General features: G+C 42.8%; 1 protein-coding gene across 4 annotated transcripts; it reads right to left on the bottom strand.

Annotated features, from left to right (window-relative positions):
* Positions 1-114,131: 114,131 nt before the first annotated feature.
* Positions 114,132-236,706, bottom strand: MAP2K6 (mitogen-activated protein kinase kinase 6). 4 transcript variants are annotated; one of them, XM_047833277.1, is made up of 13 exons: positions 179,781-179,785; positions 174,741-174,744; positions 158,944-159,010; positions 149,603-149,651; positions 148,665-148,778; positions 146,700-146,819; positions 145,278-145,394; positions 144,567-144,618; positions 141,947-142,074; positions 140,747-140,824; positions 139,011-139,150; positions 130,975-131,020; positions 114,132-124,446 (listed from the first exon to the last, which is right to left on the bottom strand). In XM_047833277.1, exons 5-13 carry the CDS (start codon positions 148,740-148,742, stop codon positions 124,369-124,371), a joined length of 837 nt encoding a protein of 278 aa, XP_047689233.1. In that variant the 5' UTR covers positions 148,743-148,778; positions 149,603-149,651; positions 158,944-159,010; positions 174,741-174,744; positions 179,781-179,785; the 3' UTR covers positions 114,132-124,368. The 4 variants fall into 4 exon arrangements, with proteins under 4 accessions (XP_047689233.1, XP_047689229.1, XP_047689230.1 ...); XM_047833273.1 differs by lacking the exons at positions 174,741-174,744; positions 179,781-179,785 and adding an exon at positions 236,424-236,706; XM_047833274.1 differs by lacking the exons at positions 174,741-174,744; positions 179,781-179,785 and adding an exon at positions 210,536-210,655.
* Between the last annotated feature and the right edge of the window lie 51,652 nt (positions 236,707-288,358).

The raw sequence follows: 288,358 nt of genomic DNA, 5'->3' as shown, positions 1-288,358 counted from the left end.
GTTAAGTGAAACTTGCCTGAGCCAACTTTTAAAAGTCATAACACCCTTCCAGTATTTACTCAGGGACATTTCATCTATTCTTTCCCTGAAACAAGATCACATTGCTTTCCTTTCATGCTTAATAGCCCAACACAAATCACTAACCAGTGTTAAGGCTAACAAGCCCAGCAAAGGTCATGCATTCAACAGCCAGACTCAGCCAAGGTACATCTGCCACAGCAAAAAGAAAAAAAGGGCGTGGGGGGGGGGGGTTCAGAATTGAAAACATCTGCTGGTCCCAACCAGATCATACTTTGAAATGAATGATGCAAACCACTTCATCAACTATAGGTACTAGAGATGATATTTATAGGTATATTATCACTTCTGTATGGCTTAATTAAATGTCTTGATTCCACTGAACAGGTGCCTAGACCTGGGATACTAATGATGTATCATATCCCTAGATACTTAAGCACTGCTAACATTCAAACAAAAGGTTAAACATTCTTTTTCAATGATGCTGAAAAGGAAACAGCAGGTAACTGGTTAGTGGGTAAGAAAAGAAAATAGAAGATTATTACGTATTGATGGATTGCTTACAAACACATGAGGGCTTTTTCCTTTTTTCAGTTTTACAATACACAGATCTGTTGCTTTGGGTGTAATTGATGATACTTTGGACAAGTTAACAGCCTGCTTGTGTTGTCGGCTTTTGCTTTGATGCACCTCTCAATTGACTCATTGATTTCTGGACTCAAGTGCAGGCAGCAACACGCTAGGAAAATACCAAGGTTGGTAGCGTTAGATAAATTAGTCGATGACTCTCTATGGCGGCCACCAGGACTCTGAACAAAACTGCATCAGTACAAGTTTGGGTTTCTGATTTCAGTTTGTTTCTTCAACCAGTCTCCCAGCAGAAGCACATAAATATTCGAGGCATGACAGCTCTTTGTACAGACCCTACAACTGCAGGACGCTCGGTATCTATTGCTCCAGACGTCAAACGACAGGATGCCCCGACCCCACACATGTGCGCACACACCCGCCCATCTCCAAACTCCTAAATACCCTGGGCTTTCTGCTGTCTTGAAGCTTGTCCACAGTACCCACTGGAAGTATTCCATTCTCCCAGAGTTTTCCTCTCTCGTCCATGCCCCTTCACCTCAAAAAATACCTAAATACCAGTAAGATGCCTCAGGGAAAATAGTTCAATATAGCCTTTGTTGAATTAAGGATTAATAACTGTTCTCATCCTGGCCATTGGTAAAGGTAAGAGCAATTTAATGATCCAAAGTCTCGGTGACTAATAGACTTAATCTTTTTAGGGGTAATTGTACTCAAAGAAGGAAAAATATCCCCACCCGTTGTCTCTCCCCACACCGTCCCTCATACACAGTAGTCATGAACTCAAGACTCCATTTACAAGAGATTGAGGACCCCGCACAGGTACACTGGAAACCTCTGAGGACTCTCTGACAAAGAAAAATAAAAAACCATAGCAATCTTGTCCCTCCTGTGTCATGAGAAAACCGAAGGCAGACCGGTGACATTATTTTCCCATTCTTAAAGAACAAGGCAAAGTCAAAACTAAGGGAGAAGAAATGTCAGGTTGTTCTTAAAAATCCTGGGTCTTTCTCACTTTCCTTGAGACAAGCTAACCAGAATCCCAGGACAACACACCTTTTCTTGCAAATGTCCTGAGGTTCGATTTTATTAGGTGGCTGAAGAAAAATATCATTTTATTCAAGTTTTATTAAATGCAGTCCCTCCTCCCATAAAAATTATAATAAAGTTCAAAGCCCAACGATATAGCAAATAATATTGCCCATGGGAACCAGAACATAAAGTTTTGAAGGGGGAAAAAAAAAGGTTTGACTTTGATTTTATAAAAAGCAATGGTCAGGGCTTTCCCCTTGTGAAACTGCATTGCTGTCTTCAGTATTACTTGACAAATAGTCAGAGAAAACATTAGGGCTTTCAAGATGATTTGAATTATCTTTTTTTTTTTTCCCCCGTTGGAGGGTCTCGGTACGATCGTTAAGATGCACAATTTCGTTGCAAATAAAGAAACCCAGTATGTTCTCCAAGTGACTTCCCATCTGTCCCTTAGCATAGGCATTTTGCCTGGATGTCACTAACAGTCCATGAGTGCAAAGAGAGACTGTAGTCAAATGAAACCACGACCAGAAGTATGGACCCCCGTATTGTTTCTCTTGTAGGTGTCATTCATTCTGGTGTCATTTATCCTGCACTCTTGGGTAAGCAGCCATCTAAAGAGTAAAGCCCTAGGGCACAAGAACAGAAGGCAGATTATGCTACTCTCCCTGAGAAACTTGCTCCAGAAAGAAGTATCACAGCTCCCTCTTGGAGCTGGTCCATGATACAAACCCATTCATACTTAATGGAAGCCCTAGGACTCGACCCTTTGAGGAAAAAAAAAATCCATCTTAAAGTTTAGTGCTATCCTTGAAAACACTTTTGTAAAAATTACTTCATTTAATCATTTATCCCTCTAAATTTGGCAATTTTGTCTTATAACTGGGAGACTTCTCTCAATCATCCATTGCACATGGAAATTACGGTTCACCAGCTAATTAAAATGTGACCTACCAGAGCTTTAGCATAGACAGTGAGTAAATGTCTATGTTAACACATTAGAATTGGCTCCTTGTTATTGTTTTCCATGAATAGATGTGTACACCTGTGTGTGGAAGAGAAATTTTTCATTTCTCTTTGTTTTTTATCATATTGTAAAAAGCCACAAAAAAGAAGACATGGAATCAATTTCTCATTTTCCTATGTATACCCTAAGCCATCAAGTCCTATGTTTTAAAATGATTTAAAATATGTCTATTTCCTGCACATGGGTGGCTCAGCTGGTTAAGCGTCCAACTCTTGATTTCAGCTCAGGTCATGGTCTCACAGTCATGGGATCGAGCCCCACGTCGGGCTCTGCACTGACAGCACACAGCCTGCTTGGGATTTTCTGTCTCCTTCTCTCTCTGCCTGTCCCCTGCTTATGCTCACTTTCTCTCTCTCTCTCAATCTCTCTCTCTCTCTCAAAACAAATAAACATTTTTAAATAAACAAATAAGACGTTTTAAAATATATCTCACGTCAAGTTAGAAATACCAAAAAAGTATCAAAAATTATATGATGAGCACAAAAGTATCCACCACCCAGCCTGAGAAATAAGGCAGTGTCAGCAGAGTTGAAGCCCCAAGGATCCTCTTGCGAAGCACAGACACAGATAGTGAGTGAACATCTACGCAACATATTAGAATTCTCTCCTTGTTATTATTTTCCATGAATACATGTGCCCAGAAGTTAACCACCATCCTAAATTTGGTATTTATTATTCCAATGTATTTCTTTCACTTTTCATATCCATGTTACTCAGGCGTGTCTCTGAACTACATGCATGTGCGAAACTAGAGTGTATCATGCTGAGTCCGAGAAAGACAAGCATCATTGTGATTTCACTCATATGTGGAATTTAAGAAACAAAACAGACGAGCATAGGAGAAGGGAAGGAAAAAAACAAGATAAAAAGAGAGAGGGAGGCAACCCGTAGAGGCTCTTAAATACAGAGAACAAAGTGAGGGGTGCCTGAAGGGAGGCAGGTGGGGATGGGCTAGATGGGTGATGGGTTCTAAGGAGGGCACTGGTGGGGATGAGCACTGGCTGTTATACCGAAGTGATGAATCACTGGGTTCTACTCCCGAAACCAATACTACACTGTATGTTAACTAACTTGAATTTAAATGAACCAATTAAAGAAACAGAACAAAAACCAAACTACATGTATGTGGCCTGTCTTTACCTTCATGCGGCAGTGTGCCATAGGTTTTTCTCCTCCTTGTCTTCGGATGCTCTATGCTGTATGGTAAGCTCTATCCTGGTATCTTCTTGCCATGGAATAATACATAATAGCGAAAGACAAATAAGTATAAACGATTCGTACATTTGTTATTCCTCTGCAGGCTCATCCTCACTGCCTTATTTTAGCCTCTCTGCACTTTGTGCTTGGATCATTATCACAGTCTTCCCCTGGCCTTCCTGCTTCTGATAACTCCCAACACCAAAAAGTGTTCATTATCCCACCAGACACGCACCTTGAAGCATCCAGATGCTACTCTTCAGGGGATCCCTGTTCTCTACCACATCAGGTCCAAGCTCCCTTGTCTAACTTTTAAAACGGCCATATCCTTCAGACCACTGTGGGCAGTTCTCACACACACAGATGGTTTCCTGCCTCACCTGTCTGCAACCCTTTTTCCCAGAAGGCTCTGGCCACAGGTACAAGCTCAGAACATAGAAGGTCTGGCCAGAAGTGCCAGGGAGCTGTTACTACTCCAGGGCAATAGGAGGGACAGAAGCTAGTGGGTAAACACCTGTCTTTCTTACCCAACAGGAAGTGATTCAGAGATATGTCCTGCATATGGCAGAACGGTGCCCCAGTGGTCCACAGTGACCCATTCACTAACCTACCCTTTATTGGCTCTCCTCCCTTGCGACCTCACCCAACCACTCTCCACAAGTGCCTGCTGGGTTCACCTCCCACATAAGTTACTGGCACTGGAGCCCTTGCCATAGAGTCTGCGTTTTAGACAAGTGCTATAAGAATTGGCCCTAGATGGTGATCTGTAGGATGAGATTCTGGAACGGGATCATTTGCCAGTCAAGGGCGAGAAGATCTTATTGCTGATGGTAAGTGGGTAGTGATCATGTTGGCCAGCTGCTGCCTCACAATTATTAAAATGTTCATCTGTGTGGATTGGGGCCAGGCCATAGGGAAAGCACTGGCTTACACGTTTTCTCTAATACTGGAAAGATGTGAGGGCAGTAATAATTATAAAGAGTTGGGTAGCTTCTGTTAAACGCTCTGGAAGCCTCAAAAAAAAAGACAATTACATGCTGGGACAGCCAGCCATCAATTCAGGGCAAGCTGTTGGAGCCAGAGAGCCTATGGGCTTTGGAGAGGCCTACATACCCTGCAGCCAACAAGCAAACTGTGCTGAAAATCAGGTCCGAGCTTTGATCTTAATAGTGGCAGAGTTACAAAGGAGCCTGAATTCACAGTTCAAATGTCTCCTATGTAAAATCTAGAGCCCAAAAAAGGTAGCAGAAAGATCCTGAGACATGGGACAGGGAATTTGGGGTGGTTGATACCTTTAGAAATGTTGAATTTCCTAGGTCCTATGAACTGTCAGCCTCTTTCTCTGGCTAGTAAAGAACAGCATGCTGTGTCCCAAAAACTGTCATCTAAGAAAGATGTCATGCAAGATGATATTTGGCCACTCAAGATGCTTCCCAGGCCCCTAATTGTTTCTAGACCAATAACTAGGGTCACTTCTCAGCATAGCCCAAGCAGGAGAAGTAATGGGAGGAAATGGATTATCACCAAAATAGTTGAAGAATATGGCTTCTCTTGCAGTAACCAGAAATAACTGTCTGGAAATAGATGTTGACGACCTAGGACTCAGGGGGTGGAAGTATATAGCCAAACTACAAGCGTGGCTAAGAAAGAATTTACCACTAAAGGGACACTCTCCCACATCTTAAGATTTAACATCTTGATGGATACTTGGAACATGTCCTAATACATTGCTGGAATGTCCCTTTGAAGCTTAAAAAAGATGAATGCCTATAGTAAATCAGGTGGATATGCCAACCTGTCTTGGCAAAGTACCAAGAAAGAGCTCCAAAGGCCTGGTTTTAGCATCAGCTTAAACCTGACACCCTGAGTGTTGGGGCATTAGCCTTCAAAATGTGGTATATACACTAATATTATTATATAATATATATTAGTAAATGGTGTTATGTCCCTGGTAGCTGGAAGACTGAAGTGGAACCAAAGCTTTTGCTTACAATATTAGGAAATTAAAACTGAGAAATGTATAAAATATTTCTTGATTCGTTAAAACTAAACCCATCCTGCGACTCCTGGGTGGTTCAATCCGTTAAGCGTCCGACTCTTGATTTCGGCTCAGGTCATGAAATCGTGGTTCACAAGTTTGAGTTCAGGCTCTGTGCTGCTTGCATTCTCTTTCCCCTGCGCACGCGCTACTCTCTCTCTCTCTCTCTCTCTCTCTCTAAAATAAATAAGTAAATTTAAAAAAAATTAAACCCATTCTATGTTAGCGTAAACAATGTATTTTATCAATAATAACTGTATTTCCCCAAAGAAATTTTAGTGAAAAGAGTGGAAGTATTTTACATTTTATAAATTCTTTTGGTGTCTTGCATTATTAAAGACCTCTGGGTTCTCATAGCTACTTCTGCTTTTATATCTCTGTTATGACATGTTGTTTTGGTTGAAGTAGTTTTAAAAACGGAGCCTCACACAGATGTGTAGTTGGAAAAGGAGTATTTTTTAATGTTTTTTTTTTAATTTATTTTTGAGAGAGAGAGAGAGAAACAGCATGAGCGAGGGAGGGGCAGAGAGAGAGAGGGAGAGGGAGACACAGAATCCGAAAGAGGCTCCAGGCTCTGAGCTGTCAGCACAGACCTCCACCTGGGGCTCGAACTCATAAACCTTGAAATCATGACCTGAGCTGAAGTCAGTAGCTTAACCAACTGAGCCCCCCAGGTACCCCGAAATAGGAGTATTTTAGTGGCCTTTTCACATCATTGTGCAAATACGTCTTCAACACTACACCAAAGCTCAGTAAGTAGCAGTTTCTTAAAATTAGTTGCAATGTGATATCTGAAACCATATCAACGAACTCTTTGTACTTCGCTTCATTAAAATTCATCAGTCTACCTTTCACAATGAATGGACGTTTCACCCAATGTATAATTTGCCACCACCAAGCATTGGTCATTTGGAAAACATTAGTTCACTAAATACTGCAGATCTCCCAAATACTCACATATTTTCATTATGCAACATCAAAAATCACATTTGTTAATATCACTTCCAATCTCATCAGAAAAGTCTTTATTTATTGAAAAACAATTAGGGTCATGGTAACACATACTTGTCTTCCAGAGATTCAAAGCTTTGCATGAGGCTCAAGTTTTTACCAGCCAGAAAGTACTGTCAGTTGGTTACCTTATCATTGACAGGCTGGCTTCATTTATCATCAAAAAAGTACCCGTCTAATCTTTGACAAAGCAGGAAAGAATATCCAATGGAAAAAAGACAGTCTCTTTAACAAATGGTGCCGGGAGAACTGGACAGCAACACGCAGAAGATTGAAACTAGACCTCTTTCTTACACCATTCACAAAAATAAACTCAAAATGGATGAAGGACCTGAATGTGAGACAGGAAACCATCAAAACCCTAGAGGAGAAAGCAGGAGAAAACCTCTCTCACCTCAGCTGCAGAAGTTTCTTACTTGACACATTCCCAAAGGCAAAGGAATTAAAAGCAAAAATGAACTATTGGGACCTCATGAAGATAAAAAGCTTCTGCACTGCAAAGGAAACAACCAACAAAACTAAAAGGCAAGTGACAGAATGGGAAAAGATATTTGCAAATGACATATCAGACAAAGGGCTAGCATCCAAAATCTATAAAGAACTCACCAAACTCCACAAGCAAAAAACAAATAATCCAGTGAAGAAATGGGCAGAAAACATGAATAGACACTTCTCTACAGAAGACATCCAGTTGGCCAACAGGCACGTGAAAAGATGCTCAACGTCGCTCCTCATCAGGGAACTACAAATCAAAACCCCACTGAGATATCACCTCACACCAGTCACAGTGGCCAAAATGAACAAATCAGGAGACCATAGATGCTGGTGAGGATGTGGAGAAATGGGAACCCTCTTGCACTGTTGGTGGGAATGCAAACTGGTGCAGCCGCTCTGGGAAACAGTGTGGAGGTTCCTCAAAAAATTAAAAATAGATCTACCCTATGACCCAGCAATAGCACTGCTAGGAATTTACCCAAGGGATACAGGACTGCTGATGCATAGGGGCACTTGTACCTCAATGTTTATAGCGGCACTTTCAACAATAGCCAAATTATGGAAAAAGCCTCAATGTCCATCAACTGATGAATGGATAAAGAAATTGTGGTTTATATACACAATGGAACACTATTTGGCAATGAGAAAGAATGAAATATGGCCTTTTGTAGCAATGGAGATGGAACTGGAGAGGGTCATGCTAAGTGAAATAAGTCATACAGAGAAAGACAGATACCATAGTTTTCACTCTTGTGTGGATCCTGAGAAACTTAGCAGAAGACCATGGAGGAGGGGAAGGAAACAAACAAACAAAAAAGTTACAGAGAGGAAAGGAGGCAAACCATAAGAGACTCTTAAAAACTGAGAATAAACTGAGGGTTGATGGGGGGTGGGAGGGAGGGGAAAGTGGGTGACGGGCATTGAGGAGGGCACTGTTGGGATGAGCGCTGGGTGTTGTATGGAAACCAATGTGACAATAAATTTCATATTAAAAAAAATAGCCAAGATATGGAACCAAAAAAAAAAAGAAAAAGTACCCGTCCAAAACCCAAACATAAATACCTATAGTTTGTCTGCACCTCATGAAAAAAGCAACTAGTTCATTTTGCAACTCAGTCGTGGAAGGGTTTTTCCTCAAGATGGTCATCAGGCTTCGGTGGGCAGCAGAATGCTTTGTGGGAACTTTTCACTTCATCACATAGTACATCAAAAAGACATGTTCTGGCTGCCTTGGTTTATGCCCAGGCACCAGTAGTTTTCCACCCCTGCTTTTGTCCCATCAGCACAAATGTCAACACAGTAAAAAAAAAAAGACAAACAATGTCTTAGGATTATTATGAAAATAGCTTTGACCTCATGAACCCCTGAAAGGGTCTTAGGGGACCTCTAAGGGTTCACAGACCACAGTTTGAAAACTGCTTCTCTACTAAAATGAAACAAGTAAAAAGAAGGAGAAAAGATTCCATGGCAGTGATTCCACAGTGGAAAGATGTAAGAGAAGGGTTTTCAGAACCATAATCACAAAACACTAGACTGGGGTCACATTTGGGTCCACTGCTGGCCACAATTATCAGCTGAGTAACCTTGGGATGTAAGCTCTCTCCTCTTCAACGGAGACAACCATACCTTCTCTACGGGTGGCAAAAATATACCATATGACAGGGGCACCTGGGTGGCTCAGTTGGTTAGGCGTCCAACTCTTGATATCGGCTCAGGTCATAATCTCATGGTTGTGAGATCGAGACCTGCATCAGGCTCTGCACTTAACATGCAGCCTGCTTGGGAGTCTCCCTCGTGTGCTCTCTCTCTGGCCCACCCCCACTTGCATTCTCTCTCTCTCTGAAAATAAATAAATATATACTAAAATGTGTGTGTGTGTGTGTGCGCGCGCGCGTGTTTGTGTGTGTGTGAGACAGCCCTGTTGATAGCAGGAGAAAGACATTTACAGTATACTTCAAAATGTCAAAGGGTATCAGGCGACAAAATTGAGATTCCAAGAACTCAGTTCATGGCTGTTTCCTTCCATCCAAGAAAAGGAGAATGATTTCAAATTCTCACACAGCCCTATACTTAGAAGTACTCAAATGCCTTTTAAGGTTGTCCGAGTTTGGCCATTACTATCAGAGAAGACTGGCTAAAAGTGGTGTCACAGGAAAAAAAAAGAGGGAAAAAAAAAAAAGCTCAATTTATTTTGGCCACATGCCGCACAATAACCACATTGTTGGTGCCATTGCCAATCACAGCAAGCTGCTTTCTGCCCCATAACACAGTCCCTGATTTTAACTTTTTCACAGACCCTTCTAATTTATCAGTAATATCATTACTTTGTTTCAGGATCCAGTAAAAGATCTCTAAAAAGGATTCTTAGATTTCTTTTAGGCCAAATAAAGAATACAAATATCAGAATTTAAATACATGTTATATGAAAATAGTGAAAACAAACAAAAGATTTTTCATTTTCCTATCAGTTTTTTAAATGTTTATTTACTTTTGAGAGAGAGAGCGAGCAGGGGAGGGACAGAGAGAGATGAAGACATAGAGTGAGCCTAGGTGGCTCGGTCATTTGGACGGCCCACTTGGGCTCAGGACATCTCAAGGTTCGTGAGTTTGAGCCCCACGTCAGGCTCTGTGCTGACAGCTCAGAGCCTGGAGCCTGTTTCAGATCCTGTGTCTCCATCTCTCTCTGTCCCTCCCCTGGTCATGTTCTGTCTCTCTCTCTCTCTCAAAAATAAATATTAATAATAATAATAAAGAAAAAAGTAAAAGAAAAAACACTTAAGGCGTATTTTGCCAAACACTCTCAGGACATACAAGTTTTTTCAGGAATACTGATCTTCAATGGAACATAGTCTTACGAACAATGTTCCGGAAAATCCATGTGCTGTAAATCGAATACCTGATGCCTATTCAAGCTTCTCACCTTCCCTTAGAGCCTGCTGAGAAGACACCAATAGGGCTCTTTCTCTGGGCTTTGAACTTGGACTGGGAAGTTCAAGCTGGAAAACCAACAAGACAACTCAGGAAAACCTAGAAGCTGCACTGCTCAGAACATCAGCACCATCCTGAGGTTTGCAACATTCTCCCTGAGAACAGCCACCTCCCACCAAGTCCAAGGTCTCAATTGGAGGCATCATAAATTGAAAACAGAGAAATGGTTCCCTCTTCTCTCTAATCCTCAAAACTTGTCCCCTGGGAAGTCTCTGGGGCTGAAGAGAGAAGCCCCACTGGATATATGTGAATTTAGTGTTTCTTAGGAACCAAGATTACATGTTTCAGTAGTGTCCAGGCAAGCTGATGCCCTGCTGGGAAAGAAAATCGAAATAATTTTTTTCTCCATGATCCATGACAGTCTCTCTCCTCTGAACATCCCATTCTTTATAGAAAAGGAGACAGAAGTAAGAAGAGGACGGAGAATGAAATGAAGACGGAAGTGAAAACAACTAGGAAAACAGATGGGGGAGAAAGGGGAGAGATGTGAAGTGCTATCGAAGACAAGGAAGGTGTAGGAAGCATGGAGGGTTGCCTGCCAGTGTTCATGTCTCCCCTTTCCCTGGTTGTCCAGGGATCTAACTATTCTCATCCCCATCTCCTCCGTGATTCGAAAGAGGGTCAGCTATCCCAGCTGAGGAGTCAGTCGTAGTGGTACCATTTTCCTTGTCGATGACAAAATTTCAAGGTGAGCCTGTGACCCATTTCCGCTCAGGGAGGCACCAGAAGAGGTCTCTGCCACGGAGCTCCTGCAAAATGTGTCTGGACATGAGATGGCCCCTTTTCTGCCTCTGGCTATCATCACATCTGGAGCTGATGCTCGCAGCTGCCACCGCCATTCTCCAACCACAAGGGAAACTCACTTTAGAAAGCAGCCCCCCACCCCCACCCCCGGCAGGGACAGGAATGGAGAGATGGAAGGACACTGGGTTCTAAAATTAGTCATCTTTTCCTGTGGCGATAAACAACTCCAATGTGTTAGCGGCTTAAAAGCAACACATATTTATCTCCCTTTGCCATATGAGGGCTGTGGGACTTCTGGTCACCCCCAAGTGTCTTCTTGTTCCAGACCCAGGCTAAGGAGTAGCTGCTCTTGAGACCTGCTGTTCTCCCGGCACGAAGCAGGAACCTGCAAAGGAAATGGTAGTCGGGCTACTTCTTGACGGTTTCTGCGTGGGTGTGCCACGCCTGTTCTCTCACCACTGGCCAGAGCACGTTATGGGCTGAGCCCAAAGTCAGGAAGAAGCGGTGTGGTTGGGGGGGGGGGGGGGGGGGTGAAGGGGGTGTGGAGCATCTTCTACCCACAGGAGTAGAGGGCGAGTCACGTGAACATGGGCAGGGAATGGATGTTTGGGAACAAAAACCCAAATCAGCCAAAATCCTTGGTGACATTACTGAGTCACTAATGAAAAGGCTCCCAGGACCCTATTTTCTGGATTTCCACTACTGTGAGATAATATACTCCATTATGGCTTGAGTCTGAATTTTCTAGGACTTCTCCATTTTAGGAAAGGGCATCTTGACCAGTATAGAGACAATTCCCAATGATTTTCTCCAATTCACAAGGCCATCCCTGTAGGCACTGACTGTCCTTCCTAAACAGATTAACACTCTTCTCTCCAACTGTGGAAAGTAGGACACAGCTTCCTATAATATCAGAATAGCTCTGAGCCTAGATGGTCAAGGACAAATACTACCAAGAGTTGCAAACAGTGTGACAAAGGTTTGCCTGAGTTTCTATAGGTTTTGTTCTCATTTTTGTTATATACATGTATGCAAGCCAACGAGTCTGAAAAAGAAAGGAACTCAAACCGATACTATTTTTCTTTACCAGTACAATCAGATAGATCGTACAAGAAGAAAAAGAAAATGTTGTGTATTCACATCCTAAGCTTATTCTTTTATTTCAGTTCCAATGTGCTCCAATATGGTCGGTCTGCCAGACCAAAAAAATTAATAATTAAAAAAATATATATATATAGTACTATACATATTTGTACATATATATACACATCAAAGATGATAAGCTTTAGGGTCTATTTCATTGATAAAATATAACCTATAATAGGGAGTTTAGGAACAGACGCAGACCTAAACGAGTCCCATAAGCCTCTGCTACAACCTAGGATGACCTTGTAAGAACTTTTACTGAACTCAGTGAAAGAAAAAAAATTAATGAAAACCTTCAAACTGTACAAGAGAACAGAATGGAGGGAGTCACAACAATCATCTTTTGTTTTGTTTTATTATTTTTTTTTCCTTTCCTTTCCTTTTCCTCTGTAACCACAGAGGTGACTAGACAATCCACCACCCTCCTGAAGCAATATCCAAACAGAAAGTTTTCCAATACATATCCTAAAATCACAGAGCATGTAACTCCACATTAGCTCCAGGAAAGCAGCATCTTTGCTTAGGATATGGAAATTTGGAAGCTCATTGCTATAATCTGTGGTTATGATTTTCAGCTCCCCCAGTGATGCCGGGAATCAAACCACAGACTCCTAGCGCTAGGAGCCTTTATTGTAATCCAATAAAACCTTAACAACCAGTCTTCTTTTTTATGATAAATTAAGGGCCTCATTTGCTTTGAAGCAGCCCCTCTGCCCTAGAGTTTACCTCCTTGTGGAAACAGTCCTAGAGAAACACTGAATTCAGATGGGGTGAAGATGGGGAGGGAAAAAGCCCATAGTCCCCTACCTTGGTTTCATGGATTCAGAAACTTCAAAACAAACAGAAAGTTCTCTGTTTCAAAACAACCAATCTTTGAGGATGAGCCTCTGCTTGAGAGCTCTGACAACATTTTACAAACCAGGACCTCTGAACTTTGCGCCTTGGTCACAGAATGTCGCCTTGAACTCAGAAATGTGCCACCTGGGGCTGAGGCCATGTGTGGTATCACCCACTTTATGTTTGCTAATTTGAAATTTTACTCATAATCTCAAATTCTGCCCAAACTGCCAGTATGTGTGTGTGTATGTGTATGTGTATATATATGTATATATATATATATATATGTGTGTATATATATATATATATGTATATATATATGTGTGTGTGTATATATATATATATATATTTTTTTTTTGCTATGCCACCTTTGTGAACTCGTTTGTTAGGGAACAACCTCCAAATTCAAAACAAACTTAAAGCAAAGGCCATATTTATCTCTCGGCCATAATTCCTTGCTAAGATCCCAAAGCTGCATGATATCAAACTGCCTCAATGCCTACATGTGTGTTTTTCAAGGATTGCAGAGGCTAGCCCAGAAGGGAAAATTTCAAACCTAGCAGTGGCCCTAAAATTAAACATCCATTTCCAGAGTGTTGATTGTAATATGCCTAATGATATGGAAATGAAGGCCAAAGGACATGGAAGGAAGAGCCAGAAAAATGGGGCATCCTGGCTAGCACGGAACTCAATCTTCTATGTTCAAATATCAGGAAAGGCCAGTGAGAAAGCCAGCTCTTGGGATACACTGAAAATTAAGACCACAGCCCCCAAATGGAGATGCTTATGCTAAGTCCCATATCACCAAACAGAGACTCCATTGCTGTTTCGGTTCACCCAGATGGGATCTTAGACCAGCCCATCAGGAAACACCCAATCACCAGTAGTTAGGTCATCTGTCTGGGCGACCCCTGCCATCACCCTAAAGGAAAGTAATTTTGCAACAACATTTTCCTTTGCCTAGTATAATTTCCTTGTTCCCGCTCCCTTCTGCCTATAAAAGTCTCATTCTGTACAACGCCTCAGAGCTTCTATCTGCTAGATCGGATGCTGTCTAATTTGAATCAATTTTTCCTCAGATTAACTCTTAAAAATTTTTCATATGCCTCAGTTTATCTTCTAACAGAACCAATCCAATCCATACTGCCCTTATTTGTAGATAGAAATTATATGTGTATATATATATATATATATATATATATATATATATTTAAAAACCCAGAAACTCTTGTATGTGTGTGTAGATTTTCCATGCCTAATTTATTCTCAGTTTCATCATGACTTTCAAGAAATGGGAAAAGGAGCAATGAGGGGAAAAAATGGATTTACCCAAGCTGTAAAATTTTAGATACAAAATGCTTAACAAATTAGTGGTTTAAAGGAGGTTTATATTGGTTTGTATTTTTTTTCTTTCCCAGTATTCCCCCCACACACCCTGCCCCCAAATCCCAAAGATAATAATGACATTGTGCATTCCGAGGGGATAGCATTTGAAGGTAGTTGATGACTTCAGCCAAAGATTTCCCCCTCTCCAAAGGAAATAATGGGTTTTGTAATTCCAGATGTTCGTTTTACACGCTTCAGCAGTCATATGATTTCTCAGTGAGTAGTAAGTTGGCCATTAATACTGATTCTTTGGCAAATTGGAGGTGTTAATGTATTAACCCAGAGCACCGTATTTTCACTTTTAAGATGTATTTACAATTAACAGCTTTTCATGCTCTCCCTGGAGTTCTAATTTAATTAGCAGTTGACACATCAAGAGCTCATTTCATTTAAATAGGAATTCCATTTGGAAATAGCAAATTTTCTTGGTTTTATCAACCCATCAATATTTGCTCAACTGAGACACCATCTGATTCCAGTATAATCTGTCCTAGCCATTTTTTTGAACGCTTGTTAATGTTGTTGATATGGATAATAAATTATGGTCATCTCATCTTTTCGCCCTTCCCACATCTGATCCTGGTCCTGCCTTCTCTTTCAGAAATGTAATTTATCAGTGCCATACATTCATGTAGCTTAACAAGCCAATAATGCTATAGAATTTATTTTAAAAATTAACAGTCTTCATCTCCTACACACCCTACTCCCCTTCCCCAGAAGTGACTACCCTCCACTCTCTTAGAGGATTCTTTTGGCATTTCCATTCCAATCTCTAAGTAACAAATACTACCGTTTCTTCATTGTTCAGGTTTAGAATAGCACCTGTAGACTTCCTGTCATGGAACTTGAGGATCTAACTCTTACACCACCCCCCTAAACCTTCTCTCCACACACTCTTACCCTCTCTGCAGTCTCCAAGTGTAATTACAGCAAATGTGTTAGAGTAGTTCTTACTACTGTCATTGTTACAATGCAAATATTATTAGAAACTGAGCCATGCCATATAGTTTGGACACATCCTCTTTCCTGTGCAACTTTTGCTTATCATGGAGCTGATACTTATTTCGTTTGACTTGTTTTTGTTTTTATTGCTGGTGCCTATTTCTCTTTCTATCCATCACCATTTCATACCCAAGTTCTCAATCATAAGTAATTCTTACCCCATGACATTTGGGGTGTTCTATCATGTTCAGCTGCTTAGAGACGCTCCCCCCAGGATCCTTTGTTTTCCGGTTGCAACTGAGACTAGTTGCCCTCTTAGGCTCAATGCTTTGTTCTCACCTTTGGATCTTCCTTCATCATCTTCCTGGGGATTCCTTTGACCCCCCCCCACCCCCGTATTGCATGTGACCTGTCCTCTTCTATATTGTTTTACTCTTTCGTTTTGTTGGAGTACATTCTCCAGTAGCTCCAGTGGATACATATTATTTATTGCACTGAGTTTCAGCCTTGATTTACCTATCTTACTTTAAACTTTAAGAGCAGGAATTTTATTCTGACACATTAAGTAGCTTCTTTAATGTTGAAAGAAAGAAAGAAAGAAAGAAAGAAAGAAAGAAAGAAAGAAAGAAAGAAAGAAAGAGAAAGAAAGAAAGAAAGAAAGAAAGAAAGAAAGAAAGAAAGATGTTCTAGGTCAATCCACGGCAGTAGATTTAGGGATGGCTGAAAGAGTAAATCCAATCTATTGTAGCCAGTCCACACAACTCCAATGTGAAAAGCAAGTTCTAAATAGGAATCTGTGGGGTGCCCGGATGGCTTAGTCAGTTAAGTTTCCAACTCTTTTTTTTTTTAATGTTTATTTATTTTTGAGAGAGAGAGACATAGCATGAGTGAGGGAGGGGCAGAGAAAGAGAGGGAGACACAGAATCCGAAACAGGCTCCAGGCTCTAAGCTGTCAGCAGAGAACCCAGTGGGCTCGAACTTGGGAACAGCGAGATCATGACCTACGCTAAAGTCAGACGCTCAACCAACTGAACCACCCAGGCACCCCAAGCTTCCAACTCTTGATTTAGACTCAGGTCATGATCTCACGGTTCGGTTCATGAGTTTGAACCTGCACTGACAGCGCAGATCATGTTTGGAATTCTCTCTCCCCCTCTCTCTGCCCCTCCCCTGCTCATGTGCACATGCTCTCTCTCTGTCTCTCTCTCTCTCAAAAACAAATAAATAAACCTTAATAAATAAATAGGAGTCTTTGATATTGATGGAATAATGTTCACAAGCAACAACAAAAACCCAGACCCATTGTGTTGTACTTTCCATCATAGCTAATTAATTGTCTTACTGAAGATGCAGAAACAGCCAGAAGAGCAGATTTTGTTTTGGAAAGTTGTGCCTGAACATCCATTCTTAATCATAAAACCATGAAACATGATCCAGAAAATAAATGGAAAGAAAAGAACCCACAACTGTTGTTCTCATTGAGTAGCTTCTTTGACGAGACCAGTTATGAATGCAACCACAGGTATCAAAAAATGTGATTATAAATCACTCATTATTAAACAAACGCAATTACGCTTCAAGTCAAGCCATATCTCTTGTATGGATACAATGTCTTATATAAAAGGAAGTCTTAGCATCGATGTTAAACTTGACCATTAACACTAGAGTTAAAACAAGCATCTTATGGGGGCACCTGGATGGCTCAGTTGGCTGAGCATCCGACTCTTGATTTTGGTTCAGGTCATGATCCCAGTGTGTAGTAGGATTGAGCCCCATGTCTGGCTCCATGGTCACTGTACTTAGGATTCTCTCTCTCCCTCTGCCCCTCTCCCCTGATTTCTCTCTCTCTCTCTCTCCCTCTCTCTCTCTCTCTCTCTCAAAATATGTATATATATTTTCTATGCTTATATATCATTTCTGATTATGAAAAATCATATTGGTATAATTTTTCCTATACATCAGTGCAGATGTTCATTCGATCTAATTTATAAAGTTATGCAAACCCAAAATAAATACTCTCAGATTTTTCTTTAGAACCAGACTTTATAAGCTGATTATTAAGGTTATTGAGAAACGCAAATATGCAAGAATAATAAAGAATGCCATGAAAAAGGAAAGCGATGAGGTAGTGAGGGCAGAAAGTTAGCCCCACCAATATTAAAACATATCACGAAGGCTCTAGAATTGAAACAGTATAGTTATGGTACATAAATTGTCAGAGAACAATGGAACATATTAAAAAATCCAAAAATGGACCCAATCACAGATGCAGAATTAATACACAATAAAAGCAGCATATCACATCACTGGGTAAAAGACAGACTTTTTAATAAGTTATATTGGTCTAACTAGTTAGCATATGGAAAAAATAAAGTGGATTCCTCCCTCACATCATACTCTAGAATCAATTCCAGATGAAAGATACTTACATGTAAAAATTTAGATCTGTAATCCGAGGACTGAATTCCTCTACAACCTGAAAGTGGGGGATTCCTAACTATGACTCAAGTTTAAAAGCAGTAAAGAATTAGATACATAAACATGATAACATAAAAATTTAGATAAAACTTTTACGTGACAAAAGATTACCAAAGTAAACAAAAAGAAAAATGACCAATTAGAAAAACAGCCTCATTTTTATCATAAAGTTTAAAAATCTCTAACATGTGAAGAATTTCTAGATACAGAGAAGTAAACCGCTAACTGCCCAATAGAAAAACGGGTAAGACTAATGAAAAGAAAGTTCACAGAAAGAGAAATGCAAAGATCTCTTAACCATCATGAGAGAAACACAAACCCAAGCTAAACGGAGCCATCTTTTCTCACGTTTTTTTTTTCAAAAGCTAAAAGTTTGAGAACACACTCTAGGGACAAGTTACGAGGATAAACACGGTCTCTATGTTGCTCGAGAGGATGGAAAATGGGGGGGGGTGGCAATTTGGCAACATATAACAAAATTTTATATACATGTATCATGTCACCCATGGATCCCACCTCTTGGATTCTATCACAAAGCTACATTTAAACAGTCCAAACGGTATATGCACCAAGCTGTATACTCCAATACTTTGTAGCAGTGGGAGCATCAAAACACAAGTAACAGTCCATAGGTCCATTAGAAGTCTGGCTGACTAACCTATTAGACATCCACACAATGGAGAACTATTCTTTCCAAAAAGGGAGGATGAATCTCTCTCTATTATACTATGGCATGACCCTGAGAATATATAATACATACACTATGAAATAAAAAAAAGTGAGATGAAGATTCACTATTATGGTATTTTTATGGTACCACCATTCATCAAAGAGAGGTAGAATAGGTAGAATCTGCTTATATTTTAAAGCAAAAAGTAACATAATAAGCTTCAATATTTTTTAAAACCTATACATAGTGACAGACAAGGAAGAGGAAGGAATTAGGGGGATGGACCGAGGAGAGAAATTAGCCTTGCCTGAGACCACTTCATCCTGGATATTTGAAACTATGTAGATGTTTTACATAATCATAAAACCTCACCATTGTGTGTTTTTAATTCAGTGTCAAAAATTAAAATTAAGTGAATGGTCCTAAATATGCATTTATAATTGGTGACACAGCCATACAGAGTGGAACTAAATAATCCTTTGCAATTTTCAAACACAATAATATGTCTGCACATTCCTGAACGGTGCAGAAAAAAACAGATACTCAAATATGCTAAGAACAAAGAAAACTACCTCCCAAAAGTCATATACTCTTTTCTATAATCATATGGTCAGCAGTTTTGGTATTGTTACTCTCAGACTGTTGGGAGTACATTAAGGCATAAAGAGTTGAGTATTTACGTGATACTCTAATTCTGTAATTCCTACTGTTATTGAGACTTGGAATTCCTGGAATAGGAGAAAGAAGATAGAGATGTGATATCAAAGTAGGTTAAGTAAGAACCTTAAGTGGTCCTGCATTTGAATGAAAACTATCAAGAAAATACAGCATTTTTTTACCTTTATAAACTTGTCAATAGACTTGTCAGTATCATCCCAGTAGCAGTGATGACCCTTACAGACTAGACTGTGGTGTCCAAATGTTTTTTCCCACTAGTAAGAATCAGCGTTTCTCATAGAAACGGCTGTTTACAGATGAAATAAGAAATGGAGAGACGAGGCTGGGGTCCTACCATCTGACACAGACCCTACAAAAGACTAGAAAAGTCTTAGAAAAGAAGTGAGGAGCCAATCGGAATACGCTCCCATTGGTTAACGTGGGATAATTTGGACATTACTGGACTAAAGGAGTATGTTTCACGTATATATGCATGTATGTTTATATGTAGGCATGCATAGTCTATGATACCAAAATGACCTCCCCCAAAAGAATCACACAAAAGGATCGCTGTTGGAGGATGCTTACCAGCTCATTATTTTTAAAAACTAGTAGATACATAGGGGAAAGCATGTGTCTTGATTTTCTTATACAAACTGTACCATTTGGGAGAAAAGTCATAAATAAGGAGGCGTTTCTCGTTATTGAAGTTACTAGCTAATACATGAAAAAAGTTGTTAAAATGAGACCGTAACAGTTTGAGAAAGCTTAATTAATGGATCTAGGTTGCTAAAGAAAGCTTCTGCAGACATCACAAAAAGAGAGAAGACAGGCCTCCTTATGGAAGAAACTCAACCATCCGCAAACCTTCTTTGCCCCTCCCACAATTACCTGTCAGATTTATCTTCTCAAGCCTCCAAGTATACCTGCCAGTTTCTTTTTTTTTTTAATTTTTAATGTTTATTTTTGAGAGAGAGAGACAAAGTGTGAGTGGGGGAGGGGCACAGAGAGGAAGACAGAATCAGGAGCAGGCTCCAGGCTCTGAGTTGTCAGCACAGAGCCCGGTGTAGGGCTCGAACCCATGAACTGTGAGATCATGACCTGAGCCGAAGTCGGATGCTAAACCAACTGAGCCACCCAGGCGCCCCTATACCTGCCAGTTTCTAGGACACTCAGAGGGCAGAGCCACATGGGATGTAGTTAGCAAAATCCAGACTCTGGACAAATAGCCCAGTTTATTCAGTGAATAGATTGCAACAGGTGAGAGACAGCAAGTGAAAATGAGAAAGAGAGATGATCTATAAAAGTTATATGTAATATGTGAAATTATTTGGATCACCATTCAAATAAATAATATTTTTTAAAAATTAAAAATATGCACAAACAAGGGTACCTGCATGGCCCAGTCGGTTGAGCATCCGACTCTTGATTTTGGCTCAGGTCATGATCCCAGGATTGTGGGATTGAGCCCCACGTCAGGCTCTGTGCTGACAGCGTGGAGCCTGCTTGGGATTCTCTCCCTTTCTCTCTCTCTCTCTGTGTGTCTCTCTCTCTCTCCCTGTGCCCCTCTCCCTTGCTCACTCGCTCTCTCTCTGAAAGAAAAAAGGAAAAAAATTGTTCCTGTGTTAAAATTCTGTGATTCTAAAAACACATCTTCTAAAAAACATGCACATAAACACACACATAACTTTTATGAGACACTTGGAAAGTTGAACACATTTTTATGAATATTTTATAATACGAAGGTATTTATGATAGTAAGAAACTGTTGTATTATTTGCAAGCACCCTAATGGCATTGTGATTTTATTTCCTTAAGAGTTCTTATTGTTTACAGATGCATACGGAAATATTATTGATAAAATAATATGACATCTAGGATTACTTTCAAAACAGCATGAGGGGGGCGCCTGGGTGGCGCAGTCGGTTAAGCGTCCGACTTCAGCCAGGTCACGATCTCGCGGTCCGTGAGTTCGAGTCCCGCGTCGGGCTCTGGGCTGATGGCTCGGAGCCTGGAGCCTGTTTCCGATTCTGTGTCTCCCTCTCTCTCTGCCCCTCCCCCGTTCATGCTCTGTGTCTCTCTGTCCCAAAAATAAAATAAACATTGAAAAAAAAAAAAAAACAGCATGAGGGAGGGGAATCTGTGGGAATATAGATAAAACAAGTGTGGTCATCATCGTTTACTGTTGAAGCTGGGAAATGAATCCTGGGCAGATCCCTACACTGGTCTGTTCCTTTTACATACGTTTAGAATGACCCATAATTAGAAATGGGGAGGGAGGACGTTTGCATATAAAACAATTGGACAGCGTCCGACACATAGGAAGCATTCAATTAGTCGTGAGTAATTAGCTGCTAGAATTATCTTGTTACTTTATAGCTTAGACTTCACAAGGCTAGTTTTCTCAGAGATGTTTATTTTCTTTTTAAGTAATATATACATATACGTGGATATATATCATTACTATTATTTTTTTAAGGTTGTTTATTTATTTTGAGAGAGAAAGTGCACACACGAGCAAGGGTGGGGCAGAGAGAGAGGGAGAGAAAGAGAATCCCAAGCAGGCTCCACGCTGTCAGCACAGAGCCCAATGCAGGGCTCAGTCCCACAAACTGTGAGATCATGACCTGAGCTGAAATCAAGAGTCAGAGGCTTGCTCACTGAAAAAAAGGCTTCCCTTTGTGAAAATACATTTTAGAATTTATGTACCGAAACATTCCATATTTTTAGAAATACTACAATGAAAAGTGACGGACCAATTTCATTATTTCTTTAGAGTAAACTAACTCTATATTTCTTTTAATGCTTATTTATTTTGAGAGAGAGAGCAAGAGCATGAGCGGGGTCAGGGAAGAGAGAGAAAGAGAAAGAGAATCCCAAGCAGGCCCCGTGTTGTCAGAGCAGAGCTCAACACGGGGCACCATCTCATTAACCTTGAGATCATGACATGACCCCAGATCAAGAGTCAGATGGTCAACCTACTGAGCCACCCCAGGCACCCCTAACTCCATATATTTAAAATTCACAAGTCAGGGCACCTAGGTGGCTCAGTCGGTTAAGCATCTGACTTCAACTCAGGTCATGATCTCACAGCTTGTGAATTCAAGCCCCGAGTCAGGCTTTGTACTGACAGCTCAGACTCTGAAGCCTACTTCAGATCCTGTGTCTTTGTCTCTCTCTCTCTCTGTCCCTCCCCAGCTCGGGCTCTGTCTGTCTGTCTCTCTCTCAAAAATAAATAAACATTTTAAAAAACATTTTTTTTTAATCACACCATAAGAAATAGAAATGCTATCATTTGTTGTTCAATGATGTAACCACTTCTTGATCTAGCTTTCGTTTGTCCAAATTCAGCCAAAAATAAACAAGGTCAGACCCATGCAGAGGCGTAATGTCTCCTTTCCCTTTTAGGTTCCCAACGCGCCCCTTCCTATGCTTGTTTTCCCACTGTCCAGGGTGATAATGTGTCTCTCAGTCACCTAACAGCCTCCTCCTACCTTCAGACCAGACACTATCGAAACCGACAAAATTTAAGTGTCTTTTACTTCAGGATTCGCTATACCTTGATTCACACTAAACACACCAAAAATCGTGCTTTCGTCTGGTATTTACCTTAAAAAATTTTTTTTCTACTCTTGTAGCAGAATAAATTAAAGTGCTTCTCTCCTTTTAAGAAGGGGCGATTGGCGATCAGGAAAGATCTACTCAAGCCTGGCACCCTCTGCCGCAGGTAGCACAAAGCTCATCTCGAAGTCAACATACATATCGATGGTAAGTGTGGAAAGGTACCAGCGGAGCTGACGTTCTAGGCAGAGAAACGCAGACATACGCAAACACTCACCTGCAGAATGACAGTGCGTGACTTCATCTTGAACATGCCCAATGCCTTACTCGTCAGGAACGCATCTTCCTGCGGCAGTGTTCACATACTATCAGTACTGTCACCTCTCCAGGTTCCTACTGTGGAGATGTCCCCACATTCAGTATTTGAAGACCATTTTAGTCAAATACAGTGAAATCGGTACGTGCCACAGAAACACTCTTGGAATTAAACGTAAACACTTGGAATTAAACATAAACCTCGGAAACCATCCACAGTTAAGGACTTGGCCCTATATTAATCCGAGCCTGCAATTTCTATTTTCAGACTTCTTGGGTTTCTTTTCTGCCAAAAAGCTAAAATGAAGGAGTAATAGAATGGGGGGGGGGGCAGGGTGAAGAGTAGGGAGACATTTTCTCGAACAATTCTCAAATGAAAATTGTGAATCAAGTTTCGAAAACTTCTGTATGTCCTAAAGAAACTGAGAGGTGACATCCCGTTTCAGACTGCTTCTAATCTTCAATCCCTTTATCCCAAATATTCAAATTTCATTAAAAAGAACAATTCCAAAATCCCAGATTCTCCAATTAATGTGTGCTTTAAATTATTAGATAATAGGAACCTTGAATATAGACTCTTTTCTCATTAAATTTTCTCAGCTTTTGTACTCCCTTTCACAGTGTGTAATTTGAATTTATAATTTCTATGGAAAAGTTAATATTCTACTGAGATAAAAACTCATCTAATTTTTGCAGGCAAGGACATTAAGGCAAGCACTTACATTCCGGCGAAAAGAAATAAAGCTCTTACAATAGTCATTAGAGGAACACAGTGAAAAACCAGCTGCATGAAACTAATCCCACCTACTCTAGAAAGATTAAGGACAACCGGAGTTTGGTATAGGAATCACAAGGAAACAAGGTCAGGCCAAATTTATGACAGCGATCATTTTTAAGGGAATTCTTGGAATCTTTTGGTTGTATTAGAAGAGTATTGCTTGTCTGGTCTTCTTTGTCCAGGATGGAAATCCACAGACCCCACGGTCTAGGGATCTTTATACTGACACAACACTCTTCCCTGTACCTGTCTCCACCCCACACCAATACGCAGTGTTTCTAGGCTTCCAACCCAGCCAGATTCTGTATCATCCCAGCCTCTCAGTTATTCAAGAGAAGTGAGAAACTCTGAACTCCTATTGTCTCACTGCCCCACACAGCAGCCTAGCTTCCTTCTCTCTCCCAGAAAACGATCATGCGTGGGCAGTTTGAGGACAGAGGTCTCCTGCATCTGGAGGAATGTCACTCACATTTCCTTGGTGGCAGCTCCCCACCATTCAGGGTTCCTAGGTCAGTCAATAGTGGGCATGACGCCACATGACTTTCTCAAACTGTCTCTAGAAGCAGTGCCTGCTAATTCCCTGCTGAGGTTTCTACTGGCAGGGGCTTACTCCAAAGCCCCTGCCCTGTTCAAAGCCCTGCGAAAATTCCACGGTATTCTATCGCCCTTCCACCTGCACTTACTGTTCCTTGAGGTAAAAGTACATTTCCATGACCCTCCTGTTGAACAATCAGACTTCTTCACGAGGTCCTCACAGAGAGCTGCAACATGAGGGTCGTCACCAGGAGTGACGTCGTCAATATGGCGGCACAGGTGGTTGCCAACTCAGTCCCACTCACAAGAAGACGGACGTGCAACTGTCCACAGATGTGACACCGCTGTGAAAATCCCAGAGCCAGAGCATGAGGCTGAAGCCCTGCCCCCGGACCACAGAGACGGAGAGGACCATGTTATACGCGTAAGAGGAGTACGCTTGTACTCCATACCTCTCCCTTAGGCTAGCCGAGCATTGCCCTGGCAAGGACTCCCCGGAGCCTGCCATTTCTCCAGTGGGAAAAAGAGAAAGGAAGGTGGATACCCAGCTCCCCCAGGATTTCAGGATGCCACCCAGGAGGCTCCCTCAGGTCCAACCTCATGGGGATCACTGGGGGAATCTGCAGAGCCCGACCACTAAGGATCAGATAAAGACAGAGAAGGGGGCACGGGGCTCACGGCAACCAGGGCTCAGATCCTGGCAGACTGTCCTCCTGCTTGCAACAGTACCTGAGAAGTTTTTTAATTACTACTAACTTGAGTGGGAAGTGTTCATACCACCCCAAGCCATTTATAGAGTCAACAATCCCTACTGAAATACTGAAGGCATTTTTCACATAAACAGAAAAGACGATCCTAAAATTCGTATGGAACCACAAAAGACCCCAAGTAGCCAAAGCAATCCTGTGAGAGAAGAACAAAGCTGGAGGCATCCCACTTCCTGATTTCAAGCTATACTACATAAAAACAAAAAAACATCAAAACAGTATGGTATTGGCATCAAAACAGACACGTAGACCAATGGAACAAACAGACAGCCCAGAAATAAATCCCTGCATGTGTGGTCAATTAATGTGGGATGAAGGAGCCAAGAATATACATCGGCAAATGAATAAGCTCTTCAATAAATGATGTTGGGAAGGGGCGCCTGGGTGGCTCGGTCAATTAAGCATCTGACTTTGGCTCAGGTCATGATCTCACGGTTCATGGGTTCGAGCCCCGCATCGGGCTCTGTGCTGATGGCTCAGAGCCTGGAGCCTGCTTCCGATTCTGTGTGTCCCTCTCTCTCTGTCCCTCCCCCACTCGTGCTCTGTCTCTCTCCACATCTCAAAAATGAATAAACATTAAAGAAAATGTTTTAAATAAATAAATATAAAAAATGATGTTGGGAAAACTGGACAGCCACTTGCAAAAGAGTGAAACTAGATCCCTAGCTTACACCATACATAAAATCAACTCAAAATAGATTAAAGACTTAACCTTAAGACTTCTAGAAAAAAAAAATGGGAGGTAAGCTCCTAACACTGCTCTTGGCATTGATTTTTTGGATTTGACAACATAAGCCGAGGAAACAAAAACAAAAATTTACAAACGGGACGATATCAAACTGAAAATTTCTCCACACAAAAGAAACAATCAACAAAAGAGACAGGCAACCTCGGGAATGTGAGAAGATATTTGCAAAGCATATATGTGATAAGGGGTTAGTGTCTAAAATATAGAAGGAACGCATACAACTCAGTAGCAAAAACTAAAAATAAGAAAGGATACAATTTAAAAATGGACAAACAACCTGAATAGACATTTTTTTCCAAAGAAGATCTACAAATGGCCAACAGGCGTGTGAAAAATTGCTCATCATCACTAACGATCAGGGATAGAAAAATCAAAACCAAAATGAGATATCACTCCAAACCTGTTGGCATTATCTATTATCAAATTACTGACAAGAGGTAAAAAGTGTTAGTGAGGATGTTGAGAAAAGAAATCCTCGTGCACAGCTGGTGGAAACGTAAGTTGGTGCAGCCAGTTTGGAAAACAGAATGGAGGTTTCTCAAAAAATTAAAAATAGGGCCACCAGATGATCAGGCAATTTCACTTCTGGGTATTTATCTGCAGGAAGTGAAAACAGTACTTGAAAAGGTATCTGCTGTTCACCGCAGCATTATTTACAATAGCCACAGCATGGAAACCACCTTAGTGACTGTCAGCGGGTGAACGGATAAAGAAATCATGCCGCGTGCACACATACGCACACACACCCGCACATGCACACGTATGCATGCTGGAATAGTACTCAGCCACGAAAAAGAGGGAGATCCGGCCCTTTGCAACAACATGGAGGAAGCTTGAGGGCATCATGCTACATAAAAAAGGCCAGATAGAAAGTCAAATACTGTATGGTCTCACTTACATGTGCAGTCTAAAAAAACTGAACTCAGAGAAACAGAAGAGATTGGTGGCTGCCAGGGGTGGGAGGGGAGGGAAATGGGTGACAGTCATCAAAGGGCACGAACTTGCAGTTAGAGAGGAAGACGTCCTGGGGATGCAATGTATGCCCTGTGACCGTAGTTAGCAACACTGTGTTGCATACTGAAAGGTGCCAGAAGAGTAGATCTTAGAAGATTTCATGACAAGTAAAAAATGATGATTATATGAGGTGAGGGCCACTTCAACTAACCTTGCTGTGGTAATCATTTCACAATCTAAACATTCATCAGACCATCACAGTACACACCTTAAACTTACACAATATTATATTCAAGTCACATATCAATAAATCTGGGGTGGGGCGCCTGGGTGGCTCACCAGTTGAGCGTCTGCCTTCGGCTCAGGTCATGATCTCGAGGTTCACGGGTTCGAGCCCCGTGTCGGGCTCTGCGCTGACGGCTCAGAGCCTGGAGCCTGCTTCCGATTCTGTGTCTTCCTCTCTCTGCCCCCCCCCCACTCATGCTTTGTCTCCCTCTTCCTCTCAAAAATAAACGTTAAAAAACGTTTTTAATAAATCTGGAGAAATAAATATTTATCCCTTCCGCCTCTCAGGATGAACGCCGCATTCTAGCCCCTTGCTATTTGAAGTGTGCTCAGAGGACCAGCCACACTGACATCAGTTGGGGGGGGGGGGGGAGAGTAATTAGAAATGCAGAATCCCATTCTCAACCCCAGCCCAGCCAAATCAGAATATCTGCATTTTATCAAGATCCTCAGGTGACTTGTATGCACACAAAGTTTAAGAAACACTGGTCAAGGTGCTTCAGCAAGTGAATTTTTGTTTCTACGTACCCTACTCGCTCACCTGTGAGACAAAGGAGTATATGTCTCTCTTTGGAAATAGCCCTTGCTTTTATCTAGTAAATTGCCCAAGAGAAATGCACAATAAAGGATTTTTAACATCCCTGAGTTACACGTAAATGAAGTATCCCTTGGCATTAATAAACAGCTTTCCAAGCAAACATGGAAAGCAATGGCATTTGATGTCAGCTGATTTAACTTGCAAGTCACATCATATTTATGCAAATAATGACAAACAGGCTTCCTGTCTTTTCCGTCACAACTAACTTCGTGTCATAACATGATTTCTGTCCCAATCTCCTGAAAAATCTCATAACAGCCCTTTTGTAAAACCGTTCCTAGCAAGAGAAAGAAAAATCCAAAATGGACTTTCAGGTGCACCTGGGTGGCTCAGTCGGTTAACCATCTGACTTCAGCTCAGGTCATGATCTCACGGTTCATGGGTTCGAGCCCCATGTCGGGCTCTGTCCCGACATCTCAGAGCCTGGAGCCTGCTTCGGATTCTGTGACTCCCCTCTCTCTCTGCCCCTCTCTCGCCCGCATTGTCTCTCTCTCTCTGCCTCTCTCTCTCTCTCAAAAATAATACATAAATAAATAAATACATAAATATTAAAACAAAAATGACTTTTAAAATCTGCTTTGGGAACCATTTGTAGCTTTGCAATAGTTGTTCAATAAAAGCCAGAAAAATCTGTAAAGTTGATCCTACCCGAGTATCTCCCACTACAATCATCTATGATAAGAATAAACCAGCCTATAAACACCCCACCTTCTCCTCAACCAGGCATCTTTAGGGAATGGGCCTGCAAAGCTGTAAGTGTAATAAGGACCGTGTGTGATTCTTAGCAACAAGGAATCTTGAGAAACTTGGCAAGCTATTCTGACACTTTAGAGAGCGTCAGGATGCACTTTGGTTAAAAAGGGCAGGTTTTTGGATCCTAGCCTAAGATCCTGATTCAGGGAATTGGTGGAGGAGCAAAGGACCTCATATTAAACAAATCGTCCAGGTGATGCTAGTAAAATGTTCCAGGACGCACCCCGTGAGGGCACTGCACGGGGACACTACACGACTGCAGATCTGGCCCCATCCTGGGCCCTGGGACCAAAGCTGTTTCCAGGCCGTTGTACCAGATCACATTTCCGATGGTTACGGTTCAGACCTTTACAGCCCAATTTAACACAAAATGTGTTCTTGCCTCAATGACGTTGCCAACTAGTTCCCTGTAATTTTCCTATCAACAATTGAACTCCCTACCAGTACTTTAATTCCTCGGCAGTTAAGGTTCCTGTCCTCAAAGCCCAAATTACCCCTGATAGGTAATGGAAAAATTCTTCATGCTCTGTCTAATGCCAGCTTCTGGAGCAGATCTTTGCTGTCTACCTGCCCCCTGTCCCAGGGATCCCGGTCAATTTCAGGGGTCTTTTCTTTGTCTAACGGATCTGCAGTTTTCATAATTAATTTTTAGCCACGAAACCCTTCCTTTCAGGACAAATCTTAGAACTCCAACAAAATGCTAATAAAACAAAGCTTCTGTGACAGACGGTGGGGAGAAAGGGAAGGCAGAACCCAACTAGCCAGCATTCCCACTGTCCAACACACACACACACACACACACACACACGCGTGTGCATTCACTCATACAACACGTTCATTCATTTGAATACACAAAGCCATTCACTCTCCCTCCTGTGTACACCTCTGATTATTCACATTTACACACACTCACATGCAGACCCCCCTTCATACACATGTACCCACAGGCACACGTCCCATTCACCACATTTTACATACACACACAGACAGGCAAGACTCTTGACCGTGAGGCAGCTCTACAAAACCAAGTGGCTCATTGTAAGACACTCTGAAAATCTCTGCCCTTGGTCATGGGTTCCATTTTTTTGGCTATAGCATTGGGGACTGCCTTCCTAGGCTTCAATGTCTAGCCTTAACTCTACCTTCAAGAGTCCCAGATTGCCTCTTCATAAAAAAGAATTATTACAAGTAGCTCCCCTTTAAACATCTCCAACACTAACTTCATCTACGGGTTTGGTTAAAATTCCTGTCCAGACGTTTCTTCGTCAGTCTACTCGTGACATATCAAGCTTGCGTTTCTATGTTCCCTGAAAAAATTAATTAACAAATGAGCATTAGAAGTCATTAGATGCCACCAAAATACCTAAGTATTTCACGTTTTAGTACTATGGTCAATGATACTGTTTTTAAATTTATAATTTTTCAACGCTAGTATATTGAAATATAATTGATTTTTGCATATTGGCTTCAGGTTCTGCAAACTTGCTAAGCTTATTACTTTCAGTAACTTATTGGAGAGTCACTGGAGATTTCTAAATAGTCAATCATGTTATCTTCAAATATTAACACCCTTTTTTCATTTCTTCCTTTCATTTCATTCTTTCCTTTCATTTTTCTTCATTTCTTCCACCAAAATACCTAAGTATTTCATGGTTTAGTACTATGGTCAATGATACTGTTTTGTTGGGTTTTTTTTGAAATTTATTGTCAAATTGGTTTCCATACAACACCCCGTGCTCATCTCAAAAGGTGCCCTCCTCAATACCCATCACCCACCTTCCCCTCCCTAATGATACTGTTTTTAAATTTATAATTTTTCAATGCTAGTATATTGGAATATAATTGATTTTTGCAGACAGCTTCGTGTTCTGCAAACTTGCTAAGCTTATTACTTTCAGTAACTTGTTGGAGAGTCACTGGAGTTTTCTAAATAGGCAATCATGTGATCTTCAAATGTTAACACATTTTCTTCCTTCCTTCCTTCCTTCCTTCCTTCCTTCAAAACAAATGAATAAAATACACGCCTTTTATTTCTTGGGCTTGCATAATCACACTGGCCACAATCTCTAGTAGAATGTGTAGTAGGAGCAGTGATGGTAGACCTCCTGACCTTGTCCCCAGTCTTAGTGGGAAAGCTGTCGCTCTTCATTCAGTATGATGTGGACTGGAGGTCTTTTTGTAGATGCTCATTATTAGGTTAAAGAAGCCCCCATTTTTTCCCTAATTTATGGGAGTTTTTATCATTGAATAGTTGCCAAATGTTACCAAAAAAGATCATTTTTTTCTTCTTTAGTCTGTCGATATGGAAAATTTCACTGGTCAACTTTTGAAGAGAGTTTATTTATTTATTTATTTTCAACGTTTATTTATTTTTGGGACAGAGAGAGACAGAGCACGAACGGGGGAGGGGCAGAGAGAGAGGGAGACACAGAATCGGAAACAGGCTCCAGGCTCTGAGCCATCAGCCCAGAGCCTGACGCGGGGCTCGAACTCACGGACCGGGAGATCATGACCTGGCTGAAGTCGGACGCTTAACCGACTGTGCCACCCAGGCACCCCTGAAGAGAGTTTAAATCTTAGTTTGGTTCTCAAAGCCTTTGCTATGTGGCCTTGGGTCTATGTTACAAACGTGCTGCTCAGAAGTGAGCCTTGGACTTCAGTGCATTCAGACCACAAACTGGGGGGCCCTCTGCTCCAAGTGTCTTCTCTCTGGGGTGCCCCCACAATCTCACACACTCACAGGCCTCTTTTCCAGGTTGCTGTGGCCAGAAACACAGGGCTTCCCTCTGAGTTTTAGCTGCACTAGGAGTATCATGCTTCTGTGTGACTGAGGCTTGACCTCAAAGCAAGACAAAAGGGGAGAAGAAGAAAGAACATGAAGACTCTCCACATGACTAAGATTACAGGGGCACCTTCCTTTTAGTCCCTTTGAGTAGATACACAGGGTCGCTCCTGGAATTTTCACCTCCCCCGCCACTGCAGGGCAATTTGGGGCCATAACAGGAAAGAATAAAAACTAGAAAACACAATTCCTATGGATCAGCTCTCCGGTGTTTCACTTGATTCCACAACCTCTTTGTTTTTGCTTACTTTGAAGTGACTTCAAGTACTTGGTTGTTATTTTAACCCAAATATTTTCAAATGTAACCGGCAGGGGAGACAGGTTTACATTATTCCATTTTGGACAGAACCAGAAGCCAGAAGAATCTATATACAAAACTTAGTAAACATAGTCATGCATGAAGTACCAGGTAATTATCTGCCTTAATCAACGCATTTCTAGAGCTAAATAATGATGACCCTGGACCACAATATTTTTAAATGCTTTTAACGTGATGGGTATTAGATATAAGTTTCGGAAGACAATACAAAAACTTACTAGAAGATATTTCCAGCACGATTCTGGTAATGCTCAAACATCTCAAACAATTTTTCATAAGGTTTCTGGGGTGGGGGACAACATAAAATGGACTATGCCTTGAGTCCTCTCTTGTATCCGAATTTCACAATTTGTGTGTGTTTTGAAGGAAACCAAATCCATCTACATCTAATCCGTTAAACTTCTGTCAACCCAATTTTGCTTTTTAGAGCCATTTGATATTTCAGACCTTGGCGGAGGGTTTTTTTCCCCCTGTAAAAACAGGAAGTGGTCATCTGCCAAATGTAAACTAACTTGAAAATCTTAAAAGGGTCATATCAAGTTCATAACTTCAAATGCAAAAGTTCATGGGTACATTCTAAACTTGGCAACACTTGTTTATTTGCTTTCTTCAGTCCTAAAGATCACCTGGCATGAAATGTGTTCACAGAAATGAGAATTCTTCCATTTTGAAGATATTCCTACATATCATTTTTCATAAAAGAAAGGGATCAGGGACTAGGCACAGAGTATAAAGCATAGGAAATTCTGTTAAATGTAAAAAGTGGAATAATTTGAGCAAAATAAATCATATGACATTGGATTATAACACAACATTTAAAATAAATAACCATGAGTCCATACTGATATAAATTAAGTTGCTGAATAGGTAACTAACAAGTAAATAGGGGATAATAGACCAATCTCCCATGCAGAAGAATTACAAATATTTTATGTGAATATTTTCCCCTCAAGGAGATGGAGTATAACCCTCCACCCCATAAATATGAAATATACATAGGGACTTCTTATTTCCAAAAAGAATAGGATAAAAAGTAGGGGGGGGTGAGGAAGGAAGAGTAAGTTTACAATGGAAAAACATGACAAACACCACCTCAGCCAGGTGACCAAATTGAGCAGAAATAATGATAATTCAGTGCCTGGGTGGCTCAGTTGGTTAAGCATCTGAATTCAGCTCAGGTCATGATCTCACGATTTCATGAGTTCAAGCCCCACATCAGTCTCCATACTGACAATGCAGAGCTTGCTTAAGATTCTCCCTCTGTCTCTCTCTCTCTCTCTCTCTGCCTTCCCCCACTCATGCTGTCTCTGTCTCTCTCAAAAAGATAACTCTTTAAAAAAAAGAGTGATAGAAATAGTGATAAGTCATGTTGAGAGCATATACCCTCAATATGATGTGATGAGAATGACCCTTTACCTCTGTGGTCCTCCTCTCCAAAATAATGCAATATAGTAGATGCTACAATATGCCTCCCTCGCAATAATCCTCAAAACTGTCAATGACATCAAAAACAAAGAAAGCCTAAAAACTGTCACAGTCGAAAGGAGCCCAAGGGGACAGGCCAACTAAATGTAATGCGATGTCCTGGGGGGATTCTAAAAAGGACTATACATTAAAATGAGAGAAATCTGAAAAACGTATGGGTTTTAGTGAGTAATAATGTGTGAGTACTGGCTCACTAGTTGTGGTAAATGTACCATACTAATGTAAGCTGTTACTAATAGGGGAAACTGGATATGGGGGATGTGGGAACCCTCTGGACTATCTTCATAATTTTTTTCTTTAATTTTTAAAAATTTATTTATTTTGAGAGAGAGAGCATGCATGTGTAAGTGTGTGAGCAAGGGAGGGGCAGAGAGAGAGGGAGAGAGAATCCCAAGGAGGCTCCACACAGTCAGCACAGAGCCCGACGCGGGGCTTGAACTCACGAACCATGACATCGTGACCTGAACTGAAATCAAGAGTTGGATGCTTCACTGACTGAACCACCCAGGTTCCCCCCAAACCCTATTCTAAAATAAAAAGTTACTTCAAAAAAAAAAAAACATTCAAGGCTGAGTCTTCTTCTCTAACCACCTACTCCTCATCCAAAGTAAGAAATGTGTCAACCCATTTTGAACAGTTAAAGAGCAAACTGAAAACAACACTTCCAAAACATCCCTTTTAATCAGTATAAAATTGGCATATGGAAGGCTGATTGATTGTGATACAAACATGTGTTTTGTTTATTCTGTATTTCTCTCTACAAGAAAATAGTCCAACTTTAGTGTTCCCTCGTCTGGATAGAATTTGTGTCGCAGGGGAAAAATGCGAAGATGTCTGAAGATGACATCACTTCCTGGCTTACGTTTTCAAAATTCTGAGTCTGGGTATATTATAGTAGGCAATCCTCACAGGGGGAGAGAAGCGAAAGGGTCTTTGGAGAAGATGGGGTATAGGAGTAGAAACAGGTAAAAGCATGGTTCCCCAAATTCAGGTAGAAGCCAGAGACCTTCTCAATGCCCATTTCACAAAGTATATGAAATCATATTGTACAAAAATATTAACAGTAAGTTCAATGCAACATTTAACAGATAACAGAAGAAAAAAAAAAAGACTGGCATCTGACACTCTAAGATCAACAAAAGATAACTAATGCTCCCAAAAACTTATCAAGGGGATTTAAACACAGGATTATGATCTGAGCAGATCTATGTCAGCTATCTAAGAAAGAAGAAAAAAGAATACAGAGACCTCAGCATCCTATGAATATTAGGGACTCTAAACCTGTTTCCTCTTAGCTTCCTGGAAAATTGCCAGGCCTCAGCAGACAAAATGAATGGCCGGACCCAAAACACTAGAGACCCAGCTCTTGGCAAAGATGTGGATGCCCAATCTAACAAGAAGCTGCCATATCCCCCTGCCTATCCTCCACTCCCACAAGGGCCCATGTCCAGGTTAGCCCCTCAATAATCTGTACTGCCTAAAGCCAGTACAGATCATTCAACCTCCAAGGAACCCCACTTTTACTTGAGATTCAATTTCCTGCTAAACCAGCCAAGCTAGAAACTGGAAAAACTTCTTCAAAATTTGAAAATCACATGTACTTCAGGAACTGAGCATAATGAAGCTGTTACCTAAAGAATATCAATGCCCACTCTCTGAGGGGAGGAAGCAAAAGTTGCTCATAAATATCGTACCAGGCAGAAGAAAGAGAAAGGGTCCTTGAAAGATGCTCTCAGCACATACAAATAATAATAAATGTTCCTAATAAAAATAACATTTATTGAATCATTAAATGGGTGTTGGTTATATCCCAGAAATATGCCAGTATCTTACATACATGATCTCAATTTTTTCTACTGGACAGAAGGAGGGAGGTATGATTGGTCTGTCCGTTGTGGGAAATGAGTCTCCAAGAGGAAAAGGAGTTTGCCCAGGATGACAACTGGCAGAACTAGACCCAACCCACAGCTACAGAGATGGGGCACATTCTAAGCCTGCCCTCTCTTGAATATCAAGCTTCAGAGTTCTCTTCAACTTTCCCCATGTCTGCCATTTCATCCTGGGATTGTCTTTCCTTATAAGATTTGCCAACCTGGGCAAGATTATCTTTGTATTGGTTGTATCTCTCTTGGATGAAAGCAAAACTTAGGCCACAAGAAATTCGCTTTCATTTTAAAAATCAGAATTAGGGGCGCCTGGGTGGTTCAGCTGGTTAAATGTCCAACTCTTGATTTTGGCTCAGGTCATGATCTAGTGGTTTGTGGGATCGAGCCTAGCATCGGACTCTGTGCTGATAGCATGGAGCCTGCTTGGGATTCTCTCTCTCCTACTCTCTCTGCCCCTCTCCCCTGCTCATTCTAAATCAATCAATCAATCAATGAATAAACATTTTTTTTTAAATCAGAATCAGTTCATGGAAAAATTAAATCGCTACACAAACTATTCCACACACCACAAAGTGTTCACCCATAAGTGACCACTGAGCCACCCAGAAGATACGCCTTTGTGCATATTCAGGCTATACCTCTTTCCTTGGCTATAGAACACTTGGTTTGGGCTTCAGAACCCATGAATACCAAGCTGCTATTACAGACATCAGACATTTTGGGTCAGACCAAATAGCACAGAAACTTTCGTGTGCCACAGATACCTATACACCCAAGCCAGGGGAGAAACAATCACTGTCCGCATTTATCCCCTAAACAGCCCCTAAGGAGAGGACACATAACATCAACACCTTCTTCTACCGAAATGCAGGCTCTACCAATACACAAGCACCCCATAAACTGAAAAGTTTTTTAATGTAAAATGTCTCTTTTAAAAATGATCATATAAATGAAGCTTCTTAGAGATGACGACCTTACATAAGTGACATTATTAGAACCACTGCAGATGTTTAGTGAAAGTGTTTTTTTTTTCTACTTCTTCCTGTTGATTTTTCTTTTTATCCTTCGCTGCCAAGAAAGTTTACTCCATTTTTTTTCATTATTTTCCTTGTGTAAAGTGGAACTTTTTCATCCAAATTTCACTGCTCGGGCCCATATGTCTCTTCTTTCTTCTTTTTTCTATTTTTTTTTAAGATACCACATAACAAAAATGTTTCTCTTATATTAATTTTGTTACTCAGGCAAAGTAAACCATCACTCCTCGGTATGTCATATAAAAGCCAGAAGAGTAGTGACTCACTCATGCAGAGATTTTATTTAAAACATTTGCTCTGTGGTCAGAGTAGATTAAAGACAGATCAGGTTGCCCTCGCTGTGCTGGGTTAGTGAGAGTGAGAGATGTTGCCACTTGGTAGATAAACCACATACAGCTCCTATGACAATAACTTCCCTTGGTCCCTGTCTCCCCTCCCATGAGATTCGAACACCTGCATTCAGCAGATCCAGGTTTTCTGACCTAGAGAGTGGGAAGGGTACTTAGGAGGGTCAGACATTTTCATTTGGTGACCAGAACTAAGATGGCTGGCAGAAGAAAGCTTGGGTGTCTCTAAGAGATCCATGCGACATGCAGAAAGGAAAGGAGCAAACTGGTAGAGATGAAAAGGGAAAATAAAAAGGAAGAAAGAAACCAAGGGAGAGCATTATGACAAGTTTCCATTGTTCTTTTCCCGTGCCAGAGAGAGTCTGGAATTTTAAATGATTGCAAATTGAGCGGCTCATGGGTAATCGATTTGGTCTCCACCAGTAGGGGTCAGAAACCCCATGACATGCAAATAATATTTATACAATTGAAACAAGGAACAGATGAAGTCCATGGAAGAGAATGAATCTCTGCTTTTTGATTTTTATAGAAAAGCACAAATTCCAACATCTGAGACAGACTCAGTGAAAAAAAATGGCACATGGAGGAAGCTTACGTGTGGATGAATACCCGTAACTGTCAGTGCTTGCCAGTCTATGTGATGTTTAGTGAACATCTACTTCCTAAATTAACTCATAAAGATCAAATAGTTAACTGACTTCCTGTGTGTTCGAGGATCTGTTCTTGAATTTACACTCGCGTCAGAAGCACCTCTCTTCTTCCAACCTTCCACTCTTTTTAACTCTTCCTTCAAAAAATCTCAAAGCAAATCACTGATTTCTTGAAGGCAGAAACTGTCAATGAGATCACAGAATCCGCAGGTCCCAAGAAATCCCAGTGGTCATTGAGTCGGACCTCTGACTCAGGGCAGGAATCTTTTCCCTAATACCTGTTCACATATTTATGTTCACCAAAAAAAGTGTGCGTGTGTGTTTCCATTGATAAGGGAACCACTGTTTCCTGGAGCACTCAGTTCCACTGTTCATGTATCCAGGCATTAAATACATAGTTTTCAAACAAGAGTTTGGAATAAAGTAATGAACAGGAAAATCCCAAGATAGTAATAACAGCAATTCGAGGCATTTAGTTAGAATAATGTAAGAATGACTTCTTGGCTCCTAAAGATTGGATGATCAAGGATGACCTCACCTAGGAGATAACATTGGGGTTCAGAGGGAAGGGTGTTCTAAGCAGAAGGACCAGATCAAATGAGGGTCTAAGGGGGTAATCGGCATGACCTAGCAAAAGAAGAAGGGAAATAAATAATGTACCAGGAAATTAGGGGAGCCAGATCAAGGGTGCTGGAAGACATAATTGGAATGGTGGGCAGAGTCCATTCAATGTTGGACTTTGCAGGCCATGACAAGGATTGTGGGTTCTATTCTAAGCGCAATGTGAAGCTGGTGTTTAAATTTTTAAATTAAGCAATTTTAAACAGGGGACTTTAAAACATTGCCCATGTATAGGGGCACCTGGGTGGTTCAGTCCATTAAGGAGCCAACTCTTAATTCGGCTCAGGTTGTGATCTCGTGGGTTCATGAATTTGAGCCCTGTGTCACTGTGAGTGCACGACCTGCTTGGGATTCTCTTCCCCACCCCCCCCCCCCCATGTCCCTCCTTGCTCACACTCTATCTCTCGCATAAATAAATAAATAAATAAATAAATAAATAAATAAATTTTATTTTAAGTTTTTCTGATGTTTTTGTTTATTTTTGAGAGAGAGAGACAGAGTATGAGCAGGGGAGGGCAGAGAGAGAGAGAGAGACACGGAATCTGAAGCAGACTCCAGGCTCTGAGCTGTCAGCACAAGAAAAAAAAAAAAAAAGCCTGGGGTGCCCAGGTGGCTCAGTCAGCTGAGCGTCTGACTTTGGCTCAGGTCATGATCTCACGGTTCGTGAGTTCGAGTCCCGCGTCGGGCTCTGTGCTGACAGCTCAGAGCCTGGAGCCTGCTTCAGATTCCGTGTCTCCCTCTCTCTCTGTCCCTCCCCTGCTCACGTTCTGTCTCTCCCTCTCTCTCAAAAATAAATAAACATTAAATTTTTTTTTTAAAAAGCCTTAAAAAATTAAAAAAAAAAAAACTGTTCTCATGTACAGAGAATGGAGTCCACAGCAGCAAAAGCAGACGCAGGGCAACCAATTGCAAGACTATTGTGGTCAATCAGAAAGATTTTGCTAGCTCAGATTGTGCTGGTAATCCTGGAGGTAGTAAAAAGCGTATCGATTTGGAGTATATTGCGGGGTTGGGGTAAATACAGCTAGCTGGATTGTGTGGCTCAGGGCTGGGGGGAGTAAGAGAAAGAAGAAGAATCACGTACAACCCCAAGATATTTGATGTGAACAACTGAGCAGGTGGTAGCACCATTTACTGATATGTGAGGGGGAAAAACAACAACAACAACTGAGAGCTGACCAGGTTTGCAGGCAGCATAGGTAACCCAAGAAGTGTGCCTGGACCACACGTTCAGGTCAAAATTCCGGAGTCCTCAGAAGAAGTCAGATTTTTGAGGCAACTGCATTTTGTAAGACAACTGAATTATCAGTCGGCTACTCCTAATATCGAAACAGAATGTTCTCCTCTGTAACTACTACCTATTGGTCTTTATTCTGTCTTGAGGTTGGGGTTCAAGGAGAGCTAATTACTTGCATGATAACCTTCCAAACACTTGAAAGAACAAACACCGCTATCCCCTACACGTCTGGTCTATGCCAAGTACTTGCGTGTAATTTCTTATTTGGACATTACAGGATGTATCAGGACATGTATTCATGTCCCAACTTTAAAGAAAAGGAAACCGGAGCACAGAGAGCACCTCACTCAAGGTCACAGAGTTACAAAGTAGAAGAACTGAGCATCGATTCAGGTCTGTGTCATTCCAAAGCTCATTATTACACTCTACCTCCCAGCCCCAGATAAATAAACACTAGTGCCCTCAAGTGTTCCTCACTTCCAGAACATTTTGCCATTCTGAAAGTCCTCTGGTAGCTTCCGACTTCAGCAAGATTTCTCATTAAATTTTGGTCCTTCCAATGAACACATTTGATCTGACCGAGGAGGAGTACACCCATCTTATGGTCAGATCCCTTCTTTGAATGATGCTGGACATTGCATTAGAGTGAACCACATCACACTGTTGGCTCGTGTAAAATCTGTGGTCAACTACTGTCTAGCCAGGGCGCCCACATCCTATACTTGTGCTGTAATTTTTTTTTTTGCCTAAATTAAAAAATGTCGAGATAGTTGAAACCTGAGTCTTTTAACGAGCACATCAGTTTATTCCTTCCACTTTTGTTGCACATACATGTAGGTCTGAGAAGTGAGCCTTTTGTCTGTGTCCCGTTCGCTGACTGAAGTGACATCTAAACTACAGAATCAAAAGTTTTAATATCGTACAAATAATAGCTAAGATTTCTTGCTTTGGAAATTACTCCCAGTCTTGGTTTCCCCATCCGGAAGATGGAAATCACAATAGTAACAAGGAGTAAAGGACACATTGCCTGTGAAAGTCTTAGCTGTGAGGTCATAATTCTCTATTGCTCAAAATCTTGGAAGAGCATCTTATTTTAAGATGATGTTCACCCTTTGATATTAAGCCACTCTCTGATCTAACCACGGGACATTGTGTTGAGAAAGTATACAGAAACCAACATTAAGATACTAAAATCAGTTTTTCCATTAAAAAAAAAAAACAAGAAGCAAAAGGACTTCAATGTATCATGGAGAGTTGCAAGTGCCACATACTTGCCTACTGGTAGTCTGGAGTAAGTCACCACTAACGCACCTCCAGTCTACCCTCACCAAGAAAAAGAGTTATCTTAGGAGCCCACGGGGAGATGAGCCTGAGGAAGAAGAGCAATCGTAGAAAGGCTCTAAAACTCCCCGACTCCACCCATCCCCACAGCTCCAACTTATTGGCGCCCTGGACACAGCCTATCCTTCTGTCTTAGCTAGAATTCCCCAGAAGCAGATCATGAGATGAAGACTCAAGTGCAAGCTGTTTCTTTGGGAGATGGTAGGAAACAGCAGGAAAATGGAGACGTGAGCCAGAGAAAGAAAAGAAAGAAAGGGTTATTAAATTAGTTACCACTGAGTGTGAACAGCCTGGTCCCTGTTGGGGAACTCTGGGGTCCAGTGTTGCATTTGTGCCTCAGAGCCACGTCACCCCAGTTAGTTCGTTGTATCACTAACTCCCACCAGTCTCTGGATGAGCGTTGCTGGGACAGGAGATTATATCCCAAGCTACTTCCAGAATGCACCAGAGAAAGCTGCTAGACCCTTGGAAGGAAACTGTAATACAATACACGGTGAGGCCTAGAGGGATATAGATGAACCGTAACCTATTGAAGGTTTCTCAAGGTTCCCAAGCTCTTTAATAATCTAGATGACCAGGGGCGCCTGGGTGGCGCAGTCGGTTAAGCGTCTGACTTCAGCCAGGTCACGATCTCGCGGCCCATGAGTTCGAGCCCCGCGTCAGGCTCTGGGCTGATGGCTCGGAGCCTGGAGCCTGTTTCCGATTCTGTGTCTCCCTCTCTCTGCCCCTCCCCCGTTCATGCTCTGTCTCTCTCTGTCCCAAAAATAAATAAAAAACGTTGAAAAAAAAAATTTTTTTTTAAAATAAATAATAATCTAGATAACCAGATGCATGTTTCCCTGACAGGATGCATGGCCAACAAGAAGCAGCTAACACGAAAAAGGTAAACTCTGAACCACACAACAGCAAAAAACAAACAAAACAAACAGAACAAGCATAGGATTTGAACAGACTTTTCTCTGAAGAAGATAAGCACATGAAAAGATGCTCAACATCTGGGGCGCCTGGGTGGCTCCGTCGGTTAAGTGACCAACTTTTGGACATGAGCTCGTGGTGAGTGAGGGCGACCCCACATCAGGCTCCACGTCTGCTGACAGTGAAGAGCCTGCTTGGGATTCTCTCTCTCTCTTTCTCTCTCGCAAAAATAAATACACTCAAAAAAAAAAAAAAAGATGCTCAACATCTTAAGTTATTTGGAACATGCAAATCAAAGGTGAGATACCGAGATACCACTTCATGCCCAGTAGGATGGTTATCACCCCCCCCCCAAAAAAATGGTGGGAGACAATAACAAGTGTTGGTGAGGGTGTGGAAAAATTGCTAGCCCTCATGCATTGCTGGTTGGGATGTAAAAAGTCAACCACTGCTGTAAACAGGAAGTTTCTCAAAAAGTGAACACAGAGTTACAGTATAATCCAGCACTTTTCACTCCTAGGTACAGGTAGACCCAAAAGAGCTGAAATCAGGGATTCCCACATACTTGTCTACCGATGGTAGAAACAACCCAAGTGTCAACAAATGATGAGATTTCACAAATGTGGTATATATATTCAATGAAACATTGCTCCAAAAAAAGAAGGAAGTTCTGACACCCGCTACAGCATGGATAAATCATGAAAACATTATGCGAAGAGAAATATACCAGACACAAAAGGACAGATATTGTATTTGTGCCTCTTACATGAGGTACCTAGAATAGGAAAATTCACAGAGGCAAAAAAACAGAACACAAGTTACCAGAGTGTGGGGGAGGAGGGAATGGGGAGTTACTGTTTAAAGGGTACAGAGTTTCTATCTGGGATGACAAAAATATCCTGGACACGGACAGTAGTGAGGGTTACCCGATATTGTGAATGCACTTAACCCCGCTGAATTTATACTTAGGAATGATTAAAATGGTAAATTTTGTCATATACATTTTGCCATAATAAAAATGGTTAAAACAAGCCAATTTTTTTAATTAAAAGTTAAAGAATAATTTTAGGGGCACCTGGGTGGCTCAGTCAGTTAAGCATCTGACTTTGGCTCAGGCCATGATCTGGCAGTTCGTGAGTTCGAGCCCCACGTCGGGCTCTGTACTCACAGCTCGGAGCCTGGAGCCTGCTTCGGATTCTGTGTCTCCCTCTCTCTCTGCCCCTCCCCTGCTCATGCTCTGTCTCTCTCTGTCTCTCAATAATAAATAAATGTTTAAAAAAAATTTTTTAAAGAATAATTTTTAATTGTTTTAACTTTATTTATTTATTTATTGAGAGAGAGAGAGAGAGCGTGCACGCGCACGCGCGCGTACACACACACACACACACACACACACACACACACACACACACACGAGCTAGTGGGGGAGGGGCAGAGAGAAAGGGAGAGAGTAACCCAAGCAGGCTCAGTGCTATCAGTGCAGAGCCTGACACGGGGCTCAAAATCCCAAACTATGAGATCATGACCCAGGCCGAAATCAAGAGTCAGATGTTCAACCGAGCCACCCAGGCACCCCAAAGAATAAACCCATAAACACAGCCCATGACACCTAGGTGCCCACACCAAAGGCCAGGTTATCTGAACACCAGAAGCTTCAATGAATAAAAGCATGAGTTTGCAAAACATAGCATTTCAAATGCATGAACATGTAAATTTTAATAAACCAACAACTCCTATATCTATAAGCCAGATTTCTCCTTCATTGTTATTATGAACCTGATAATAATACAGCCATATTCTCTCAACGTTCTGTCACTATTACATCACTGGATTATTCTTGCTCAAAATCAGCATGGACTCAAGTCCAGAGTAGCTATTGACCTTTATTTCTTGCTAAACAATTTTTAATATGAATCTATTTCCAAAATATTACCTACTATTCAACTTTCTATTTGGCCTCATCCCTCTCTCTTATCCTTTTTTTTTTAATGTTTGTTTATTTTTGAGAGAGTGAGTGAGGGGAGCAGGGGGGACAGAGGATTCGAAGCAGGCTCCTTGCTGAGAGTGCAGAGCCCAATGCAGGGCTCAAACTCACAAACCGTGAGATTCACAAACCGTGAGATCATGAACCAGGAGATCATGACCTGAGCCAAAGTCAGACACTTAACTGACTGAGCCACCCAGGCACCCCTCTTACCCTTAAATAAAACTGTGTAAGTAGATCTTGTCCATTTTTTCTTTAGTTGAATATATCTTGCAATGAGCATAGGCTTTTTCCACAAAGATGTTTCAATGGCAAAGTGTGTCCTTTACTCTTTGTTCCCAGTAGCATAAGCTTCTACTTGCCAACCCTTCTTTCTTTTTTCTTTTTTTTAGTGTTAATTTATTTATTTTGGAAGAGACACAGAACGAGAGAGAGACGAGAATGTGAGTGGGAGAGGAGCAGAGAGAAAGAGAATCCCATGGGGCTCGATCTCACCAACCAAACTGTGAGATCATGACCTGAGCCAAAATCAAGAATCGGATGCTTAACCGACCGAGCCACCAAAGCACCCCTACATGCTAACTCTTCTGACGTGGGCCTGAGTGCTCCTGCCAAGAGGCACAGATACTTTCATTGATAGCAAACAGAAATCTATATTTGAAAGCCATCCTGTATTTGGAAAACACTAGCTATGGGATAGCTATTCATATTAACAAATGCTTTTATGCTTACAAAAAGATGTTATCTAGGAAACAAAGTGGATCTATAAATGCTTATTTGAAAAGATACAGCGAGTGACAAAGATGAGAAAGCCCCCATGCCTTGATCTGCCTGCCTTCTTATAAATATAGCACCTCTGTTATAGAGACAATACAGATTTATGCTAAAAATTCAAGCGGTATATAGAGGTGTATGGTGAAAAGTAATCTTCCCTTCCATCTCTCAGACTCTCATTTTCAGTCCCCAGAGATAATCACAAATTGTAGTTCCTGTGTATATCATTTCAGACATTTCATACACATAGAGAAAGATATGCGTTAGTCATATTTTTCATGCACCATAAATGCTGATTTGAAAAGCATTTATGGGAAAAAATTATATGAGTACGTGTACTATAATCTCATTTGTATAAAACATGATGTACATCTGCAAATGCATATTTTATATTGATATGTAAAATGCCTGAAAGGAGATATATAAAATTCACATGTTGGAATCCCAAGGTGATGGTGTTAAAGAGGTGGGGCCTTTGGGAGGTGGTTAGGTCATGAGGCGGAGCCCCTATGAATGGGATTGGCATCCTGATAAAAGAGACCCCAGAGAGCTTCCCTGCCCCTTCCACCCTGTGAGGACACAGCACGAAGTCTGTGACTGGGAAGAGGGCTCTCACCAGCCCCGTCCATGCTGGCATCTCAGACTCCCAGCCTCCAGAACTGTCAGCAATCAGTTTCTGTTGTTTATAAGCCACTTGGCCTGTGGTATATTGTGAGAGCAGCTCTAACGAACTAAAATACGGGGTTAGGAGTCAAACACACAGGCCAGAAGGGGTTTTCCAGGGAGCAGGGCAAAAGAAGAAAGCGTAATAACCAGAATGCACCAGAACAAGTATCATGGGCCACAAGATGCACTAACTTCAAATTAGTTCGCCCCATATTTTCTCTTTGTTCATCCCAGCAAGGCAGCTTGAGCCATTTGGGTCCCTCTTACCAGCAGGTATTTCCTGCCTGGCTCTTCCTTTTCTGGAATCCTTGATGAGATTATGCTAGAAATCCTTCATCCGGTGGGAACAGAGACAGAAGGCTGTGTGATTAAGCCCAGAGAAGGGAAACTCACCCAAACTGAACAAAAGTCTAGTTTTCTTAGTCCAGTAAGTGGATGGAATTGGCCACAGCTAGTCACACGGCAGGACCTCGGGGGGACTGAGTGTGAATGTTTTAGGAATATTAGACGCAAGGCAGCATCTCCCAGCCTTGGCAAGGATGCCAGTGCCCCCAAAGTGGCACAGAAGTAGCAGAGGACAAGCTCTGAGGGGACCAAAAAGGCTGAGGTATATTGGGGGTTAACCAGTATTGACTGATGGTGGGAAAGAACTGTCCGCTTCGCTTCCCCAGGTCAACTGGATGCTGTGACCTTAGGATCTTCGTGCAACCCCAGTGAATTGAGTGATGGGGGCAGGAGAAGGAAGAAGAGAGCAGGAAAGACAGAGGGGGCATCTCCATAATCACCGAGATATAATTTTCCTTAGGCAAGGAGAAGGAAGAGGTCCAGAGTCATAGTTAAGTTGGTTTAAGGAAAATATTTCAATCTGAAATATCATGTACACTTGGATTTTTTTTCATACTGGACTAATGCGAAGTGATTAAGTACTAAAGACTAGAGAAAAGAGAAGGTACAAATATAGTAAAACCTTCAGTTGTGAGCATAATGCGTTCTAGAAGCATGCCTGCAATCCAAAGCACTTGTATATCAAAGTGAAGTTCAAGAACCACTGGCTCAGTTGTGATCATGTGACGTTCGGCATCACAAACTACTCATACTGCAAGACGTGGCTCGTCTATCAAGTTAAACTGTATTAGAAATGTTCGCTCATCTTGTGGGACACTCGCAGAACAAGTTACTCGCAATCCAAGGTTTTACTATATACGAAAAGCTTGAAAAAGAGAGAATTTTAAAATATATGACGCACTTCTGTCCATATTATCATTGGGTAGTGATGATATTACTTTCCAGAGTGCCAGTCCTTTTAATATGTATGTTACTACAACATACATATTGCTTTAGCTTGTCATTCATTGGTATTAAAATAAATTTAATTCATTTGAATTAAAATATTCCCTTCTTTAAATTATAACTTAGCAAACAAACCTTAATTTTATCTAAGGTTTTATCTAAATTGCTGTAAGTAATTTTATCTAGATAATTTTTATCTCTAATTATCAATTTTACCACCCAACTTGAATTAACCTTAGAAATTCCCTGTTCTCAAATCTTGCCCAGTACAAGTTTCCCCTCCTCAAACCCCGTTAAACAAATAAATGATCAGTTTTCAAACACTAATTGTGCAAGCCAAAACACATTTTTTTAATGGATATAGCGATTCTCATTAACAAGCTCCCTGTTCATTGCACGAGCTGTATAAAAAGGTCAACAATATAGACCCCATGTAGGAAATTTAGAATTAAATTAGAAACACATGATTAGCAGGAATGACTTAAGAAGAAAAACAGAATGAATGATGGCAGAAAGAGAAAAGAAGTAGCTAAGAGACCCAGGATTCTTCAAATCCAGTTTGCAAGTAAAGAATGATAAGGCAAATAGCCATCTGAATCTTTTGGGGCTAGGAAGGATTTTTGTAAGAAGCATTTGGAGATGAGGTGCAAAGTTCTGTTACACACTCGTGCATGGTGATCCTAGCTCAACATATACCCTCTTTCCTTGGAAGTGGCTTCAGCCATGCTGGGTGCCTAAATCTGAACTTCCTGCCTTAATGTCAGAAATCTAGGATCAAACCTGTATGATGGTCAATGTCACATGTCAGCGTGGCTAGGCTAGGCGACCCAGGTGCTTAGTCAACCACAAACCTAGATGTCGCTGGGAAGGTGTGTTTTAGATGGGCTTAACCTGTAAATCAGAGGAGTCTGAGTAAAGCCATTTACCCTCCATAAGGTTGATGATGAGCCTCATCCAATCAGTTAGAGATCTTAAGGGAAAAGACTGAGATTCTAGAAGGGGAAGGAATTCTGCCTCCAGACTTCCTTTGGACTAAAGACTATTGTATCAACTGTTCCCTGGGTCTCCAGCTTGGTAACCTACAGATTTTGAACTTGCCAGCCCTCAAACTCTTAAGATAAAAATCTCTTCGTACCTATCTATTGATTGACACTATTAACTCTTTTCCTCTGGAGAATCCTGACTAATACAAACTGCTTCAGAGTTAAGCAGTACTATAGCATTGAATAGCATTTTCTTCCTTATCACTTATCAAAGACAGCCACCCCAGGATAACTTGAATTCCCTTTGTCTTAGACTGCCTCTTGCCAATGGTGGCTATGTCCAATCTGTGTAGTTTTAAGTATCTGAACACTGCCTAATTGATGCTAGACACAGAGGCAATTTCCCAAAGCTCAAATGTGCAGATGAGTGTCACTAGACACTGAAAGCTCACAGTATACTATGGAAAGGCCCCACCCAAGTAAAGATTTCCGAGTTTAGGACCAAGGTAGCAGAGATGGGCTAACATCTTCCAAAACCCTTTTTGTACTGAGTGATGGGAGGTAGCTACAGTTATAAAATATTACAGTAAGAAAGGCTTGTCTCTTTCTTGCATTAATCTTGTCCATCTATTTCATTTTTAGAGACAGTGTTGCATTCAGCCAACTATCATGCAATCAATTAAATCCCCAAAGACTATATGAGCAGGATTGCACTTTGACTGCTTCATTTCAATTACCCAGGGCCCTAAATGTCCGTGACTAATGAGAAAGGGGATCTTGTTACCAAAGTTCCTATCTCAAGGAAATGAAAATGATTACTGGCTTGCATGCCTGTGGGTATTGCCCTATAGTAAAGCCAAGAATTTCAATTCCAAGTGGTCAAGTTATTCTGTATGCTTCAAAGTTATGGTTTCTACATGGGATAAAAAAAAAAAAATAGAGGACAATCCATCCAAGATTACAATGGCTAATCCCTAAATAAACAGTTCAAATGGATGCTATGGTGCCGACTCAAAACAGTGAATGCATCGAAGGATATCTTGGGCTTTAGGTTGGAATATGGAAGAAGGATATGGCTGATCTCAACAAATGAATGTAATCAATGCAATCAACAAAACACAGAGATGTGACCATAAATAGACCATGGATGATCAGGAATGAAATATGCCAGTTTGATTTAAATAGGAAGACATGGAAGAAAAGAATAAAAGGTAAAAATGTAGGGTCTCAAATGCCCAACTTAGGGTCACAGGTTTTATTTTGTGGGAGTAGTAGGACAATTAAAGTTTGTGATCAGTTCATTGCCGTGTGTATGGTCAACTGGGAGTCTTGTTGCCAGTTCTTACTTCCTCCTTATAATAAAGTTATGTGTCCACATCCCTTTCCACATAACTGTGTGGTGCCTCCTAGCAGAGAAGGCAATATATTCCTGTCTGCCACTTTTACTTTGGGCTTGGCCATTAACTACTCTGACACCTACAGAGATGTGAAATGTGCCTGCCGGGATGGGTTTGTTTGCATGTCTTTCCACAGCCATGAGAAGAACATATGCAAGGTAGCAGCTGATCCCAAATAATGAGCTACGTGGACAGGACCTGAATTCAACACCTGTATAAAGTCAAGTATAGGCAATCCTAGCTGAGCCCAGCAAAAGCACCCCTGCTCCACAGACCTGTGAGTACAAAACACATGTTTGTCATCGTAAGCCCCAGTGGCTTAGGGCTATTTGTTACACAGCATTACTACAGCAGCTACTGTCTAATAAAAGTGAAAAATGCAATTCTGTAAAAGTCAGTACATAATGAGGACGATGAATAAACTGAAAACAAGAAGACAACTTAGAGAATTATTACAGACCCTCCAGAGATATTTTTGCTCCTCTGACAGAATAATCTATGATGTTAAGGATGCAGCTGTTCCAAATGCCTGGCTTCTAGGGTGACAGGAAGCAGAGCAAATCCCCTATCGAATCCATACTGTGCACATGGTACGAGCAAGAAATAAACCTTTACTCTTATAAGCAACTAAGATTTAGGGCCTGCTTGTTTTCTCGGCACAACTGAGACAATCCCAATACTGGAAAGAAGTTCCAGGATTAATTCAGCAGCTTCCCAATGTCACGGACTTTTGTTCTTTCCCTCTTCCCATTTTTCCCCTGTCTGCAGACAGGGATATCTCCTTCTAAATTTTTTTTTAATGTTTATTCACTTTTGAGAGAGAGAAAGAGAATGAGCAGAGGAGGGGCAGACCGAGGAGGGGAGACACAGAAGGGGAAGCAGGCTCCGGGCTCTGAGCTGCCAGCACAGAGCCCGACATGGAGCTCGAGCTCACAAACCGTGAGATTATGACCTGAACCGAAGTCAGTCACTTAACCAACTGAACCGCCCAGGCACCCCTACAGTATCTCCTTTTAAAGTTTCAAGGTGCCTAGAGCAGGTCAATGCCAGGATCGAGTCATAGTCCCACGTCTGGGCTGTAAGAGAAGGCAGAAAAGCAAGAATATTGGTTTTCTCAATACCTGTGGTGGGAGACTGGTCCTGCCAGCCATGAAGAAGGTAGGGGGAAGGGCTCTGTCCTCTGACCGCAGGAGGAGATACCACCTGCATTTCGGATCTCATCCTATTGTTTACAGGGCACTCACTCTCTGTCAGCTTCTTTTCATAGTCTATCGCTGTTATCTCCTCCCATTGTACCCATGGGGAGCTTTGGACTCAGGGAAGCTGACGGAGGATGAGGATCACAAAGCAAAAGCCACATGCCTAAGTCAACCGAGAGTAGGTTACAGAACACAGGTCTGAACCCACTCAGGCCCGCCTGTCTGCATCTGACCCCCTTTATCCAAACACCCTTCATGTCAAGGTTTCTGCCTCCCCCCCTCCATTCTTCAGTACTTCCAGACAGCCACTGATTGTGCTGCGTGATGTCTCTGTACTACAAAAGAGGCGTAGGACACAGACACAACAACAAAGTCCCTCCCTGGGGGTCTGAACTAGCCAAAAAAAAAAAAAAAAGGCAGATGATGATTTTTTTTTTTAAGTGCCAAAGTCGGTTCCAGTGAAGCGAGCGCCTGCTGTCCCATGACTTCTAACAGTAAGTGATGCTCAGATTCTGTTGGGCTCCTGAGTAAGCATGCCAGGTCTGTTTGTAATTTTGCAGCTCGCAGCAGGCTCGTCAGAGGCTTTCCATTCATTTTCCCTGACGCTTGCTTCTCTGGCCTTTTGAAGGCTTTGCTGCTCTGAGAGCCAAGAGTCCCGGCCCCAGATTCCCAGAGGCTGGCTGCCCTCCCCGCTGCACTGCCCATCTCCCCGTCTCTCCCTTCGCTTTCTCCAGAGAAAGGAGATCTCGCGAGGACTCGCGAGGCCGCAAGCAGAAACACGCAGGGAGGCTGGGCAGTAAGCCTCCTCGGTTGCTCATCCCCCCGAACATTATTTCCCCCTTAATCACCAGCATCCTGGGCTCCCGCTCTCGGGACGGCGGTCTGTCTCGATCTCTCTGGGAGAGGCAACAGGGCAGCTGTGGTAGAACATGATGCCGTGTTCATGGCATTGCACTCTCTCCTCGGATTCCCACGTGGATATGCTCCCTCCTGGGTGGCCTGCCCTGCAGAGTGAAGTCGTCCCTCTTCCCAGAAAGGCGAGCTGCGCTTCCCAGCCTGTGGCCTCTTGAGGAGGTGAAACGCGTCCCCTTCGCGGCAGAAATCCTCTTCTACTTTCCCACTCTGGAGGCTGGTTCTCAGAGAGGAGAGACCAGGATTCTTCCCGCCCTGGGAATGCTGTTGCCGTTACTGTCAGGTCAACGGACGGTTCACCCCTATGCCTTCTTCCCTCCCAGCCGGCCGAGTTCTGAAAAGAGAGAGTCAGAGATCTCCAACAGAAGGAGGCAGCAGGGGCTTCATGCCTGTGCGGTGGCCGGAATTCTAAGACTGAGCTTCGGTGACCCTCACTCTTGTATAAAACCCCTCCGCTGCTGTGGACAGAACTCAGGAACATGATGAGATACCATAGTTATGTCAGGTTATATGGCCAGAGGGAGATTCTCCTGGTGGGCCTAGACTGATCGCTGTGGAAAGGGCAGAACTTTTTCTCTTGCGGATGGCGGAAGAGAAGTCAGAGAAGTTCGAAGCTCAAGGAGGATTCTGTGAGAAATCCTCTTACTAACCTTGAGGGGGTAAGCTGCGACGTTTGTTGTAAAGGGACCAGGGGAAAGCCCATGGCACAGAGCTGCAAGAGACCTCTAGGAGCTGAGAAAGGCCCCAGGCTGACAGCCAGCAAGGCAATGGGGACCCCCGTGCGAGAGCGGCAAGGGGGTGGATTCTGCCAACCTGAATGAGTCTGGAAGTTGATTCTCCCCCAGTCTCCAGATAAGAGCCCAAGCCAGCCTTGCATTCGATCTTGTGAGATTCTGAGCACAGAACCCAGTCAGGCCCACCCAACCTTCCAACCTACAGAACTGTAAGCTGATAGATGGGTGTCGTTTCATACCGTAAGGCTGTAGTCGAAGAAAACTAATACTGCCTGTTTTACCCATTTCGCACAAATTGCGCCTTTCCGTGAGCACCAGATTGCAATTTCGTGAGTGTGAGCTCTAGAATGTGTAGCTTTTGTTCATCGTGTTATCTCTAGTATCCGTTATGCGTCACAGGTACGAAGTGAATATTTGTTGACTGAATAAGGCTATGCTTAAGAACAGTCTTTCGAGGAAGATTGCCTAACAGCATCATGATCTTGAGTGAGTCTTTTAAGATCTCCCAGGCTTAGTAGATACCTCATTTATAAAAAGGGGTTAAGAATGGTACCTGCCCTATCTTGACTACTACTGCTACTTTCTCCTTTTAGAAATCCTCTGGTTCATTTGACACCTACTACATTTGGATCACCCCCCTACCTCCCAAGCCATTTCTTCTCTGTCTCTTTTTGGGCATCTTCCTCCTCCATCTATTCCTTAAATACTTGAGTTCTTCAGGGGTTGGCTCAAATGCCTTATAGCCATCTCCTTCTTTTCCTTCTTATAAGATTAGTGCATAAATTTCCATGGCTCCAAACACCATATACTATCACTTTTATCAAGATTTCATCCATGGGGGTGCCTGGGTGGCTCAGTCGGTCAAGCAACTGACTCTCGATTTTGGTTCAGGTCATGATCTCGTGATACATGGTTCATAAGATCGAGCCCGCCATCGGGCTCCAGGCTGACAGAGTCAAATGGTCAAATAAGATAGGGCAGGTATCATTCTTAACTCCTTTTTGTAAATTATATATTGTATAATTTAAAATATAAATTATATCTTTGTAATAATATAAAATCCTCTGTGCTGCTTAGGATTCTCTTTCTCTCTCCCTCTCGCTCTCTCTCTCTCTCTCTCTCTCAGCCCCTTCCCCACTTTTGTTCTCTCTCAAAATAAATAAATAAATATTTAAAAAAAAGATTATAGTTCTAAATCAGCTCTCTATACCATGGCCCAAGCCCCAAATTCATATGTCTAACTATACAAGAGCTCCATTGGTGTCTTTTGGTTTCTCAAACTAAAAACAGACCCATACTCAATTCATGACCTTCCCTTCCCCAAATTACTCCTCCTCTAATGTTTTCAATCTCCAAAATGCCTTTGCCACTCACTCCTACTAGAAATCTGGGAGGTGTCACTGAAAATTCCCTTTCTGTCATTCACACTGAATCCAACATGGAAGTTTGTCAATCGTACTCCCGAAGAATGTTCCTCATCTGTTCCCTTCTCTCCACCTCCACTGCTGTTATCATCTGAATCACCATATTTTGCTTGAACTACAACAACAGCATGTAAACTGTGTCCCACCTTCACTCTCGTTTCTCTAAAATCCACTCGCCATGTTGGGTCCATGTGATCTTTACAAAAGCAAATCTGAACGTGTCACTGCGCAAATTAAAATTTCTAAAGCTCTACTGCCTTTAAGATAAATCGTTACTAAAATTCATAATTAAGACATATTATAGAATACGTTTATTACGTTAACAATCATCAGTGATTTTTCTTTACTTTCCACATAAAAATAAATAGTTACAGAAACCACACAACCCATGCCCTTGTGTTTGGAAGTGACTCTATAAACATAGCTGAAAAAGTAGCTTCACTTTTCTACCTAGAAATCCTGTAGCTCTGGCCAGTGACCAGATGAAAGATTGAGAGAGAGAGAGAGAGAGAGAGAGAGAGAGAGAGAGAGAGAGAGGGAGAAAATGAGAGGGGAGAAGGGAGAGAGAGAAATGTCTGACATCTTAAAAGTCTGACATCTTAATAGTTCCCTATGAGGCCAGTACAACTTCCCACAGTTGGGTTTCATGAATTTCTCTTGGTTCCTTACAATTAATTTCCTTTTGGTTAACATGGGCTTGTTTTTCTTGTAACCAAATAGCCCCTAAACAGAAATAAAAGTAGCCTTTTGCCTTTCCTTGTCTACACAATCTGCTACTTGCATACAAATTTTCATTTGCAAAATCATCATATTTGAAAGGCACTAGATTGCCCAAGTCAAGGGATTCATTTACTGAATTCTTCACAAGCAAGCAGTCCCTTGTCAAGGGAAACAAAAATTTCCCAGATCAATGATATATATTTTTAACTTTTTATTTGGAAGTAACTCCAAATGCACAGATCAATTGTAAAACTAAAAATAATAATATAAAATGCCCTTACGTCTGTTACTCAGATTCATCTTTTTAACATGTTACCCCCATTGGCTCTACCTTTGGTTCTATTTACGGGTGTATCTTGCTATCTAGCTATAGCTCATTTTTCCCGGACCATTTGATGGTAAATTAAATAGATCATGGCCTTGACCCATAAATAATTCAATGTGTATTCTCTAAGAATGAGAATATTCTGATACATAACCATAGTACAGTTGTCAACTTAGTCAAATTTAGTATCAGCAAATGTTTCCATCTAATCTACCACTTGTATTCCACTCTTGGGATTTGACCTACCAGTGTTACATACAGCATTGCCTCCTTCGCCCCCCTCCACTACAGGACCCAGTCTAGGGTCAGGCATTGCATTTACTTATGTCTCTAACTTCTAATCTGAAACATTTCTATAGCCATATGTCTATCTTGCACGATACTGACATTTTGGAAAAATACAGTCCCTCTTTTGTTTAACAGAAAGTTCCTCTTTTGGAATTTGTCTGATACTTCCTCATGATTTGACTATGGCTCTGCCTTCTCAGATGAATGCTGCATAGGTGATATGATGTCCTTCTGGAAATGTCACCCCTGGACTTATACACAATGTCCATCCGTTCTCCATGAGTGATGGTTACTTTGAGCACCAGTCAAGGTACGAAGTGTGAGCTTATTCCTCACTGAATAATTACTGGGTTTTTGATCTCCACAACAAAGAGATAAGTAATCTGTGGAGAGACACTTCAAGTCCATACAAATATTCTGTTCCTCATCAACATTTTTTCCTACATTTAGATCCACTATAGTGCACGATGGATGCAAAATGAGGTTGCCAAGCCCAATGCCCCACTCTCCCCCCATTTACCAGTTGGCCCTTGTCACTCAACTATTAGCAAGGGCCCTCCCTTTTATTTATGTATGTATGTATGTATGTATTTATGGTATGAACTCATAATTTCCTATTTTTTCAATGCTTTATGACTCATTATTGTACTTGATTATTTGATGTTCACATTGTCCTAGATTGGGCCAGTAGTAGCCCTGCAAGCTGAATCTTGTGTTCTTAGGACAGGGCCCTATATATACAGGGCTTTCCTATTCTATGTTTCGGGATCATCTTGTACCTAGCCTGCCCCAGACTTAGGATCAGCCATTTCTCCCAATTATATTTTAAGTGTGAACTATCGTAAACTGAATTTTCTTAAAACGAGGCACATTTATGTCTGCCCATTCTTTGTTATCAGAAACTTTTAGGCATATGTAAGAGCAAACTAAAGATGTTCCAATGGAAAATTCTCATGGTTCATCTCTCCTCATTTCCTTGGTTGTGAAGATAGACTGCAATATGGGTTGAATTCTAATTATTGGAAATCGATGTATTATTATCCTAATCTTCTAGAGCCAATGCTTGGCCGACTTCCTCAGATTTTATTGTGAGTTACAATGCTGGTGATCAACTAATCCAATAAATTGCTCAGTTCTTCCAGTTCACTAAGACCAAATATGATTGCTCTTTAAAAAATGTTGGAATCCATCTCTTCATCTACAAGTATAATGATTTTGACTAATTTTACACAAAAATATTGCCATGTGTGGGCTCCATAAATCTGTCTTATTTTGTTACTTGCTACTCTCCCCAGCTGCTTTGAATTTAGCAGAAAATTGCCAAATCAAAAACTAAGCTGTCATGTGTGCTAATACCCTCTTCGTGGGCATTTTGAGTTTTTGTCATTGTATATCTTACGCGTAGAAATAGATTGTTTTCGAATGTATTAAACACGTCTGATCCTATGCTTGAGAAACAATTACTGCTACTTTTAAAAACAGAACTGAGAATTCCGGGGCAAGAGATGGTAAAACTTGAGCTTTCTCTTACGAGAGTCTAAGTGACAAGTGCTAGCATCCCATCTAATTACATTTGTTATAGTACTCATCTTTAGGAACAAAATGTTAATGAGACTCAAAACACTGAAATGACAAAGAATGGATTCTTTTTCTGGCCTTTATATTCACGCTGGATGGAACTCTCCAGTTCTTTGAATGATAGGCAGTTAGGTTGTTGTGGTAGTATCTGTGGTATTGTCAGATACCTTCAACAGGATGTAATATAACTAAGAAACGTGGAATGGAATGCCAATAGCTAAACGTTTAAGTTGGTCAAAAGTTAAAAATAATTAAAATTAAAATTAAAATTAAAATCAGTTGGTCAAGGTTGGCTCACAGGCACCTATGACATAGTCCAGACTACTGCTTATTTTAGTCAATTTCAAGATTTGGAAGAAATGAAATAGTTTGTTCTTTAAGTTTACTTATTCATTTTTGAGAAAGAGAGAGCGAGCTGGAGCTGGGGAGGGGCAGAGAGAGAGGGAGACACAGAATCCGAAGCAGGCTCCAGGCTCTGAGCACAGAGCCCGACACGGGGCTCGAACCCACGAATCATGAAATCATGACCTGAGCCGAAGCTGGACACTCAACCGACTGAGCCACCCAGGCGCCCTGGGGGAGAGTTTGTTTTTTTTAATAACAGTTTTTTTGTAATATAATTCACATACCGTAAAGGTCACCTCTTCAGGGTGTATAATTCAGTGTTTTTTGTATATTCACAAAGTTGTGCATTGATCACCACTAATTGCAGGACATTTTCCTCACCCCAGGAAGAAACCCCGGTGTCACTAACAGTCACTCATCTTTCCTCCCTCTCCTCCACCCCAGCCACTACGAATCTACCTTCTCTCTGTGTCTATGTGCCTATTCTGGACAATTCATATAAATGCAATTATAGAATATGTGATGTCTTGTGTCTGGATCCTTTCACTCAGCACAATGTTTTCAAGGTTCGCTGATGTCATAGCATGTATCAACGTTTCATTTTTTTTAACGGCCAAATAATATTCTAGTGTTAATCTACATTATAAACACCTATTTATCTATATCTATACATTATTGATAGATACTCGTTTTCACATTCAGGCTACAATGAATATTCACATTCAAGTTTTTGTGCAGAGAAATGTCCAAATGTTTTCAATTCTGTCAGGTATGTGCCTAGGTGTGGAACTGCCAAATCCTACGCTAACTCCGTGTCTAACTTTTTAAGGAACTGCCAAACCGTTTATTTACCAAAGCAGCTGTACCAGCTTACATTCCCACCACCAAGGTGTAAGAACCCAATTTCTCTCTGTACTCACCAATACTTTTTATTGTCTGTTTTTTTTTTCTTTATAGCTATCCTAGTAAATGTGAAATGGTATCTCGTTGTGGTTCTGATTTACGTTTCCTTAATGACTAATGATGTTGAGGATCTTTTCATGTGTTTATTGACCTTCCCTATATCTTATTTATTATCCATTCAAATCCTTTGCCTGCTAAATTGAGTTATTTGTCTTTTTTTTTAATTGAGTTGTTTTAAGAGTTTTTAATGTATTTTTATGCAAGTCCTTTATCAGATATATGAGTTGCAAATATTTTCTCTCCATCTGCGGACTGTCTTTTCACTGATGTCCTTTGCAGCACAAAAGCTTTTAATTTTGATGAAGTCAAATTAATCTTATTACTTCTGCCTTGGGTGTCCTAAGAAACCATGATCTAATCCAAGGTCACAATGATTTATTCCTCTGTTTTCTTCTAAGAGTAGTATAGTTGTAGCTCTCTTATATTTAGGTTTTGATGCATTTTGAGTTCATTTTTGCAGTATGAGATAGGGGTCTAACTTCATTCTATTACATTCAGTTGTCTCAGCCCCATTTATTCAAGAGACTATTCTTTTATCATTAAATCATCAAAGCACCTTTGTGATTAGAGTCTTGACTGCATTTGTCTCCCACAAAGCTGTAAAAGACCTTTAAAATTCCCTTTAGGGGTGCCTGTGTGGCTCAGTCAGTCAAGTGTCCAGCTCTTGACTTTGGCTCAGGTCATGATCTCAAAGTTTATGAGTTCAAGCTCCGTGTTGGGCTCTGCGCTGACAACCTGCTTGGGATTCTCTCTCTCTCTCTCCCTCTCTCTCCCTCTCTCTCTCTCTCTCTGCCCCTCCCTCTGCTTGCACGCACTGTATAAATAAATACACATTTAAAAAAAAATAAGATTCCCTTTAGATCCACAGTAACAAGGCCCTGGGTTTCAGAGAATAACAACCATGTACTTTTCCATTAACAAAAATGGATCTTCTTTATTGAATGTCTTCAACAGACCATCAGTGTATATAAGACCTTATCTCAGTCATTGCTACTCTTTGACCACTGAAGACCATGAAAAAAACTTGTCCAATCATAGAATGTATATTTCCACACTTACCCAAGGTTCCAGAAACACAAGAAATACCTTTATTATTGAACCATTTGATATGATTTGCAAAAAGCAGAGCCATCACGGAAAAACACGATCAAAAAATTTCAAATCTGTAATCAAATGTCCACAAATGTGGACAACACACTGAGAAGTCCTACCTTCTACCTTAACCAATACTTCACCTGAAAGGGTCAGGTGGGATTGCAGCTAACTTCCATCCAGAAAGCCCACTGCAGAAGGTGGTTCAGAAAGGTAAATCTGAGTCTGAATAAATTATTCCATTTCCTTATCGATCTAAGTGATTTCATAACCTACTCCTCATCTATCTCATGTTAAGCCCTACACGAGCAATGTCCCTTCCAACTCTTTCTTTGAAAGAGAGCATCATATCTCTAGCAAATCACTTTTGTAGCACGAAAACAGCCAGCAGCAGGTCCTGCCTCCTGGTATTCGTTCTCTTGTGTAATCTCCCCACGCCCCCATTGTGGGTGGGCTGATCTCAGTGCTTTCATGCCAACTGACAAAAGTGATGGGACGTTGCTTCTAAAATTAGGTTATAAAAGACGGTGACTGCCATTTTGCTGGCATTCTCTCACTCTTTCTCACTTGCTCATTTTGATAAATCCAGCTACCATGTTATGAGATTTTTGGAAAGGCCAAGTGGTAAGGAACGGAGACCCTTAGTCCTACAGCCTGCCAAAAACTGAATTCTGCCAACAGCATGGCGACCGACCTTGGAAGCAGATACTGCCCCACTTAAGCCTTAAGGTGACTGCAGCCTGGACAGATACTTTGATTGAAGCCTTGTGAAAATCCGGGAGCTACAGGACCCAGCTAAACCATTCTCAGATTGCACATAAACTGTAAGATAAAATAGCTCCTTGTTTTTAAGCCGGTAATCTTTGGGTGATTTGTTACATAGCAGTAGATAACTAAAACCCAGAATAGTTTGGTTTTCTGTCGTCTTATATTGTGCTATAGTTTCTCAAAAAACTGAAAGTGATGTCAAAGAAATAGTGCTTATATCCTGGGTTTTCAAATCCATTCTCGTAGCTGTTATCTTTCCAATTATATGGAAAGACAGTGCTCCTGTATTCAGCTGGTACAGTATTCAATTGATGCAGTACCCATTTCTAGACCATTCCAGCCCCACCCACTACTCCACAGTCTCACTACATCATCTCAAAGTTCATTATCTGAGTAATTGTATCTTTTTACTCACCAACTCCTTCAACGTCCACCAACACCAAGCTTTTTAAAAACCACATCAAAGCCCTCTTCAATAAAGGAATCTCCTACTTCAATGCCCACCCCATTCCAGCAGCCTGCTTTGTATCTTTATATCTGCTGTTACTGGTGATAGGAAATCGGGCAAGTTCAGGTGAACCCTCAAGGCTTCCACCTCTTCGTTTCTTAAATGGGAGTCATCGTACGTAGAATGGTCAGAAAATTGGTGAAATTAGGTGAAGATGCTGGCGGTGCTTATCATTCAGTGATACCAGTTTTCATTTCCTGATAGCCTTTCCTTATCCATTTATTCAACAGTTTCTTATTGAATATTTATATGGTCCTGGTTTTGAACCACATCCTGGTGATACAAAGATGAATGAGTCTTCAAGGTACTCGCAGTCTGCCAGGGGAGATAGTATTTATCACACACTTACAGTAATTATTGGTCAGTCCATGATAAATGCTCATACTCTGGGAACACAGAAAGGGGGGGACTTCATTATCCTGACAACTCATCTTCGGTAATTCATGCCTCTTACTTACATCTGCCTCCTTCTTTCCTCTTTGCTACCGTCTGCAAAATTCTAAGACATCCTCCAGCCCTCACCCTCCAACTTCTGGTCAGAGGTTTTCTTTCCACTCTTCTCTGACCATCACCCCCTAATACAAGCAGCTATTATATTGACGATCATACTAATATCTTGGTCTCACAATTCCCAGGAACTTTTCAAATCATCCTGATTTTAGGGCTTCTGACTTTCAGAACTTGGAGGCAATAAATTTGTATTGTTCTCTGTCACTAATCGGGCAGCAAATTGGTTACAACGGTCATAGGAAACTCACAGAGTACTCCCTCAAGAACTGTCCACACCACTTCTTCTGGCTTCCAGGCTGATAACTAAGATTGAATCTCAACATAACACTTCTCGAGGCATGCTGGGTCTTATAAAGGTAGAGACAGACCATGAACTTAAAAACCTACGGACCTAAGAACTGGTAGAAGCTGGTGGGGGGGAGGGGCTCTCCTATGATGTGATTTTGAGGGTGCTTGATCAGGGGGCTGGAGTGTGAGACTGGATAAGCAAGGTGTCACTGAGTTAGGGATCTTTTATCTAATGGTAGTTAACATCTCAGCAAGAATCCAGGAAATTGGACAAACTTGTTACTGCCATCGCTCTCAGAAGCCTGAAAAAAACCAAAACCAAAAACAAAAACAAACCACCGATGGTCCACTCTTAGCAATGCAGAAACGCCTGGTTGTCCCTGGCAGGTGGTAAAGGAATAAATAAAGAAGCAGAGGAGCAGTGTGGACATGCTGGAATGGACAAATTCTGTGATTCTAGAAGACCCACCGGAGGAACACATTCCACGGGTGGCCCGGAGAACAGTGATATCTTTCACCAAGGCCATCAGGAACGCACTGATGAGAAGACACCAGCCTCACTAAAAAGTTCAGAGGTGGCTCCCCCTGCAGGCCAGTGGTGTCAGGAAAAGAGGTGGTCACAGAGTCAGGCTCTACAGCACCCATGGGGAGGGGGAGGCTGTGTAGACAACTGTGTCAGTCACATTCCGCAGCAAGACTGAGGGTCCTCTACTTCACTATTCTTAAGCAATTCATCACTTCAGTAAAATCTCTGTAACACGTTCCACAGCCACTGGGAGGCTCAGAAACGTTTGTGAAACAAAATGCTGGAACCACAAATAAAATTTTAAATGGTCTCTTTAAATAGAAAATAACATATCTGGAAATATTTCATGTAACTACATACTTTAATCAGCCTTTTCTTTGCTAGGCATTATGTGTTTAAGTAGCAAACGACAGACAGATACTTTAATTAATCTTTGGCAGTCAAACATTTTGCTCTGTAGCCAGGGTGTAATCAATACGTGCAAATTTCTTGGCACTTACAGAGCACGTGATCATAACACACTGGGGTGATATTTCATATCTCCTCAAAGAGGATGACTCCCTACAACATTCTCCTCCCCACAAGAGGTGCACATGATGGACGCTTCATCTTGTCCAGGGGCATCAGGGCATGATGGAAAAGAATGGGTTTTGGAGTCCACACTACGTGATCATAACGTCAACTCTGCTGCGTCCCGGTTTTTCTGCCCTGGACACATTTAACTTCTCTCCCCTCAGATCACTCGTCTATAAACAGGAAATAAACATAGGTGTCTCATCGGCAATGTATGAGATGATATCAACTGACAGTGGTCAACAAGTGTTGGCTCTGTTCCAACCCCCATCCTTCCTCCTAGGATTTTCTTCCCTTGTCCATTTCCACACCCTCAGTGCTCCAGGCTTACAGTGAGGGACCGTGAGGACATAGCCCGGCATTGATCTAAAAGACCCACAGCCACCCCACCCCACCCACTCCCATCTTTCTTAACTCATTTCCATTCACTCTGGTCAAAAAAGCCTGCAGAACAAGATAAAACAAAACACCACCACCAAAAACAAGACAAAACCAAAGCCACAAACAAACCAAAAACCTGACCTCTCTACTCTCTTACCTAAAGTTTCATTTTTAATATTTTTTGTTTATTTTAGAGAAAGAGAGAGTGGGGGAGGGGCAGAGGGAGAGAGAGAGAGAATCCCAAGCAGGCTCCATGCTCAACAGGGTCCCATGACCCTGGGATCACGACCTGAATCGAAATCAAGAGTCAGATGCTCAACCGACTGAGCCACCCAGGCGCCCCCTAAAGTTTTATTTTTTAAGTGAGAGAGGAACATTCCGTGGTACCTCTGAAAAGGGAACCAAGATCACCTTTGGGGGCGGAAAAAGAAAAATCTTCAGAGATCACCTATCAAACTCATAAATATTTATTTCTGAAATTTTTACACTATTCAAAGGGTAGCTGATACGGCTTTATTCCTACTTTGCCAATGGTACTTCCACTGGCATCTGCCTTGGCCTCCTGTTTTCAATCTGTAATTTGATTTCTTCGCATCCTTGCCACTCCCTACTCACAGCAGTAAATAACAGAGAAAAAAAAAATCCATTTACAAGAGTTTACTTCTGCCTTGTCCAGGCAATAACAAGCAACCTCAGGAGCAAGTAGGGGCAGCAGAATGGAATTCTGGTCCAGAAGATGCCCCTACAAGTCCAGTCGTCCACACAAATCTGCGGCAAGCCCACTCACATAACCCTCCACCCAGAGAACTCTCTAGAAGCTCTGCATCTAGTCTCTGTTGGTAACATCTGCCTTAAGTAGGAGTAGGAGAACAGAGTTATTGGGGAAGTTGGTAGGTAGTTCAAGGCATCTTCTTGGTCAAGGAATAGCTTGTGAGAATCTACAACAGGTAGTGTTCCCTGCCCAGGCACCTCTAGATATTGCCCATATCTGCAGACATTTTTTTTTCTTTTTTTTTTCTTTTTTTTCTTTTTTTTTTTGGCAAAGAGAGAGTGTTCCAATGGCATCTAGTATCAGGGGCCAGGGATTCTACTAAACATCCTACAATGCACAGGACAACCTCCATTAAAAAAAAAAAAAAAATCTGGTCCCAGATGTCAATACTACTCTGGTCACTCCATAATTTAGAATTTAGCCATGAATACATTTATCCTGAAAAAGAAAAAAACAAACAAACAAAAACAAAAAACAAACAAACAAACAAAAACTATAACATGGTTTCAAAAAAGGAGATCCAAAAGGAATGACATGACGTTTATCCTAGAATAAAACTTCTGACATTGGAATGAGGAGAAAAAAGCCCTTGAAACACAATGAAAGAACTTGCTTTAATATCAGATGCATTTTAAACGAGTCACTAAAACTAAGTCAAAAGATAGCATAACAGTTCCCTGAATGTGCCTAGCATGCCCTTGTGACTATGGCCTCATGGGCTCATGGACACCACTCTAGGAACACAGAACTAGATTTATTTAATCCTTAACTTCCTTTGAGCCCTGGCAACAGATGATGAGCTGTAGGGGCCAAGTCCTGCTCACAGAAAGGCCGTGGGTGTTGTGCACAGTTATCCCAGAGCACAGATTGGCTTTGTGGTCTCTTGTGTGGCATTTGGCTAGCTTAACTAGATTAGAGATGGAAACACAGCTAGATTTCAAGGCAGGTGGATGATAGACAATGTGCTGTAACATCTTTCGAATGTGTAATTATGTACTTATAGGTAACCTCTTAGGGGACATGGGTTAATATATCATCGTTTGCCGTCCATAGCTTCCGATGCACTTCCGCATATAGTTGGTCCTCAGTACCATCGGTTTAGTATTTGATAAACCATCTCAGACCAAGGTGATAGATCCTCGTATCTCTGGAACATGGAAACAGACACCAAAAAGCAACTCATCTAAGGAGCACTTAACTGTCTGCTAAGTGCTAATCTGACGCCAGAAATGCACTGATAAACAAAACGAATGACTTGTCCGCCACTTTCGAGCCTATTTTCTCCTCTCTGAGTTTATGGCGGCCGTTTCTTTCTGGATGGGGCTGACATCCATTTCCATTACAGGAATAAAGTTTAACATCTTAACTCCTTTCTTCTTCCACAAAGCTCTCCATCACTACCATACCTCCCAGGTCAGAACAAGAGTTTATAAATGTGCGCCTGGTTAGGCAGGGGAGGGGAAACTGTGGAAGAGGGATTAAAAGGAATGGTGTTCTTTTTCAGGAGAAGAAATTCTGTCCAACAGTCTCCTTTCATGAAGTGTGTGTGGGGGGGGGAGGGTTGGCGAGGGTAGAGGGGGAGGCACCGAACAGAAGTAGAAATACTAACCTGGACCTTCTGTTGGAAGAAAGATTCCAGCAGCTCTGAGGCAATGAAAAAATAAAAAAATAAAAATAAATAAAATTTTTTAAAAAAGCTTATGACCCCCTCTGCCAGCCTGTAAGTCTGTTTCCACTTGGGGATTAATTAGCATCAACATTTTACCAGCCAATATGTCAAAAAAAATATCAACAGCATGCTCTGCTTTTTCTTGTGCAACAAACCCTTCATGATTACAGACCTATGTACAGTATGCCCTGTATCTTTCAGTACATTTGGAAATATTAACTAAAGGCATATTCTTGATGACTTTTGCATTTCAGTGTCATTGTATTATTTTCAATAAATGGTATTTATTAAGGGTATATCTAAACGTGATTTGCTATTTCCGTAAAACACTTTCCACATGCATTCTCAAAGCAGACGATTTTATCAGATTTGCTACATCCCCCCGTGCCGAGGCTCAGTGACTCTTCAGGAGTTGACTGGGTCAGCAGATGTGAACAGAAATTCATAAAAGTTCTACTTTTATTAAACCTGCCTCTCTGACACAGCCCACCTCTGTTCTGGTCCCTTCCGCAGGACTTCGGAGGCTGGTTCGACAGTCCCGTGTTCTCAGCTATGATTTTGGTCTTTCCACCAAAAGCACTTTTATTCCCTGACAGGCACCGCTGTTTATGGAAGCCAATGATATTGGGGAAAATATTCCAAACGCACAGGTTATGTGGTCGGAGGGAAGAAAACAGGCATTAATGGAAAAGGGACCGAAAGCAAGTTCTCTTCCGATTGCTATTTTGGAACTTCTGGTTTTCCTGTGGAACTCCTGGTCAGTGGTGATTGCAAAATGAAAAAGAGCAACCCGAGTATCAGACATGCAAATCACCAGGAGTCTATGCAGAAGACACATACGTGCAGACTTTGAAGTCGGAGGGAATGGGTAATGTTCAGGAGTGGGTAAGGTTGCACAGTCTGAGAGCAATGCAGCGGGCTTTCTGTACTTCTCTGTCTCACGTCGGGCTCCCTGTATCTCCAACCAGACTCCTCAGAAAGGTTCCACAGCTGTGCCCTTAGGACACCGGGCATGTTCTGACATGTACAAGGTTAGCTTATGCACTCTGTAGCAGCCAGCGCCACCTAGCTTCCACATTTCCTCAAGTCGACGATTTTCCAGACGGTTAAAAAGTCTTGCCGAGGGGCTGGGTATCAGTCTCACAGCCTTCTGAATGATGGAAGTCAGGACGGGAGAGGGGCTGCCAAATTGCTCTGAATAGTTCTCAGGTGGGAAGACACGTTCTCCAAATCTGTGGAACTTTATGTGGGATTTACACGGTTTCTCAGTGCCTTGACTGGTCAGAGCCTGCCTTTCATCTGACAAATCGCCGCGTGCCAAGCCATCAGGTAACATGCACGGAGACCTGACTTCTGGATTTTAACCACTAAGTCCTGAATTAGGGAGGATTTCTAACAAGAGAGTCTTTGCGAGGCTCACGCCCAGGGACTACTGCCTTATAACCAGAGAACAAAAATTGATTGCTAGCAATGAAAAAAGTTAGAAAGTCCGGGGAAAACGGCAGGAGGTGATTTGCTGTATCTCAGCATTCTCAACCTTTATGATGTCAACCTTACCTTTTTACATACTTTTTTTTTAAGTTCATTCATTCATTCATTCATTTTTAGTAATCTCTACACCCAGCATGAGGCTCAAACTCAAGACCCTGAGATTAAGACTGATTAAGACTGCTCTTCTGACTGAGCCAGCCAGCCACCCCCTGATTCTCACCTTTTTAAAAAGAAAACAAAGATCTCATCCAGGACATTATACTCTTCTGCTTTCATGATAGCTAATTATAATTATCATGTGAGAAACACAGGACACAGAATCAAAGCCCACGCTGGATCTATACTGTTGAGATCAATTGTGTGGGAGCATGATTTGATACCCGTGAGAGGTCACGGGTGTTTTATTTTTTTTCTTATGTTTTAAAGTTTATTTTTGAGAGAGAGAGAGAGAGAGAGAGAGCATGCAAGCAGGGGAGGGGCAGAGGGAGAAGGAGAGAGAGAATCCTAAGTAGGCTGTCAGTGCAGAGACCGAAGCAGGGTTCAAACTCATGGTCATGACCTGAGCTGAAACCAAGAGCAGAACGTTTAACCAGCTGAGCCACCCAGGTGCCCCATGGGTGTTTTGAATATGTAATGAATATGTAATGAATCAACACAGAGAGAAAAAGAGCAAGCAGAAGAATATCCCACTTGGATTTCTTGGAAGGCATTTCTTCTTGTTTTGTTTTGGAGGTCAGGATAATATGATCACCAGCCATTAATTCAATGAGGGAATTTTCCAGATAGTATCAATGATGATGATGAAGATTATGAAGCTAATGATGAGGAAGAAGAAATGGCAAAGTGTTCGATACTCACAGGGAGACTTTCATAGAACAGATTCCCCGCCTCTTCTTGTAGACTTAGACTTTTTTAAGGTAACATCAAAAATTACTACAGTTCCCAGTGGTAGCAATGAAGGAAGGCAGAAGGGTCTCCTTCTGCCTAGAAGCCTAAAAGCTCCTTCCGTTTCAACAAGAAAGCAGCTTAAACCTCTCCAAGTTCTTGTATGTTACCTCGACAGGTAAAATTCTATCGTTCTATGGACTGGGTGATTACTCCCCCAACAGGCTTTCATTAAGAATAGAAATCTCATTTCAAAGAAAAGATAACTGGGGTCTAGCAACTATCTCAAGTTCCAAGACAGTCATGCTTTACTAACTATTCTTAACAAAAGAAGTAAAGCGAAAAGTCCAATATAAAGCCCATGGAATTTCCATTACTGTTTCTTTGAATTGAGTTTGTAGTCTTTGGAATCCCCAAAGTAAGCCACACAAAGATCTCAGATGTTGGTGCACTTTTTGATTTTCCTCATATGAGGAAGGGCGATGGGTTTCACACCAGCATTTGCTGATGGTGAAATACAACGAAAACAGTTATTTCAAATAATGCAGACCACATTCTAACTGCCATGTAATGTAACCACGCTCTATTTCTTAATATTTAAATTCAGCATAGTCAGTCACAGGACCAGTTATGCTATGATGTGAACCTTTTGAGTCCTGCCTGAGAAAGTCTGCTAAGGTACTGCTCAGGAGAGAGACCCAACCAAAGTCACATTTAGAATTAAACATCTTAGAAGGTCAAACTTCTTGAAGGTTACAAACGATTGGGCTTTTCAAACAAACATCTATTCTTGCATATAAATCATTAGCAAAGGGAAATTTTGGCTTTTCATCTGTAGCGGGTTGAATGGTGACCCTTCACCCAAGAGATGTGTCCACCCAGTGAGGGTGTCCTTATTTGGAAAAAGGGTTTTTGCCAATGTAATTAAGCTAAGGATCTTGAGATGCCATCATCCGGGATTAGGGCAGGTCCGAAATGCCATGACGATGGCTTTACAAGAGGAGAGAAGACACGGGCACAGAGAATAAAGCCATGAGAAGACATATCAGTTATGCTGCAACAAGCCAGGGACCAACCACCTGGAGCCAGCAAGGAAGGACCGGGACAAGCAAGGAAGGACTCTCTCCAGAGGCGTCAGAGAGAGCGTGGCCCTGCCAGCACCTCCATTTCAGATTTCTGGCCTCCAGAACTGGGACAGAATCCAGTTCTTTTGTTTTCAGCTCCTGGATTTGTGGCAATTTGTTACAGCAGCCTGGAAAACTAGCACGCTCTCTAATGCCACACAAAAAAGAATCAGTTAAGAGGAACAAATGTTTAAAGAGCAAACCCTTCTCCTTCTCTACTGCTCACTTCCTTCTATCCGTCCTCTACCTTCACCAGCATGGACGCTGCAGTGAGAAAATTTAGAGGTTTTGGAATATTTAAGTATTAGAAGTATAAGAATCAAAGAAACTACAGAAAGTGCTATTAATTTGCTTATTTTGAGAGAGATGGAGAAAGAGCGAGAGAGCAGGAGAGGGGTGGAGAGACAGAGGGAGACAGAGCATCCCAAGCAGGTTTCACACTCAGTGCAGAGCCCAATGTGGGGCTCCAATTTGACAACCCTGGGATCGTGACCTGAAACCAAGAGTCAGATGCTTAACTGACTGAGCCACCCAGGCACCCCCAGCATGCCCTTTCTACCTAAGAAATCCCACTAGGCTTCCAGATGCAAGACAAGTGTCGCCACCTTTTCCACTCCCTACCTCAACCCCCCTACATACACACAAGATCACTCTCTATTATGGCCTTGTACAGCATCTCTTACTTGCCTCTATTACAACACAGATTACGATGCTTTGCGGTTTGCGGTTTATAGAGCTATCTCCCCCACCAGACCGTGATGTTTGTAAGCACAATGATATGACCTATTTATTCCCAACCTCACTACATATGGTCTCCAATCCTTCAGTGGCCTAGCCTGGACTTCCTTACAGCATTATGGTTGGGTTCCAAGTTCTAAGATACAGAAGCTGCCAGTTTTCCAAAGGCCTAGACTCTGAAGTCCCAGAATATTCTTTTTTTTTTTTAATTTAATTTAATTTAATTTTTTTTTTAATTTTTGGGTCAGAGAGAGACAGAGCATGAACAGGGGAGGGTCAGAGAGAGGGAGACACAGAATCGGAAACAGGCTCCAGGCTCTGAGCCATCAGCCCAGAGCCCGACGCGGGGCTCGAACTCACGGACCGCGAGATCGTGACCTGGCTGAAGCCGGACGCTTAACCGACTGCGCCACCCAGGCGCCCCTAAAGTCCCAGAATATTCTATTAGTCAAAGCAAGTCATAAAGCATCCTCAACTCAAGAAGTAAGGAAATGGACCCCACCTCTTGATCTAAGGAATACAAGCATCCACAGAGATGGGAAGAATTATTGGTGGCCATAAGTGGAGACTACTTACTCTACCTGAGTTCTCATCCTGCCTGTTTCTTACTAGTATTATGACCTTGGCCACAGACACAGAACCTCTGTGATTCAACATCCAGGCCTTTAATACTAGGATAACACTGTTTACTTACAAAACTGTTAGAAAGAGTAAAAGAGATGTTGCAATTCACTTAGTGTGGTTCTTTGCACATAGTAACCTTCTGACTAATGATATCTACTTTCCTCTTCCGGTAAAAGGGGGACACATGAGAAAACAGGAAGTTACTATGTGGCTCAAAGGAGGAAATGCAAAGGGAGACCTTCCTGGAAAAAAAAAAAAAAAGAAAGAAAGAAAGAAAGGCAAAAGGATGATAAATACAACCTTTATCAACTTCAATTCTGCCAAGGGTTAATCTTATTACGTAATATCCAGCAACCATAATTGAAATAACCAAAACTCTAAAAGAAATATTGTGGGTGTTGAACAGCTTAGTGTACTCCCATCTAGGAAACCTCACAGTTCAGCTTCAGGGTATAGACTATAGCTTTGCAGGGTTTATGAAAATGTATAGCTTTATAAAATAATTTTTTATTTCTAATTATTAAAGCAATATACACATGGAGAACTTTTTCAGTACTATAGAAAGTAGTCGAAAGAAAATAATCATCTATAATGCTATCACAAAAGATGACTGGTGTAAATAGCTCAACATACTTCCCTGCAGTTCTTCTGTTACTAAAATACGCATGTAGGTCTGGTGTCATGGGTATACAATCTGTGCAGTAACACAGGGCCCCACGCTAAGAGAAATCCCGTTTTTGGTTTAATTCTCTGCTGTCACCGTCTTAAAATTCTTAATTTTTGTACAAGAGGCCTCGAAATTTCTCTTTGCTCGGAGCCCTACAATTACGTAGTCACCCCTGCTTACACGTGTACATGTGTGTGTGTGTATCTGTTTATACATAGATGGATGTAGCTACATATATATACACGTATGTGAATAGTTCTGGCATATTTACAATTACATTTATATCAGATTTTAATGTAACACATTGTTATAAGTATTTTCTCCCACATTATTAAGCCTATTTTGTAAACATTATTTTAATGGGTGCATATATTTCACCCATGGACCTCTCATATTGCAATTAACTGTTCCATTCCTATTAACCTTTCAGGTTATTTACATGTCTACTTATTCAACTTATTTTGCAGCATATATCTTTGTCCATACATTTTTCCTAAATCTTGTGTTTATTCCCATATGAGGGATCCTGAAAAATGGAGATACTGGATCAGAGTATAAATACTTTAGATGTTAAAATACATTTTCAAACTGATTTATTCTTAGCAAAACCATTCAGAAGGATAGTCCAAAGGGCAGTGAGAGTGCCTTAGGTATATTTCATAAAAGACCAGTAATGAAGACAATCCATTTATACAGGGAAGATGCACAGTGCTTAAGAGACTGGGGTTTGAATTCATTTTTAATATTATCCCTGCGGTTGATTGGCAATAGCTATGTGATTTTGCACAACCTCTGTATGCCCTCAATTTCCTTACGTAAGTCACTGAGACTAGTCATAGCCACTGTACGGAGGTGCAGTGAAGGTAAGTGTACATCATTCAGCAAGTGTGAGTCCAATACCTCCTCTGGGTCAGGAGTTCTGTCAGGCCGGTGGGATGCAGCAGTGAACAGGGCAGACCAGTCCTTGCCTCCTGGAGTTCACAGTTGGGCAGGGAAGGTAGCCATGAAGCAGGAAATGGTATAAAGTGTAATGGGCATTATGAGAAGGAGAGGAGAGGAGAGGAGAGGAGAGGAGAGGAGAGGAGAGGAGAGGAGAGGAAAGGAAAGGAAAGGAAAGGAAAGGAAAGGAAGCAAGAAAGAAAGCTTTTTAAGGGTATATAGTAGTGTCCAGGATTGGTGTGGCTTTAAGATCTGAAAAATGAAGGCGTAGGGGACCCAAGGGAAAGCTGAACAAGAAGGAATGTTGAAGACAGAGGAGAACATATGGGGCAAAGGTCCAGAAATATCTGTCAAGTTCAAAGAAACCAAAAGAAGTCCCATATGGCTGGGGTGACCAGAAGTCCAAGGTTACCTAGACAGCCCATGTTTATATCAACTGTTTTGACATAATAATTAATAGTGTTCCCACATCATCTCAAAAATGTCCTGGTTTAGAAGATAAATAATGCCATCAAGCTACAGAAAAAAAAAAAAAAAAAGAACAGGAGCAGGGAGAGTGGTAAGAAATTAGGTAAGGGTAGACTTTGGAGGATCTATATCATGTAAAGAAGTTTCCTCTTTATCTTAAGTACTTAAGAGGCATTAAAGGATTTCATGAAGACAATTACATCATCTGATTTGCATCAGAATGAGAGATTTTTGCTGAGCTGAAGATTAGCACTCACAGAATTTAGGGACACTTTGCAATGTCTAAAAATGACAAGGAATGGCTACCTGGATTTGCGGAGAAATTCTTAGAAATCAGCAATGAAAAACAAATTAAGAAATTCGACAGGCAAAGATTTGAACAAGCATTCCCTGGAATAAGAAACCCAAACAGGTAACAAGTACATATGGAGAGACACTTGCCCTCAAAAGTTCATTATCAGGAGGATGCAAGTAAGAACAATGAGATGCCACCTTACACTCATCAGGCAAACATAGAAAGTACAATGACACTGTTGCTGGAGATTCCTCATTCACACACGCAACAAGTATTTGCTAAGAGCCCATCAAATGCCAAGCACTATGATAGACACAGCAAGGAAAACAAACAAACACACAAAAAAACCCAAACAGGCAAAATCTCTGTGACAGTCGGAAAGAGGGCAAGCAATAAACCAAACAAATAAGGGTATGTGATGGCATGTTCGCTGGCAATAAGTCACCATCAGATGAAAAAGGAATGAGAATGTTGGGAGAGAGGGGTCGTGATTTTAAATATGGTGCTCAGAGAAGCCTCACGAAGGGGGGTGGCACCTGACTAAGAACGTAAAAAGAGTAAAGGAGAAACCTCTCCAGGTACCTGGAGGCAAATATCACAGGTCGAGGAAACAACAAAAGCAACGATCCTGGCTAAGGAGGTAGTGGGGTGCACTCAAGAAAAAATAAATCTGTGGAAGTTGGCTGGGGATGGCATAATGTAATGGAATAGTCTGGCTGCCTTTGCCTAAGAAGTTTATGGGATCAGGTATGAAAGAAAGATGGGGGACACTGTAATTATATAAATATATCATTTTTAAAAAGATGAGAGAAATATAAATTACGTAATTTATAACTATAATATAAGTAACACAAAAGGAATCTTCCTAACAACTCAGGTCTGTAGAGTTGATGTCAAGCAACAACACAAAGGGTAAAACCAGAGCCAAGGTTATCTAGGGTACTGGGAAATGAAGTGTGGAAACTACTAAGCCAAGAGAGAGTGCACAGAGAGAAATTAGTCACATTCAAAGGACTAGAGGTCACAGTGAGACCAAAGGACAGGTGTAACAGAGTTCCCGTAGGAGTCATCCAGAGGGTAAGTGATGAGAGCCAGAGACGGAACTCCGACTCTCTAAGCTGGGACAACACTGGGTGACATGGCCCAAGATATAAGCCTTGCAAGTAGTGACAGAGAGTCATTGTAATGAGGAATCATCAGAATTAACCAGCAGTGGGGTGCATGGGTGGCTCAGTCAGTTAAGCATCCGACTCGACTTCAGCTCAGGGGTTTGTGAGTTTGAACCCCGTGTCGGGCTCTGTGCTGACAGCGCGGAGCCTGCTTGGGATTCTCTGTCTCCCTCTCTGCCCCTCCCCTGCTGGCACATGTGCTCTCTCTCTCTCTCAAAATAAATAAATGAACTTAAAAAAAAAAAAAGAATTAACCAGCAGCAATGGACTGGTTAGCCACAAGCAGCTGACATTAAACTTGGCCAGGATAATAGCACATTTATTCCAGATACTTAACACTGTGCAGAATATATGTAAGAACTCAGCAATCAGGAATGTTGTTATTATTATCATCACTGTTATAAATCATCACAGTATTCTTAAGGACTAAAAGAAATACAGACAGCTCTATGTAGAAGGGTCTTAAGGTCTTAGAAAGCAACTAGATATTATCTTACAAAAGTGATACCATCCGACTGCTGTTTCCAAATGCTAGTTTATGTTCCAATCTATAGTGTTTGAAAGAATAGAGAAAACAAGATGTCAGACACATCACTGATTATATATGTTTTCATCTTCACTGATTTAAATTTATTCTTTAATGTTTATTTTTGAGAGAGACAGAGAGAGAGCAAAAGGAGGGAGGGGCAGAGAGAGAAGGAGACAGAGGATCCGAAGTAAGCCTCGCGATGGCAACAGAAAGCCCGATGTGGGGCTCGAACTCACAAATTGTGAGATCATGCCCTGAGCCGAAGTCGGACACTTAACCGACTGAGCCACCCAGGCGCCCCCATCTTCACTGATTTATACTGCAGATGCTTCTTTATCCTTAACTATGCATTTGTTGCTGATGTTTTTTAATGAGACGATTTCAGAAAAGAAAATATGACCGAAAGGAAAGAGAGAGAGAGAGAGAGACAATGCATATGGAAAAGGGGGGAGAGAAGAATGATGAAGGACACCTCAGATGGAAGACAGCTACCCAGCCTGTGTAAGACCATCACATAGATGCCCGGGGCCACCTAGACACCTAATATAAATTAAAAGGGATTCGCTTTCCATTCTTCCCCATTTAAACCACTTCTACCTTATTTCACCCAAAGCAAACTAGTCAGATAAACTGAAAAACCACCAAAAAGGCCTTTATTCAGCGCAACTTTCTATCACAACATAACATATAACACACACGACACCTAACACAACATAACACCATTGGGCACATGTATCGCCAAATATCTGAAATTTTCTTAAATGCTTAAACTTTTGGTAGAGGCATTCAGAACTCCAGTTTTTCTCCTTGAATTGGATCCTATTCTTCTGAAAGTTCTTGGGGATGAAAAGCATAAATAGCCTCTAAACTTCATTAAATCACAGCATATCTTTCTCTTTGCTGAACCAGTGGATCCCATGGCCTACCCCTGGAGGAGACAGGAGAGGTGGAACCAAAATGTTTATTTTTTTAAGTCTATTTATTTATTTTGAGAGAGAGGGAGTGCAAGCGGGGAAGGGGCGGGGGCGGGGGGGGGGGAAACAGAATCCCAAGAAGGCTCTGCCTGTCAGGGCAGAGCCTGACACAGGGCTCAAAAACTCACGAACCATGAGATCATGACTTGAGCCGACATCTAGAGTCAGACACTTGACCGACTGAGCCACCCAGGGGCCCCGGGAACCAAAATATTTAAAATGCATTCTCTGGATCCACCTTAAGGTGTGTTTAATACAAGCTAAAAAAGGTATAGCCCAGGAGCGGGGGGAGGGAAATTCAGCCACGGATATAGTGCAGGCCAGGGAGAGCATCCACAAGTGACAAAGGATTTGGTGCGGCCGCCAAAACAAGGAGGCTGGGAGGCTGGGTGTGATCCAGTTACTAACTCTCCACCTTGGGAAACGACAGGGTCTTATGAGTAAGCCCTGCCCAAGGTAATGAAAGTTTAGACATATATTTACACAATACTCATTGAAGTTGAGTGTTTTTTCATCTTGTTTTCTAGTCTCCTGGCTAAACAGGAAGTTTTCTGCAGGATGCTCCGATATCCTCTGTTCAGAGTAACAACTTAGCACTTTGCTTTCCTTTTCTCCCACGACACACTTAATGTTTTCCGCTCTGGGTCCTGGATTCAGTCACAGATTTCCTGCAGGAAGCTGAGGCTCCTTAACTCTTTGCAAGGATCAGTCATACCCCCCTTGTGTAAAAATAATCACCAAGACTTTTTTGTAGATAGATTCCACTCACTGACGTGCCCCAGGGAAGGTCAGAGCTGGTGAGTTAACCTTGCAAAATATGACCGGCCATCTATGTCGATCCCCCACAGCATTCCCTGAATATCAGGTCCTTAAAATAATTCCTGATCTTAGTGAAAAGGATAAATGATTCACTGGGGTTAGCTATGAAAGGAAGCTCTTCCTCCAGGCCTTATCTTGGCACCTGGAAATAATTAGAAGGGCTAAACGCTGTTGTCATCTAAAGAGGATGATGAAAATAAAATTAATATTAGCTCCAATATGCAGCTAGCCATATTGCATTAATAGCCATCGTGGTTACACCAACAGCTGTGAATCTCCTTTTGAACCAATCTCTTATTCATCTGGTCATGTTTTAATTTCAGTTCTGCCTGTCTGGTTCAGTACTGCATGGTGACTGAGAGTGTGGCCTTGGAGTTGGGCCCTGGGTCTGGCTCCCAGCTCCAACACTTATTTGGGTAAAGTGGAGGAAACCTGTCTATCCAGGGGGGGGGGGGGGGGGGGGGCAGGAGCCCTTCTCTTTTTCTTCATCTTTAAAATGGGAATCATAATTGCATTTGGTTGAACCATAAAATTACTCACTTTTTTTAGGTGAAAGCCTACACAAAAATTTTTTTGGAAAGGGTTAAGTAGTTAACACATGTAAAACGCCCGGCACATGGCAAAGGCCTGTTAAATCTAATAAAGCAATCCTATTTTTATTATTGTCATTGAGCATCATTAGTCGTTTCAGTCTATCATTGCTGGGTATTTATAACATGGAGACCACTTAATAACATGGTAGAGCCTGAGATTCTAGGGCACGGTGTTTGTTCACTGCCGTATCTGACCACAGAACAATGCCGGGTGTGTGTTCAATAAATATTTGCTGTATGAATGAGTATATTAATAACATAAAGATAACTGTAATGAGATAGGGCTTACCACTAGCTTGAAAAATCTGGAGCTATTTTCTCCAATGTCTTGCCAGTGAAATGAGTTATTTGCTGAAAAGGCAGCTTTTTCTAATTGGCCCAGGCAGGTGGGCGCATTTTCAAGATGGCGGGACAGATCTGCTTCTAAAAGCCTTAATCCCTAGAGATTTCACATCTCCTCAGAAATGTCAGTAGCCATCCAAGTGAAGCAGCAGCTGAAGCTATGGAGAGGGCGGGGAAGGCCTCTGCTTTAAATCACAGGAACCAGCAAGAACGGCCACCACGGTACTTCTTATAAAACCAATGATAGCTCTGCCTATTCAGGGGCAAGAATGGTTCACCTTATTTTGACACTTTCCTTCTCAACTTGTCTTCTTCCTGGTTTCTTTCCCTAAACAAAGAGAGGACAGGCAACTCCTAAGATAGAGATGATATTTTTCTTGATAATTATAGAAAAAAGATCTCAGGCCTGACCCTTAAACAATCACATAAAAGCACTGATGCGAGGCCATCAGAACAGTGGCACCTGCTAGAAGAAATTGGCTTTGGTGGGAAATTTCACTGGGATTTTGAATCTACGACTGGAGAGAGACTGATACTTTTTTCATTATTTTAGAGACAGAATGCGCAAGAGCCAGGGAGAAGGGCAGACGGAGAGAGAGAGAATCTCAAGCAGGCTCCGTGCTCAGTCCAGAGCCCAATTCGGGGCTCAATCCCACAATTCTGGGATTATGACCTGAGCTGAAATCAAAATTCAGACACTCAACCGACCGAGCCACCCAGTCACCCTGAGACTGATCATTTTACCAAACAAAATTAACGGAGTGATCGCGAATTTTCATTTGCTGATCACAGGGTTTTTATAGAAGAGTGTGGACGTCATGCAACGCCTACTGAAAAGTAAGGATAGTACAGACAGGCAAAGAACATAAGGCACAAGAGACACACTGCCTGGGTTCCAGTCCTGGATCCACCGCTTACTGGCCGCGAGGCATTGGGAGAGTCACGTCCCCTCTCTGTGCAGAAGTTGCTCCATTTATTAAGTGAGGTAATACACAGGGAGCACTCTGCCCAAGGCCTGGAATGGGGAACTTCAAAAACGTCATCGTTTGCCGTTAATATGGTGTTTGGTGAAGACAGCATCTGCTTCAAAGGAGATGCTGTCGGAAAGATAAGGTCATGAAAACCCTTTCTTCTTTTTGCTTTGTTCCAATTTACATCATTTCCCTTAAAAGAGTGTCAGTCCTGAAGTATTTACGTTTTTATTCAGCTAAAGACAAGTTCAACAGTGTAGAAATGAGACAGTTGGTCATACCCACGCACGCACACGCGCACGTAAAAATAAAAGGGCAACAATAAGACGTGTTTACGATGTCCACTGGAAATCTTGAAACTTTGTTTCATCTCTAGATCATCTTCCTGTTTCAATAAAGACTCTCATGAGAGCCTTGAAAAACTAGAGTCCGGCAGACTTGGGTGTGAGCTGTCTGCTCACTTGTGTCGGGAGGATGTTGTTTATGTTTTAGATCCTGTTTTCTTCCTGGTCAAAGTGCCGTGGGCTACCAGGTGCTACTTCTGCTGTTATTGCCCCCTCCTTGGGGCTCGGGCTGCTGGAGGCAGCTTCCTGCAGCCCCCCATGTGAGTCTGGCTGCTAAAGGCAGGCGAGAGCCTGTCAAAGGTTATCTCCCACCCGGGTCGTGGCTTCAAAGGGTCATCACGATCCTGTACAGGCATTTATATGATGTGCCACAGACCACATGGGGGAGGCAGAGCTGTTGCTGGAGGGGAGTTGAGAAGGAAAAAATAAGGCCAAGAACACAAAGATGGGCGGGGCGGGGAGGTGGGCAGTGGAGATGCTGAAGGAAAAAAGAACCCCAACGGCCACACGCCGGAGGCAACAGGTAAAGTACAACCGCTTACCCTCCCGGGAAAGGCAATGAATGCACGTCACACCACCCATGACTTCTAGGTTGCTTTGCACAATCTGATGCTCATGCTGCTCCCAGGAACAACTTCGATTTTGCTATCCAGAGAGAAGGACTCTTTGGATCCTCCTTCAAAGAAAGAAGCATTGTTCCCTCCTCAGATAATTAGTCTCTAGAACTGAGACACCATGGACCAATTTTACTCCTAAAGGCAATACATGAGCTGATCAGAAAGCAAGGATGCTCCATTAGGCCCTTAAACTTACAGTTTCGGCTCTGCTGTGCCTTAGAACCAAAGGCAAGACCGACCTTTGCTCAATTCTGCCTGCCAGACTGGGGAGGGTAGCAGGTAAAGAGAGGCTTACAGAGATACAAAAAATGATCCCACGAAAGCAGGCAGACAGTTCAATGCCTGCCAGCAAACAAGCCAGCATGCCTGTAGAAGCCACTTACTTAAGGAAATGAATTACTCAGGTTGTATCCTCTGAGTTATCCAGTTATTGACGGGAAAAGCTAAGACTTGACTTAGGAAGAAGGAAAATATCACTCGCTACACTTCCTCTAACTGAGTCTCAGCTATTTCCCTTAACTACTCGTGGCTTCTTTCCAGACACAGGCTCAAGCAACAGTCCTGTAATTCCAAAACAAGCCCATTCAACCCACCCAAAGGCAAATCACCAATGGTAACCATAACAGCAAACTCCAGAGCGTGATCAGTAATTTTTCCACTTGCTGGCAAATTAGGGACAAAAATGGGGCAGAAGAGAGGTGCTGGTAGGTGAGGGGTTGTGATTTCTTAGAACAATCATTGGGATTCATTTGTATAGATTTCAGGAAAACAGAGATTTGAAAATACACAGAACTGCTTTTCCTTTCAATCTTTTTTTCTCGATTCGGGTGAAAACCTTTCCTAAGCCCTAGGGATAATCACTTTCCAGTAGTGGGATAAAACTAAGCAGTTTCTAGACCACACGGGAATTCAGAACTCTTCCCACTGAATTAGAAACGAGAAGTGTCTAGGGGAAGCCACGTGTCCTACAAGGAGATTTTAGAGTCTCAAAAATAAGCGAGAAAACTTAATTTTAAAAAATAAGTCTCACTACTCTTAAAACATTAATCAAAAAAGAAAAAAATTATCACCATTTCCACTCAAGCTGGCTATAGTACTTGAAGGATACTGAAGTGTTTCTCCAAAATATGTCTCCTCCAAGCCTATGACAATGTCGAACACGCCACATTTAGGGATTTGTCCAGTTGAGTTAGGACCTGAGCTTACTGAGTGCCTAATATTTCTAGGCACTACAGAGTCGCTGCATAGACACGGTGCCTGACCGATAGTAGTTCAAACTGTTCCGTAATGAACAATTGTTTAAAGAAAAAAAAGGAGTCCTTGGGGCACCTGGGTGGCGCAGTCGGTTAAGCGTCCGACTTCAGCTCAGGTCACGGTCTCGCGGTCCGTGAGTTCGAGCCCCGCGTCGGGCTCTGGGCTGACGGCTCGGAGCCCGGAGCCTGCTTCCGATTCTGTGTCTCCCTCTCTCTCTGCCCCTCCCCTGTTCATGCTGTCTCTCTCTGTCTCAAAAATAAATAAACGTTAAAAAAAAAAGTTTTTAAAAAAGAAAAAAAAGAGTCCTAAAACACTTTCAGCACCAAAATAAACAATAATAGTAACAGATTATAAACCACAAAATAAAAAATCCACAAATCCATACTGATAAATAAATAAATAAATAAATAAATAGAAAGAAAGAAAGAAAGAAAGAAAGAAAAGTTTTTTTCTATTAACAGAATTCACACTGATACATATAGAGGAATAAAGGAATTTTAAAATTCACCACTTTAAAATGGCTATTTGGTAACCACCATAGTAATCACTGTCACAGATATGGATTACCAATGGATGTTAAAACTACTGTGTAAAGGTTTGCTAAGAGAAAAAAGAATACTTACATAGATTCAACGTACCCTCCCATTACATACTTATTGAATATAAAGGGAGACATTAATTCTAAAAGCGGAGACAATCTAACAGATAAGCACCTTAACCAAAAGGATCAAAATTAACATCACCAATAATGGGAAAAATAAACATCAAGTGTCTCCTGTTAGGCTGCACTGAGAAAGATAGAACATGACACCTGGAGTACTCATGGCAAAAATATATAACACGAATCTACTAATAATGCAACTTCAGATAAACCCAAATCGAAGCGTGGTCTACCAAATAAAAGGCTTCATATTTATCAAAAATGTAGAGGTTGTGAACAATAAAAAAGGACAAAAGAAATGTTTTAGAGTGAAGGAGAATCAAGAGATGTAACAACTAAATACAAGACATCATCATGGATAGGATACCAAGCTAGAAAAAAAATTGTACTTTTTCTTTTACAATAAAAAACATTGTGGGCAAATGATAAAATTTAATCAGATCTATCAACCACATTAGGAGCCAAAAATTTTTTTCCCTAGAAGGTCAGATAGTAAATACCTTCAGCTCTGCAGACCACATTGGCTCTGACACAACTATTCAAATCTACTGTATTGGGAAGAAAGCAGCCATAAACAAATGATAAGCAAATGGATGCGACTGTGTCCCAATAAAGCTTTATTTACAAACATAGACAGCAGGCCACATTTGCCAACTGCTGGACTATATAATAGCATTAGATCAATGTTAATTTCATAATTATCAAAATTTTAATAATTTTGATGATTATTCTGTAGTTCTACAGGAGAATCTTTGTTTTTAGGGAACGTACACTGAATTACATTGAAGTAAAACACATCACACTTGCTTGTGACTTACTCCCAAAAAGATAAGAGAAAGAAAGGGAGGAAGAGTCGTAAATGTGGCAAAATATTAATATTTGGGGAAGCTGATAAAGGATACATGGGAACTCTTTGTACTATTTTAGCAAATTCTCTCTAACTCTGAAATTATTTCCAAATTAACAATTACAAGGAAAAACAGGAACAAACATCCAGGAGACAGGGTAACTGCTTGGGACACACCTCCATCACTGGCACCATAACCCCATCATGGCTCTGCCACCAGCCACACAGAAGCTGCTCAGTTAATGTCTGATAACAAATTAATTAGTATTGGTTAATTAATAAATTAATACGAATTAATTAATTAATTAATTAATTAGAATTCACTGGAGGAATGACACATAGGACAACTAGATTTTAAAAAGTTGAGAAACAGGAGGGGTGCCTGTGTGGCTCAGTCAGTTGAGCATCCGACTTCGGCTCGGGTCATGATCTCACAGTTCATGAGTTTGAGCCCCGAGCTGGGCTCTGTTGCAACAGCTCAGAGCCTGGAGCCTGCTTCGGATTCTGTGTCTCCCTCTCTCTCTGCCCCTCCCCCCCTCTCAAAACTGAATACACATTTTGAAAATTATTAAAAAAGAAGTTGAGAAAAGAAATGAAGGAGGAAGGGCAGCCTATGTGGGAAAATGCCATGTACACACAGAGAGAGGGGTAGAATGTGACAGAGAGTACAGAACAAGACAAAAATAACAGCTGGACAGATCATTGGGACAAAATTTCTCCGGGACTGACTTCCACAGACCCACCTGAACTAAACTGATACTCACTTTCTTACCAGCCGTGATTTTAAATGAGGCCCCTCGGGCACAATATTCGTAAATGTTCCTCCTACCCTGTATCGCGAGCAAGATGCGTTAACTCGGAAGGGAAACTGCTTCTACACTTCCTTTCTTCTCAGCTCTCACATTGCTGGGGTTGTCTGGGCATTTCGGAATCCACAGGAATACTCTGCATAACACACAGAGCTGCCAAACATTGCAACCAAAGCTTTTCCAGATATATGTCTAAATTAGTGGGATAAGAATTATAAGGTTGTGGAAATAAAATCTGTACATCTAGGATCGTTTCCAAGGCGATATTTGGAACCACGCTAAAAATTTGGATAATCATTCCAATATTAAATACATGTGAAAAATATCGAATAGGCTCACTTACGGTATGATGAAGTCATGAGGAAATATGATACGCAAAACACGGATGGCTGACCTCAGCAAAGGATCATTTCTTGCTCACAAGTGCCATGCCGAATTTTCTCTGAGAAGTCCCGGCCACCGCTCCTTCCATGTTGGGTGCAACCATTTTGGCTCCCAGGGCCCCTAGAGCATGGGAGGAGAGAACTGAATGGTCACAGAAACTTTTCTGGCCAGGCATGAAAGGAACAGAGATCACTTCTGCTCACATCCCATTCCCTAAAACTGGTCAATGGCTCCAACTTAAATACACACGGGGCTCGAAATTGGAAGCAGGGCAGCACTGATATTCTGTGAGCACAAAACTCCTCTGCCACCAATTCCCCTGTGGCTTGTGTTGCATAAAAACCCATAACCTTCTGTCAAGATTGCCATTTAATAGGCAATGGAACACATCAAGTTTACTCCATGACAGAGTGACTGAACCACAGTTTGAGAAGTGACTTCCCTGTTCCTGTCCTAAAGCAAACCCTACAAATGTCACGTGCACTTTGGTGTTAAACGTCCAGCCTTTCAGAAGGCACGAGTAGAATTTCTCTGTGACTGAACTGGCTGCAGAAGTGATTCTGTCGTTCTCGGTGTGACAGGTGGTAGAAAGGCACTGGGGACTTGGGTGGCTTCTTATTTCTATTGTAACTGAGTTTGGAAAACTACTCAGCAGCAGGTAAGCAGATCACCACTGTCACCATCATAATAATGCAAGAGAAAAACATCTCAGGGAGAAAGAAATTAATAAATTTCTGACATTCCAAGGTGTGAAAGGAAACAACGTGACGTCTGGAAGCCGGAAAAAACAGTTTCTTGGCCCATGTTTCTCACACACACCAAGGTCACCTCGAGAGTTACCAACAGTCAAAAATGGATGAAATTAACAGTCTATTTGAAATGAGACCTTCTACCTGGAAACCACAAACAAGCAAGTTGAGACCTGAACGTTTTCTCTCCCCTGTGTGGAAGTCCTCAGAAAGACTTCATTATACGAAGATGGTTATTCACCAGACCAAACGCTAGAATTAGAGAATAATTCCCAAACGTACTGCCCACCATATGTCATGGAAACCGTAAGAGGCAAAGCCTGAGAATGTTTACTCCAAGATGCAAAAATGATGGAAAGGCATTACTCAAAAAAACTAGATTAATGGAGAAGAAAATCCTTACCACAACTAACGTCACAGGGAAGCAAAGGAAGTAAAAAAAGGTTTGCCTTGAAACTCCAACGCTCCTGTGGCATAAAAACTAAATCTCTGGGGAAGATTGTAGTTTTAAGATGTTAAACATTTACCAATAAAAGTCCTTCTTATGACTTAAAGAGTCAAAAAAAAAATAGACTTCCTTGCATTAGCAAAGAATATGCCACCATTGGGCTTTTTTTTTTTTAATTAAACTTCATCTTCACAGGCAGGTCCTCTCTCTCTCTCTCTCTCTCTCTCTCTGTCTCACACACACACAAGCACACACCCTCATTGGAATAATGTCTTACGTCACTGCTGAGTTATCAGCTGAAATAATTTTAATATATACTTAGTGTGGTGAATGGGAAAGGTGGTGATATGAATCAACCAAAATGGAGAGATACTGAGGGGAAAAAAAAAGAAGAAAACAGAAAATGGTGGAAAGTTCCAACACACCGATTTGTTGTATCCTGCTTCTGCCATTCCTTAATGCTGTGATCAGAAATAAATTACATTACTGGGGCGCCTACGTGGCTCAGTTGGTTGAACATCCGACTTCGGCCCAGGTCGTGATCTCGCAGTTCATGAGTTCGAGCCTGCGTCGTGCTCTGTGCTGATAGCTCAGAGCCTGAAGCCTCCTTCGGATTCTGTGTCCCTCTCTCACTCTGCCCCTCCCTCACTCATGTGTGCGCGCTCTCTCTCTCTCTCTCTCTCTCTCTCTCTCTCTCTGTCTCAAGGATAAATAAAACATCAAAAAAAATTTTTTTGTTTAATTACATTACTTCACCAAGCCTCTGGCTGATCTTCTACAACACCGGAAAGACGGCGTGGAGTCTGCAACATACACGGACGGACTAAATGACAGGACACCTGTAAAACGATACAGGGCCGGCCACAGATTTTCTCACTCTTCTTCCATCGAGGCTATATCGTCAATATCACTGCGAAACCCTTCTAACCACCCACATGTGTGTTAAACAACCAACCGAAATGGAGTAACGACAAGCATACGTGGAACTGAATTGTCACTAGCTGATAAAGACGTAAAGACAGACAGAGAAACGAGATGACAAGAAGATGGCGTTGGCACCTAGCAAGATAGACTGATCTGTAGCTGCTCAACAGGATATTCGGGTACTGCTCCAACCCACCCTTTCCCCTCACTTTACCTTCAGCTCATAAAGTAGAAACCAGCTGAAAAGTATTTGCTTGCGTGTGGTTTCAAATGACCCTTAGAAACTATCACAAATGTAGTCACTTAACGGACTCGTGACGTTGGCGAGTGATTCAACTCTTCTGAGTCTTGCTTTCTTCATAGATAGAGTGGTGATGGTTATTGTAAACATGGACCATAGTGCAGTACCTAGCAGAATTTCCTTTGATTCTACCTGTTTCCTTACCTCATACATCCAATCCAAGAGTGAGTCTGAGGCCAGTACCTTCAACACATGCCAAAGCCCTCCATTTCTTCCCATCCTCACTTTGGCTTTTTAGGCCTTGCCTTACAATCTGATAGTCACATAGTACATTAGTCAGGGTTCTCCAGAGAAACAGAACCAATAGGATGTGTGTGGGAATATACACAAATGGAGAGAGAGAGAAAGATTTATTTTAAGGAACTGGCTCATATGATGAGGAGGCTGCCAAGACCAAAGTCTGAGGGGTCCAGCAGGATGAAGACCCAAGAAAAAGCTGATGTTGTAGCTCCGGCCCACAGACAGTCTGGAGGCAGAATTTCCTCTTCCTGGGAGTACACTGCCTTTTCTTCTCTCTTCAAGCCTTCAATCGATTAGATCAGGTCCACCCCCATAATGGGAGCTAGCATGCTTTACTGTCAGTTGGCTTAACGTCTACTGATGCTCAAATAATATCTGATTGTTATTTTTATTAATAATTAATTTTCATCCTTTATCATGACGATGATTTACATTCTAGTCTTTTACAACCAAATCCACTCTCTCTCTCTCTCTCTCTGGATTCCCTTTTAATAAGAGATACTAAATTTATCCTTAATCCCACTGTCATGATGACTTTGTGAAATCTCAATTCTATTATAGGAGGAGAAGAAGGATTATTAAGGAATTAGAAACAAGACTTATCTTGCAAAGCGTAATATTCCACATATTATCTTATCTCATTGTGGATATAAAGAACAGAGCCCTAAAATAGAGTATGCCTACACACACAGAATGAGTTAGAAATGACTCAATAACCCTGTGTCATTCAGGCTGAAATAACCATGTCAATTGTAGATATTCTGGTAAGTAAAGCAAAGATGGGTTCCTGTTTCTTGGATTACCTCGGTAATTGGCTTTATTCCTTCCATCGTTTGTGCACGCAGACACTGAAGAGCGCTCTGAAATTTATATTTGGCAGAGAAAATGAGCCTCCTTGGAAATTCACTTTCTTTAGAAGGATATAAAAGTTCTAACTTCACTGTTCACTGGGGAAATGGGACACATGAAGGTAGATACTGGGAAGTGAAATGAAGTAAAGCCCTGAATGGACTACCATTTCCATAGTCTATTCTGTTTATATCATATTCGGTTAAAGCTCTGAACCTGCTAATAAATACGACTTTGTGGCAGAGGAATGATAGTCTTTTTTTTTTTTTTAATGATCAAGTCTTTTCATTAGCACAAAGGTAACCCTAGAAAGGAGAAACTGGTAGAAAATTCTCAGAGACGTTTCTTCTAGTGAGAGTTCTGGGGGACTTCTTCCCAAGAACCTCCTCAGCATCTCAGTGTCCTTCTTTTTCTCTCTTTAGCCTGAAACCTTCACAGAAGCACACACATTCACCCATTTCTGTTTTTAACCTATGAGGACAGTTTCATCTTGTCATAAAATTATTCTTTCCAAAATGTATAATTTGATGAAGACACAGGGACAATATTACCTATTTCTTTTTTTTTTTTTAATTTTTTTTCAACGTTTTTTATTTATTTTTGGGACAGAGAGAGACAGAGCACGAACGGGGGAGGGGCAGAGAGAGGGAGACACAGAATCGGAAACAGGCTCCAGGCTCCGAGCCATCAGCCCAGAGCCTGACGCGGGGCTCGAACTCACGGGCCGCGAGATCGTGACCTGGCTGAAGTCGGACGCTTAACCGACTGCGCCACCCAGGCGCCCCAATATTACCTATTTCTTTTTCAGAAAAAGATGTTAAGCCAGAAAACAGATTGGCCATTCCTTAGCACCCATAACACATCTTGAGAGCCACTTCCTTGTGGGGCATTTATTAATTGGAAGCAAGGCCAGCGAAAGAGAACTTCTCCACCTGGCCATTCTCTTCTTTAGAGAAGCCAGAACAACTCAGTATCCAGTTCATTTTGGAGATGAAAACGAGAAAGGAAATACAACCTTTCCATACTTTTGGTGAGCCCACTACTGAGCCCCAAACCCCTAAACCCACTTTATCTCCTTGAACGGTGCTGTGAAATAGGTATTATTCTTATTTACAAACTCGGGCAAATACTTTAACCTTCTCCAAGTCTCAGCCATATGAGACAGAGGAGAAGATTAATATTGTTCTGTCTAGCTCCAAAACCTGCACAGGAGCAAGCTTTACATCCAGTGACAAAAAAAAAAAAAAAAAAGCCATCCAGTAGAAAACACACACACAAAAACAGAAACCATACTGAAAAGACAGGTGCAGCTACTTTAAAAAAAAAAAAAAATGTTTTTCGTACGTGTGGAAACAAATAAAAGATATCCTAAGACTCAAGACAAACTAGGAAGATATTGGTATATCTAAGAGAAAAAATTAATATCTAATGGAAAAATTATTCTTATGACTCAATTAGGAAAACCTAACAATCTCATGGGGAAAAGTGGAAAATGATAAAAATTAATCCATTAAAGACAAGATATAAATAACTAATAAACACATGTAAGGTTACTCAAGCTACCCAATAACAAAGATGGTCAGAGTGACAAAGATTAGAATGAACAAAAACTCTATTGGCAGGAGTTTGAGGAAACGGAAATTCTCATATACTGCTCGAGATATTCGAAGTGGGTCCAGTCTTCTGGGGGATGGTATATCAATGTAAAGCAAAACTTTTCTTTTTTTTTTTTTAACATTTTTTAAGTTTATGTATTTACTTAGAGAGAGAAAGCATATGCACAAGCAGGGGAGGGGCAGAGAGAGAAGGGAGAGAGAATCCATGCAGAGCCCAACATGGGGCTCCATCCCACGAACCATGAGATCATGACCTGAACCGAAATCAAGAGTCAGACGTTTTCCTGACTGAGCCACCCAGGCGCCCCGACGTAGAGCAAAACTTTAAATGTGTATGATTTTTGAGTCAGTAATTTCACATGTAGAATTTAATCTGAAGAAAAATGATTTAAAAAATTCACTTAAATAAAAGTATTAAAAAAATAAGTTGCAGTAGTATTGATAAGAGTCCCCAACAAGTTCATCAAAAAGCAACTGGTTGATTGGATGTAAATAAAAAAAAAACAGCTGCATCTTAAACTCACGAAGTTGTGCACATTAAATATGTATAGCTTTCTGTATGTCAATCATTCATCAATAAAGTGGTTTAGAAAAGAAAAAAGAGGGGCGCCTGGGTGGTGCAGTCGGTTAAGCGTCCGACTTCGGCTCAGGTCATGATCTCACTGTGAGTTTGAGCCCCGAGTCGGGCTCTGTGCTGACAGCTCAGAGCCTGGAACCTGTTTTGGACTCTGTGTCTCCCTCTCTCTGTGCCCCACCCCCACCGATGCTCTGTCTCTCTCTGTCTCAGAAATAAATAAACACTAAAAAAAATTTTTTCAATAGAAAAAAAAAGCAATTGGTTGAATTGTAATAGCCCTGAAATGGATGTCAGCACTGAAAAGAATGTGCTGTGCTCATCCATTTTTCAATTTCATCTTTATATCTTTGCATTCTCTCTGAATTGTCTATATACATATATATATACTCACTCTTTTAATTGTCTCTCTCTCTCTCTTTCTATATATATATATATATATATATATATATATATATACTCACTTCAAACTCAGGGTTAACAAACTATAATTTTCAAGCCCTTTAATACACCTGGCGCTTTACAATTTACAAAGCGCTTTCCCATATTTTATTCCACAGTAAAAACTAGGTCTCCTATCCAGTGAAACTATAGTTTCACATGGTTTCATGCCAAAGGCACTCGTTTCTCTTCAGCTGCGAATTTCTTTTAATTACTTCAAAAACAGGAAGTAGACAGCCTGCTCAAATTCACCCAGATGTTTGAGCTCAGCAGCCGTGATCCAAAGGAGAGGAAAATGTGCTCTTCTCTCTTCTTTTATTTCACTCCCCTTGAGCATCTTCAAGACCCTCCGAACGGACACCTGCCTCTTCCGGGCAACGGCTCGGCTTGTGCCCCGGGAGATGAGAGGTACCCGTGACGAGTGGTCCTGTTTGCAGGACCCAGGCAGCTGAACTTGTCCGTGTCTTCCCCGGGCTATGCGGGGTTGGCCTTTCATGTGAGCAGGAAGGAAATGGCTGACAACTTTCTCGTCTTTATGGAAGGCGGACTTTATTTCCAGCTCTCAGGTCAAAAGGTGGCGGAAAGAAAACAAAACCACCAAGAGATAAAGGCTAAAAATAATGTCCCGTAGGGTGAATCAACACAGTTTGGGACCCTGAAGACAGCAACAAGGCAAGGATGTGCGTAGGGCTAAATCTGCGTCATCCTTAACAGGTGGTCGTGACCAGAATCGAAATGCCTGGACAGGAGAGGAAGAGGCTCTACAAACAGGTGTGCAGGGGGGAAGGCGTGGGGCGGGAAGAGGAAAAAGCCATCTAAACAGGCCTGGGCTTGGAGCCCAGACACTTTCCCAGCAGTCTACCTCTGGGAGAGCCCAAGGGTTGGGCATGGGCTGGGAAGGAGCTAAATTTGATTTGGGGTTTTGTGGTTTGTGTGATGCATTTTGAGTTTAAAATAGAAATCGATGTGTTTATGCAGTTGGGCTTTCTTTCTCCTTGATTTTAATTGTCACTTTAGAAGAAGTAAATCTATGATTCACAGACTAATGCCAAAAAAAAAAAAAAAGGAGTTCTCATTTGGCAATTTCCTATTTTATAGGAAGCAACGGGAGAACGGGTTTAAAAAATCACACTAAAGACATCCGTAATGGACTTTTGATGCTGATGAGTATAAAGATGATTTAGTTTATTTATATGCACTTGAGCTTCTAACAACATTCCAGTTTGGACATACAACCATCTGGAAGATCAATATGCTAATTATTATTAACCATATTTTACAGGTTAGCAAAATGAGGTCAGATAAGTTAAAGGATTATATGAGTCTTTGTAGATTGAGTTAAAATAATCACACGCACACAGGGGCGCCTGTGTTAAGCATCCGACTTCGGTTCAGGTCATGATCTCACGGTTCGTGAATTGCAGCCCCGCATCGGGCTCCGTGCTGACAGCCCGGAGCCTGGAGCCTACTTCGGATCCTGTGTCTCCCTCTTCGGCCCTCTCCCGTTTGTGCTCTGTCTCTCTCTGTCTCACAAAAATGAATAAATGTTTCCAAAAAAATTTAAACAACAATCACATGCACATACACACAGAGGCCAGTCAGAATCACTGTATCTTTAACTGTACCATTGGGCACAACTCCACGTGAGGAGGTCGGTATTAGACCTAAGGAGCACAATGCCAAAGATAATACTCAATACAGGAAGTATGAGAAAGAATCTGGCCCACCTGAATTTAGTAACAGCTAATCCCACAGAGATCTGAGCAGCACTACCTACTAGTCCTTTCCAACTATCTGCTGGGTATCTCTACGAGGATGTCCCACTGACGCTAGACATCATGCCTACCTGTGCAAGATGGGACTGGTCATCTCTCTTTCTCCCCCTTCCCCCTTTCTCCTCCTTCCTTCCCTTTCTCTGTTAACATCACCCTTTTCCCAGACTCTTGGAAACAAATAAGTTTCCAACTTCTCTACCTCCCTTGCCGTCTACTTTCAACCAACCGTCTTGCTTCATCTGTTGAAATGACTCTCACCTGTGCCTCTCTTATATCCTGTATGAGTCTAGTATTCTTCCCACCCCCAACAAATGCAATAATTGCTTCCCTCTTCCCACTATTTCCAGGTCTATTCCAGCTCCCATCTGTCTTGCTCACAATCCCAGCCACTTTCCTTAGATGTGACTCCACCACCACCCTGCTCAACATCCTTTACTCACTATAAAATAAAATAAAAACTCATAAGCCATAACAAATAACACTGAAAGACCATTTTCCTCTAAATACACTCTCTTAGTGTCTGTCATGTAAATTCCTACATCTCCCTTCTCTGTCTACAGAAATAACAAGCATCCTTCAATGGCCAGTTCAGATGTGCCCTACTGAATGAAACCTCCAATTTTCTGGGCCATTGGGCATCTCATTCTTCCCCTCTGTCCCCACTAGATTTGGCACCTCTGATGCACCATCTATCACACTTGGTCTTTTAATAACAGTGCTCTGTATGTTTCCTAATAAGTTGTAAACTCCTTCAATGGATGTCAAATCCTATTCATCTTTTTTTTTTTTGAGAGAGAGAGAGAGAGAGAGAGCAAGAGCAGGCAGGCGGGGGAAGGGGGAGCAGAAAGAGAGAAAGAGAGAGAGAGATTATCCTAAGCAGTCTCCACACTGCCAGCACGGAGCCCAATGCGGGGCTCGAACCCATGAACCACAAGATCATGACCTAAACCAAAGTCGGATGCTTAACCGACTGAGCCACTCAGGCGCCCCCTATTCATCTGTATATCCTGGAGAGGGCTGGACATAATCCTGTGCTCATACAGCATACTTAGTAAGTATCAGTTGTAATGGATTTGGATTAACTGAAGCTTGCGTCATAACTTCTGCGTTATTAAAATATGCATTAATGCCACCTCACCATTCATAATTTCCAAGATAACAACAATGAAAGTGGCAGCATTTGGTATATGCTAAGGATAGTGGACACACGTTCTAGCTCACAATGACCCTGTGAGATTTGTCCTATTCACATTTCATGTATGGGAAACTGAGGATTAATGACCTCTTCAAAGCCACATAGATGGGAAGCCAAGAAGAGAGACTTCAAACTATCTTACTCCAGAGTGTGGTCCTAACAAGCTATAGCCATAACAGATATTACTGGTGGGTTTTCACATCTACCCTGGACAGTACAACCAGTTTTCCCTGAAGAGGGAATAATTTTTCACCAAGACATCGATATCCTCTTTCGCAGCCTCCCCTTGAGAACAGCTGGATTACACCATGACAAGTATAAACCATGGCTCGGGCTCAGGCTGTGGGCTGAAACAAAAACAGAATCTACAGCACAAACCCAGAAGTGGGATCACCAGAGAGAAGCCAAGGCAGGGGCAGACTGGGGAGTTGGCAGGAATGAAATTTAATGGGCGCTGAAGCCGAGAACTTGACTCAGAACCGACAGGAACAGGCACAAAGTCTGGAGAGACCAGCTGTAGGCTCAGAAACAAAACAAAAGCCCGGCCAGCGAGGGGTCCCGGACACCAACAAGAAGAATGGGCAAGGAGTCAAGTTCAAGCAAGCCCAAGGCCAGAGCGCCAGTATGTGCCAGCCTTTGCTTTCCCTCTTGATGTGGTAGATGTTTCTGAGAAGGCAGGATGCGATTCTGAATGTTATCAGACTTGGGACTTTTAGGTAGAGATAAGTGGAAGATCCTGCCTGGAGGTGAGAGTGGTGGGAGGGGAGGGGGTTCAGAAACTTCTGATCATTTATTCCCATATTCCCAAAAGTACATGGCACAATGCAAAGTGCAGAGTAAATACTCCCTTAACAGTTGCCAATTACCCAATAGATCACAGCGAATTTGTTTGTTGTTCTCTTATGAGCAAAAACAAACCAAGGCTATTCATGTTCCTCTTCTCAAACTAGCACAACAAATCCAAAAGGACTCAAAAGAAACCAATTCCTTTGCACAGTGGTGCAGAGCTGAGCCCCAGGAGAGGAAGAGTACTCCGCTGCCTAAGCCTGGAAGTGCCATTGCTCTTTGAGAGACGAAGCATAGAGCCTTGCCTATTTTAGGAGCAACACAAGAATTCTCCAAGATGTTATGATTTCAAGTAGCAGTAGAGAAGCTAGCACGAGTACAATCAAAACTAGATGACTTCCAGAAAGTTCTACTCCGCTCCATAAAAATACTCCAAAAACACATTTGCTCGCCCAGATAAGTAAATTCATCATATGTCATCATCAAATTTCCCAGAAAAGTCCAAGTTCTCTGTTATGAGTGTCAAAATTCAAAGCCAATTGTTCACTCCTATCAGGGCCGTTTCTGAAACCTGAAATTCCCCAACGAGTTAGACCTGACAAGATACAATCTGCCCTCGGAGATTTCAGGACAGTGAGGTTTATCTTCAGCGATTTCCCCCTGTACCCTTTTCTCTCCGATACCCTGAAATGAGCTCACTCTATTTCGAAGGGTAGCCAGTAACCCAAGGCATCAGGGAAAAGCCTATTATTCAGTATTTTTGAAACACCTCATATTTATTTTAGGGTATTTTACGACAGAGAAGGCTTAGATCCTTAAATGAAATATCTCCTGGCATGGATCACTCTAGAATAATATGACCTATAATACTTTCCACCTGGAGTAAATATTTCCTTCCTGCCAAACAAGAATAAAACATTAAAACCCATGGACAAAATTAATGCTTCTTAACTACAACTTTGTAGTTAGCAGGTTTTCTATTTATCACTGATGTTGTGATCACATTATTCTCCATAATAGAATTTGTTTAGAGCTTGTTCTTTTAATGATTTCAGGAGTAAAACCAACCTCTTTTGTGGCCGCTCAAATGATACACACATGTTGTAACCAGATATTAGCCAAGCATCAGCCACTGAACAAGAGGGCAACACAGTATTTGAATTCCAAAAACAATACCCACACCTTTGGTTATAAAGACCAGGCACTAAGCTTTGCCATAAGCTAGTGCCATAATGTTAAGTTTGCATAGCTGTGTCTCTTAATCTGTTAAAATTTATAAAGAAATAAATGGTGGGTGTAAGAGAAGGTTCTCAGTAAAGTCTAAAATACAGGCTAAAAATTATTTGGGGGATGCCTGGGTACCTCAATTAATTAACCACCGACTCTTGATTTCAGCTCAGGTAACGAATGATCTCATGGTTCCTGAGATCTAGCCCCACGTCAGGCTCTGAGCTCACCGTGCTAAGCCTGCTTAGGATTCTTTCTCTCCCTCTCTCTCTCTGCCCCCCCCCCTCTCTCTCGCTCTCAAAATAAATAAAGATTTTTTTAAATGATTTTTTCCCTTGCCCTCACGGAAAGGAGGGGGGAAAGAGGAAAATGTTACTAGACTCTAACTGTCCCATTGGAATAAATACAAATGTCCCCTGATTGGACCCACACATACCCCCTCAACACTGTAGCACACCCACTTCCTGTCAAGCTAAGGAAAAGGAGTACCATGGGTCTACTTAGGCAACTGTGCACCCCAAAAATGTATTTGCCAGTCCTAACTCTGCTGGCCAGCCAACCAATCTTAGACATTCCTGGGATACCATTTCTTCCCTCTCTGCCGGGGCAGAAAAGAAAACTGACGACAAACACCTGACATCCGCAACATGGCGCTTACCAGACAGCACCGTCAGAAACACCTGAATATCCCATTTGTAGAATGACCACACATACGGAGCACGGGATGGGAAGCTGACGTCTGAAGCCAAGCGTGGTTCGGCACACCTGGGTGGCTCAGTCAGTTAAGCATCCAGCTCTTGATTTTGGCTCAGGTCACCATCTCGCCGTTCAAGGGTTCAAGCCCTGCATCAGGAACCATGCAGACGGCGCAGAGCCTTCCTGGGATTCTCTCTCTCTCTCTCTCTCTCTGCCCCTCCCTCATGGGCTCTCACTCTCTCAAAATAAACTTTTAAACATTTTTTAAAATACAGCAAAAAGAAGTTCTATGTATACAGACATGCAAAGAGTTTCAAGAGAAACACCTGACATGCTTCAAACAAGTTTCATTTCGTGTATCAGGAGGGTTCTGTTTATAGAAAGCCCAGATCACAAAAGAGCACAGAGAAGAGCCTCTAGAAGGATGAGAAAATCAGGCTGGACTGCTGGGATTGAGGGTAGCCACCAATAACGGCTTTAGGTTTATCTGTAAGTTTTCACTGGGAGGAAGCACTGATGTACTTTTTACCGAGATGCCCTCTGCTCCCCTTCCTTCTGCCAACAAGGTGTTTCTGCCTAGATCCAATAGCCATGCTTAATTGTGAACAGGGTAGCCTCTGGGGACGACACCACCAAACACTCCTGTGGACCATGTGGGACATACCACACGTGTCCATCTTCTTGGGCGATTTCTCTTAGCACTTAGGTCTGGCTTTGTTGTTGTTGTTGTTTTAATTTTTTTAATGTTTTTATTTATTTTTGAGACAGAGAGAGACAGAGCATGAGCAGGGGAGGGGTAGAGAGAGAGGGAGACACAGACTCGGAAGCAGGCTCCAGGCTCCGAGCTGTCGGCACAGAGCCTGACGCGGGGCTCGAACTCACGGACTGTGAAATCGTGACCCGAGATGAAGTCGGATGCCCAACCGACTGAGCCACTCAGGCACCCCTGTTGTTGTTAAGTTTACTTATTTATTCTGAAAGAAAGAGGAAAAGAGCACAAGTTGGGGAAGAATGGAGAGAGAGAGAGGATCCCAGGCAGGCTTCCCAAGCACGGCCTGGGCTCTCAGCTCAGAACCCAAAGCGGGGCCCAAACTCACGAACCGTGAGATCATGACCTGAGCCGAAATCAAGAGTCAGCCGCTCAACCAACTGAGCCACCCAGGCACCCTAGGTCTGGCTTTTTAAAAGCCATCTTAACCTGCAAAGCCCAATGGCTGTTGGTTTTACCGTTTTAACCAACTTTGGTGAGAATCATCCATTTCAATTATTTTGTTACTCCCCTTACTATTTTGTTGCTCAAAGACCCTCTGGGACCCCTCTGCTCTGTGAAGCTTCCTCTGCTGGTCCTCTGCACATCTCCCTCCCTCTCTCTCCCTCTCTTTGAATTAACAGATCTTTTTTTTTTTTTTTGTAGATCTCCCAAGCACGTAGTATGCTGCTGCGCATAAACCCGTATTAAAAACAACAACAAACATCTACGCCTTTCCCTTTCCTCTAATTGACCAGGCTCCTCCATAGTAGAGTGACAACATCAATAATTGATAATGATGCTCCATGTAAACTAATAATGCAGACCACGCTAATAAAACACTGTAAGTCTAGAACCCCGCTAATGACCACACAGTGGTCACAAAATTAATGTTCTGCCTGAGCTCTTCATCCAAAAACATCCCACAGCACTTTACAGTTTTCAGATATCAAGAAGCCTTTGCCCTTTTCACAACCCATATGCTGGCTGCTCCCAGATTGCACAAGTGGCCAAGATAGGAAGTGTGTGCCTCAAACTGGAAAATTACAAATATGCGAACCGGCTTTTGAAATTCCCCTTTGCACTGGACTGGAGCCAGGACACCAAGTCTTACACTTCCATCCATGCATGAATGATGTTTGGGGATTTTTCTAATCCAAGACCCACAGGACTTTTTCCTGATGCCTTCCAGGGGACAGAGCACTGAGTGAAAGCATATCTTGCCGCTGTTTGACTTCTATATCTTTTTAAATTTATTTAACTGCGCCATAATGGCTCACCTCACGTGCTATTGTATTGCATCCCGTTAAGAAATCGGATGAAAGATTTGAGTCCGTCACTGTTTTCTAAGTAAGGATGTACATTAGAAGCCTGAAACAGAAAGGATCGACAGGTCTGAAATTGCACATTATTCAAGGACAGGTAGAAGCATTAAGTACCCCCCAAATCTGACAGTTCACCCTACATGAGCTTATCAATATGAAAACAGCTGGTCAATTCTAACGGGCTCTGCAAATAGAAGACATCATTTTCAAGGCTATCATAAAAGGTCTAACAAGGACTTTGACCTAAGCATATTGTATAGCACTGACTGGAGTTTTGGCAGGGCACATGGTATTTTTTTAATTATTACTCATTGTTATTAATACAAATAGTTTATGTAACAGCTGTTCGCGGGGCAAACACTAATGTTTGAAATGGACTTACCAGGAAGAATTTCCAATTTTCTCAGCCTGTTCCTCTTCCCCTCCCCTTGGGCATCCCCCCCGCCCCCGACCATTTCCACCACGAAGCCACACAGGATGACTCACGCTAGATCACGTGTCTGTCCCACTTTGTGTGTGTGCAAAGCAGCATGTGTAGACATCACGCTCTCCTTTAAGGGATTTGCACCAAAAAGACGGTAAGGAAGGAGCAAAGCTGAATGTCAGAGTTGACTTCCAATCAGGATATCCCACCTGGAAGCAAGCCAGCTTCCGCTCCTTTGAATTAAGCAAGAAAGACATGACCTCTCTTACGAGTCAACGTACAAGCCCTTCGGCACGGCCGCCGTGGGCTTCTGCCTTGAACATGACGAACTCATTCGGTAACAAGTGAATTCCTGAAAAAGACCTGCATTTGGCAATAAAGTCTTAATATTCAAGGTGGCAGAATTAAACTGCTTAGTCACTCTCCTTTAAAATTTCACTTTAAAACGCAAATAAAAATTCGCTTTTAAATATTTCTTTAATGATCACTCTCGGGAACGGTGAGAACCTGGACAGGGTCACACACGACGAATGAGAGAATGTATTGGTAACACTTTTCTAAAAAGCAGCTTGGCCTGATTTGACAATACATGTTAAACACTCGCATGCTATTTAAGATGTTCTTAACCTTTAACATAGAAATCCTGTTTCCAGGAATTTATCCTAAGTAAGGATTTGTAATGCCACAGAGATCAGGCTATATAGAAACAACTTTTATAAAATACTTAATAGAAAGGAAAAATTGAAAAACAGCTTACAGACCCAAGAATAATGGCCAGTGATATTAATTAGAACATATTCATAGACTCACATGCTCTGCTCTTCTTAAAGAATGGGACTGTTTAGGCGTGCCCGGGTGGCTCAGTCGGTTGAGCGACTGACTTTGACTCAGGTCATGATCTTGCAGTTCATGGGTTCAAGCCCCGCATCGGGTTCTGTGCTGACAGCTCAGAGCCTGGAGCCTGCTTCAGATTTGTGTCTCCCTCCCTCTCTGCCCCTGCCCCCGCTCATGCTCTGTCTCACTCTCTCTGTCTCTCTCTCAAAAATAAACAAACAAACAAAAAGAACAGGAATGTTTAAGAAGAATAAAAGCAAAAAAAAAAACCCATTTTTATAAGTTTATATATTTTGTAAATTTCATATATCATGTTGAGTTTATATAATGTGTGGATTGGATGTGGACAGGAAAGAAAGAAATCGGTGTGTGCACATATACCCACAGACTCACACACAAAGTCTATACCCCAAAAGGTTATAAATAGAGATTATCTCTGAATGCAGGGGTCGTAGGTGCTTTTTATTTTCTTCTTCTTGCTTATCGACATTTGATACATGAAAATCTCATTTTTGCAATGATTTTTTAAAATTATGTTAAAAATTCACAACCCAGGGAAACAGGGAAGTTTTTGTTGGGGTTTGGTTTGACTGTTGATGCCACTGATTTTGTTTCCCTTTGTTTCTGGTTCTTGTTTATTATTTGTTTGTTTCCTTGTGGTTTTACAGGTCAGGCTTTTTTTTTTCTTTTTAAATGTTTATTTATTTTTGAGACAGAGAGAGACAGAGCATGAACGGGGGAGGGTCAGAGAGAGAGGGAGACACAGGATCCGAAGCAGGTTCCAGGCTCTGAGCTGTCAGCACAGAGCCCGATGTGGGGCTCAAACTCACGATCGTGAGATCATGACCTGAGCTGAAGTCGGATGCTTAACCGACTGAGCCACCCAGGCGCCCCCCGGGTCAGGCTTTTAAGATACGTGTAACTTCATAGAGAAAAGGGACTTAACCTGAACAGATTTCCAAATTACCCTGATTTACATATCTTCCCACTGACCTAATAAAGCTGCATTGGGGGAGGGATACGACCTCAGGTTGAAAGGTCAGAATAGCACAGATGAGGTCTACACCCTGGGCAAGGATGAAGGGTGTTGAATGGACCATTGTGAAGGCAAGGAAAGTTTCGGCCTGATGGTGGGCCCCACATGTCCCTCAGTTTCCATAACTGAACTTCCTTACACCATTGGTATGAGATCATTATTCTGCCATTCCCACAGGGTCCTGGGGGTGATTCTGTGAACACACACACACACACACACACACACACACACACACACAACCTTTTCATTTTCCAAAACAGCACAAAACATCACCCCAACAACGAGCACATAGTCTCCAGCTACCATCACTTTATGCCACCAGATACCCATCTTTCTACTCAAAAAATTCATTCTCGCAACGGGAAGGATGAACTGTTCCAACTGGTCGTTTTCTTCCTTTACATCATTTTTTCCTTTTAGGCCATGTCCAAAATAGGAAGGTAAATACATGTTTTAAATCACCGGTGGCAGTGTCTTAAATTATGTCGTTTCTTAAAGAAGGAGGAGGAGGGGGAGGAGGGGGGAAGGAGGGGGAGGAGGAAGGGAAGGAAACAGAAGAAGAAAGGGAAGGAAACAAAAAGACAAGAAAAAGAACAGCAACGGTTATCTTTCTGGTTCCTTTTTCACAAAGTCCCACCTGTGGAAATTACTTCTTGTCGTGGGACACGCGGCTAACACACGCCTGGCAGTTCTGGGGGGAGCTGAACAGGCACATCTCTGGTTAAATAAGTGCTGTCCGATTGTGATTTATTCGTTTGGCAAGAACGTGCTCCCGTGTCAAAGGCAGAGCTAAAAATCCCCTTTGCACAGAGGTAGGGAGTGTATCACTGCATATTTAAAATTAAAGGCCCAACGTAAGAAGGGAGGCTGTTATTTACAGTTTGCCAAGAATGAGTGGAAGAACATTTATTCAAAGTATAACATAAAGGGGCACCTGGGTGGCTCAGTCGGCTGAGCACCTGACTCTCGGTTTCGGCTCAGGTCATGATCTCACTGTCATGAGTTCGAGCCTCGGGTTGGGCTCTACGCTGACAGCATGGAGCCTTTTTGGGAGTCTCTCACGTGCTCTCTCTCTGCTCCTTCCCCATTTGCACCCATGTGCTCTCTCTCTCTCTCAATATAAATAAACATGCAAAAAAAAGTGTAACTTTATATTTTCCCGTATGTTTTCCATATACATATTTTGTAGACTTCCGTTCCGTGTGCTTAAATAATCACAAGTGATGTAAACTCTACTATATAGGATGTTTCACAGACGTTTCATTTGCAGGTCTATGAAACCAAAAGAAACACCGTGGGGTTCTTGTTCAGAGTGTACCTCTGGCTCAAGGGTAGGCTGACAAATGGAGGAAGACCTTAGGCAAACCAGAGGCATTCGACCCCCAACCCGCCTCCCTGCCAGACCACCACATTCCTCCAGGCTTTGCAGAGACAGACAAACGCACAGAAAGCCAGTATGTTTCTCAAGGCCCATCCTCAATAAGAACGGAGTCCGCTGAGAATTCTCCCCAAACCACAGCAAGTCAAGGTCAGGGGCATGGAAGGGCAAAATAAATTAACTTATATTTAGAACGTAAATGAGTATGACTTTTAAATACAACCGTTAAAGTCCACAGATTAAAAACTCAGAAGATGTTTTAAGGGCCTTTTCGACTGAGCCCTAAACCTTTTGAGATGGATGCTGGCAGCCACGTGCCATTGGGCACGGTGCACCTTGACCACACCCCCTTTTGCGTTTGTAAGGCCGGTCCCTGGAAACCTCGAGAGCTTCCGGGGGGGGGGGGGGGGGGATCTGAAACTGGCCCCCAGCACGGAGGGGCAGAGAGGCAGGCCACCCCAGACGGGCAGGTGGCGGGTTTAAGAAGCAAGGGAACTTATGGGGCAACTGGGTGGCTCAGAAGGTTGAGCCTCTGACTTCGGCTCAGGTCAGGATGTCACCGCCAGGGGGTCTGAGACCCCTCGGGCTCTGTGCTGACAGCTCAGAGCCCGGAGCCCGCTTCGGATTCTGTGTCTCCCTCTCTCTCTCTCTGCCCCTCCCCCGCTCACGCTGTGTCTCTCTCTTTCTCAAAAATAAATATTTTTTAAAAAGCAGCAGCAGCAAGGGAACTTACTCGTAAGCCTTGTAAGGCTTGTCCTGGGTGCCGCCAGAATCTTCAGCATTTACACAGAGGCCTTCAAGGGGTCCCCACTCACACGCACGTTGCTCGCCGGCTGCGTCCTTGAGAATGGCTCCCACGTGGCGCGGGGGCGGCACGTACGTGGTGCATTTCAAGGAGGGGGAGGGGTGAAGAGCCTGCCCCAGGGCCAGCTCCCGGGTCACCCCGAGGTCACGTCCTCTGCAACACACGCCTGTATTATTGCCTGAAGTTAGGGTGTTGAGACCAGCTTTTGTTCCCCGGGGGGCACACCAGAGTGGTTGTCAAATACTTTTTGAAAATAACTAGGTACAGAAGGAAATGTCCCGTCGCGTCTCCGTAATGGTCTCGGGGGTAAGAGCGCAGTGAGGTTGGTGGCCTTCTTGTTTCCAGTTTTGTGCTGTTCATCCTTCTCATGGAGAATCCTCTGGTTGAAAACTACAAAGAATTTCTGGATTTTCAAGCTGCTTTACCGGAAGACGTTTTGGTTTGTTTTGTTTGTATTTTTCATTTAAAATGTTCACTCAGTGTGGTTCTCAAATGTATGATAAGTCACACACAACGTGCCTGTAAGCCTGTGGGGGTGGCCTCGTCAATTAAAAATTGTAAGCGTGGGAGGGCGCCTGGGTGGCTCGCTGGGTTAAGCCTCGGACCCTTGGTTTGGGCTCAGGTCATGATCTCACGGTTCGTGGGTTCAAGCCCGGTGTTGGGCTCTGTGCTGCCAGTGTGGAGCCTGCTCGGGATTCTCTCTTTCTCCCTCTCAATCTGCCCCTCCCCTGCACAGTCTCTGTCTCTGTCTCTCTCTCTCTCAAAATAAATAAATAAACTTTACACGTTTTGTTTTTTTTTAAAGGGGGTCTTGCCTCCTATAATGAGAAGAGAGGACTACATTACACCATATTGAGGAAGACCAGGTGGAACATATTCTGTGAAATTACGTTATTTGTCCTTACAAAGACTTAAAGACTCAGGAACATCTGGTCCCAGACAACCTCATATCTTTTTACTATAGACAATGTCACTCATCCCGACAAACACTTGTTCCTGTAGACAGGGATCGCACTGGATGAAGTGGGAGACACACAAATGCATGTGATTGTGCGTTTAAGCTGTGTTGCCCTAGACTCAACCCTGGTGAAGCCTGTTCCGGGTTTGAGGCATGTGAACAGCATGTCCTTCCTTTGTGGTTGCAAAACAACCTCTCTCCTCTCCACCCCTTCTGTTAGCCTGTTGAATGCATGGGTTAAAACGGTACGATTCTGTCCTGCTTGGGATTCTCTCTTTCTCCCTCCCTCTCTGCCCCTCCCCTGTGCAGTCTCTGTCTCTAAATAAATAAATAATAAATAAACAAACAAACAAACAAACCCACTGAGTCATTTCAAGAACTGCCAGGTAACTTCAGGTAACGTAGGAGTTACCAAAAGCAGGGGGGAGAATAAGGTGGTCTCCCTACCCGAGTGCAGCAGAAAGTACACGGGGCTTGGAATCAGGACCTGGGTTGAAATCCCAGCTCTCCCACTTAATCCATGATGTTAACCAAGGGATTAACATCGTCAAATCTCAACTTTCTCAACAATAAAAATGGGAGAACATAAAACCCAGCTCTCACAGTACTCACGTGAAGGGAGATGGCGTATCATCAGTACTCATCAAGAAGGAATTACTGAGCCTTGCCATGTGCCACTGATTCCTTACAATAATTTTAAAACTATAGACTTGATCGAATTCTTACCATAGGCCAGGCTCCCAGTTAAGTGGGTGACGTACATTCTCTTACTGGATCTTTGACAGGACTTCTCTCCCCCTCTCCTTGTGTTACAGGTAAAAGTTACACCTGGAGATTACAACACCTGACCCAGGTTAACAGCTGCACAGTCAGGAATTCGGCCAACAGTTTCCGGGTTTTCCTGGTATCCTAAAATCCACTGCATTTTGTAAGTCTTTCTACTGAGAAGAGCCTAATAATTAGTAAGTGATTCATAAGTCCTTACCACTTCTTCTGAAGAGAGTCTGTTTCCCTGCTTAAAAAAATTAAATCCTACAGACACTCTACCCTATTGTTATTCTCTCCTGAAATACAGGAAAATCTTAATAGGGGAAGATTAAGATCTGCTGGAAAGTACAGTGAACAAGTGCCAGGCTTTAGCTCTCTGTGTGTGCAAATCGTAAGAAATACTTAGAAAGCTGATGTCTCCGGTATTCAGTTAGGAATATATCCCAGGAAGCTTAGTGCCCCCCCTCCTAGTCTCACTATATTTGTCCTAGAAATGCCAGTGCTTGTAGATGGCTCAAATCCCAGGTACTTCAATTATTTCTTTTCATTTGTTTTCTTCATACCAGTGGGGCAGATATAAAATTGTGGCTCCAGCGTTTAAGGGGAATCCGGCGTATTTTGCTGCCCCCATGTGGCCATCTTAAAATTTCCCTCTTGAAGAGCCCCATAACCTGGGTTAAAATTTTCCAAGTAAAATTCCTCCCTTCAGAGGACTAAGTGTGCATTCTGTGTACCATTGTCATCAATGTAAAAAAAAAGAAATGTATATGCACTAACCCACTGATTTTAGCTAAGCTAGGACAGATACGGTGACAATGGACTTCTCAACGGCGTTCGAAAGGAATCTCCTGATGGAAACGTCCAGTATGTCAAGCAAGTTATTTCTTTTTTCCAGAGTTTAGTATTGGAGCCAGGTCATTCACCATATTATCAACATAAATAGAACGTTATATTGCAAGGTACGGGAGGAGGAATTATAAAGTTAATCATGTTGTTTATCTGCTCTTTACAAAAATGTTAAACAATTTTAGTGTTTAAAAAATTTTTATTTATTTTTGAAGGAGAGAGAGACGGAGCACAAGCAGGGGAGGGGTGGAGAAAGGGAGAGAGACACAGAATCGGAAGCGGGCTCCAGGCTCTGAGCTGTCAGCATAGAGCCCGATGCCGGGCTTGAACTCAAGAGCCGTGAGATCATGACCTGAGCCGAAGTCAGACGCCTAACCGACTGAGCCTCCCAGGCGCCCCAACGATTTTAGTATTTTAAATTGAGAGCGCAGCGATGAGTCAATTTGAGATAGTTTGCTCATCGGTGCTGTGGAACTGGTCCAGAACACAACCATACTGAGAGGTTGTTGGGAAAGGAAAGAGTAGAAAAGTGAAACTTGACAAAATAAGTGAACCGATCAAAATATACCTGGAAATTTTAAGAGAAAATTTTTTTTTATTGACTAGCTTAAAATCTGGTTAGTTCATTTGAATATTTACCAGCCTCTTCTCTAAAACTTTAATGCTTACTGATATTCACACCGTGCCTGGAATATACCCTAACAAAAATAGGGTGTGTTTTCCCCCAGAAACACCAAACACTTTAAAAAACAAACATTTTAAGACCTACGGTTGTGTGCTATGGAATATCAATGGTCAAACCTTGAAAATGATTTTTTGGCTCTTTGGTTCATTTCTTTTTTGTCGAAATTTATTACATTTTCACTTACACTGAAAGTGAGTAAACTCTTTAATTTGGGGGATAAATTGCCTTTGAATCAGAACGAATATTTTAAGGTATATATTGAATATAAGCCCCATGTATAGTGCATAAAGAAAGCTTGTTTCACTTTATGGAAAAGTTAACACACATATTTGGGTGTTGATTAGTTAAAGTCATTTTGTTATCTGGTCTGGATGTGAGGTTAAGCACATTACTAAAATTCATAATAAATATTGTACTCTATGAAAATAGCATTTCTTTTGGTGTTTTGGGTTTTCTTTTGTGGGGGGGGGTGCTTTTACTGCTATGGATCCTCTATGAAAAGGGTACTTACATACATGCACAATTTTGCAGTTCATCTTGTGAAGTCCACAGCCCCTCTGAAGCCATCCATGGGTCCCAGATCCCTCCTGATGGCTTGATCTGGCCATATCCAGAGCTGTCCATTCAGCACCAAGGAGGCCCCTGATGTTGGAAAAAACACAAGCCCACCCAGCCTGAGGAAGAGAGTAGATTTCAGTTGCTGTTAAGTAGTGTTAGGCATGGACAAAGCTGAGTATCTGGAAGGTGATTCACTGGATGGTATATTTGAATTTCATTCAGCAGTTTTTGGTGTGAAGGCAGTGATACTACTCTATTCGCCAGCCCAGGAAAACACTGTGTGTGGATTTTATTGTTTAGATATTATTGCTGGTGATATTGCTGGTGTTCCAATACAAACTCAATTTTTTTTTAATTTCCTTAATGTTTCCTTATTTTTGAGAGACAGAGAGGCAGAGCATAGGCGGGGGGAGGAACAGAGAGAGAGAGGGAGACACAGAATGTGAAGCAGGCTCCAGGCTCTAAGCTGTCAGCACAGAGCCCGATGCGGGGCTCGAACCCACAAACCATGAGATCATGAGCTGAGCCAAAGTTGGACGCTTAACCGACTGAGCCACCCAGGCACCCCAAACTCCCTTTCGTAAGACTGCACTACACCCTCAGGAAATTATTGAAGTCAAGAAATCTTACCAAAGATAGTTTTACAATTTGAAACGGATGCCGTTCCCTGAGGACAATACACTGAGATGGCTGTCCCATCTCCTAGAAGCTTGATAATTCCTTCCCTCAAAAGATCTAATTCTTTGGGGGAGTGGGGGTAGAAATTTGCTGCTGAATTTGCTGAATTACTGCCAAAGGTTAGGGTTATCAACTACCAGATTACAAAGAAAAAAAAGGAAAAATAAAAGGCTGACCACTGACTGTTGAAATGCATTGGAAAGAATTGAATCAAAGCTTTTGCGCATTCATTGTTGGCAAATCAGTTATTTCTAAGCCTCCTAGAAGCCATCCCATGAAACATTCTTTCCCATTCAAATTCCTGCTCACACCCAAAGGACGACGCAGGGCTTCCCTGTGTTGACTCTTCTAAGGAAAGTGGAAATTGGGATTACTGGTCCGTGTGTACTATACGTCTTAAAATATTTCCGTCTGCTTCCAGAGTTTCCATAAGGGCATGCCAGAAAGTGTTTTACAGATTAACAAGAGGGGGAAAGGAGAGTTTCAGCGAACCTTTTCCCAACCACATCTTCCCACCTCTCTCCTTGCCTGCCACCCCCCCACACACCTAGTCACTGTGTGGTATTCCTTTGGCTCCGACCGAGCTCCCTAACACATGCAAAAGATATTAACTTTACATTTTCCGTAACTTGACCCTGACCACAGAGACATTCATTCACTAAATGTCAGACTATATAGGACATGGAGGACTTTTCCCTCGTTCATCAGGATGGGATTGTGTGTTTAAGGAGGCTGAGCCCCACCCCCACCCAGATTTTCCAATCTGATGTTTAAACAAGTTGCCGTTTCACGGCCATCACTGCAACAGTTTAAAGGAGCTAGAAGGTTATTTTTCGAGTGGCATTTCTGAATGGAGGTAGAATTGGTCTTTGCCATGGCTCTTAAAGAATTCATTTCTTCTTCTTCCTTGAATTGGGGAATCAAAGCAGTTCGCATGCTCTAACTACAGCCACTGGTTACAAGAAGCGGGCCTGGTTTTTCACATTCCACCCAAATGTCATGGACGGGGTTGCCTGCTAACAAACCCCAAGTTCCAAAGCACAAAGCCACCTTGCAAGGCGATGGTCCCCATCTAAGACATTTCTCATGAGGTTCCTGAAAGCGAAGAACAGATTATCTGAGGTCTCTTCCTCCCAAGCACCTTGTGTGCACCATGCACGTGGTGGGTGTGGAATCACCCAACCCTTCCAGCTGGGAAATAGACACGTCTGCCATTGTTTCAAGCCCAAGATCGCGGGTTCTGGTTCCTGGCCTCTCATTCCCCTCCTTTGCTTCATTGGATCCACCAATCCATTTCACCTCAAGGCTCAGTCCCAGCCTGCCAACCGTGAGAGCGTAACGACCACGTGAGCAGCTTCTGTTGCCCCTGGCACACCTCTGCAGATCTTCACACTGGGGAGCTGGGTTGCCGCCCTGCCGCCATGACAGCTGAGTTACTAAGTGACCTCTCCCTGCCCATCAGCCCCACCATCTCCTTCACTGTAATCCCTAAATGAGATGCAGAGCACATAGACGAGTTCAATTCACCTGGGCTGCCTGTTACGGTTCTCCGTCTCTGAGAGAGGGACTCAACAGTCTTTCTGTTCCCCTCCCCTCAGGCCCCACCAGTACCCAGCTCTCTATTGTGCCCACACTGTAGAAAACAAAGCACGACCTTAAAGCCCGCCCAGCTGCTCAAGTCCTGATGGTCTTCCCCCAGACCCACTGGGAAAACACCTGCCCTCATTCCACCCTTTGCAGCTGGACTAGCTGGGCCAGGCCTGGGCCTTCTGGAATACCACGTGCAGCTCTTTGCTCTGCCTTCCCTGGACCACACAGGGTACCAAAGGTCCTGGGCTCCGGAACTCCTCAAATTGGCCCACTTACAACATTTATTTCCTTGGCAGATGAGAAAACAGAAAAATTGTTCTCAGGGTCAAGGAAGTTAGAAAATGTTTTCTTGGGTTTTTTTTTTTTAATGTTTTCTTTAACATTTATTTATTGTTGTGAGAGAGAGAGAGACAGACAGACAGAATCCGAAGCAGGCTCCAGGCTCTGAGCTGTCAGCACAGAACCCAGTACGGGACTCGAACTCACGAACCGTGAGATCACGACCTGAGCCGAAGTCAGATGCTCAACCGATTGAGCCACCCAGGCATTTTCTTTGTTTTAATGCAAATCTAAAAGATATTCAATAGGGCCCAGCCCCTTCTGTAAAGACCTGAAAGGTCTAGCAGAAATTTAGGTGAGTTACTGAACTTCTGAATCTCTGTTTGGGGTTCAAAACCTCAGGAGCTTCTCAGGGGAAATCTGAAACTGGCCGGGAAGACAGAGGCTGGCTACTTCAGATGGGCAGGTGGCAGTTTCCAACGTTTATTTATTTATTTTTTTTATATTTGGGACAGAGAGAGACAGAGCATGAACGGGGGAGGAACAGAGAGAGAGAGGGAGACACAGAATCGGAAACAGGCTCCAAGCCATCAGCCCAGAGCCTGACGCGGGGCTCGAACTCACGGACCGCGAGATCGTGACCTGGCTGAAGTCAGACGCTTAACCGACTGCGCCACCCAGGCGCCCCACAGGTGGCAGTTTCAAGAAGCAAAAAGACTTACTTCCGAGGCTTAAATCGGTTGCCTCCAGAAGAGCAGATCTCCAAACCTGTTGCCAGAATCCTAGAGGTTTATATGCAGACTTTTTAGGAGGTTCTGACACACATGTCTTCTTTGTCTCAGGCTGTGTCCTTGAAAATGTCTCCCACTGCGGGCACAGGATCAGCGAGACAGAATGCACAGTCCAAGGACAGGAAGGGTTGAAGAGACTCCAATGCCAGGGGCCGGCTCCTGGGTCAACCAGGCATCCTGTCCCCTTGGTCCTCCTCTCACTGTCACTTCTCCAACTGTAAAATGGGAGAACCCAGAGTGCACACCTCTTGACATTTCATAAGGATCGAATGACATGTCACGGCATTACCATTCGCATTTCAGAGGTGTATCCCTTTAAGCAAAGTGTCAAGCTCTCTTATCAATAATTTTAATACATAAATATCACACAGGACTGCCATGTATTGAGCACTTACTGCACACAATCCCCACCTGGCTTGGTACTGTGTCAACCGAAACGCATGCGTGTGGGAACCGAATCATCGTTCACCATGGTTCTGTGAGTTGAGGCCACCATATGCAAAGCGAGGGCTGTATACCAGGCATCGTGGTAGATGCTTCATTTCTTTTCCTTACAATGTCTGCTCCACCCCTCCATACCATTCGTATCATTTTCACCTTTTGAGGTAGGAAACTGGGCCTTAGAATGAGCCGAGATTCAAACCCAGATCTGAATAGCCTCAAAGACCACATGCTTTCCACTGACATATGCGTGGTACTTTCTCTAAGAATTAAATAGTATAACAAAGTATATATGTTTTTAGGGTCTCGAACCACACAGATTACTTTCTTAAGTATTTGATAAATTACAAAGACATTTTTGCGTAAAATTATTTTTATGTTTTCAGTATTTATATCCCAGCAGTCTATAACATTTTATTATCTGTTGCCTAATCTTTGTAAAAAAAAAAAAGAAAAAAAGAAAGAGGAAGGAAGGAAGGAAAGATGGAAGGAAGGAAGGAAGGAAGGAAGGAAGGAAGAAAGAAATCTGCAAGTACTGAGCTGCTCTTTTTTGATGCATCTTATTTCAATCTTAATAAACACCCTGAAATTTTCCTTCAGTATACATTGGATTTGCCATTTCAAAAGTGGTTATGTCACTGTTTTAACCTCATAAAGCAGGGTTTGCAGAAGGAAAACGTGTTGCTTTGATCACTGTATGAGTAGGTAAGCAAAGCTTTTAATCTGATACACAAACTGAAAAATACGGGCATTTGTTTGTGACATGGAGATTTGGCTCTGATGTATAGTCCTGAGCATTCGGTCAACAACAGCCGACCGAGTCTTATTGTGATGGATTGGGGTAAGTAGTCTAGAACACCTTCATACTTGAAGTTGTCTGCTCATGTTTCCTTTATATACACTTTTGTTGAATCTTATTGGTGGAAAAAGGATTTGAGCAGAGGACCGTATTAAGAAAACTTCATCAACTGATAGTGATGTAGCAGACACTGCGCTAAGTGCTCTACTGTGACATTCCATGGAATCCTCAGTGACTCTCTAAAGTACGTCCTGTTATTATCTCCATTTGAATTTTTTTTTCAACGTTTATTTATTTTTGGGACAGAGAGAGACAAAGCGTGAACAGGGGAGGGGCAGAGAGAGAGGGAGGCACAGAATCGGAAACAGGCTCCAGGCTCTGAGCCATCAGCCCAGAGCCTGACGCGGGGCTCGAACTCACGGACCGCGAGATCGTGACCTGGCTGAAGTTGGACGCCTAACCGACTGCGCCACCCAGGCGCCCCTATTATCTCCATTTGAAGAAGGAATCAGTTGAGGGACAGAGAGTGGAAGGCATACGTCCAGGGTCACACAGCTAGTAAGTGGCCGAGCCAGGGCTTTAAACAGCCTGTGTGGCCCTGGGCTGGTGCCATCTTCCTTGTTTCCGTACCCACTCAAGCCCCATCTCTGGCTCACTTCTGCTATTTAAAAATATTTCCTCACCCATTTTCTTAGCATTCTCAAATCATAGTTCAACGCGCGTTATCCTGTCAAAAGGATGCCATGAATCATAGGTATTTTTGCACACAATTTTCAGATAAGCTAAAGTAAAAGTCACTGGCTCCTTAATTTCTCAAGAAATTGCTTACACAAATGAACAGAATTCGTGTTCTTTGCTCTTGGCAGGCATTACCACTTGCCCTAGGTTTGTGGCTTGAAACACACCCAATCTATTCTTCGTTATGAGCTATAGTTTAGGGAATTGGAGGCTTTGGCATATCAGCATTTATGTTTATCTCCAGCTGTGACTCATTTGATTCCAGTGAACGAGTCCCAAAAGCCAACCAGCTCACGGAGTGCACAGCCCATCCAAAGATCACTATCTGACTAGTGAGACCAATTTAGCCACTTTATGGTGGAAGCTGTGAATTGTTCAGAAGTCTTCTAAAGCACACAATGTCACTGGCTTGACTTTCCTGGCTGACAAATTGGAGGAGCCAAGAGACATGGCATGCTCTCGATAAACAGTTCTGCAGCTGTTGAAAAGGTCAAGTGGTTTAGCAAGTTCTTGTCTAAGAACAGCTCTTTGCCTCGCGGTCCATGGGGTCACTCCGGATCAGGGGAAAGCTGATTGCTCTTAGCTGAGTTGAGCATTCTTAGGCAAGTAGCATTAAGCTCTGAGTCTGCCTCTTGCCCTTTCTCGAGGGACAGAGAGCCACCATTTGCCAAGGAAGTTTCTGACTGGACCAGCAGACCAGCAGTGCAAGGAAACCAAAGATGAGGTGCATCATGGCCCAGATAAGACCAGGAAGTTGGGGAATTTGGAAACAGTGGAAGCACTAGGTCGTTCTCTAAGCTTTACAGTTGCTACCCACTAAAGCTCCTTCTCTAGGAAGGCTACACAATGTTTGGCATCCCCAAAGCAGCATTCCATTTACAATGTATAAAACACTTCTATCTCTAACTGATGTAAAGGTGTTCAAGCATGAGGGTCATTTTTCCCCTTCATGAAACTAGTTTTCAGTAATTCTGCATTGAACCCATCATCAGAATACCTATATATTTACATATACCTGAACACATATAATCCCCCATCCACTGTAGACTTTCCATTTCTAAAGCTGATGATCACTTCCAGAGGCATCTTTTTTGTCTGGAGTCCATGTTTCAACATGGCGTCCATGTCGAAAGAATTACAACATTTGCGGCCTGACCACGGAAACTCCAAAATCAGATGAGATGGATAGACGGCTATCTCTCCAACTGTAATGTGAAGGTGAGTCCCCTGGAGCAGGGCTGTCCTCCAGGCTCTTCTCCGCATTGCTAGCTAGCTCCTGGGCGGTGGCACCGATGCCATAGCATTGAGGAGCAGGGACATAGAAGGCGAACTCGAGGGTAGAGCAGAGCTTCTCCAAACCAGTGTAGCTACATCACCCCTGAAAAGGGCTTTCAGAGCTAATGCCTATTGAGTGATGGATGCTGAATGGCAGCTCTAGCTTCATTCAGAGTTACTTACATGGTCATAAATGGTTAGGGTGCCCACTAGACTAACCAGAAATTCTGCTAGTGTCCATTATAGGCATTGCATAATCATTGCACCAAGACTACAAGGGGAAAAGAAAGCGATCTTTTGCTTCTTAAAGGCAGACACCAGGGCACCTGGTTGGCCCTGGTTGAGTGTCCAACTCTTGATTTCAGCTCAGCTCATGATCCCAGGGTCATGGGATTGAGCCCGATGTTGGGCTCTGTGCTGAGTGTGGAGCCTGCTTAAGATTCTGTCTTTCCCTCTCTCCCTGGCCCTTTCCTCTGATCACATGCTGTCTCTCTAAAATAAAAAAATAATTTTAAAAAGCAGATTTTTAAAAAGTATGCTCTGTACTTTTCCTCCAAGTGCTTCCTCCCGATAATTTTCTTTCCTCTGTGGCTATTCCTGAAAGACACTCCTTATGCTCCAATTTACTTAAGAAATACATCACCAAAGCACCATTGTGTGGACTGGTCCCCACACTGAAAATTCCTAATTTGGGTCATTGCCAGAGAAGTCTGATCTCTTATGACTGAAGCTGGGGAAGGGTGGGTGCCACGGTAACAAAAGGAGACAGCCGTGTTGAGACAAGTAAGTGAAACCATTGCTGATGTTCAACCCTGGTGGAAATGTTTAAGGCCCTTTAGCTTTTTAAAACTTCTCCAAGACAATAAGACTCATGCATAAATATGTAAGAATAAGAATATTTATCAAAGCAATCAAAAAGTAAATAATCATAATTTCCACCTATGGGGACGCAGCTAAATATATATGTGTGTATATACATGCATATATATATATATATATACACATATATATATGTATGTATATGTATACACACATATGTTCACATACATATATATGTATATATACAATACATACATATATATGTATTGGAATATTAGGCAGCCATCAAAAATGGTGATACCATCTACATTAATCAACATAAGATGCCTGTGGTATAATCTGGAAAGCAAGACAGATGATAATAGCATAATCCCATTAAGATGGTGTGTGTGTGTGTGTGTGTGTGTGAGAGAGAGAGAGAGAGAGAGAGAGAGAGAGAGAGAGAGAGTATAGGACAATATACTTTAAAGAACTTATTAACAATAAGAGCACTTGGGTGGCCCAGTTGGTTAGGTTAAGTGCCTGGCTCTTGATTTAGGCTCAGGTCATGATCTCACGAATCTTGGGGTCGAGCTCCAAGTCAGGCTCTATGCTGATGGTGTGGAGCCTACTTGGGATTCTCTCTCTCTCCCTCTTTCTCTGCCCCTCCCCCTCTCGTGCATGCTCTCTCTCTCTCTCTCAAAGTAAATAAATAAACTTTTAAAAAATAAGGATGATATGAACTATTCACTAGGAATTGGGGATAATGTTTATTTTCCTGCGTGTATTCTCTAAGTTTTCTCCTAATGCATTATTTTTAAAATAAAAATCAAGGGGCGCCTGGGTGGCGCAGTCGGTTGGGCGTCCGACTTCAGCCAGGTCACGATCTCGCGGTCCGTGAGTTCGAGCCCCGCGTCAGGCTCTGGGCTGATGGCTCAGAGCCTGGAGCCTGTTTCCGATTCTGTGTCTCCCTCTCTCTCTGCCCCTCTCCCATTCATGCTCTGTCTCTCTCTGTCCCAAAAATAAATAAACATTGAAAAAAAATTAAAAAAAATAAAATAAAATAAAAATCAAAGCCATTTCCATCTGAGGAGAAAACAGCTACTCAGCAAGTATTCATGAGCCCTGACGTCTGGGGTGGCAGGGACATACTAACAGTTTCATGGGTCATCAAGTCTCAATGTTCTTGACACTTGTCTCATTTTCATTCCGACTATAGCTTCAGACTTTCAGGCAGGGATGGCTACTTCAGCCTCTACGGGACAACGCCATTGACCAAAGTGCTTGCCTTGACAAAACTGTGGATAATAAATGAATGGAAAACTAATTCCATCATGAACGTTAGTACATTTCTTGTACTGCCTCTAGACCTCCAATTTAGGAAACAAGGAATGAGATCCATTTTTAAAGGTCGCGAGTATATTCTAACTGTATGGGACTGGCCAAGCATGTAGCTAGTCTTCAAAATGCCCCACCATGAAACACAGTCCCAGTATTCTGCCTGGGGCTTTTGGATGACTAATTTGGGGGAAATCTAATTTGGATGACTAATTTGAGGGGCTGTGAAGAGCCCACGGTAGACACATAGACAGGCTGCCTGAAGGAGAGATGCCTGATCAAGCCCAGTCCAGCCACCCCTGCCCGGCACCAGACAAGTGCGTGAGGACACCCCCAGTGGCTCTTGCTTCAGCTGCCCAACTACAAATGCATGAGAGATGACAAGCAAGAACCACCCAGCTGAGCCCAGCCAACCCACAGGCCTGGGAGAAGTAGTAATAAGCTGTTATCTTCATCTACTAAGTTTCAGGGTTTGTTATGTCACAGTAGATCGTCAAATGACCAAGGCAAAACCAAAGAAGCTCTTGTTACTAACCCAATCATTTTCTCCACTTTCCAGTTTAATTCACAGTTTCCTACAAAATCTTGAGTAAACAGGAACTCAGTTGGATGGGGGCAACTTAGTGTTGGTCAACATGAGAAGCATGAGAAAAAAAGAAGGCATTATACCCACCGAAAGGAACAAAACTTTAAGATCTGATATTTCAATGTATGAAAATAAGGAATGACTACAGAGGACTGTATAAAATACTTTCATACATGATGCCTGAGAATACGGTGTTTGATGCCTTCCTCCTCCACGCACCCCCACCCCTTATTAAGATAAAATTCCCAATGCCAAGGAAGCCCTATCATTGAAGAAAGATGAACGATTCAATCTTAATACAGTAGACAGGCAGGACTTCCAGATCAGTATAATAGAGTCTCGGCATTGGAAAATACTTAAGCAACATACGCAGAAGTAGGGTGAGTCCTCCACTTCAGACTCTCAACTCTGAGATGATATCTGTCCAAGGTGAAATACTAGGGGATTTAAAAGGAGTCTACTGACTCAGCAACACAACGTGTTTGGGCAATAAGCAAGACAGCGGTGCACCTCTGGGTATAACTGGTGATCCATTCAAAATGGTAACATTAAGATCTAGCCATTCTTGTCTAAATTGGATTAATGTGGATGCTCATCAAATAGTTTTAGGCACTCAGTTTATAGGAGAAACCAGAGAACTCTGCAGACCCAACCATATATACTCGAAATGACATTTTCTTTCTATCCCAGGACGTCCGCATCACAGCATGCCTGATGATGTAAAGCAAATTTCCTAGTATTATGCACGCTACAAGTAGGACTAGGAAAAATTCAGATGATTGGTTGGCCTAAGACTTCAGGGTCAGAAATCTGTACAGACGTAAAGTCAGGGACTTGCTTCTTTTCATTTAAGCCATCTGGACCCATCCTTCCCACAGCCATCAAATTTTAATAATGTAATATTTGGCCTTCACTTCTAACCTAGGAATACTGACTATAAGAAGATTGAGTCTGAAGTTCGTTACCATGGAAATGACTTTCTAATGAGGCTTCAGGACTACAACACTGTTGTTTTGGTATGCTTTGCTCCGTTATGTTTTGGAAGTAGGGTGGTAGGAATGGAAGAAGAAAAACAGAATGAATCATTCAAGCCAGTTTTTTTCTTTTTTCCCCCTGCAGGGCTTCTATGCGTAAAAGTAGCATATCCCTGGAACAAAGAATTTCCATGCACAACTCAATTAATATACAGACTCGCTGCACTTTTTAAAATGTCTTTTATTGGTTGTACATTTTCTTATGAGATCAACACACCATTTCTTTCAAGGACACCTTGCTCCTGAATACGTATGCTATTTGTCCTAGCTATGAAAGTCATAGCAAGCACTTTGACAAAAAAGAGGTGGATGGGTGTCTGTTGCCATTATTACTGTCTTCTCTCTCTTCAAATTGTTGTTTGAGTCAGTTCATAGATTGACACAACATTGAACACAACACACACAGTGTGAAGTTTTACATACACACGCACAAACATCCGGAGACCAGTTAGAGTCTACGGCGTGTTCCTTCCTCCTCAGCAGCAGTATGAAACTGAAGAATATCCTGAGATAGGAAATCAAAGTGTAAGCTCCTCACCAACAGAGGAGTCCAAGTTTGACTTAATGTCCCAATTTCATTTTCCTTTTGAGGTCACCACACGAACCATGTAACAACCACTTAGTTCAACATCTCAGCCATTTCCTTGGTCAAAAACAGATTCAATGAACTATTCTGTATCACACCAGAACTTTACTCTTCCTTTACTGTGCTCTTGGATCAGGAAAGAGATGGGAAATAATAGTTATTCTTTTTATAAGATACCATGATTGGAAATTTCACCATAGAATGACCTATAAAAGACAAAATTACCTCCACCTTTGGCAATTATTAGAATTCCTTGTAGAGTGACTGACAGAGGCCAGTCATCCAGGCTGTTACGTATGAACCACAAATGGTATTTGCATGAAAAGATGGATTTCCCAAGAATAAGGATCCTGGAACAGGTGGCTTCTCCAAATGTTAAAACAAACACGCTGTCTTTAAAGCCACCTTCAGTATATTTCAGTAACTCTGTCCAATCTTAACCTACATCAATACCAATGCTTTCATCTACCCCAAGTCCTGCACAGTAGCTATTTCCTTGGCTTCAGGAATTCTGAGATAACATCACCATTTACGATAAGCAGTAGTTCAAAGGAAAACAACAACAATAATGCACACGATCTGGAGAACAGGAAAACAAGGCTAAAGTAAAAATGCATGGTGGCCACCAAAGCCAATATGGCAAAGTCAACAAAAGGCATGCTTCCCCATAAAACAGGTATTTTTAAATACAACCCTAGAGCCTGACTGAAATTATCAGTTGATATTCATAATTTTTCTTTCCTGGACAACGGTGAGAAATGCTTTCGCCTTGAGAGAGCAGCCCTGTACATTTCCTTATAGGAAAACAGATGAAGTACACCCTCCCCGACTCCTTTCCCTCTGCAGCTCACAAGCGAAACGTTCCCAAGGCCAGAGCATCAATTTCCCAGTCACCTCAAAGGCATGGAAACATTCTACCACATCCTTCAGAGGCCTTTACTTTATGAACTTCTAATGAATTCCATACTCTCCAGTCCAGTCTGCCTCATTCATAAAGAGAAGATATTGCCATCCATAAAGAGGAGATGATTTCCACCAGGGAAAGCTAGCAGCATGTTCGACAGAGCAGGAAAGATGAGGGAGTCCATCAATGACGGAATCCACAAAACGGTAGTCATTCCGCTATTTCACACTTTCCAGAGACACAGTGTTGGAGATGGGGTTTTGAAGGATAGGGGTGCACAACCTCTCCAATCTCCTTGCATCATATTTCAGGTATTAGGAAGAGTTTGCAGGGCCTAACGAACATATGGAATTACTTCCTTCTTAGCATCAAGGGATTGTAGAGACCAGACATGTTTCCACTTGCCCAACAGCTGTCTTTACAATCAACACGGCTTACAAACAAATGTGGGGTACAACACAGGAAAACAATCCATCACATATACAAATAAAAAAGGTCTATCATAAAATTCACACCATGTAAGGGAAAAAAGTGTGTGTGTGTGTGTGTGTGTGTGTGTGTGTGTGTGTTTCCTTACAAAGACCAGATTAATAACTGGAAGCAGCATTTTCAGCAATGAAACTGATGCACAAAGGAATCTGGGGAAACCCACCTACTTTACTAAAATTCTTATAAAGTTCAATTCCATACAGAAGTTACATCCTGCACTCCATCGGGCTTTTCACAAAATATATAGAAAAATGTTCGTGTGTTTAAACAAAGACTTTGAACTACATCCTTAACACCTTTTTCAGCTTTAAGTGACTTAATGTGATGATTCTGTACAGCAGAAAATATGTTGCGATGGCGGACTTATTAATTACGTCAAGAAGGCATTTTTTTTTCCTTTAAAAATACCTGTTATTTTACTAAAACATCATTTCGGCCCCTATAGAAAATCACTCCATTCAAAAAATAAATTTGAAACTAAAGAATAAACCAAACACGGGGAAAATATGACAGATAAATTGTCTGAATTTTCTTAATTGAACCTCCTCCGGTGGCTTTTTACGCAGAGACTGGCCAAGGGCTCCACAAATTGTTGCCAAATGTAGCTTTATGACACATACAGAGTTCTAAAATGGGTGCTAGAACCCCCCAGCTGTTCAATTTGGTTTAGCGGCTAAAGCACCGTTACCAGAATTCACCACAGACTCTGTGTGCGTGGAAGGCACCTGATACGTTTCAATGGATGCCTAAGGATCCCCTTGTGTTCAGTTCAGGACAGATAACACCACCTGTTTTCAGCTTCCAAAGGCTGTACCAGTTTCCCCTGACCGATCTTCACCTGGAACACCCAGCGAGGGTAACCGTTAGCTTGACTCTCAGATGGGACTCTGCTCTGTGCCAAAACCATACAAAGAACTTTAATTTTTTCTAAATGTCAATAACCAAAATGACAACTCCTGTTCCTGAAAACATAGAAATGTAGATATTCCACTGCCCATCAAGAGCCCCCTCTTGCCCCTCCTTGCCACTGAGATCAGATTATTTGCAACCACTTCTGAAAAATAAGCAATTCAAGAGTCTATATGCGTGGCCATCCCATATCGATGTTTGCATTTTCTTTCAAATGATTCATGCTCAGAAATTTAAAGAAATGGCCCTCTCTTTTTGTCCTTCTACCTCCAAGCCCTGTTGGCATACGGAATACAGCACAAGCCAGGGCTGCACAGACAGCATTGGCTACAAAATTTCCCGGGTTCTGTGGCTGCTTCTGGTCTCCTAGTAGTGACTTCATCCAAAGTCCCCAAGCCTTTAATAGCCACAGAGACTTCAGGGGAATGATAGTTAAGTGAAGGGGGAATGATACCAGTAGCCAAATATTCTCATTGGAGGTTGATGGGGCTTTCAGATGGCCATCACACTCTTCTCTCTTCCCCTTCCCTTCCTGACCAGAGACCCCCACGGGCACCACCCTACACAGTCTGGAAACCACTTGGTGCCCTCGACACCTCCCTCCACGAGTACTGAACACAAGCAAGGAAGACAATTTGAGATCGGCAGAAAATAAAACTACTTTCCCACACAAGTCCCTTCTTCTGAAAACTCAAACTAGCTTTGAGCGTTATGTTTTAAAACTATAAATTCTCCTCTTCTGATGAAGACCTGTAGTGTCTTTCTAAGAATATTCACCATCCTCTGTCTCATGGAAAAAGAATGTTCATCAGATAGCCTTTGGTGTCCACCCTCCTTAAAACCATCAGCCACCAGAACTAAAGATGAAGGGGCTCAGCTTTGTGTTTGCATTTCTTTACTCAGAGTCTAGCTCATGGGTGGGTTGCATGCTCTCAAAATAACACCACTAATCATTTATCTTTTTTTCTGGGTGTCATCAGGTTAAATTAGCGACTCTGTAGCATCAAGAACACTAGGGAAATAAGAACATTTTCTGAGATCCAAACCAACGCCACTCTCTGAATCTTCTTCTAGTTCAGTATTTTTAAGGAACAAAAATTAATGTTTGCCTTTTTGACAAGTTTTTCCCATAGGAGATCACGTCCATAGGAATACTGAAAATAAGTTAAGTGATATACCTGTCTGCCATTTTCTTTTATCAGCATGCTCCTCCTCGGGGACCCTGGTTAAGCACTGCTCTCTGCATGTATCTTTTCTCCCCGCCCCCAAACATAACTTCACATCACTGTTCAGCCTTAAAGCCCAAAGTCTGATGACAGTCTCCTAAGGCAGGGACCTGACTTGCTTTGTTGAACTAGCTTGCAGACTCCAATACGAATGAACGTTAGTAGTGACCAAATGATGCTACCTGCTCATTTCTGGCCACAACAGAATATTCCTTAAGAGGAACAGATACCCAACCCAGCAATCCTTTTTTACCGGATGAATGGAAGGTTCACTGTAAGGTCTTACGTTCAGAAGGAGGGTTTTGCTAAAAGTCCTCTCAGACATCGCTTACATTCATTTTCAAGATTCGGGAACAACAGAATCCAGGTAGGCAAACCAAAGCAAAACTGTTGGTTCTGAGTTCTGCCATATGAAAATGGTTGGATCAGTTCCTTTCCACAGAAGCATTCAGTCAGCCCAGGTCCTGTGTGTGTGGGCAGTGGAAAAACAAGCAAATGCAATCAAGGAAACCAGGAAAGACAAGGTGGCCCGGTCGAAGCCACAAACTCTGGGGACTATTTAGGAAGTTCTGTTTCCTACATTAAGCCACAAGTGTGTGCCTCAACTTTCCCGTGCTTTCCCTGAAATCAGTCTCCAGGTCCTAAGAGCATTAACCTCATTCCTCGAAAGAGACCCTGAGTCCCAGAAAAACGTGGACCCTGGGAAACCCTGTATGTGTCAGGAGGAACAGCCCCCAGAGGAATCTTTTCATGCTGACAACTCTTGAGACATAAACACAATGCACATCTCAAAAATCTCACTCTAAACTCCCAAGAATAGAGGGCTCAGAGTCCTAGTTCAAATGACAATACAAATGATGTCAAGATGCTGACAGTCCCTGGGAACTGGATTGGATATTTTTTAATTCTATTAACACATGTTTGTGTTAGAGGTGATATTTTCTTCTTAAAAAAAAAAAAATCCCTACCACAAAGTCCTTGACTTTCCTTTGTGTTTCTACTTAGGGCCCAGTCCCCTTCACGTCAGATAGGAAAAGAGCTTTTGGAGAAATTTTGCTTGAAAAGGGAGTTTGAGGCAGGAGCTAAAAAGATAAACCCCAACTTAGGTGCTGATTCCAAATGACTCCACTAGAAAACTTGAGGTGGGGAAATGATATTTGCATAGCTGTCAACAGTGACTCTCTAAACCCCAGCAAAACGACACAGCTTCTTTGCAGATACCAGGAACAGGTGGTGAGTGATATGTCTGGTGGCAAGGTGCTTTCCCCAGAAGGATGGTTTCATTTTGAAGGCTCTGGAATTCAGGTTTTGTTTCCCAGGGCGAAGAGAAAACTTTCTGTCAGGTAAATTGCCAGATCAAATACTTAAATATGCTCTTCAAGAGTTTCCAAGCAGCCTTCTAAGTATAATTTATGTTTGCCTGATGATGCAGCAGGAAGAAAACTGTTTCTGAATAACCAAGCAACTGCAGCTTTAGGTCAGCTGTGTTGGACTATTCTGGAAGAGGAAAGTGGAGTTGGGCACCTTAGGTGACAGACAGTTCTTTGTGTAGCGTTCCTACAGCAAAGAAGGGACAAGGGTTGACCAAAGACAAAGGAAAGGACAGTTGCGCTGGTCCCATGGGGAAGGCAAAGCTTTCACTAGAGACTAGGGGGCCCAGGAACTCAACAAGGGACCCAAGATAATCACATCAGAAAGGAGGCATTTTGCATAAGCCCCTTAGAATAGAAATTCAGTGAGGATTAAAGAAAGGAGTAAGATAAAGCAGCCTTGTCTTTCCAAGTCCAAGGACAGTACCCAAGGGGTGGGCCCAAGTCTCCTGTCACAGTGAGAGCCTAGAGCTCTGTGTCTACCTGAGAACATGAATTTTGACCCCATACTTATCTTTCTTCCTTTCTCAAATGATGGCCAAATAGAACAGGGGGATAACCTGGAAGATTTTAAGACGTCTATCTGCCTTCTACTTCTGACGTAACTATGGCCTCCCAAATTTTCAAATCTTAATGCAGTTCAGGAAAAAGGAAAACCCGAGGATTAGTGTCTGGCTTCATGATCCTCCCTGCACAAGCATCACGTCCCAGAGAGAAATAAAATGCAAAGCTAAGAGACAAGAATGCCGGTGATGTCTGAGAGAAGAATGCTTTTTATTGCCAAGTTGAAGTACGTTATGCCGGCTATTGTATGGAAACGGAAAAAGCAGGTGCTCCATTTCATCTGAGGAAAACTGTCCCATTGGCCTCCAGGGCAAGGCATACTTACCTAAGAAAATTAAGAGGCAATTTCCATGGGACTGAACAGTCTCCACTCTTCCCAAATTCGTTTCTATGTCCATCTTCCTGATCTGCCTCAACAGCTGAGCTGAATACTAACTAAATGGAAACGCTCTATACACATATTCAATCAATTGGAGTTTTGCATTCGATGCTCTAGGACTGGTATTGGCAAACCATAACCTGTGGGCCAAATCCAGCCCATTGCCTGGTTCTGTAAATAAAGTTTAGTTGGGACACAGAACCACGCTCATTCATTTGTGTATTATTTATGGATGCTTCCATACTGCAACCCCAGACCTGTGTAGTTGTAACAGACTAATGTAACCCAAAGCCAAAAATATTTACTGTCTGGCCCTTTACAGAAAAACTTTGCCAGTCTTGGTCTAGAACGTCACAGTCCACATTCTGCAGAGCAGAGGTTATTGATCCTGCGGGGTCTATAAACTGCACTCCACTCCCCTCCCCTCAACAAAACATGTTTGCAAAACTATGTGTTCCATGTACCATGTGCGTTTTCCTAGGGAAAAGGTCCTAGCTTTCAACAGATTCCTAAAGAAATCCAGAGTACCCCAATTAAAGCCAAAGAAAACCAAAGAGCATCTTTAGCTGCCAGCATATTAACAGTGCTAAAACACACACACATGCGTGCACACACACACACACACACACACCCCTAGACAAGAGGAACACAGACCTTCTACAATAAAATCTCTCTTTTGTTCTATTCTAATAGGGTTGGTTTGATAGCTTCCACCTCCCAGATTTTACTCTGGCATTTTTCCACCTGAATATGTAAATTTTCAGGGGTCCAATTAACAACTGCATCTTCTATTTGCTAATTCAATAAAAAATGGAAGGTTGCTTTTAAGCCAGCAAATCTCCCTCTAAGTCATAGATAGGCATTAAGAAGACAAAATCCCCAGCACGATAGAGATTTAATTCATTTTACTTGATCTGACCAACTCCAATGAATGTTATGAATATATGAATCTTCCCTTCAAGGCCACAGGCAGTCACATCACCAAAACAAGCATTTGGGGGGGGGGGGATCAGGAACTGGGCATCCATTGCACTTTTAAGCCAAAGATTAAGCATTTTGTTAGACGACTTTGGGAGAAACAGAGTAGTTTCTCTGAGCAGAGCTAATGAAGCCTCTTGGTCAAGAAAAGCATTTTTAGTGTTAAAAACTATGAAAACATTAGCCCTTCTCTGTCACTTTTGTGACTACCTTCCAAAGACACTAAATCAAATGCACTTGGAGAAGCCAGGGGTCGTGTGAGTCTCAGGGCTGGCTTCCTCAAATGCTGAGGCTAATGAGTATTTCATGTCCTAGACTTGGACGTCTGACATTTCAGGACTAACGAAGAGCACAGGAGGGTAGGACCACAATTAAAAAGCTAATCAACCAAAGGTAACCACAAACAATAATAATGCTGATGCACAATGAGTAGAGTAATATAGAGGGTCGAGTGACCTGTGTGTATGTACAGGAGACCTTCCAACTTATATCAACTTAAATATGGTTTACACATCTCTCTCTTTATTTTAAAATTAGTTTAGAACTTATAACACGGTTCACACACACACACACACACACACACACACACACACACTCTAGAATTTAGACTCGTAAGTCTAGCAAGCCATTCTACTTGAGCACGTAAGATATCTAATCACCATGTTGTACATCATTTCTATGGGGACAATGTATTCCAAGTTCCAAGTCAGTATTCCAGGAACACGCCCTCTCTGACATGGCGTGTGAAATATGCCAATTCCCAGGCCCCACCCTGGACCAATGAAATCCCAAACTTGGCACAGGCAGTGTTCACCAGCTCCCAGTTGATCCCAGCGTGCATCAGGTTGAGAACCATTGACAAACTCCTTCTCTGTCTCAGTATGATTGTTTTGCAAGTTTGGGCCCTGGGTTCACAAACTGGAGAGGCGAATGCATGAGAACACACTCGGTTAAGAATATTTCTAAGTAGAAACCGCACTGAACAACAGGTATGAGTTGTCTGACTCAGACCAGAACGAGGCTTTGCCTTACATACTCCGCCAAAAGCTGTGACGGAGGGACCTCCGAGTTTTCTACTACTTGTTTTTTTCATTAAACAGATGAAGAAAAGAAGGAATACAGTTGTGATGTTTTTTTCTCTTGGTCTCAACAAGGGAAACCACCCAATTTAGTAAGGTAGGTGAGAAAGAGAATGGCCATAATCACTGGGACAATACACTTTTCCCAGCTGGAAGAAGATGAGGAACAGAGGTAGCTTTAAAGAAGATGAAACTACATTTGATCAAACAGGTATCTCTTGGAACTAGGGATACAAAGAAGGTACGGGAGGGCCATACTCACTCTGGGCAACTGCTCTGAGCCAGACAAAAGACAAGAACAAGGGGAAAATGCAGACACAGAAAAACTAACGACTGCATTTCAAAATCTAAAAGGGAAAGAAGAGAAGATTTTCAGGAGGAATAATCTCCTTATCTGTGAACCTGAGGCAAAGAAAGAAAGAGAGGGAGTTCTCTTCCTCCTTTCTCATCAAAATTCTCCATTGTTGTCCTTCAAGAATAGCCTCGTGTAAACCCAACGTCCAAAAGCCATGTTTGCTGGTTATTATCGGTTTACAGCTTCCCTGCATCAATCCACTCACTTTTCATCAAGGAACCTAGAGAACCTAGGGGCATATTTAGTCTTAAGAAAGAGCTTTCACTGCTTTGTCCACCTGCCAGGAACCCATAATGGCACTAGCCTCCTACGGAGTGCTACCCCGTGCTGCTGTGTGCTACTGAAGTGAAGTGTGGCCTCAACCACTGGCAATCGGGCCGTCTATTCCTAGGAACGAATTCAACCTTCCCCATTATCTCCTATCCTGTCAAAGAACTTTTATTTTCTTGTATTGCAGCCCTCCCGTCAATAGTAAGGCTTCTTTATTGAACAAGGGGGAAGAAGAGAAGAAAGCAAAAAACGCATCTTAGCACAAAGGCAAACCTTGGGGCTTATGCATTGTAAGGAGGGACAGAAGCAGAAGAAGGCACCAATTCTCAGTGTGGTTTGACATGACATCTCCTCTCAGAACTGACATATATCCTCCTCGCTAAGTAGAGATGTCCACAGAAGCCACTTGGCGGAGCTTGGGACTTATCAAATATACACAGGCACACATGTAGAAGGGTAGATAGGTGATAAAAAACCGCATTAGGAATCACATTCCATTAATACCACAAAGGCCAAGAGAACCCAACTCGTGACTCTGAGATGCGACAAAAGTGATTTTATGTTTCCCAAAGTTGGGGAAAGGGTATGACTGGGATACCTCACCACTTCACCTGAAATATGTGGTTACTACCCAGGAGTTGAGCAGAAATCTAAGGACGTGGCAAGCAGCCACAACAGCTGGAACAGGTGTTTTACAAAGAAGAGCTCCTCACTGTTATTGTTATAATACTCTTAAAGATGCATATTAAATAGTTTCCTCTGGACCACAGACACGACTGAACTTAAAAATAAAAGCCCTATAAATATTGCCAACCCAACCTTGCCTCTTGTATCTCCCTCCTTGCATAAAATGGAATCTTTTCAACCAAGCACTTAAACATAAATATTAAAATAATAAGTGGGACAGACTACAGATCTACTTACAATTTCATCACTACGGTAGCACCTTTTGACCAGGGCCAATGCATTCGTTTTATGAAGAACAAGAGAAGTCTGAGAAGCTTAAGGACTCATACGACACATCATTAAATATTTAATCACCTTTTTAAGTCCTCAGCCTTTGCCATATTTCATCCATCTAGACAGTTCATTCTATACTATAGATTCCAAGGCCCCCTTTGGAGGGGAAAAAAAGGAAAAGAAAAGAACAGAAAATGGGGGAAAACAACCTTCTGAGAGGCAGGATTCAATTATCTCAAGGATGAGTTTCTATTGGTGCTTTAGTGAACCTGCTTCACCCTGTAAACCCACCAATCCACAGGAGGGCCAACCAATTGAGTCCACGGTATTTAGTCTCCAAGAATCAATTTTACAAAAGATGCCACGTCTGTTGCTTTGGATTCGTGTAGGGTGAAAAATGGATGTTGCTGCAAGAGAAAAGAGGAACACATGGTATTAATATTCAGCACTGACAATACATGAGATTAGCAACTTAACAGATGTGTTTGGTAAACAGATTAAAGTACCCCTATTGGGATTAAACTGGACTCTTCCAACCTCTTCCCAAGTCAAGTGTACGCCTAGTGATGAGGACATTCTAAAGATAACTTTTATGAAAAGCCTCCCATTTTGATATGTTGCTGCTACAGAGTATTTATCAAGTATATGCCTAGTGATGAGGACATTTTAAAGATAACTTTTATTGTAAGCCTCCCATTTTTTTTTAATTTTTTTTTCAACGTTTATTTATTTTTGGGACAGAGAGAGACAGAGCATGAACCGGGGAGGGGCAGAGAGAGAGGGAGACACAGAATCGGAAACAGGCTCCAGGCTCTGAACCATCAGCCCAGAGCCTGACGCGGGGCTCGAACTCCCGGACCGCGAGATCGTGACCTGGCTGAAGTCGGACGCTTAACCGACTGCGCCACCCAGGCGCCCCAGCCTCCCATTTTGATATGTTTCCGCTACAGAGTATTTATTACTTGGAAAATATATGTAATTAGGCTATATAAACCCCACCTATGGTAAAATACAATGATTGGCAAAGACAGCCCAGACTCTGATTTACAAATAACCCTGTCCCCTACAAAGTAATTTTAGACTGACACAGTGGTAAAATAATGAGAAATTTCATAGACTTATGCACACTGATTTCTCAAGAATTGGATAGCAGAAGGAGAAGCCAATTTTTGTAGCATAGTAAATTGGCAAAGCATTGCTTTCCCTTGACCCTGGAGAGCTGGTTTGAACTGAAACAGTTAACAAAGCCACTCTCTAAGCCACATCGACAGCCACGAGTTGTACTTATGTCTCTCTTAATGAAGAGTTGATCCATCTGGAAAATAATGCAAACTGCCAAACTCTAGGTATGTGCAGAGAAATTCAACTTGGAGATTAAAGATTGAAAAGCAAAAAAAAAAAAAAAAAAAAAAAAAAAGTCTCTATTCATGCAGCTCAGATTAAGCAAACTTCACAAAAATGCCATAGCAGGGGCGCCTGGGTGGCTCAGTCAGTTAAGCGTCCGACTTCGGCTCAGGTCATGATCTCACGGTCCGTGGGTTCGAGCCCCGCGTCGGGCTCTGTGCTGACAGCTCAGAGCCTGGAGCCTGTTTCGGATTCTGTGTCTCCCTCTTTCTCTGACCCTCCCCTGTTCATGCTCTCTCTCTCTGTCTCAAAAAATAAATAAATGTTAAAAAAAAAATTAAAAAAAAAGCCATAGTGAGCGCAGGCATAGTGGCTCCAAGAGGCCACACAGTGGAACAATTCTGAAGAAAATGAAGCCATGTTCTCTGCACCAGCATGACCCTCCCCCAAAGGCACAATTTTGTTACAGTAAGTTCCCAGGTGTCACACTGGAACCTCACACCTCTAATATAAAGGAGCTACATCAACTCACTAACCATAGTTCTAACAGTGGGAAACAGAATCCAACAAACAATCCAAAAAGGATGATTCCTTTGGGTAGAACCTAGTGCCAGTGTCATCTTCCACCTGTCAGGTACACCCTCCCCTCCGTCATGGCCACCTCTCTCATTGTCTGGTGGTATTATTTTCAGTGCCTAGTTGAGCCGCTAAATAGGAGTGTTTCTGCACGCAGACATGTAGATGACTCGCTTCATTTCTCCCTGACTTTGGGGATGTTAGTTTATCACCTTCATGTTGCCCCAGCGGTAGGTTTTCTCACTGTATGTGTTTTAAACCTGACGGCACAGGGCTAGATGAGCCAGCTCTGTGGGGAACTGAATGCCCACCCATTGAAGGTTTAGGAAGCCATGCAAATGGGAAGAGAACAAAGGAATGAAACCCAAAAGAAGGTAGGCGGTCGCTGGTCAGTATCGTGACTCAAAACATGGAAAAGAGGCTTTCTGCTTTTGCGCATCTAGAAGATACAGGTTGGGTGTTGGCTCAGAGCCTTACCCCCACCATATTAACCAAAGTTCTAGATGCCGGGTCCTGCGTCCTGAGCTCCTTACCCAAATAAATAGCACAGTTACTTCCGATTACTAACCACTTATGCAGCACACTTACCAAGGACTTTACCATCATGCTTATTAGCTTTCCCACATCCTCTGACATTTCGAGATCTCTTAGTGTACTTAAAAGTTTTTACTATCAAAACAGGACATGTCAAACCTCAGAGTGTGTCCATGACTACTGCCGATGCCTGCCAGCCCTATCTTGCCTCTGGTTCTGCTCTGGCGGTTAGCTCAGTGAGTGAGGGTAGCCTTAGTCTGTGAATGAATCGAATGACCTAAACCGACGTCTTTAAGAAAAAGAGTCCTCAGGCATCTTTTAGCATTCCCAGGCTGGGAAAATGCTGTGAGAGTCAGAGGACAGGGGGAGGGGAGGACAGGCCGGCATGTCAAAATGGAAAGTGTGACTTGCCTTCTTGTGTGGGTTTTGAGGCTGTAAAAGGTTGGGAGAGAAGCCAGTCCCTTCTATAAGCAATAGACTAGGAATAGCAAGGCCAGCAACTCAGAGATGAGCAAATGAGGCATCATGGATTCCTCTCCCCAGGCTGCGTTTTTCTAAAAAGGAGCCAGCTACAGCAAGGGAGGACATTGCCAATGGTTGTGCCTGGAGAAAACATGGAGATCTGAGAACACACTGCCGGGAGCACTGGGGCGAGCCGCAGTCACCAATGGTCACCATATCTTCTACACAACACCTCGTCCCTCATGACTATCATTTCCTATGGGTTCAATCATCCTTGCTCAGCACTTTGATTCAATCTAGAACTTCCCAGGATATTCAAAGAACATAATCACCTCCCTGGGCAATCATCTGCATCACCTGATTATCATTTCTGGTGGTTATCATCTGGGGTCGGGGGTCAACAATCAATGTTCCAGGGGCCAAATCTAGCCCACTGCCGATTCGTGAAGTAAAGGTGTATGGGAACGCAGCCACACCATCTGTTTACATATTGGATAGAGCTGCTCTCACACTAAAACAACGGAGTTGAATAGCAGCCCACAAAGCCGGAAACATTTCCTATCTAACCCTTTACAGAGCAAGTTGGCTGGTCCCCACTCTAGAGGAACAAACCCTACTGAGTCATGTCCCTCAGTGGGAGTTTGAGAGAACAAGGAGATGATGGCGAAGCATGTACACCCTCCATCCCAGTTAGGGGAAAAACATGTGAGATTTCTATAAGGGGTACATGTCTGGGTTGGCGCCTTAATTATACTGTCCTTCACCTGGAAAAAGGATTTTTTTCCCCTTTCTTCACCAACTCCTACAATGTAAACAATAGTCTCTCAGCATGTGTTTTCCCAATGCTAAAGTCAAAGAGTTTGGACTCAGATTTTCCACTTAAAAACCTCAATTCCACAGGAAAGCAGGGAGCAGTTATAGCCTTAAAAGGCAAATCCATTTCCAGTCACAAAGGCAAATGCCATAAAAAGAACTGGGGGGGGGGGGGGGGGGAGCACATGACTGTATAACATTAATACGTAGACCATAAAAGACCACAGCATTAGAACATAATGGAAAGGTGGAATTCAACATCACTCACTCATATATACGAAGCTAGAACTCAGCATTTTTTTTCCCAAATGTGTTTCACTGAAACCTCTGATAAGAGGCCCCTCGGAAGGGAAAAAAATGTTCTGCATTTTAAACAGGCAGAAATATATAGAAAGTGCTCTTCTCCTTCTGAAAATAGGGACAAACAAGACAACTTTAAAATAGGAGTACAGGCTTCATAAGACACCCCAGAAATCACCCCATGTCCATTGCACTTTATGTGAAATTAATTTTAAAATGCTCTGGAGGTTGCATAAGTATATCCAAAAAGGGTAGCCAGGACTGAAAAGGCCCCCGACTGGCTATTAAAAATATAGCCAGAGAGGAAATGTCCAGCCCAAACAGGTGGTATGCTAAGTTTTCTCAAGCAATTACGCATCCTCTTTCCTCCCTCCACTGTGGGTCACAGTTGAATACAGCCAACAGAATGCTAAGTCCCAGGGGATGCCTTTTTATAGGGGACAATTGCTGCCCCGAGGAGACCACCTTTTCTATTCTGGAACTCTCCCCAGGGTTCTTTTATGGTCCCTCAATCGGAGAATGGTTCAGACTGAAATCAAATTTTAACCAACAGAGCTGAAAATCCATGTGATTGGCTGTGACCGTCACCTATTGGGTGGATTGGCTTTCTGTAAGTCTTTCTGGCTTGACATCTCCAAGCTATACTTTTTCTTTCCTGTTTTCCAACTCTACTGGAATAGAATTGGCTTATAGCATCGTGTGAGTTTAAGTATACAATGTGGCGATTTGGTACATATTTATATATCATGAAATAATCACCACGATAATACCATCCATCACCTCACACAGTTAGCATTCTTTTTTTGTGTGATGAGAACCTTTAAGATCTAGTCTCCTAGCAACTTTCAAGTATGCAACACAGTATCATTAACTATGCTATTAACTATTAACGGTGCTATGCACATTCCATCCATGTTGCCACAAACAGCAGAATTTTTTTTAAGGCTGAATAATATTCCATTGCATGTGTATGTGTGTGTAACAAGTGTTCTTTTCTTTTTTTAATGTTTATTTATTTGAGAGAGAGAGAGAGAGAGAGAGAGCACAAAGGCGCATACACAAGTGGGTGAGGGGCAGAGACAGGAAGACACAGAATCTGAAGCAGGTGCCAGGCTCTGAGCTGTCAGCACAGAGCCCGAGGCGGGCTGGAACCCATGAACCACGAGATCATGACCTGAGCTGAAGTCGGATGCCCAACCGACTGAGCCACCCAGGCGCCCCTCGTGTGTTCTTTATCCATTCATGCACTGATGGGCATTTACATTGTTTCTATGCCTTTTGCTACTGTAAATAATGCTGCAGTGAACATGCGGATCCAGATGCTTCCTCAAGATAGTGATTCTGTTGCCTGAGACATGACACCCAGAAGTGAGATGTCTCGATCATTCAATATTTTTCTTTTTCTTTTTTTGAGGAACACCCACACTGCTCTCCATACTGGCTGTATTAATCTGCATTCCCAGCAGCAGTGCACCAGGGTTCTCTTTTCTCTACCACCTCACCAACACTTGTTGTTTCTTATCTTTTTGGTAACAGTCATTCTAACAGGTGTAGTTTGGATTGGCATTTCCCCGGTGACCGGTGATGACGAGCATCTCTTCGTGTACTTGTTGGCAAAAACCTCGTGGGACTACTTCAAACCAAAACCTTCTGCGCAGCAAAAGAAACAGCCAATGGAAGGAAATGGCAACCCACACAATGGGAGAAAATATTTGCAAACCACATACCTGATAAGTGGATAATATTCAAAATATATTTTAAAAACTCATACCACTCAATCGCAAAAAAAAAAAAAAATCTGATTTTTTTTTTTAAATGGGCAAAGGACCTGAGAAGACATTTTTCCAAAGAAGATATACAAATGGCAGGGGGGCCTGGGTGGCTCAGTCGGCGAAGCGTCCGACTTCGGCTCAGGTCACGATCTTGCGGTTTGTGAGTCCGAGCCCCGCGTCGGGCTCTGTGCTGACAGCTCAGCGCCTGGAGCCTCCTCCAGATTCTGTCTCCCTCTCTCTCTGCACCCTCACCCCCCGCTTGCACTCTGTGTGTGTGTCTCCCTCTCAGAAATAAAATAAAAATTAAAAAGAAAAAGAAATGATGTCAATGTTTGCTCTTATTTCTACCAAACAAAACTTCCTTCCCCCGCTAAAATTAAAACCTTGATACTTGAAATAAATCTAGGGAATGGTTAATGCAAATTAGCAAATAGTCAGAATTTAATCATTTCCCCCCCCAAATGTGTTTGAACATACAATTAGATAAACGTTCCCAAGTTTAGGTGCTCACCATCTATGCTAAAGAACCCTGTGTAATTAGCTCAAACTTGGGAGTTACCACAATTTCAGAGAATCTATTTTTAGACAAAAATTCTGAGATCCTATTCTCACCCCTTCTTTTCATAGTTTGTGCAAATGGTAAGCTGTGAATGCAGAGGTAGGACAATGGACACTAAGAAGGCTTGGTGAAAAACCAGAAGGAGAAAACAGTCTATCCCCCCCTAAACACTCACCGAAAAGAATTCATCCTGAATATGTTATCAAAACCTGATGAGTTGTCCAGCACTTTTTCCCCTCATTACAGAAATCCTTTAAATCATGCTTCCCTTCATTTATAAGTGGCGGCTCTTGATATCATAAGAACTTGAAAATATAAATTTTTACAGGCATCTAGTGTATATGATAACCAGTTTACCAACGTGGAAAAAATTACAAAGCAAGGCGACCCGCCCCCGGTCATGCTAAAGAAGGATCTAGGAAGCACAAAGGACTCGACTCTTGTTTTCTCGAATTCACTTCCATGTCAATGAACCAGCTCCTCCAACAAGGTTGTTTGATTATAATTTGGGTCTTAGTCACTCTGCCTTTACTAGCTGTTGGTCAGGACAGGTTTACGCTGGGAACCATACATACCATAAGCTCTGGATATGTTGGCCGTTCTTTGGAATTCTTCTTCAAGCTTAAAGAAAAAAATGAATCACATTAACACCTAGGAACCATCTGTATTTTCACTAGCCTAGGACGTCAGAACCTGCAGAAGACTAAGCGTAGCCAGCTTTAAAATGTATTGAACACATAAATCTCCTGTCTTGACTTCCCCCTTTTGTTACACCTTTAAAATTAGGTTTTAAATCACTCTCGGTGTACCTTAACAGGAAGAAGAGGTGTGCGTGTGTGTATGTGTGTGCGTGCGTGTGTGTGTGTGTGTGTGTGTGTGTGTGTGCTGCATCCTTTGGTACTTTTAAAAAGTATCCTTTTGATACTTTACCAACAACGTACAAAATAGCTCTCCTGATCTACAGCCATTATATTCCAAATTCCCAATCTACTTTCCTTCAAAAGAGCTTTCACTCACCCCTCCCCCCGGGAAAGAAATTGGCAGGTGTTTCTTACATTACATCTGTTATCTCTTCACTCTCTTCAATGCCTGGTTCTCCTGGCTTCCGGTCCCCTTGAATGTATCATTTGCTTTTATATATTCCTAACCGAACCCACCTAAGATAGAAGCAATACCTCCATGAAATGTCTAAAGTAAGGCTACTTGTCTACAACCTCCTAGCTAATGAAAGAGAAAATGCCCTCAGTCAGTGCCTAAGCAGTTTTTCTTCTTAGAGATTCTCTGTGGCCGTGCACGATTGTCCAGTGGCTCCCATCCTGTATATACAACTGCACATATACACAAATGTCTTAATAACATGTGATACCGGAGGCAACAGTAACAACAACAGTAACTTCTTACTGCAGTGAGACCAACCCTTCCCCTCTATCCTCAACCCACCCCTGTATCCACCCATGGCCTTAAAATAGAAAAAAAGCAAAAAAGCAGTTTATTTTGGAGTTGGAATCCCAGGTTACAGAATGAAGAAAAGGAGGATTCTGGAGACTGTGGTTTGCAAGGCGACCTCCAGACTCCTCTGCCCACGGGGGCACAAAATCATACATGAATGGAAAGGAAACTTAGCCTGGCATCGAAGTAACCAAAATGTGACTGATCAGTAGGTAGCTGCGATTTGTGCTAATGGATCATTTTGAGCAGATGGGAGCTTATATGTGTGACATGAGCTCTGCTCCTCCCCCAAAGGCTAATAACAACGGGGGGGGGGGGGCTGGGGGGGAGGCAGGGGTGGAGGGACAGAGCCATAAGAGAGCGAAGTCACTGAGACGCTTTGAGAAACTGTGGTGTAAAACAAAACGAAATGGGAAAAAAAGAGAGAGAGAGAGAGAGAAGGAGAAAGCTTTTGAACCAAAACAACTTAAAACAGCCTACCAGTTTATTCCAGGCAATGCTGTGAGTAGAAGCCAGGGAACCTGAGACAGGGTACAGTAGATGTGAGCAGAGAAGTTTCAACCTGGGACTGAGGGCAGATCTAGGACCTAGTGACCTCAGTGACCAGACAACCTATGGGAGAAAGTTTCGTCTCAACTGAGGATAAAAATAAGAGTGGATTAGAAAGAGGAATTATCAACTGTCAAAATCAGGTCGATATGAGAAGGTGTGCCTGAGTGAAATGAATGAGACCTTGGACCCTTGGACTCACTTATGACTTTGTATCTATATCCTTCTGGATCTCTATAGATACGTATGTATCCTTCTGTATCTCTATAGATACTTACGTATCTATATCCTGAGGTTCTATAGTGCTTTGCTGCTGGTTCTCAAATGCAGGTGATTTTGACCTCTAGGGGATACTTGGCAACCTCTAGAGGTGTTTTATGGTTGATACAACTGGCATCTAATAGGTAGATATTAGATGTGGCCCAGGATATTGTTAAACATCCTATAATGCACAGCACGGTTGCCCACAGCAAAGACTGATCCAGGCCAAAAAGTCATTAGGGCTGAGGTTGCAAACCCTTGGGCTACGTGTCCTAGGATATTCCTCCTCACTGCTGCCTTCTCTCTCCTGCTCAGAAATGAAATTCACTTACAAGCAGCCCCAGCTGGCTCGTCTGTCCTTTGCACACATTCTCAACACTACCACGTCTCTATCCCCGAACCCCAGAAGCAGAAGGTGTCTTTCTAAGTTCAAGAGCTCGTTCACCTAGATGGAAACACAGGAGGAGGAGTGTGACTCCAGGAGCGTGGCTGATTTGCACACAGACCATAGTGAAAAAACAAAAGGGCTAATGCACAGAAGCCTTGGGTTTCCGGCTACCGTTCAAAGCCAATCAAAAACCGGAAAGTCTTCCCCCAAATCTGAACAATCTAACTTCCGAAAAGCAACAATGAAAAGCACAGACACAGCATTAAATCCACGCTCGCTAGTCACCAGCTTGATTTCAGGTGTCTCTACTTAGACAGGAATATTAGTCAGCCATCAGGCCAGGACTCTGCATGGACTCAGTTAACATCCTCCTTGAGGACCATCAGCCACCTTCACATCACCAGCTTCCACCGGTCAGCAAGTGAACCAAGGGAATGACAGGAAAGGAAGCTTCTTGCTCAAATGTTAGGACAATGGCCACTTCTACCAACCAGAGATCTTTGTGATGTTGCTGATTTTTGAAGTTCTATTTAGCAGAAAATGAAATAAGACTATCTTCTCATCAGGTAGGGAGATGTAAATGCTTCCTTTTTTTCTTAAGAAGAAATTTTTTTTGAGAGAGAGAGAGAGAGAAAACGTGAGTGGGGGATGGGGAGAGAGAGGGGGGGACAGAGGGATCCAAAGCAGGCTCTGCGCTGACAGCAGTGAGCCCAATGGGGGGCTTGAACTCATGAACCTAGAGATCGTGACCTGAGCCAAAGTGGGATGCTCAGCCAACTGAGCCACCCAGGCGCCCCCGAGGAGAGATCATTTTAAGTAAGGATGGTTTATCTTTTTACTTCTGGAACAGGTTAAGCAAAGTTCTCTAGATTTTTTTTTTCTTTCTTTCAGTCTGTATAAAGAAAATGTGGGGAACGTACCCCAAGCTGATGCATCATAAATGTTTAGGATTCCTAAAACCTCAGGGATTGCTGGCCAATAGGCTATTTCTTGACCTCTGATTAGAAGGCTCACAATTTCCTGCAATAGCACTACTGTGGAGCATTCATGGAAAATACTTACGTAGCAATCCAGGACTGTTTACTGAATTAATGTAACTGATGAAACACATTCTCTCCATCTTTTAAACTGAGAGCACTTCAAAACATGGGCTAAGAATAGGAAAATACTCAGGATCAGGTTGGGGGGAGGGAGCAAATTTTCCACGTTTGATAGGAAGTGCTTGAAATCCAGTATAGAATAAGCTCCACCAATTTCTTTTTGGATTGGAGTCAGACTTTGGAATTTTCAAGTGGCTGGTCATGTTCAAGCGTGCAATTAGCTAACTGCTCTAATTCGTCTTCCAAAGGCCACAACACACGCTCCTGACCGTAGCTGACACTAAAAAACACCTCCATGCTGTCCTGAGAACTGCTAGCTTGAAGTCTGGGCTGACCAGAGGATTTCTGCCTATTTGAATGCCCTCTGACGGTTTCCAAGAAGGCCTGTGCGGTACGCCCACAGAATAAAAAACACACTGCGCCTCTCAAGCCCATACATTTGTCAGAAGCGAAATAAATGTCCGGTGCCTCTATTTACTCTTCTTCCTGAACAAGTCGGGAACTATATTTGATCGTCTCTGTTTGATGCTAGTCCCTCTGAGTCAGACAGTTTCAGCGTCTGGGTGGGTCTCCTCCAACATGCCATCAGGCTGGTCGGCTGGGCACTGAGACCCTTAAATAGGCCTGAAGGAGAGGCAAAAAGAAGGTCGGGCTGTTTTGGCACCCAGTAGTTGGTTTCCAGAGACTTCCTTCAGTCACCAAACCTGTGCATCGATAGGAAGTGGCTATAGAGAAAAGCATAAGCCTGCTACGACTCCCTTTTTCCTTTCGGGATATTCATTTGTTAAGCCTCTGAGGGACTAGGATGTAAAGCTTATCTACTGGACTTCTGTGTTATGAATCCCCAAGCAAGGCCTTTATGGTCAGCATCGCCTACTCCGGGAAAGCTTTAAAAACCCTATGATAAGAGAGCCATGTGTAGGGAAAAAAAGAGGAGGAAATGTCATTCAGTAGTCCTATTTCAGAAGAAGGACAGAAGGGAACGGCGTGTAAGACACCACTGGTTTTTCCTTTAAGTCCATAAAGAACAAATGCTTTAAATTTCTCTCCTCTCCTACCCTTCTGCCCCCACCCTCCCACTCCCCAGAGTGTCTGAGGCTACTGCACAAGAAACACATCGGCTGGGGCTCTGGGCTCTAAATGTAACTTTGGGTGGGACAGTGACAGCCTGGTGGCACTTTCAGCTACACACACGCCACAGACCAGGATCACGGTCAACTCACAAGCCGTGATCAGAGGAGAGGGGCCGCCAAGATGACCCCCTGGAAGAAGCTGTGCCGTGTAGAGCAGCACGGGGATGTCATCAAGTGCTCAGTTAGGATTAATCCCAGGAAAGAACACAAATACTCTGACAGATGACCTAAACCAGGAACGATGCAACCTCGCAACCTTTCTCTTCCAGTGTGGCATTTAGCCCAAAGACAGAGGTAGGAGATAAAATCCCAGGTGTACCTACCTCGAAATTCGGGATCAATTTTTTACTTCCCAAATCTTACGCCCCTTTCCCCACCCACCACAAAAATTGGGGCTTTCTGAGAAGTCGTGAAGGATCATTGCCTGACTGTGCCATTAAAATACAAAAACACACACGGAGGTCACTCCAAAAAGGGTCCTTTCATGAAAAGGTATCTCAACACATGGCTGTGTAGATAGGGAAGTGGAGAAACTTCTGTAAAAGGGACTTACACTCAGGCTGTATCCTTTTCTTCATCAATAAATAGAAAGGGCGTGCTCGTAAATCACCTCTACGTTCTTTCTACTCAGCCCCAGATCAAACTTAAAACTGTCAGTGAGAAAACAACTGAAATACCTAGTTTGCTGCTGGGGGCAGGTGTGTATCTGTTAGCTAATACGTAGAAAATGAAAGGGCTTCCAGCAAGATCTAAGCCATTCATAAAAGCTTTTTTAAAAAAAAAAATCAGCACCGTCTCTTGAAGCATTAGACAACTTTTCCAACTTGGTTGATCTCAAAATACTGTTCACACCGAAGGGGTACCAAAGAAAATATACTGGTAGTTTATGGAAGGCAAAAAACTATTGGCCTGGATTCTGAAACAGAAGGGTCTATACTCTTAAAGAAAATCCAAGTGAGGATCATTAAGAATGCTCATAAAATTCAGAATTAATTCTCTTCTTCTTTCCAATTCTCCTACCAACAAAACGACTCGCTATTTTACACAACTGATATTCTTAAACATCAGGTTCTATAGGGACAACAACACTGAAGGTTTGAGGAACTTCTTCTTTGAAGACTTCAAAGTTCAAGTGATTCAAGTTTTGTTTCTATTGCATATATACATATACATATACATATATAGTGTATTATGCATTACGTATATATGTATATAAATAGTATATATATATATATATGCATATTATATATACATATTTATATTAGTAACCCCCTTAAGCAAGCCAGACTGGCTGACATGAATATGAGTAAAAGGACACAGAATTAACAGCATTAACAGAGCTAATGGTCCCAGGAAAGCTAGAAAATGTCTATGGCTCAAAGTTTTTAAATTCATGAACTATGGTAGCTGAGACTAAAATTGACAGAAAATGAGAGGGGAACAGAGGCCTCAGAGGTCAACCGGAAGATACTGGCAGTGATTTTGGGAGTGTAGGGTAGGCACAGGGTGGTCACCCTACAAAGCACAATAATAAAGTATCTGGATTGTCCCCGTATGTGTGTGCACCTGTTAAAACTAGAAAGCATTATTTCAAGGTTCTCATTTTTTACATGTCCATTAAAAAAAAAAAAAGCTTTTATGCTTTGAATCTTCAGGGGGAAATTCTACATCAGAGGAAAAAAATACTCTAGTGAAAGAAAAAACAATTGAATGATTTTTTTTAAATAAATTATAGAAGAAAAACAGTTCCTGAAAAGGAAGCAGTTGATAATCAGGTCCACAGACCACAGGTCAAAATTAGGGGCCCTCACCCCAGCTGTATAGCGGAAAGATTTGAGAACATTTGAAAACTATTGAGATTCGGGACCCTCCCCCGACCAATGAAGTCAGAACGTCTGCGCGTATGCCTAAGAGACAGTACATTTGAAAGTTCTCTCGCGTCTTATAAATGAACAGCCAGCGTTAACAACCACTGCATTAAACTGGTGATTCTCAAAAGGCAGCTCAGCTTTCTTAAACTTTTCACATCAGCCTTGTTCTTACCAAGTTTTCCAAAGTACCCAGAATCCTGGGGAAAGGGGGACAGGCAGCCGAAAGGTTATAGGGAGGATAGTTTGAGAAGCCTTCCCTAGATAAGAAGCTTTCCCTTTACCACTCCTCTTGAGAACTACTGGTCTGAACTATCCAACGCGACTCACCCCCTTTTCCTAGGTGATCTTTAAATGTTTGGGGATAAGGAAAAAGAAAAACAGCAACAACAACGACAACAAAAACAAATGTTTGAATCCAGAAGGCAGGACCATGGGCCCATCTCAACCTGGCCAGTATGCCACCATATCCAGCACATTTGCTCAAGGAAAGCTCAGAGGAGGATACACCTCGGTAGCCCAGAGGAAGTACCAGTAAGAGGCATCTAACAACACCCCATGCCCACTGCTCCAGCCCCTCTCTAGCCATTCAGCCAAACCTCAAACAAAAATGAGCAACGGTGGGCCGGCCTCATACGTCATCGGGGCCAAAGACCAGGGGTGACACGGGGACCGGGGCTAACCAGAAGTCCAAGAGGCCTTAGTTTCACAAACAACAGACGGTTGCTTTGTCTCATCGTGTTTCCCAATAAAAGCTGCATTCAGAACGCTTCTTCCAAAGAGCGTGGAGGCCAAGGAATGATAACATTGAGGAGCTGTGCTGTGAAACAGCCTCCAGAGGCCCAGCTCCTTCCTCAGAGGGAGCAGCCAGGGTCACTCCTCTCCCAGGGTCACAGCTGGGCTTGTCACTGTCTGCTTCTGCAGATAGGATGCCCATATCAACGAGCTCCATTTTGTGCTTTCCTTCTGTTCTTTTCCTCCTCTTCCAGGAGCACTTGCAATGGTCCTTAGGATGAGGTTATACCAGGCAGTCTGGTCACCAGGCAGAGAGGAGAAAACCATGCCCTCTCCCACTTCCCTCAATCCCACTGACAATTTCCAGGAAAATAAAATTTACATTGTTAGCACGACTCCTTCCATCTTCCCTCTCCAACTTGGATTGGATTCCCTCCTCAGACCCCCCAGTACTGTCCATTGTACCCTCACAGGCAAGGATATCCCCCGTTAACAAGTACCGTGTAGAAGGCAGCCTAGAAGACACGAGAACTACTCTACAAGACGTATAGGTAACTAAGTCACACTCTCCAACTCCCTACTGCCTGCTCATCCAAAGTAATTCTTTGCATCTAATCTACTCCCCAGCTCTAATCCTCCAATGGTCTGACCACTGTTCTCTTAACACTCTAATCAACCTCAGATAGCTTATAGCTCTCATAAAGGAGTTTCTCCCTTTTGTGACAGGAAGCATGCTATGTTTTCTGCTTGGAATACCTTTCCCTTCCCTACTTCCCTCACCCCTTGGAAAATCCCCCACGTCGTCTTCAGCTCAGGATCTATCTCCTCCCGAAACTCCATCCTAATGCCTTTCCTCTGAGTTCCCCAAATACCCTATGCAGATCTCCACCCCTGGACGTGCCATACTGAACCACAAGCACTGACTGATGAGACTCCACTACTTGGCTCTGACTTCAAAGAGGGCGGGGACTGGGACAAAGGCATCTTTGTTTCTCCAGCATCAAGGGCACACTCCATAAATGCTTTGGGAATGAAATGCATGCAGAATGGATTAAAACCAATGGAGGAAGTCCATGAGAAGTCCTCTTTGTCCTTAACACCGGCGTTTGGCAGATGGGGCTCTCTTACCACTGTGAGGTAAAGTCAACAAACTCTTCGGTGAACTTGTCTCCCGGGAGCTGTGGTGAGGGCTCCTCTACCACCTGTTTGAGCTGTTGGAAGGGAGTTCCCCAAGAGTCATAGGGAAACCGAAGGATCGCCAACTCAATCTAGAGGGGAGAGAAAGACAAGGGGACAACAGCTTACACAGAGCTACTTTAGGGAATCCGCTGTGTCCTGATCCAGAAGAGTCAGCAGGAATTCCAAAGGTGAAGTTCAAGTAAAACTGGGGGAGAAATAAACTAACAACATGTTCTCCATTTGTCCCCAATTCCTAGCACTAGGGATTGTCAAACGTGATGTTACTAGAGGCAGCCAATGAAGCCTATTTATCACTGGGTCCTCCGCAAAAGCCACTGTGACACTTAGTAAAATTGCAAGCCAGCCGTATTAAACTTTGGGATGTAAAGCAACCAGGTTTTCCAACGTTTGGTCTGAAATGGAATTCTCGCCCTGAGACCTTGGCGGAGTGTACATCTGCTGCCATCTGCAGGCCCCTTGCTGGAATGGAGAAGAAACAAAACAAAACAAAACAAAACCCTAGGACCAAATGACGGATCTTTTTTTGGATTTGAGTAAGGCCACTTTGCCATGACAAGACTATCACGTGTCTTCTGGGCAGGGATGTGAAATAACTCACAGGATTTAATCAGCTGCTGTGCCTGGAAAGGAGCCAGGCCCACAGTGGATAATTCCAGACCTTGGTGATACACTGAAAATTTATGACCACCAATGTCACAAACAAAGCACTAATTGTATAACTTTAGGACTGCGCCTAAGGAGATTATCCTGTGTGTTACTATGCCCTTTGGCTATATATGACCCCGCTGGCCAAGACTTCTATCATAATCCTATTCTGGAAAGCACAGCCTATGTCCTGGGTGACTCAGCTCTGTCAGGCTCCACGTACATTAGCACTCATTGAGAAGCTTGAGCCTCGATTAAAATAATTTAATTTTCAATATATTTTTTAATGTTTATTTATTGATTTTGGGGAGAGAGAGAGTACAAGGAGGGGAGGGGCAGAAAGTGAGAAAGAGAGAGAAGCCAAAGCCGGCTCCGCACTGTCAGCACAGAGCCCGACGCAGGGCTCGAACTCACGAACCGCGAGATCGTGACCCGAGCCGAAATCAAGACTCGGATGCTTAACCAACTGAGCGTCCCAGGTGCCCCAAATAATTTAATTTTAACGTTTATTTATTTTTGAGACAGAGCATGAATAGGGGAGGGTCAGAGAGAGAGGGAGACACAGAATCCGAAGCAGGCTCCAGGCTCCAAGCTGTCAGCACACAGCCCGACGCAGGGCTCGAACTCACGGACTGCGAGATCATGACCTGAGCCGAAGTGGACGCTTAACCGACTGAGCCACCCAGGCGCCCCTAATTTTAAACTAGAAGGAAAACTACGAGCAGCTGTAGTCAGGATTCATTGTACAGATGAGGATAATAAGACCGTTCATGTGACTCTATCGGTTACTCAAGGGCATACGACCAGTTAGAGGTGGAATAAAGACTGGGTTTGCTCAATCCCAGGGCGGTTATTTCTATGACACCACACTGCAGACAACCATCACTTAGAACCTCCTGCTATCTCAGGCCGAAAGCAGAGGTTTCTGGACCTACACTTAGGGCATTTGCCTTCCGGTCTCAGAACCCACCCCATTTCAGCTTCGTTCCCAGAACCTCACAGACCAGTGCGATCATTACCATTGTGATGCCCAGACTCCAAATGTCAGACTTCACACTATATCCCTTCTGATTGAGCTCTGGGTTTATTCTTTCGGGCTGGAAAGAAGACGGGAAAAGACAAATGAGATGACATTCTTAGCTCCACAAAGTCTCTAGGGGTGGGGGTGTCACCAGCTGCCAAGTGAGTTGTTTTAAACTTGTTAACCTGCCTCCCAGGCCAAGAAGATTCACTACTGCAAAAAATATTGACGCCTCCGTGGGATTTTCCACCTTCTACAGGAGTCTGTTCCCAGAGGCGATAATGGAGCAAAGTCCTCCCCAATTCAAAACTAATTTCAATTTTGCCTTAAGAAGAAATAGGAGATATACATTATGAAGCTACTCTGCCAGTCTCGAATTTTCCTCATTAAAAACACCAGCATTCCAGAACTCGATACTAAGAATGCACAAGCGTCCCTGAGATTAGCTCAGCACTGATGGGAAGGTTTTCAATCCCAAGGGCAAATCTATTTCCAAATAGAACACAGAAGCCCCTTCATGTTAAAGGGGGTCCCGAGGTCTCTGCCAATGGCAACGAATCTTCACAGCCATGAGGTTCTCTCAGGACTAACCTCCTTGTCTGGTTGGGGTAACTTAAATTCTGTTCACTCTTCTGTCCCCAACAAACAAGATAACACCCCCCCTGCCACACAGTGTGAAAAATCTGTGTGGGCGGTATGGATTACTTACATGTTTTTCTTTTTCCAAGTGATATACCTCTTTTACTTGCTTTTTATTAAAAAATAATAGTACGGGGGCGCCTGGGTGGCGCAGTCGGTTAAGCGTCCGACTTCAGCCAGGTCACGATCTCGCGGTCCATGAGTTCGAGCCCCGCGTCAGGCTCTGGGCTGATGGCTCAGAGCCTGGAGCCTGTTTCCGATTCTGTGTCTCCCTCTCTCTCTGCCCCTCCCCCGTTCATGTTCTGTCTCTCTCTGTCCCAAAAATAAATAAACGTTGAAAAAAAAAAATAATAGTACATATGAAGCAAATAACTGAGGATTACAGACAGAAAATATTTGAGAAAAAAATAAGACGGAGACTATTTCTTGCACCGTAAGCACATTTCCATTTTCCCTCTGTGGCCATCCATTTCCTTTTTCCTGGCGTGGTCTGCTTGTGTCTGCATTCCCAGATTGCAGGCCCCCTCCCCCCCGCCACCCCACCAGCTGGCATACTTACGGCCATGTACGGTTTGCATCCGGCATCAATGGTTTTAGCGACCGAGTCTACAAGGTAGCCACTGATTCCAAAATCGCACATCTTTACTTGGCCCAGAGTGTTGATCAGCACGTTGGAAGGCTTGACGTCTAAAAGCAAGCACCAGGAGCCCATGATCCCAGCCTGCTTTGAAGATCCATGTGTCTTCCACCAGGGGGCCTGAAATCTCCATTCCCCCTCCCCTTTCCTTCCCTCTGAGGCCCAACACAGAAGTCAACAGCCATCCCTGACTCACACTTCATAGACCTTCCTGCTTTCAACTTTTCTATTTCATGTTTTGTCCCTCTCGTAGGATTGCGAACCCACCGATGGAAAGGGCCGTTGCCTCTATCTATTGCCCCCATTCACGTAGTAAAAACTTAAAAAGCTATTAGTGAATCAAATGCCCAGTTCCTTGGGCATAGTCTCTATTATGCAAAATGAGTAAGTTCCAGAAATCGGCTGTACTACATTGACCCTGTAACGAACAGTACTGTATTGCACGCTTAAAATTTGCCATGAGTGTAGGTCTCATGTTAAATGTTCTTGTGACAACAAAATCATTTTTTTAAAGCCTGGCTCACCATGACCTATTGCACATTAAGAGTAGGAGTAAGGGGTGCCTGGGTGGCTCAGTCGGTTGAGCGGCCGACTTCAGCTCAGGTCATGATCTCACGGTCTGTGAGTTCAAGCCCCGTGTCGGGCTCTGTGCTGACAGCTCAGAGCCTGGAGCCTGCTTCGGATTCTGTGTCTCCCTCTCTCTCTGCCCCTCCCCTGCTCATGGTCTGTCTCTCTCTGTCTCAAAAATAAATAAAAACATTAAAAAAAAAAAAGAGTAGGAGTAAACAGACCACAGAATGAAAAGGCAGACCGCGATAAAATGATATGTCAAATCTGATCAAAGCAACCAGTTTTGATGGAAGCCTCTGCAAGGGGCTTGTCAGAGGTCACATAGTGTAAACTCATCAGAAATCCAGAGATTTCAGACCACAAAACATACCCCCAAATAGATTACCGTTATCTCTGGATAACGGACTTAGAAATTACAGTCAACTTTTTTCCTTTGTGATGCTTTTCACAAAGCACACGTAATCAACAGACTTATTCTAAAAACATTAAAAATTATCCTTTATAATGTTTTCCCTTACACTGAACAGTGGACATGCACATTTTATTATTTTTTATACTTCACTTATACATTTTTAAATTTTTTTTTTCAACGTTTATTTATTTTGGGGACAGAGAGACAGAGCATGAACGGGGGAGGGGCAGAGAGAGAGGGAGACACAGAATCGGAAACAGGCTCCAGGCTCCGAGCCATCAGCCCAGAGCCCGACGCGGGGCTCGAACTCACGGACCACGAGATCGTGACCTGGCTGAAGTCGGACGCTTAACCGACCGCGCCACCCAGGCGCCCCACTTACACATTTTTAATACAAACGAAATACTTCCTAATTTTGAAATAAATCCTTAAAAATTAAGTTTCCTGTTTGTGGGTAATCCACATTCTTCTGTCTATCTGGATTCTTGCCCACTTGCTCCTCCTCCTCCTCTTCCTTCCTATTTTTCCAATTTCTAAAAGTAACAATCAATGATAGTAATAACAGCAATAACGGGCACTCTCTGTAAGGCATTTTGCATCACTTTCAGACTCAGAGAGTATAAGAATTACCAAACCCCACTACCCTACTAGCTATCCATACTTTCCATTAATTTTTCCTCAGATTTGGTTGAGTGCATCTTCAAAGTAGCTTTCTTTGACTATAGTCACCCGGTGCTAATCATTTCCTTGCTTTATATTCTACCTAGACTGCTTCCATATTTGGCACTCCTATATTTGCAACGTGGTTTATTTTCTCCACGCATTTGTTGTATATTTGTCTTATTTCCCTATCAAGAATCCCTTTATGGAATTTTAATAAGAATATGTTTTGTTCTCAGATACCTCTTGGGGTATCTGTTATAGTGCTGCAAAAATGGTAGAAAAAGGAGTATAAGTGATAAATGGATACGTGAAAGATGAACGATTGATACACGGATGGATGGATGGATGGATGGATGGATGAAAGATGGCAGGCCAATCAATCAGAAGGAAAATAGAGGAAGTAGAGGAAGAAGAGACAAATCTACCGATGTTTTCACTTTATCCTGCCTCCTGTTGTCTGAAAAAGCTGTGCTTTATACCAGAACTCTTCCAACTGTAAGGTATGCAAAAGTTACCTGGGGATCTTGTTAAAAATGGAGATTCAGGTGGTCTTGGGACCCATGATTCTGCTTTTCTAACAAGCTCCCAGGTGCCAGCCAATACGAGATGCATTTTTATCCTTTTCTCCAAAATTCTCAGTAGGGTAATCCCAGAGCTGTGTCTGGTAGCAGGTGTTTTATATTCAATTTAGGTGTAATAAAAAGCCCATGTCTTCGCATGTCCTCAGACAAGATAAAAAGCGGCTACTTCTCTGATTTGCTATTCATCTGGGAAGGAAAACCCCTCAGTTCTATTGCCTAACTCAATTCCACTTTCATCCATTGGGGGAAGAAAAATCTGGGTGAAAGAAATAGATTTTATAAAAGGAACAGCTAAAGCAACACCATGGATGCTTACCTCGATGAATGACAGAGAGCTTACTGTGTAAATGTTCTAACGCCTTTACAATCTGCAAGAGAAACACAAGATCGGTTTTTCTCCATCACTGGAAAGAAACTGAATGTTAAGTATACCCAGGTTTATTATCCCTGGCTTAACGTCATAAGGTGAGGTATTTTCTCAAATAGTGGTGGCCCTATCCAGGAAAACACAGAGGAAGCTACACTAATTGGACTCCACCCACCAGAGAGGACCGGATCTCACAACGTCTCCCTCCTCTAACTGGTGTTTCATTTGGTCTCCAACATTTTTTCTCTCCACCCTCATGAGCCATTAAGAGAGCAACCTTTTTTTTCCATTTCATTTTCTTCTGCTTCCTTCTAGGCCCTATTAGCCCTAAGAAAATATTTAAAAATCTACAAGTGAAAATCAAAATAAACTAATATCAGGATATAGCCACCAGGAACGTGGTCACAGCAGATGAATGCGTTGCTTAGAGACATTTTAACTGAGAGTTTACCAAACCAGGTCAGTGGTAGAATCTTCTACATGGTGCCCAGAAAGAAAAGCATTCATTTACTCATCCACAGATGTACTCGTGCATTCAACAGACATGAATCGGGGGGAAGTTCTAGTCCAGCTAGCGTTTCTTCATACTAGGGAATCAGGGACACCTAAGGTCTAGACTTCTCACATTCTCCTTGTAAGTAGGGTTCATGATGTACTCACAGAAACTGCTATTTTCCCTAAGATGTCCTCTGGAATTGTTTGGCCTTTGTCAATCACTTGTTTGTAGAACTTATCTAGCGACGTATCCATGAGTTCCATGCAAATCCAAACATCACCCTGGAGACCGATTGGTTCAGAGACGGTTAGTAAGGAGAGAAAAGGAAAAAAGAGGAAACAGTTAACACCTGTCAGGAAGAACTCTTTTTTTTTTTTTTTTAACTTGAGTTTTTGGAGGAAATGGACGATTTCCCTTCCAGACCTCAAAGGAACTTACAAGGAAGCAAGTTTGTTTCCAAAGAGTCAACTAGCAGATTGCCAAGCAGGAATTACATACCATCACCCACTCCTTGATAGAGACTAGGACCTAAAAACCAAGAGCCACACCAGTTATGGAATGAAAAACTTAAGAGAATAAAAGGCACACGACAGGGAATATGGCCAATGATATTATAATAGTGCTGTATGGTGACAAATGGTAGCTGCACTTATGGTAATCACAGCATAATGCACAGAGAGGTTGAATCACTCTCCCGTACGCCCAAAACTAATGTGACACAGCGTGTCAACTCAGATTTTTTAAAAACCTTTTAAATAAACAAATACATCAGTACTAATAGCCACAAACAGTAGATTCCCAGAAATATAAGCCTTTATTGTTACTGCCCTGTAGGAACTTAGGTCTCCATGCCTGCTCCATGTCTGATCTCCCACACGGAGCGCTGGCAAGAATCGAAAAGCTGGTCAGAAGAGTGAGTTGAAGCATCACAATCCGTGTCACGGTAAAATGCAAGCAAAGGTAAAGCCAAGAGATACGCTTAAGCCTGGAGGGTACGTAGACAGGCTAAGTAAAGCTTATCCACTGGTCAAAAGACTAGAACATATCAGATTTTATGAAATCTATCTAAATTAGCCTATAGACAATTGATATAGACCACTCTGCCAAAATAAACCAAAACAGAAAGGAGAAAGGGAGCCTCAGCATCTTCAAAAGGGCTAAACACATTTAAAAATACTACGATTTCAAGCCAACTTTATGGTGGGGCATTGTCATCATTGCACAAATATAAAACAGTCTATGGAAGACATGCAGGGGCGCCTTGTGGCTCAGTCGGTTACGCTCAGATTCGTGATTTTGGCTCAGGTCCTGATCTCATGGTTCGTGAGATCGAGCCCACATGGGGCTCTCGCGGAAGGAGTCTGCTTGGGGTTCTCTCTCTCTCTCCCTCTCTCTCTCTGTCTCTCTGCCCCTCCCACACTCATGTGCACGTGCTCTCTCTCCCTCTAACTAAATAAACCTAAAAAAAAAAAAAAGATGTGTCAAACAAGAAAGAGGACCATGACCATACATCATGTTGATGTAATTAGAGAAGCTTCCTTTTAAGTTACTGTTGTCTTCAGATTTTGAATTGACGGATCACCTACCTCCCGGAAGAGTGCACCATAAAAGGTGACTGTGAAAGGACAGTCCACTGTCCTCATGGAAATATCCAAATCCATCAGTAGCCTTTTCTGCTCCTGGCTATTTACTGTGGCCCGGATCCGCTGAATGGAAACGCATGGAAAAATTTATGGTTACTGCTCTGAGGATGAGTCAGTTAATAAGGCAGGGACCTTAAGGAGTCCCATCCTGAAAATACTACAAAATTCACAGCACAAGTTCTAGCAATGACCTCTCAAGTATTTGTCCTAGTGATGAGTTATTTGTAACAAATGAGAAATATGGAAGACTTTCACTGGATTTCCTGAAAAATCCCAAGCCCTCTGATAATATATTTTGGAAAACGTGCAAACGTTGGGGAGTGTATTTCCAAGTCACAAGAACAGTCTGCTCTATTATGTTATGTATGTTCAGTTCAGAGACCACAGTATCCATTACTTTGTGGCTGAGTTGGGATCCCACAAAAAAAACCCCAAAGGCCCTCTTTGGGAACAAGTAAGAATATTTAGATTAAGTAGCAACTATAAAAGAAGTGACAGAGCTATCGGAAATAGAATCAAACAGAAATGGAGAAAATGTTCATTTCTATCCCAGCGCTTCTGAGAGAAGAGAAATCTGTCACATCAGTAAATGTAGCCTTAAAGAAGCATGATTTTGCTATGAAATGAGCAAAAATATATAATGTCACTAGGTTTCTGGGGCGCCTGGGTGGCTCAGTCGGTTGAGCATCTGACTTTGGCTTGGGTCACTATCTCGCGCCTCGTGAGTTCGAGCCCTGCATCAAGCTCTGTGCTGACAGCTAAGAGCCTGGAGCCTGCTTCGGATTCTGTGTCTCCCTCTCTCTGTCCCTCCCCCATTCATGCTCTGTCTCTGTCTCTCAAAAATAAATATACATTAAAAAAAAGTTCTTTAAAGATATAGTGTCACTAGGCTTTCATATTTTTTGCCTAATTAGCAAAAAGTCTGCAGAAGAACAAATTGAAAAATCTACAAGGTAAGGGAAAGGTATCTCCATTTTCCAAAAACAAAGGGATCCAAGTCATCTGACCCTCCGCTTTCCTAACAATGGTCCAAATCCATGAACTCGTGGAGAGAGGGTAGTTCTCCAAAGCCCCTCAAGAAATATGCAGTGATTCTAAGTTTCTTTTTACAGCTCAAAAATGATGCAAATTCACTCAAGATACATTTTACTCTCCTGTTTTCCACAAATGCAGACAATTCTGGTTTTCTGATTTTTAGGGATCATTCTTCAAAAACAACAGAATATAGAATAAAAAAGACTTTTGAGACATAACAACCAAACGCAATTTGTGAACTTTTATGTGGATTTGGATTTCAACAACCACCAGGCAAAGAAAACCAAACAACTTTGAGATGATCACGGTAATTTTAATTTGGAGCTGTTATTCCATGCCATTAAAGAAGTACTGTTCAGTCTTTTAAGCGTGATGATGACACGGTGGTTACATAAAAAATTAAAAGGAGGGGGTCAGATTTATCAGTTAAAAAAACTGGGGCACCCGGGTGGCTCAGTCGGTTGAGCGTCCGACTTTGGCTCAGGTCATGATCTCACAGTCCGTGAGTTCGAGCCCCATGACGGGCTCTGTGCTGACAGCTCAGAACTTGGAGCCCACTTCGGATTCTGCATCCCCCTCTCTCTCTGCCCCTCCCCTGCTCGCACTCTGTCTCTCTCTCTCTCAAAAATAAATACACATAAAAAAAATTAAAAAAAAAAAAAACGACAACAACAAAAACCAACTGGTAGATGTAACTCATACCCAGGAAGCCTTTTCCACACATTTGGAGGTCACTAGGGTTCCCTACAACTAATCTTCTTTGTTTTACTCCATTGAAGATTGTTTTGCTTCTATGAAAAGAATTGATCTGCAACTGAGATGGACGAACGTATACACCACAGACAGAAAACGTTTGGGGACCATCGACTCTACCTTCACCGCCATGATCTGCCCGCTGGGCACGTGTCGCATCTTCTCCACGACCCCGTACGCACCTCGCCCCAGTTCCATTATTGGTTCCAGATCATCTGCCTTCACCTCAAAGTTCTGCAAGAGAGAAAAGGAATACTGCAGTAGTAAACAAAGAAATAAAGGACACAGTCTCTTTCGTCCTCTCTCTGGCTTCTCCCAACATTCTATGGGTTATTTCTAGCCCACAGGCTTCTTGTCTAGAAGCTTATCCAGGCAGCCATTGAATGCAAGATGCACCATGGGAAGTTTAGACTCTCACAGTGTGCCACCTGCTGGTCATGGGCAATACAGAGATCCAGCTCCAACTCAGCTTGCAAATTGCTCAGTTTGTGGGTCTCCTGGTGGCTCAGTCGGTTGAGCGTCTGACTTTGGCTCAGGTCATGGTCTCACGGTCTGTGAGTTCGAGCCCTGTGTCGGACTCTGTGCTGACAGCTCGGAGCCTGGAGCCTGCTGCGGATTCTGTTGTCTCCCTCTCTCTCTGCCCCTCCCCCCGCTCATGCTCTGTCTCTCTCTCTGTCAAAAATAAATAAACATCAAAAAAATTTTTTTCAACTTGCTTGGTTTGAGCTGTCTACACTGTGCTTCCTTAGCTCTGCCCCCTTCATCACATGTGTCACCCGTTTGCTGACCGATGGCAACAAGATCTACACTTGGACTTTAAGGAATGTGTCCCAAAGCAAATTATCTACTCTCCTCAAATACCTTCCATCAGGACTTCACCAGCCTGATTTCAATAAGGCATTCAAAATAGCAAGAGCACATATCACATCTGCTTAAACTCAAACTTTTTGACCCATCTCCTTATGGCATGTAGTGGAAAATAAATTTTTCAATAGCCAGTCAGAAAGCATATATGGAAAACGGTCAAGATATTAACTGGCACACATGATTTTTCTTACCTGATTTCCAATAGAAATGCAAGCTTTGGAGTCTAAGTCTCGAGGTGGCCTAAGAAAGAAAAGGGGTAAAGAAAAAACATGAAATATTTAATCAAATACGCCCTTCTCAAATCATATACAACTGGAGAGATGTTTTTTTTCTACAGGATTAAAGTGGAAGTTCATCAGTAAAATTAGGCAGCACAAAAGTGTTAGCAGTGTGGGATTTGGAATAAAATAAAATTTGGGTTTTAATGACTTAATCTCTTTGAGCTTCTATTTCTTCTTTAACATGGCCAGCATATAGTAAATATCTGATAAATATGATCTAGGTGTAAATAGTTATACAAATAACCATACTATTCTAGTAAGTCCCAAACTTTTTCTTTCATCCCAAAACACCAATGTGCCCAATTACTCCACCACATTTTCCCACAATTGTTTTCTTTTAAGTTTATTTATTTATTTTGAGAGAGAGAGAGAGAGAGAAAGAGGGAACACGCACAAGAGCAGGGGAGGGGTAGAGAGAGAGGGGAACAGAGGATCCAAAGTGGGCTCTGTGCTGACAGCAGAGAGCTCAATGTGGCGCTCAATCTCATGAACCATTAGATGGTGACCTGAGCCAAAGTCTGACACTTAACCAACTGAGGCACGCAGGCGCCCCTCCCACAATTATTTTAAAAAAACAATATGGTTATGTTAACTCACCATAATAATTCCAAATCTATCTAGTCCCCACATTTACAGATGGAAAAAACATCCAGAGAGGTTGATGTGACTTGTCCAAGGTCACAACTAACCCAGGTCTCCTGGTTTGTGATCAGAATACTTTCTGTTCTATCAGGCTGTCTAATCTGGTTGTGATATTTCTTCCATACATAGTGCACGTGCAACCCAGGGGTCATCTCAGAAGCCAGAGGTTGGCTGATTTTGTGTCTCCATAGAGAAAGCACACAGTCCCCTCATGGGTATGTATTTCTACTACATCAATACTACCTGGATTGATATCAATCCACTCAAGAGAAGGATGTTTGGCCTTGGCCTTGCCACTAATTAGGAGCCTTGAAAAGCATTTTCTTGAAATAAATGCACCCAAAGCATCACTAGAAAAAGACAAAAGGATCCCAGTGCTGGCAGAATCAAGGATGACCAAAGAGAACCAGGTCCTCCTAAGGGGACATTCCATGCCAGAACTCTGCCTCTACAAAAATACAAGAAAAAATAGAAGACAGGGAAGATGAAAGGAAAGGAGAGAAGAATCCTCGTGTGTTATAATCCTACCCCATGTGCTGAAACTAAATTTAAAAAACAAGAAAAAGTAAGAATATAAACATAGGTATAAACATAAATTTAAAGTTTTAATGGCAAGCCCTCCCTCACCTCAAAATCCCTTTGAAATACAGAGAATACCTAAAATAAAGTTTTTCTATACTAACTTAAAACCAGGGAGTAGGAGGAAGAGATTGAGAGGAAAACACAGACATCCACATGCACACACACGTACACGCACACGCCAGTGATGTTTTTATAGATCTTGTGTTTATGACCAGGGAAATTTTCTTCAGAAATACGTTCCAGAGGATTAAGTCTCTAAAAATCTGATTTCTCATTCTTAAAATTTCCAAAACTGTTTCTTTCACGGTCAATAGTTTGTACTAATTACAATGCAATTCTGAAATAAAGACAGATGTTACTTGAAACATGACTAACATAAACAGTAAAAAACCTTTTGCAATTGTTCAGGACCCTTCCTTTTAAAAAGTATGAAGCAACTGGGGCACCTGGGTGGCTCAGTTGTTAAGTGTCCGACTTCAGCTCAGGTCATGATCTCGCGGTTTGTGAGTTCGAGCCCTGAGTCAGGTTCTGAGGTGACAGCTCAGAGCCTGGAGCCTGCTTTGGATTCTGTGTCTCCCTTTCTCTCTGCCCCTCTCCCACTTGATTTCTCTCTCTCTCTCTCTCTCAAAAATAAACACTAAAAAAAAGGTATGAAGCAACAGAAATGTCACTGGTTATTTGGGGCTACCTCCATTTTCTTGCATGAGGGCATTGGGTAAGACCCCTTCCAGCTCTGGTGTCCCAGTATCCATGTAGAGTTTTGCAAATTACAGCCCGTGGCCCAGCTAATAATTTTTTTCAAGTTTAAAAAGTTGTGGAAAAACAATTTACGAAGAATATCCAACAGAGGCCACTGTGGCCCGAGTAGCCTGAAATATTTACTATCTGGACTTTCACACACACACACACACACACAAAAAAAGTGTACAGACTCAAGTGTTATACTAACCTTGCATTATACCTCTACCTAATAGGAGGAGGTCATGCCATTTTCCAGAATGAGAGAAAAATGGAACCCAGAAAAGCTCAGTGGTTTGCTAAAGCCATACAGCCTAACAGAGCTGAAAATAAAACTCATGTCACTTGAATCTGTCTTGACCTAAAGAATCAGGTGAAGTGCTTTACCTACATCTCATTTAATGCCTTAAACACACACACACACACACACACACACACACACACACACACACACACTCCTATGAGTATCATTACTCCAATGGTCCAGATGAGAAACCATCTGGTTCAGAGTTTAACTAACTTGCTCCCAAGTGGTAAAGCCATGATTTCAATCCAAGTCTAATTGAATCCAAGGAACTTACTCTCAACACCCAGGTCCCCTCTAATGAAAATGATCAATCCACCCGAGCCTGAGGCCTTTGGACTCATCAAGTCTGCCAAAAGCATCAAACGATGCAGCCAAGACTGACAGCTCGTATTAGATTAGTTGACACTGTGTTCTGTCCAGACTGGGCATATTATTAGTCTGCCTGGGGCACTGAGTCTCTGCAGGAGGTTAAACTGTGGGTGTATGTTCTCCGTTGCTTGTTCAATATTTTAGACCTGTGGGGACAGAAACAAGCTTATTACAAAATTCCCTCCCTGGAAGGCCAAAGGTACTCCAACGGTCACCTAGTATTAGCTTTTATAGGAACAACAAGCTTCGGCATATTATGGTGATTGTTTATTTGTAATTCTAAGTAATAAGTAATCAGTTTACTGGCTGTTATGACAATTATTATTCGTCTATTGGGCCAGAGACTATGCTAGACCCTTTATTATTTTTTTAATGTTTATTTATTTATTTATTTTGAAGGGGGGATACAGAGAGAATCCCAAACAGGATCTGCACCCACAGCACAGAGCCCAATGTGGGGCTCAATCCCATGAACCACAAGATCAGGACTGACCTGAGCTGAAATCAAGAGTCGGACACTTAATCTAATGAGCCACCCAGGCACCCATGTGCTAGGACCTTTATATAAAATATCTTCTTTAATTTACACAACTCTTAGAGGGACTATTATCTCTACCTTAATGGGAAAACAGACTAAATAACTTCCCATCATTCAAAGACATGGTGAAATTAGAACCCAGAGCCTCACTCTAACGTCTTCTCAACTGCGAGAGTAAAAGATCCTGCCTCTTGTTTCACTAGCCGCAGACTATTTGGCCACACTCTCTACCAGTCTGACATGTGGCTAAGAGCATATACTTGAAAGTCAGAGAATCCTGACTTTGCACACCAGCTCTTCCACTTAATAATAACTATTAATAATTAAGTGGGGACACCTGGGTGGCTCAGTCGGTTAGGCATCTGACTCTTGATTTCGGCTCAGGTCATGGTCTCATGTGTTTGTGGGTTCAAGCCCTGCATCGGGCTCTGTACAGACAGCATGGAGCCTACTTGGGATTTTCTCTCTCCCTCTCTCTGCCCCTCCTCTGCTCACTCTCTCTCTCTCTCTACCTCTCAAAATAAATAAAAACATTTTAAATAATTATTTAGTGGATTAGTAATAATAACAGCAACAACACTTGGAGCAGCCTTCTTTGAGAAATCCCAAGGGAAAAGGCTAGACACTTAATAGAGGTTATGATGCCTAAACCTCACAGCAATCACATCATTATTTATTCTCATCTTTCAGAAGAAGAAACTAAGGCTCCGTCGAGTTAGATAACTTGCCTAAGGTATTCATTCAACTAGTGAAATGTAGATCTCAAAGACGAACACGGGCCAACTTACTCGAGCCTGAACTCTTACCCATGCAGTGATACTCAACTGTTATGTGCAAGGCACCTGACCTCGTACAGGTCTGTTTTCTCAGTAAGAGTAACAGTAACGGCCTCCTGAGCTTCTTGGGAGGTTAACTGGAATAATACTCACTAGCATCAAATCAATTCAGAATTAGCCGCTGCCAGTCCAGTAAGGGGACAGCTCAGAGACCTGAGCCAAAGACACACTGGCATCACTTACTCAAAGAAAGAGCTCCAGCAGAGGGACCACACACATGGAGCTAGGAAGAATGGAGCTCTGTCCCAGGATATTTATTTTTGTGAAGTACTGCAGAAGAAGGCAGGGTATAAATGGTAAGAGTCACCAAGCCAAGCTCAGAAACTTGCCAAGAAAAACACAAAATGTGGAAGCTACTTCTTTAGGAGTACAAATTTAAGCATTAGTATTAAAATAATAATAATAACAATCATAATAATAATAATAGGCTCTCCATGAGCTTGAGTGGTATTGTCTACAATAATAAAATGATACTCTTGGCTTTACACAGTGAAAAAGAAAATCATATTCAAAGTTTATTCTACCACATGAGGGAAAGAACACAGAAATAGCGTAGCATTACATAGGCTTTCATTCACTTGTTTATACCAAGGAAGGATTTATGTTGGCTTTCAAAAATTCATAAAATGCAGAAAATTAATATCAGAAACGAATGAAGACTAAAAATGTGAAGGGAAGGAATGTAAGAGAATTGAGAGGGTGATATAAAAATGTATTACCAAAGAAGATAATAAAAATAAGGGCAGAAATCAGTAAAATTGAGAAGCCAAAAAAAAAAAATTTTTTTTAAAGTTGGTTCTTAAAAAAACAAACAAACAATAGTATTGATACACCTCTAGCAAGACTGAAACATTTAACAAGAGAGGACACACAAATTACCAATCTTGGGAAAAAAACAGGGGCTATCACAATATATCCTGCAGCCATTCAAAGAATAATCCAGAAGTACTATGAACAACTTTTATAAACTCAACAACTTAGAAGAAATGAACCAATTCCTTGAAAACCACCAATGACCAAAACTTAGCCATGATGAAACAGGTCATCTGAATAGTCCTATAACTACTACAGAAACTGAATTTGTATTTTAAAAGCTCCAGAAAAAGAAATATTTTGGCTAATTTTGTTTCATAGACTTTATGTGTCTACCAGAAAAAAAGAAGAAGAAGAAACTCTTACCAATTGATTTTATGAGGCCAATACTACTTTAATATCAAAACCAGAAAATAATAGCACACACCAAAACAAAACAAAACAAAAACAAAACAAAACAAACAAAACTCAAAACAACCCACCACAGACCAACATCTCTCATGAACTTAGACACAAAACTTCTCAACAAAATTTCAGCAGATTGAGTCCCACAGTGTATAAAAAACATAATGTACCCATAACCAAGTGGAATTTATTTGGGGTATGCAAAACTAGTTCAATATTTAAATATCAATCACAATGCAATCCACATCAACAGTACAAAGAAGAAAAATCTATGATCCTGCCAAGTGATGCAGAAAAAAGCACTTAACAAAATTCAAAACACATTAACAATAAAAACCTTCAGTACCCTACAACTAGAGAAGAACTTTTCAAACCTCAATCTACAAAACCTACCATCCTGTTTAATGGTTAAAGACTGATCGCTTTCTCTTTAAGAACAAAGCATGGTTGCCTGCTCTCATCAATCTTAAGTGACACAGCATGGGACATTCTTGCCACTGAAACAAAGCAAAATAGTAATAATAATAATCTTATTCAAAGTTTTAAAAATACAGCTTGCAAAGGAAGAAAGAAAACTGTCTCTATTTTCAGAAGGCATGATCGTCTCCATTGAAAGTTCTAAAGTATCTACAAAAATGCAAAATAACAATAATAATAATAATAATAATAATCTACGAAAACTCGAAGAACAATTAAGTGAATTCAATATGGTCACAGGATAGAATATCAACACAGAAAAATCTATTGCATTTCTATATACTGATTCCTAACAAGTGGAAACCAAAATTTTAAATGAAGTGTCATTTATAACTGCTCTCCACAAAATGAAATACTTGGGTATAAATGTTAACAAACCCTAATGCAGGAATGCCTGGGTGGCTCAGTAAGTTAAAGTTCCGACTCTTGATTTCAGCTCAGGTCATGATCTCACGAGAGTTTGTGAGTTCGAGCCCCTCATTGGGCTCTGCACAGATGGAATGAAGCCTGCTTGGGACTCTCTCCCTCCTCTCTCTGCCCCTCCCCTGCTTGTTCTCTCTCTCCAAAGAAATAAATAAATATTTAAAAAAAAACCTGATGTAGAGAATAGGTATAATGAAACTATAAAATACTGATGAAAAGAAATCAAAGAAAATCTAGATACTTACAAAATCTACCAGGCTCATGGATTAGGAGATTCAAGTTAGGAAAGATGTCCATTGTCTCTAAATTGATCTATATGTTAAACACAATTTCTACCAAAATCTCAGCAAGTTCATTTGTAGACACAGACAAGCTGATCTAAAACTAATATGGAAAAAATAAAATAAAAAAATAAAACTAATATGGAAACAGAAAAGCACTAGAATAGCCAAAATTATTTTGAAAAACAAGAACAAAGTGTGAAGCAAAGTGTTCTTAAAATTGTCACCAAGGGGCGCCTGGGTGGCGCAGTCAGTTAAGCGTCTGACTTCAGCCAGGTCACGATCTCACGGTCCGTGGGTTCGCGCCCCGCGTCGGGCTCTGGGCTGATGGCTCAGAGCCTGGAGCCTGTTTCCGATTCTGTGTCTCCCTCTCTCTCTGCCCCTCCCCCGTTCATGCTCTGTCTCTCTCTGTCCCAAAAATAAATAAACGTTGAAAAAAAAATTAAAAAAAAAATTGTCACCAAAAGCATGATCCCTAAGAAGAAAAATTGCCAGACTGGATTTCATCAAAATAAAAGAATGAAGAGACAAATTATAGATTGGGAGAAAATGCTTTTAAATCACATACCTGACAAACTCTTTATGTCTAGAATATAGAAAGAACTCTCAAAATTCAACATTAAAAAAGCAAGCTAATTAAGGAATAAGAAAAGATGTGCACAGACTCTTCACCACTAAAGATACATGGATGAAAAACAAACACCTAAAAATACTCAGCACCATTCACCATTACAGAAACGAAAATCAGAACTGCAATGATGTATCACTATACATCTATCATAATGGCGAAAATGGAAAATAGTGTTAATGTTGGCAGGGACGCAGAGAAACTGGATTATTCATAAACTGCTAACAATGTAAAATGGTACAATCATCCAGAAAGTACTTTGGAAGTTGTTTCAGAGCTAAAAACAGACTTACCATATGACCCAGCAATTGTACTATTGGACACAGGTCCCACGGAAATGAAGACTTATTTTCAAGCAGGAACTTGTTTTTATCATTGACAGCCCCAAACTGGAAACTACCCATATCTCCTTCAAAGGCTAAAGCGTTAAACATAGTGTGGCATATCCATACCATTGAAGGGGGTCAGCAATAACAAGGAATGAATTACTGATACATGCAACAACTTGAATGAACCTCAAGGAAACTATGCTGAATGGAAAAGCCAACCTCAAACAGGAGGAGATGCATGATGCCATTTATGTAACAACCATGGAACAACAAAATGGAAATGGGGAGCAGATTAGTGGTTGTCAGAGATTTGGGCTGCGGGTTAGAGGTGGGCATGGCTCTAAGGGAATGACATCAAAGAATCTTACAGTGTTGATATAGTTGAGTATCTTACTTATGGCTGTGGTTACATAAGTCTACAGATGTGATAAAACTGCATAGAGCCACACACACACACACACACACACACACACACACACACACACGAGTACGTGCAGTACTGGTGAAATCTCAGTGAGTTCTATGATTTGCACCAATGCCACTTTGTTTTGATACTGTGTTGTGTAAGATGTTGATGTTGGGGGGGGGGGGGACACAAACTAGGGGAAGAGTCCATGGGACTTCCCTGTACATTTCTGTATACAATATCCTGTGAATCCACAATAATTTCAAGATGAAAAGTTCTAAAAGTGTATCACGTAGAGTCCAATACAGATAGTACAGGGAAACAATATATTTGACTCTAAACTCTCTAGAAACCAATCAGAGGGGAAAAGTTATTAATTACACAGGTCTTAGGTCCAGAGGAAAAAACAAAAACAAAAAGACCAAAAGAACTAATCTCGGTAGCAGATACGGAAGGAACCTTATCCTGTAGAGCCTCACGAAAGGAATCGTGCAACATAAGCTTGACCCTTGAACTATGGTGTAGAACCCTGAAGACAAGCCCTCCACTCTGCTCTGCACTTAGGAGATTCTTCAATGGAATGCAATGGCAATGTCCTCGACAAAGTCTTACGGTAGACATGAGCATTTTTACCAGCACATGCCAACACCAGGAGGTGCGCTTACTGATAGGATGGGTCATGGTTAAGTCCAAAACCCTTTTGAAAGGGAGGCACCTTTGCAGAGATGAGCAAAGGCCTTGCAAACTCAAGCTTCAGTTGGGATGGCCTTTCTTTCTTTATGCTTGCTCTGCCCCTCCAATACTCCTGTTATGACTTTTTTCCTTGCAATTTCCATTCCTCCCAAGCAGATGCTTTATAAGCTGGTCACACTTCCAGTGGGACAGGGGGGTACTCTCACTCCCCCACAGAGTGAAAAAGAAATTAAGAGGGAGAGAACGGGAGAGGGTAGCCCGCTTCACCAGGACTCGAGCTCACTTAGGGATCTGGGCCAAAGCCTCTGCTAATTAAAAAAAAAAAAAAAAAACAACGCTCCTGTACCTCATTTTGCCCTCTATTTATATGGGATGGGATTTAGGTGTCAGGATGCTGAGTCCTTACCAAATGCCATCTTTCCATCTCAACTCATGTGTTACAGTAGTGGCTTTATACGGGGATTCGCTTGTTGGCCCAAGCCTATATGGAAAAGGCAGAAAGTCCACATCCAGGAACCTCTCATAAGACTCCATCTGCCAAATGACTTTGTGACACTCAATTTTCTGCCAACCGGTAATGTGAGACATTGAGTTCAAAGTGACCCATTCGATATAGACTGACGGACCTATTCCAGGTCCATGGCTTTCCCCTTTAAAGGGCTCTTCTTTCTAACAATGCTTTCCATAGTCGAGGCATTGCGCACCAGTCCAGAAATGAACTCCTATTCCCAGGAAATCTGTAAAGTGGAGTGTTTGGATTAAGACGATGATCTTGCCAACTTACGTGGAACTGGTCTGAGGTTGTTCAAATGCTTCTTTTGGAATTTTAAGGCCAGGGTTTCGCTTCCTGCCTATGGGGGAAAGACATAAGGATAAGGTTAAGGTCTAAATGACAGCATGAGAGTGGGGACAGAGACTGCAACAAAGGAAAAGGGCTAGCCTGGGAATGTGTTGCTCTCATCTCCCCATTCAGAACCCCACTTCCCACCCGGGAAGCCTGTGAGTGACAAGCACCCAAGCCCCAGGCGGAGCCCAGCTTCCCAAATGCTCTGTGGTCGTGGATGAAGTTTTTCGCCACTTACGGGTGAAAATATCCTTATTAGAATGCTAACTCTCTTTACCCAGGAAGACCTGCCCTTTCCTCCCTGCTCAGAGGTGGTCATTCTGAGTTCTTCATTCTTTCTCCTACACAACGATGATGATGGTAGATGGTGTCGAATACAAATTTTTTTCCCCTTTAATGTCAGTCAAATGTAGTCACCCTCGTCTCAGCATCTTACAACTTTCTAATTTAATCTGTAAACATCTGATAGAGTCAACTCTGGAGGTAAAATAAACAATACTTTCCCACGCTTCTGTCCTGCCCATTTCTCAACCACCTGCCATATAAGCTGAAACGCCTAAAAGACGGAGAGAGTATTTATTTACATTTACCCTGTTCCAAAAAGGAAGAAGGATAATAGATGGGCTCATGCAAAGAGGTTATCGCCTCTTTGGGGGCCAGATGGGAATGTAACCCATGTGTTCACCCCTGGGCTGAACGTACAGAGAATTTGGCTCAAATAATTGTTGCTGATGAATAAAAAAAAAAAAAAAAAAAAAAACAAACAAAGAGCAGACTGAGAAATGCCAGCTCAGGAGGCAGGTCAGAGAAAACAGTCTCTTAAGGGCCCAGGATTTTCCTCACCTAAGGAGATTCTGTGCCTCCTTCCTTTCTCTGGTAGGAGAAACCAGAACAGAGCTGGATCAAATGCCCATGGTCCTCCTTTCCTTCTCCCCCCACCCCTGCTCTACATCGCAGGGGTGCACACTATGGCAATGACGCAAGCCCCACAGAGGGTCGGGTAGACGCGGACGGATAGAGACTCTCAAGATGCAAAGAAACTTAAGACATCAAGCAGTATAACCTCCTGGTAGGAAAATGACATCCAAAGGCTTCCATGATTGCTCCACATCACAGAGCCAGCAATGACCCAGTCGGAATCAGAATCTAGGTCTCCAAAACCCAGACTGGAGCTCATTCCCCTAGTCTACAATGGAAGGAGTTTAGAGATGATGGGAGGAGGGGGGCAGGGGAACATGGGATTATGAGCTTTTAAAAACTCGGCTTACATCTGGTACTTCACTCATTAAGTGACCGCCAGAATCACTGTTCACCTGACTCTCGATATCCTCAACTGTAAATGGGGAAATAATACCAATACCTACCTTCCTGGGCTGGATATGAGAACCACGAGGTGTCACATATGAAAGAACACAGACATACCTTAAGTAGCTGTTAATTATAATCATTCAGAGAAAGAATGTGTATAATCTCACTGGGTGTTGTATGGAAACCAATCTGACAATAAATTTCATATTTAAAAAAAATGAGTCATTTAAGGGGCGCCTGGGTGGCTCAGTCAGTTAAGCGTCTGACTCCTGATTTCGGCTCAGGTCACGATCTCACGGTTCGTGGGACCGAGCCCCGCATCAAGCTCTGCCTTGACAGTGTGGGGCCTGCTTGGGATTCCCTCTCTTCCCCTCTGCCCCCACCCCCCACCTGCACTCTTTCTCTCTCTCTCAAAATAAATAAACATTTAAAAAAATCACTGCAGAAATTCATGAGCACAATTGGTCAGATCATCACAGCCCAAGACAATGTGCAATTGAGTCTTCTTTTCCCCCTCTAGGCCTTCAAAGTCCAAAATGAAGATCAATTCTGCCAAGTTGCATAAAGGCAAGAAAAAATATGCTTGGCAGTGGTCAATGCAGAGAAAGCCTTTTGGGTCCACCTTCATTGTAACAGGTCTTCTCGACTCTCTCCTCCTTTGGGCTTACCTGTGTGTTTTATAAGACTCAAGACTCACTATTCGCCTCCTCCTCCCGGAGTTTGGAAGGCCGCTTAGCACATGTTACTACGTTAGTCAGTTAGGCAACGCAACGAACTGTGTCCATACATATGGGTAGACAATACACAGGGCTGTGCTGTATACCAAGAATGTTAAGTAGCTGGATCTGATGGTGAAAATCCAAATAGATGAATGGCCTAATTCCAACAATTCCTATCCATGAGCCTCAGTCAAATAGATAACAATTGCTATTTTAAATGGGATACTCCAGTGAGGAATGAATGGCAAATTCCATTTGTCCAGATAACTACATCTATACTCCAACACAGGCGACAGGTAATTCAGATCTCCCAGCGACTACAACCCTGTAGCCCTCTCAGTGAAAACAAAATAAAACAAAAGCCAAATACATTTCGCCTGTGAAAAAGGCATGGTTGCCACGTAAGCAAACCAAAAGCAAAAGTTACTCTGAAATTCCTACATCTCTCGCTTCTTCATTTCTTACTCAGCTCTTAAGATAGATGTTGAGAGAGAGAGAGAGAGAGAGCTATTTATGGGACAAACTGCCTTTGAAAAACAAACAGAGCGATGAATCATTCCATCACAGCAATTAATTATTAGCCATTCATTATTATACTATAGCTCAACAAATCATCGAAACGTCTATACAAAGAAAGAGTAATATTACGAGAGAAAGAGAGAGCAACCTTTGGGCACAGAGACTAAAGGAATAAAGGACCACAACAAAAATAAAGTCTTCCAGGTGTAAGAAGAGAAGGCTCCCTCTTCTCTGACAGCAGCCAGCGAAACAGTTGCAGGGGACACAAAAGCTGGTTGAATTACGCGGTTGGTATACACCCCGCCTTCATTTCTGATAGTGCATCAAATAAAACAAAAATCAGACACAGGCACCAACATTCCATAATTCACTTACTTGCCCATCACTGAAGGAGGAGCCCAGTAAGAGGCCAGAAGTGACTCTGATGAGGTTTGCAAGGCTGCAAGCAAGACTAGCAGAAGAACACCACACACGAGGCATTCTTTGCTTAGTGCTGAAGACCACACTTCAGCAGAGGGAAGCAGAACTGAACAGACTCCACCCTCCCCAGTGCGGATCGCAGCAAACCTCTCTGAGTTTATTGTTCCCAGCAAACCGCCAACTTCACAGAGAAAGAAGGAAAGTGGGTCCATTTAGACACCGAGGTGTGATGTTAATCATTAGCTAGACTTGGAAGGATAAATCTATAAAGTAATTCTGGCCAGGACCGCATTCTCCAGCCTTTCTACAAATGCCTCTTTCATTTCTTAAAAGGAAGAAAAACAATACATGGTCAGTTTCCAGCTGTGTTTATTTCTAAGCAATCTGTTCCCCCCGCAAGGCTGCCAACACCTGATGCTAACGTTTAACACGTTAAAAAAAAAAAAATTAGGCAAGGAGACCATACGAATTAATACAGCTAAGTGCCCAAGTATGTTAAGTGGCTGTCTCTTTTGATAGCCTAAAGCAAAAACAAAAACATAAACGTATCAGGAAATAGGCTCTGTGTGGTGTCACATGGTCAGAACCACCTTCTCAGAGAGAGAGAATTCTGTGTATTCCTGCAGACCTCAACAAACTCTGCCCTCTTACTGGTACAATCTGCAAAGGGTAAGCCTCGTTGGCTTGGCTGGGCATAGGCAGTGCTAGATTACATCAGCCTGTATCACACCCGTCGCTTGTTTTCTTTGAAAACACAGTCCCGCCACACACACACACATTTGCAGAAATTCATCTTAAACCGAAGCCGGGGTCGTTACGATCCTGGCCCGGAGCAAAATGGCACTGGAGCCTAAAAGCCTTGCCAAGAGCTCGCAAACATTTCCCAGGCCACAGAAATGTTCGCTAGCTTCGGCCATCCTGAAAATGATGGGGTGTACCAGACCTCTTGCTCGGTACCCACGCGGACAGGCTACGCACAAAGAGCTTCTCTCATGTGCTTTATTACATAAAACAGAAGACTGTGCTCCAGTGCCAACCCAAACAGCAAGAGAATCCCACAGGGTCAACAGAAGGTGGCATCGTAAGGATAGGCTGACGCCTAAATATGTGTCAGCTCGGCCGAGGGCTGGGGGTGCGAGGGGGGGCATGATTATGACAGTTTACGGTTATTGACACAGCTTTACAAAAGGATGGCATGGCTTCCAGGGCCAGATTTATTTTAAAAATCTGTTTCCCAACGTCAATGGGGTTTCCAGCCAAGTCACTGGCAACCTGGAGGCCTTGGCTGCCCTCTCCTTCATACTTGCATCTAGGCTCAAGTCCCAAGGGTAGCTGGCACTGAGATCGGCAGAGAAGTGTCATTGAATGTTATTAAATGGCGATGATCAGACGCAAAGCAACTAATGGAGCAGCGGGAAGGCAGTGCAGGGGGAAAGCTGGCTTGACAACAGCGGTAGGACGCCGATGCTCCTGTTCCCCCAAACCCCCGGCTCGCACCCACCCCTGAGGCTCTAGCCGGCATGCCGAAGTTCTTCAGAATTACAGAAAATTTAGAGAAAGAACGCCCAAAAAGCTCGTGTTAAAACACGCAGTCATTTTGATTTCAAGGAGGGAGGTGGATTTCCCGGGACCTTGCCTTTATCTTTGTACTGCCTCTGCCTAGAAGGCTCTGGCGCCCTTGTGGACGGGAACCCAAACTTCCACATCCAGCTCTCATATCGCATGGCCCGCAGAACCCCCTCCCAGACCTTTCTGAACACCACTTAAGGGTCATGCATCCGGCTTTCACATTCCAGCATCTCACCTACAATGTGAACCTGACGCACTTTACCGAACCCCCGCCATTTTAGTTTAAAATGTCCGTCCACTCTGTCTCTGTTGGTGGGAATGCAAACTGGTGAAGCCACTCTGGAAGACAGTATGAAGGTTCCTCAAAAAGTTAAGAGGGCTGCCTGAGTGGCTCAGTCAGTTAGGCATCCAACTGTTGGTTTTGGCTTAGGTCATGATCCCGTGGTTGGTGGGACTGAGTCCTGCATCAGGCTCTACGCTGACAGTGCGGAGCCTGCTTGGGAGTCTCTCTCTCTCTCTCCTTCTCTCTCTTCCCCTCCCCCACTCACGCGCACACACACACACACACACACACACACACACACACACTCTCTCTCTCTCTCTCTCTCTCAAAATAAATAAGTAAACTTTTTTTAAAAAGTTAAAAATGGAACGATGCTATGATCCAGTAATCACACTACCTAAAGAATACAAAAACACTAATTCAAAAGGATACATGCACCACTGTGTTTATTGCAGCATTATCTACAAGAGTCAACCTATGGAAGCAGCCCAAATGTCCACTGACAGAATAGTGGATAAAGAAGATGTTTTATACACACACACACACACGGACACACACACACACACACACACACACACACACACACACACATATACAATGGAATATTATTTAGCCATAAAAAAGAATAAAATCTTGCCATTAACAATGACATGGATGGAGCTGGAGAGTATAATGCTAAGTGAAATAAGTCAGAGAAAGACAAATACCATACGATATCACGCATATGTAGAATTTAAGAAACAAAACCAACAAAAGGAAAGAGAAAGAGAGAAATCAAGAAACAGACTCTTACCTCTAAAAAACAGACTGATGGTTACCAGAAGGGAGCTGGGCAGGGGGGACGGGAAGAAGATAAGGGAAACAGATGATGGGGACTAAAGACCACACTTATCATGACGAGCACTGAGTAATGTATAGAATTGTTGAATCACTATATTACACACCGGAAACTAATAGATTAAGCCATTTAAAAAACCGTCCACTGTCTCAAACAGATCTGCACGACTGTCTTCCACTTCTATTCCTCATACCACGTCTCACAATGTCACATTATTTTTGCATTTATGTATTTACTTCTGCATTTATTACTTATTTAGTATTTATCTTCCCAATAGAAGTTCCATTACGACAGCAATGCCGTATGATGTCCAGTGCCTGCACATCATAAAAACTTGGGGGCTGAATATTTGTTCTTTTCTCAACTGTTTTGAACATTAGGATTGAGTGAGCCCTTCAGAAAAAAAACAAAAATAACAGGCTGGAGTAGAAATAGCAGAAACTTCAACACCAATAGACCTCATTTTAAATCCCAGCTGTGCCACTTATTAACACGGTGAGCTTGAAAATATGTCTTAAACCTCGTTTCCACACCTGCAAATGTAAGATGAGAGGCTCAGGTCACGGAGGGACTCAGCTGGCACAAAATATGTGAGGATATCTAGCAGGGTCTAACATATAACAGGTGCTCAATATGTACTAGCTTCTGTTCTCCCTTCCATGTTTGTGCTAAAATTTTTAAAATATGAGCTAAATAGAATGTTCCCTGTATGGGGAGCATGTTTCTTCAGATGTCCTCTGTTCTTCCTCTCTTATGTTATTTATATTAAAACTACATTTTTCAAGATGCCTGGGTGGCTCAGTTGGCGAGGCCTCCAACTTCGGCTCAGGTCATGATCTCGCAGTTCGTGAGTTCGAGCCCTGCGTCGGGCTCTGTGCTGACAGCTCAGAGTCTGGAGTCTGCTTCGAATTCTGCGTCTCCCTCTCTCTCTCTCTCTCTGCCCCTCTCCTGCTCTCGCTCTCTCTATCTCAAAAATAAATAAACATTAAAATTTTTTTAATTAAAAAAACCTACATTTTTCAAACATCTCGTTGATTCTGAAGCATATTCTCTTGGTTCCCACTGACCATGGGAACTATTTCAGCTCTAGCATTCAGGATCTCTGGAAGCGAGGCCTCAGAATCCGTATCTTTTTTTTTTATAAAGGGCTTATCTTTTTTAAGCAGTTTTAAGCTCATAAGAAAATCGAAGGGAAGGGAAGGCACGGAGATTTCCCATATACTCTCTGCCCCCATATGTGCACAGCCTCACCAACATCAACAACCCCCCCACCAGAGTGATGGGTTTGTTACATGTGATGAATTTACACTGATGCATCATTATCACTCCAAAGTCCACGGTTTACATTAGGGTTCACTCCTGGTATTGTACATTCTATGGGTTTGGACACATGTATACTGACAGGTATACTGATATATATGACATTTACAGATATGCATGGATATCACTACAGTATCATACAGAGTACTTTCACTGTCCTAAAAGCCCTCTGTGCTCTGCCTGTTTGTTCCTTCCTCTCCCCAACCCCTGGCAACCACGGATCCTTTTACTGTCTCCATAGTTTTGCCTTTTGCAGGATGGCATACAGTTGGAATCATACTGACTGGCTTCTTTCACTTAGTGATATTCCTTGAAGGTTCTTCTGTGTCTTTTCATGGCTTGGTAGCTTCTTTCTTGTTAGCACTGAATAATATTCCATTGTCTGGATGTGCCCCAGTTCGTTAATCCATTCATCCACTGACAGGCATCTGTTGCTTCCAAGTTTTGCCAATTATGAATAATGATCCCATAATTATCATTTCATAATATTATGAAAAATAAACATCTGTGCGCAGGTTTTTGTGTGGACACAAGTTTTTAATTCCTTTGGGTAAATAACAAGGAGTGTGATTTCAGGATATGGTAAGACTACGTTAGTCTTGCAAGAAACTGCCAAACTGTTTTCCAAAGCGGCTGCGTTACATACTTTTCATTTTTTTTTTTTTAATCTCCCCAAGTGATTGAAGATTCCAGCCAGGGTTAACAACCCCTTGTCAAGGGTATATTTAAGTAAAGTGTTTCCTTTTTTTCACCTTTTCTCTCTTCATGAGGACAAGGTCACTCTCCCCTCAGTTCCTGGTCCTTCCCCTATCACCAGTCAGTTCTTTCTGGCCAGTAAGAAATTCCACATGGAGCTCCTGACCAGGCTTTCTATATCTTCGAGCCAAAACTGTTAATAATTCACCAAAAGTAGACATTGCAAGGAACAAAAAGTTCATCAAGCTACAAACTCTGCTCTGAAAGAGTCAGGGGATAAGAAAACCCAGTTCCTGTATTACATGACAACTATCACACCATGAATACACAGGAGGTTCAAAGCCGATGAGGGAAATGAAAAACAAATGGTCTCATGGAGAAAGTGATATTTTAGGTGGTCCTTCGATCACTGGTAGGCTTTAAGGGTACATGAGGATTTATTATACAATAGGTCTTCTTTTAACATATTTAAATGTTTTCATTATAAAAAGTTTTTAAAAAAAATAATGGGTAGGATATTGACAACCAGAACACAGAAATGCAACAGTGAGGCTCTAAGCAGAGTGAGCATGAGCTCCTAGTGGTGGAGAGAAGGCACCGTGGTATATTCAGCCAAAGACTGAAAGCCCAAAACTAATAATCTTTAAATTTCATATTTAAGAAGGGAAGTCAGCTATGTTATCCAGTTGAGGAGGTCACGTTAGGTCATCCACATTTCAAAAAAAATAACGTAACAAGGTGAATCTTACATCTGCAGACTATTTTGAAACTGTGGGACACACACAGACACAAACAGACACACACACACACACACACACACACACACACACCTGGGTGTTTTAAGCTTCCAGGTCTCGGCTTATATTTTCCCTGGAATGTTGTCATCACCTGTCTCTACTGGTCAACTTGAACACTCAACTCAGGCATATTCTCCTTCTGGGAGACTTCCATAAAAAAAAAAAAAATTAGAATAAATGCTCCTCCTCTCTGTGGTCACAGCAGTCTGGATGTCTCTTTTCCTATACTGATTGACTGAATCCATCTGTTCACCCATGCCTTGCACTCGAATGCCAACTCTTCAAAGCCATCCACCATGTCCTACCCAGGCACGGGGCAAGCACTAGACCCAAGAAGTCAGAGGCAGAGACCACAGCCATCTGACTGATAAATAAGCTACTTAAACTTTATGGAGGGGGCACCTGGGTGGTTCAGTCGGTTAAGCATCTGACTGGCTCAGGTCATGATCTCGCAGTTCGTAGGTTTGAACCCCACGTCGGGCTCTATGATGACAGCTCAGAGCCTAGAGCCTACTTCAGATTCTGGGTCTCCTTCTCTCTCTCTGCCTCTCTCTCTCTCTCTCTCTCTCTCTCTCTCTCTCTCTCTCCCCTTCAAAAATAAATAAACATTAAAAAAACTAATAAACTTTATGGAGGCAAAACCCATAGGCTCTGGTAATTTACTGGATTAGAGGTGTGGAAGATCAGAAGATAAGCAGTAACAGCAGTAACACCAGTAGTAGTAATTTGGCTTTTTTACACCTAAATGAAATTAAGTGAAAGAAGAAGGTCAAGGCCAGTTGGGATGGGTGGTGGAGAAGGAAGACAATGAGTCCCAATTCTGACAAGTAAAGTCTAAGATGCTGGGGTGGGGGTGGGGGGACTGTGACAAATTTCAAGCAGACAAATGGAGCTTAAGGTGGGGGGTGGGGAGGGCGGGGAATATGCACACCTGGGAGTGACCAACAAAGGTAGAGAGTCAAAAACAAAACAAAACAAAGTAGAGAGTTGGATGAGAGGCTGAGAAACAAAAAGAACAAGAGAATGGAAGGCAGACAAGGCGAGACCATTTTGACAGAATGAGATGTGAATGAAGCATCAGTGAAACACACACACAGAGAATTGCTGGATGTACCAAAGAGGAATAAGCCAATGTGTTCAGAGCAGCACCATCAACTCATTCGGAAATGGCCGTATTTTCAAAGAATGAAAGCACTCAGAAGACTCTTCTTACAACCTCAGGTGATCGAAGCTCTTTTTTTTTTCAGACTGGGTTGAACTGAAGCATGTTCTCGTGTTAACGGTTTGATGCTGACTATGTGTTCTTGAAGGAATGTAAAAGCAAATCACAGCCAATGCCCTTCACTTGTGGTCTGGGCCCCGAGTGAAGGTAGGAGGCAGGCAGTGGTTAGGTGGGGAATCCCCAATGTCTGTGCTCATCTTCCTCATTTATGGGCTGATTCATTCATGAGTCTCTACTGAAAGGAAATGTAGTCATACGAATGTTAAAGTACCACTTTGAAATAAAAATGTGGCAAGGGGTTGCCGAGAAATTTAGTGACGTGTTTCACCTTTTCAAAATGGTGCACTAAATTTTAGTTTAGGTTTAAAATTAGCACTCATATTTTAGAGATAAATACTGAAATGTCTCCAAATGAAATAATATGGTTGTAGAGTTTGCTTCAAAATAATATGGTGGAGTAGGGGTGGGGAGGGGAGCTATAGATGAAATAAGATTATCCATGAGTTGGGAATTGTCGAAGCTAAGTGACAGATACATGGTAATTCATTGTCCTGGGTGCCTGTGAATACGTGAAATTTTCCAAAACATAAAGATTTTATTAAATAGCTACTGAACAACAGAAAATTCTCTTTTAATACTTAAAATAGAGGGATAGTGAATAAGAGGGTTGAATTTTTTTTTTCCTTGGGAGAAATGGATTATTTTTCCCCCTCTGGTCCAAGGTCATACTTTTAATAGCAATGTGATCACCTCCCTTCTAGCCAAGGAAAACTACAGAGGAGTAACTTTGATTCCACCAGCTGCATGAAGGCTGAGATGCAAAGAAATAACACAGGAAAGTCCTTCGTCTATAATCCTTCTTAGAGTGTTAACCAGTGCAGAGTCCATCCTGCCTCTCTCCTGATTTCACCCCACTTTTTCCTCTTGAACTACATTCTACCATGATATCATTTACCCATGAAAGAAGGTACACCTTAAAAAGAAGCATCTGATATTCATCTCTGTAGGGATATATTTCATGACCTTATGTGATGCCCTCTTTATAAAGACTCTTAGAAAAAAATGTGTGTCATCAATAATTAGAAGAGTTGGTTTCTTCTGTATAATTGATCAATCTCTCCCTATGGATGACATGAATGTTTTCCTTTGTGTTTCCATCCTTGGGTTGATGGCTAAAAACCCGGGACACCTGGGTGGCTCAGTCGATTAAGTGCCTGACTTCAGCTCAGTTCATGATCTCATGGCTTGTGAGTTCGAGCCCCGCGTCAGGTTCTGTGCTGACAGCTCGAAGCCTGGAGCCTGCTTGGGATTCTGTGTCTCCTTCTCTCTCTCTGCCTCACCCCTGTTCACACTCATGTTCTCTCTCTTTCTCAAAAATAAATAAATATTTAAAAAAAAAAACTTTTTTAAAGCTTAGGGCCAAACTGGGACTCATATTCATATTTGTGCCTAAGTATTTTCTTTTTTTTTTTTAATTTTTTTTTGGAATGTTTATTTATTTTTGAGACAGACAGACAGACAGAGCATGAGCAGGGGAGGGACAGAGACAGAGGGAGACACAGAATCCGAAGCAGGCTCGGGCTCCAAGGTCCAAGCTGTCAGCACAGAGCCTGACACGGGGCTTGAACCCACCAGCCGTAAGATCATGACGTGAGCCGAAATCAGATGCTCAACCAACTGAGCCACCCAGGCGCCCCCAAGTAAGTATTTTCTGTTTGTGTCTTATCTACCCCTTTAATAATATTTTATAATGGAGCATCTTAGATACACATGAAAGTAAACAAAACAATTGTAATCAACTCGCATGAACCCATTCCCCAGCTTCAACAAATATCAACTCATGGCCAATTTTGTTTCACTTATACCCACCCACCTTCCCAGACAACAAATCATTTTGTACATAAATATGTTACCCAATATCTCCAAAAGAAATTGACTATTAAAAAAAAACATAACCACAAAGAGTGTCATCGCATGTGAATAAATAATTTCTTAATATCTACTCAGTGTTCAAAATTCTAATGGTCTCATAAATATCTCAAATAGTGTTAAATTATGGTGTGTTTGAATCAATATCCAAATTAGGTCCATATTTTATGACTGCTTGATAAAATTTCTTCCCTCTTCGTCTATAAGCTCGCTCTCCACTTCTTATTATCTACCCCTCCCTCTACATGAAATCGTTTTGTTGAAAAGATCTGACCATTTGTTCTATAAAGCTTCCCACTGGGTTCTGCTGATCTTATCCCTTGTTGATTCCCACACTCCTCTGTAAGTTAGAGCTCAATCAGATTCAAACATGACTTTTTTGCTTGGCAAGACTCCCTCACAGGTGGCCTCATTTACTTTTTATTTATGCTAAATTGCTGAATTATATGCATCCTAGTAAACTATCTTCAACTCTTAATGGAAAAAGGAAGAGATAAATAAATAATCCCTCAACAACACTTGGTATTCAACAAACTTTTTAATCTTTGTCAGTTTGATAAGTAAACAAGAGTACCTCATTGTTTTTAATCACATTTTTTAAATATTTAGCACAGTTAACAAATATATTAACAAATATTTTTGTATGTCTACTGATATCTGTATTTGTCTATGAACTGCCCATTCAAACTATTTGCTCACTTTTATATTAGTATTATTATTATTATTTTATTTATAAGAGAAGACATTGCCCCTTTGGAAGTTTGTATTGCAACACACACACACACACACACACACACACACACACACACATACACACACAATGTTTGGGCTTTTCTCCCCTTTCGATTATACAAAATTAAAAATTTTTGCATTCCTTTCCGTCCTCTGCGTTTTTTAAAAACTTTTTAATGTTTATTTATTTTTGAGAGAGAGAGGCAGAGCGTGAGCAGGGGAGGGGAGAGAGAGGGAGACACAGAATCCGAAGCAGGCTCCAGGCTCTGAGCTGTAAGCACAGAGCCCGACTTGGGGCTCAAACCCACAGACCGTGAGATCATGACCTGAGCCGAAGTCAGACACTCAACTGACTGAGCCACCCAGGCGCCCCAGTGGCCTCTGCCTTTTTATAAGGCAAGAACATTGTTTCCTCTTCCCCAAAACCGCCTGTTAGATAGTTGTCCCAATGCCACCTGTTGATCTGTCCCTTTGTTCCTCCATTAATCTTATATACCTTTTTAACATGTATACCTCTTCTATAAGTTCATTGGCTTCCATGTCAAAAAATAATTAAATGTAATGGTCACTGCAGACATCTTCACTTGATCCTGACTCGAAGAAAACTTCTAGCCTTCCACCTTAAAAAAAGTATGTTTGGTTTAATTCATTCGTAGAAGTATATAACTGTTCACATTTTAGTGAGGGGAGTAGGCTACCAAAGGTTCCCAAGATGTGCCCGTATCCTAATCCTTGGCACCTGTGAATACTACCCTAGTAACACTTTTGCAGATGTGATTAAATTAAGGATTTTGAGATGAGGAGATTATCCTGGATTATCCAGGTGGGCCCTACAGGCCATCAGAAGTGTCCTTACAACGAGAGGAAAGGGGAGGTTCAACTTGCCCAGAGAAGATGGAGGCAGAGACTGGAGTAAGGAAGCCACAGTCCCAGGCATGCCGGCAGCTCCCAGAAGCTACACAAAGCAAGGAAAGGATTCTCTCCCATTCTCTCCCAGAGCCTCTGGACGGAGCCTGGCCTGCCCACGCCTTGATTTCAGACTTTGGCCTTCAGAAGTAAGACAGAATAAATTTCTATTGTTTTAAGCAACCAAGTTTGCAGTAATTTGTTACAGCAGCTGCAAGAAACTAATACAGTGAAGTATTAGAAATGGACACTGAAGTTTATCAAATTCTCTTTCAAAACTTACCCAGTGTCTCTCCTACCACACCCAAGCTGCCCCACTCTCTACCAAATAGATTTCTTACTTTTCTGTCTTTTCCCCCTTCTTTTACCCTTCATTTTCATTCCCTTTATTTCCTTATTAACTGCTTCTGCTGCAGGACTTCCAGAGCATCCTGTGATCCTACAATCCTGGTGGTCATAGAAACACCTAGAAAGCCTTGACAATAAAAGGGGACAAAACAAGCGACACTGAGAAGCTAACTGCAAACTAGAAGGAGTGGGTATGGGTAGACAGAGCCATCCCACTCCTCGGTGGATGCCCTTCGCTGGAACAAAGAAGGAATGAATGCTGAACTGGAAGGCTTCCAGTTCTAACTGGATGCCATCTCAGAGGAAAACTTCTAAGAAATGCAGCCCTTTCTCCAGGCCTGTGGCTCATTCTGGAATCCCTTATGCCCCCTGCCAACAAGAAACAAGAATGTAAAGAAACCGTGGCCAAAACAACATCAAAAAACTATGTCAGGATCCTTCACCGTGCAACTCTAACCTTCCAGCCTGGAAAAAAAATATCAGTATAATCCTTTGCACTAAGGTTGCTTCTGCAATGTCTAAGTCACCTTTGTTTTCCAGGGAGGATGGTCGGTCTGAGAGTCCTGTTTTGCAAACCATAGTCAACGCACTCTCCTGGCTTAGTGCATTTTCCCCTGGGCACACTCCTCGGTAGAGGTTCACGGCGGTCCGTTAAAAAACAGAGACCAAGAAATAGCTTTGAGAACACCACGAAATTTAAATGTGATTTTCCAAGAGGAGAATGCTAACATACAAAAGCAATCAACTTAATTCCAAAGCAGAGTTCTTGATGTGAATCTACTCGTATTTCAATACTATGTCAGATCCTGTGGGACCCTTTAGGGAAAATTCCACAGTGCCATAGAAAGACTTCAGGCCCTCAGTTTCTAACTCTGAATAAGCCATTGTCACCGTAATTAACAATTATTGCTTCAGGCAGCGCTATAACTCAAGGTGTCAAAAAAAGTGGAGTTCTCTAGTCTTGGGTAATAAGTCTAGAAATTGTTCCAGGCAGTCAGTCACCGTGAAACATGTAAATCAGTTAATGTCCAAGACTCAGCACCCAAAAAAGTATATAACTTCCTTACCGCACCAGGAGACTGTTCCCACGTGATCACCCACGTGATTAGAAATGGGAGTGAAACGTGTAAATTTAAATAGACTCTGTGAGGTCTCTTACACACTGTTCTCTAGACAACTTCCCCGAGCCAGCTTTAATGGCTCGTGAGAAGGTATTAATCTAAGCCTCATCCTTAAAATAGGAATATCTGTATCTCACCTTGGTGGAATGACACAGGCTAAGCAAAACATATGCAGGGCCAGTGGATACAACTGTGTTGGATAGTTGAACGCTGAAAATTGCCATGTCAGGCTACTCTACCATTTTTGGCAGGTGCGTTCTTTTTTTTTTTTTTTAATTTTTTTTAATGTTTGTTTGTTTTGAGAGAGAGAGAGAGAGGGATGGAGGGAGGGAGAAGCAGAGAGAGATGATCCCACGCAGGCTCCGTGCTGTCAGAGCAGAGCCCGACGCTTGGGCTCAAACTCACCAACAGTGAGATCATGACCTGAGCCGAGATCAAGAGTTGGACGCTTAACCGACTGACCTGCCCTGGGGCCCCTAGGTGCTTTCTTATTAACAAGTAACTGCTCATTAGAATAATAATAGCAACTAATATTTATTGAGAATTTATTACATACAGGCATGGTGCTCAGCTTCACACATAAGCTCTTAATTTAATGATGAGTACAACTGCATGGGATGAGTATTACTTATTCCATTTCAAGGCCCTTGTCCAGACACGTGGAGCTTTACAGATGTGAGCAGTCGGCTTTCCTATTAAATATAATGATATGCAGTCCTTCAATTGCAATTACTTTCCGTCTCAAATCTATTTCCATTAGCTCGTAGAGGGATTATTGCCGACCCGTGTCCGGGCTCTCCCCAAAATCTGGGATCCGAAAGTAAAAGTTCTGGGTTAAATCCCCTGTGCAGACTTTCTACCCCGATGCCCAGACTTCTTGAGATAACACATGTAGGTTACAAAGCTGTTTACCAGGAACCACTGTGACCTGACCTAAGGCCTACCAGGAGATCAAGGCTCAGTCGAAAAGCTCTATTGTCATGAACTTGGTCCAAGATATTTTATTTAACCTTTCTGGACTGTAGTTCCCCTGATGCTGAAATGGAAAATATTCCATCGATAAAACTAGCTAATCTTCTCATTAAATGGAGCTCTGGTATTTGGAGGAACACGATACCAGTTTCATAGACAATGTCATAAAGTTGTCTACCGTGTGATAGTTCTGTGGTATGTTCGTAGACCAGCACTCCTTCCCTAAGGGGGTTCTGATAAAATTGATAAGCCTGTCTCCTACCTGACATAAATTGCTTTAGCGGGAGGCTAATGGCCAAGTGGCTATTTAAAAGCTGTCACTATGGCTTCTGTTTGCAAAACACTGTGTTAGTGCAACTTGGGCTGTGCGGGGATGCCCCTCTCTCAATACAAAAAAAAAAAATGGTGGGTGGGGGGCTTTCAGTCCATTAATGGACTCCTTGATTGGCTCATCCTGATGGTCATCTCAGCCTGATGTTTCTCCCATTTTACCAGAATATTCACCAGTTCTGGGCTGTACTAAACACTCAAGGTCACCAAAACCCTTAAATCTGATCATATTCCAAACACCTCAACACTCAACATAAAATAAATGCACAAAACTAAATATATTCCAACCAATACCTTGGGGGAATTTTCTATGATGGAAGAACTCCTGGCTCTGAGTAACGGTGGTACTTTTTCTCCAGGAAACTGCCCCCTTCTGCAGTGCTTAACAAATAAACCAACCAACAATCAACACTCTCACTGCATCTGGCCACATAACCAGAATGAGAGTCCACTAGGGGTTGTCGGGCCTCTGGAACAATGCCTGGGAAAACCATTTGGAAAATCTGCTTTCCATCTTGCTGAAACCCCATTTCTCTCTCACATCCGTAACTGTCCTAGGTAGGATATGCTCTAGACTTAATTTTAGCACAGGACTCCCAACTCTGTAACTCAATCTCTTCGTCAAAAGGACACATAAATGAGGAAAGTACACAGACTTTGCAAAAAAAAAAAAAAAAAAGGTAACTGTGGGCGGGGAGACAACACATAGTATATTGAGGAAGAAATAAGAATCTAAGAAATAAGAAAGTTTGGGAGTTTGGGTTCTTTTGTGCATTTGTTACCACTTTCTAAATACGATGGGAAATTTGAGCAGCTGTCTAGCTGAGCAAAGAAGCCAATGGGGAAAGAGACAAAGAGGCCAGAGAAGTACACAGAAATGATGGGGCAAAATATTCCCAACGGGCAGTGTGGGATCAATAGCACAGTGGAGAAGGCTGGACTCAGAGAAAGGAGTGGAGGGTCTCTCTTTACCATAAGAAGGAAGAAGGGCACAAATAGTGACAACAAAGAGAAAACTCAAGGGGCGCCTGGGTGGCTCAGTTGGTTAAGTGTCCGACTTTGGCTCAGGTCAGGATCTCATGTTTGTGGGTTCAAGTCCTGCAACAGGCTCTCTGCTGTCAGCACAGAGCCCGTTTTGGATGCTCTGTGCCCCTCCCCCCAACCCCTTCTTCTCTCTCAAAAATAAATAAACATTTAAAAAAAAAAGAAAATTCAGTGTGAAGGGAAGTTGAGAGAGGCACTCCGTATTGACGTATAACAGGGTGTTCTGCCAAGATTTCCCATGGGGTCCTAGGAGACACAGAGCCAAGAAACATTAGAAACAGCCTGAATAGGTCGGCAAAGAAGTTCCTGTAGTTTCGAGTGAAACTTTACCACATACCCTTGCAGTATATAAGCTCCCGAGGAAGTAGCTAATGAAAAACATAAGGGAACATTCCAAAAGACCACTCAACTATGTAAAGCTAAAGTAGGTGTGATCTATAACTTCCTTATTTCCTCCAAGAACCTCCTCCATTCCAAAGTGGCTCATCATAAAACCTGGAAGCAAACGAGTCAGAAGTGGTGCTCAGCTCAAGAACTATCCATGAGTCTCAAAGCTCACACGTGGGGAGTATGTTGTATATTTCATCCTTCTAGAAAATTCAGCAAGTCTGTTATTAAAGAGCTCGAATTCTTTTAAACTTTTTCAATGTGTTTTTATTATTTTTGAGAGAGGGAGAGAGACAGAATGTGAGTGGGGGAGAGGCAGAGAGAGAGGAAGACACAGAATCCGAAGCAGGCTCCAGGCTCTGAGCTGTCAGCACAGAGCCCGACGCGGGGCTCGAACCCACGAACCGGGAGATCATGACCTGAGCCGAAGTCAGTCACTTAACCGACTGAGCCCCCCAGGCGCCCCCATCTATTTAAATTGTACAATTCGAGGGGCGGCTGGGAGGCTCAGATGGTTAAGCATCTGACTTCGGCTCAGGTCATGATCTCCCGGTTCCTGGGTTCGAGCCCCACGCCGGGCTCTGTGCTGACAGCTCAGAGCCTGGAGCCTGCTTCGGATTCTGGGTCTCCCTCTCTCTCCGCCCCTCCCCCACTTGCGCTCTCACTCTCTTTCAAAAATAAATAAACAATAAACAAACAAACAAATAAATAAATTTGTACAATTCGATGGTTTTCAGCACACTCACAGACTTGTGCAGCTATCACCACAATCAATTCCCTAATATCTCTCACCCACAAAAGACACATCATACCCGTTAACCATCACGGCTTATTTTCCTCCAAGGCCATCCCTCCCTCTGGTCCTAGGCGATCACCAGTCTAAATTCTGTCCCCGGAGACCTCCCTATCCTTGACGCTTCGGATAAATGGAATCCTACCCTCTGTCGCCTCCCCCTTGTGTGCCAAAGACTGTGTTCTCTGAAGCTAAACGCTTTACTGCGTCTCCCAATGGTCTCAGTCTCCACAAGCCGTTGGGCCCAAAGCTTTGCTCTCTGCAAAGCTTGAAAGTAGGATGGTCCCAGGGGGTAAGGCTGCGCAACGAGCCGCGTTCTCCTTGTGTGCCAAGTTGCAAACAGGTTGAGGCTGGTGGGAAGAACGGAATGTCCCATGACAAAGAGGCGGGGCACAGAGAGAGTCACAGGCAGCAGGAGGAGCTGCCCGTGCTGGGGAACGAAAGTGAAAGAGCATGAAGGAGCAGACAGAAATGCAAAATGCTAGGAAGTGAGACTAAGTCCTTCGGCATGCTTAGCTTTCAAGACTAGAAGCCCCGTGAAGGGCTGGACTGGGTCTTGCAAACGATTTGATTCCTACATGTTATAAGCAAATAAGAGAACATTCAGTGTGGGGATATCAGGTTCATGCTCCCGATCCTCCTGTATCGGGGAGGGCGGGGGGGAGAGCAGGCAGCCAAGGATGTGTACAAAGCGATGTTATGGAAGGTAAAGGCACATGTCCCGGGCTTGGCTCCCCAAATATTATCACGGTCAGTCAAGCCCTGTTACATAAAGCTCCAAGAAACTGTTCAAATTCTCCGGCGGTACTGAAATTCTGTAATATTTAAGACTGCCTGGAAAAAGTAAGCCGTTAACTGGGGCTAAGCCTTTTTTTTTTTTTTTTTTTTTTTAACATATCAAATAAGTAGCTCTGGCTATGGGATTAGCTCTCTTTCCACAGACAACGCAACCTGTTTGAAATATTTTGGCAGAGGCTGGAATCACTGGAAACACCAGGCTTCCCGCTGAGTATTTACGTGACCACATGCTTTTTCAGTGAACTAAACACTTTTACAAGCACAAGTTGAAACACAGCTTGCTCTGACCTTGGGAGAAAAGTGGAGACACGAACACTCAACAGGTAGCTGAGCTCAAAACCCTTCCCGGAGTCTTTATACTCAGAGCCTAAGAAAACTCCCCTCTGTGGTAGCTGGGTAGCTGGCCGACGGATGCCTCCCAGCTGGCACTGGCACAACAGGGGCCAATGTCTTACCCAAGGGGCCACGTAAGCTAATGATGTCACCAAGAAGGGAACTGAAGAGATTAACACATGCCGCTTCCGTTCATTCATCCTCCCCTCAAATATTTACTCACTCCCTACTGCGCATCGGCACCAAGCTATGCCCTGAAAGTAAGACAGTAATCAGAGCTAGCCCCCTGCTCCCGCCCACCCCACTCTCCAGTATGTCTTTTCTGGAATGATGAAGTTACACTGGGATACTCCCAGTGGCTCCAGGAAGGACAGAACTATGGTCACTTCCTACATGGCCTAAATGAGCCGGGCGGTGGGGACAGGAGAAAACCAGGCAGCCCCTGTGGTTAATTCCCAAAGTTTGAGGAAGTCTGTCTCTGCCTCCTTCCTAACTGCCAGCCAAGTATAATTCAAATTACTCAAGCTGGCATTCAAGAGCCTTCCCTAGTTGTGCTGTCTACTCCTGCCACCTCTAAGAAGTAACTAAGACCCGGCCTAACAGAAGTCATTGCTCTTTCCTTGAACACACCCAACCTTGGTCTTGACCCTTCCTCTGGCCATGCTGCCCCTGCTCCCTGTGCAGTGCATACACACAGTCCTCTGCCCACAAAGAGCTCTTCTGCCCACGTTTTGGTCCAATGACTTCTTCTTACCTACTCATCCCTCACCTCCCATCTCCTTCCCTTCCCCTCCACCCATAAGACTAAAAAGCTATCTGTGGATCTTCTGCTCTGCACAGGCAGGAGGTAGGTCACCAACATTTACCCCAGGCCCAAAGCCAGGAATTTAACCGATATCACCCTCTGCCAACCCTCCCGAGTGCCTAATGATTTGTTGTCCTCAATGCACAGCTGAGAAACTGAACTTTAGAATGGTTAGGTAAATACTCCAGGGCATCACCGCTAGATAAGAGTGGAGCAGATTGTGTTCTGCTCCAATCCTGAACTGCCCTCACTCGCCCGTTTGGAGTGCAGTGCGTGCAGAGGACAACTCGAGCCCTGCCCCCCTTCCCTGACCTGGCTTTCCAGTTCAGCCCAGGTTCTGGCCACTTCCACACTGATGCAACCTGGCAGTGCCTCATCTTTTATTTTTTAAGATGTTTTCTTTTTTTTCATATTTATTTATTTATTTTTGAGAGCGAGAGAGAGGGGGGCACGCAGAGGGAAGAAGAGAGAGAGAGGGAGATTATTCCAAGCAGGCTCTGCGCTATCAGCACAGAGCCTGACACGGGGCTTGATCCCACAAACTGTGAGATCATGACCCGAGCTGAAATCAAGAGCTGGAGGCTTAACCGACTGAGCCACCCAGGCGCCCTAACGGTGCCTCATCGTTAGTTGCACCAGATGCCCTCTTCCCGTCTCTGGATTCCTACTCTCAGAGTTCTCTGGCTGACGGAATCTGCTGGGCTTGCTGACGTGCAGAAGCTGAGGTCAAAGCCTGTGGGGCCACCTGTGATCAGTGAACAATGATGGACAGGAACTGAGGAATAAGCCCTTTAGTCCCATGGGCATGGAGTTCTGAGATACATTTCTCAAGGCTCTTAGAAGATCCAATGGTATTAAACATCAGTTGCCCCAGCAGTGACTGCTGCACGGGCTTTTCCCTCCCTCCCTGTCCCGTCTACCTTGTCCGTCCCATTGACTGTGATACAGGGACAAACACGTCTCTTGCACACAGGCCTCTATTTTGGGCTCTGCGTTCAGAGGCGGCAGGTAGCAGAACTATGAGCCAAAGCAGGGGAGAACTCAGCCGCAGTGCGGGCTGTCAATCTGCCCTGCCCCTCGGGCCACACGAATCAGAGATCCCACGGTGCTTGAAGTGCCTGGGAAGGACGCATGTCTCACCTGTGGATGTCAACTAGCTTCCTCTTCTCAGTCACTCCGGTGCCGGCATAATGCACCCATGAATGGCCTGGCCCTGGTGGCAGGGATGGAGGCTACGCATGGGCCCAGCAGCGTGGGCTTCCTCCGACCAATGACGTAGCCATTGCTCCTGCTAAATGTGCAGCCAATCAATAGCAGAGACAGACGCTAATCCCTACAGTATACCTTCAAGGATGGCAGCCGGCCCTTTGGTGGAGGGTTGATTTTAACCTGTCACTTCTACCCTGGAGGTGAGGAGGAGAGAGTAATTCATGGTTACTGGAACTCATGCCCACCGACTCCAAATACGGGTTTGCCTTCTCCGCGAGCACAGTATCCAAGGACCTAAGAAAGCCTAACCTACCAGCACGGTATGCCACATCACATTGTTGCAGACCAAGGGACTGATTTATGTCAAAGGAGGCATGACAATGGGTGTATGACCGAGGAATCCACTCGTTGGGTCACAAACCTCATTGTTCCAAAGCAGCCAGCCTAACTGAATTGTGAAATGGCCTTTTACTCAGGAACCAGCAGAGTTAGGGCAGTAGCATACCAACAGCCTGCTCTTCCAGTGTCACCTAGACCCGTGCCCCACCCCTCGAATTTCCGGAAGGAAACTCGTTTGCCTTCAGAGTGGGCAATGGCGTTGAGATCTGAGGACGAGGAGTGTTCGCTGCTACTTGAATATCATCTCTTCTTGGCCATTTTGCCAATCAGAGGTGGGAAATATCTAAATGTGGGTACATACATACACCCATGCGTTAAAAACACACGTATGCGGGGCACCCGGGGGCTCAGTCGGTGACGTGTCTGATGTCAGCTCAGGTCATGATCTCATAGTTCATGAGTTTGAGGCCTGTATCAGGCTCTCTGCTGTCAGCACAGAGCCCGCCTCAGATCCTCGGTCTCCCTCTCTCTGTGCCCTTCTCCCACAGTCTCTGCCTCTCTCAAAACTAAATTAACATTAAAAAATTAAAAATACGCATATGTGTACATCCGTACGTGAACATACGCACGTACATCCACGCGCAGAGCTCGGAAGAGTCATGAATTCGTACAAAGGTGGCCAGTTCCAGTCCTTCCGCCCAGGGTTCTTTTGCTTTCTCTCATTTGCTCAGTCCTATAACACATCTAAAAGAGTGTCGAGGCAGCTGCCTCCATACCATTGTGTGTCTTTCATTTTAAGAGTAAAATTTTAATTTTGACACAAAGCTCCCCAGCAGAATTTCACTCCTGCTTTATTTGCCAGCAAAGTATCACACCCATGTCAGAACCAATCTCTGGCAAAGGACGTGGGACCACCATGATCGGCTTCGACCAATCGTCCTCGCCACACCTCCACTCCTGGGGCTGGGGTCAGGGTCTCCCCTCAAGTGCATGGTCACGTGGAGGAGGGTGAGATACCTCAAGAATATAGGGTTTCTAGTAGGCAGAAGGAAGGGGGCCGTGGAGTATGGATATTAGGGAGGCAATCAGCTGTATCCGCTATATTAACCTACAATCCATAGAGCAGACGAGGTGACTTAAATCCTCTGAAATAATATGCAAACTTCTTTGTGTGCGCACATGCGTAGTTTTCAAGGGAGAGGATCCTCGGTCATCATCATTCCTCAGAGGGCTCAGGCGCCCAAGAAAAGACTAGAACCATTTGATTTTAAGCTGGCAGGGGCATCTGGGTGGCTCAGTTGGTTAAGCGTTGGACTTTGACTCAGGTCATGTTCTCGCCGTCTGTGAGTCTGAGCCCCGCGTCGGGCTCTGCGCAGAGAGCGTGGAGTCTGGAATCTGCTTCAGATTCTGTGTCTCCCTCTCTCTCTGCTCCTCCCCTGTTCATGCTCTCTCTCTCTCTCTCTCTCTCTCTCTCTCTCTCTCTCTCTCAAAAATAAATAAACATTAAAAAAAATTTTTTTTATACTGGCACAGTCTTCATCTTCCATTTACAGGGCACAAGAGGTTTCCAGGAACTTAGACCCTAATTCAGAAAATGCAAGGGTTTCCCCAATCTCATTTGCTACATTCCTGCCCCTAAGGCAGAAATCAGAAAACTGCATGGTCTTTGTCAAAATACAAATGTTTGTCTCAATTTGAGTCCTCCTAGAGTTCGTTCCTAGAGACGGACTTTTCAGGCTTCTAGGGCAATTAAGGGGCACTAAATCTCCTCCACATTAGACATGCTGGCTTTAAACTTCCAGTCTTCTAAAGAAAAAAGGGGACCACGCGGGACTCTCCAAAGGAACAAAGGGAGCAGAAGTGCAAACCACCATAAAAGAAGAGAGTCCGTGGTTTAGGAGCCAAAGAGCAAATGTCAAGGCAGCTTGTCAGTGTCAGTGTGTTCTCAGGATTTTATCCCATTGGCCCCAAATGCAGCGTTCAGTGTCCTAGACCAAATCTGGGGCAGCTGTGGTAATAGAAAGAGCTCCCCAGTCCAGAGCTTTAATCCTCTAGGGTTCCTTCGACAATTGTATTTATTTGTCCCAAAGAGCTGAATACACAGAGCGGCAGCCACTGCAGGATTGGGGGGGGGGGGGGGTGCACTAAAAAGCATATGCCCTTGGGTGTGGCTCTTAAATTTTTGCCAGGCAGACAACTGCTGTGCAGACAGCGATGCAATCCCAGATTCTAGATCCAACGTAGCCATCTTGGTGACAGGGTGACCCTATAAAATGACCATCCCACATGGACACTCTGGAGGACGAAGGAGGACACTGTTAATGACTAAAGCAAGGCATGAAGGGTGAAGGAGGGCGGTCCCAGCACACCCCACTCAGCCGATGCTTCCTACCACTCTCCTCCGCTGTCCTCTCTGCGTTCCTGCAGCCCCCGCGTGTCCCTCACATTGTGTTCGGCATCACGGAGAAGAAAAAGGAAATTAAAATAAAATAGCATATTATGGGGGCACCTGGGTGGCTCATTCGGTTCGGCATCCGACCCTTGATTTCGGCTCAGGCAGGTCACGATCTCGCTGTTCGCGGGTTCAAGCCCCGAGTCAGGCTCTGCACTGACAGGCCCGGAGCCTGCTTGGGATTCTCTCTCCCTCTCTCTCTCTGCCCCTCCCCTGCTCGTGCACTCTCTCTGTCCCTCTGTCAAAATGAATGAAGTTAAAAAAAAAAATAGTGTATTATGGCGTGCCATAATACACCTCACCATGTTGTCCTGGCGCACAAGGGGTCGAGCTCTCTTCATTCTAACGTTACTCTGTCTTGAACACGACCATCCTGGTAGGCTTAAAACCAAACTTAACGGACACTCACTCTGCGCTAAGGCATTATCGGTCCATTTGTAGGCTTTGGTTTTTGAATCTTATATCCAAGTGACTCACTGGACTATTTTGGTCTTGGGAACGAAGCCGCATTCAAAAAACCTTGCTGCAATCCCACATACCAGGGTAGACAGAGGCCCTCCTAACAGAGGCTACAACATCCTCCTGAGGTCGGGCATCAAACAGATCTGACCAGGTACTCACTGCAAATCTCTTGAGCCCTGATCATATTTTTACACTTTATTTTTTTTCTCAATAAGTTTATTTATTTTGAGAGAGAGAGAGAGAGCGAGTGCGTGTGCAAGTGGGGAAGGGGCAGAGAGAGAGAGAGAGAGAGAGAGAGAGAGAGAGAGAGAGAGAGAATCCCAACCAGGCTCCGCACCACCAGGGCAGAGCCCGATGCGGGGCTCAAACTCACAACCCATGAGATCATGACCCGAGCCAAAGTCTGACACTCAACCAACTGAGCCACCCAGGCGCCCCCATATCTTTACGCTTTAAATCGCCTCCACATACTCTCCTGGAGCAATAATCATTTACAATCACTGCTTCATTTTCTAGTTCCCTTGGCTAAAAAATATTTCAAGTCTGGGACTCCTGGTTTCTTCCTCTCATCATTGGGCCAAAATAAAAAAGTAAAAATAAATTTAAAAAGCTAGCTCACCCCTGACGCTTAAAAAATAATAAATTACTCATTAAAACAAACACCAAGGATTTTTCCGAGTTCTCAAAGGTAGAAAATATTTATTTGAAAAGTTAGAAAATGAGGGAAAGTATAAAGAAGAAAATTGAAATTGCCCAGATTCCACCACCGAGGCTAAACCGTTGTTACTATTTTGGTGCACTACTTTGGGGTCATTTTTGCACACAGATAGATCTACGAGTTCATAAGTTTCCATATATACGGCATTTTCTCACAAACTTAAGACCATACCGTGTGTGTGATCTTTAACATTGTTCCCATCTCTCGGCATTTCATTGTGAATATTTTCTGCAGACATCGATCGTATTCTTTCTAAATCCCGTTTCGGTTGCAAAATACTCCATTCAAAGCCCTACAAATACTGGCTGTAAAGAGGAATATTTATTTGTAATTGTGAAGTGACCAACTGCAGAGCTGGCATGCCTTTGTAGCACATGTGAAACGTGTTTGGCTCTTTAAAAAGAACAAGTTGACGAGTGATATGCTAGGTTACCCAGTTGCACAGAACTTGAAATCAATCCACTTAGAGCACCACCAGCCTCCGAGACGGATACAGAGCTTAAAATCACGGTGGCATCAGACTACCTTCCTCTAAAGGCTGTTCAAAGAACAGAAGGGCACGTTCTAGAAAGGAAGACTTGCCAGAGACCCAGCTTCTAAAGAAACCAATCATTTTTAAATCGTACAAAATAATCTATCTACACATTTTTATGCTTTCGACAGGCTTTGCAACGTGCCAAATAAGAGTGATACAAAGGTTACTAAGCCATCATCTTCCTCTGGGGGACTTCAGAGCCTCCAGGGTGATGCAGAATTAAAGCTGGGACTTGGAATGCATGTGGCTGCTGGGATTTGGCTGCGGAGACTGGGCAAACCGGTCATAACACGTCGATGAGAAGCATAACGACGGGTCAGGTACAGATTAGATTACATTGATTATTCTATCCTGCTTCGATATTGGTTGATACACATTCCATCAGTTTACCTGCTATGATGCTGGTAAGTTCCATGAACATTTCGAGCTGTTTATACGTGCAGGAACCGTGCTAGGTGCTACAGATACAGAGATGAAAGAGACATGCCTCTCCTCAACGAACTCCGATTTTAGTAGAGGTTACAGATCTATCACACATAATTATATTAGGAGTATAGCAGTGTCACCAGGGAGCTCTGAGAGAAACTGAACAGCTAACCAACCTGGGTGAGGGGGTGGCTCAAGGCTGGCTCCTGGAGCATTGGAGGTGGGAGTAGCAGGGGGTCAGGTAAAGTTAGGGGAGGCAAGGCATTCCTGTGAAGGAAGTAAGCAAACACGAAGTCAAAAGCAGACAGGTGTGGTGTGTCCAGAGGGTTCTAAGGAGCTGGGGAGGCTACAGTGTAAAATCCTATGCAGAGTGCCAGGCAATGGAATTAGAGAGAGGCAGGGAGAGCCACTAAAGGGTTTGAAGCAACCAACTGGTGTGGTCACAGTTCTGTTTCAGCTGATGACCCTGCTTCATACTTCACTGAAGGACCGGAGGGTAAGAGATGGGACTTCACGTGTCTCGTCACCGTGTCACAAAGCTTCCTCTTCTACTTTCTCCATACAAAGGTTGGCAAGTCCCTCCCATCAAAGGCCAGATCCACCACTGGGCTCTGGAACCACCCTAAGAAGGATTCCAGTCCTTTAGATATCCCCCCCCTGATGATATTCCCCAGTATCCCCAGCATGCTACGCTTGCCCGGTTTATTTATATCAGTCAACAGCCACGCTCTTCTATCTGCCCTAAAAAATGCTTCACTCCATTCCACATCCCCTCCAGCTATAATTCCAGTTCTCTGAAGAGTTGTCTACGTACGCGTTGTTTCTACTTTCTGACTCCTCCTTCCATCGCTCAACCCACCGTGATCTGGCTCTCTTCTGCCATCACACCCCTGAGAAAGTGCTGTCAAGGTCACCCACCACCTCGGTGGACACTTGTCTCATTTTACCCAACCTCTGTAGTAGGCAGAACAACGCCACTCTCCAAAGATGTCCACGCCCTAATCTCCAGAACTTGTGAATATGTCACCTTACACAGCAAAGGAACTTGGCAGGTTGCATTTAAGGCTAAAGGCACTGAGACAGGGAGATTACTTGTATTGGTTAGGTGGGCCCAATATAATCCCAGACGTCCTAAAAAAGGTAGAAGAGGGAGACAGAAAGGTCAAAATCGTCTTCATCTCAATAGATGACTCCCTCCATCCAGTTGTTCAAACCAGCCATCTTTAATCTCCGCCTATTCTTTTGTCCCCATGTCTAATCCAATGGGCGATCCTATTGATTTTACTTCCCGACGTGATTCCAAATCTGTCCACATTTCTCTATCTCTCTTGTTAACACCTTGGTCTATACCATCACCATGTCTTGCCTGAACTTCCTGTAACAAGCTCCTACCTTGTCATTCATCCTCTTTTGACACACGTCCCACAAAGCAAGAGGAGAGGTGAAATGTAAATTGGATACAACCGCAACTGTGCTTAGAATTCCTCAATAGTTTCCCATTGAACTCGGGGTAAAATGCACTCCTACTGGAGCCTTCAAGGCCCTGAGTGATGTGAGCCCCACCCATTTCTCTGCTCTTATCTCAAATCACTCTCCTTTGATGGTTCTGCGCATTAATCATTCTCTTCTAGTTTTCTGTTCTCTGAACCCACCAAGCTCTTGCACATCCCAGTGTCTTTGCACAAACTGTCCTTTCTGACTAGAACATTTATTTCCCCACTAGGATTATTTCCATTCCAGGTCTTTCCATCGTTTTTTATCTCAGTTTAAACGTCATCATCAAGGAGAGCCTTGCTTGTCTATATCATGCAAAGTATGTACACCTGTTACATCCTCCATCTAAAATCCTTGTCGGTTTCCTTTGTGATATAATACAGTTTACAAACACGTTAGCTGTCTGTCTGGGTACGTGGCTTTGTTGGTCTTCAGTGCTAGAAAACAAACTTGGTGAGAGCAGAAACAGTGATTAGCTCACTGTTTTATCCCCAGCCCTGAAAAGAGAGAGAATGATTGATCTGTAAATGGCTACTGAATTTCTTAACTTCTTTAGTCAGCCGGGGGGGCAGATGGAGAGGGGATCAAGATGGAGGGCAAGAGTGTTGCTTGAGAGGTTACTACAGGGATCCAAGTGAGAGGAGAGAGGAGCCCGGGCTTGATCAGTGACCGTAAAGATGAAAAGGAAAACCGAATTACATGAAAAAGGTCTTCCTAAGAGAAATGGCAGGTACCAACTGGGAACAAGAACACAGGAGAAGCAAATTTGAGCAGACAGGAAGGGATGGGCTTGGGCTGGAGTACAGTGAGGTTAAGAGACCATTCCAGTAAAGAAAGTCAACCAACAAGGGTCTATGTATTTCTAAAGCTTCAAGGGAAGGTTTGGACAGGCAATCAAGATTAGAGAATTATTACTGTACACAGAAATTATCATTTTTTTTATAGTATAGTATCTTCAGGGTCTCGTCAAAAAGTCCAAGCCTAAAACCACTGTTTAAGAGTCAGCCCAGCAGCAGTGAAAATGGAAAGGGATTCAGTCCAGAGCCTCCCTCTAGAAGAACCAACCAATACACAATGAAAGGAAATTCACCACAATGGCATTTCAGAGCTCCGTACAACCCCCTTTCCTCCCACCTCTTCCCCCTTGATCATCTTAAACCTTCCTGGCTACACATGGCCCATTTCCTAACACACATCAGCCCGAAAGCACCAAGTGGCCGTGATGCCTGCAGAGCAGACCAGTCAGATATTTTTAAGCATTAGACACAACACCAGCTCAGGATTTCTCCCTGAGAAGTATTAAAACACAGATCCCAACATTTTCTAGTCTCTTCCTGTATATGTTCATCATATATGGTAACTCTTCTTTACTTAACCCCATATTCTTTGCCTTATTCCAGATCCCTTTATCCCTGCCGGGTATGCAAGTATGAGCAAATAGCTGGCTGAGTAATGCCCAGCTTCAAGCAATGCACCGACCAGAAGAATAGAATGGGGTCCAGTAAGATGACCAGTTCAGGAAGTAAGTGGGCAGGCTGTCACTTACAGATTTATAGAACGTACTAACACCATTTTATTTAAGACTTGGTGTTTGAAGTGGTCGGTTCAGTTAGTCCAACTGGGGTCCCAGCAAGGACAGGATGAATCTCGAATTCCTGCCCGGACATTGCTCAATTTCATATACACAGACTGCAACTCGAACCGCTCCAGCTGGCTCCCGTCATTTAACACAGCAGTCTGTCATTCACTCATTTATTCACTCAATTGACAAATAGTATCAAGGAGCTATTATGAATCACACTCTGTGGAGGTCCATAAAAATAGAAAAACCATTTCTCTCTTCAATGAGCATATAATCTAGTACAGAAGAGAAAAGAAACCAAATAAAAGCAAAATAAGTCATAAGTGTTTAAAAAAGGGAAACTATTATATTAAATGTTACACATGTAATAACTCATTTATCGTCACAAAAAATTCTACAATCAACCACTATCATTTCTACTTTACAGATGAGAAAAAAGACCTACAGGGGAATAGTTCACGTGCCCTGGAGTTGGGAATTGGAGCCAAAAGTCTAACTTCAGAGTCCGTTTTCTTGACGTATAGTAAGTAAAGTGAGTACATACCTTACTATTTAAACAGGGACACTTTTGTGAGTGAAAGGTGGTAAGAAAAATAATAAAAATTAGACAATATATTAAATGTCCACCGATTGATCTGTAGATTGGTTTCATTATAGTGGTGAGCCTATACAACCCAAACCTACTGAAAGCTGTTTTCAAAATGAAATTCTTTCTAAATACACACACACACACACACACACACACACACACACACACGTGCATTAAAGCAAAATGCACATTACGAAATGACATAAGCAGAATTCTTTTCCTTGGCACAGGTTTCCACCCTTCAGGTCAGTCTCTGAGCCATGAAGCCTCGAACCCTGTGTCTCACGGAACAGCTTGGGCCACAATAGTATCAGGTGCTTCTCCCACCCACCTAAGACTGGAAGGAGCTAGCAACTCTGACCCTGCACGCTCTCCACAACAAGCAAGGAAAAGAGAGAGAAGTCCTGGCTGGTCATCTTTTGGATATGCCCGGGAACTGACATAAAATCCTGCTTGCTGCCTTGGCACCTGCCGCACTAACAGAGACCAGAGTAGAAGCCAGAACAAAATAGGGATAGTCTATAAAACCTATCCTGGCTCGTTTTAATGCAACTAGTAGATAATGATACTTTGTTTAAACTAATTAATTAATTAATATACTGGGATAAATGCTAATCCAGATGGAATGCGGGACAAAGGAATATTCCAAGGCTGCCCTGGGCAAATCAGGATGCATGGTCTCTAACTACTGAGCTATACTAGCCCATCAACCACCATAACAGGAAGCAGATGTCAGAAGGAGCTGCCACGAGGAAGCTTCGAACATGTGTGGGAGAGATCACCTCTCGCATGGGTAATTAAGAAAACTTTCTTTTTTGCCTTTCATTTTAAGAAATTTTAAACGTATACCAAAGAGAACAATATAATGAATCCCTATGCACCCATCACCCTTCTTAAACAATTAGCAATTCTTGGCCAGTCTTGTTTCATCTATACCCCCACCCTACTTCTTTAAAGGGAATCCCAGACAGCTTATAACTGCATCTGTATGTTGTTCCGCATATATTCCTGAATATATATATATGTATATATATAGTGTGTATATATATGTACGTATGTATGTATATGTGTGTATATATATGTATGTATATATGTATATATACACATGTATATATATGTATGTATGTATATATGTGTATATATATACAACACACATATATACATACATACATATATATACACACATATATACACACATATATATACACACACATGTGTGTATGTATATATACACACATATATATACACACACATGTGTGTATGTATATATATACACATATATACACACACACATATATATACACACACACATATATACATACATATATATAATATACATACATATATATATATATATATATATATATGGCTTTGAGAAAACCCTAGCCACGAGATATCATCTGAGCTAATTTTTTTTAAGTTTCTTTTTTTAAATTTTTAATGTTTACCTATATTTTATAGAGAGATAGAGAGAGAGAGAGAGAGAGTGTGTGTGCGTGTGTGTGTGTGTGCGGAGGAGAGGCAGAGAGAGAGGGAGACGCAGAATCCAAAGCAGGCTCCAGGCTCTGAGCTGTCAGCACAGAGCCCAAATGGGGCTCGAACCCACAAACCGTTAGATCATGACCTGAGCCAAAGTAGGACACTTAACCGACTGAGCCACCAGGTGCCCCAGTTTATTTATTTATTTTAAGACAGAGTGTGAGCAGGGGAGGGGCAGAGAGACAGGGACAGTGTCAGGCAGGCTCCATGTTACTAGCGCAGAGCCTGACAAGGGGCTCCAAACCCCTCGAAACTGTGAGATCATGACCTGAGCCAAAATCAAGAGTCAAACGCTCAGCTGAGCCACCCGGGCACCCCCTGAGCTAATTCTTATGAACAGGACTTCTTAAAGGCAAATACAAAGAAAAGAAGAGACTCAGAGCCAGGGGAAGGAAAGCAGGAAGCACAAGCGAAAGAGGCGGGGAGGCGTGCAGGACACGAGGACAGTGTAAGGGAAAGCCCAGCCTGCATGAAGAACAACCATTCCGGACAGGCCCAGAAATCAGGCCAGGACTCAGTCATGCAGGGCCATGTAAGCAGGGCAAAAATATTCATGGCATACAGACATAAAGAAGACGACACTGTAGTTCAGAGTGGTTAAGGACTTTAACCAAGGCCATACAAAGAACATGGAGCAGACACAGGACTCAACCCTAATGGACCTTAGACTGCTGGTCTAGAATTCACTCAAAGAAACCACCTTTGTCCGGACCCTCAGGGGGAAAAGTAGATGGCTCAATACAAATCCAGCAGCACTCAATAGCACACTGTGTTCTGTCATTTTACGGAAGAACCGCATGTTCTGGAACCCATAGAGACGGGCCAAGCCTCCCTTCACCACTGGAATGTACTCACCACCCGCCCCCCCACCCCCAGCAGCCGACCTGAGTCCATGCCCCGACGGAGGAGATGCTAACCTGCTCCCTGCCCCCTGAGGCAGAGGCCCCCACCATCTCTCTCCACCTCTCTTGTCAGTGCACCCCTTGCTATGCTCCAAGCGTGCCTGTAAGGGACTCTGTGATGTGCCCAGGAGTGCACACGAGAGAGAGAGAGAGAGAGAGAGAGAGAGAGAGAGAGAGAGGAGAGCAGGAAGGCCTGAGACAGGGAAGTTCCAGCCTTATGTTTGCACGTCACAATCCCAAATGGGTGTGATTCATCCCAAATGTGAACTGAAAACCTGACTAATGTCACCTTCCTTTCCAAACTGCCTCCTTTCAAAATCTCTCCACATCAATTCCGACTGAAACTGACATGGTGTTTCCTGCAAAAGAAAAGCAAGCGACTGTCAACCATGGAGGGAAAGTTATGAAAAATGGTAGGTACACAGCTGCTTTGTTTCCTTTTTTTTTCTTTTTTTTTTTTCTTTTTTTTTTTTTTTTTTTGTCATGTGTGATCACCGATTAAAATGCAATCTTGCTGGCCTGGGCTCCTTCCTGACTACTACTAAGCTGGTGAGCCTGGCGGCTGTTTCTCTCCCCCTCACTATCTGAGTGAGACCCAGGACAAGGCCGCAGAGGCCTCGGATGACCTCCGCTGGGCAGAGGGGACTTCGGGATGCTGCCTCCAGCCCCTGGGAGGGCTTTGGAGAGAGCCCCAGAGGGTAGGGGAGCCCCGCAGCCTTCCCAGCAGTCTGCTTTCCCAAACCGGCTCTCCCCAGAACAAAAACGACCCTGTCAGGCGCCATCAACAGTCAGGAAAACATGCCTCCAGACAAAGCGACACTATTCAGCCATCCCAGAACTGTCCCTTCCACCCCGCGGGTTCACTGACCCAACAGCTCACGCAGAGTCGGCTGTAAAAATTGGAGGAAAGAGCGGTCTGCGGAGGGAGGAAGAAATGAAAGGCAAGGAAGGCATGTCCCGCATTCTCTCTGTGTCCTTGTGACCACGTGCTGCCGGCCAGGGTGGCAGTGCAGTTAAGGGGTCCAAAGCCATGTCACTTAGGGGACCAGTGGGGACAGGGGAGGGCGTCACCCCCCCAGAGGAGAAGATGAAGGAAACCAAGAAAGCTCCCTCCCAATCCTTTCTAGAGCTGTTGGGCTGGAAGGGGAGCAGATTTGTTCTGAGTTCCTCCAGGAGGCAAAGGGACAGGAACACACAAATGGTATCACCATAAAAAGGACTCTCCTGGGCGCCGGGGGGGGCTCAGTTGGTGAAGCATCCGACTCTTGATTTCAGCCTAGGTCGTGATCTCGTGGTTCGTGAGCTGGAGCCCCGCGTCTGACTCTGCACTGACAGCATGGAGTCTGCTTGGGATTCTCTCTCTCCCTCTCTCTCTGCCCCTCCCTCAATTACTGTCTGTCTCTCACTCTCTCTTTCTCTCTCTCTCTCTCTCTCTCTCTCTCATTCTCTCTCTCCCTTCTCCCTCAAAATAAATAAATAAACTTAAAAAAGGGGGCACCTGGGAGGCTCCGTCAGTTAAGCGTCCGACTTCGGCTCAGGTCATGATCTCACGGTTCATGGGTTCGAGCCCCCGCATCAGGCTCTGTGTTGACCGCTCGGAGCCCGGAGCCCACTTCGGATTCTGCGTCTCCCTCTCTCTCTGCCCCTCCCCCACTTGGGCTCTGCCCCTCTCTGTCTCTCAAAAAAAAAAAAAATTAAAAAAAACAAAACAGAAAAGGACTTTTCTGACAACTAGTTGGGAAGGGTGCTGTGCGTTTTAAAACCGTCCGCAAAGGTCTTCCTCCTCCTTCTCTAAGCAGCTCTTCCTCTTCCGTCCCCATCAAAGGCTCACCTGACCTGAGATTCTGTCTTTGGCCCATGCTCTCCCTGTGCCTCTCACCTGTGTCATATTGTCAAGGCTTCTAAGACCCCAGGGACTTCTCCACGCGGAACCCCAGGCTATCGCGTCTTGGCCAGACCTTACACGCATCCAGCCAGTGAGGTCCCATCTTTCAGGATTGCACTTCCCCAACCCATGGTCCTCTTAGCTGTCACAGATGCCCGCTGCCCATGCTAAAATCCAGACTCGTCCCCCACCTGCTACCCCACCAGGAGCCTGGTGACCTCCCGGTCCCACTCATGGGGCCGCAGTGCCTAAAGAGCCCTGCGTCCGCCCTCCCAAAGCTGTAACAGCTCCAGCTGAAGGGAACCCGCTCGCCCCTCAAGATTCAGCTCCAGGAAGGTCCCTCCTATCATGAGTCTTCGCCTGCTCCCCACTTACCCTGTCTTTCTCGCTCCCTCTCCAGCAACTGCACCCTCACCTTCCCCGTACGTTGAACAAACTGTTTTGTTTGACTGCCCCGCGCTAAACCGTTAGCATCTTGAAGGCAAGGGGCCACGTTTGTTTCATTGTTCTGTCTCCAGAGCCTAAAATATTGCCTGGAATGTGTCTGCTGAATATGTAAAAAAGAGAAGGAAAGAAGAAGGGGAAAGAGGGAGGGAGAAAGGAAAGGAGAGAGAACAGGAGTGAGAAACGTTTTGGGGTGTGTGTGTGTGTGTGTGTGTGTGTGTGCTTTTTTTTTTAGGATACCCAATGTGGTGCATTCTTACTCTCCTTCCTTTTGAGTACTTCCCTTCTATTGAACATTTAGAGATTTGCTTCATACGTTCTCAAAGAGAAGATAACAGTTTCTTTAGCTACTCTGATTATGGGTGTGTTCTACAAAACAAGGGAAGATTGTAGTCCAAAGCAACTACAGACTGGTAAGCCACATAAGAATAATATTAGCGATTATTTATCTGAAGAAGTTTGGTAATTTAATGAGGTAGGAATGAAAAGCACTAGCTTAATGCTAAAAAAAAAAAACAAAACACCTTTCTCTTTGCAGTAACCTTGAATTTGTAAAACATGTTTTTAAGGATGAAAACCTTCAGGGACTGACTACTTTCCCACCCCGAGGGTTGGCAAGTCAAGGGAGGGTAAGGTCCAACGTCTCCCCGGCTTAGAAGCTGACGCTCCCGCTCAACCCTGCACACCAGCAAAGCAGGTTAAAACCGGAAGCCGTGCGTTTTCGCAAGGTTGCCCACCTCTTAAGAGATTTTCTGCAGAGCACTCAAAAAGCTCAGTGAGCATGAAAAGAAAGACGTCCCTGGTGACTTCTGCGAGAAGAGTTTTGGTGCCCAGGTGGGGAAGAGAGGCCAGACCGCAACAGTAAGAGTCGAGCGGGCACAGGGACAATGTGGAGAAAACCAAGCACTGGCACCACACCCTGAGCCGAAGGGAGTGACGGACGCAGAGAAGCAGGGCAACTGCTAGGAAAGGAAGCTCGGAGACACCGTGCATGTCTCGGTGCAAGGTGAAGAGCTGTTCCAACGGCGGGATGCAAGCCGGGCAATCTGGGCGCAGGGAGAGAACAGCACCCTCCACGGCAACGGGGAAACTGGAAAGGGCCCACGGGCCCTCAACGGAGTTAACACTAACTAAGTCCAAAGTTTTGGGGTAAATCAGAGACAACGAAACAGTTGAGCAATTCCCTGGGATGTGGTTCTCAGACTTCAGGGTGGTATAACTCTCCTGGGGTATTTGTTTCAGAGGCAGTGGCCCTACCCGCCTGGGGTTCTGACTCAACAGGTCCAGGATGGATCCTATGAAGGTGCATTTGAGGAGCGAAAGGAAGGGGGGAAGGAGTTCTAATCTTTTCAGAAGAAGCCCATGCATTGAAGGGCGAATGTGTTACAGACAGTAATGGGACCATAATGTTGAGACCAGCCCAGGGCAGTACCTGTCAAGCTTTAATGTCCCTATCAATCTTCTGGGGACGTGGTAGCATGCAGATTCTGACGCGGCAGGTCTGGGGTGAGCCCGAAGATCCTGCCATTTCTAGTGAGCTCCCTGAGGATGCCAGGTTGCTGGTACACAGGTCCAGGGACCAAACTTGAAACAGCAAGACCCCAGTGAAGGATATACTTTAAAAACAAAGAGAGTCCCCTATGAAAAGGAGCACGAATCGGGCTCCCTCATTCATTCGAGCATTCACACAGAGCACACACTGTGAGCCAAACATTGAGAATTTCCAGATAAATATCACTCTACACAAATGATAAACACATCAATAGGCAGTGGATGGGACAGGGAAAACACTGCAACCATGCTTAGCCGTGGGAGTTCTTCCTTCAGTATTTGTTGTTGGTGCACAAAGGTAATGAGAGACCGATCAGGGAGTCATAACCTCATGCTCTGAATGCCCAAGCTGTCTCCTTCAACAGAAGAAACCGCCATTACAGGGGGGTACCAAGGTCTCTCACCAGGAAGAGAGAGCACTAGAACGGGGTCCAAAAGAACAGGTGCATGGAGAAAGGAAAAGGAGGATGTCATAAAAGCAGGATGGGGGCAGCGTGTGCAGGAGTGCGGGTTGTGAAAGGGCTCTGTGTGTGTGTGTGGCCCATAAAGCAGGTCGAGCAGGGCTTCCAAGCTAAGAAGCTAGTTTTTATCATGGTGGCCAAAAGGAAGTCGAAGGGGCCACGTTAAAGCAGGAGAATGGGGCACCTGGGTGGTTCGGTCAGTTTAGCGTCCAACTCTTAGCTGAGGCTCAGGTCATGATCTCACGGCTTCGTGGGTTTGAGCCCCACGTCAGGCTCTGCGCCCGCAGCACGGAGCAAGCTTGGGATTCTCTCTCTGCCCTTCCCCAACTTGTGCTGTCTCTGTCTCTCTCAAAATAAATACATAAACTTAAAAAAAAAAACAACAACAAACTGGAGAATGATGATAGATGTTTTGTAGGGAGATATTTAGCTGCAGTGTAGGAGAGGTGTTTGGAGAGAATGGTGATAAAATACATAGGGGCAGGTGGTACAAGAGAACCCAAAACAAAGCAGTGAGCCAAGATGAAGAGACAAGGCCAGGCAGGGGAGCCATTTATGATAGAAATGGCAGGATTTAGGAGCAGCTGGGTGACTCAGTCATTTAAGCATCCAACTTTGGCTCAGGTCATGATCTTGAGGCTCCTGAGTCTGAGCCCCACGTCGGGCGCTGTGCTGACAGTTCAGAGCCTGAAGCCTGCTTCGGATTCTGTGTCTCCCTCTCTCTCTGCCCCTCCCCCACTCATGCTCGCTCTGTCTCTCTCTCTCCTTCAAAAGTAACTAAGCATTAAAACAAAAAAGGAAAAGAAAAAGAAATGGCAGGATTTGGTGGTAAGGAACCATGGGGAAAAATAGTTCAGGGAAGATCCCACTCGAGACTTCACAATCTCGTTGAGAAAACCATCGGTCCAACCAAGCATATTTCTATAAACACTGACAGCAACTCCTCACACTCAAATTACTACCTCCAACTTGGGAAAGTCATAGATGTGTAAGTACTCAGCTGATCAAACTCATTTTATGCGTTTAAAGATCGGATTATTATAATGGAGAGAATGAATTCAAGCCAATTTCGAGAATCGAGGATTTTAAAGTTTTAAGACATAAAGTTGCCTTACTCTAAAATAAAACTCAAGATAAATCCTGGGCCATCCCTAACCGAGCTCCTTCTCTGTAAAAGAACATTAGAGACATCCCAAAACCGAGGAACTATTGTTCTCCATAAAGAGAGCTAAAGTACAGGCATTCCCCCAAGCCAAGCCTAGGCAGGTTCCAAGAAGGTCCATTAAAGAGGGTGACCCACTCATTCGGGTTTGCCCTGGACATTCTGGATTTTAAAACTGGAAGTCCAGGATCCCAAGAACCCACTCAGTCCCAGGTAAAGCTGTAGGTTGGTCATCCTATAACTAACAACGATCTCAATAATAGTTTTTCTGTCCCATGTTAACAGATAGAAGGTAAAGAAGAACAAAGGAACCAGGGGTAGGAATTTTCAGGTGTATTGTATAAATATAACTTTCATAGTATTCCTGTCATACCCATTCTACAGATAAGTAAACTGAGAATCAGGAAGCTAAGTGACCCATGACGCTAACTGACAGCTAGTGAAAAGGGAAAGCCTTTAAGAATCACATAATTCATCTCACCCGGAGTATGCCACATTGTAATCCTTAGTAAATGCTTGGTGAGCACAAAGGTTTAACAGGGAATTTGAGGCAAGGCAAGAGTGGGAACCCCGTTCCGCAAACTCCAACCCATAGCTTGCTGCATCCCAAGATCCAAGAGTCTACCATCACAGTAAGATAAGGATTCTATCTCTTTACGTACATTTCACTTGGGGCACCAAATGTTTGTCTATGCAGTCAATTACTACTCTTCTCAAAATAGAATTTGTTATCATTAACAGCAACTTCAAACACTAAAATCTTCCCTATTTCAACTTCATCATTTTTTTGATGATACTACCCCTTAACTGCTTTTCTAGAAATCTAAAATCTTAAGTGTGAAATATGCCCATCCAAATATAGTAAGAATAACATTACTGCGATTAAGATGACTTGGGTTCTCTGAATGGTAAGTACACATTTCTACACTCTTGTACTTATGTAACATTCGGTAGAGACATCAAAGCCTCCTTCAATATACATGAGTTTTCCCACATTTCCCAGCCTCCCTTACAGTTAGTTCCGGCCAATGAGATGTGTCTAGAAATGAAAGGTGCCACTCTGGTCTAGGAGTTAGTGAAAAGCCCATGTTAGAATCTTTGGCTCACCCATCTGCCATAGACACCTTCAAAACCCATGTGTTCTGGATGGTACTGTGTAAGGATGTGTAGTCTAAGCTTCATCCAACTTGACGTGACATAAAATGAATGAAAGCAACACTTCGTGTTAAGTCACTGAGATCTGTGAGTTACTGTGTCATTCCTGGACAGCTTATCTTAGCTACCTTCCTTCTTTTCACTCTCTCTCTCTCTCTCTCTCTCTCTCTCTCTCTCTCTCGTTTCTCAATTAGGGAATTTCTTGTATGGGTGTTAAGAAAAAAACATCTAAAATTTAAAATAAGGCAGAAGGTCTTCAGCATGCCTTTCAATGACATATTAGAACAATGGCTCTCAAAAGTATGTTCTCCGAATCGCCAGTATCGAATCCGAATCAGAAACATCATCTGAGACCCTTGTTAGACATGCCAGGATTTCCGCATCACAGACTATCGCAGAATGAGAAACTGAGGCTGGGGCCAGCAATGGTTTCAATAGCCCCTCTAGGTGATTCTAATGCATGCTTCCATGTGGGAACCACTGTTCCAGAGCACTAGTTGTTTGACCAGCTATTTTCATTTGTACCTGTTTTATAGACACAGATGATTTCTGTCTAGTACCAAAAATAATTCCAATGATTTGTCAATAGCCCTGAAGCATACTAACCAGGTTTGTACATAAAGTAGCACCCCTAGACCCACGTTCTTGCTTCAGTGTCTATAAATCCTCAGCCTCTTGATTGCTTCCCTGAACCAGCTTTGCTATCCTCATTAACAAATCATAAAAAGATTAATGCTCACTATATATTTGTATAAGACACAGTTAATTTTTAACAATTTAAAAATAGGGGCACCTGGGTGGTTCAGTCAGTTAAGCGTCTGACTCTTGATTTCAGCTCAGGTCATGATCGCACAGTTTGTGGGATTGAGCCCTGCATTGGGCTCTGCACGGACAGCACAGAGCCTGCTGGGGATTCTCTCTCTCTCTTTCTCTCTCTCTCTCTCTGTCCCTCCCCCGCTCACAAACACGTGCATGCACACTCTGTGTGTCTCTCTCTCTTCAAAATAAGTAAATAAACTTTAAAAGAAATTTTAAGATTAAACTTCGACAGGGGCAACTTGGATAATCAACGTGAAGTCTTCTAGAACTCCATGGATGTGTAAAGCGCGAGAAGGGCAAAAGAAAAACAGGTAAAAATTACATTTCACAGATTCTACTTGACCCCTGAAAAAGCCTACCTAATAACTACAAAATCTGTTAAACAATCAATTAGCTACCTACACTTTTGGAGGCTACATTTTTACCTGGATATATTCCACAAAAAATTGAAATAAGTCGGAGTCATGTAAATATGAGAAGACTACCCAAGAATATGAGGACTCAAAGAGATCATTAATAAGAGAAAAGGAGAATATTTTCCATCTCAGCATTATTGACATGGAGGTCTACAGTAAACGGTTGTCCTGTGCTTTGGATAGCGTTTGGTAGCATACCTGACTTCTACCCGCTAGACCCTTGTAGCAACCCCCGCCCCCCACTGTGACAACCAAAAAAAAAACGTCCTTAGACATTGTCTGATGTCCTCTGGGAAGCAACAGCATTCTCAGTCGAGACTCACTGGGTGAGAGGTGAATCCAAAGGGCAGAAGCAAGTCCTTTTGACATCACAACGATAAAACCTACCGAATTTTTCTAATGCGGCAATTCCGGTATACCTTTGCACATCTATCATTGTCCGATTTATTCACTCTAGCTTTTAGAAACTATTGACAAGATTCTAAACTGTGTAAGGAAAGGAAAAGGTATGGGAAAATAGAAATATGTAATCTAAAGATGTTTAAAAGGGGGGAGGGGCGAATGGAGTTTAAAATGAGATAGAAGGCAAAACACCAGCCACTGCTGTTGTTATCATGGGACAACCTGATCGATCCTCTTTCTTGGAAGAATACGGATAAAGCGGTGGGGCTGTGGAAGGAATAATAACACTCGACCAACATTCGCTCCCCCTATATTTCCCAGCCTTCCTTCCGGGTGGGTTGGCCCATGGGATCAGTTCAATATGTCACTTTGAGGATGCGGTTGCAGGAAGCTCAAGAGCCAATTCTCCAGTCTCCCTCCTTCCCTTGCCTCGGAGATGAGAGGCCACGTGTTCCAGATGGTCCGACTACTCGATGGCGGAGCCCCCGTTAGGCTGGGTCCCTACACCGCCAAGTGGAGTAAGGTTCCCCCTCAATTCACTAGAGACATGTAGTATGAGCAAAGAATCACATTTTTCCTGTGTTAAGCCACTGAGATCGGGGGATTGTTACCTAGTATAACCCGACTACCACAGTGAGAATAACCCCACGCCTATTCAAATTCTACTGAAGTCCTGAGAAGCCACATCCCAGTTTTGCTTCACCAAGTTGCCCGTTGCCAAATTACTTTGAAATGTATATAAATGGACGAGAGAGAGAATTTAGAGGTCATGCTTCCTCACACTAGAGGAAACCTGAACCAATTGAAAACCACGAAATAATGTTGTAGTACAATTTAATGAGGGTTCCCAGCATATACACAAGAGGAGCTGAGATGGTAGAACTCCCCAGCGATGATACAGGAACACTAAAATAACTAGCCCTACTTGTTGAGGGCCTGTGATGTGCCCAGGACCCCACTAGTTGCTTTATTCAGCTCCATCTCACTTAACAATCATTGTGATAATTTTAGAAATTAGATATTTCATCAGGAGATGAAACACAATTGATTGTCTTATGCCAGGAGCCACGGCCTGGCCAACGTTCCCTAGACCTAAAGAGTCTGCATTTGCACAGGGTTCAGAACAACAAAAGAACATGGAACAGAGACCCCGTGTGGCCCACAGAGCCTCAAATACTCACAATCAGACTCTTTACAGAAAAAGTTGGCAGACCCCCAGTCTATGCTAAGCACGGCAACCCCTCTTGCCAGGATGGGTTTGAGGGTGACCGAGCAACAGCTTCTGACTTCAGGTTTGAAATCTAAGAGGAAGTCTACTGGGAGCTACTGGAAAGCTTTTCCTTCCTGGTTGAAATAATAACAAGACCCAGGGGAGAAATGCCCCCTTCTCTTCCTGCCTTTTGATGTTGTCATGTTACATCATGGTATTTAGGGCTACTGTGGCCATTCTGTACCAGAAAGGAAAAGTCAAAGGATTCAGGAATTAAGGGGATACCTTCCAAAGCCAGAGAGCATGGTTAAATGACTGAATCGCCCAACCCTGAATGGTATATTTCCATCCAATATCTTCATGGGGGGGGCAATAAACCCCAATTGTTGCCACCACTTCTGTTGGGTATTTGGTGACTCGCAGCAGACAGAATCCTATTCTCTTTCCATCACCTCTCAATAAATGAAGCCAACACTCACGTCTCTAGCATAATGGAAACTGAGAAGCTGCAGTAGTCATTAGACACTTTGCTCCGAGCTGGAAAACTCCTTGGAACATGGTAGGCTGTTCCCCCCTCCCCCCCCCCCCCCCCCCCCCCGCCGCCAAATACCATGATTCTCTAACTCTTGCTTAGGAAAAGAAAGCACTGAATCTTTGAAATCCAGCCGTGAATATGAAATGCTTGAGCAACTCCAGGGTCACAAGGTTAGAATCTTCCATTTGTAAAATGTAAAAGGAAAACGAAAATACGACTGTTGTAAAAAAAAAAAATGCTGTTGAATCCCTCAAAAATGTCACAAAATGGGATTATCCCCATATCTATATTTTCAAATTAATTTTGACAAATGTTTATTTTATTTTATTTTTTTAATTTTGTTTTAACGTTTATTTATTTTTGAGACAGAGCGAGGCAGAGCATGAACGGGGGAGGGCCAGAGAGAGAGGGAGACACAGAATCTGAAACAGGCTCCAGGCTCTGAGCTGTCAGCACAGAGCCCGACGCAGGGCTCGAACTCATGGGCCGCAAGACCATGACCTGAGCCGAAGTCGGACGCTTAACCGACTGAGCCACCCAGGCGCCCCAATTTTGACAAATGTTTATAAAAGTTCTTCGAATTTACCTCTTGAATTGCCCTATGTCTCCCTACATTAAACAAAAATCACCTCTCATTTCAGCCACCAGGGTCTTTTTTAGAAATACCGTCAAATATGTATGCACCCATTACGATGTGAGAAAGTTATTCCCTCCGGACACAGTCAGAACATATGTCCTGAAAATTTCCTCTGGTAAGACTGGCTTTGGCGGACGGATAATGACTTAATCACTGGAACTTGGAAGCTTTCACCGTGTTCAAAAGCTGTCACTACACGTTGATGGAGAAAGTGCTTCTGGCTAGAAATACAGACACCAGCCAAGTCACAACAGCTTCCTGAAACTTTTTTATTGCCAGTATCAAACCATAACAAAGAGTTTCTACTGTGTCACTATTAAGTTTGTCCGAATACGACCCTTAGAATCTGAAGAATCCAATTCTCATAGTTAAAACCTAGAGGCCATGTACACGGTTAGCCCTACACAGGTTAAATGGCCCTCTGCATCTAAAGCAAGTGGGGAGGACAACTTTTTTTCCCTCTAAATCCAAGGCAGTAGTTCTTAACCTTGGCTGCACATTGGAGTCCCCGGGGAACGTTAAAATATAATGATGCCTGGCCCTCTCCCTGAAGTTCTAATGAATTGTTCCAAGTGCAGCCTGGGCACGGCGATGTCTAAAAATTCCCCAGGTGATTCTAATATACAGTCAAGGTCGAGAACCGCTGACCGAAGGTCAATGGTAAATAGAAGAAAATGTAATTAAAGAGCTACACCCAAGAGAAAAAAATAACTAAATTGCATTTACGAAGAGTTAAGAGACGAGAGGAGAGTGGCTTCCTCCCACTGTTTAACATTTCCAAAAAAAAAAAAAAAAACCAGGGCGCCTGGGTGGCGCAGTCGGTTAAGCGTCCGACTTCAGCCAGGTCACGATCTCGCAGTCCGTGAGTTCAAGCCCCGCGTCAGGCTCTGGGCTGATGGCTCAGAGCCTGGAGCCTGTTTCCGATTCTGTGTCTCCCTCTCTCTCTGCCCCTCCCCCGTTCATGCTCTGTCTCTCTCTGTCCCAAAAAAAATAAATAAATGTTGGAAAAAAAAAAAATTAAAAAAAAAAAAAACCAACCCAGAAAATCAATTATTATAAATCAAATTATTATATAATCGATTCTTAGAAATTACGGGTTTTTTTAATTTTTTAAAAATTTTTTTTGGTTTTTAATTTATTTTTGAGAGAGAGAGAAAGGAGACGTGCGTGTACATGAGGGCAAGGGGGGGGGGGGGGGGTGCGGGACAGAGGATCCGAAGCAGGCTCCACACTGACATCAGTGAGCGCAAAGCAGGCCTGAACTTACAAACTGAACCGTGAGATCATGACCTGAGCCGAAGTCAGACACTCAGTGGACTGAGCCACCCAGGCACACCATAAGGTATGTTTTTATGCTAAATTATTAAATATAAAAATTATATATAAACACACGTGTGTGTGTGTGTGTGTGTGTGTGTGTGTGTGTGTATAATTATTTAAAGAAAGGAGAGGGATGGCCAAGAGTAAGAGACCAAAATTAAGGAAGGAAATTAAGGGTGCCTGGATGGTTCATTTGGTCAAGCATCTGACTTTAGCTCAGGTCATGATCTCATGGTTCATGGGTTCAAACCCTGTGTCGGGCTCCGTGCTCACAGCTCGGAGCCTGGACCCTGCTTCGGATTCTGTGTCTCCCTCTCTCTCTGCCCCTCCCCTGCTCACGTTCTGTCTCTCTCTCTCCCCAAAATAAATAAACATTAAAAAACTTTTAAAGGAAAGAAAATACAAGTGCTTGGCCCCTTAGTCATACATGTTAGTTGTACCTAGTATTCCTCCATATCCACACCTTCCTTAAACAGAAATCTTTTTTTTTTAAGTGCTCCTCAAGACGGTAGTCCAGAGTCCGCAAATTGCTGGCCATTGGCCAAATTTGGCCTGCCACCTGTTTCAGGACATAATATTTTAGTGGATACAGCACACTCACTGATTTCCATATTGTCTGCCTGCTTTCACCCTACAGCAGAGGTGCAAGAGACCATCTGGTCCATAAAACCCAATATCTGCCCCTTTACAGAAAAAGTTTTCAACCGCTGCTCTAGCCTAGAACCAGGCATACATATATCTGTGCTTCTCCCGCTAATGCCGGTGCCAGAGCTCTGCCCTTGCGCTCCTGCCTGTGCCGCGGCTCTGGCTGCTCCACCCCATCGAAGGGCCCCTGCAGTGCGTCCCAGAGTCCCCCTGTTCCATCCCACCAGCTTGGAGCCCTGTCTTCAGCTCTCACTAGGATGTCTCAGAGCACCAGGCTGACGGCCGCTCTGTGCACTAACCAGCCTTCAGCCAAGAAACAAAACCAAACCAAACCAAAACCAAAACCAAACAAAACACACCAAAGCTCTCCCCAGCTTGCTCATGTTAAGAGGCAAACAAATATATTTTTTACATAGTGCTTCTCCACAACCTCCCTAATCAACTTCTGGTTTTTGCCTAATTCAATCGAATGTTCTTTCGCTTTACTACTCGGCTAGAACCTAAGCAATGCGTGCTCATAGTACCCCCATAGTTCTGCCGTCTCTTTGCAAACCTTTTACTATGGTAGCAAACACCAGAGGTGATTCTTATTATTCGCTTGCTTGTACCTCTGTATTTTTCAATACAGAATGAAGCTGTAATTTACTTGCATCTTTGGGAAAGAAGGGAGATAGGAAAGACGTGGGAATCTATTGCTACCTAGGATTAAAATTTCCATCAGAGACAAGCAGGGCTTTAGTGCATTTGTTTGTAAAATCAAGGTTCTTCTCTCCGTTAAGTACTGTCGGTAAAATACGGTCTTCACTTGAGCAACCGGGTACTGAGTTGTGGCCTCAACACCCAGACACCCAGGGAAGGGGCAGAAAAACAAGACCTCTCCCACGTCCTTTCTGTTACTCCAAATATCATTCCTTTCTTCTTAAGATCAGATCAACCTCGATACTGCTGACATGTGGGAGCTGGTAATTCCTTGTTTGGGAGGCTACCCTGTGCATTGTAGGATGCTTGGAGAATCTCTGACCTCTACCCACTAGAGGCCAGTGGCATACTCACAGACACACAATACCTCCCCTTTAGGACAACCAAAAATGTTTCCGGGCACTGTCGGTTCTCAGTTGAGAACCACAACATGAGGGGAACTGGCCCCATAGACCCCCACCTTCCCACTCTTCATCCCATCTCTATCGCTGCTTCCTTAGTTTATGCCTTCATCGTCTTTAACCTGGACTGCTACCACACTCTCCCAGTTACTCTTCTTGCCACCCACCTCCCCCCAGAGCTCATACGTGTACCCTCCACACTGCCACCGAATCAACTTCAAGCACGAGGCACGCCCTCCCCTACCCGCTGGACGTTCTCCGCCGAGTGCTGTAAGATGCACAGAGCCGCCGCACCACGGTTATGTTCCCCTCCACAGGGACACCCTCTATCCTGACACCCCCCCACCCCCGTGCCTCTGGGTGGGTTCACTCCAATGGGCCATTCCAGCTCCAAAGCATCCCTGTGGGACGGGCCTTACAGCTGCTTCATTATTCAACCGTTCCTTCTGCCCAGTCCCGTTTCTTCTGCTTGCCTTCAAATGTGAGTGGCAAGGACACTCCCCAGTAAACCTCCTGTGCGCAATGCTCCCCCTCTGGGTCTGCTTCCTGAGGGACAGGACCAAAGACACAGAGTGATCATCTGAAATTACAGATCTGACCACGTTGCCTCCCTGCCAGCCATCCTGCCCTCCCTCCCCATCACCTACACTGAGGGACCCTAAAGAATGACTCTCCGAGTGGCAGACAAGGGCATCTCAATCGGGAGAGCCTGGCAAGGGAGCTCTCTGCAGGGGAAGCCCTGATACGTGATATATGCTGACTTCTGTGATGTAAATGTCTCCACCACTATCGACTGCAAGGGACCACCAGTTCAACAACCAGCCTGCAAAATGACGGGCCATTTAATAAATGGCTCTCACGAACCAGACACGAGGCAGCTCCAGTAGGCCGCTGATACCCCCGGACCGTTCACTGCTGTTGATTCTCACTGTTCGCCTTCACTCAGACTTCATTTCAGCTATGACAAAGGCTTGCGGTTCTCAGACCACCAGGATGCTTTGAGGTTCTGTGCCCTTACTCATGGGGTTTTCTCTGTCTAGAATATGCTTCCTTTCTACGTGACTCAGGCAAACGTACTCGATGCTCTGGATTCGGCTCAAATAAAATCTCTTCCATAAACATTTTCAAAGTTCACCCTTCCCCATCCCATTTCACTCAGAAGGTTAAATAGAACTTTCTTGTTTTTGTGTCCACGAGGACCAAAGAGATTTCCTATCATAGCATTCCTACGATATTTGTGTGGTGTGTGTGTGTGTGTGTGTGTGTGTGTGTGTGTGTGTTTACAAAACTAAACCGTCTAGACTGTAACTCTTCCGAGGGTACGGTCTTACTTATTTATATTTTTCTGGCACATAAGACGCTCACAAAATGTGTTTTTGGATAGACTAAAAACCGGCCTCACTTCCTAGCTCAACTTTCCCATCAATTAGAGATCGTAAAAGAAAGACATCCCAAGGAAAAAATACTCTATTACCCCCAACTGCCTCAGACTAGGAGTCCCACTGGTGCTCACTGTGCTTGGGATTTAAGTCAAGCTTTACACACTCACGCGGTGCCTACTGCTTGAGAAATACTGCATCCTTAAAATAAGGATAGAAATGATAAACAACCATTCAGAGGAGTTTGAGGAATAATAACCAGCTTTGCTTTTAAGTCAAAAACATTTTTGTTTTTGTACGCCTCCCTCCAAAAAAAAATAAAAACTCCATAAAAACGAAGAATAGTGGGGCGCCTGGGTGGCTCAGTCAGTTGAGCGTCCGACTTCAGCTCAGGTCATGATCTCGCGGTCCGCGAGTGCAAGCCCCGCGTCGGGCTCTGGGCTGACAGCTTAGAGCCTGGAGCCTGTTTCAGATTCTGTGTCTCCCTCTCTCTCTGACCCTCCCCCATTCATGCTCTGTCTCTCTCTGTCTCAAAAATAAATAAACGTTAAAAAAAAATTTAAAAAAAAAAACAAACAAAGAATAGTAATGCAACCTCTTATATAGCACCTGCTTGCTGGATATAACAGCTCTGTTTTAAAGGCTTTGCATATACTATTATATATGCATAGTTTATGTACTATATATTATACATATGAAGTTATATATATATGTTAGGGTATATGTCATTATATAACATTATTATATATGAAATTATATTATATTCATATTACATATGAAGTTTTATATACATATATGTGTTAGGGTATATGTTATTATATAAAGGTAGCTTGTTATATGTAACAAATGCGAGCGAGTATGCTATATATTATAATAATATGTAACACATTTATAATAATACAAGATACACAAATATAATACGGTGGTATATGTGTAATATAACATTATTATATATAGTATTGTTATATATGTTATACATTACAATATATAAAATACATCATATATTGCAAAGTTTCATATTATGTTAGATGCACAGTTAAGTGGGATATGAGGGATATGAAGTGGGAAGGAGGGATATGAAGTGGGAAGGAGGGATATGAAGAGAAGGAGAGAAACAGCTCCTTTGCAACGTCCCTCCACCGTCATCAAAGGATTGGCAACGAATGTCCCCGTCAAAGCCTGTACGCTGGGAGTTCCGGCCCCTGCCCATCACCTGCAGCAGCGACACCCGGCCAGCCCCGCCACAGAGACCAACGCCTCGGTTGCCTAGGGACGCTTCCTCTCAGCAGCTTCCCCATGTGGAAATGCCACAAACCCCAATGACAGAAGGAACCAGAGGCGAGGAAGGACAGGAAGCGCCAGCAACGAAAACAAACCCTCTGAGCAAGGCTGAAAAGAGCCAAGAGGAGACAAAGTGCCAAGAGGACATCCGGCCTGTGAACAGTCTGCTCACTGACCAGAAGGAAGGAGTTTTCTCGTTACCTGGGGACAGCTAAAGAAGTAAACCGCAGGGGCCAGGAGCAAAGATGTGGCTGAAGACAGAACAGAAGAAAAATACAACGATGAATGAAAAGAGCCTTGACCAGCGATGGCTGCCGTTGGGAGCGTGGCCAGGACTATGACGCTGGTGGCTGCGAGGCCCCGGGGCAGCCATGGGGAGGCCGGGAGTCACCCACCACGGCTGGGAACAGAAAAGCCCTGCACCTTAGCAACTTCTCGTGGGCTCCGTGCACCGCAGAGCAGCACACGGTCGTGCTTATCAGCCTACGTTGTTGTTGTTTTTTTAATTGTTTTAATGTTTATTAATTTTCGAGAGACAGAGAGAGACAGATCACGAGTGGGGAAGGAGCAGCAAGAGAGGGAGACTAGAATCCAAAGCAGGCTCCAGGCTCTGAGCTGTCAGCACAGAGCTCGACGTGGGGCTCGAACTCACAAACCGCGAGATCGTGACCTGAGCTGAAGTCGGAGGCTTAACCAACTGAGCCACCCAGGTGCCCCTATATTGTTCTTAACACGTGCTTATTCGTTTTTGAGAAAGAGAACGTGAGCAGGGGAGGGGCAGAGAGAGAGGGAGACAGAAGATCTGAAGCAGGCTCTGCCCTGACAGCAGGGAGCCCCGATTCGGGGCTCGATCTCACGAACCGCAAGATCATGACCTGAGCCCAAGTCGGGCACTCTGCTGACTGAGCCACCCAGGTGCCCCTCAGACTGCATTTAAATGAAAAGAATAAAAGACAGTGCCTTTGGGGACAGAGTCTCATGGAAAACAGGGTTAAGACCTCAGTGCTCAGAGGACTAAAGTTAAAAAGAAAAAAAAAATGCTCTAGAACACTTCCCTACAGAGCTAGATAGGTGGGTCTTTGCTAGATTTTACAGTGGGGTCAGGAGCCCTGGGATAGAAATCGGACACAGCAGGGCACCTGGGCGGCTCAGTCGGTTAAGTGTCTGACTTTTGGTTTCAGCTCGGGTTATGTTCTCGAGATTCGTGGGACAGAGCCCCACATCGGGCTCTGTGCTGACAGCGTAGAGCCTGCCTGGGATTCTCTCTTCCTCTCTCTCTGTCCCTTCACCACCCTCCGCAAAAAATAAACAAATAAACTTTAAAAAGACATCAGAAACGGCAGGACAAATCAGAGGTGCAGGCAACAATATTTGGGTGAGTTTGTCACGGCTTACTGATGGAACAGGCATTTAAAGATGCCTCCCAGTTTCGGCCCTAGGCTCACAGAGTTACCTCTCTTCATCCCTACATCCCTACGCTAAGAGACCTTCCGCTGTGTTCCACACGCCGTCTCTCAATTTTGGGTTGAAAGAGCCCTGCCTGCCAACTGACCTCAAACAGTCTGGCTGGTCTGCCTTTCCCTGGACTCGGCCAGCCTCTTGCACCCCTCCTGGCCTGGGCCTGTGCTCGGGATACGGGACCCTGGCCTCCTGCTCTCTCCTGCTACGCCTTTACTCACCGATGCCCCTGCTCGGCTAAGGCTCACCCCTCCGAACGCCTCTCCAGTCCCTCCTTCCTTCATGTCCTCCCCCTCCAACCCCTACCTGTTTACTAAACTTCCTTCTGGGCCATTTTCAAATCCCATCTCCCAAGCCTACCTTCGCTTCGGACCCCTCCGCACATAGGACAGGAAGATGACACTACAACGTGTGGTTATATAAATCTGCTACAGGTACCCAATCTGCCGAAGGTATCCAACTCAACGGACGACGTCAGGGAATGGCCGAGTCAGTGAAGGGTGTTTTCAACTGGGTTTTCAAGCACCCGTTCCCCCAATAAGCTCAACACAAAGCCACCGTAAAAGGGCAGAGGAGACACTAAGGTGGGAAGTACTGAAACGCTGCCCGAAAGGCAGTGGATGAGAAAAGACCAGCGAGCTGAGTGGCTCTCGAGGGGATCTAAGCCTGCTATTCGCTGGCTCCAGGACCTCAGAGAAAATCACCCAACCTCCCCCGAGCTTCAGTTTCCTCACCTGCCAAAGAGAAAGAACAACCACCTAAAAGGTTAGCAGTGAAGGAGGGATACGCTAACACGCAGGAGGGGGTCTGGCCCCTAGTAACTCCCTTCAGACGCTGGTGGAGAAACTGAGGTACAGAGAGAGGAACTTGGCCCAGCCAATCCGGCCACTGCTAATTTAGCCCTTGTCACACGATCCTTCACCCAGCAATTCAATCTCCAAGCACTTAGTACAGTTGAGGCTCCCCGTGCGTCACTCAAAAAACTTGTTGACTAATGTAAATCCAAGCTGTATCCCTGTACTGTGTTTTCATTCCCTAGGAGAATGCTGGAGCTTTGCCGCCGAACAGTCAACTGTCCATTTCCGGCTCGATTATATAAACTTGATATTCTTAGACAAAGCAATGGATCCACCCTCCCCTCCCCCAGGTTCCGTTAATCACCAGAAGAGAGTAAAGCAACGAACACTTAGCTAACACTAAAGGAGACAGCAGCTGTTAAGACAACACGTTACATACCAAAATACCTTTGTTGCAGGGGAAAAAAATAAACAACCTTTTTTCTCTTGCTGAAACCCTGAACTCCTTACGTACGTAGGCACCTCTCTGATTTCTTATGCAACGTGACACATGTCGTGCGGTGGACCGAACACATGTGAACCAAAGCTCAGATGGATGCATTTGAAACTGATGTTGACAGCATAAATCTCGCAAAATGGGGAAGAGAGACCTTCCTGAGGTTTGCATTTTCGAGTTTTCAAGCCCGAGCACAGACGTGCACCGTGTCCCTCTTCCGAATCGCCACCCATGAGAAACAAAGCTTCCGCGTATGTCCTACCAACCCGATCGTTAAGACATAAAAGCAAGAGTTCTTTTCATACTCTTCATGGACCTCGGGCATTTACAGACAATTCACTTGTTACCCAGAGAAAGGGGGATTCTCATAAGGAAATGCCTGTAGTACGGGGAAAATACTAAAGAGAAATGGGAAGATCAGGTTCCAGCCTCTCCCACCAGGTAGTAAGTAATACAGCCCCCCAAAACAAGCTACTTCATTGAAACATGCAACAGTTTTCCCTGTGAAAGAAGAGTCCTTGGTCTACTGCATCAAGCATTTAGAAAGGATTAAAATAAATTTTGATCCATGATTTGATCTATGATTTCTGAAAATTGTGCACAAATCAAGGCAGTGCCATTCACATTCAAAACGTCACTTTTGTTACGTGAACTAGAATTAGCTCATTGGCAGACCTCGCTAGGGCTGAGCCAGCCCTTTTTTGCTTTTGAGGTCAGTAAGTAATCTAAGACTGGAGAGTTTTCTCTCCGCTGCTAACTTCCCCCGAGTCGAGTTTCCTTCCTCTGTCACAGGGGGTGGGTAAAATCTTTTCCTGATGTCAGTGCACTTTGGATTTCCCATAAAGCTCCAGCTAAAGAAAGTTGGGGGCCTGCATTCAATGGCCAGCTTAGAGATCGCGGCAGGCATCTGTCACGCATTTGGCATCTGAGCCCCCTGCCTATGTTTGCAGTCCTCCACCTCACGAGGCAAAGCCAGCCACCCATTATAGAAGCTAGAAGTGCAGGTTACTCATTTTCCCAGCATCCTCTGCCCTAGAGCCTAAGCCCAGGGCAATCACTGCAGACTTGGAATCAGTCCCTCGTGATGTCATCAGGCAGGGACAACACGTGATCCATTCCGGCACTTGACGATGGTAGTGGCCCCTCCATCCAGTTTGGGGAAGCTTTGTTGGCAACAGTTCTGATGACAACCACACCCCATGTCCAGCAGCAGTGGTGAAAGCTGCGTATCTGTACCCCCCCGGTTGGGAGCAGCAGTGTCTACACCAGCCCCCTCCTTTGGTGCATTTTGGGGCTTTCTTCCAGCTCTGTTGCTTCCGATTCTAGTGCTCTGAACCTCTGGCAGCTTTTAGAAGCCACCCCAAATCCTTGCAATGCATTCTTCTCCTGCCAAGATCAGCAAGAATCAATTTCTGACAACACAATCTTACTAATTCAGAAATCATCGTCCAGGCCAAGAAATCAAGACCAGCAGAGCACTGGGCTTCATCCAGAAATTTCCAGATGATGTGCCACTAAACCTCATGACCCTACCAACCTTTCCATTCACAACGCACATCACACAGCAAGCACAGGGTTAGAAAAGAAAAGGCGGGGGTTGGGGGAGGGGCGGCGACCTGGGTGGCTCAGTGGGTTGGGCATCCGACTTTGGCCCAGGTCATGATCCTGGGCCTCGTGGGTTCAAGCCCCGCATCGGGCTCTGCGCTGACAGCTCAGAGCCTGGAGCCTGCTTCCGATTCTGTGTCTCCCCCTCGTCTCAGTCCCTCCCCCATTCACACTCTCTCTCTCTCTCTCTCTTAAAAATAAAGAAACATTAAAAAAATTTTTTTAATGTTTTAGGATGAACTCTACTCATTTTATTTTTTTAATGTTTTTTATTTATTTTTGAGAGAGAGAGGGAGCATACGCGGGTGTGCAAATGGGGGAGGGGCGGGGGGGGGGGAGGGACAGAGGATCCAAAGCAGGCTCTGCACGGACAGCAGTGAGCCCGACACGGGGCTCGAACTCACAAACGTGAGATCGTGACCTTAGCCGAAGTCGGACACTCAACCAACTGAGCCACCCAGGCCCCTACTCAGACATTTTATACAGAAGTAGAATGAGGGTAAGAAGAAGAGCATGGACCTTTTAGTCAAAAAAAAAAAAAAAAAAATCTGAACTTTTGTTACTTCCCTCCATTACTGCCTCTTCTCCAATGCCCTAAGGACAACACATCCCAGACACGCCCAGGCAGTACCACAAACTTACATACCACACAGGACACGCACGTCCAACTTCCTTTGTTTTCCCTACGCTCTTCGTTCTGACTAAAATGTGTTCTCCTTGCTAGCGAACTCCTGTTCATCCTTCTAAACCCAACTCAAAAGTCTCCCCATTGTGAAGCTTGCCTAACATCCCCTAAGTTAATCGCTACTTCTTCTATGCTGTTGAAATCTCTACTGTGGCCATTACCCTGCCCCTTTTTTAAGAGTAGCAGTCTACCCGCCACCCCGCGCTCCAACTGTGAGTTCGTGGAACAAGGGAAGTCCTTAACCAGGGCCAGAATTAGGGTAAGGCAAGCAAGGTTCCTAAACAAGCACGCACTCTCAAGTGCATAAAACCAGTCTCTACCATCTGTCCTTCTTTAATTCAGAGCCTATTATAGAATAAGCACTCAGACTCTTGTTGACTGAATGGTGAATAACACAGGAAAGTGTATATGATTCAGAGACGATTTATATAATACAGGGAAGGCAGTACCTGACATCGCCACAAACAGGCCGGATAACCAGAGCTACTCAACCTGGCCAAGTGGGCAGTAGAACATGGCACCGTTCGTTGGCACAGTTCATGGCTCTGCAACTCTACGTTCAAAGGAAGTTCAAAAAGGAAGAGATCCAGACAGAAGGATTCAGTCACGGGAGACTCTTCCGCCGGAGCCGAGGCCTGACCAACGCATGGGATTTGAAGCGAAGGAGGGGAGAATGATCAAACTGATCGGCACCAAGTGTGGGTAAGATAAGCTGAAGAAAAACAAAAATGAGGGCTAACCGGAGAGGAGGCACGTCAGGGAGTGAAAAACAAGCTGGACATGAATCGGACAGCTGGATGGAGAGAAAGCGCGCAACGCCCTAGAAAACCGAGCAGGGCAAATCTGCGGCTTGGGACTGAGTGATAGGGTGGAAAATACTGTTTTATAGTAACAGTGAGAAGACCAAAAGCTACAGCTCTCAGTCTGTTAGGTGCTAAACACGCTCGCGTACAACATGATAGTGAGCTCATTCGATTCTCAAGTCAAGCCTCTGTGGCTGCTATTATCCCATTTTGCAGATGCGGACAGACTTAGTGAAGCTTAGCCAAATGTTCAAGGTCATGCCATCTGCAAATGGCAGAAGCAGATTTAATTCACGCTTTCTGGCCTTCAACACACCCAAGGGGAGGGGAATCCCACATGGGCGGGGATTCAGATAGGCTTCGCAGATATAGTCAGAACAGCTGGCCGAAGGGAATGTTGTTCTCAGGATGCAAGCTTGATACAAAAAAGAACGTTAGAAAGAGGGGTGTCGAAATGAAGAGGGTACACATTGAGGAATGGGGTGCAGAGTGGCAGGGGTGGGGTGGGGGGGGAGATAACTCTAGGTACCCAGAGGGCAAAGAGAATGTCAGTCAAGAGTAGCAATGGCCCTAGGACCAGAAAGAGGAGACCTGGGGTTCACACTCCAGCATCACAACTTACAAACTGATGCGTCCTGGGGAAACCATGTGAACTCCCCAAATTTCAGCTCTCGCATCTCTAAACTGAAAACCACATATCTGACTTTCTATCATCTCTGAGCCTTCTTCACAGCCCCACTGAGTGCCTGAGTACCACAGGCACCTAACAAGTGGTAATCTTGTGACTCCTCAAGACAGATGAACCAAGGACAGGATAGACACAGACAGAGATGTGAGGTCAGGGCATGGATAGATGGCCCGCAGCAGGGAGGATGCTCGGTCAATTTTTAGCAAAGAGGCAAACTCATCTGTTGAGAGAAAGGAAGGTAGAGAGAGCTGGCGACCTCACAGGAAAGCAGACATCAACAACTTTCTCTGCAATTCTCAGAACATTCAAGCTGAAAGGGACCTGAAGAATAATTTAATCGAATGCTTCCCCTGTCTCCATTTTACAAATGAGGGAAAAAGCAAATTTGTTCCATAAAGGGCCAGAGAGGAGATATTTTAGGCTCTGTGGGCCATAGTTTCTATCCCAATAAATCAACTCTGTCATTGTAGCATAAAAGCAGATATAGTATGTACACAAATGAGTGTGGCTATGTTCCAATAAAACTTTATTTATAGATAGAAATTTGAACTCCACATAATTTTCACGTGGCATGAAATATTCTTTTCATTTTTTTTTTGTAGCCATTTAAAAATGTATAAACCATTTTAGCTTTTTGGGCTGTACAAAAACACACGATGGGCCACAGTTTGCCAAGCCCTGCCATATGTTGGTTATGAGCTCATGCTAAAGATAGTCAGACGTGAGTTTGGGTTTTGCCCCCACAATTTACTAGAAGTGAAACTTCAGCTATGGTATTTAGTCTTCCTACTCCTCATCATTTACAGACTCCTTACTTATCAAATGTAGATAAAAATTATACCTATGCCACACAATTTTTGTGAGGATTAAATGAGATAATGCATGTCAAAGAGCTTAGCAAAGAGCCTTACTCGAAAGCAAACCAAAACACCAAACAGAAAACACCACATCCAAGAAAATGCAGGTGACACAGTTCACTCACAACAAGCCCAGGATCTGAACCTTGTGCCCATCTACTCTGTTCAATACCTTTTCCAGCCCGACGGCCATGGGTAGCCTTGACCTTACAAGAAGTCAGATATTCATGAATCTGTAATCCACTTACTCAAAAATCCCCTGTCCCCAACCCTGAAATTTCACCATTAGAAATGCATTACTTTAGGGGCGCCTGGGTAGCTCAGTCGGTTGAGTGTCCAGCTTCAGCTCAGGTCATGAACTCACGGCTCGTGGGTTCAAGCCCCACGTTGGGCTCTGTGCTTACAGCTCAGAGCCTGGAGCCTGCTTCATATTCTGTCTCTGTCTCTTTCTCTGCCCCTGCCCTGCTTGTGCACTCTCTCTCAAATATAAATAAACATTAAAAATTTTTTTAAAAAGAAAAGAAACACATTACTTTAGGGCTGCCTGGGTGGCTCAGCTGGTTAAGCGCCCGACTTCAGCTCAGGTCACGATCCCACGGTTGGTGAGTTCGAGCCCCGCATCGGGCTCTATGCTGGCAGCTCAGAGCCTGGACCCTGCTTCAGATTCTGTGTCTCCCTCTCTCTCTCTCTCTCTGCCCCTCCCCCACTCACCCTCTGGCCCTCTCTTTCAAAAATAAATAAACATTTAAAAAAACTTTTTAACATATTACTTTAGTTTAAGCTGTTTTCCACTTGAACAGTGCAAATTCCCCTGGATGATTTTTTAATTTAAGTTCTATTAGTTATACTTAGATGTAACTTATTACCTACTTCTTATACAGTTCTCTAGACATTAGTTTTTGATGGGAAATACAGAAAGGATAAAAATGCATCCATACCATGGAAAGCTATACAGACACAGAACGTCATGAAGTACCATTACATGCTAAAACATGGATGAATCTTGAAAACACGATGCTGAGTAAAAGAAGCCAGATACAAAAGGCTTTACGTTGTATGATTCCATTCATAGGAAATATCTGGAATAGGCAAATCCATAGAAACAGAAAGTAGCTTTGTGGTTGCCAGGGGCTCGGGAGGAGGGGGGAAGGGGGTGACTGCTTTCCATCTGTGGAGATAAAAATGTTCTGGAACTAGATAGTGGTGATGGTTGCACAACCTTGTGACTACCAAAAAAACCCACAGAATTGTATCCTTTAAACTTATTTAGGGGTGCCTAGGTGGCTCAGTTGGTTAAGCATCCAACTTTGGCTCAGGTCATGACCTCACAGTTCATGAGTTCGAGCCCCGCATCCGGCTCTGTGCTGACAGCTCAGAGCCTGGAGCCTGCTTCTTATTCTGTGTCTCCCTCTCTCTCTCTGCCCCTCCCCCACTCTCTCTCTCTCTCTCTCTCTCTCTCAAAAATAAATTTAAAAAAAATTTAATACTTATTTAAATGGTGACTTTTATGCTGTGTATTTTACCACAATAATAAAAAAAAAAAAAAAAAAAAAACATGCCCAGATAAAAGACACAGGAGGATTCGACAGGTGTGGAAAGAAGTTCTTATTTGAGAAATGAATCCACCAAAGGCCACCTTAGTTCACTTTACATGTTTTAAGGCCAACCCTGCACACTGCTAATAAATGACGTATTCAGATAGTGCTGACTGAGCACCTACTAGGCACCAGGCACCGAGCCTGGCTCTGAGAATAAATCAGCCAACAGGGCAGAAAAGTGTTTCTTCAACTTCTGGCCCAATCTACAGTCACCCAGAGCAAAAGCCCTCATCGAGTCATTTTTATAAAAAACAGACACAAGGGGCGCCTGGGTGGCGCAGTCGGTTAAGCGTCCGACTTCAGCCAGGTCACGATCTCACGGTCCGGGAGTTCGAGCCCCGCGTCGGGCTCTGGGCTGATGGCTCAGAGCCTGGAGTCTGTTTCCGTATCTGTGTCTCCCTCTCTCTGCCCCTCCCCCGTTCATGCTCTGTCTCTCTCTGTCCCAAAAATAAATAAACGTTGAAAAAAAAAATTAAAAAAAAAAAAACCAGACACAAAATATTTATTGTAGGGTCATTACGACAAAAACCAAAAATATATGACAGCATTTCTTCACTAATTCTCATGTGAAAAACTGCCTACTGACAAACGTTGCCAACGGTAAGGAAGAGGAAGCAAGGGGGTAGGGTTGGAGTGGCAGAACTCCAGGGAAAAGGGAAGGGATTTAGACGGGATCTGTTAATTTGCAAACTTGTTATCTTTCCAGAACAAAATCTCCTCAGAGGACAGAGAAGTGTGACAGCTGTATACTTCTTTTAAAGTGTTGTTTGTAGTCGAACAGTCGAACACTGCCGGAAGCACACCTGTTTTATTCTTTCATATCAATCCCAAATGACTGGAATGTATTTTTGGTTTCTTTTTTAACTTTTAGGAACACTGGATCCAAGCCAACCTATAAAGCCGATTCTCTCCTTTTTTTTTTTTTTTTTTTTAAGACTTCATAAACTTTCTCGGTCACCCAGATGTTTACAACCATCACTCAAAGAACAAAGTTGTTCCTTGAGCTCCAGGCTTTGCCTTTTATTCTTGGCAGAATGAAAATGGATAAATGCATTTTTGAAAATGTACAGGAGTCCAGTAATACATAAATTTGGATTACTATTAGAGTAGGGGCTAGGTAGTTCATTTCTTCCAAGCTTCTACCAAAATCCACAAAAGCATGGATGGTTTTCTTGAGCCCAATGGCAGTGGGCAGAAGGTAAAATGTTTGAAATACTTCATCCGCTTACAGTCACTAATTTCATTTATGCTTCTGTATTTGCACCGTATCTCTAAATTCTCCCCATGTTTCAGCCTTAATGCATTCTCCCAATCAAATCAGGTATTTCTTTAAAACAAGAGAACGTAGGGACCATTCACTTTCAAGAAGAGGAAACTGAGGCCCGAGGAGGTTGGACGAGGTAGATGAGATCACAAATCTAATGAAAGATAGAGATAACCAGCTGATTTTTTTTCCCTCTGATCTGTTGCGAAGTTTGTTGCAAAGAACCGTACGAGGCTGTGGATACAGACTTTGGAAATTCTAAGTTAAAAAAAAGTTGAACAACAACACAAAAATAATGGTAGCTGCTTGTGACCCTTGGAGAGACCACCTCCGGCTTGGTCTTGCCTTTCATCGTCACCTGGGTGCTGCCTCCCGCACTTCCGTAAACCTCTGGAATCAGGGAGCATTCTACTCCACAGATCAAGACTGACTCCCAAGCATCTCTAGCTCTAGAGCACACAGTCTGGGGTTGCTGCTCAGTGAGACCCCCAGGACGACAGGCCCTCCAATGTGAGTAGCATTCACTTGACTTCACGGACGAAGCAAAGGAAGGGGGAGGCAGGCTCCCAGGGCCTTGGCACGAAAGTCGTTAGTTAGCTAAAAAAAAAACACCAAAAAAAGCCAGGTGGGAGACATGCCCAGATGAATAAAAACTCTATCATCAGACCTTAAGGCACGCCCGGTGGGACAGACGCAAGTGTAAGTCGACGAAATGCCAACAAAATGTCATGATGAGTTGAGTCACCAAATGGTAAAGAAAACCACTAATACTAATCAACCTGGGCAAACTCTCATCCCTATAAGGGTTAATATCTTCTTTTTTCCTAACTGATAAAGAAAAGTTTGGCGCACACTTGCCAAGGGAAAGCTTTTCAATGCTAATTTGGCTCTCCCCTTCACACCAAGCTCAGAATATTAACAAGACCTGTTGCTAAGGGACGTAGATGCATAGTTGAGTCTAAAATGCAAAATTATATTAATCTAGCTGTTGGAAGAAACCCTCTCCCAGTACTACTCTGTACTCTGTATCTGAGTCAGGCAATGAACGCCTTCGGACCTGCAAGGCCTTCCCTCCCTCAGCCCCTGCCTTTTTCTCCGACATCATCTCTCACTGCTCTGGCAGATGACCCCCTACATCCCAATCACCCAGAGCTTGAGGATTTCTGGACACCTTGTAGCTCTTTACACTGCCCCACAGACCAGGGCTGAAGGTGCTTGGACTCCCCACCCCAATCTCCGACTCTCCCAGTCATTTGCAGGATTGAAGCAGACAGGGGCGTCTGGGTGGCTCAGTCGGTAAAGCGTCCGACTTCAGCTCAGGTCATGATCTCGCAGTTTGTGGGTTCGAGCCCCGGGTCAGGCTCTGCGCTGACAGCTCAGAGCCTGGAGCCTGCTTCCCATGCTGTGACTCCCTCTCTCTCTGCCCCTTCCAGGCTCATGCTCTGTCTCTCTCTGTCAATAATAAATAAAAGTTAAAAATTAAAAAAAAAACACATTAAAAAAAAAAAGATTGGGGGCGCCTGGGTGGCACAGTCGGTTAAGCATCCGACTTCAGCCAGGTCACGATCTCGCGGTTCGGGAGTTTGAGCCCCGCGTCAGGCTCTGGGCTGATGGCTCAGAGCCTGGAGCCTGTTTCCGATTCTGTGTTTCCCTCTCTCTCTGCCCCTCCCCCGTTCATGCTCTGTCTCTCTCTGTCCCAAAAATAAATAAACGTTGAGAAAAAAAAAAAAAAAATTTAAAAAAAAAAAAAAAAAAAAAAGATTGAAGCAGACAAATCGCCCTTCCTTTGAGCTATCATTAAATCACAACCGTCGGCACACCCATCTGCTCCCCATTAGAATGCGAGCTTCTTGCGAGTAGGAATCATCTCTCCGCACACTTCCTGGTGCCTAGCCGTGAACCACACAGTGAAGCATCTAATAAACGTTCAGAGAATGAATAAATGGACGGACGGCTGCATGCATGATTGAACAAGACCCATTCAATCATCTGATGCCCCGCTGAACAAACAGAGGTTCTGATTTCTACTGTGCCCAGCGCCCTTGTTTATTTTTATCTTTAAGCCTCGGGGGTTAGTTTCTGTCTTTATAGGAAGAGTGTAAGGGCTCCCCAGAGAGCCAAAGGTTGGCTCTGTGTCAGGATGCAGCTGGGATGCTAAGAGCTATCCGGGTGTGGGCGTCGCAGATCTGTCTCCAGATCTAGTTTGCCATCACCTCGGCCTTTCCAATCACTTAATCTTTCTCAGTCATACTTGCTTCATCTATAAAATGAGGTGTGCAACCTACATGAGGTCTAAGGTCTTTGCTAGACGTAACCTCCCATGCCTGGAAACTCACGACATCTTGCCAGGAATCCATTGCCCAAACTCTCTGTACCATATACTTGGGCCATTGTCACGTCATCAGAATATGAATCCTGTGTTTCTCACTTAGCCATCAGAGACAGCACCAGCGTGTCTTTTCCGTGCTGTTCTCTCAGTTCAAGGGCAGGGACTCAGTCTGTCCAGCAGATGGTATTATTGTATTGCTCCTTTCGCTGCCTCTTATAAAGGCAAACCCGTCACAGAACAAAGGACGGCCCAGAGGGTCTGAGTCTCTGCCACTCACAAGAGAAGATGAGAGAATCTGAGGTGACGCATCCCCTTCCTCATTAACCAAGTCCCTTATTATTAAGAGTCTGCACACTTACAGGGCGCCTGGGTGGCTCAGTCGGTTAAGCGTCCGACTTCAGCTCAGGTCATGATCTCGCGGTTCGTGAGTTGGAGCCCCGCGTCGGGCTCTGTGCTGATGGCTCAGAGTCTGGAGCCTGCTTCTGGTTCTGTGACTCCCTCTCTCTCTGCCCGTCCCTACTCACGCTCTGTCCTGTCTCTCAAAAAATAAATAAACGTTAAAAAAATTTTTTTTAAGAGTATGCACATTTATAATGCCTTTTTTATTAAAAGGAGGACTGAAACGCCACATTTCACAATACTGTCAAAGCTCCACTCAAGTTAAAGCCTAGGTGGCCATGTTCATTGTTTTCATTTTCTCTTGCAGTTCCTTCCTGAGTGCTTAATTAGGTCAGCCCATTTTTCTCTGTCTTACTTATGCCTACAGATAACCTGTTCTTACGGCAGCTCTGAGTAGCAGCGGGCCTCACGCTTACCCGCGACGTCCGCGGAGAGGGACACCTGAACTCAGAGCCAGCAAACCCAACAACTACCCTTCATGACAGTCATCATTTTCTCTTGCAAGATAGAGAATTCAAACTCGGCCCAGAGACTGTCACTAATCAAAGAATGGTAGGTAAACTACAAAGTTGCACAGATGAGTCTGCAGGGGAAAACAGTAAAGACTCTCGAAGAAAAAACAGAAAGAGGGCACCTTCAAAGAGACAGCAAGCAGAGAACCAGAAAATGTATTTCGTAGTTCCTACCAGGCTCGGCAGTATCTCCTACAGGTGGATTCAATGAAACCCTCCCTAAGAAAGACATTTTGACTTGGGGCATGTAGGTGGCTCAGTCGGTGGAACGTCCAACGTCAGCTCAGGTCATGATCTCACGGCTCGTGGGTTCGAGCCCCGCATCGGGCTCTGTGCTGATGGCTCAGAGCCTGGAGCCTGCTTCTGATTCTGTGTCTCCCTCTCTCTCTGCCCCTCCCCCACTCACGCTCTCTCTCTTTCTCCAAATTAAATAAACATTAAAAAAAAATTTTTTTTAAAGATATCTTGACTTGAGGTAAAATCAAACACAAAGACACAAACACCTACCTGTATTTGTAATCATCCCATCTATGGGTCTATATCCATTCTCCCTGGGTCATAAGCATCTTCCCATTAACATTATTGCTCTGTCTTTATAACCTATTACATGTCAGGTAGGTATCTGTAACTGAAGTGATTCCTTTATTATTACTTTGCCATGGCAGTTACATAGTGAAAAACATGAACTTTGGAATTCAAATGAACCAGATTCAAACCCCAGCTGTGCAAGCACGAACTCTCTGATCTTGGGCAAGTTGTTAATCCCGCGTTCCGAGTCGCTTTGTAAAACGGGGATCCTTTTACCCACCTCTCAGGTTTTGCAGAAAAATCAGAGCCCATCCGCAAGGTGCTCATCACAGAGCCTCGCACACAGTAGGCATGCCAGCATGACTAATTCTTACCGGATACGGATTCTCAAGACAGAAATGCAGGATCCAAGGGAACAAAAATCGGACCAGTTTCTCGACCCTGCCCCACCGCTTCGGCAAACACGGGGTCTCTCCACCCCTCCTGACATAGTTTTAGGACAGGAGAACACACAAGCTCTCCTCCAACACCGAACACGTCTCCCTCCCAGCTTCGCCTTGGAATGGGAGACCGCGCTCACCCCCTAACCTGAGACAGAAAACCAGTAGCTGGCTTCTGTCTACAGACCCAGGAGCCTGACACTCCAGCTGATTGACTAGTTCCTGTTTTCGTCTCACTCTGTTGGTCCCACTTAGAGCTGCGCGCAGGTACTCGACGCGGAGATAAGTCTGGGCTCGTTTCAGACAAGCCCCAACCTACTTTCTACTGCTCTTTTTCCGCGTTTCCTTTTACCCCCTACCTCCACGGGCTTCGTGTGAGGGCATCACACAACAGCCAGGGGAATCAAGACGGCTTCCAAAACTGCAAGAAACAGGTGAAGTACATCGCTTATTTCCGATATGCAGGGTGAACACGGGAGGAAACACACACACACACACACACACACACACACACACACACACATTCCTGCCTGAATTCTGCACCCTGGTTTCTTGGACCCGTTCCCTCTCTGATCCCTGTTTTCCAGCTGATCTCCCTGCTTATTATTTCTTTCTTCCTTTTTCATGTTGACTCACCGGATGCTTGACTTTCTGCCTCACTTCTGCTGCCCACCTGTCCTTCTGCCACTCGGATCGTCTATCTCAGGACCATCCACCTGGCTGGGAGGGATGCCTTCTCTTTCCGTGGCTCTTTTCTGGGGTGCCCCCCCCATACCTGAAGCAAGCCACCATCAACACCCTGGCAGAGCAATGTGACAGATAATGGACATCTGTTCTTTTTTTCTCTCTTCATTTTTTTTTACTATTTATTTTTGAGAGAGAGAGAGAGAGAGAGAGACAGCGCCTGAGTGGGGGAGGGGCAGAGAGAGAGGGAGACGCAGAATCGGAAGCAGGCTCCAGGCTCTGAGCTATCAGCACACAGCCCGAAGTGGGGCTTGAACTCACAGACTGTGAGATCATGACCTGATCTGAAGTTGGACGCTTAGCCAACTGAGCCACCCAGATGCCCCAATGGACATCTGTTCTAAGCCAGGAAAGTTCCTTCCCACTGACCTTACCCCCCGACCGCTTCACACAACCACCCCTGACAATTTCATCTCACATTGTCCCCTCCCACCCAAGCTGATCCTGGTATTTTTATCCATGATTTTATGTGAAACATACTCTGGCCACAGTAAGAAAATAAAGCTATTAACGCCAATAAGTATACAGAGAGTTGAAAACACCTTTTGTTAACAATCAATATTTAAGAGCTCGGTAACACCCAGTAGTACTTTTTTTGTTTTGTTTTGTTTAAAGGCTTACAAGCCTTTTCTAAAAATAAGCTTTGCCTGGCTACAGATCCTTGGTTCTTACTCACTCTCATTCCCTCTTAAGCTTTATTCCATGCGGACTAGAACCATTTGTTACAAAGGGAAGGGTGCCCTCTTCTCTCTAACCTCCAAACACCATCTCTGTATCTCTCTATCCATGAAAACTGCCTGTGACAGCCACTAAAAGTGTTTAGTAGAATTCCCTCTAAACATGAGTTACGTTTTGGAAATCAATACGGCAACAGCATGTGTGTGTGCGTGTGTGTGCGTGTGCGTGAGCACGCATGTTTTCCAATTTAACACCCCCCGATTTAGAAGCATCCAGTCTGTCATTAACAATAGAAAATCAGAAGAAAGAGCAGGTAGCCTGCTCACGGACCAGATGGCAAGCCTCTTGTTTCACTCGCTTATTCTCCTGAGAAGAACCACACTGAAAGTTCCATTGTGCCAATTTAAGGTCTTCTCTCTACCAACTGCTTCCTTCGTCTTTTCAGGTTAAGTTATACTCTTTACCTTCCTTGGTGTCCTCATTGCGGCTTGAACCAAAACTTACGTGCAGATCACAGGGAGTGGCACGTGGGTGCCGACATGTTTATCTTCCCACGTTATGGCCTGAACTGTGTGCCCCCCCCCAAATTACTATGTTGAAGTCTTAACCCCTGATTCCTCAGAATATAACCTTACTTGAAAATAGGGTCATTGTATATATCATGAGTTAAGATGAGGTCACATGAGATTAAGGTGGGTCCCTCATCCAATATGACCAGTGTCCTATCTAGGGGCACCTGGATGGCTCAGTGAGGTAAGCGTCTGGCTCTTGGTTTTGGCTCGGGTCATGATCTCACAGTTCGTGGGTTCGAGCCCAGCATTGGGCTCTGTGCTGATGGTGCAGAGCCTGCTTGGGATTCTTTCTCTGTCCCTCTCTCTCTGCCCCTCCCTTGCTCTCTCTGTCTCTCTCTCTCTCAAAAATAAAGAAATAAAAACTTTAAAAAAGGTGGGGGGTGGGGTGCTTAGACACGGGCACGCACACAGGGAGAACACCACATGGGGACAAAGGCATAGATCTGGGTGATGCATCTACAAGCCTATAAGGAATGTCACAGAGCGTCAGCTAACCACCAGAAGCTAGGAGAAGAGCTCAGCCCCCAGAAGGAGCATCCTGCCACCACCTTGACCTCAGACTTCTGGCTTCCAGAGCTCTGAGACAATAAATTCCTATTGCATAAGCCACCCGATTGGTGTTTATTGTTCTGGTAGCCCTAGAAAATGAATACATCCCACCAGACTGTGTGCTTCTTGAAGGGAGAGATGGAATTCTATTCATCTTTGTATTCATACAGCACAGTGTAAGGTGCAGACAACTTAACTGTTCAATGGTTGTCAAATTCAACCCAAAAATATATGGTCCTCTGCACCCCCAGCCCTCTCAACCATCCCCGACCCCCTACTCAACCAGCACTGACTCTCTTGTCCTTAGATCACATCAAAAAAAAATTGAAATTGGGGAAGGGGAAAAGTTATTCTAACACTAATGGATCAAGAGCTCTCAATCTCATTTTTCAATCAATTCCAGAATTAAATTTGCAATTTTTTCTTCTACTTTACCTATAACAATGGAAGCTCCTTCAGGAACAAAGCCCCAAGCATGAAGACTTGGCAAGCCATCGAATGAGATTATATAGCTGGCAGGTCCTATCACCTGGCTGGGTCACACGTGCTCTTTAACCACACAGCAAAGTGAGGCAAAAAGTGCCCCGTGTCCTTCCTGATCCTGGCTGGGAGGGAGTCAGCCTGCCCACCTTACCCACTCTACTGACCCTGACTTGAATGAGGTCATGGAGGAGAAAGAAAGTGACTAAGCACGAGTTACACTAAGAAGCAGCCTACTATGGGCTCCAGAGCTATAGGTCACTATGTTTTTTAAGCCAATATAATGAAAGACAAGTGAATTTAACCTATCCATTATTTCAATCTCTTTATATTTTAAATGGAATTTTTCTGAAATTAAAAATCACACACACACACACACACACACACACACACACACAAACAATTTATGGACTCCCTTGCCAGTATCCAATATCATGCGAGAGAGAGTAAATTCAGAAACACATTCAACAGTTTCCTCCTCCTTAACTGACTGCTGATGATTCTAGAAAAAGGAAAAGCACTAAGAAATGGAAAAGGCAGGTTGGCAGGTTATAAAAAATGAAAATTACAGCTGTGGCCATGCTCTGGAAAATATTCCCTGACTTAGCTAGATGTTGATTATTGAACCAACAGCTTGCTTATATAATTACAGTGTGCCTATAAACCCAGGTGATATGATATACTTGTTTAACTATTAACCTCTGGATTTCCTGGAGTTTCCACAATCTAAAGGGAAAAAAACTGAAAGTATGAGATATGATATACTCCATTTATTAACTTATTGTGATCGTAAGTAATAATGACAGCATATCGCTTGGTAAGAAAAAAGGAAGTTCTTAGAAAACACAAGTGAGGTCTTTTAAGTTTCAGAGATTTTGCTAGGGCATCTTTTTTTTATTCCAAGGAACTCTTTTGGCTAGAGAACCTTCTACTGGTGCCCCCGGATCCTTCAAATCAAGATTCCTTTCTCCATCCCACCTTTGGATCTAGGGCACAATCTCCTCATCAATTCTGAAATTCATGTCGACACTTGCACGCTCATTGTAAATATTTCCGCGCTCTCCCTCTCGTCCCTAGGACCTCCCGACTCACACTCTCTCTTCTGAGCATACCTAGGATTCTAGCTTCTGTTCTACACATTTCTACGCGTGTCTTACGTCCTACTAGACTAGAAGCTTCTTAGAGCTAGAGAGAAAGGAAGAGGGGAGCAAATTTATGTTCATAGTGAGATTGCTATAGCAAAATGCCTCAAACCCAGCAGTGTACTCAATAAATATTTGTGGAATAACTGAATGCCACGCACCAGCCAAAACACATGACGTACGTTACCTTGTTTAATTTTCGTAACAATCCTGAGAATGAGTGTCAGCCTCTCCATTTAGCTGGTAAGGAAGCTGAAGTTGGACAGGAAGTAGATTTTTCAAGGCTCATAGCTAGTAAGCAGAGCAGAGGGGGATGCATTTCTGTCTAGTCCCACCTAGCACAATGTCTTAAATGGTACCATCGATCCAAAATTTACTGGTTGGATTGACCTGGGCAAGCCCCTTATCCAAGTTCTCTCTTTAGGTATGCTCAGGGTCTCCAGGCTTATGTTTTTCAACTAGCAACAGAGTTTGGGGAGCATGAAGGAGTAAATAAAGCGGGAGAATATGCTTGGAAAGATTTCAAATAGCACAGAGAGGCCGTTTCTGCACACTCGCTCCAAAATAATTCCCATACTCTTGACCATTCTGTTCCCACTGGTTGGTTCTTCAGATACTCGCCTTACCCTTATCTCTAACTCATTCCCCCCCATGTGGGACTGGTGCAGGGAGAATCGAGGAAGGGAATAAATAACTTGTCACTCAACATCCAGACCATCTATTCCCATGGCTTCCGCATGGGATCTTGGGAAACCGCTGAAACATAGGTATGACTGTCCTGCTTTGGCAGGAGAGGAAGCAGAGGGAGAATTCAGTGGTTTAAGGGAAATTCACTCTTCACTCCCCCGGCTGCCTCCTCTACCACAAAAAGAGAGAATTCTAATTTCTTCCACACCATCCAGTACAAGAGGAAAGCAGTGGAAATGTAGTTCACTCACAGTTTCAAGGAAACAACACTTGCTACATTTACACAGAAATAACCTGGAATACAGGAAATCACTAAGCCACCAAGGGGTGACAGCATGCCTCTACCTAGCTGGAGCACCAAGGTTCTTACTACTATTTTTAAAAAGTTAACTTAGATGTGCAGGGAAACACCTAAAGTTTGGATCTGCTTGGTTACAGCCTGTAAGACAGCTAATGGCATCAATATTCATTACTGATGTTTAACATTAACGTCCTGTCTCTACAGACCAGTGTCTATCAGTAGACCAGTTGCAACCAGCTTCCTTCTACCAGTGGGTACTTTGTACTTGGAATTCAACCTCAACACTCAGCATGAGTCAGACTGGGTATCGACCATGATCAACAGAGGCTTAAAGGGACGTGTTATAAGGAACCTCGATATAGACAGACACAGGTCAGCCCCTCCTAATTACCATACCTAGCCCTGGTGTATACAGAGTCCCATGGAATCCACTCATGTTTTCTTGAGTGGGCAAAATTCCCCAAGCAAAATGTTTCCACCAACGTGTCTTCTGGGTAATGGGTTCACAAATTTATTATGGGGTGACAACTCAAGTGGACTGGCCGGGAGCTCGGGTTCTAGTATCAGACAGACCGTGATGAAAGCTACCTCTCTGCCACTGACACACTTGCCACCTAAGGCAAGTTCCTTGTCCTCTCCGGCCTCAGTTTGCTCAGGCACAAAATGGGGCGTCACCTCAGCAGGCCCCAGTCAGGGGAGAATGACGTCCTTCACATCCATGGTAAGACGTAGGACACTAGGAATTCTAGCGCTCCCCTGTATGTGACTTAGACTTCCCTCATTCTGGATATGGTAGACAAATCTGGGCTCATCCTACTGAAGCTACTCTGGGTCCATCCCCATGTCTCCCCATTGAATCTGGAGACATGAAGTTCCCTTCATTCTCCCAGGGCCTACCAGGATCTTCCTTCTTACCCACAAAATACCCACCATTTAAGCGACCTTGTAAGCAAAACTGTCCACCCACGGGTTGGGGGAGTTACTATGATAAAACAGCTCCAACCTTTGCAGGACATGATAAGCAGAAAGCTCTCTGGGTAAGATGGAGGCGATCTGACTATGGAGGGAGTCAGGCTTCCATCTTCTCTCCACACTGAAGAAATGGTGGACCTTCTGGGCTGGGTCATGATAATAATCAAGAAAACCAGGCAGTGGTGATAGAGGGATTATTTTCACCTTATTTGCTTTTTAAACGAAATGTGAGATCAGGAAGAGGAGAAGGAAGGGACCAGGGGAAGAACAAATGAACAGCTTCTCAATGGGAGGGAATATAAAGAAAAGAAATCTAAAGCAAACAGGAAGAGCAGAGCTGAGGGGAAAGGACCCCAGGATGGGCTGCCGGAGACTGGTAGCTCAGTTTGGCGGAAATGAGCAATGGCCTACAAATCTCATAACCAGGAGAAGCACCACTCAGACATTTCCTGTGGGCTGGGCCCCAGAGACTGCTGGCGCGGGAGTTGCCCAGGTTAACAACTTCCAATGAAATGCCAAAGAGGCATGTAATATGGAAGCCTCATCACGAAAAGATTCCATTACTTGATTGAATAAAGTCATACAGGGCAAGGTCAGCGAACGTTTTTTTTGAAAAGGGCCAAATAGTAACTATTTTTGGCTATGTGGGACATACCATCCCCCATCATTACTATTCAACGCTGCCATTGTTGGGGGGAGAGAAGTCACGGACAACATATAAATGCATGAGCATAGCTGTGTCTTAATAAAACTTTATTTGTAAACACTGACTGTGAATTTTATATAATTTCCACGTGTCATGTAATGTTACTCTTTGAGGTTGTTTTTCCCAATTATTTAAAAATGTGCAGGGGCACCTGGGTGGCTCAGTTGGTTCAGTATCCAGCTTCAACTTAGGTCATGATCTCATAGTCTGTGGGTTCGAGCCCCATGTCGGGCTCCATGCTGTGCGGAACCTGCTTGGGATTTTATCTCTCCCATTCTCTCTGCCCTCCCTCCCCACCCCCCCCACACTCTCTCCTCTCTCACTCTCTCTCTCTCTCTCAAAATAAATAAATAAACTTAAAAAAATTTTTTTAACATGCAAACCAAGTATAGCTCACAGGCTATACTTAAACATGGGTGGGGCTAAAGTCTGCAACTACCCTGATCATGAGCATGGGCCCTGTGGTCAGACAGGCTTGGCTTTGCATCCTGTCTCTGCCATGTACTGGTTATCCAGCCAGCAGCAAGCTGGTTAGCTCACCTGAGCCTCAGTTTCCCCATTTGTGAATTAACAATAATAGTATCTATCCCCAGAGGATTTACATGAAGTTCAGAAGCATAACACACAAAAAGCAACTCACATTGTAACCTGAAAATCGTTTCAGGGCAGAAAGAGGAGTTATACGGGCTGCATATCGAACTGTATAGACCAGCTCAGGACAGGCAGACTCTATGAGGACACAGGGCGGAAAACAAATCCCAGGGGTGGCGGCGACAGCGGCGGTGGGCTAGGAGGAGGTGGGGAATTGTCACATTGGGGGGTTGTCCGTGCAGAGTTCCCTGTTTTCTCATAGGGCAGCCAGCTGTTAAAAACTTTCAGATGATCTCTGACAACCCTTCAGAGGCTCAAGTGCTGAGGTAATTTACAAACAGCTCCTGAAACCAGCGCAGAATGGAGGAATTCACTCTATCCCACTGGAGTCTTTACACGACGCAGCTTAGTTCGGCATATTTTTAAAAGAAAAAGTTAGCCAAGGATCAGGCAACCTCTAAAGCTGTCCAGAGGACATAGGTAGGAGAAATGACACTTCTTTGGCCATCTAAGTTGCTAAGTATGCTATTCTTGCATTCATACAGCAAAGCTGTAATGGAAATATGAATGCAAACAAGGAAGCACAGGGAGAAAATTGCATTATACTTTAATTCCAAACCTGTTATGAAATGTGGGGGGAAATTATAAAGATCCCCACTGACGAAGAACACTTTAACTGTCAGACATTTATGGAGCGCTTCCTAATATAAGCACAATGCAGAACAAGTTGGAAATGCAACAGAGGTACAAGAAGAGATGTTTGCTCCCCAGTAGGGGCTTTCAGAGATTGTCCATAAAAGGCAAATAACAATTACAGTGGTTAAAACTTGCAGCTGTATGGTGTAAGCACTGGGAATTAAAATGAGAGTTTTTGCAAAATATCCCCTGGCAGAGACTTGGTAAGAAGCCCCACCACCATGATACAAATGGATCACCATTTCTTGGGTTTGGAAAAAGAACCCCTGCTGTTTGAGCTGTAAAGCTGCCCTGCTCTTTGCCAGCCCGCTCCCCACAAAAACAAGCAAAACCAAAAAAAAAAAAAAAAGTGAAAGATGCTAAAGATTCTGAAGAAACCAATGCTTGATAAATGTGGATTACTAGTGTTTGGGTGTTGTTTAGTGAAAGGGACTTTCGGACATTGAATCCGGAGATATGAAGCTCCACCTCTCGCTCTGTCTACAAGCAAATCACTTTCTCAAAAAGCCTCAGCTTGCTCATTTGTAAAATGAGATGATTGGACCATAAAACTCCGTTCGTAGCTCGTAGCTCTAATTTCGATCACTGAATATCAGCGTGCATAACGGCTTTACTAAAGAAGGCTGTGATAAGATGATGTTGTGCTTGACACATAATTTGGGAGGTCATCAAGGTTGACCCCAGCCTTAATTCTTCTAAGAAATCTCATAAACCAAAGTCAACCACCTTTTATGATGCACTTGATTGCATATGAAGCTCAAAAATAATAATAATAATAATAATAATAATAATAATAAGGCAATTATTCTGCAACAGTGCCTAGAACACAGCCAGGTGCTGAGTAAGAATTATTTACAAAACTAAAGAAAAGCTACTTTGGCCTGTAGAGATTAACTGGAAATACAGAAATGTCCAGAAGCAAGTTATTTCCCAGACTGGAATTTTAATCAGATCATTACATTTTTCTTAAAATTTTCATACAGGTCTGGATAGCTATAGAAAGTATAACAAAATGAATTTATGAAATATGTGATGTTTACTTAAATTCAAGTTAAAATTAAAATTAGAACTCACCAAAATATTAAACTATTTTTTTCTTTTTCTTTTTTTTAATATAATTCACTGTGAAATTGTCTGACGTACAATGCTCTTGGTTTTGGGGGGGTAGATTCCCGTGGTTCATCGCTCACATACAACACCTAGTGGTCATACCAACATAATTGAGACACATAGGATCCAACTCTCAACCCGTGATTAGCTAAGCTTTGCAATTTTGGAATGTTCTGGACTAACTCTAGAAATAATTTGATCCCCAAATTAAAAGTTGAAGATACATTTTATGAGAAAAAAAAAATTCAAACACATAAAACACAAATGTCAAAAAAAGGGAACATCCGGCTCCTTTTTTTTTTTTTTACTAAAAAACGCAACTGACCATAAAGTGTTAACTAACACCTTTTATCAAATTGACAAAGATTTTTTTTTTTTTTTTCAAATGGTGATACCTGTAGGATGAAGGAAAGTAGCCATAGCCTTTCTGGAGAGCAGTTGATTTGGCATGATGTACCATGATGTTTAAACCAGAGAATGCACACTCCCAACCTCTGGTGGGGATAAGAATTCGTGTTAGCTCTCTGGAGGGCAATTTGGCAGTATGTCCATGCCCTCTGACCTAGCATTTCCATTTCTAGGAATTCATTTTAAAGACATAATTGGGCAAATGTACAAAGATGCATGTTCATGGTATTCCTTGCATTTTGTTTACAGCTGCATAAAAGAAAGAAAAAAATGGAACTCTGTGAAAGCCCAAACTGGAGAGTAATTAAATAGCCACATTCCTACAAATTAAAATAAGCAATTATTTAAAAGAATGGGATAACTGTGTGGAAATGTAGAAAGATAGCCAAGATAGAAGGAGGAGTATAAAGCAAGTTGCTGAGTATCATATGGAGCGTGTAACAGAGCGTGTAAAATAGCACCTATGTGTGTGCATATAAGTATGTACGGATGGATGTACAAATGCAAAGAGATGCTTACCGGAAAGTTAACGGTAATTAGCTCTGGACGGGGTGACTCCGAGTGGTCTTTATTTTCTTATTATGAAATTCTCTTTGGCTTGAAATTTCTTTCAATGAGCATATATCATTTTTATAATAATTAGCTATTTTTAAGAGGTGGAATAGAAAACGACAAGGGGGAAAAGTCCACTATCTAGAACCTGGAATTCAGTCTGAGAACATAATATACAGAATAACATACCCACTGGGGCGACCATCATGGCAACCTCATAGTATTGAAAATTAATAAACAAGAAGGTTCTGTTGAAATAAATAAAATAGAACTGAATATTATGAATGCATAAAAATATTCATTCACTTGGAAATAGTCGTCAGTGTAAGGTAAGTGAAACAAAAGGCAACTAAGTAGACATTAGCTTCATATACATTGTAGCTTTGTTCAGACACGACACACAGAGCAGGAAAAAAAAGTTCAAAGGGATCTATGCCAAAATGTATACTGTGGTCACCTGCGATTATTTTCTTTTTCTTTATTTTCAAATGTTTCTATAATGAACAAATATTATTTGTGTACTTTTTTCTGTTGGCTTAAAAGTATCCCTTATAGATTCTTTCAGATATTAAAAAAAAACCAAACAAACAGAAGGTAGTTCCAATATTACAAATCTCAGCCCTTTTCTTCCATCATTTATTTTCCACCAAGAGACCCCCTCAAAGGCCCTGCAGCTAATATACAGCGTCCTGTGAAGTGCTAAATGCCACACCAATACAAAACAAGCTTAGGAAACTCAAGGTAGCTATTCTGATTTTGTGTCCTGGGATGGACGAGGTTATAAAACATACTGGCTCAGATTACAGGCTAAGCATGACAAGTCTGTCTGGTACAACCTAACAAAGGAATTTACACAGAATGAGAAATTTACACATTTCATTTCCCAGGGTGGGATGAATTACAGAAGAAAAGAACCCATAGGAGTGCCTGCCACTCTCCTGCATGCTTCTGAGATTGTGCCTTACGTGCATTTCTCACGACATGATTTACCTATTACTGTCTTAAACTAAGGTAAACTAACATTTTTAAAAGGTGAAAAGAGGGAGAAGTGAGAAAGAGGGTATTTCCAACGCAGTCAAACTTTTTGTAGATTTTCAGGTGAACTGGGAGATGCCCGACCGCCCGACCTCCCTCTCTCCCTTCCTCCCTCAAATCATCATGGCTTAATAACAATAGTGTCTCTCTCCCGGGTAATGCAGAGGACACATTTTTCCTGTAGCCTGTCTTCCTGTAAAGTGCAGGAATCCCTGCCCTCTCTGGGTGCCCTTCCTGTTCACTTACATTTCAGATTTCCTCAAAAGGCATTCTACCACTTTAATATTTGAAAAAATGTCAGCTCAACCCCAGACAGCTAATATAAACAAGCTGAAAAGCATACCACCTAAAGTTACAACTGTGGAAAACAAAATTTCTTTTTAAGAAATTCTTTCTCGGAATCTGACTGCCGGTAAGGCTGGAAAGAAGCAGCCCAGTTAATTCCAGCTCCCAGGGACTCTATAATTCCTTTGCCTCTGCTGTGCCTTAAATTAGAGGTCTGTGAAACCGAATTATAGTGATCTAGAAAGTTCGTAAGGGTCCTTTGAGCTGAACGTGTTGTTAAATTCTTCAATACTCTGAGGTTGTGTCCACCTTTCACTTTTGCCTCCCATTCCATTTGGCTATAGTATTACAAAGCAGTTTGGTATTGCGAAAAATGTCTTGGCCATTCGAGAATACCATGGCTGAATTAGGCCAATTCCACACTTAAAAGTCCAGGCCAAGGCTCCTATACCACTTCTGAAATGATTGTCCACCTCTATCGATCTTTTTCTTTTTGGACGGGAACCTCACGTTCACACCAGGTGCACCTTCCAAAGAGGGCCCAATGCCGGAAACCATGTGGCTAACTAGGAGCCAACCTGAAGAACCACCCGTATCCGATCTACAATGGGTGCTCTCAGAATGGAAGCATGCCATGCTAATACCTTTCAGTTTCCCAACTCAGAAACTTGCTCTGCTGGGACAGAGATATCTTAGGAGTGAGCCAAAAAGAAAAAAGAAAAGGAAGAAAGGGAAGAGTAACCTGATTTACTTTGGACCCTAAGGTCCAAAGATAAGATCACCATAATACCACCTTCTTCATGAAATCTTCCTATCTCCCATAGAGATCACTGCCATCTCTAAACTCCAACTGGGCCATTGCTTTTCACTATCTATGCAATTATCTTGTAGTATCATGATTTGCATACGTGCTTTCTAAATGGTAAGTTCCTTGAAGGAAACAAGTACATTTTAAATATTTTTGTATGCCTCCAAATCCTGTGCAATACGTATATATATATTTATATATTACATACACATACGTGAATACATACACACACACACACACACACACACACACACACATTTATACATACATTAACTGAACTGAATGAATGAGTATATACCACATACAAAGTAACTAGATGCCAGCTCCTCAGTGCATCAAAGCATGGCATGCCCATTCTAAGCTGTTATTTCTCTGCTCAGGAGATTGTAGGTTTTCCTTCTATTAAGGAACCTCTGTCCTTCATAATGCCAAATCCTAGGTTCTTCAGCACTCTGAGCTTTCTAGATTCCCACTCTGCCCTAATGGTCAAGGAAAACACAGCCCTACTGCGTGCGAACTCTTATGAACATAGATCACTTCCTTCTCGGTCTGAGATGTAGGATTCCCATCAGGTAGAATTAAAAGGCGGTTCAACAACTCCAAAAACATGGCAGAAAGCTCACAAGACACTTTAATTTCACCAGGTCTTCCCCATGCATGTGGTGTCCGTGGTAGCCTCACTCACCTGTACCTAACTCACCTCCTCCTCCCATACATTCTCATATGGCATATGCTTTCTCTACGGTGAAGAAAGATTTGCTCTGAAACAAGTGACTTAGGGTCCTAGTGGCACCTGCCAGCACCCTCTCGGCTCTCTGATGCCATGTCAGGAATTTTTTTTAATCCCCTCCCCAATATAACATTAAGCCTGCAAAATACAACTGCATTAAAAAAAAATTAAGAAAAAGAAAAAAAATTAAAAACAACCATAACCCTGAATTTCTGACCTTTTATAGCTGACTAAATAGATGCAGTTACACACTCAAAAGATTTCATTGATTGTCAGTGAAACGGCGCAGTCCCCCCACGTTGGTGTAATGCTTAAAAGTACAGTTTTTCTCCCCATATTTTCCCCTGAGATGCAAAGCATCTCTCAAATGGGGAGACATAAAACATGTATGTCCTCACTGCTGCTTCTAAATACTGTGAGCCAATAAGCAATTGGTGCACGGTGCAAAATCTCAGAAGAGAAAGACCTTCTTGTCTGGTTTTTTTTTTTTTTTTTTTTTTGGTAACATGCTATCATTCACACTTCACCTTTACTTCCTTTAAAAATCAAAAGTTGCTTAATGTTCAAAGCGCTATCAATGGAAATTTAGGTAAAAACTGGCATCGCAACGGTTTATTCCCAAAGGAATATAAGATTACATTAATTTCCTACTAGTTTAACTCAACTTTTACCTTTCATCTTCACCTACAGACTTTTTAAAAGTTTGTATTCCTGTTGCACATAAAATTACTTACAATGTGCGTGCATACTAAAGAATTTTACAATTATATAAAGCACTGCACATTTAGACGCTACCAACCTGCTCTATCTCTCCTGACTGTGCAAAAGGCAAAAAGAGCTCAGTAATCCTAGCAGAAGAATGCAAATAACGTCAATGCACAGCTGAACTGCAAGCCCTGCCTTACAGGAACTCTCTGTGTCTGCAAAAAAAAGACACATACTAAACAGGAAATGCAACTGAGCTGTGGAAAACCTCAAACTTAAAAATGCAATCGCCAGGCGAAAATTGCATCCATGCATTCATAAATGCATGCACAACCCTTTGCATTTTTGCAAGTAATGCAAATAGGCTCTTACCTTTCGACTGAGACATTTTCCCCTTTCCTTTGATGGGGGAGGGGAGCACAAAAGACTTTGCCTTGCTTCTCTTCTGTAGCTAGTTTTGCAACAAAGATGCAAGCTGCAGGCGTGCAATCTTCATGCAAGTGGAGTTTCTCTTGACCGATGCAGCAGATGGACTTTCAGGGAATCAAGATGGAAATGCACACCTTGCAAAGCAGACTGGAAAGTGATTTTTCCCCCAGTTGCAACGTTAGGGAAGGCTGTGCTGCAGCTACATGATGGGCCAGGGCTGGCAGCTAAAAGCTCCAAACTTGGAACTGAGTATCTTAGTGCGCAGACGTCCTTCCTGCGAAGGGCGCGGGGGCCGCTGGGTAATGTAGTTCCGAGCAGAGTCCACGGGGCTCTGATTTAAGGAAACGTGGTCGCTTGGGTCGCCGAGCGAGATGACTGGGTGCGCCCAGATAAACAAGTCAGACACGCAGTCGGTAGTAAGGGATGGGCCCAAAAACGGCAGGGCCAAGGCGAGGGAGCATTTTTGTTACCGAAAAGCCCCTGAAGCAATAATTGAAGAACATTAGGTTAGCTGAAAAGCATTTGGCTCGCTGAGAAGGTCTGCTTGGGTGTTTTGTGTTTGCAGGGCAGCACCTGTTGTAATGTCCCTGCCTGTAGACGTTTTACCCCCACACCTCCATTTTTTAAACATTTTTCTCGCATGGAGAATTGGTTGGTGATTTGGCCGGCTAGAGGTAAGATTACCTTTGCAACTGCAGAGAAGATATAAAAGTTGTATTAAGTAAGAAATGATCCAGGTCGGTTACTTTCAAGGAACCTGAATATCAGTGGGGGTGGGCGGGAATGGGAGGGGAGAGTTCTCATTTCTTGAAGGGTTAAAGAGGAAGTTCTGCCTTTTATGTGTCACAACTGACTTTATCAAAGTTAAAATGTTTAGATGCTTTTTCTCACCTGGTGGAGGAGGAAAGTCCCCGGTCTACCGGAGAAAGTGGGTGGTAGTCTAAAATTAACCAAACCAGATATCCTGAATTTATTCAACAAAATTAACAAGTATCTGTTGAGCTCCTGGGATGGGCCAGGCACCTTTCTGGGGCCTTGGGGCATCCCTTTGTCCTGTATTGCTCATGGCTAGGGGGTGTGGTAGAGCCACCCCTCTCCCAAGGAAGCCAGAGATGCACAGAATGATTCCATGCAAAGAAGGGAACGGAGGGGAGGGCACCTGGGCTGAAATGAGCCCAGGCATCTACTTCCCGGAGTAGACCAGACTCAGAAGTGTGCTTTCAACACGGAGAGGGAGAAGTTGAGGAGTTAAGGCTGCTGAGGTGTGAACCACAGGCAATAAAGAGAGGAGGACAGCCTATTCAGGAGACACTAAGGATACAACGTTGCCTCGTACCATAAAACCTTGGTTTGCCAACATAATTCGTTTTAGAAACGTGCTCGTAATCCAAAGCGCTTGTATATCAAAGCGAATTTCAAGAACCATTGGCTCAGTTGTGATCACGTGACATCCAGCCTCGCTTACTACCGCTATCGCAAGACACTGCTTGTTTTTCAGTTACAATTTATTAGAAATGTTTGCTCATCTGGCAAACACTTCGCAAAACAAGTTGCTCTCAATCCAGAGGTTGACTGGATACAAAAATGGAGGTGGACAGAATTTACAGGTGAGGACCGTCCTGGAAGGTAAAGGCAGGCCTAGAGGTTTGGACTTAATCTGACAGATACTTGGGAGGCTGTGAAAGGGTTTTACGCAGGGGCGTAACTGAATGAAAACATTGTTTTAAGAAGGTAAATTTGCGCTCCGCAATCGCTGTTGGGTTGAAACTGGGAGAGTCTAGAGACAGGCCGGATCAGTAGTGGGAAATAAACAAGGGTACTTTGAGAGAGGATTCAGCTAGATTTGATGAGTGCTAATGAAAACTATTGCAGCTGTGTTCGGAATTCTAGGAAGCCAGGGCCTTCTGAGTAATGGATGAATCAGAGAGAAGGCCACCATGTTTAAGCTACAAGCCAGCAAATCAACTCTTAAAATACGCAATAGGTGATGCAACGAACATTAGTTTCCCTAAGTTGATTTCCTGTCCTGACATTATTGAGAATTCGTCCAGGTCACTTCATGTTCCTATTAGCTCCTGTCCCTAAGACAAAGGGATCTCTGTCCCATGAGCAACAGCAGATTCAGGGACTTACTAGCTCACTATCATTCATTGTCCTTCTAGGCGAATCCTTACTGTCCCTTCCTCTCTTTCTTGCACACATAATTTGGGCACCGCGTGGCACTGGCATTTTTGCCTCCTAAGTCTCCTGTAACCAAGAGGCATGTGAGTGTGCAGATCTATTTCGATGCATCCAGTTCACCTTTGCAATCATGAATGGAGTACCTGCCACGTGCCAGGCCCTGGGACAGCTACTGGACAGAGAGCGGCCCATAAACTGGCTGAGCCACATGTTTAAAAATACCAAAACGGGGGCGGCCGGCTGGCTCAGTTGGTAGATCACGCGGCTCTTGATCTCGGGGTGGTGAGTTCAAGCCCTACATTGGACTTCACTTCGGAAATAAATAAGTGACTTTACTTAGAAATAAATAAATAAAAACTAATTAATTTTTTAAAATACCAAAATGTATCATTTTTTTTTTCTTTCTGGGGAAACATACATTTTGAATTTCCGTGGGGAACTCAGCCTGTCTTTGAAGGCTTCGATTCCAGAAGGAAAAGTTCTTCTTGCCTGGGTGGTCCAAGCTTTCCTCTGCCCATAGTCCTGGGTGGTGGAAGACGTGGTACGTCTGTACGGTCGTGGGCCTTTCCTCTTTTCGCCGGTCTGTGGCAGTGCTCCTAGGAAGGGAATCCCTCTCATGGCGGCATGAGGAAGTGAAAGCAAAATCTGGCATGTTGTTCGTTTATTAGTGCATTAGCTGTTTATCTCGAGGTGGTCTCTACTTGCGATGTTTCTAAAATAGCAAATGTGTTGCCTTCTCCCCCGGCTTCGAGTGCCATCAAGACAAAGGCAAACTCCTTGACGTGGTATAATTGGGTCCTTGAGCCCTGTCCCCTGCTTACCTTCTGGCTTCATTTCTCGCCCCCCCCCCCCCCCGATGTTGATGCTATAGTCAGAAGCCAGGTTCGTCTGTCCTTTCTTTAGAGACACTGATCCCTCTGCCTGGAAAGCCTTTTTTTCCATTCGCGACCTAACTTGAAAAATCAGCTTAGCTGGCATTTCCTTTGGGTCCCTTCTGTGACCCGTCACCCGATGACCGCCCTCAGTGTGAAGGAGGTGCATTCGCTGATTCTGTAGCTCCAAGTACGCACCTCTTTCCTGATCCTCATCACAGGGCTGACAGGTGTTCATGTACATCTTGTCTCCTCCAGGAGCCTGAACTCCCGATGATCAGTGACTTATCTCTGCATTCCCAGTGCCGTGTATCTAGCATGTAATAGGCACTCAAAGGCATACTCAAATGATGAATGCAATAAATTGGGGAAGGACTTGTCATCATGGACAGCCTGGAATAACCAGATTCCAAGGATAATAACACCTGCGGGGGGGTACTGGAACACCTGGGAAAAGCCGAATGCTGTCAGGCCAGAGGTGTGATTCTTGGAAGGATGCCCCTAGGCTAAGTCAAACTGGCTCTGAAAGAATTATTCTAGAAGAATATGCAGGGTGGAGAAAGTGGTGGGGGTAGGGTGTCTCAACCGGAGGTGATTTTGCCCCCACCCCCACCCCCACCGTCTCCCCACCGCCCAGAGACATTGGGCAATGCCTGGAGAGACATTTTTGGTTGTTACAACCAGGGGTTGAGGGTGGCATCTAGTGGGTCGAGATCAGGGATGCTGGTAGTCCTACTACAAAGCACAGGAAGCCTCTCACAACCAAGAATTATCCAGTCCAAACGTCAGTTAGGGCTGAGTTTGAGAAACGCTGTTGCATAGTTAACACCTTGAGAAGTTACTGACGTTCTATTTTTAAGCTAATTTAAAGTTAATGAGATTTGGGGCGCCTGGGGGGCTCAGCTGGTTGAGCGTCCGACTTCCGCTCAGGTCACGATCTCACGGTTCGTGGGTTCGAGCCCCGCATCAGGCTCTGTGCTGACCGCTTGCTCAGAGCCTGGAACCTGCTTCAGATTCTGTGTGTCCTTCTCTCTCTGCCCCTCCCCCGCTCACGCTTTGTCTCACTCTGTTTCTCAAAAATAAATAAATGTAAAAAAAAAATTAATAAATAAAGTTAATGAGATTTGGTAAGAGTGACTTCTGATGTGAGGAAAACACTAGAATCTAAGAGATGTGGGTTCTAGTCCTGGATGTAGAAAAAGGTAGCTGTGCTTCCTAAGGCAAGTCACTTTACCTTTCTCGACCTCTTCTTGTTCCAGTAACATACAGAGAGTCCGACTAAATTCTAGTTCTAATATCCCGTGACTGTAAAACCAGTTCAGTGTCTGATTAAGACCACCAAAGATTTAAAGGAAGAGAAGTGTGGCCACACATTCTATTTTTTTTTTACATTGGAATTAAGTGTTCGTGATCCTCTGTGCCCGCAAGCCAACCAATGACTGTCATGACAATATCCCTTAAGAGATGAGATGAGAAATATTCAAATTACAGTTTGAGATATTGCCTTACAGGTAGCAATTCTCATGTGTATGTGACATTTATTAATGTTTTTCAACAGTGTCTACTAGATGTCAAACATGGGAAAGAAGGTGTCACAGTTAAACTCTGACTATCTACTTTCCTTGATTCTAGAAAATTACAGGATAAATAGGTACATTAAAGATAATGACGCATACTGGGGAGAAACATGTGGCAGATTAGTTTAAGGAACCGGGTGATGTTCTGCACAAGCAACGGTACAATAGCTTGAAGAACAAATTTTCTTTTTACTGTATTAATGTGTCGCAATGAATTATGATTATGGTAGAAATTTTAGAAATCCTTGGGGCGCCTGGGTGGCACAGTCGGTTAAGCGTCCGACTTCAGCCAGGTCAGGATCTCGCGGTCCGTGAGTTCGAGCCCCGCGTCGGGCTCTTGGCTGATGGCTCGGAGCCTGGAGCCTGTTTCCGATTCTGTGTCTCCCTCTCTCTCTGCCCCTCCCCCGTTCATGCTCTGTCTCTCTCGGTCCCAAAAAAAATAAATAAACGTTGGGAAAAAAAAAAAAGAAATCCTGAGGTAGATTCAGCTGACTTCCGGTGCCCTCCCCAATATGGCGCGGCCGTTACTGTTCAGCCTTATATTCTGCGATTCTTTTGTCTAAGCAATCCGGCCAAAACAGGATTGTTCTTATTCTGGCCCCCACCTAAAGTCTTCATTTTTCTAAAGTCTACCCTTCATTCAGGGTCCAAGGTCACCTCCTCTAGGAAGATGTCCTTGATCACATCCCTCTGACTTAAAAAGAACATCCTCCCCTTTACATTCTGATAGCACCTGTTAGCTCCTGTGGGCCATAAATCCAATACCGTCTTGCAGTAATATTACTTAAGTACAAACCTTACCTCTTGGACAGACCTTACTTGTCTGTATTTGGCCCTTATTCTAAGCTTGGGCGGGGGCAGTTTCATCTTCATCATGTTGCCCCAGATCAAATATATGTCATGCACATAATAAGTGCTCAGTTAATACTTGTTTATCTGAAGCGTGGATGGATTTATCACATCCTGAATGCATTCACCTAAAATGGATTGATTCGCTTATCTTAGCATTCTTTGTTAAGAGTTAAATGCCAGCATAGGGATTCACTAGGAAGAACAACTTTTATTTAATTATGATGTATATCTAAAAAATGCTTGACTACTACTTCAAGACTCCTATTAAGATTCTAGATTTTCACATTATTATCAACAACCTTTAAAATAACAGTGTGTGACATATCTAATGGAAATGCCAACAGACTATCCAGAGTCCTCATGAATGCATTCTCACTGAATAAAAAATGTACACGGGCCCCTGGGGACTCAGTCGGTGGGGCATCCAACTCTTGATATTGGCTCAGGTCATGATCTCAGAGTCGAAGGATCGATCCTCATCTTGGGATGTGCACTGAGCATGGAGCCTGCTTGAGATTCTCCCTCTCCCTCTGCCTCTCTCTCTCTCTCTCAAAAAAAAAAAAAAAAAAAAAAAAAAGCATACCATGACTGTTCAGTATTTCTTAACAATCAAGGAGAATTCTAGAGCTCGAGTGTGATGCCGTTTCAGCCTCACCCCAAAACCGTATTCAGTCTTAGCCAGCAATAGTAGCATAAACGGACAAAGGATGTTGGTTCTAGGAAAATGAGAATAAAAACAATTCCAGCCTAGTATTAACCCTAAAAGCATGCTCAACACTCCAGGGAGTGTGTTAAAGCACTGGCCAATAGTGAACCGCTTTGAATCATTAGATTATGTAATACAGGGTGCAAAAAATATTTCACATCCTGTTAAGAGAGAAAACTGGAAGCATGTCTAATCCAACATATGCATATACTTTTTCTCTTCTTTCCATCATAATCAAATCAGTCGATCTCATTATCTTTATACACACACACACACACACACGCACACGCACATGCATAATATCTCTGGTCCTGCCCCATTTGGCTTTGGAAAACCTGAACAAGTCCAAGCTCTACAGAAACCAAATAAATGGTTACGCTCTATATGTGTGGTTCAAGTTACGCGTAAATTTGGAACTCCTTTGTTGCAACGCTCCTAGTCAATTTCATATTTAATCAGTTATTGACTTGCACTGTATAGTGATTCAAAAAGAACTGCACCTTGGCCCCCCAGATACCCAGATATTTCACTTTGCAACTTCTTCCAGAGAGAATTCCTCCAGAACTTCATGGTTGTACTGCACCATCATTTCCAACCTTAAAGGAGTGAAGAATCTTGTCATAGCTACCATTTCGCTTGTCAAAGGTAATACATTACAAAGGATCCAAGGTCACTGATGCATGACCTAGTGACATGAAAGGCACATATGGAACGTTTATTATATTATAGAGAGCTGGGCGAATTTCTTTACAATGGAGGTTGTCAAATTATGGCTTCCTGCTCCAAATTGATCATGCCTGCTATTTTCGTAAATAAAACTTTATTGGAACACAGCTATGCCCATTCAGGTATGTATTGCCTGTGGCTGCTTTTGAACTACAACGGAGTTGAAATAGAGACTATCTGGCCTATTAGACCTACGATACTTCTTCATTCTGGTTCTTAATAAGTTGGCAGACCCTGCTTTACAAATTGGTCTTGACTGCATGTTCCTATAAACCCTTGGTACTAAGTGAAGCATTTCCAAAGGTATTCAATTTTTTAGTCACTGTGTACTTGAAGTGTTCCTAATACAAAAACCTTAACTCCACAATTACACTGGGAAGTCCTTGGGAATACCCTTGAATACCCTGGAGGTCCTTGTATGACATAGCAAGCCTGTTCTAAATATTTCTTGATAGGTTGATTAAATTGAGCATTTACTATAAGAATCATGAATCTTGTACCGTAAGAAAAAAATCAGCTCTCAGTTTTCCTTGAGTACCCCTGCTTGTCCGTCTATTTTCCTTTTCCTACATATCTCTCGGGATGTTCCAATCCCAGATGTTGAAATACTAGGTTTATGTACTAAAGGAGGATTAAGAACAATCAAAATGTAAAATACAGGCAAAGCCAGCTATAAAACATGACATCTCACAAATGTATTTATCCCAGGGACCTGAAAGAAAAAAGAAAAAGGAAAAGAGAAAAGAAAAGAAAAGAAAAAAGAGAAGGGAAGGGAAGGAAAGAAAAGAAAAGCACCCTGGTTTATTATATCCATTTTATTTTTTTTTCAACGTTTATTTATTTTTGGGACAGAGAGAGACAGAGCATGAACGGGGGAGGGGCAGAGAGAGAGGGAGACACAGAATCGGAAACAGGCTCCAGGCTCTGAGCCATCAGCCCAGAGCCCGACGCGGGGCTTGAACTCACAGACCGCGAGATCGTGACCTGGCTGAAGTCGGACGCTTAACCGACTGCGCCACCCAGGCACCCCTATTATATCCATTTTAAAAAGTAATAGACCTTCATTAAGACTTACAGTTATGGCAAACACAGTGGGTTAAGAAAATGGAAAAAGTAGGGGTGCCTGGGTGGCTCAGTCAGTTAAGCCTCCAACTCGTGGTGTCTGCTCAGGTCATGATCTCATGGTTCATGGAATCAAGCCCCTCTGTTAGTGCAGAGCCTGCCTGGGATTCTCTCTCTCCCTCCCTGTCTCTGCCCCTCCCCTGCCTGTGTGTTCTCTCTCTCTCTCTCTCTCTCTCTCTCTCTCTCTCTCTCAAAATAAATAAATATTTTTTTTTAAAAAAAGCAAAGAAAATGGAAAAAGTACGATCTCTGTTCTGAGAAGCTTAAAATCCTGCGGGTAATGTTCGTAACATTTTTATAATATTTCAAGGTTCACAAGCTCTTTCCACATCCACCATATATCATTTTATCCTCACAGTGATGCTGAAGCGGGTCATCCCGGCATCCCAGTTTATCATCATCAAATCACGTTGTTGCTTTACTGGGACAAGACGGAAAAACATGGGATTTAAAACAGCCTGGGTGCAGGTGTACAACCTTGTCTTCTGATCCCTAGTCCCTTACTTTAGCTACCCAGTCTCATCTTAAGCTAGGTAACTTTTAGTAAATGCCCTAGAAGTTGTACCTTTTTCAGGTTAACAGTCATCTGGTACCATTTTGCCTCGTTTTATGTTAGTTGTTCACAGGACAAGCTCAACTCAGGACTCATAAAGTCCACAATAAAGCTGTGTATGTCCTTTACACTCCGTACGTTAGTCAATGCACTGTGACAATTCAGTAAGTCTTCTACTATTTGAGGATGAGTTTGAAATACTGAGGTAGGACAAAGTGTTGTGCCCTTCGAGACTCCTTGATATGTTTACACTGATGTTAATAGATGCTTCTGGGCTCTAGTCACATACCTGAATAATTCAGGTCATACTTATCTGCTGCACTTTGTACAAAACTATAAAACGTTCGGGGAAATATTTTAGAGGAGCGATATATGCAAATTACCGAAAAAGTTCAAAAGTCCACAGACAATTGAGAAGCTCTCTGAACTAGACAGTGATGTAGAAATAATTGTAGATGGTCAACAAGCGTTTTCTTAAATTGTTCCATTTGGATTAGTGTCCAAAGGAAATGCTTTGTTATTAACAGCACATATGAGCTAAGTTGAAAATACTGCTAATTTTCCTTATTTCCTCTCCTTTGAGATGGTAGACTGATCATTTTGTGTGTGAGCCAAATTCGTAAAAACAGTGGGTTCTATATATTTTTCAAATTAGTATATCTTATAACCAAAATAGTGTTTTGTAAGTATTTTGTGATCGTATAGTATTAGAAAGTAGTTATTTGAGAACATAATGAGTGCCTCATGGTATTTTATAGCTTGTGCGTCCTACCATAAAGAGGGTTAAGGTTAACCTCTTTATGATGGAGTAAATAACATGAGCCACATGCTCCATGCCTTTTCATGATTCTGAATCCTACAATATAAGGAGTGAAACAGCCAAGATGTACTAGATTGTACCTACCGCCCCTGGAACTGTTTGGAGGTTGATTTTAGAGCTCCTTTCCAGCGGCCTTACTTGACTGACATTGAGGCAGGAAATAAAGAGAACCTAAAAACCTGCCCGTTTGTGAAAGGCACCCAGAGATTTCCATTTCACAGGGCCGTATTCATCCTGTTGTTTCTGGATTGTTTTAATCCAAATAAATACCAAAATACATGTATCAAACAGTGTGGGGCATGCTGCCATCTGGCACTGAGTAAATTTTGGAATGCTGGTGGATATCTCAAAGAAAATGGTAGAAGATGTTGGGTATGATTTTCTTAATCTTACTTCCATGCGATTCATGATTTAGGAAGCTCGTTCTACAGGTTTTTAATAGACATTTGGATGATTTTTTTAATATACCCAGCTAGTGCCTTATGAAAAAATATAATGCTTGGCTCTTAACTTTTAATGACTCATTAATTTTGTGTAAAATAGAGCTTCTCACAGCAGGTGTCTGAAATACACTATGTAGAAAAAATTTTAAGGATTTACGTATATCGTAATGTGAGTTCTTAGCCCATGTTAATGAGCTGGCAAACCAAAATGCATCTGGGTTTGAAGTTTGGGAAACTGCATTCACAATAAATGCTCCTGACATTATAGGTAGATTCCAGAAAAGAAGCACAATATATTTATGACATCTCACTGTCTTCTAAGCTAGGATAAAAAATTATTATAATTCGCAGGATGTGAACAAAAAGACACCTCAAATGTGAGGTGCTCCATTTATTCTTGTAACTGGAGGGGTTAGGTCGATTCCGATTTTAATCTCGTGAGCCAAAGGCACTGTTGCAGTTTGTGGACTGAGAACCCCCACTGTCACAAGTATAAGTGACCCGATTTACAGGATGTTGACTTGGGAGCAACACCAAGGTGAGACTACGGTCATCACCAGCTATTTGCTGTTATATTTAAAATGAAGTACCAGTGAAACAAAGGTTTCCAAAATATAGTTAAAATACATTATACCTATTTGGATGCTACCAACATACTAATGCACCTCCCAGCTCAGAGACATAAAGCCTGTATTCTAGAAAGATGTTTCATGATTTCGACCTCAGGTCTTTATATAACCAATAGTCATGGACTATTTTTCAAGGGTAAGGGTGACTCTGAAATATGGAATTTATTGGCTCATGGTGCTCTTCAAGAGTCCTTGTACATCGTATGGTCCACGTGTTCTGTCTCAAACCCACTTTTGGTAACTAATGAACAGATGTGACATGACAAAGTGATTCTAAGGATTCCTGCTGGGTTTTTTTTTTCTCAGCCATTCACATTTAATTCAGGAAGGAAATTTGAATTAGTAAATTAATACCTATCCTACCTGTTTTTAAAAAGCTTATGTTGGGGCACCTGGGTGGCTCAGTCGGTTAAGCGTCTGACTTCGGCTCAGGTCATGATCTCACGGTTCATGAGTTCGAGCCCCGCATTGGGTTCCATGCTGACAGCTCAGAGCCTGGAGCCTGCTTCGGATTCTGTGTGTCCCTCTCTCTCTGCCCCTCCCCCACTCATGCTCTGTCTCTGTCTCTCAAAAAAAAATAAATGTAAAAATAAAAACAAGTTTATGTTAATTGAAGAGTCCAACATGATGAATATTTCTTAAAGTCAAGTGTTCTATTAAAAGCAGGCTAGGTTGGAAAAGGCAGACCAATTCAAAATGATATTATATGGAAATATTTTGTGAGAATTAATGGAAATGGTCACACCTAAATAAAAAGAAAAAGGAAAGGGAGTCAGATAATTTGTAGTGTATTTAATCTACTTATAGCTTATACCTCAAACACTAAGTTGATACGTAAAGCAAAGTAATCAATTTGAAACTAATGAAATAATTTCCGGCCTATTTCATAGACCATGATCATCCCTGCCTCATCTGCACAGGAGTAGATAAGTGTCTGTTATCTCCGCTACACTTATAATCACCATTCTTTTTATTCAACCCAACAGTTGATGGTTGGGGACAGAAGACACTTGAGCTGATGAGGTACCATTCATTGTGATGGAGGCTGTAAATACTGTGAAGCATTAGGTGCAATAAAAATTCAAGTGAATGCGAATTTTGCCCCCCCCCCCCCCCCCCGTTTATGTCTAGAGGACTCTGGTAGAGATAGTAAGGTGTCAAATCTCAAGAACATAGCTTTGGAAGATGCTGTTTTCCTATATAATATCCCATGGAAGCAGATACACTAACACAGCCCTAGTAGTTGCTTCCATGACCAAGGCAGTCTCTGTTGTCTCTAGTGGTTTGTAGGTATAATTTGATTACACTAGACCTATATAGGTTGGCCATAATTGTGAGAGGATTATAGCACAGACCCTGGAGCCAGACTGCCTGGCTGGGTTGGACTCCAGGCTCTTCAAATTACAGTTGACTCTTGAATAACACAGGTCTGAACTGCACAGGTCCACTTGTTTGTGGATTTTTTTTTCAATAAATACAGTACAGTACTGTAAATGTATTTTCCTTATGATTTTCTTAGCAACATTTTCTTTTCTCTCACCTACTTATTGTAAGAATACAGTATATAATAAACATAACATGCAGAATATGTGTGAATTGACTCTTTATGTTATCGGTAAGGCTTCCAGTGAGCAGTAGGTTATTACTACTTACATTTTGGAGGAGTCAAAAGTTATTCATGGATTTCCCTGCCACTAATATAACATTGCGTGTCAACTACACTCAAATTAGAAAGAACTTATACAACTCAACACCCAAAAAACAATCCAATTAAAAATGGGCAGAAGAGGGGCGCCTGGGTGGCTCAGTCAGTAAACGTCCGACTTCAGCTCAGGTCATGATCATGCTATTCGTGAGTTCAAGCCCTGGGTCGGGCTCTGTGCCAACAGCTCAGAGCCTGGAGCCTGCTTTGGATTCTGTGTCTTCCTCACTCTCTCTGTCCCTCCTCCACTCACACTTTTCTCTCTCTCTCTCTCTCTCTCTCTCTCAAAAATAAGTAAACATTTTTAAACAATTTTAATGGGCAGAAGAAATGAACAGACATTTTCCAAAGAAGACCTACAGATGGCTGATAGACACATGAAAAGATGCTCAACATCGCTCATCATCAGGGAACTACAAATCAAAACTACGATGAGATATCACGTCATGACTGTCAGAATGGCTAAAATCAAAAAAGAAACAAGCATTGGTGAAGAGGTGGAGAAAAAGGAACCCTCGTGCACTGTTGAAGGGAATGCAAACTGGTGCAGCCACTGTGGAAAACAGTTATGGAACTTCTTCAAAAATTTAAAAATAGAACTATCCTGCAATCTAGTAATCGCATGTCTGGCTATTTACCCCAAGAATACCAAAACACTAATTCAAAAGGGTATGTTCGCCCCTATGTTTATTGCAGTATTACTTATAGTAGCCAAATAGCAAAATAATGGAAGCAGCCCAAGGGTCCATCCATAGATGAATGGATAAAGAAGATGTGGTATACACACACACTGGAATACACCATGGAATATTATTCAGCCATAAAAAAGAATGGAATCTTCCCATTTACAGTGACATGGATGGAGCTAGAGAGTATAATGCTAAGTGAAATAAGTCAGATAAAGACAAATACCACATGATTTCACTCATACGTAGAACTTAAGAAACAAAACAAACAAACGAAGAAGAAAGAGAGGCAAACCAAGAAATAGACTCTTAACTGTAGAGAACAAACTGGTGGTTACCAGAGGGGAGGTGGGTGGGCGAATAGCTGAAACAGGTGATAGGGATTAAGGAATCCACTTGTGATGAGCACTGGGAGATGTATGAGATTGTTGAGTCACTATATTATACACCTGAAGCCAATTTAACACTGTAGGTTAACTTCACCGAATTAAAATTCAAACCCTAATAATTTTTTTTTAATTTAAAAAAATATCATTCATCGGTGAGGGGGTGGTTGGTACCCCTAACCCCCATATTGTTCAAGGGTCTGGACTAGTTCTGTGAGTTGGGCTAAATATCACTTCTCCATGCCTCAGTTTACTACCCCACGTAGTACCTACCTCATGGGGTCATCGTGAAGATTAAATGAACTAATCTAGCCTCTAAGAAGAGTGTCTGGTCCATGATATGTGCTAATGGCTATTAGGTATTGAGGCTTTCGGTTATCTTTGTTGCTATTAAATTTCTCAGCATTGGCTCCTTCTTTGAGAATGAAGATACTGTATATGAAGTGGAAGAGAATTGGGACGTAAGAACATGTGTCTTACCAAGTGATAAGAGAAATAAGAAAGCTTTGAAATTAGAGAAATGTTACTGCCAACATAAATGAAAAGAAATGCTTAGTTTAATGGAAGGGAAAGGGAGAAGAAATATTTTTTTATTGCAGCAAATCAAAACACTGTTGGATGCTTGTTAAGAGGAAATGGAGGCCATATGGAGAAAATAATTCCATTCCACAGGGGTGGAGTGGATTTTAAGGACAACTGAAGAGCCCAGGCATGAATTATGTAGGCCTTTGGCCATATAATGTCATTGATGAACAAAGCAAACAGCAGAGGGCATAGTATAGTTAATGAGAGGTGGAAAGAATCCTAAGGCTACAATGACCAGTTCTTATCATATGGTTTTCCTTATTAGAGAAATACACTGATAACATTATTTTGGTTCTTTCCGATCATTTGCATGCCATAGGGCGTTAATATTCTAAATCCTTTTATTTAATCTCTATATTCTGATATTCATTGTCTTTGCATGAACTTTTTTCTTGTAACCTTTACTGGTGGTGCTGCCTTTTTGCTAATCAAGTTGTTAATTAACTAAATTAGCTCAGTTTTAAAATTTATATTAGAAATATTTTAAAAATCAAAATATTTTCCCTGGGCCTCGTTGCCTAATAATTAAATAAAGAAGGGGTTGGAGCATGTTTTGGAGGTATTTTATTTTATTTATTTATTAATTTTTTTTTTTTTTGATTTATTTTTGAGACAGAGACAGAGCATGAGCACGGGAGGGGCAGAGAGAGAGGGAGACACAGCATCCAAAGCAGGCTCCAGGCTCTGAGCTGTCAGCACAGAGCCTGATGTGGGGCTCGAACTCATGGACCGTGAGATCATGACCTGAGCTGAAGTCGGACGCTTAACGGGCTGAGCCACCCAGGCGCCCCTATTATTATTATTATTGTTATTATTATTTTAAAATGGAACAATTCTGGGACACCTGGGTGGCCTAGTCAGTTAAGCGTCTGACTCTTGACTTTGACTCAGGTCATGATCTCGCAGTGCTGAGATCAAGCCCCACGTGGGGCTCTGCACTGGGCACAGAGCCTGCTTTGGATTCTCTCTCTCCCTCTCCCTCTGCCCCTCCCCTGCTCGCTCTGTCTCTCTCTCAACAAAATAATGGTAATAATAATAATAATAATAATAATGATAATAATAATTTTAAAAAGAAGTAATTCTTATGAAATATTTATTACTAAAGAAATGCATTTTAAATTTAATTTATTAAAGAATTAATTCATTAATTGCTATGTTTGAAATAATTTGTTTAATACTTATCAAAAGGATCTGCATGAACTGTTTGGAACCAGGCAGGGGTAAAGGAAAAGAACCAGAAAACAAAACTTTACGAATTTTTTTATCTGAAAGACTTACTTTCCATCATGAGTTCAAAAACATACATAAAAAAAATATTCTTCCTTCAGCAATGTTAAGAGAAGTCCAGACACGAAAAGTCATCCAGTAAGAATCTGCAGGGCCTCAAAAGGATAAATAGGATTATATTGAGTTTTAATAAGTGTTCAGAAAAATTAAAAAGACAGCCTACAGGTAGTATGTTCTATTGCTTCCTTTCCACAATTTTAGTGCCACAATTTTATTTTGGATTCTGCAGCTAAGTTTTTGGTCTGACTAAAGATGTAGGCATTTAACCTTTTAACTTTAATTTATCTGGATGAATTACATTAGGAATTTACGATCAATGCTGGTTTGGGGTTCTTCACTTATTGTGAAGAAAATAAGGCATTACTTTAGATTTCATGTTCACAGTGACCGAAATGCCTTCAAAGAAAAAAAAAAAACAACAAAGTTTCTGTAACAAGAGCCTAAGCGAATATCTATCCATGTACCTTCCCAAAAAATGAACTGAGCCTTGTGTCTTAAAAACAGCATTTTAAAAATAAGTCATAAGGGGGATGAAGAGCTGAACTGTGGTAGATGATATTCCAGTTATCTCCTCAATCAATTTTGTAGAATGCTTTGGAAGCAGAATAACAAGGAATATGAAATCATTTTTCAAGATGCTATATATGTGCACACTCTTTAGTTCTATTTCTGTATTCATTGGCACAGGCAATTTATGCAATGTACTTGTGATACTCCAAGAACAAAGACCAATTTCCCTGAAGGTTATGAGCACCTCTTGAATTGTACAAATGCAAAAAATATACATATATATTTTTTCATGTTGTTACATTTAGATAACGAAGTCTGCTAGATTTACAGAGTCTCCATGTTGAGTCTCAGAAATTATGCCCACGGTGGATATTTTTTATTCCGAGATTCAGAAGGTAAATGCAGGCAGCTCTTAACAAGCATCGACAAGTAGTTAAGTGTCAGTGAGTGTTGTGAACGATGGAGGGCCGAAAGGCCTTAGACATCAGCTTCTGAACACGAGTATCTTTTATTGTTGGGAAAACAGATATCCGATTGATCTGCTGCTGATCCTCCATCTAGGTTTCAGGATCCGACCGGACCTCTGTGTGACTGAAATGAACCACCTGTTACCTTCAAATACAAGTGAGGAAAAGGTCGAGTGAAGACAATAGATTAATCCCTTTGGCAACAGGTAGCCATTTTGCTGGTTTTCCTTTACTTTGGGGAGATGTGCAGGGCTGAGAGTAGAAATGCCTCCCATCCGGACCCTCCTCCCTTGATGCCCCCCCATGACCATGGCAGGCATTTGTGCACACGATATCCCACCAGAGGGGATCCCAGGGTCCGGAAGTAGCCCTGTATCTTTGCTCATCTGATTGCTCCTTGAGTGTTGACTATCATGGTTTCGATTGTTTTCTAATTGCACCAACGGTGCTTTGCCAGAGAACTATTTCCCTCACGGCGGAGGTAGGGATAGCGTCCGTGCTCAAACCCTTCGTAGCTACCTGACAAATAATCCACAGTGGAAATCCATGGACTGCAAGAGGCACAGGCACTTTGCAGCTTTTCTCCCCGTTCATGAAACCTGATCTGAATGAACAGGGCACAAAGATCGGCTGGTTACTCTCTCCCCGCACTCCCCCTGAAATTTCCCCATCTTTGGGGGCACAGTCCTGCTTAAACTTGTTTCTTCACATTCCACAAACAGGGCAGAGTTCTGAATGTGTATACACTCTACCCTTACCCAGTTTCAAGTTATGTAATAGCTGTAAATGCCCTCTTGTGCCTGGGGATAGCACAAAACTAAGCCTTAATAGAATGTCTACCGAAAGAAAAACCTTTGGGCACCCTCTTAGTATTTAGACACAGACAGAAAAGCATGTTCTGCCCATTTTGCTAAAGCCCAGGTCCCCATTCTAAGATCACAGAAGAAAATGAAGACAGAAAAGGGTCTGAGTTCACAAACCCTGGTCTCTTAGACCTGAATGTGGAAAATTAGGGCCAGTTTGAAAGTTTTAATTTGCTTTATTAGCTTAAGAGTTGGACTGTTGGGGCACCTGGGTTGCTCAGTAGGTTGAGCGTCGGACTCTTGGTTTCAGCTCAGGTCATGATCTCACGGTTCCTGACTTCGAGCCCCACATCAGGCTCCACCCTGACAGTGCAGAGGTTGCTTGGGATTTTCTCTCTCTCCTTCTCCCTCTGCCCCTCCCCTGCTCGTGCTCTCTGTCTCTCTCTCAAAAAAAAAAAAATAAACTTTAAAAATAATTTTAAAAAAGAGTTGGGATGTTCACTCTCAGGTTTTAGCTGCTCAGAAACCAACATGCTCGTTCAGATATATCCACGTGCAGGAGTCGCACGACCCCTCCTCATTCAACGACTAAACTATAAGAACCTAAACTGGGACTACAAGAATGCTTTTAGGTTGACTAGTAGGAGGCTTAGTTATAATTTCAGAAATGGTCCACACAGATGAAAAGGGGGAAAGGATGGCTACAGAGATCTGGCAGTCAACCCCTTGAGTTCTGTTACTCATTTTAATAGTGTTTTCATTCATTCATTCATTCATTCATTCATTCATTCATTCTGCCTTGGAGAAAAGATGGACTGGGGAGAAGAATGAGTTCAGATATCTCACTTGATAATCTTGCTCTTTCTGAGAGGTTCACCTGTCTGTTGTGAATAGGAAGAACTTTGCTTATAAAATCACATACAGCTAGCCGTCTTTAGACGGGTGGCGATCGTTGGCCATCATCTTCTTAAAATTGCATTCGAACTTCCTTTTCTCATACATGCTTTGGAAATCCAAGAAGCCATCAGCACCAGTGATGTAGCTGAACCAAGCCTTTGGTCAAAGAAAGGATAGCCGAGGAGTGGGTGGGTGAGGGTCCCAGTAAAACCCTGGTCATAAGGCTAATTAGGCCTGTAGATGCTTTTAATTGTGTAATTTCTAAGTATTCCTCTGTGCTCAGAGGTGTATGCTGTTTTGGGTAAATGGCTGGATAGAAATGATGAACGAATGAAGAAGCATCTTCATAACATATCTCTTTGATTACATTGATCTTTATCTCTCTTTATGTCAGCAAACCTGGCCTTCTTGTTCTCTTCCCTATCTCTAGGGCACGATTTGTCAGCCTTGGCACTGTTAACATTTTGGACCAGATCATTCTTTCTCGAGAGGCGCTGTCCTTTGCATCCCTGGCCTCTACCCACTGGGCCGAAGTAGCAACCCCCCTCGTTCTCACAACCAAAAAGGTCTTCAGACACGGCCCAAATGTTGCCTTGGGGGCAAAACCACCCGTGACTGAGAGCCACGACTCCAGGGTAAACAGATTCTCCAAGACAGTCCCGGTCCACCCATTTTCCCAACTGTAGGGCAACCCTTTCACTCTCAAAAGGGTCATAATTGGACAGGGAGTTAAATGGTCCCCCAACACATCTCAGGAAATTGCAACCCCGTGTTTCCAGTTGCCCACGCCAAAACTGAGGACGCTCTTCCCTGATTCCTCCGGTCATTCCTGATTCCCTGATTCCTCCGGTCAACCCCCAGCAGGCCCAGTTAAATAAAACCACCTTCAGGCGCGCCTGGGGGGCTTAAGTGTCTGACTCTCGATTTGGGCTCAGGTCACGATCTCGAGGTTCACGGGGTCGAGCCCACATCAGGCTCTGCACTAACAGCGTGGAACCTGCTTGGGATTCTTCTCACCTGCCCTATCTGCCCCTCCCCTGCACGCACTCTCTCTCTCTCTCTCTTTCTCAAAATAAATACACTAAAAAAAAACCACTTTCAAACTGTGCCACGTCTAGCCCCTCTTTCCACATCCCCGATGCCACACCAGTCCTCACCTCTCCCCTTCACGTGTGCCCCATTTCGGGCTGTTCTCAGCACAGCTGCCAAAGCTGTCATGTCTGATTAGAAGTCAGCTCGTGTCACTCCTGTGTTCAAAGTCCTTCAGTGGCTTCCCAATCCGCTCAGAGTAGAAGCCGAAGTCCGGCTGTACTGGCCTCTGCTAGTCCTTAGACACCTGGCAGGCCTGTCTCAGGGCTTTCCTCTGTCAGTTCCTTCTGCCCGATCACCTCCTGCTCCCCCCACTCTAGACGTCCCTGCCTGCCCCCCCAGCTGCTCCCTTGTTTGGCAAGTTTGTATTCTAATATCAGTGTCATGGCAAAGCCTTCTCTGATCACCCTACTTAAAATCACCCCTTCCATTCATCTCCCGTGCTTGATTTTTTTCCACAGCCCTTATCGTTATCTGACATACTAAATTTTCACCCGTTTATTTGCTCACTTCCTAATCTGTCGTGTGACCCTCAGAATGAGTAGGCAGACTCCATGCGGACAGAGATTTTTCTCTGTTGTATTTACTGTGCCACGCTCAGTGTCTTTAGCAGTTTTCCTGGGAAACACCTAGTAGGCAGTCATTAAATGCTGAATGAATGTGGTGCCCCTGGGTGGCTCAGTCGGCTGAGCGTCCGACTTTGGCTCAGGTCATGATCTCCCGGTTCGTGGGTTCGAGCCCCGCGTCGGGCTCTGTGCTGACATCTGGGAGCCTGGAGCCTGCTTCGGATTCTGTGCCTCCCTCCTCCTCTGCCCCGACCCCACTGGCGCTCTGTCTCTGTCTCTCAAAAAAAATGAACACACGTTAAAAAAAAAAATGTAAATACTGAATGAGTGCAATAGGGAATTTATTGAATGCTTACTTTCTTCTAGGCATCGGGCTAAATACTGAGCCTACAAAGTGAGTGCAATACTGTCCCTGCCTTCAAGAAGCTTACAATCTAGTAGAGGACACAGGCATGTAAATACATAAGCACAGTTGAGAGAGATGCTTGCGATAAAGAGAGACATGCAGGGAGCTGGAATAGAGGAATTGAAGGGGTTGGTAGAGCACAAGGGGACCGCAGCGTGTTGAGGAGGAAATGCAGGGTGTGAAGAAAGAATACTTAAGATGCTCCTTCTTGCCACCCTGTCACAGTCCATTATCTGCCTGGCTGCTGCAGCGCAGATATAGCGTGAATGACAAAATAATGCCACTGCGTGTGCCCGTGGTTCCTCACCCTGGACACCTACACTTGGAGTGTGGAATTCTAACTCTTTCGCCTGGTATGTGAGACTCGGCCTAAGCTGGCTTCCCGCCCAGATTTATCTATTGCCACTCTCCTCCAGACCGCCTTTCTCACTGACTCGACTGGTCGGAACGGAATGTATTCTCAACACGCTGCGGCTTTTCCTTGCTCCTGGGATGGCCTCCCCATTGCAGGGTCTACCTATCAGGATTCAGCCAAAATGGAACAACCTCTCTGAAGTCTTCCTCAATGTCACCTTCCGTCTGGGTGAATGAGCACACAAAAGGCCAAAGGCACCTGCATCAGGCAGCTGGGAGGAGCTCATTTCTAAACAGCTTGAACCTAGGGGCGCCTGGGTGCCTCAGTCGGTTGAGCGTCCGACTTCGGCTCAGGTCACGATCTCCCGGTTCATGGGTTCGAGCCCCGCATCGGGCTCTGTGCTGACAGCTGGGAGCCTGGAGCCTGCTTTCAGATTCTTCGTCTCCCTCTCTCTCTCTGCCCCCCCCGCCCCCCGCTCACACTCTGTTTCTCTCTGCCTCTCAAAAAAAATAAATAAATGTTTAAAAAAAATGTAAACACAATGAACCTATTAAGAAAGTCAGAAACACAGTGCAAAAAAACAAATGCCATCAATCAAGACTGTGTTATGAACTTTGAGTAACTGCGATTTGAGATGCACATTCCTGGAACAAGCAATGACAAACCGGTCATAGGTCCGTGTAAACAAGGAGACAGCACAGGCCCAGGGCCCGGACCACGAGAGAAGAGGAAGATTAGCACATTTTCAAAGCATTTCCCTCATCTGCCGGAAGTTTAATCTGGGAAAGGTTGGAATTAAATCCTGGACCATACTGTTTATCACTCCATATAACTGTATTTAAACGTGTATTAAAGTTAAATGCATAGTAAACTCTATAAGCCTATTTTATGTTTTGAGTTTTATGATTTATAAGTACTAATTCCTGTTACCATGATAAAGTCATGAGTTGAAAGTGCTAATTCAAATATTTTTTCAAGTTTATTTATTTATTTTGAAAGAGATGGAGCATGAGCAGGGGAGGGGCAGAGAGAGAGAGAGAGAGAGAGGAGAGAGACAGTCCCAAGCAGGCTTCGTGCTGTCAGTGCTCAATCTCACAAACCGCGAGATCATGACCTGAGCCGAAATCAAGAGTCAGACACTTCACCGACCAAGCCACCGGGGTCCCCTCAGGTTTTTTTTTAAAAGCAAATGCTACAACCAAGTGGACTGGAGTGTGGTTGCAGTCGAGAATCAACCAGAGTCAGACCAGTTACATTAGCAGCATGCTTCATAGCATAATATCTCTGTAAGACCCGTTCCTCTTTGAATATTTATTCAATAATTGAATAGTTCAATATTCAGTTCAACATCCCATTGAATAATTCAATTACTGAAGGCCTAAGTGTCAGACATTTTTTTTTTTTTATCTTCTAACATTCTCAAGGGCCTACGAATTAAGTGTATTTTCTCCACTATGGATAATGAAGCTGAAGCTTAAAGAGATTTAAGGCTTTCACCAGCCGGCAAGACAAGAACTCAAGATTCAAACCCACTTTGTTCTAAAGTCAAAGCTCATTCTTAGCTACTATACGCATCTGCCTCTGTGCTACACCAATGGATGATTTAATTTTGGGCATTTGTGTCTGAACTGACAATAATCTTTTGTATCAAATGTATAGAGATTTTGATGGTAGCCTATGTATCATGAGTCTCGGTTAGTCACAGAAATTATTTACTCAGTTTATAGTTGTTACATCCTAAACTCATTGAGATTAACGAAATGGCTGATAATAATGTTCGAGGCCTAATTATTAGCTTGAGCAGGTACACTTCACGCTTGGTACCTAATCACATACTGGGCCTTTGTGAAAACAGAGCAGTTAGACTAATATCAGCAACTCCTGAAGGAAGATTAAAGTAGCTGACAAGATCTTGAAAATTCCCTTGGATATTATGGGATTTCATTTTAAGTGAAAAATGCAAAGCAATTACATTTCTTGTAACAGAATTCCTTATTATATGTAATTCATACTGAGTATTTTTATTTAAAAGTTAGCAAACTTGATTTCTTACAAACATGTAAAAAATATTAGTGCATATGGAAAAGATGGAGAGGATATTTTTTGGTCTTAGGAGAGTAGAGGAAGTGAATGAGTTTTCTCCTTTAAAAGTTTTTCAATATTGTTGTTTTAGTGGTTTCTCATTTTTAAAAGAAACAACTAAGTAAAACTTACTTACTATTTAATGCATGGAAGAATGTTGTGGACTGGATTCTATTTTACCATGTATGTGATGTTACCCAAGTCACTTAATTCTATACAGTTAGAATATATTTACTATAAAAACAACTAGATTACAAATTATCCCCATCCCTTCTACTTGCCCTATAATCCCTTGGGGGCAAATCACCTGTTGTAGGTTGAATTGTATTCCCCGAAAAATACGTTCAAGTCCTAACCCCAGTGTATTTGACCTTATTTGGAAATGCGATCTTTGCAGATGCAGTCAAATTAAGACTAGGTAATATTGAATTAATATGGGCCTTAATCCAATGACTGACATCCTTCCAAAGCAAGGGACATTTGGGCGCACAGAAGACAAACAGGGAGAAGGCCAGGTGATGGCAGAAGTAGAAATGGGAATGATGTATCTACAAACCAAGGAACACCAAGGATTGTGGGTAAACCAGAAGTAAGGAAGAAGCATGGAAGCCTCCAGAGGAGCGCAGACCTGCCAACACCTTGATCTCAGACTTCTGGCTGCCAGAACTGTGAGAATAAATTTCCGTTGTCTGTTACTTCGTGTTACAACAGTCCTACCTTGGGTGATAGGTCCCCCAAACCTGCAAGGTCCGCATGGATTATCTACATCAATCATGGGATGAAGCGAAGGAAGCAGTGTGGCATCTGATGACCCTGGTAATAGGAGGACCCCCAAATCATCCACAGGTTCTTGCTGAGAACAGCAACCCAAACCATAAAGGATTGTACTGGATTCAATTCATGAGTGGATGTGGAGACTGAGGTGGGATAAGGTCTAACCATGTCTAATGATACTTGAGGAATCCAACCTCCGTAAGCTCAGAAAGCCAGCACATCAACGAGCCCTTCCAGGAAAGTTCTGCTTTGGACATGATGGAGTTACAGCCTCCCTGGGCTTTCTTCAGATAAACGCTGAACAAAACACCAAAGTCAACAAGCCGCAGCAAGCACATCTTGGAAGGCTTAAATTCAGATGGAGGGCTCCCCCTCGTTCCGGTCGGGCAGGAAGGGGTCTCGGGGCAAGCAGAGCTTCCTCAGAGTTAGGAGAGACCCCACAGATGATCGAGGACCCCAAAGTGGCCATGAGAACTTGCCAAGTTTCTGGTTCACCCTGGGATCACACATGTGCAAAACAGACTGGAGTCCCCTGAACCGAGAGCCGAGACATCACCCAACCCAGGTGTTGACAATTTGCAGTTTTAGTAGAACCATTAATTGCCTACTGAAACATAAATATCAACGACCTGGAGGAAAATGACAGAATCCACAATGTCCAGGGTCCGATGGAAAATTACTCTACATATACAGAGCCAGAAAAGATGTGATCCGTTTTAAAGGGAGAAGGCTATCAACTGATGCCAACCCCAAGAGGACCAAGGTGTCAGAATCCTCAGGCCAGAATTAAAAGCCACTATTATAACTATGCCGAATGAGGCAACAGGGATCATTCTCACAGGGAATCAAAATATAGGAAATTGACAGAAATGTAAAAGAAAAACAAACGGATGTTTAAACAAAAATGCAATATAAAAATATATTCCTATAATATAAATTCAAATATCAATTTATTGGATAGCTTCAGAGATGACAGGGAAAATGATCAGTGAACCCGAAAGAGATAGATGATAGATGGATGGATAGATAGATAGATAGATAGATAGATGGATGATAGATAGATCTCTTTCTGATAAAGGTACTAAAGTGAGCTCCAGACAAGAAATAAGAGTGGAAGGACTTTAACATAATGACTGGTGGTAAACATTAAGCATATACTTAATTTGAAGTATTAAGAATCAATAACAATTATAAGGGATTATGTGTTGTAGTACAAATATAGTACAATTATTTTTAATGATGAAGAATCGGGACTTTATGTAAAAAGTAGACTAAGCTTGCTGATCTTCTTAGTGGTCTCAGGACTAAACAAACCTAAAATCAGATGTGGGACAGCTGAGGAGAAAAAAGAAAAGGTAAATGAGAGTGTTGAGTATTCAATATTGCTTATAGGTAGGAAACCATAATACATTATGACCAAGTGCAGGTTATCTCAGAAACGCAAGAGTGGCTCAGTATTAGAAAATCCAAAATCAGGGGCGCCTGGGTGGCGCAGTCGGTTAAGCGGCCGACTTCAGCCAGGTCACGATCTCGCGGTCCATGAGTTCGAGCCCCGCGTCAGGCTCTGGGCTGATGGCTCAGAGCCTGGAGCCTGTTTCCGATTCTGTGTCTCCCTCTCTCTCTGCCCCTCCCCCGTTCATGCTCTGTCTCTCTCTGTCCCAAAAATAAATAAACATTGAAAAAAAAAAAAGAAAAGAAAATCCAAAATTTATCACCTGTATAAGGCTAGAGAGGAAAATGATATAATCATCTCTGTAGATGTAAAGAAGACATTTGACCAATTTAATACCCGTTCTTTCCAAAATACTCAAGTATTGATATATGGATACTTCCTGAATATGAACTATACACACACACACACACACACACACACACACACAATATCAGCATTTTCCTTACTTAGTGGGGAATTAGAGGTATTTCCTGAAAAATTCAGAAACAATATAATGATGCTTGCAATCTCCATTCCTATTTCATATTGTGTTGGAAGTATTAGTCAATACAACTAGATACAGAGTTAGCGCTCAAGACACATAGATTAAAAAGCAAAAAGCAAAAAGTAGGGGTGCCTGGCTGGCTCCGTCTATAGAGCGTGTGACTCTTGATCTGGGGGTTGTGAGTCCAGGCCTCACGTTGGGTGTGGAGATTACGTAAAAAATAAAACTAAAGAGCAAGAACTATAAAGACCTGTGTTGTCCAGTATGGTAGCCAACAGTGACATGTGATTATTTACATTTAAAATAAGTATTGTTGGGAGATCTGGGTGGCTCAGTCGGTTGAGCATCGAACTGAGCTCAGTTCATGATCTCACGATTTGTGAGTTCAAGCTCCTGCATCTGGCTCCCTGCTGTCAGTGCAGAGCCCACTTCGGATCCTCTGGCCCCCTCTGCCCCTCCCCCACTCACACCCTTTCTCAAAAATAAAACATGTTTTTAAAAAGTAAGTATTGTTAGGGGCGCCTAGGTGGCCCAGTCGGTTAAGCGGTCGACTTCGGCTCAGGTCACGATCTCGCAGTCCGTGAGTTCGGGCCCCACGTCGGGCTCTGTGCTGACAGCTCAGAGCCTGGAGCCTGTTTCAGATTCTGTGTCTCCCTCTCTCTGACCCTCCCCTGTTCATGCTCTGTCTCTCCCTGTCTCAAAAATAAAATAAAACATTAAAAAAAAATTTTTTTTAAAGTAAGTACTGTCAGTTTTTTGTTTACTTTTCCGGTTTGTACTACACAGTTTAATAATAAAAATGGGGTTTTCTTAATGGAAAAAATAAAGTAATTATAAGTAAAAGAAAGTTAGAATTCAGTTCCTCAGTCACACTAGCCACAGTCCAGGTGCTTAATAACCATACGTTGATGGTAGCTTCTATTTTGGACGAGGTAGATATTAAACATTTCCACCATTACAAAACTTCTATTGGATAGTTCTATATTATAGACTATATATATATATATATATATATATATCTTGAAAACCCAAAATAAGCAATGGAAAAAATAGTACAAACAATTAAAAAATTAGGCAAGTATTGAGTTTTAAAATTAACACACCAAATCCATTGCATACAGACTATTTTTATAATAGCAATAAATATAAATATTCATGTTCTTGGATAGGAGTACTTCAGAAAAATGTTAGTTTTTCCCTTCATTAATCTACACATGTAATGCCATCCCAACAGAAATACTCTGAGGCTTTTTTCTGTAACTAGACACGTGGGTTATGAAAGGCTTGGGGAGAATTAGACAAGCAAGAGGAATAAGAAGAGCCATGTGGCGAGGCGGCTGTTGGTTTGCAAACTGGCCCCATACAGGGAGGCCCAGGAGAGACAGGAGGCAGAGGCAGGCGGCTCCAGATCGGTAGGTGGTGGTTGTAAGAAGGGGACTTACGAGACTTGTCTTGGACGCCGCCGGGCAAGTAGATTTCCGAACCCTCCAGGAGACTCTTAAACATTCACACAGCGACCTTAAAGGAGCTCCGTCATGTAGAGCATCCAGAAGGTCTCAACAACACATTGTTCTCTCAAGGCTGCCTCCTTGAAAATGCCTCTGGCTGTCCGCATGGCGGGCAAAACACACCTGGTACATTTCAAGTACAGGGGAGGGGGCGGGGAACCTCTGATCACCCCCGGGGTCCAGGACGCGAGTCAACCCGTGGTCATAACCTCCTGGTGACCTCCTCCAATAGTAGTATTGCCAGGTATTAAGATATACTCCAAAGCAGTGATTCGCAACTTTTCTCCGCACTCCAGGGAACACACAGCAGTGTTTGGAGACATTTTTTTTTTTAATTTTTTGTTTTTCAACGTTTATCCATTTTTGGGACAGAGACAGAGCATGAACGGGGGAGGGGCAGAGAGAGAGGGAGACACAGAATCGGAAACAGGCTCCAGGCTCTGAGCCATCAGCCCAGAGCCTGACGCGGGGCTCGAACTCACGGGCCGTGAGATCGTGACCTGGCTGAAGTCGGACGCTTAACCGACTGCGCCACCCAGGCGCCCCTGGAGACATTTTGATTATCACAGCTAGGGACTGGGCTGGGAGTAGGGGTTTATCGCTGGTATCTAGTGAGTAGAAGCCAAGGATGATGCTCATGATCTTACAACGCACAGAATACTCCCCTCCAAAAAAGAATGATTTAGTCCAAAATGTCGACGCTGCAGAGGTTGAGAATCTTGGCTCCAAAACTTCTTTATTTAAGTCATATTGGTATTGTTGCATGAATAGACAGGCCACTGGGGAAAAAAAGTAGACAATTCAGAATTAGAGCTAGTTGCGTGTTTAATTTAGTATACAATAAAGACACACTGGAAATTGGTGGGGAAGAGGTTGATTTTTTTTAAAAATTTTCTTTTCATGTTAATTTATTTTTGAGAGAGAAAGAGAGAGAGAGAGACAGAGCATGAGAGGGGGAGGAGCAGAGAGAGGGGGAGACAGACTCTGAAGCAAATTCCAGGCTCCTAGCTGTCAGCACAGAGCCCCACGTGGGGCTCCAATCCATGAACTGTGAGATCATGACCTGAGCTGAAGTTGGACACTTAACCAACTGAGCCACCCAGGTGTCCCAAGATTGGTTTTTAAATAAGGAGGACTGTGATGTCTGGATAGCCATATGGAAAAAAGGTGAGGTTGGACCCAATCCTTGATAGTACTTCAGGATACATTAAAAATAGATCAGATATGGGGTGCCTGGGTGGCTCAGTGGGTTAAGCTTCTGATTCTCGATATTGGCTTAAGTCATGATCTCTCAGTCATAAGATCGAGCCCATGCCAGGCTCAGTAGGCACAGAGCTCAGAGACTGCTTCAGATTCTCTCTCTCCCTCTCTCTCTGCCCCTCCCCAGTCGTTCTCTCTCTCTCTCTCTCTCAAAATAAATAAAACTTTAAAAAATTTTTTAAATAGATCAGAGAGTTAGATTTATTTATTTAAGTCATTTCTATACCCAATGTAGGAGATCAAGAGTCACGTGCTCCATCATCTAAGCCAGCCAGGCGCCCTAGATCAAATATTTAAATGCAAAAAAATGAAACATAATATACACACAGAAGCCCTCATTCATCTTAATATGTACATCTTTATAAATTCTTTTTTTAAAGTTTATTTATTTTGAGAGAGAAAGAGAGAGGGAAAGAGAGAGGGAGAGGGCAGAGGAGATACAGAGAGAGAGAGGGAGAGAGAATTCCAAGCAGACTCCACACCGTCAGCACAGAGTCTGACACAGGGCCCGAACTCACAAACCCGGAGATCATGACCTGAGCCGAAAACAAGAGTCAGACACTTAACTGACTGAGCCACCCAGGTGCTCCGATAAATTCTTATAAATAAGATAACGACTATATACATCAAGAAATAGAACACTACTGTCACTACAGAAGGCCATCTCCTATGGTATTTTCCAGATTACAGTGTCTTTCCTCTTTCCAGAATTAATCACTATTCTGATATTCTGAGCTTTATGGAAATCAGTTCCTTGATTTTCCTGATATCTCTACGAGTCTAAATAGAACAGCTACGTTTTACCCTTAATTATATTTTATGTAAGTGGAAGCATACCATATCTCTTCTTGTGTATGTTGCTTTTGTGTTTTTCTCTCAAGATGTTTATGTAATACATCCACATCGGCATATCTGATTATAGCTCCTGTTGATGGTTTTATAATATTCTTTTTATGGATCTACCTCCATTTATCCATTCTGTTGTTGATAGGTGGTTGAGTTGTTTCCACATTTTGGCCCTTATGAATGATACTGCTATAAACATTCTTGTGTGTGTGTGTGTGTGTATGTGCACATGTTCAGGTGCACATGTCCCTGTATTGTTTCAAAATATATAGGAGTATCTTGGGGGGGGAGATGTATATTACATTCTTGAAAAGAATGTACATTCTATGGTTATTACAAGCAATTCTCTACAGATGTCTGTTCAAGTTTTGTTAATCATGTTTTTCAAATCTTTTATATCTATTTATCCTTTTTGTTTATTGCATCAATTACTCAAGGTTTTTTTTTCTCACAGTACAATTCATGGATATTTTTCTTTCTTTTGTGGTTCTTTCTTCTTTATGTACCTTCAGACTGTGTTACTAGGTGTACATAAAATGTAGAATGGCTTCCTTCCTTTTAAATTTAATGTTTTCATTAAAAAAATTTTTTAATTTAATATTTTATCCTTATGAAGTGGTCCACTTTATCCCTAGTTTCTCTTTTTATCTTTAAGTTTACTTTCTTTCATATCCACTAGAGTTTTTTTGAGGTGTTTTTTTAAATTTTATTTACGTAATCTCTACACTCAACATGGGGCTCAAACTCACAACCCTGAGATCAAGAGTTGCATGCCCTTCTGAGCCAGCCAGGCACCCCTCTTTCATATCTGTTTGGCTACCCGAGCTTCCTGTGGTTAGCACACACTGAAGCATGTGAGTGTATTGGCCTTACTTATCCTCCTTGGGATTTACCAAACCAACTGAAGCATGTGAGTGTACTGGCCTTACTTATCCTTCTTGGAATTTACCAAACCACTGATCTGTGAATTGGCAGCCTAACCAGTTCTGGATAGTTCTCAGCCTTTATCTCTTCAAATATTGCCTCCGTTTCTTCCCTCTGCTCTTTCTAGAACTAATCAAACATATGTCAGACTTCTCCACATCTCTTAAGCTCTCTTCTGTCTTGTTCACATTTTTCCCACTCTACTGAAATTCTGGGTAATTTCTTCAATCTTTTCATTATCTAATTCTTCTTTGTTTTTTCTGCTTCTTGACACATCTACTGAACTTCTGATTTCAACTACTACATTTTTCATCTTGAGAACATTCCATTTGGTTCTTTTTTAAAACTGCAGCATTACTCTTAGTTTTCTGCTGTCTGCCAATATCTCCAAACACGTTTATGTCTTTAAAGGCACCGAGGATATTGTTTTCTAATCTGCATCTGGTTGTTTGCAGGACTGTTTCTGCTGTTTCTTGTTTCTGCTGCTTCTCTTTCATGTTGCCTTATTTCCTTGTGCCTTGGCGATCACCGGTGGAGCACTGATGATTGTCTTTGAAATACTTTGTAGGGGTTCTACGGTGCCTATGAGGAGAGTGGCCTCCTCCTAAAGGCATTTGCCATTCATATGCCTGTACATATGCATTACCAACGGGGGAGCACTTCATCCAAGTTCAAGGCTTGGGATTCCTGGTCCATCCCAGCTATGCACATCCGGGGTGCAGGTCTGCATGAGGCTGGTCTGTGGCAAGAGTGGTAATTTTATTCCCAGGCCACGCCGGCACAAACCTTTATGCCAAGGCAACCCTGAAGTTGGGGCCCTGGGGAGGTCAGATGTAGTTTATCTTTACCTTAAGAATGTAGCCTTTTGGGAGTCCCAACTAATATTGGGAGGGAGGGTTCTTTTTTAGACATTCTTCTTTAGATGTGCTTTGGCCCTTGGCTTCTGCCTTTATTCCACTGAAGGCAAGGAACAGAAAAGTCCAAGTATGAAGGATTAGCAAATACCTTCTTTAGATCAAAAATGTTTTTGATGGGATCACCTGGGTGGCTCAGTCGGTTAAGCATCTGACTCTTCACTTTGGGTCAGGTCGTGCTCTCACAGTTCATGGGTTTGAGCCCTGAGTCAGGGTCTGCACGAGCCTGCTTGGGATTCTTTCTCTCTCTGTCCCTCCCCTGCTCACAGGCTCTCTCTCTCTCTCTCTCTCTCAAAATAAATACATAAACAACAACAAAAAATTTTTTAAATAAATGTCTTTAAAAAATGTCTTTGATGCTCTAATGTAAAGCTTGGTTTCACTTTCTTTAAATAAAAAATACATAAAAATCCAAAGAAAAAATGTAACCAATTTTATTTCCACCACCTATAATTAACTACTATTTATATCCTCTCATATTTGTTTTGCTATACTACTTTTTAAAAGTTATTTATGCTCTTTTAAAGTAATTTAGGCAAAAAAGAAATATAAGGACACCTAGCTGGCTCAGTTGGGAGAGCATGTGCCACTTGATCTTGAGGTCATGAGTTTGGGCCCCCTATTGGATGTGGAGATGACTTAAATAAAAATAAGACAAGAAAGACAGAAAGAAAGACAGGAAGAGAAAGAAAGAAAGAAAGAAAGAAAGAAAGAAAGAAAGAAAGAAAGACAGGAAGAAAGAAATAAAAAGAAAAAAGAGAAAGAAAGGAAAACTGAGCATTTTAAAAGCTTGTGTTGTCAACATTAAACAACATTCTAGACACCACTGATACACATAAAGCCTTTTGTGCACCGAGACAGATAAAATATTGATCATGAATAGATAAAAAGATAAAAATACTTTGTAAAAATGACAACTATAAGTGCGATTGCCATTAAAATACTACATTTTCTTGGGGTGCCTGGGTGGCGCAGTCGGTTAAGCGTCTGACTTCAGCCAGGTCACGATCTCGCGGTCCGTGAGTTCGAGCCCCGCGTCAGGCTCTGGGCTGACGGCTCAGAGCCTGGAGCCTGTCTCCGATTCTGTGTCTCCCTCTCTCTCTGCCCCTCCCCCGTTCATGCTCTCTCTCTGTCCCAAAAATAAATAAACGTTGAAAAAAAAAATTAAAAAAAAAAAAATATTACATTTTCTTGGGGTGCCTGGGGTGCGGTTAAACATTGGACTTGATTTCCGCTCAGGTCATGATCTCAGGGTCCTGAAATCGAGCCCTACGTTGGGCTCTGTGCTGACAGTGAGGAGTCTGCTTGGGATTCTCTCTCTCTCTCCCTCTCTCTCTCTCTGCCCTTCCGCCGCCCATGAGCACGCTCTCAGGATACACAAGCATTTTTTAAATTACATGTTGTTGAATTTAGTGTAAGAAAAATAAAAGGAAGTGAAATTGGAATTGTTGAACTTCACATGTCTCTACCACAGGAAAACTCATTTCCTAAAATAGGCCTCTAGGGTTAATTTTAAAAAAGTACAGGGGTGAACATTAAAAACAGTAAGATATTTAAGTCATTATGCTTTTTAAAAACGTTACATCCTTCAGATTTGGGAAGTATTTACAGACTGTCTGCTGTGAGCCTTAGGGGATGTTCTCCCTCCCATCTTCGGAGTCGAGAGTTCCATCACGGTTACATCATCCGGGTTACCGCGTTCACGTTCGGTTCACTGTATTTCTCCTGGTTGTTTTGCTCTCTGATCAAACGGATTCAAAGTCAACACTGTGCTTTCACTTCTTGCCTCTTTGTTCCTGAATTCTTTGAGATGTCCGAATTAGGTTATCAAGACTTCAGAAAGACTCCTGGTGCGATGGCTTTAAGCGAGTCATTTCATGTTTGAAAATAAGACCTTATAAATAGAATGGCATCCTGATTGAAAGAGGAGATCCCTGCCAACACCTTCCCTGAAAGCATTGTAGATTACTAGTTCTCAAACTTGAATATGTATAGAAATTACCTGGGGGCTTGTTAAAAATGCAGGTTCAGGGAGCCTGGCAGAGGGTCTGGCAGAGATTCGGCATTTCTAACAAGTGTCCAAGGTATCACCCGTGCTACTGACCTGTGGATCCCACTCTTTATAGCATTCTTGTGGACTTTGCTGCATTATCTGTGGACCCTGAATGTGGCTGCAGAGAGGTTTAATGCCAGTTTTATTTCTCCTCTGTTGAAGATGATTTGCCTTCTCTCCCTGGATGTCTAAAGAATTCTTCTATCCTTGAGATTCAGCTATCACGTGGGATTTGAGCTTTCTCTATCAGACTTCCCTGGCGGGGTGGGGGTGGGGGTCGGGGAGGGGGGAACGTTCTTTTTAATTTGGAAGTGCAGCCTTTTTCTTTATTTATGAGCTATTCTTCCTGAATTATAGTTTTGTGTACCTCTGTACCATGTGATGGGCCCCTATTTCGTGGAGAGAAATTTATGATTGAATTATCTTGGTCTGCATTCTGGATCTTGTCGCTTCATTTATTGCTTTCTTTTCTGTATTATTTTTTATCTGCATTTACTTTGATTATCCGAAGCTTCTCAGTGCCAGTAATTCAATTCTCACCAGTGTCTATTCTATTAATCATTCTTTCTTTTTTTGTTGTTGTTTGGTTCTGTAATTACGTGGTTCTGAACCTTGTGATCATTTTTCTGAGGTCAATATTACCCCTTCTGATTCTATTCTTGAGCTAAGATAGCTCTGTGCCTCTTGAATGCTGTATTCCCTCTTCCCTCTATAGGATATTTGCAGTTACCAAGCTACTGCTTTTGCTAAGACTTAAGTGCCTCTGTCTCATCTGATGTAATGTGGTGACTTCTTGATTCTCTTTCCACAGTGCATTGCACCTGCTTGTTCAACCTCAATTCTCATTTCCCTCAATTCTGAGTGTAGACCATCAGAGAAAGTGAGGCTCATTGTTCATTTCTTTATCTCCCTCTCCCCCAACAAATGTGAGATACTGTGATTTATGGGATATATATGTACTTTGTCAGTTAGATGACCAAAATATGTTTCTCATATACATTTGGTCTTCGTCCACATTTCTTGTCTCGCAGCTCACAAAACCCTTAGAATTTCCTGAGCAGTAAAAGCAAAGGGAACATCCTTTGTTATAATATTTGGTCTCTTGACCTCAGCTGCTGCAAATGCTTCAAAGCCATCAAGGTGCCATGGGTGTTTCCTTATTCATAACCAGCCCATTTCCACCAATATTGGGTTTATGTTAACGTGGTGATTTTTGGAAAGCACCTAAGAATTGACAGCTGGTTGCCAAGGGAACCCACCAAGAATAGAGGGTGGAACTGAAAGTTTCAGGGAGGAGAGAGGTGCTGGAGAAATCAATCACCAATGACTAGTGAGTTACTCAATCATGCCTATGTAATGAAGCCTCCACTAAAAACCCCCAGGAGGAGGGGGTTCAGGGAGCTTCCAGGTTGGGGAACCAGAACACTTCCATGTACCAACATGTCGGGGCCCAAACTCCAGGAGAACAGAAACTCCTTTGTTTGGGACCTCATCCTATGTGTCTCTTCATCAGGCTATTGATGTGTATCCTTTAACGTCCTTCGTAATATCCTTTGTAAACTGGTCTTCTAGTGTATAAATAGGTTTCCTGAGTTCTGTGAGTCGCTCTAGCAAATTACTCGAACCCCAGGAGGAGGTCAGGGGAACCTCTGATTTAGAGCCAGTTGGTCAGAAGCACAGGTAACATTCTGAGCTTGTAATTGGTCTGTCTCATGGGCCTGAGCCCTTACCTGTGGAATCTGATGCCATCTCCAGGTAGAGAGTGTCAGAATTGACTTGAGTTGTAGGGCACCCAGCGAGTCCCCAAGCCTGGCTTGGTGGTATGGGGTCCCCTTCACGCGTTGGAGTTGGGTGCAGAACCCAAAATAAACCATGTTCCTAATCTTCTGAGTCCAAAGAGAAAAAAGTGAATAATTGGTTGTCTCCAATTTTTCGATGTGGTCTTTTTGGCTGTGGGGGGTGGGAGAGGAGGCATGGGAGCCGGTTGAGAGCCAAGTACTTCTCAGTTTTTCTCTATGGATTCTTTGATTTCTTGTCGATCCTCTCATCGTTTGATTGCCGTTGTTGATTTTTGCCTCTGGTGATTCTTTTAAAATTTAAGTCAGGTCAGGAGTGCCTGGGTGGCTCAATCGGTCAAGTGTCCAACTCTTGATTTAGGCTCAGGGCATGATCTCACAGTTTATGAATTCAAGCCCCACATCAGACTCTGCACTGACAGCACAGAGTCTGCTTGGGATTCTCTCTCTCTCTCTCTCTCTCTCTCTCTCTCTCTCTCTCTCTCTCCCCCTCCCTGTGTCCTCCCCGACTCACACTCTCACTCTCACTCAATAAATAAATAAATAAACATTAAAAAAAATTTTAAGTCAGGTCATACCACTCCATTATGTAAAATTTTCCAGTAGCTCCCCATCTCTGAGAAGAAAGCCTGAGACCTTACACTGGTTCCCTGGGCCCATAGGGATATGCCTCCATCATCACTCCTGTTGGCTCCCTGACCTCATCCAACTCTCTCCTCCTTGCTCGTTCTGCTGAGACCTGCTGGCCTCTTTGTTATTCCAGGTGTTTACCTGCCTCAGGAACTTCTACCTGGAACATTCTTTCCTCCTCCCATCCCTCCCCACCCCCCACCTCCATATCTTCAGGGCTTGCTCCTTCTAAGTCTTTGTTCAAATAGCCTCTCAAAGTGACCTTCTCTGGCCAGCCTAGAAAACTACAGCCCTTGGTCCTTCCCTTTACTATTCACACTTTTCTCCATAGCACCTATGACTCTAACGTACCATATCATTTATTTCTTTACTTTTCCTACTGATTGTCTCTACCTCTGTGTTCCCTGCTCCTTGCCAAGGTAAGCTATGCCAGGGTAGAGATTTCTCTGGCTAGAAACGTACTTGTCACAGGGGCACCTGGGTGGCTTAATCGGTTGAGCGTCCGACTTTGGCTCTGGTCGTGTTCTCATGGTTCATGAGTTCAAGCCTTAAGTCAGGCTCTGTGCTGACAGCTCAGAGCCTGGAGCCTGCTTCAGATTCTGTGTCTCCATCTCTCTCTCTGACCCTTCCCTACTTGCGCTCTTGCTCTCTCTCTCTCTCTCTCTCTCTCTCTCTCTCTCTGTCTCTCTCTCTAAAAAAATAAACATTAAGGGGCACCTGGGTGGCTCAGTCGGTTGAGTGTCCGACTTCGGCTCAGGTCATGATCTCACGGTCCATGAGTTGGAGCCCCACGTCGGGCTCTGTGCTGACAGCTCCTGGAGCCTGCTTTAGATTCTGTGTCTCACTCTCTCTCTGCCCATCCCCTGCTCACGCTCTCTCTCTCTCTCTCTTTCTTGTCACACTTAGGCAGTATTTAATAAATATTGGTTGAATTTATGTATTTGTTCTGTCATGGTGTTGGTAGTATATTCTGCTCATCGTGGTATTGAGGGAGAGAAACTCTTTGGGGATGTTTCTCCTGCCCCTTCAACCCCCTCTCGCTTAATCTTCTCAACAATCTCCTTTACATTTCTTGATGAAAGCCATTCTTGTTCCCAGAAATCCTGTTCCAGTGTATAAGAAGCTTGTAATCAGGATGCCTTCTTACTGTTCATATTATACCTTTAACTGAGCCCACTTCAGATTTCTTTGTTCCATGGGGTAACAGAGAAACACACACCTAAATAAAATATCCTTCACTTCTCAGCATCGCAACCTTCATTTTGATGGTAAAATGAGCTAAAATAGGGCAGTAGGAAGTTTATTTTGACTCCCTTCTTTTGATTCTTTGATTTGCTATTCCTTCTTGTATCTTCCCCCCTTGGTGACAAAAGCCATATTCTGAATGAATCTTTGGCAAGTGGGTGACTTCGATTAAGGGCAGAAGAGTGAGCATTGACGCACAGTTGGTTCCCTTCAAAGTCTGCATGTTTTCTCAGGTGCTTTTCTTGAGTCCCTGTATCCATACGCTCTTCTGGTAGTAACTTAATCTCTGCTAGTCCCTTCATAGGTTTTGTCAGTCCTTAACGCGAATCAAAACATGATTTCAAGTGAGATTTATTTGAACATCTATAACCAAAATAGATGTAGTTTCTTGATACAGTAAGTCCTTTGCTCAAGTAGCTGTAGCTTTAATAATCTTCGAACCATCTCAGCTAAAGGCTTTGTTATCTTGAATTCTTACCAGGTAGCTTTGAGGAGGACACTTGTTCACTGGAACCAAAGCTCGCTTGGTCAGTAGAGTAAACAGGAATCATCATCATCGTTAGATCTCAGGCACCGTGCCAAGTACTTAACATGCATCGTCTGACTTGATCCTCACAGTGATTTAATTATGTAGGTAAATTAAAGGGTACGTTTTTTAAGGTTAAAATAAAAAAGATAAATAAAGGCTAAAATCTCAATTAAAAACGATAAGTAAAGATTTAAATCATGACCCTACTACACATCCAATACGTTGTTTAACTTCTTAGTTAATGAGGAAACCAATACAACGTTATAACTGATTCAAAGGAGAATTCAAAAGAATTACACACACGTAGCAATGAGGAATGCTGAAATGAATTTACAAATAGATGTAAAACGTGTTCATATCCAAAGACGATGGTGGATTGCATTTCAGTGGATGCAATCCGCACATCTTTAGACAAGAATCCTTTGAATTACTATCAGTGTTTTACATCTTACAAAGTTACGAAATAGCAGGGCTGCTGGGTGGCTCAGTCAGGTAAGCATCCGACTTCAGGTCATGATCTCAGGGCTTGGGAGTTCGAGCCCTGCCTCCGGCTCTGTGCCAACAGCTCAGGGCCTGGAGCCTGCAGATTCTGTCTCTGTCTCTCTCTGCAGCCCCCCTCCCCCCACCTGCTCACATTCTGTCTGTCTCTCACATATAAATAAACATTTTTAAAAAATTTTTTTAATTAAAAAAAAAACCAAAAACCCAAAGCTAACCCAGAAGAGTGTTCTGAACGGGACACTGGGTACTCTTTGTCCGTTTCACAGTCGTTCATAGCTCCAGGGTTTTCCCGACAGTATTGTTCCAATCCTTTGAGATTTTAAAACTCAACACTAGGAATAAAAGATCAGCTTCAATCTGGGGAAAACAAAAAATCATCTTTAAATAAAGCAAATAATCACTGAATAATAGATCTGGATCTAACATTGAAAATCAAACTTCACATTTTATACGTGAAAGCATCTGTAGTTAAATGATTTGCCAAAGTCATAAAGCTGGTTATTGGCAGGCCAGGAGAAGAACACAGAAACCAGGACTCGCTCGTAGAGTATTACTAAAATAAACAAGAACAAAAATTAAAAACCTTGTATGTTAAAAGTGCCTTTAAATATATTACACTTAATGAATTACCCTTGTATGATAGAAATAAACTGAAGCAAACATCAATTAGGAGAATTCCTGAGATGGTAGGATACGATCAGAGTCCATGTTAGTATCAGAAACCTATTTTCTCCCATCAGAGCAAATGTGATGGACCCACATTGCCTAATTACACAAATGGTATATTCATTTAGAAATTGCAAATATGTTCTCTAACCGTAAGGTTTCACTGAGCTGATTATTTCTTTGATTCAATATATCTGCAAGGAGATATACTCTGGAAAGACATACTCATCAACTGACATTCTCTTTTTAATTAAGTCAAAGTATTCCCTTGCCTTAAGGATACATTATCAAAGAAATTACTTCAATTACAGCCTTGAACACTAATTTAGTAAATTAAGGATGTGCCTGACATTTAGTCCAACAGATTGCTAACCTGAGCACTACAATATTTAAATTGAAAATCAAGTCCTGTTCAGATTTGATTCATGTATATAAAAACAAATCAATTTACTAGAGTTTTTCTTAGCTACTTAGGCTCCTGACATGCAAATATAGGTATTGGCACAACTTCACTAGACATACTTTAGCAAGTGGGAAAGTTCTGGAAATGCACTGATCTGCTTATTCAGATTAGCACTGCCAATATAACAAAAAGTAAACAGAGACTATAACTTCCTGTTTTGGGAAATAAGCAAAGGTTCCTCGGACAGACAGTCCACATGGCTCTGTTCTTCGGACTGGTCTGATCTACGTTTCTTGCTCTATTTCAATTCACTTTGACTTTGACAAAGCATTTCTTCTTTGTTCACAGTGGCAACTCCTCAGTCAACACTAGTGCTGGAGAGAGATTAACGCTTAAATGATCTCAAGGCTGGGCCACAGCTGGTGAACAAGGAGGAATGTTACAATCTCCCTCTGGGATAGAGATTGTTGTCCTGTGCTAATGCATGCTTGGTGTAAAAACTCACTTGTACTGGAAATTCGGACATAGGCTTTCTGAGGGACACCTTGCTTTTGAAAACATAAAAAACATAGGAAGGACCACTGTGACAGGTTTTCACCGTATTTGTAGATTTTCTTTTTTTATGTTTATTTATTTATTTTGAGAGAGAGAGAGCGAGCGAGCAGGGGAGAGAGAGACAGAGAATCCCAACCAAGCAGGCTCCATCCTGTCAATGCTTAGCCCAGCACGGGGCTCAAAACCACGGACCGTGAGATTATGACCTGAGCCAAAATCAAGAGTTGGACGCTTAACCGACTGAACCACCCAGGCGCCCCATGTACTTGTAGTTTTGATTGACCTTCCTTCCAGTACCTTATTGAATTTTAGATACTACAATTTGAATGTTACATTGAAATTTTGGGGTCTGTAGAAAAACTACTGCCTGGGAAGAAGAATTTCCTCTGCCCTGTGGTCCTCTGAGCTGGACGTAGAATCAGACTGACGTGAGACAGACTAACAGAGAGAATCCAATGTAATAGGCCTGCATGCGGGGAATCCATACAGGCTGGAAATTCCAAAGACAATGAGGCAACGTGAAGCTTCTATGAGCTCAGGAGAGGGGTAGCTCAGGAGAGGATACAAAGGAGAGGAAGGCCAATAGCAGGAAGGAGAAAGGAGATGTCCGAAAACTAGGGTTGCCCTATTTCGCTGGTAAGTTTCCTAGGTAAAGGGGAGTCTCAGTTAACAGCTCTCTTCCGGGTACAGGCTCTCCTTTCCAATGCAGATTTCGGCAGTTGAGGGGGAGGCAGAGAGCCTTTCCTGCACCTGCTGGGTTTTGATTACTTTTAATTTGAAAGTATGGCCAAGTGGCCCATCTTGGGGCAGCCTGCCCTTGGCCCCTACACTATCATTAAAACTAGAAACTGGGATTTGAGAATATAGAATACCAAGCTGAAACTGGGATTTAACCCTAAGAAGAGAAAAATTACTTTTAAGTCCTCCGTTAGGGATTCAGTAAACACAGAAGCTTCCACATGTATGGTTCGTACGGATCGTACAACCTTCCGAGGCCCCAAAGCTTTCCTACATCACTGTTGCAGTAATTGAAAAAGAGGTGCCTCCTGGCAGATCGACATTTGCCTTTTAATTGCTGTGTGAACTTGGACGAGCCACTGACCTGCCCTGTTTCTTAGTTTTCTCTTTTGTAAAATGGGGATAATGATGCTCACTGCCTCCTGGAAGTGTTACAAAGATTAAATATGTTAATAGGCGTAACATGTTCAGGACAGAGTCTAGAGCTCACAGGCATCCAGTATAAGTATTTGTAAATTAAATGCACAATGCAAACAAATAAACCCCACAATCCTAGACAGTGTTGGAATCCATCAATACTGAGACATAGTAAGGGAGTTGGGAAAAGCTGGGTGACAGAAGTTATCAGTCATGCCCAGGTGACCTGACTCATGTTGTGAATATTCCTGAGGCTCTCCTTGTGAATTCACAAGCCGGACATCCATCTTTGTGAAACAGGCTTTCCAGATCATGGCATTGAGGTTTGGGGATCTTTGGGGATCTTTAAAAAAAGGCGGGGGGTGGGGGGGGTGGGGGTGGTTTCCAGCTTTATTAGTAAACAGACCAGAGATAACAGGTGTCGGCAAGGATGTGGAGCAAAGGAACACTTGCTCAGTGTTGGTGGGAACAGAAGTTGGCGAAGCCACTACGGAAAACAGTATGAAGGTTCCTCAGAAAAGTAAAAATAGAACTACACTATGATTCAGCCATCCCACTTCTGGGACATCCATGTGAAAGCATGGATGGACCTTTACTCTTTTCTATTTACACTCTCCCTTGGTGATCTCATCCGGTCCCGGCTATCAGAATTTGGTAAGTTCTGAATTTGTATCATGTGTGGATCTGGGTCCTGGATTCCAGACTCTTACTTAAGACCTGCAATGTGAATATTGAATAATAAATAGTAGTAATGCAAGTGATGATATTAACAGCTTATTACAATTTATATTATTATTATGCAGTTTTATTTTATTCATACATTTATGTATTTAAACTAGTTTTATTTTGTAAGATGCATGATTATATATCTAAGTATGTTTATTATATGATTTATATTATACATTTTGATTTATTTGTATCAATGGTATTTTATTTATTACTAACCATTTAGTATTCAACAGGTCCAATATTAAATTCTTTGTAGTGTCTTCCAAACCAGGAGATCCTATACGGTCTTCTTCATCTCATTAAAAACGTCTTAGTTCCACCACTTGATGAAGCCAACAACATTGAAGATGGCTTTGACTCATCTCTTTTTCTCGCTAACGTATATCCAGTTCCGTGAACAAATCTATAGGCTCCACCTCCAACATTTTTCCAGAAATTGACTTTGTTACCACCTCTAAGTCACGTTGGGCCGGGCCATCACCATACTAATTTATTACTGTAACCAGTAATATTAGAATGGAAGTTATTGAACTTTTTTAATGTTTTATTTTATTTTGAGAGTAGAGAGAGAAAGAGAGGGAGAGAGAGAAAGTGTGCATGAGAGCAGGGGAGGGGCAGAAAGAGAGGGAGAGGGACAGAATCCGAAGCAGGCTCTGTGTTGTCAGTGTAGAGCCCGATACCGGGCTTGATCCCATGAACCGTGAGATTGTGACCTGAGCTGAAATCAAGAGTTGAACACTTAACCAACTGAGCCACCCGGGAGCCTTTGATTTTTTTTTTTTAAATCAGAGAACATTAGATAACTATTGTATAAGAGTTTTGATCGTCTGTGTTCACCCTGAATGTCAAACATTATGGTCCACAAGGGCATTAACAAACATCCGGGGATTTCTTCTATAGCATTTGATTTCTGAAATGTTTATATTGGTAGCATTTTACTTATACATATTTAACCTAGGCCAGACTCTGTGTACTTTCTCACTTGACAAATATTCCTATGCAGCTCTTTCTATTGTAACACATCAAACAAGCTTAACCTAATTATTTCTAACATCTCTCTTTTTATAAAGTAAAAGAACAAAACTTTGTGCTTTCCAAGAGCCCTCTAGGAAATCTCAAAGACGGCTTCAGTAAAAGAATTTTTTTTTAAAAATGTTTTGGTATGTCATATACAGTTGTAGGAAGGCAATTAGAAATGTCGTTAGAAGAAATGTGGGTACTTGACTAAGATAGGATAATGGGTGCCTGTGACACTATTTAACCGAAGTGACAATATACCATTTAAAAATAAGCATAGAAAAAAAAGATGGCCATCTATGAACCAGTAATCACATCCTCACCAAGCAGAATCTGCCAGCACCTTGATCTTGGACTTCATATCCAAGTCTCCAGAACTGTAAGAAATAAATTTCTGTTGTTTATTTAAAAAAAAAAAAAAATATATATATATATATATATATTTAATAAGCACAGAAAATAGCATTGTTGTAAAGACCCTCTTAGTTCTTTAAAAAGTGAGAACCTTTGTTTTTCTTTTTCTTGAATAATCATGGATATGATAAATTCAACATAAAGCAAAGAAAATTATTCTGGTATGACACAGACTCTTCACTCTGTAGGCAGATTACACATAAGGGAAACAATGAATTTTAATATTATGGGTAAAGCCACTACTCAGTAAGCCCAGGGAGCAAGACCATCAGAATTGAGGAAATTTTGTTATAAATTTTAACATTTCATAGCTTTTATTGAGACTCTGGTATTATAAATCAAAGCAGGGGCGCCTAGGTGGCTCAGTCGGTTGGGCATCCGACTTCAGCTCAGGTCATGGTTCATGGGTTCGAGCCCTGCATCTCAGGCTCTGTGCTGACAGCTCAGAGCCTGGAGCCTGCTTCAGATTCTGTGTCTCCTCTCTCTGCCCCTTCTTGGCTCTCTCTCTCTCTCTCTCAAAAATAAATAAACATTAAAAAGAAGTTTAAATAAATAAACATTAACAAATAATTTTATAAATCAAAGCAAATAAATTCAGTCTCAAAGTTTTGTGCTTCAGTATGCTCTTTCGTGTTCTGGAACAAACTAAAATTTTCAGACGGTAGTTCTCCCAGGGTCTCTGTGATGTAAAAATTATCCTAATGTAGTAATAACACTAGGATGATATTAATGTTAATACACAATGTGTTCATCATTGCTATCTTCAAACTGATAAAATACCTATACCATTTTTCAATTTCTAATAATTAGGTAGTGATAATTATAGCTCACATAGACAAAGTTCTTTGGGACATGCAGGAGGTCCTAAAAGTATAGTGTAGCCCAGAGACCAAAAAACCTAAAGTTTGTTGCTTTAGAACAAAACTACTCTTCTTGAAAAATGAAAGCACAGTTGTATATGTCTGTCACTATTACTCCTGGTATAGTCTCCACCCCCTGGCTGTAACTTTGATTTTCTTAGTTTTTTTTTTTTTTTTTAGTGTTTATTTACTTTTGAGAGACAGAGACAGAGCACGAGCTGGGGAAGGACAGAGAGAGAGAGGGAGACACAGAATCCGAAGCAGGCTCCAGGCTCTGAGCTGTCAGCACAGAGTCCGACGTGGGGCTCGAACCCACGCACCGTGAGATCATGACCTGAGCCAAAGTCAGATGCTTAACTGTGGAGCCACCCAGCCGCCCCTGTGACTTTTAATAAAAGCATCTGCCTTCTATTTCACAAAGAAAAGCAGGGAGGGGACAACTGAGAACTGTGTCGTACGCAAGCCGCTTTTACCAGACTATCCACAAATGCACATAACAATGCAACTACGTTGTTATGGACTCAACAGCCGTGTCCCCTTCAATTCATATATCGAAATCCTGACTGCCAAAGTGGTGATTCTAGAAGGTGGGGCCCTTGGGAGGTGATTAGATCTTGAAGGCGGAGCCCTCACGAATGGGCTTCGTGCCTTTTTAAAAGAGATGGCAGGGAGTTTTATCACCCTGTCTGACACGTGAGAAACAGAGAAGATGGCCCTCTATGAACCAGGACGCAGGCTCTCAGCAGACACTGAATCTGCTAGTGTCTTGATCTCAGACATCCCAGACTCAAAACTTGTCAGAAATGTTTGTTGTTTAACCGCCCCCCCTCCCCAGCCTATGGTATTTTTGTTACAGCAGCCTGAAGAGGCTAAGACACACATACGTCTCTTACATGTTTTTAAAGTGGCAAAAGAAAAAAGAAGAAGAAGAAGAATATATAGATTATTATGATCCCAAACTATAACCTCTCTGTAGAATGAAAAAATTAAAAACAAAAGTGTGTAACAGTTATCCATGAAGTAACTCAGTTTAATATCAGTTCAAGGCTGGCTGGGAAATGTGAGCTGGAAACGGATGATGGATAAGACACAAGAAACAAAGGTAGCTTTGGGGTTCCCTGATGACGGGAATGCCACCAGGAGAGATAAGGTTCACAACGTGGTAGGCACATTTCCCAGAAGGCGACGATTGCTGCTTGGGACGGGATGAGTTTGAGATGTCAAAACAGTCAGAGGGAGATGGCCACCAAGCATCTGGCCGTGCACGACTAGTGTTTGGAAGACGTATCAGGGCATTTCCAATAGTCCCCCTTTATCCAATGAGGATGTGTTCCGAGACCCCCAGCGGGTGCCTGAAATGGTGGATAGGACCGAACCCTAGATATACTATATTGTTTCCTATACATACACACCGATGATAAAATTTAACTTAGGGGCGCCTGGGTGGCGCAGTCGGTTAAGCGTCCGACTTCAGCCAGGTCACGATCTCGCGGTCCGGGAGTTCGAGCCCCGCGTCAGGCTCTGGGCTGATGGCTCAGAGCCTGGAGCCTGTTTCCGATTCTGTGTCTCCCTCTCTCTCTGCCCCTCCCCCGTTCATGCTCTGTCTCTCTCTGTCCCCAAAATAAATAAACGTTGAAAAAAAAAAAAAAAAGATAAAATTTAACTTATAAGTTAGACACAGTTAAGAGATTAACAATAATAACTAATAACAAAATAGAACAATTATAGCAATACACTGTAATAAAAGTTATGTGATGTGGTCTCTCCAAATGTCTTTTTATACTGTACTCACTCTTGTGATGATTTAAGATGATAAAATGCCAACGTTGTGATGACATGAAATGGGGTCAGTCACATGGGCATCGTGACATAGGCTGCTATTGACCCGACAGTATGCCAAAGTGAGGATTTGCTGCTTCTGGACCACGGTTGGTCACAGGTAACTGAGACCACAGAAATGGGTGCAGGGATGACCGTATTTGGGCTGGGTCTTACAGGGAACAGATGTGTGAGTTGTCTTTTTTTTTTTTTTTTAATGTTTATTCATTTTCGAGAAAGAGTGTGTGAGCAGGGGAAGAGCAGAGAGAGAGGGGGATAGAGGAACCACAGCAGGCTCTGTGCTGACAGCCGCGAGCCCTATGGGGGGCTTGAACTGACGAACCGTGAGATCATGACCCAAACAGAAGTCAGATGCTCAACCGCCTGAGCCACCCAGGCACCTCGAGAGTTGTCATTATTGAGCTGATAGTTAAGGCCATGCAAACAGATGAAATCGCCTAAGAGAACATTAAGAGAAACAATTTTTTTTTCAGAATGTAATTGTTATTCTGTGCATAAGCATTACTTCATTCGTTTCTGAAATAGCGTTGCTTATAATTGTTTTTAAAAGTGCAAAAGCTAGCGGGGCCCCTGGGTGGCTCAGTCGGTTAAGCATCCGACTTTGGCTCAGGTCATGATCTCAGGGTTTGTCAGCCCGAGCCCCGAGTCGGGCTCTGTGCTGGCCGCTCAGAGCCTGGAGCCTGTTTTGGATTCTGTGTTTCCCCTCCCTCTCTGCCCCTCCCCCCACTCATGTTCTGTCCGTCTCCTTCGAAAAATTAAATAAAAACATTCTTGGGCCTGGCTTGGATTTGTAGCACTGTTCTGGCTTATCTGGATGCCAATCTGGAAATCACATGGAATTCTGCTTTTGTAACTTACTTCATGGTTTTATTCAGGTGATGATCTTCTGCCCATCTTGCTTGTATGTGTTTTCCTAGTCTCAAATGGTAACTAATACGATGAATATTTTTAAGTGTTCATTTAGGGCTATTTTCCGGTTACCTCTCCCCACTCCACACCCGTACCTCAATACCACACAAAGGATGGGTTTCTGGAAGTTGAATGACTGGATCAAAGGGTCTGAACATTGCTATGGACCTAAAATTCATAAATTGAAGCTCTTAACCCCAGTGTCACAGTATCTGGAGATGAGGCCTTTACAAGGTAATTAAAGTTAAATTAGTTCATAAGAAAGGGGTCTAGGGGCGCCTCTGTGGTTCAGTTGGTAAAGCATCTGACTGTTGGCTTCGGCTCATGTCATGATCTTACAGGCTCTTGAGTTCGAGTCCTGCTTTGGGCTCCACGCTGGTGGTGTGGAGCCTGTTTGGGATTCTCTCTCACTCTCTCTCTCTCTCTCCCCTTCTCTCTCCCTCTCTCTCTGCACCTCCCCCATTCATGTTCTCTCTCTCCCAAAATAAATAAATAAACATTTAAAAAAAGAGTGGGGTCTAATCCCATAGGACTATGGCTTTATAAGAAAAGGAAGTGAGAGAAATTTCTCTCTCCTGCTCTCTCTCTGTCCCCCTCTACCATGTGAGCACACAGAGACATGACATTCCTCTACAAGCCAGAAGAGAGCTCTCCCCAGAACCAACCATGCTGATGCCTTTGCCCTTGGACTGCCAGCCTCCGGAACTGTAAGAAATAAACTTCCTTTGTTTACATAACCCAGTCAATGGTACTTTGTTATGGCAGCCTGAGCTAATACAAACATTTTGTAAGTTATTGGTACATATTGATAAATTACTTTCCAGAAAGGTGTTACCAATATACACCTTATTACCTGGCACCCGCTCAGCAATACATTCAAATTTTTTACAAAAGCTTTATACTCTTAGATAGATAGATAGATAGATAGATAGATATTCTTTAAGAATTTTTTAAAGCTCATTCTTTTCAAGTTTCATTTCATCCAAATAGATTTAGCTTCCATGGCATTGCCTCATGGATATTTTGAAGTTCTCAGGGTTAGTAATATTTCACAGAGATAAAAATGTCCACTCAGGAATCCCAAAACAAAGAAAACAAACACGCATAAGAAAAAATTTAAAATTTTCCATCATTTAATCACCCTCCTTTTTATATGTATGGAAAGGAAAAGCTAAGAACTAAGAACCCAAGACGGTTTCAAGGCCATGAATTAATAGAATTGACAAAGACTTATCATATAGGCTCTCTTCATTTTAAAGCCTATTTTGCAAAGCAATGCCATTTTTGTAAGAAAGGAATAATACAGAAAGATTGCTATAGAAACAGAAAATATACTCTCTTTCAGTTACTTTTTATCATGCTTTGAAATAAAGAGCTTACTAACAAAACACTCTCTTTTCCCCAGGATGGAACCCTGAACTGTTATGTTTCACCTACAATAGTTTTTTCTCCTTCCGCTGGCAACAGAAATCAGCAGCTTAAGAGGTAGAATGGAATTAGGGCCTAAATTCCACTTTCCCATATACTTTTCAGACCCATGATACTGTGCTGTCCACAGAATGCAAATATTTACAGCACATATTAAATAGTCACAGAAATCTGCCAATGATCACCACTGACAGTTATCCTGAGGATAAATTCACAATGCTATGCCTTTATGTCTGACTCTGACTCACTTTTCCATTCTTACTCCATTCTTAAGTCACCTGTTCCATTCAGTATTACTTTACAGCACATAGCGAGCGCACTGTTCTCCTAACTTTGTCCTGAGTTGGCACCCAGTGAGTGGAGATGAAAATATCTTTCACGTCAGTTTGTCTTGCCTCATGACATTCTCAAGCTGTTTTCCCCATTTTAGCCTTTCAAGGGCAATTCTGTCCTACTGGGGCGTCTCGAAGTTGAATGGATTTCCATGGAAGAGGGGCCTGCAGAGTTGATAATCGAACAAAGACCAGAGAAAATGAAATTCACCTGTACTGACCAAGTGGGCAAGGGAGGGCAATCCAATGTCAAATAAAGGGTGTTTCCAAAGTCAAGCTTAAGAGACTTTTGTTTTATGGAAACCCCAGCCAGAAATGCCATCGACACAGAAAGGTTTCCTTATGGGCTTTGAGTTTGCATCTTAATGTTATTTTTGTAGTATCTATGTTGGTTTTCATATACCGTAAATAGAAAAAACAAAACAAAACAAAACAAAACAAAACCAACAAACCACTGAGTTGAGGAATTGGAAAGATAATTTGAGCAGAGTGATGAGTAGGTAGGGTATGGAATAAAAAGGCCAGTTCTTCATATAGAAAAATGTTCTATTTCAGAAAAAAAGCCTCTTCTGGTTCTAAAAAAAAAAAGTCATTTAAGTGATTCTTGTTTTGTTCCATTTAGAAGTTCGGTATAGCAATTCCAATTTCTTAAATGCCTAATGCTCTTTAAACTGAACAGAAAAGATTCAATTAAGTGTGTATAACTTACTTGAAATGAAATTAGATTCAAATTTAATTTCTACATCATAGTATGGAAAATGCCAGGTTTTTAATAATCTTCCAGAAAAAAATGATGTCTCCTTGTATTAGGATCGAATACAATTGGAAAATAATATTCAGGTAGCTTCAATGGAGACTTTAAGAAAAGGGTTGTGTCTAATTCAAAGAACATCTTGATTCCTATAGAAAATCAGGTGGTGTTTCCCCCTCTTTCTGTTGACATGTGAATGGATGTCATGACCTCTGATGGATGAGGTGGCCCAGGGGAGTTACATCAATTCCACATTATGACACGTCAGCCAAGATCTAGAGAATTACACGTCAGCCAAGATCTAGAGAATTAAGTGTATCACTTAATTCTCAGCAGAAAAGGGAGCCTGCTTTTGGAACATACTAGCATGCCATAAAATAGCAACTCACAGCTTTATCAAGACTGCCCCAAATGATATCTTAGACAAATTTCAGACATATTAGATGGTATTAAATCTTGATCTAAAGAAAAATGATAACCACATTATGTGATTATTCTGTGGCAGACTGTATTTAAGCATGTCATTTGTCATGACATTTAATTCTTTAAAAAAATTTTTTTTTAATGTTTATTTATTTATTTTTTTGAGAGACAGAGACAGAGCGTGAGTGGGGGAGGGGCAGAGAGAGGGAGACACAGAATCTGAAACAGGCTCCAGGCTCTGAGCTGTCTGCACAGAGCCTGATGCGGGGCTCAAACCCACAAATGGTGAGATCATGACCTGACCTGAAGTTGGACGCTTAACCGACTGAGCCACCCCGGCGCCCCTCACATCATTTAATTCTTATACCAGCCCTATGAAATAGTTACTAATTATTATTTCCATTTAACAGATGAAGGAACTGAAGCTGAGGGATGTTAATTTATTTCCCCCAAATCACACAGTCAGCATGTGTTGGAACTGTGATGTACATCGTGTGTGTGTGTGTGTGTGTGTGTGTGTGTGTGTGTGTGTGTGTGATCTTCCTCTTGAAAGACACTTTACACTTGCCTCTGGTTCCACACAAAGTCCTCTAGGCTACTCACAGTATTCTCATGATAGAGGAGTTGGGATATAATATTTCTGTGATTACCATACTGTTAAATGGCATAGTGTTTTACAAACAAACTAGATAAAACTAAATTTTTAGCCTTCCCTATAAAGCAGCTCAAGGTATAAATTTGGTATATTGAAACCAGAACATTCTTAAGATTTCATCATGCTTGATTTTTTTTAATGGGTAGGTGGTCTTGTTTCCCTAATGTAGCTTTGAATGTAAGGTCCAGGCTCCTTGCTGTCTTGGAACTGTTTTTGCAACTCTGGAGGTTTGCCGAAATGTTAAGTGATTCTTGTCTCTAGACATGCAAATGAATTTTGTCCGGAGGAATACCAACGATCATTGCCCTGTGGACATAGATCAATTTTGCATCCATGAGTAAATTGATTTCAGCATTCCTGATCGTGTGTGTGTTGCATGAATTTCCTGTTGAGCCAGTTGTAACATCTGACTGATCCCCCCACTATATAATGAATTCAATAAAATCTTTGACGTGTGTTCATTTTGTGTTTCACCATTAAACAAAATTTTTCCCGGGGCACCTGGGTGGCTCAGTCGGTTGAGCGACTGACTCTTGATTTCAGCTCAGGTCATGATCTTGAGATCGTGAGATCAAGCCCTGCTTCAGGCTGGACTGAGCATGGAGCCTACTTAAGAGTCTCTCCCTCTTTCTCTCCCTCTCTCTCTCTCTCTCTTTCTTCCTCTCTCTCTCTCTCTTTCTCTTTCTCTTTCTCTTTCTCTCTTTCTCTCTCTCTCTGCCCCTGCCCCACTCATTCTGTCTCTCTCTCAAAAAAAATTAAAAACAAATTTTTTAATTGTAGAAATTTGTTTTCTCTCATATATACTTATTTATTTATATTCACATGATATGCACACATATATACAGATACATATATGTGTGTGTGTGTATACACACACACACACACACACACACACACACACACATATATATGATCTTCAATTTTGTCTCTTAACCTGCAAAGCCTAAAATACATTTCTTTAGCTTTTTCTAGAAAAGTCTGCCTACCTCGTTCGTTCTATAAATGAAGGTACTATTCTAGTCCCTGGGGATATATAACAGGGACCACAAAGAAGTGATTCTTGTCCCAGTGGAACTTATATTCTTACAAGGAAGAGTAAAAGTAGGCAAGTTAATAATTATACAGTTGCTTCTTGAACAGTACAAGGATTAGGGGCGCTGAACCCCTGTGCAGTCAAAAATCCACATGTAACTTTGGACTCCCCCCAAATTTAAATAATGGCCTACTGTTGACCTAAAGCCTTACTGATAACATGAAGAATCAAACACATAGTTCGTATGTTGTATGTATTATACACTGTATTCTGTATACATGACATAAGCCAGAGAAATAAATAAATAATAAAACAAGCAAGAGAAAAAAATATTATTACGAAAGTCATGAGGAAGAGAAAATACATACACAGTACCACGCTGTATTTATCGAAAAAATAATAGCATATAAGTGGACCCACACAGTTCAAACCAGTGTTGCTCAACTGTGTGTGGGTAGGAGACTATTCTTGTTCTTAGATAATACATACCACAATGTTTAGGGGGAAAGGGTGCTACTTATTCTCAAGTGGTTCAGACAATAAAAACAACACGTGTGTCCACAAAATGTTGAGGGGAAAGGGCATTACGCAAGAATTCTGTGTCCAGCTAAATCATGATTCATGCATCAAGGCAACAATATTATATTATGAACATCCAACTAGCTGAATTGTTCCCACCACAAAAAACAAATGATAATTATGTGAAGAGATATAGGTGCTATCTAACGTGACAATGGAACTCCTACTGCAATAGTTTAATGTATCGAATCAACCAGCTGTATACCTTACACTGATGCAGTGTTATATGTCAGATGTATTTCAGTTTTTGAAACATTTCTCAGATAATCTAGATGCTCAGCTAGATTTAGGATCTACTGACATCATACTCTGTTTTACAGTTGTATACGCGGAGTTCTCCTTCATGGCAATTTAAGTTCTTTAAGGACAGGAACTATGCTTTTCAATTTTGCTTCCTCTTGTCGTAGAGTGCCTTGCACATATAACAGTAAGAACTCAGTGGCCATTTGTAGAATTCAATTGCATAGTGGCTGAAATTTCTTGCCAATTATAGGCATATCATTATACCTTCCTTTTTATGTAGTAACTCTATATAAACACACACATATATGTATGTGTATATGTACATATATGTATATGTACATATATATATATATATATATATACTTTGTGGTTTTTATGCAGTGGGTATTGTACGTATATGCTTATTTGAGTTAATAGTATACAAATTCACTTTTCTCTTAGGTAAAATCATGAAGTGTAAGAACATCAGTTGAATAAAAAACACTAAAAGAAAATATAATCGAGTTGGTGAAAGTTCTGGGAATTGGTGGTGATTTTTAAAGCTTAGAAAACCTGGATCAAGAAAGGCAATTGTGGGGGAGGGGGACACCTGACTGGCTCAGTTGGTTGGGCGTCCAACTTCAGCTCAGGTCATGATCTCGTGGTTCACAAGTTTGAGCCCTGTGTGG

Source organism: Prionailurus viverrinus, chromosome E1 (assembly GCF_022837055.1).
Source record: "Prionailurus viverrinus isolate Anna chromosome E1, UM_Priviv_1.0, whole genome shotgun sequence".
NCBI classification, from domain to species: Eukaryota; Metazoa; Chordata; class Mammalia; order Carnivora; family Felidae; genus Prionailurus; species Prionailurus viverrinus.
This window is presented reverse-complemented; position numbering and strand designations above follow the sequence as displayed.

Bases quoted from the DNA above. Each gene is read 5' to 3' on its own strand.
- MAP2K6 (XM_047833273.1), bottom strand. The intron at 144,619-145,277 runs GTGAGTACATCA...TTTCTCTTGCAG, and splicing joins TAGGGAAAATAGCAGTTTCT to ATTGTAAAGGCGTTAGAACA. The intron at 124,447-130,974 runs GTATGTATGGTT...TTTCTCTTGCAG, and splicing joins CAACATATCCAGAGCTTATG to CAACATCCATTTTTCACCCT.